General features: G+C 41.9%; 3 protein-coding genes and 1 non-coding gene across 10 annotated transcripts in view; 2 read left to right on the top strand and 2 right to left on the bottom strand.

Moving 5' to 3' along the window:
* CCDC28A (coiled-coil domain containing 28A) overlaps positions 1–1,887 on the bottom strand; it is a 12,334-nt gene extending 10,447 nt beyond the window's left edge. The window contains exon 1 of the mRNA XM_045843248.1: positions 1,751–1,887. The gene's annotated coding sequence lies outside the window, so the exon portion shown is untranslated. The remainder of the gene's footprint in view (positions 1–1,750) is intronic.
* Positions 1,888–52,913: 51,026 nt separating this feature from the next.
* On the top strand, positions 52,914–273,028 carry NHSL1 (NHS like 1). Of its 7 annotated transcripts, none has more exons than XM_045843027.1 (8): positions 52,914–52,956; positions 215,178–215,330; positions 235,657–235,784; positions 251,594–251,786; positions 256,296–256,427; positions 262,329–265,535; positions 266,047–266,173; positions 270,257–273,028. In XM_045843027.1, the coding sequence occupies exons 1-8, from the start codon at positions 52,929–52,931 to the stop codon at positions 270,975–270,977; spliced, it is 4,689 nt and encodes a 1,562-aa protein (XP_045698983.1). In that variant the 5' UTR covers positions 52,914–52,928; the 3' UTR covers positions 270,978–273,028. The 7 variants fall into 7 exon arrangements, with proteins under 7 accessions (XP_045698983.1, XP_045698978.1, XP_045698980.1 ...); XM_045843022.1 differs by lacking the exon at positions 52,914–52,956 and adding an exon at positions 55,435–56,179; XM_045843023.1 differs by lacking the exon at positions 52,914–52,956 and adding an exon at positions 148,630–148,883.
* On the top strand, positions 88,162–88,328 carry LOC123822340. Its single transcript, XR_006786306.1, has one exon. It is a non-coding gene; the product is annotated as a U1 spliceosomal RNA (small nuclear RNA).
* Positions 273,029–282,935: 9,907 nt separating the features above from the next.
* The window catches only part of HEBP2 (heme binding protein 2), a 7,059-nt gene continuing 1,636 nt past the window's right edge, over positions 282,936–288,358 (bottom strand). Inside the window, exons 3-4 of the mRNA XM_045843285.1 lie at positions 287,549–287,729; positions 282,936–283,842 (exon numbers count right to left, since the gene is read on the bottom strand). Coding sequence (XP_045699241.1) covers positions 283,644–283,842; positions 287,549–287,729 — 380 coding nt within the window. The 3' untranslated portion in view covers positions 282,936–283,643. The remainder of the gene's footprint in view (positions 283,843–287,548; positions 287,730–288,358) is intronic.

Here is a 288,358-nt window from a genome sequence, read left to right as displayed (position 1 = left end):
CTACCAAGCAAGAACTCAGTGTCTGTCTAGGGATAATACTTATTATAGTTCCTTGAACAAGTGACGTTATATAAAATTAAACATATTCTGTAAGTACTTTTATATAGATTGTATTTATTTATTTTTTGAGAGAGGGGAAGAGAGGAAGAGAAAAATCAGTATATGAGAGAAACATGGATGGGTTGCCTCTCACATGCACCCCAGCTGGGGACCAGGCCACAACCCAGGCTTGTGCCCTGAACCGGTTTTCGAACTGGTGATCTTCTGTTTTGTGTGGTATGATGCCCAGCCAACTGAGCCACATCAGCTAGGCCCTGTAGCTATTTTTGATACACTTTATGTATTTCCATGGAAACATGGAACTTTATTATATATGTTTAGTTTTGCTAATACCAAAAAGGTTACACTAGGGCCCTGGCAGGTGTGGCTCAGTGGATTGAGCCCCGCCTACAAACCAAAAAACCAAAGTGTCATGGGTTCATTCCCAATCAGAGCACATGCCTGGGTCACGGGCCAGGTCCCCAGTAGGGGATACATGAGAGGCAACCACACACTGATGTTTCTCTCCCCCTCTTACTCCCTCCGCTCCCTTCTCTCTAAAAATAAATAAAATCTTTTTTTTTTTAACAGTTACACTATGAAGTCACAGTCGACCCTTCCATAGAGCATGTGTAAGACCTTCAGTGTATCTAATACTTTCCCCTTACTTTATATATTAACCAGCTTCATTTTCTTAAGTCATCCACCTTAAAATATCCTCCATTTCCTTTTTATGTATGCATATTAAATTCTTCTTATTGTTTCATGTATCATAGGATGAGAAATTTGCCGTATATGGCTATTTACCTCATCAGACTGTGAAGTGCCTTAAGTGCATTAAGGCCTTTTTGGTATGTTGAGTTGCATTTAATCATGCTGTGATTGTTCAAAAAGATTCAAATACACTGATGTCCCTTTTCAATTAATTAATGGAGGATTGTAATGAAAACAGATGTTTTGCCAATACCTGGAATCAGTGGCCCGAGCACTGGAATTTTTATAAACCACTGAGCCCAGGTGGCTCAGGCTGACTCTAGACAGTCGTAACTGGAGCCACGACACCTCCAAAGAAGGAAAGGTTTTCAAGGAAAGGCTCTAACGCCCAGTACCTAATCCCAGATACTAACTGAAAATCCCCTGGCATCTTGGCTAACAATTTTTCCTTTAAAGAAGCATTTTTAGTAACAGAACAGATATTTGGGGGTTGTTTCGGCATGCAACACAAAGGATATGGAACTTCAGAAAAACTGCTCTAAAGAGGCAAGGATTTGTATGAAATGATGATAGATATAAACACGCTTGCCTTTAAACTCAATGCTAATACACGAAAAGGCAAAAATAAACTTACGAAGTAAAGCAATGCAAATAAACCAATAGCGGTCTAAACGAAGATGTTCTAAGAGGCTCGTATCCGTTTGGGGACGGTAACATCTCTGACACAAGAACACTGAAATCCTTCTCATATACCAAGCAGCAAAGAACCAGTTAGAAAAGGCCTGTCGAGCGGCTCGCAGTTTACTCAGACTGGTTTTGAGAGCCAGGAGCCCACAGCCTCCACGCAGGACCACGAGAAGTCCCTCTGGACTTCACCTTCCGGCGCTTCGCCAATCTGCCCACCCCGCACCGCCCAGATTCCAACACCAGCCGGAGAGGCTGGTGGGAGGGGCCTAAAGAGGGCCATGACAAGGCTGCCTCTGCCTACACTTCATACCTGAGGAAGGAGGGGATCGGGTGCTGTCCTCAACCTACAAAGATCCGGATTCTCCGAAGCCACCGCCGTAGCTGCAGCCACCGAAGCTACTGCGGCAGCTTGAGCCAGGGTCACATCCCGGACTTGTCTCCTGAACAGCGCCCTTTGTTGACGGAAGTGACGTAAGGAGGTGGAGCCTTCCTGCCCTTTGCTGGAGCCTCGCCTCTTCCTGCCGCGGGACCAGCGCGGGTCTCCGCCCTTGACACCTCAGTGCTTCACCTGGCCTACCTTCAGCCGTACCTTCGGCGGGCTTGGAAAAGAGGATCCATAGCTGGGTTTTCATTTTGGGTTCTGTGGCCCAAAAGCAGGGAAGGATGAAAGATGGCGGTGGGCGCAGGAATGAGAAATACAGTACTCTTTTCGGAAGCTGCCCCGCCCCCTCGGTTAGTGTCAGCTTTTATGCACTACAATTCCCAGCGTGCTATTCGAGCCAGCCCCGAGGCGGAACCGGAGTGTCGCCCTAGCAACCATTCCTGGATTGTTTCCGTCACATCTCCGGGAGTTGTCAAGGTAAACCAACTTGGACTTGGACGGCAGCGTGAAAAACCGTGCTACTGAGCCTAATTAGAACCTAAATACGATCCTATTACTACCATTATTAGTAGCGATTCTGTTCAGGCACTAGACATGTGTTTTCTCTAAATTTCAGTACAATTTTGTGAGGTAGATGTTTTAGGTGAGGTAGGTAATGGTGTTATCCTCATTTTAGAAAAGAATATTAACATACACTCAGGCTGATAAATCCACGTCTCTGTTGCCAAGACAGTTCTTCCAATACACATCCTGCTTTTGAAGAAAGAATTGAGGATCGAGTGAGATGGAACTCTCTCCTAAATGTGGGGAGACATCATTTTCATTCCCTAGTTTGGATAGCCTTCCCATGTGGGATTGGGAGTGGGGAGGGAGGTTTTCGGTTCACAGGCCGTCAGATTGAAGAGACTAAGGAGAGCACCACAGACTTTCTCGCATTTGCTATTGAGGAAACCGGAAACCGAATCTAGAGATTATGTCAGTATCAGGGAGGCAGAACAAAGACGAACTCAATTACCCACATTTTAAAATTATGAAATGTTTTAAAAAGAAAAGACAGAGTAAACCTTCATGTTCCCACTTGCCAGAATGAATGGGTGTTACGTTTTGTCGTTTTATATTTTTAAGTGAAATAAACGAAACATTACAGATAAAGCGGTAGCCACCTACCTCCCTTCTGAGAGGTAACCACGATCTTCAATTTGATATGCATCTTGATAATCTAGGTTTTTATACTTTTACTCTGTGTTTATAAACAATGTAGAGAATGACTTTGGGCTTTTCAAGTTTTACATAAAGGCTATATTTTTAGCATTGTTCTAAAACTTAACTTTTTTACCCAATTCTGTGTTTTGGAGACCTATGCACATTGGTACATATGGCTAGACTTCATTTGTTTTAATTATATGGTATTCTATTAAATAAATTTGCCACAATTATTTGATAATTCTCATAATGATGGATAGGTAGGTTATTTACCGTTTTCACCATTACAAAAAAAAAGTGCAATAGGGTACAATCTTCCCAGTATCCTTTCTCAAAACTAATCTTGTCTTTTAACTAATCTCTGAATTGTCTTATCTCTATGAGCAGAGCTTGCAAGCTGGTGATTCACATGCTGTTTTAATTATTGCACATTGGTTGCTAATCATTAACATTGGAGGAATAAAAAATGGATGTCGTTCCAATAATAATGGGAAGCTCTGATCACACTAGATCTGCACTACAGCCCGGCAATAACAGTTCAAGCTGAAGAGCAGCCGCCTCCTTTAGATCAGTTCAGGTGATCTCTAGTTTTTCTCTAAGTCCCTCTGCCTGTAGTACCCATCTGAGTGAGCCCTGTGGTATTTGACTTTGCAACCTCAGGTAACCTTCAAAATGTACATGTGTCAGATATTCAGAGTTCTGTATTGAGTCCCTATTTTGGTCAAACATTCTCATAGGACGTCGGGGGCATGCATGAACAAGATGGGTAAGAACCCCATAGTTGGAGATCTTATATCCTTGATAAAGGAAATGAACAATAAATTAGTAAAGAAATAGAACAGTTTCATGTAGTGATAAATGCTAAGTTCAATAACAGTTTCAGGTCCTAAGGAGTTGTTGTAAGGGATGGGGTGCTGGAGAGGCGGTGTCAGGGAAGGCCTTCCTGAAAAGGCAACTTTGGGGGTTGAGATATGAATGAAGGACAGAAAGACAGGAGCTGGCCATGTAATGATCTGGGGGAGGAGCATTCCTGCACAAAACATGTGGCTAAACCATTGGCCGTTAGGCACAAATGACCTTGGCACGTTTGAAGAAGCAAGGGGTTGGTGTGGCTGGATTGTACTGACATAGGACACAGTGACATGAGATAGAGTCACAAAGGCACAGTTTTGAGTGTGATTTCTTAACTTGAAATCTAGAGTCCTTGCTGAAAGAAATTTTGTTCTTTAAAATTTATTTGATTTTCCTTTGACTGCAAAATCCCTCCTTTGGATTGACTGATAAATGCACAACTTATGTAAATTAATCAGCTATTTTCTTCCCAAGGATATTTAGAGGGTATGAGCTTTGATCACCAACACCCCACCCCCAGTACTAATATACTTAATAGCATAGATAGGCAAGGAGGAATAATCGTGTGAATCTCCTGGTAGTGATGGTGATGCAAACGCACAGATTCACAGGCTTTCAACCTGCTAAGGCAAAATCTTGTGGGAACCCAGGAATCTCTATTTTTTAATGCATTTTTATGGATAATTTTGAACATATACCAAAGAAGACAGAATAGTATATTGAACCCCCATGTACCCATCATCCATCTGTTGAATAATGGACAATCTTGTTTCACGTAAACCCCTCCCCCAACATTTCCCCCTCTCCAGTAGTATATTGAAGCAAATCCCAAATGTCATTTAATCTATAATATATTTCAGTATAGAGCTTTGAGAGAGAAAAATTTAGCCACAATATCACTGTTATTCCTAAAACAGTTATAATAGTTTAGTTCAGGATGGGGCAAAAGTAGGTTCGCAGTTGAGAGTACCCAACACACAGAATTTTTCTTGTATTATTATTTATTAATTATTATATTATTTTCCATATGAAAAACTGTAAACCTGCTTTTACCCCACCCTGTATTATAAAATACCCAGTCATTGTTCAAATTTCCAATAGCATCGTAAGTGTCATAATATTTTTTCAAACTTGATTTGAATTAGGAATGGCACCTGTAAGGTCCTCAGGTGATGAGTGGGTTTGGAAGCCACTGTTATACATCCTCATTTGTTGAGCTACAAACACACATTGTTCTTCCCCTTGCAAAGTGGACACGCTAAAGGAGAAGGCAAGTATCTCAACCCAAAGCAAATACCTACTCTACCTCAGGGGATGTGCTTGGAAAACAGCCATCCCCTAATTGACCTTTGTGGTTCTTATAGGGAAGAAGATTTTAGTTTTTGTTTTTTTAACTTGGAAGCCTGTACCTCATTTGTTAAGTGTTCTTTCACCTCAGTTTCCTCCCATACCAGAATGCCTCGCCCAAGGTAGGTCAGGTTCAGTGCTGCTTTGGACGTCTAGCTCAGGAAGAAAATATCTAGTTAAAAATCCCTAGTGTAAATGAGCTTGGCATATTCATGGAACTGAAAGAATGCCAGTGTACTGGTCTAGATTTCTACTCTAAGATGTACATCTTAAGGATTAGTGAAATTACCCAAAATAAATGTAGTGAGCATTATAATTGTATTTTACTGCTAATTGCTTTGGAAAAACAAAGGTTAAACAACAGACCTGAAAATTTACAAAGGTTTAGACATTCACAAAGTTCCTAAATATATGGCCTTTGATAAATTTGTCTTCATTGAGCTCTGCATTTCTTGAGAGCAGATATTATGTTTTATTTATTTATTTACTTCACATATTGGGGGAGTCACTTTGTAAAGTTTATGATTGTCTAACTAGTATGCTGTACACCTGAAACTAAAACAAAATAATATTGAATGTGAACTGTAACTGGATGATTCTTTTTAAACTTAATATTTGGGATAGTTTCCATTTATGATTCTGTAAAATTAATGCTTTAATCTAATTTCACATGCACACTTCCTTTTTAAGGCCAACAGTAGTTAACAGGGTTTGGTGATGATTATCAGCAAGATATGATGACGGTTCATCTTCCCAATATCCTTTCTCTAAACTCTTGTCGTAGGAATACTCTGGTTTTTGCAGAAGGCTTGTGTTGTGGTTTAACCAGAAAACAGTGTATACCATGGATCAGCACATTGGCTGTATTGCATTACAGTGCTTCCATCAGTTCTCCCTCCTTTTCCTGAAGTTTAGCAGTATTACATGGACTATTACAAAACTGTTTAGAAGTATCTGTAGGGATAGCTTATAGCATAGCAGAGAAAGTAGAAGGGGGGAGTGAGTAGAAAAGGCTCCCATGATACTTTGTTTATGTCTTTGTCTAAGGAGGACATTTTAAAATGCTATTAAAAGCTTAAACTGTGAGATTCGGACTTCCGGCAAGATGGAAGAATAGGTGGACGCACCGTGCCTCCTCACACAACCAAGATTAGAACAACAATAATTTACAGACAGAATACCACTCAGAACTGATAGGATTTATCTGAATGGAAGTCGGACAGCCAAGAAGTTGAAGTAGACCCGTACATCCAGACCGGTAGGAGACGATGAGCCGGGCGGGCGCGGGGCTGGTGTGGGTCAGCGGCGCTCGGAGGTCGGGGAAAATTTGGGGCGAAATCGGCGAGACAGCCATCCGGGGAGCAAGAACGCAGCGGTGATCCCTGAGTACGCAAGCTGTGGCTGGCGGACCCTGTGGGGCAGCGATTGTGGACCAGGGCAGAACTCGCGGCCCAGGATCCCAAGGAAGGGCCTGAGCCCAGGAGAACGGAACTATCACCATTGTCCTCTCCCACTCCCGCCCCCGCCCACACATACAACGTCACAATCTAGCAACCAGGGTGCCCAGCCCCAGTGAACACCTAAGCCTCTGCCCCCCACCGTAACTAGAGCGACCAGAGACAGGGAAAGACATAGGACATGTTTCCAACAGAACAGATCAGTACCCCAGGACTCATCCTTTTGAGCGTCCAAGAAATAGCCAATCTATCAGATGCACAGTTCAAAACACTGGTGATCAGAAAGCTCACGGAATTGGTTGATTTTGGGCGCAATTTAGATGAAAGGATGCAGGTTACCATAAAAGAGATGCAGGAAGATACGCGGAGGAGAGCCAATAGTGAAAGGAAGGAATCTGAGTCTCAAAACAATACAGTGGACCAGAAGGAAGATAGAATCAACCAAGCAGGAAAGCATGATGAAATAAGAATTCAAAAAATCGGGGAAAAGCTTAAGAGCATCCAGGACACCTTTAAAAGTTCCAAACATCCAAATTATAGGGGTACCAGAACAGGAAGGAGAAAAGCAACAGATGGAGCATGTATTTGAACAAATAATAAAGGAGAACTTCCCAAATCTGGCAAAGGGAACGGTCTTCCAAGAAATCCAAGAAGCTCAGAGAGCCACAAAGAAGTTGGACCCAAGAAGAAACACACCAAGGCACATCATAATTACATTAGCCAAGGTAAAAACGAAGGAGAGAATCCTAGAAGCAGCAAGAGATAAGGGGACAGTAACCTACAAAGGAGTTCCCATCAGACTGTCAGCTGATTTCTCCAAAGAGACCTTACAGGCAAGAAGGGGCTGGAAAGAAATATTCCAAGTCATGAAAGACAAGGACCTACATCCCAGATTGCTCTATCCAGCAAAGCTCTCATTTAGAATGGAAGGGAAGATAAAGTGCTTTTCAGATAAGGTCAAGTTAAAGGAGTTCATCATCACCAAGCCCTTATTTTATGAAATGCTAAAGGGACTTATCTAAGAAAAGAAGATAAAGAAAAGACATATATAGTAAAAGGACAGCAAACTCACAATTATTAACAACCACACCTAAAGCAAAACCAAAAGAAACTAAGTGAACAACTAGAACAGGAACAGAACCACAGAAATGGAGGGCACATGGAGGGCTAGCAGCAGGGGGGGGGGTGGGAGGAGGAGAGGGGGAAAAGGTATAGAGAATAAGTAGCATAGAATGTAGGTTGAAAATAGATAGGGGGAGGGCAAGAATAGTACGGGAAATGTAGAAGCTAAAGAACTCATAAGAATGACACATGGACATGAACTAAAGGGGGGGAATGTGGGCGGGAGAGGGGGTACAGGGTGGAGGGGAGAGAAGGGGGAAATGGGACAACTGTAATAGCATAATCAATAAAATACATTTAAAAAAAATTAAAAAGCTTAAACTGTTACCACTCTGTCTTTTAAAGCATTGCCATAACTCCTTGTCAATGGAGAAATAAATCTTTATGCAGGGGAAAGAAAAGGGATGAAACTCAGCCCTGGGTCGATTGGCCATTGTGTGTCCTAATGAATCAATGTGAGTTGCATGTGCACATACAGTCAGGAAGCTGGGCTTGGGGATATGAGATTGAGAAAGTTGGATTGTGTTGTACAATAAAGTGGGAAGAATTGTTTAATGGTAGAGGGTGGAGGTTGCGGGGAAAGAGCAAAAAAGGAAGCAGAGGGAGAAAGAGTTAGAATGGTGGGAAGGACTTTGAAAAGAGCAATGAAGTCTATTATTTAATTTGTAGTTGTTAGTGTTGCTGTAAACTGTTTACACACATGCACACACATGTCCCTCCATTCTTCCAAACATCACAATAATTCCCTGCAAGCTTGAAGTTTTGTGGGAGCTAATCATGGCAATGAAGAAAATAATGTGTTCTACATGTGTAGAAGATTTGGTGGCAAACAAGGGCAATATGTGTGTAACAATAAAGTAGTCCATAAAAGGCACGGCTGGATGAAGCAGGAGCTTGAGTCCAAGGTTAAATGGGAAAATTACAAATCGCAGTCTAGCCTACAATCTTTAAAGTGAAATTAAATATAACCCCAATATCCATATGCTAGAAGACATGTGTCTCCCTCTTTTTCTCTTAAAGGGCTAGGGTACCTCGGATGACGTGATAATCTGCTGGTATCTCCTGCTAGTTTATTAGCTAATTGAAGGAACTAGGTTCTATACATCTTTAACTTCCCCAAACCTAGCATAGTGTCTGGCATATAGTAGAAAATAGGAAATGTCCATTAAATTAATGAATAAAGGAGGAAAAATTAGACTCATATGATAGCAGAATGGCATTATTAATTAGATCAAGTGTCACCAATACCCAGATGTTTTTATTCAGGAATTAAAAATTAGATTCTTAGTCATACCTGCCTCTGATCTTTAGGTGGCAGTATTATCTCATGTTAAATTGTTTTGAGACCAGATTCCATTTAACTTTTGAGAACAGATATGAATTAAAATAAAAAAAACCCCTCAGTTCTGTAGCTTATTTCTGTAATTGTACAGAGCCAACTAAGAAATAAAATATAGTTACATGCTATTATGAATTCCCTTCCCAATTTAAACACAAATGAGAACTACTCGTATTTCTTATTCAAGCAGTTTCCAACCCTTGAAGGTAAAAACCAATTGCTATGCAGATTGGTGTACTTTGTTTACAAAATACATGTATTTCCCTAGTGTATGGAAACCTGCCTGAGAGAGAGAAAGTGAGAGAGCAGTAATACGTGTAAAAATAAATCATCTCCCAACAAATAGGGTGACCAGATTAAATACAAGATGGTCAGTTAGAGTTTCAGACACACAAATAATACTTTATTTATATAAGTCTCATAATATTTGGCACATAATTATAGTAAAATATTTCTTATGTATGTGAAAATCAAATTTAACTGATATCCTGTTATCTTGCTTTTTTTCTTGTTTTTACCTAAATCTGCCTATCTTAACAATAAATATGGTAGTGTTGTTTATTCGAAAATAAACAGAACTTTGCCAGGTCTGCAGATTCCAGTGTTGTTTTTTTATTTGGAGAGATATAAAGGAAGTAGCTGGTAGGATCGGCTTCTTCCTCCCGAGTCGGACTTTAATACTCCTGGCACTTTCCCCCTGCAGATGAGAGTTCCTTAGCTAAGTAATTTATCTTCAGGAAATTGACCACTGCAGCAAGTGCTGATGGCACAACCCAAAGTAGTTATTTTATACAAACATGGTGTTTTAGAGCACTTGTGAATCTGATTGCAAGGGCCAGCTCCGTAAATAAGTGAGGAGACCCTGGACCCCTTCCCCTGAGACTTACACTTTTCAGAGGTACCTGACCCACACCAGCTATGTCAACAGAAATAGATGAATTGCTTATGATATGCCTTATTTCAAAAAAAGTGAAGAATTTTCTGGTACGTCATATGTGACAATATTATATGCATTTGCATTTTAATATAAACATTCCCTATCTTCTAAATAAAATGCACTTCAAAATTTAATTTGTAAATATTTCCAAATTCAAAGTAAGCTTTTCATAAAAACAATATTATGAGTGATAGTTAGATCTTCAGGTTACCTAGTGAGAGTGTATTTACTTGATCCTACGACTGAACCACTGTATTTTCAGTTTAAAAAAAAATTTAAGCCTATTGTAATAATGGTATTTTACAGAGTAAAAAATAGAAAAAACATTTTGAATATTGAATATTCAGGTTTGAGGAAATATCAGTAACCAATGTTTATTTTGCTTTTGCTCTGTGGCAGAAGCCTTTTTAAAAAGATTTTATTTAGTTTATAGAGAGAGAGGAAGAGAGGGAGAAAGAGAGGAAGAGAAACGTCAGTGTATAAGAGAAACATCCATCTGTTGCCTCTTGCACATCCCCACGTGGAGACCTGGCTTACAACCCAGGCATGTGCCCTGACTGGGGACTGAACTGGGGACCTTTTGGTTCACAGGCCAGCACTCAACCCACTAAGCCACATTAGCCAGGGCCAGAAGTTTTAAATAAGTGCTTTAAATACATTAACCCATTTAATTCTCATAATAACGCTAGAAGGTGGATTCCATTACGATCCCACTCCACAGATGAGAAAACTGGGGCAAAAGTTAAATAGCTACCCAGTGCCATACAGCGTCTGAGTAGTGGAACTGGGATTGGAGCCAGCCCACAGCTGCATTAGCCACTGCACACCACAGTCGCCCTAATTTAGAATAAAGAGGGAAGTGAATTGTCTGAGAACATTCTGAAGGGACATCTGCTCACTGTCTCAGGTAGTACACTGCATTGTTCAGTGAATCTCAAATAGTTCAAAGTGAGTGGTTGGTCTTTTCCTTATTTAGCTGCATTTTGAGTACTACTTTTGTGCTTCCTGACCAGAACAGACCTATTCTGGAATTTATAAATGGAACAAAGGATGTCAGAAAGAGGGAGAACGATTTATCAATATAACTGGATAAGACTTAATGAAAGATGGCAGTGAATTAAAAAGTACATGTATGTGAGGTATGAGAGATTTTAGGGGTGGAAATAACCGAGCTGATTCCTGAAAAGAAAAAATCAAAGAGGACAATTTGACTTTGCATAATTATCTACATGTATAAGAAAGGAGAAGTCGGGGGGGATATTATTAATCCTATTTAATTTGCTCATATTTGTGATAACCCGAGGTTTTTCACGTATCACCCAGTGGTAGCAATAGTGGACTTCCCAAAGCCCCCTGCATACTAAAGGAAGAGTCAAATTCCAATCCTCGTTTATTTGTCTTTAGGTCCTCTGTCCACCCTTTATCTTCTCTCAAAGAGATAAGAGGTAGTGAGGATGGAGGGGAGAGAATCCTGGACTTACTGTTTAGGGATCAGAGTTCTGACCCTGCTAGCGAATTAGTTCTCTAACCTTTGGCCCCTGTTTCCTAAGTTGTGAAAACAGAGATGATATTACCCACTCTGTGATGTAAGCACCTTGCAAATATTAGCTCTGACTCCGTTTAATCTTCGCAGCTCTATGAGGAGGTATCATTCCCGTTTTACAGATGTGGAAAAGGAGGCTGAGGGAGGCGAAGGGACTTGTTTGGAAGCACATAAGGGCTAATGTAGTGGTGGAGATAAGCACCTGGCCACTCAGACCTAACGCTGTTGATCCTCTGTAATGCTGCCTACAGGAGAAAATGCAGTCGCTGAGATGGTGTACATTTTTTCTCCAGAAGAAAATGGTAAAAAGACTGTTGCTTCTCCAGTCCTGATAAATGGGAGGGGTGGGAACTAAGTAAAACCCAGAAGTATTTTTTCCTAAGAAAACAAAAATAGAAAGTTTTTTAAATTTCAAAAAAGCCTTCAAATTATGAAAAGTAGATAGTTGTAGCATTCACTCATATAGTGACTTTTATTTAAAAATTATTCTTTATTTCATTGTAATATAAGCTTATTCATTCAACATGTATTTATTGAACATCTACTATATGCCATGTATTTTCTAGCTCTGAACAGTGCAGACAAAAATCCTGTTCTCATGGAGCTTGTATTCAAAGGTGAGCATGGCAAATTATAAAAAGTAACTATAATAACCCAATCATTTCTATAGAATAGAAAAGGATAAGTATTACAGGAAAGTAAAATAATGTTGGGAAAGAGGAATGGGATTAAGGTGGACACTTGCAATTTTAGATAGGACAGTAGGAGAAGGCCTAATTGAGCAGGGTGAGTTTTCAACCAAGAGTTCCAGGAAGGGAGCGGATGAATTGTGAAAATATCTGGGGTAGGAGCAGAGGAAGGACTGGCACAATGGCATAAAGTGGGAGCGTGTATGGAGTGTAGAGACCAAAGGAGGCCAGGCTGGTTTGGGAGGGCTGGGGTTAGTGTGGGATGTTATGTTTGAGATGATGTTTAGATGTCCAAGTGGTTGAGCAAGCAGTTGTGTATTTAAGCCTGGAGCTCAGCTCTAGCCTGGAGATACACATTTGTTCAGCATGCAGTTGATATTCAAAGCAAAGAGACATGATGAGGTCATCAAGAGAATGCAGAGAAAGAAAACTATTAAAGACTGAGTGCTGGGAAAATAGGAGGAACCAGCAAAATTAGAAAATTGAGACAGAAGAAACTAGACAAGGGTGAAATAAAAAATACCCGCAAACAATGGTTATACCATTCATGTCCAGGTCTTTTTTCTGTGTGTGTGTGTGTGTGTGTGTGTGTGTGTGTGTGGTTTCCTTTTTTAGAGTTAGCTTTAGAAATGTAATCTAAAATATTACTTTATAGATCTTCTTTAAAATAAATTTTGAGTACATCAATTACATATGTTTTATTAAAGTAAAAGGAACTGAAAGTTTTATAATGAAAAGGAACACACTCTTCCAGAGACAACCTGTATTACTAGTCTCATCTCATGCATGTACAATATATAAAGTTATGTGTGTACACATGTATACACATGTGTATTTTCCATACACGCTTAGCATATGCACATTGTTCTGTAACACTTTTCCATTTAACAATGTATCTCAGATTTCGTTCCATAATGTCATAGGCAGAGCTGCCACTCACTAAATATAATAGTATCTTAAGAGTTGGTTCATCTGCCCAGATGATTCTAGTGAGAACTGTCAAATGAGCTTGCCCTCAGGGCCTTCTACCACCCTACAGCCTCTGTCTCACTTTTCATGCTGCTTCTCCTTTTGATCATCTGTTCTTGGTTTCTTTTTTCTCCTTATTGAAACATGTCTACCATGGATTGTGCCCTCTCACACTTTCCTTTTGGTCCTGCGAAAATGTAACTTCATTCACTAAATATTTATAAAGGATGTTTTTTTTTTTGCCTCTTTGGAATATAGTGTGAGGTAGAGGACAAGGTCTGCAGGGGCTTTGTTTAACTGGAGAGGTAGGCTTGTAAACAGATGATTGTAATGCCACATTGCAAATGCAGTAACAGAGATGTGAATGGAATGCTTTGGAAGCATGGAGAGGGGAGAGGGCCGAGGGGAGTCTGACTTAGCATAAAAGAAAGACAATATAAGAAAGACAACTAGAAATACTATATATAGTATGTATTACAAACAAAATACGAGTTTCAGTCTTTGGGCTGAAGGATAAGGCACAAACTCCCTGGTCTGGGTGAGCAGGTTGTTCATGACCTGGCTCCACGATATTCCACAGCACATTCCCTCTGGCCCTACGCGCCATGCTGCTGTTTGTCCTTGGACGTGTCTCCAATAAGTCTGCTCTCCCACGTGCTGTTCCCTTGGCCTAGAGTGTCCTTCCGCATCTGGACATCTCTCAAGAGCAGCTCAAGAGTGACAGTGATTCATTGTTAGAACGAGAACAGCCAAATAAATAATACAAATGATTTCGCTGGCTAAAATCTGTTATGCACAAATTTACATGCAGTCTCATCTAATCTTTTTAACAACCATATGAGACAGGTACTATTTTAACCCTATTTTAAAAATAAGAATATTTAGCCCTGACAGGTATGACTCAGTGGATCAAGCACTGGCCTGTGAACTGGCCTGTGAACTGAAAGGTCACTGGTTCCATTCCCATTCAGGGCACATGCCTGGGTTGCAGGCCAGGCCCCCAGTTGGGGGCGTGCAAGATGCAGCCAAAGGATGTATGTTTTGTACATCCTTTTGTATATCAAATATTTCTCTCCCTCTCTTTCTCCCTTCCTTCCCTTCTCTCTAAAAATAAATATAAATCCTTAAAAACATGAAAAAATAAGAATATTGAGGGTAAAGATGTTAAATAGACTACCCAAAGTCACACAACTAGTCAGTAGAACAGCTAGGAGTTTTACCGCCCCTTAACTTCTGTTGCCTCTCAAAATTGACTCATTGGTAAAATAATCCTGTAACTTAAATATCTTAAACAAAAATGTCTTCATCTGTACTCCAATAGTTTATTAGTATAATACTCATTACAATTACTTTCTAAATTACAAAAATAATGTTTATTATAGAAAATTCAAAAATAGAAATAATAAGAGTAAGGAAATTATTACCTATAGTCCCATATTCTGGGGAGTAGAACCCCCAATTTTAATCAACAGAGCTCATTCCAGATGTGGATTCCTATAGGAGGATTATATGACATGCTGGAAGAGGCAAAAACTATAGGGAAAGAAAGAAAATCATGTTTGCCAGAGGCTGGGCTGCACAGCTGTATTAGGGCTGATGGAGTGTTCTGTTATCTTGATAGTGGTGATAGCTATACAACTGTATATATTTATCAAACCTAATAGAACTGTACCCTAAAAGAATACATTTTATGGTATATAAATTATACTTCAATCAACCTGAGTAAAGAAAATTAACACCTTGCTGTATATTCTTCCACACTTGTTCCTATGCGTATATAGTAAATATGTATCTTTAAAATCGTTTATGCCATATTTTTATTAATATACATTAGTTTTTAGAACATTTATAAATTTACAGGAAAATTGCAAAGTTATTACAGTGTTCTCATTTCACCCTCTACCACATTAACATTTTATATTAGTATGATACACTTATTATAATTTATGAGCCAATATTGATATATTGTTATTAATTAAAGTCTATACATTGTTCAGATTTCTTTAGTTTTTGCCTAGTATCCTTTTTTCTGTTGCAGAACCCTGTCTAGGACACTGCATTACTTTTATTTGTCAGGTCACCTTAGGCTCCTCATGGTTCCGACAGTTTCTCAGACTTTCCTTGTCTTGATGACCTTGGCAGTTTTGAGGTACTGGTCAGGGATATTGTAGGGTGCTTCACTACTGGGATTGCTCTGGTATTTTTCTCATGATCTGATAGGGTTATAGATCTGGGGAAGGAAGACCACAGAGGTTAAGTGCCATTTTTTATCATATCCATATTATGCCTTATAACCTATTTTTTCATTCAAAAGTATATCATAAGCATATTTTCTACTCACTGAGTATAAAAATCTTCTTAACAGTGATAATAATATTCTGTTGTATGGGTGTAGCAAAATTAGCTTAATCACCTATTATTGGACACTCATGTTTTTACTGTTACAATAAATGTTACAATATATACATTTGCACAAACATCTTTGCAAGTTTGATGATTTGCTTAGGATAAATTTTGAACGGTAGAGCTGCTGGGGCAAACTGTATTCACTTTTTGTTGTTGTTTCTTCTTTTTTTTTTCTTCCTCCATTTCTCCCTCCCTCCCTTCCTTTAAGGCTTTCGTACCAAAGTGCCCTCCAGAAAACTTGTTACGAATTTGAGCTTCTAGCGATAGTGTCTAAGTGCTCTGTTTCCTCACTTTTTAGCTAATGCTGGATATTATTCTTTACAACAATTGTAGTATCTTTACATTTGTCAACATGTATCATATTGCAGTGTATTTCTTTCCCTGTTGGTGTGTTTTGCCAGACTGCGAGCTCCTAAAGGAAAAAGGTTATATCCTATTCATTTTCTGACATCCAGACTCTGAGTTACTGCCTAAAAAAATAGGCACTCCAAAGAGGGAGGGCCCGAACCTGTCAGTGATTGTGAGACCTGACAAGGAAATCCATGCTAAGGAGAGGAAGGCTGTCACCATCACTGGGTGCAATTGTATCCTCTGGGCCACTGCCCTGTGTGCATTATGTAATCTACAGGTATGGCTCTAGTAGTGTGAGCTGCAGACCAGGTAGGAGAGAAAGTTACACTGGACCTGAAGAGGGTAAACAGGATCTTGCTGTTTCTCTCAGATAATAAGCCCAGTGGGTGGGGGTTTATTTTACCAACTTTGAAAAGGGGAATCACCTGATAGTTCTTTTAAAATATAATGCCATTAATATATTCCCATATCACTTTTTGAAACAATTAGATGTATTTTTGATTTTCAAATCTTTTTCTTTCCATCAGTTCCATCTTCTATTTGTAACATTATTTATCAGTTATAGCTGCCAACATTTTTGTTTTTTTCCTGTATACTTCTCCAATATTTTATTTACATCCTTTCTTATAAAACCTCGACTTTCTCCCATTTCCCATACCTTGCTCCTCCTAAAACTTGTGTTATTTATAAATATATAACTATAATGATAAATGTTGTTTCATTTTGTCACTAGGACACTACAGAAAATGAAAGGGAATATGTGTTTTCATATTGAATATTTTTAGTTTTGTTTTCTTGGTTTGCAAGATTGACTCATTTAGTAGGGTCTAAAAAAGAAAAAAGAATGTTCTTAAGGTCTGATGGTAATCCAGCAGACTTCTAAGATTATTAAATTTTTCAGTTTTCAGTGGGAGATTTTCTTGAAGTGATGCTATCTAGAGTATATCTTTCATGTAAGAATTTCTGTATATTCTTCACAGAGGCTTTTACATTCCTTCCAGTTGTCACTTAACCTCTCTCAGGGGTATTTTCTTCCAATCTAGGCTGACAAGGACTGGGCCACAGGTTGTAATACAGGATAAGAGAGAGGGGGGTGGGGGAGGGGGGAGATATCACATATATTAGAAGTTGATGAAGAGAAATTCAAAGATCTAGATAAATTCATGGTGTAAGAAGTACTTCAGTATTGAAATTAACTTTTTAATTTGGATCTTTTTATGATCTACAAAGATCATGAAAAAGTAATCTATTGGCAGAAGAAAATAACTGATGTTATTTTATTACATAAAAGAGAGAGGGGCTTATAAAATGGTAATAAAATATTAAAACAAATATTTTATAGTGAAACAAACCAAATCACTGTTCTTGTTTGTTTATTAGTTAATTTGTTATAAAATTATTTTTTTCTTTACATACTTGTGGAGCCACAGGCATTTAATTTGAATGCTTTAAAATGATGGCTTTAGTTTTATCTAAGGTCTTTAGTAATTTCTGTTATTACTTGTATTGGTTTGATTATTTAGAAGTTATTCGGTAATTTTTTTCATTAAAACATTTTTAATAATTATGATATTTGAAAATATAATAGTTTCTATTTTGTTTAAGTTAAATTAGTTCATTTTAATAGAATATTTTTATTGCTATGAATAAGTTATAGGTATCATTCAGCCAACCATGCCTAGACAGCCTTACTATTAACTCCATTAATTTAGTATTTAAATTGTGTTGATAGAAGTCAAAAGAATAGAAGGTGAAAAGCAATGAGGAAATTAAAGATCATTAAAGTATCAACGTTGTCCACCTGAGACTGTAACTGAGAGAGAAGGAAGGATCAGAATTGAGTTACAGAAGGAGCTTCTTACTATTTCTATCTTTAAAGGATCAAACTTGATAAGGACTCTAGAATGTTTCCTTGACAATCTGAGGAAAGGAAGTTTGGGCTCAGAGTCTCCTCTGCCACACTAGAGTTTAGGCATTTAATGATCATTTGGTAACTATGAGTCATTTAGGTAAACTAAAATGAATATATCTGGCTGAATCCCATCACTCCAACTCCAGAATGTGAAATCTTTTAGACTAACTAGAATATTACAGCTACAGTAGACCTTTCATATATGAAGTTAGGCATATGGAATTCCCAATAGTGTATTTCAGAAAAGAAGTTTCCGAGGTCTGTAATAGCGCCTTGGCAGACAAGCAATGCAGAATGATGTCAGTCTGGTCAAATGTTTTGATAAAACAAGACCTTAAGATGGAATGATAAAGTTAGCCATTATATAGATCAGTCAAGATTTTTTGAACAACTCTGTAAACTTAAGATGGCAAAGGCAAACTTTCCCACATACAACAATAAGGGAATGATATGTAGTATTCTCTGTTCTTACACTGTGTTCCCATCATGTCTGTCTTGCTCAAGCCTCCTGTCCCCCCCCTGTTACTTAGAGGAACATCTCCCAAAACCCATGCCATAGAGCACTTGGTATGTATAGGACAGTAATAGACTTTGCTGAAAAAGAAATGCCAGTGGAATTTTTTTTTCCAAAATGTATTTTTAAATGTACAGATATAAGAAAAATGTTAAGTACCTTTAAGAAGTTATTGATATGGGATAATGTGCCTTTAAGAAATTGAGTGCCATCTTCTGTGTATCAAAAATCACTTTCACAAAGTTAGGAGAAGTTGGATGGTACACGTATAACTGACAAAAGGTTGGTATCCAGAATGCACTAAGGCAGCTTGAACTTGAGTCTCAGCTTCTTGTCTTTCTCCCTGAAATTAAAAATTGGGAAGTGAACTATTGAAAATATCACAGGGACTTTTTTTGGAACAGCCTAATTCAACAGTACTTGGACATTGCAAAATATGTATTACTCCCTTTGCTGTGGTGCACCTTGCGAAATGTAATCTTTATATTATATAACAGTGAAAGCAAAATGACAGGGTAGGCTTGATGCAGCACCCGATATGAGGACCTGACCTACAACATCATTACTTAACATCAGATAGCCACATTATGGGGAGAAGAAGAGCTCCTCATTTACAAATATTTTACATGTTACTTTGTATAATAAAAATATAAAATGAGAGCTGTTTATCACATTTATTTTTAATGAAATGTTTTGAGTTTTCTGTGGGTGGGTCTGTTAAAAATGAGGAAAAATTCAATTTGATCATTTTTTGCTCATTTGAGGGGAATCTTTGGGTGCTTACTTTAATTTAGACAGACAGCATTCCCACAGGGATCTTCTGATGCTATTTCACTGAGATGCTGTATTCAAAAGCATTTAACTCCCGATGGTCATCCATGAGTACATTACAATGTTAAAAAGCACTCTGGGGTCAGTTAGTTTGAGGAAAGGATAAAGACAAAACTCCTTAGCCCTTCTTATTTTGGTTCCCACTCTTCTTCCCTCTTGTGAACCTTTCTTTTAGCCAAGATATTCTAGCTTTGTCCCTTGTTCCACTTCATGTCTTACATTTTTCAAATCTTGTTCATATGCCTTCTCTCATCTGGATCCCCACGCCTCACCCTCCACTTTTAAAACTATGCTTTAGGCCTTGACCAGTGTGGTTCAGTTGGTTGGGTGTCACCCCATAAAGTGAAAGGTCAGCAGTTCTATTCCCTGGTCAGGGCACATGCCTGGGTTGCCACTGATCCCAGATTGTGGTGTGTGGGAGAGGCAGCCGGTCCATGTTTCTCTCATATACAGATGTCCTCTCCCTCTCTTTCTCCATCTTCTCCTCTCTCTCTAAAAATAAATAAATAAAATTTTTTTAAAAACTCTAATTAAAAAAAACTATGTTTTAAAGGCCAGAATAAATCTACCTTTTCCTTTAAGCTTTCCCTGACCATCCTAGCCACAGTGACATTAAACTCCACCAAAGTCCTACCACATGCCATCTCTTTACTTCACGTGGTCATTATCATCTACCAGGTGCAGTGTGCAGAGTAATGGCCCCTCACAAAGATGTCCAAGTCCTAATCCCCAGAAGCTATGATTGTGTGGTAAAGAGGAATTGGGGTCTCAATGAATTTAAGCTGTAAATCAAGCGAACTTAAAGTAGGCAGCTTATCCTGGGTTATCCATACTGACCCATATAATTGTAAAAGCCCTTAAAAGTAGAAGAGGGCGTCAGAACAGAGAGCCAGAAAGCTGTAGCATGAGGACTCAGCTGGACATCGCTGGCTTTGAAGGGTGCCAGGAGCTAAGGAATGGGGGGCAGCCTCTAGAAGCCAGAAAAGGTGAGGAGACAGATTTTCCCATCAGAGCCTCCAGGCGGACTGCAGCCCCGCTGCCGCCTGGGTTTGGACCCCATGCGGTGCACCTCAGATGTCTGACCTCGAGACTGTAAGATAATGAATTTGTGATTTGTCACGGCAACAATAGAAAACAACTATACTGGGATTACTTTGGTATCTTTTAGGTATTTTGACATCGTCCTTGGAAATGATTTGAAGTTCTGAGAAGATGACTGTTTGTACTGTGTGTTTCCCACCCTCAGGCACACTGGGGTGGTATACTGGGGCATGCAGAGTACTTTCTGTCTACCAAGTCTATTTAACCTGATGTTTAGCCAGCTTGGTTTTTCTGGAGAATGTCAAGATGATCGGGAATTTTGTAGACATTTGCTCTGACTGGTTGGGCATTGTTCAAGAAAGCAAAAGGTCACTGTTTCAATTCCCAGTAGGGGCACATGCCTGGGTTGCAGGTTCGGTCCTTGTCAGGGTGGGTATAAGAGGCAACCAATCAGTGTTTCTCTCCCTTGCTTTCTCCCTCCCTTCCTCTCTCTCTAAAAAGAAATAAATAAACAAAAGATAAAAAAAGAATTTTGCAAACGATATAAAGAAAGGAGAATTTATGTAGCCCTGAGTCAAAACAGTAAAATGTACTGCTGTCCTTCTCATGTAAAGGTAAAGTTTTTTGACCCTCTTTATTATTGGGTATTGAAAAGAACATGCTTGTAAGATCAAGAGATATATACCACGTCAGAGCTTGTGTTGATATCTTCTATTAAGAATATTACATTCAGCCTATCAAACTCAGTTGGAACTACCAAGTGGTTAAGTTTAATGTGTAACCATTAACCAACATGATCCATTTGTTTTTTGCTGAGGTCACACAGGTAAATTAAACAGAAATATGAGGGAAACCAGCACGTTCGCATCATTTAAATATTGAGGGTTGTGTGCATTTCTGAAATTCCTCTTGGGATATGTTTAAAATACTATATTGGCACTTTGACTATGGCAGGGTCGGGAGGGGAGTGAACGGGTACATCTTTACAGATTTTTTTTATACCTATTCTTATCATAACTTTTACACAGTAAGCCAGAGATTAGGAAAACTGTGCAAAATGAATTTGTTCAAATGCCATGTTTGGGAACTAGGAAAATAGCCACAGAATCTGTTATTTCCTGTCTTCCAGATTTTATTCTACAGATTTTGGGGACTCTAGACTTGGGCTAGAACTACATTTACCACCTGGCCTCCACAAGCCCTTACTCTACCTAGTGGCCTATGACAGCATCTGGGGTTTGCTTGTTTTAGTATCAGTTCGGACCCTGCCATGTAACATAAAAGTCTAGGAAGACTCCTTTCTTCAGTCGTGTACTTTCTGTCGTAAATGGCTACAAGAGCTTTTGGGGAATGATTAGGGAGAATTTACTGTGCAAGAACACCCATACTTGCCTTTACTCATGGGCTCTGGTCTATGAATTGGTTTAAAACAGGATGAGAGACCATCATATTTTTCTATTTTGGAGTTGAAATTAATCTTTTGGCAGTTTTTGTTTTTTGTTTTATAAAGCAAGTAAGTCAAGCAAGACCTTGATTGGGTACATCCATCTGTCTTGAGCTTAGGAACATCCTGATCGGTTCACCACCACCACAGGTTTTTGTAGGTCAGGACACTGGTCGCCATTCCTGAGGTGCTCTCTGTTATGATAGTTCTGTCCATATTGACTCTGTCAGTTAGGGGCACTCCCTGACCTTGGCCTTTCTAGGTTCCTGTCATCTCTGTGGATACTTGAAGAACAGTTTCAAGGCCACATCTCATCAACATAAAGTAGAAATGTGTCATTGAATTTCTCAAAGCTTCCAGGACAACCTTCTTATACATTCCCCATTCCTTAGTGAGACCAGTGTCCTCTAGGGCTTCCTGAGGCGTGTAGTCAGTGGGGTCATAACGTAATAAGTGTAATCTATCTTAACATCTTCACTTTCCTAAGTCTATGGCTTCCTTAATATTCTCCCCACATAGTTCTGGCATCTCAACCTCGTTTATGACAGGACACTACATGGCCAAGCTCAAGAGTCCGTCTCAGCAGCATGTTACGATGACCCCAGATTCCCTTTCCAGGGGGCTAAGTCACAGGAGAGTGCTCCAAGGTCAGCAAGTTGTCCACCATGCAGATGTACAGGGTGGGGCAAAAGTAGGTTTACGGTTGTTTGTATGGAAAATAGTGCCATAATATAATAAATAATAATATAAGAATAAACTCAGTGTGTCACATACAACAGTAAACCTACTTGTGCCCACCCCTGTAGATTCCTTCCCCTCACCACCAAGCTGGTTATGCACTCTCAAGATGCACTCTCACAGATGTTCTTCCAGTTCTTGCCAGTACTTATTCTGGTGCTGTGATTATTTTGGTTGTATAAGCTATTTCCTCCCAGGGTAGGAAATGTATTTTCCCACTAGACCCTTGTTCTTCCTGAGGCAATGAAGGATATGGTGGCAGATCATGGACAGCAAAAAGCATTGTCTTGTAAGATGCCTGACCCAGGTGAGGTTTTTGCATAGCTTCCAGCTATTGTGAATTTTTCTCTCTGGCAAGGAGGAAGGGCTAGAAGAGGATTCATGGGAATTAAGATATTTCAGTTTACCCACCCAAATGTCACCCTCACAGGTGTCAGCATAGAACTTTTCCTATCAGGGCCTTGACTCTGGCATAGAAGGCTTTTTGAAGGTGTGCATTCCCTCTCCTGTGCAGTTTTGTCCCCTTACAATGAAATCTTGGGTCTCATTTTACAGCATGTATTGCTCTACAACTACAGGAAGTAAAGACCATTTTATTTTCGCCCTCTTTTTATTTACTTTTTATCAAGGCATAACTTACATATATTTAAATGTGCTCTGGCTGGTGTGGCTCAGTGGATTGAGTTCCAGCCTGTGAACCAAGGGGCTGGTGATTTGATTCCCAATCAGGGCACATACCTGGGTTGCAGGCCAGGTCCCCAGTAGGGGGTGCTCAAGAGACAACCACACATTGATGTTTCTCTCCCTCTCTCCCTTCCCTTCACCTCTCTAAAAATAAATAAATAAAATCTTTAAAAAATAAATGTACATATTACAGCAAAGTACTCTACATACATATTAAGTATAGAGCTTGATATATGTTTACTTGTGCATGCACCTTTATAACTCCTACTCAGTCAAGATACAGATCATTTGCAGCATTCCAGAAGGCTTCTCCATGATGCCTGCTTCCCAATCAACTTTATTCCCATAGTGATATCACTATTGGACCATCTTCATCATAAATGTAGTTTTCATTTTCTTTACCCTCATGTAAATGGACCCATGGTTTGTATTCTTGCTCACCATTATATCTGTGAGATGCATTCATGTTGTATGAAGCATTAGTTCTTGTTCATTGCTGCATAGCCTTCCATAGTATACCTTAATTCATTTATCCATTCTCCTATTGATGGGTATTTTTGTTACCTCCAGTTTGTGCTACTATGATAAAACTGCTATGGACACTTTTACTTGACTTTTGTTGGACCTGAACACTCATTTATCTTGGCAATGGAATTTCCAGGAGTAGAATTGTTTAGTTATTGGCCATATGTACACATAACTTAGGTAGACACTGCCAAGCAGTTTTTCAAAGGGGTTGTCCTGATTTAAATGCCCCCACCAGCAACGTACAAGGTTCTAGTTGCTCCTCATCTTCACCAGGTGTTTACTTAGCATTGACAGTCTGCATTTAAGTCATTCCTGTGGGAGCATGGTTATATCAAATTATGGTTTTAATGTGCATTTCCTTGATGAATGACATGAATTCATCTTTTCTTATGCATTTTGCTATTTGTTTATCCTCCTTGTGAAAAGAATTTTGGGGGAAGTTTTTAAAAACCAGGCTGTATGGGTTTCTTTTTTTCCTACTGTTTGTAGGAATTCTTTATGTATTCTGGATTTAGGTACTTTGTTGATACATGACCCAAGTCCTCAGCTTGCTTTTTCACCCTCTTCATGGAGTCTTTTGGTAAATGGAAGCTCTTAATTTTAATGAAATTTTCCATCTTCTCTTGTAGTATTCTTTATGTTCTGTTTAACCCCAAGGTCATGAATATGTTTCTCTGTGTTTTCTCCTAGCTGGTTTGTTTAACTGTTTACATAAATGATCGATCTAAAATTAATTTGAGAGTATGCTATAAGTAAGGTCAAAGTTCACTTTTTCTGTGTGGATGTCCAATGGATCTTGTACCAATTATCTAAAAGACACAGCCATGGAGGAATTTTTTTTTTTTTTATAGTGGGCCTTGAGTTGCTAGTTAGACGACATGAGTCTATCATTTCCTTTTATCACTACCTAGAAGCAATCAACAAAAGCCAGGGCATTCTATAATTTTATAATTACTATTGCCATCTAGTCCAATGCCCAATTACCACATAACCCATGCTTTGCTTTCTACTACCACCACATTCCAATCCAACAGATGATTGCAATTCGTGAAGCCATTGCTCCCGGAGATTGTAACCATGTCATATACAACCAACAATGGAGTTCTTTCTGCTGCACAATCAGGGGTGATTCAGGTTTAGAATACTGTCTTCTGTTTTTTCTTTCTGTGGCCATTTCTGATACCAACTTGCTTATTCTGGGTTTCCCCCAAAGCAGAGCCTGGGTCTAGTGTTGTATGCAGGTAGTTTTATTTGGAATGTTATTCCAGGAAGCAGAAATGAGAGGCCAACGAAAGTCAGCTAGGGATGGAGGGAAGGCTGATACTAGACTGCCTTTTTAGGAGACTGGTGCTTGTTATTGCTGAGCCTTCTGCAAACTTCTGTCAAACAGACAAAATGAGAAGCATTGGGTTGCATTGTCCTTCACCACAGCACCAGAGAAGCCCTGAACAGGAAGCAAGCGTGAGCAGTCCACTCTTGAGGTGAGATGTTGAGAGACAAAGAGTTGACACCTGTGTGGAATCATTCCTATCATAATCAGAGGTGAGAAAAGGAGATATACACAAGAGGTTTCCAATGCATATAGTGATATAGCTCATGAGACTCAAGGGTAACGCTGCAACCTGGTATCAAAAAGTATCTGGGGTGAAGTACCCAGTAGGTCCTCTCTCCTGATCTCCTTATCTCTGTATATTTCCACCTCTTGGTAGTCCAGCTTTCTCTGCTTCACAAGTATGGAGTGGTGGTACATGACCACCCCTGTCTTTTGCATTTACATGTTTCTTGACTATAGCAAGCAGACTAAACCAGAAGCTGTTTATTCCAAGTCTAAATTCCTTGAAAAGTAAATTTGATCGGTTAAGCTTGGGTCAGGTATCTAGTGTTGAGCTGACATTTTTGAGCCAGTGGAGCAGCAGGATCATGTGGTTCCAACGTGGTTGCTGAAAATGCAGTCTAGTGGATTTGATACTAAGCAGGGTGGTTGGCTCATGAGTTAAGTAGACTCTTTTGGAGGGGACTACATTTTGAGGTATGTACTACATCAATCAAATCTATTAAAACCTTATGATTTCTATCTTTGGTGTAATGCTGAGAAAGTCTTTCTCTAACTCCACAATATTTTTATGATTTAATTATTTTTAATCATTTTTTATTGTTGTTTGAATACAGGTGTCTCCATTTTTCTACCACCACATTTCCCCCACCCCACCCACCTCCACCTCCCACCCTCTGTCCTTCCCCCCTTTGGCTTTGTCCATGGGTCCTTCATACATGTTTGTTGATGGCTCTTTCCCTTCTTTCCCCCATTATCTCCCTCCCCTCTCCCCTCTGGTTACTGTCAGTTTGTTCTTTATTTCCATGTCTCTGGTTATATTTTATTCACTTGTTTGTTTTGTTAATTAGGTTCCACTTATAGGTGAGATCATATGGTATTTGTCTTTCACCGCCTATCTTACTTCGCTTAGCATAGTGCTCTCCTGTTCCATCCATGCTATTGTGATTTCTTTTTTTAATTCACCTAGAATCTATTTAGGTAGAAATTATGATATAAGGGCCTAACTTTATATATCCTGGCCCATTACAACTTGCAGTGTCTTCTGTGGAAGGAATACACATCCTTGCTCCTTTGACATTGGTCTTAACTATGTGGCTTGTTTTAGCCAGTGACATGCAAGCAGATATTATGTCTAAAGAGAAGTGCTGATTATCATTGCTGATTTTGATAATCTGATACTGAATAAGACACGTGTGACAGGTGAGGAACTGCTATCACCTCACAGCTGATGAACAACATGAGTGAGAAATAATCCTTTATTTTCTTAAGTCGCCATGATTTCAGGTTGTTACTGCAGCCTCACAGTAAAACCTCACACTCATGCCATGCTGACTGTTGACAATCCGGTTTTGACTGCAATTATCAGTTGGGTAGATCTGGTTCAGATAGATATCTTTCTATAACCTGGGGAATTTTTTTAAATTAGAGTTTTTTTAATATAGAAAAAAGATTAATGAAAATAACTAGGACCTCACTATGGATGTGTGCCATATACATGTTACTCAGCAGTTATTTTAAGCACAGCCAAGATATTAAGCTCTTCGGGTTGTAAATAAAATAGACACCTTTCAGCAAGTCCTAATAATTATGATCATTGTAAAGATCTACTTGGCAAAAAGAGAGATAGAAACTTAAGAGCAATAGATACCTTCAGAATCTGGAACACGTCCAAGGCGCTATGGGAACAGCGAGCATTGTCACTCCAGTGCTCTGGTAGTAACTTGGCTCTATACCCGAATCTCTACTGCCCTTAGTGTCTTCTCGCTTCTCTTTGTGCCGCCAGCTGCCCTCCTTACCGTCTATTCTGTACCTTTCCTGTTCCTCATTTTCTTCTGTACCTTTGATTTCTGATTTCCCATGCCTTCACCATGCTCGTAAATTTGGTTTGCTCCTGGCTCCATCTAGGACACCTTTTAAACTTAAGCTCCCAGTATTACCTCATCTGTACTCTCCTTTTTCACATTCCTGACAGGATGATTGTGTTTGTCTCAGGAAGTAAAATAGTGCCCCCAAACTCCTGCCTACTCAGCTCCTCAGAATGTGGCTGTGTTTGGAATAAAGGATTTTGCAGGTATAATTAAGGTATGGTTAGTGAGATGAGATATCCTAGAGTAAGGTGAGTCCTAAGTCCAATGATGAGTGTCCTTATAAGAGACAAAAAAAGGAGGAGCCATAGAGACACAGAGAGGAAAAGGCCATGTGAGGATGGATGCAGAGATTAGGGGACAGCCACAAGCCAAGGAATGCCAAGGGTTCTCAACCAGCAGAAGCTAGGAGACACGCAGGGAATGGACTCTCCCTCACAGCTTCTAGAAGGAACCAACCCTGCCAACACCTTGACTCCAGACTTCTGATCTCCAGAACTATGAGGGAATAAATTTCTGTTGTTTTAAGTCATTCATTTTCTAGTAATTTGTTATGGCAACTACAGTAGTATCTTCAATTGCCCACTGTCAATCATAGTCCAAAGATATTAAATGGAAAATTTCAGAAATAAACAACTCATAAGTTTTAAGTTGTGCACCATTCTGAGTAGCATGATAAAATATGGTGCAGTCCCACTCCATCCCTCCCGGGACATGAATCATCCCTTCGTCCAGCATATCCACGCTGTAGGTTTTCCCCTCCTGGTAGTCACTTAGTTATCAGATCAACTCTTGTTGTGTCCCATGTTGTGTTCAAGTCACCTTTATTTTACTTCATGGCCCTGAAGCCCAAGAGTAGTGATGCTGGCAATTCCTGTATGCCAAAGAGAAGCCATGAAGGGCTTACTTTTAGTGAAAATGTGTATATGTATAGGAAAACACAGTGTATGTGGAGTTCAAACTGTATCTAGTTTCAGGCATCCACTGGAGGTCTTAGAATTTACCCTTTGTGGAGAAAGAGAACTACTGTATAGGAAACTAATGCCCTAACTTATCTCTAAGAGATTTAATGTTCGTAGGCCATTGGTTGGGCTATAGACTGACCACTCCTGGGTGGGGGCTTGGAGGTAATCATCAAGTAGGGCTGTGGACATGCTGATTTTCTTTGAAAAGACAATGTTCCTGAGAGACATGTAACTGACATGTCTAAAACAAGTTAATGCTTGGCTGCCAGGAATCCATATTCTTCTTCTCTTATGAATAAAACTGTCTCACCTGATATCACTCAGTTGTCCCACATAGCATTGCCTATGGCCAGTGGATGAACATCTGGAGGTGATATCACAGAGACATTTCAAAATGTGCTTGTCATTATCAGAAGCTTCATTTTATGAGCAATGTCCATTTCTCCTCCATGTAACTGAAATCCTGTTTGGTATTCCGCCTGTGCTATTCAGTATCCTATAGATGAAACTGCAGTTCTAGAATTTGAGTGTGATCTACTGAGGACAAATACTGCTGAAGACCCTCGGTCTTGACTTAATCATTTAACAATAATACCATCTTAAATGCATTAAAATAAATCTGTAGATATAAACTTAAAGAGCAGAGGTTGGCAAAGTTTTTCTTAAAGCGTCAGCTAGCAAAGATTTCAGGGTTTCTGGGTCATCTGGTCTCTGCAGTGACCACGGTAGCGCGAACACACTGCAGACAGTATGTAAACAAACACACGTGGCTGTTCCTCAGGTTTTATTTGGGGACACTGAAATTTGAATTTCATATAATTTTGACATCATGAAGTGTTCTTCATTTGATTCCCTCCCCTCAACTGCTTAAAAATGTAAAAAAAACATTCTTTCCTAATGGGCTGTATAAATACAGGCAGTGGAACGTATTTGGCCTATGAGCCATAGTTTGCAGACCCCTGCCATACAAGATGCTTGATGCTCCTTGCCCACCCAAAGTCACCCCTATTTTGCTAATAGGATGCTAATTTCACTTGTGCAAGAATCCCCACCGATCTCTCATTGGAAACCATGAGTCTGTACACTTCAGCTTGTGCCGCAGGAGCACGTGGCCTCGGCTACAGAGATCGGTTCAGTTGGAGTGGGTATGGGGTCCATGTTCTGTCTTCCCACAGGCACTTTTCGCAGTCAGGAGGATGTGAGCCTGGAGATTCCAGAGGCTACCACATGAATCTTAAGAATGAAGCTGACACAGCAGAAGGCTAAGCCAAGAAACTTAAGAAACCGAATTTTGATTACATTTTTGGAGCTACTGGATCAAACCACTCACGGCACTAAATAGCCCCCAGGCCATTCCAAGCTGCATGAACACATACATTTTCTTTCCTATTTCAGTTAGTTTGAATTTGGGTTCTTGGTCCCAACAGGACACTAACTGAAGCAAAACCCATTACCACTAGCATTTATTATAACTATAAAACAAAAATAAATTTAAAATTAGATGCCAGTATAACTACTAAACAAGGAGAGTTCAAATCAGCAATGTTTTTGTTTTTTTGTTTTGTTGTGTTTTCCTGAAACTAAATTCCTTCCCATTGTGACTGTGGCATCGGCGAATGTATTGTGGGTGGTTTTCAGTTCGGCACACTGCTGTGTCCCACACATGCGCTGTGTGCTATGCTTCATCACTTTTCTCTGACCGATTGCAAAACCTTCATCCACAGATCTTGCTATGACAACATTCAGCCTTCTATTGGTACAAACATTTAATTTACATAAGTTTGTCTCTGTGCTTTCCTTAGTTGCTTAAACAAAGAAGAAAATCACTGTGCTTGTCTTTCAAATTATATTAACACCAAATTTAAGTCTCATTTTATGAAATTACTTAAGCTAAAGTCTCTAATCTATGGAAATATCTTTCATTTATTAATTAAAAAGAAGCTTTGTACTTTTAACAGGAAGTGAATTCAGCTGTGGCGATTTGTGTCAGTTTAACATTGGGACATGTCAGTTCTCAGTAATTAGGCAAGCCTATGATGTCTAGACCTGTATTATTCATTTTTTGGCACTGTCTCTACACCTTCTACTGACTCCCACCTGTGTCCCATAATTCCATTCAATGGTGTGGTCTGTTACTTCTGTTACAGAATTTTAAACTAATTGCACAATTTTTTAGTCTCTTTGTCTGTAACTGCATAGAATGTGTTCATACTGTCTTTTAGTTAGAGTATGATAACCTGTACATATACTGCTTATTTTAACCAGGAATGAAGAATTAATCAGCTATTGCTCTAAAAATCTAGCAAAGAATCCTCAAAAACACTGTGGTTTATAACATGAAGCATCTGTATTCTTGCTCACAGGTCTGCAGGTTAGCAGGACAGCTCTGCTTCAGGCTGCAGGCAGCTTGGCTTGGCCCTTTGCTTTCAGTCTAGTGCAGGACTGCCTGTGTATCTTACCCTGGGGCCCAGACTGCAGGAAGAGGAGCTAGCTGGTGTATGTTCTCTTTCTAGCAATGATGGGAGTGCTGAGGACTGAGCCAAAGAATGCAAGGACATTTAATTCTTTTGTACATGTCATGTTCACTGATATTTCAGTGACTAGAATAATTCATGTGGTGCAGCATCAATAGAATGGGGGAATACAGTCATCCACTCTAGTGTCTGCAGGTTTACACGGTTGGGGGATGGAGGAAAGAGTTGTGACTAATCCAGTCTAGTACATATGGCTTTGCTTTGTATGAACTCTGTCTCTGCTCCTCCAACCCTCTGATCTCAATTTCTATTGCTAATGTGCCCTGTGGGAGTGTGAGGGCTTTCTATAGCTAGTTTGAATGTTAAAGGAATAGTTTCCAGATAGCTTAATGGCCATAAATTCAGTAGCTGTTGCAGCTGAGTTTCCATTTTGGTTCAACATTTTGGCTTCTTTGTTGATTTATTTTTATGGCAAAATATTTAAAAATATGCTTAGCTTTAATTTTGTGTTTTAAGGTAGTAAGAAAAAATATAAATGATTCTATCATCCGATTTATATTTAAGTATACAAAGTAACTAGTAAGAGATGCAGGGTTGTCCAATCTTTTGGCGTCTCTGGGCCACACTGGAAGAAGAAGAGTTGACTTGGGCCACACATTAAACACACAAACACAAATGAAAACTGATGAGCAAAAAAAAAAGGTTTTAAATAAATTTGTGATTTTGTATTGGGCCGCCTTCACAGCCACCCTGGGCAATGGGTTGGGCACCCCTCACTGGGGACTCATTCAATGCCAGACTTACAGGGCCTAGCATAGTGCTGGGCTGATAGTATGAGCTTAATGAGTACTTGTTCGTTGAAGTACATTGTTTTCTCATTCACTAATGATTGTTACTGATCCATAGATAGTAACTTATGCCTTCATAGACATTTTCTTTTCTAATATAATTTTGTGTATATAATCAGTGTCCCCCAACTTCATTAGTGTCTGTTACATCAAAAAAGTGTTTATAATTAAAAAATGGGCAAAGGACTTGAACAGACACTTCTCCAAGGAGGACATACAGAGGATCCAGAGACACATGAGAAGATGCTCAATATTGCTAGCTATCAGAGAGATGCAAATTGAAACCACAATGAGATACCACTTCACACCAGTCAGAATGGCCATCATAAACAAAGCAACAAACAACAAGTGTTGGAGAGGTTGTGGAGCAAAGGGGACCCTAGTGCACTGTTGGTGAGACTGCAGACTGGTACAACCACTATGGAAAGCAGTATGGAATTTTCTAAGAAAACTAAAAATGGATCTGCCTTTTGACCCAGCAGTTCCACTGCTAGGATTATATCCTAAGAACCCTGAAGCATCAATCCAAAAGAACCTATGCACCCCAGTGTTCATAGCAGCACAATTTACAATAGCTAAGTGTTGGAAGCAACCTCGGTGCCCATCAGTAAATGAATGGATCAAAAAACTATGGTACATTTACACAATGGAATTCTATGCAGCAGAAAGAAAGAAGGAGCTCCTACCCTTTGCAACAGCATGGATGGAACTGGAAAGCATTATGCTAAATGAAACAAGCCAGGCAGTGAAAGACAAATACCATGTGATCTCACCTTTAACAGGAACCTAAACAATAAAACAAACAAACAAGCAAAATATAACCAAAGACACTGAAATAGAGAACAGGCTGACAATGGCCAGAGGGGAGAGGGGATGGAATTTCAGGGGAAAAGGGGAAGGGTTTACAGGAACAAGTATAAAGGACACATGGACAAAAACAAGGGAGAATGGAAATGGGAGGGAGGTGGGGAGGGCTGGGAGGTGGGCTGGGATGGGAGTAAAAGACAGAAAACTGTACTTGAACAACAATTAAAAATAAAAAAATTAAAAAAAATAAATGTTTACTAAAATGTAAAAAAAAGTTTATAATGTGAAGCATAGACAAGTGATAAGTATGTGTTTGCTCTTTTTAAGGCTAATACAAATTGTTGGTTGCTTTTTTTATCAGGTTTGTTTTAAATTATTTATTTACATGGCCTTTTAATGTGTTAAGAGTCCTTAGAAGAACATCTAAATAGATAGTTAGGAATATTATCAATATAGGAAAGTCTACTGATTTTCAATGTATAAATATCAGCCAGTGAAAATTACTTTTAAAAAGCATTTTAAATTAAAACTATGTATGATGTAGATATAACAGGATAATAATGCATGGGAAAGGTAGTAAAAAGAGTAAGTGCTATCTGAAAGATTATTTCCTCCTTCAAAGGCATTAAATGAATTCCTAGGGTTGATTTTATGGAAACTGATTAGATCATAAAGCAAAAAGAACTTAATTGAAAGACATTACTTTTTATAATAGGTCACCCACTTAGGAGAAAAGGACTAAAGCGACTAAATGCCTTCTTGGGTCTTTTTCAGTGATTCTGAAAATTCAGGCAATTTCTTTTGCTTTCTTACAGGAAACATTTATTATAGTTTAAACATGCACTAATGTCTGAAGTTATAATCATCTTGCCAGATATGCTTCTGGCATAAAGAAGGGAAGGAAACTAATTTTCATAAAGTATCCACTATATGCGTGGTAAGGTGCTAGAAACAAAGACTTGCTGAGATGAGAAACATTCTCATTTCAGAAAATAGGCTCAAAAATTCCATGACAGACTTTTGACTCCAAAATCTTGTTCTTTGGTATGAGCCAAAACCCAAGAAAACTGTTCATTTGATAATATAGTAAACTGGCATGAACTACACTTGCAAGTTCAATAATTGCAGTGTAGTAAAACCAAGTTTTATTTAGAGACAAACAAACAATAACTATGTACATATGTGTTGCAATAGACAAATCACAGTTGTCCAAAGTCCTACAGTGGGTACCTGCCAATGCCACAGAAGAGGCCACTAAGAATGGTTTCAATGTGGATCTATCCACTAGAGGCTGCCCAGTCTTGGCCTTGAGCTGAGACATAGACTCCTCCTGGCTGGAATTTCTCCTTCCTCCTGTGGCTGTCCCTGCAGAGTCTGCAGCACTGACCCTCCTACTAGCCCTAAATTTACACTTCCTCTTCTGGTGGCATCTTGTTTTTCTCATGCTTCTAACTCATGTTCCCAGTCTGGTGAATGCTCCAGACATTATTCTGTGACATTTCTCCTCCTCCTCCTCCTCCTTTTTAGTAAACAACTTTATTTGGAGTTTATTTTTTATCATTGGATTACTGATTTTTCCTTCCATGTGAACATGTGAAAGGAAGCATTTCATACGGATTACAAATTCTGAAAGTAAGGAATTATAATGAACAATTTGTATACTATAAAGTTATAAACTTGTATAGATTGTAGGAAACTTATTTTCCTAGAACAGCGTAATTTAGATTTAGATGACCAAAATGATACCTTATTTAAAAAACTCTTTATTATAATGTGAAATAATCCATAATCCATAAAGTCAGAGAGGTTAGTGTAATGAACCCACATGTACTTATCACTCAACTTGAAAAATTAACAATTCTTAGGCATGAAAAATACTTGATAGTGTCTGGTAACAAAGAGATAAAGGAACTCCAGTCAAGCTGAGTTGATATATTTTTCTGGTTAAAAGATATCCAAATAATGCAAAACTTTGTGAAGTACAAACGTAATACTGACGTTTCCTATCATTCGTTAATAATCCCTTTAGTAAGGCTGCTGTATCAGTCAAGGTTTATAAAGTCACACAGCGTCATAATATAATGAATGATGGATGGCGATTCTGGTCCTATGCTCACTGAGGACAGGTCTGACATCTCAGTTATTACACAGAAAACCTGAGTTTTTCAGAGGAAAGCCCTTTAGCTGCCATTCTGTTTTACATCATTGTAATTTACTTGTTTTTTGAAAGATATGGATTACAAGTTTTGCAAGTTTCTGTAATTATTTTTGTGGCCACAGAAGAAAATAAAAATATACATAAATATAAAAATAGATGGTTGTACCTGTATTGTGAGATGGTTATATTGTAATGATGCTTCAGGTGAGGGATTATAAATGAGTAAAAGAAAGCTCATTATCTCCTGGTGAGGTTCAAGGACATCTTTCTGGATGAAAGGTGATTCTTATCTTCACATTTATTTTATAAGAAGGCATCCGAATTCCTTCCAAATTAGGCAGGAGTTATCTCTTCATCAAATACTTATCCCAAGTAAGAGGCTTTTCCTCCTGATTATCAATTATAAACATTTAGCAAGTACTTGTTGTCTTTATAATCTGCTTTTTATCTGTCCATTCTGTTCTCAAAGAATTTATTATCTACCTAAGGTGAAAAGTTACATAAAAATAAAAGCTGTCAAGTGAGAATTGCAGATAGAATAGTAAGTGTTATAAGACCCCATAGGAGGGAAGGATGAGCAGGGACTCTGCTTCTGAGGGACTTGGGACTACAGTAGGTCTTGAAAGCCAGTGTTGACCACAGGTCCTCCACTGCCTGTGGAGGACATATCTCCTCCATCCCCCACCCCACCCCACTCTGACACCATCCTCTGGCCAGCATAAAAGAACACATCAAAGATGTGAGGAACACAGTGGAGCCACCATCCTGGAAAAACCAAAAGCGTCAACATACTCTTCTTCCTATGCTGAGTCATATGGCCTCTCTCCTGCAAAACTTTCTTCTTGGTCCATGACTTCACCCTCAGATCCCTGAGTTTACGAGAAAAGAGGGCCTGGCTCTGCTCGGTGCCTAATGGGGAGACATACTTGTGGTTTCTGTGTCGTCTAGCCCAGCTCCCAGAGTAGGAGATAAAGATCAAGCAGAACTCTGGCCATAGGAATAACAAATGAGCATTTCCCTTGAAAGAGCTCTGTCCTGTCTCTAGAGAGTTGAGGTAGTGTGTATAGCAATTTAAAAAAATGGCTCAGGGTGCAGATTTGGGAATAAAAAAATATTGTCACTAAAATAGTTGTTTCAAGAGTAGCAGTAAAAGTTCAGAGAGAGATTCAGAAGGCTTCAACAGAGCTAAATTCATAATTTGGAAAAACATCAGATTGCTCAGGTTAACTTGGTGGTGTTCAGTGCTCAGGGTAGCTGGGACCAGAAGTTTCTGTGCTTCTAGGTTAGGTGCTTCACACAAGTTCATGGGATCGAATACCAGCTGAGGGGTAGCTCCATAATGACAGACTAGAGAAATTAACTTGCTGACATTGATGAAACTATTAAGTGACTGATTAATTAAATACTTGTTAGAAATGTGAGTCTAAATTCATGGATTGCACTAATGTTTATTTAATGTGGCTGATGAATTAACAACCTGCGAGTCACATGAATAGTCCCAGCCTATTCCAATGAGTAAATGCTCTGATTTACTCACTCTGCTCACTTTCAATGTGCATGGGGAGACAGGTGAATTAATGTTACCTCTCCCAAGTAATATATTTACATTTATAAATGACATTAGGATATATCTTAATGCAGTTATTGCTTTAAAAAAGTAATATGCATTTGCTACAAATGAAAACTTACTCCAAAGCCCCTTTAGTGGAAGTCCGTAAAGCATGGTGGCTCTGGCTCAATGTGATGGTGAAGGGGGAAATGGTGGACTTACAAGGCCTTACCTTCCTCCAAGGTAGCCCCTGAGCAACCGTAGTGACACACTATGCCCTGAATTACAGGTGCGATGACTGACCACCAGCGGAATCCCAGGAAGGTGGGAACTCTGAGCTAGAAGAGCCGGAGATCTTCAAGTGTGTAGCCCGCAAGCCCTTTCAGGCAGCTTGGCCTGGCCTGTGGCTCAGAAGTCAGTCTCTTTCCTTCCGGGGAGATTGATCTAATCTAGATAGTAGGAATTTTACTTCAGTTTAATGTCCAGTTATGTCATATTGATTATAAAGATTAGAAATAACGAAGACATATCTCCAAGATTCCCATCACCTCATGGGTAGGGGACTGGGGAAGGGAGTGGTTGAGCGTTGATTAACTGTATTTGGTTTTGAGAGCTGCTCATATTTACTTACTTCATCTGCCCCACCCTCCCCACCCAGGATGAAAAACATTACGTTTTTCTTTGTGATATCTCAATTTAGTAATGAAGAATGTTTGTAACTTCTTTAGGAAAAGGGAACTGAGGAGACTGTCTCTATTATATATCTGCAAATCAGAATTTCATTCATATTGTTTAAATTATATATTCATTCTCTATGAAAATAAAACTTTAAAAACATTTACGTTTTTCATTAAGTTGATTCTAGTAATAAACACAGGAAAGCAAATTTCACATTACACATTATGTAAATCAAGCTTCTCAGGCATTTCTAGTGCAATTTGATAAAACACCTTTTCTTAGGTGCTTTCCAGTCTCTGGAAAGATAAATTACTAATTTCAGGGAGCAATCTGTTCTCCTTGGTGTATTAATTTTATAAGTTGTGTGTTTGCCTTCAAGCAACTGAAAAACCAAGAAAGAGAGGCATAAACAAGTAAGGGATTTATTTGCTTTAAGCAACAGTGTATCTGGGGACAAGCTTCCAGAACTGGGATGGTGGTTTAGCACTGTCTTCCTGTGGCTTTCCTTCTCGTGGTTGAGAGAGAGTTTCACTCCAGGCATCATGTTAGAATTACAAGTGGTAAGGAGGAGGAAGGAGGAAGGAGGAAGGGCAAAGTGTAAAAAAGAAGTTGTCAGCCAGGTATTTTAAAAAAAGCTTTCCTGGCAGCCTTAAGCCAAGACTTCTGTTGACACTGTGTTGCCCAGAACTAGATCACACGGCCACCTCACTCCCATCCAACGAGTCTAGGGAGGCAAATGTCTCACTTTCCAAGCTGCCTCCTGCTAGAGGCGGCGGGTGGCAAAGGTGGTGAGATGCATGGTCAGGGAGCCAGTCTGCAGTATCTGCTACCACTGACTGACTCCTTGTCCTGTAGAATTATCTTTGACAGACAAAAAGTTTTCAGTTCAGAAGTTCTAGTTTAAGAATGCAATGCCCTCACCACTTATTTCCTTTTTAAAATGATAGATTTGGGCTGTCTTGTCTCTAAATAGCTGCTTATTGCAGCTTGTGTTCTGAGAGCCGCATATCTAAGATCAAATGATATAATGAAGGGAAACATCTTGTGACCTTTTTGGGTTTAGTCATTGGGAATGTGTTTCTTGCCAGGAAAGACAGTTCAGTGTTTTTAAATATTCTGGTGTTTATTTGTTCAAGACCAAGACAGAACCATCATGAATAATGAATATGTGAAAAAAGGACCAAACAATAAGATACACACTTTTGAAATTCACTTGAGTCTGTTGAACTAACACAGTTCCAATTAAAAGCCATAATGACTTGCTTTGGAGGCAAAAATTTTGCTAATTTACATGGCTAAAATTCTTAAACTCTACTAAAGACAGCTAAACATTATTGATTATTAAAATATCTAATTTGAGTAACAGATTCTACTATAATTATAATCATTGGATTATTGCAACTCAGAGCTTTAAAAATATTTTCTTTTTACAGTTAGAATAAAATGCTCTCAGAGAAACTTTCTAAAAGAAGAGAAGATCCCTTTGTACATTCACTATGACAAATACGTAACATTTTTATATATTTCTATTTATGAATAGGAAATAAATAACAGCCTATGTTGATGGAATACATGCTCTGTGCCAGTAATTTTAGGTGCATTAGGTAACTTATTCCTCTTAAAAACCCTGGGAGCTAGGTACCGTTTTATCCCCGTGTTTACAGATGAAGATAGTTGTGATTAAGCAACTTGCTCAAAGTCATATGGTTAGTAAATAGCATAGCTGGAATGTGAACCTCAAAAGTCTTCAAACCTTCAAAATTCTTAGGACCTAAACAGGCAGTGCCAAGTATCTAGGAGGCGGGGAAGGAAAGACCCCAGGGTTTGCCAATGCTTTTCTGTCCTCGTATCATGTGGTTCAAGGTCGTGACCTCCAGGGAAGACCCACCAATGGCTCAGCTGTCCATCAGTATCCTAGATCCAAGAGCCACCTTGGTTCTTGTTGTTCCTGGGGGCTGAAATTTCATGTCTCCCTGCATCCTGTGAGCATCTTTTTGCCTAATTTCCAGAGTGTTTCTAATGCTTCCTAACAAAGAAAACTGACCCAACAGATTTTTGACATAACTAGAAAGTTTTCAACATTTTTTTCCATGGGAAGATGCACTGAGTTTTCGACAAGAAGCCTGTAGATGAACTTCTTAAAAACAATCCATCAGCAAGTCAGACATTGTATTCATAAATGTAAAAAATTAAGTTCCTTCTATCCTAATCAACCTTTTAACAAAGGTCTCCCTCTTGGTCATTTTATTATTGTAAGTATATGTGTATACTTACATATATTGATCCTTAAATTGTGTACAATTATCCATTTCCATTTGGCAAGGACCTTACTTATTTTATTACATAATAACTAGTACCTGTTTATACTTAGTAAAAATTCCTCGCACCCTTTCATTTCAGTTAAAATTCTAGTGAGTTTATTTATGTGTAAAAACTGCAAGCAAAACAGGCAAAGTGAAAGCCTCCTTTTACCCCCACCCAGTTCCCGTCCCCTCCCTAGAAGCGAACTCAATTACCCATTGGAAGTGGAACCTTGCAGTTCTTTTCTAGTTTCACTTACATGTACACTCACATGTAGAAATATAGAGGTATGTGTTGTGTTTTATTTTTAAAAATTTAAATAAGCTGATGAATGAAAGTGACTTGCTTATTTCACATAACAACATGTCTTAGAGCTCTCTTCCGTGTTGGTACAAAGGCATCATCCATCCTGTCGTTTCAGACTGCTGACAGGCATTTCACAACGTCGGCCCACAGTGGTTTACGCCTGATGGACGTTTCAGGTGTCTGTAATTGTTTGTTAGTACAATGAAGCTGCACTGGATATTTTCACATTTTCCTTGTGCCGATGTGCCAATATTTCTCTAGGATAGATATCTAGTAGTCCATTTCTTGAGTTGAAATATGTGTGCTTTACAATTTGAATAGATAGTAAAAAATGAATTACAGCCAACTATGTGGTCTTACACCACTAGTTTCTTGTGATCACACCAAATGTTTTGCTTCTCAACAGTTACTCTTTCAGGAAATCATTGTATATTTCCTCTTTTGGTTCCTCCCTCTGATACTTTCATTCCTCTAAATGACTCATATTAAAGACATATTTTTGGTTGGAAGTAACAGAAAACTTAATCGAATTAGCTTAGACAGAAAGGCTCACTTATAGGCTCAGGTAACCAAACTGTGGAGAAGGCCCTGGACTAAGACAGCCAACCCTTGAGGGCAGAACCCTGCCGGGACTCACTCACTCACTGTAGGACAACTTTCTTTGAGAGGTCTTTGTATTTGGACACAAGTCTTTTATTAGACAGATGCCTTGCAAATATTTTTTCCCAATCCATGGCTTGTTTTTTTTTTCGTTCTCTTAATAAATCCTCCAGAGAGCAGAAGTTTTAAATTTTGTTTAAGTTCATCTTATTAATATTTTTCTTCTACGAACTGTGTCGTAGCTAAGAAATCTTGGCCTAACTAAAGGTCACAAACATTTTATCTTATGTTATCTTCTAGAAGGTTTGTGGTTTAAATCTTTACATTTAGGCCAATTATCAATTTTGAGTTAATTTTTATATGTGATGCAAAGTATGTATAAAAGCTTATTATTATTATTTTTGTATATACTCATAGATATCTGATTATTCTAATACCATTTGTTGAGAGATGATCCTTTCTCCGCTAAATTGACTTTGCACCTTTGTTGAAAATCAGTTGTGTAGCTCAGTGGATTGAGCGCGGGCTGGGAACCAAAGTGTCCCAGGTTCGATTCCCAGCCAGGGTACATTCCTGGGTTGCAGGCCATAACCCCCAGCAACTGCACATTGATGTTTCTCTCTCTCTCTCTCTCTCTTTCTCTCTCTCTCTCTCCCCCCTCCCTCCCTTCCCTCTCTAAAATAAATAAATAAATAAAATCTTTAAAAAAAAAAGAAAAAAAAGAAAATCAGTTGTACATTTATGTGTTGGTGTATTTCTCCATTCTCTATTCTGTTCCATTGACTCGTTTTTTTACTTCCTGACCACACAGTCGTGAATGATGTACCTTTGTAGTAAGCATTGAAATCAGATACAGTTGGTCCTCCAGTTTTGTTCAGCTTTTTCAAAGTTATTTTAGCTGTGTCAGGTCTTTTGCATCCATATGAATTTTAAAATCAACGTGTCAATTACCACAAAAACACCTGCTGGCATTTTTTTTTCAGGTAAATTTTAAAATATCGAGATAAAATTCATATTGCATAAAATACACCATTTTAGACATTCTAAAGGGTATAATTTAGTGTTTGTTTAGTATATTCACAATGTTGCACAACCATCACCACTCTTTGAATTCCAGATTTTTTTATCGCGTCAAAAAGAAACCTCGTATTCTCTAGCACTCACTTCCCGTCACCCTCCCACCGCCTCCTTTCTATAGATTTGCCTTTCATGGACATTTCATTTAAAGTGTGTCTTCTTTCACTTCGCACAATGTGTTCAGGGTTTATCTCTGTTCTAGCACGTGGCACCACTGGGATGTTGATTGGTACTGCATTAAGTTTATGTATCAGTCTGGAGAGAATTGGCATTTTAGCAATATGAAGTGTGTGGACCCACAACAAGGTATCTCTTCATTCATTCAGGTCTTCTGTAGCTTCTCTCAGCTGTGTTTTGTAGTTTTCAGTGTGGAGGACTTGCATGTATTTTCTCAGATTTATCCCAAAATGTTTTATGTGCTTTTGATGCTATTATAAGTAATTAAAAAAAATCAATACCCAATTGTTCATTGCTAATAATATAGAAATACAATTGAGTTTTGAATTTAATTTCATTGATTTTTCTCGTTTCTATGCTTTCTATTTTTAAATTTTTCTGTATAATCTCAATCATTTGCTTTTCTCTGCTTACTGTAGTAGATTTTGATGTACTTTCCTTTTTCTAATTCCTTAAGGTGGAAGCTGGATCATTGATTTGATACCTTTTTTTTCTACAATAGCTATTTAGTGCTATAAATTTCGCACTTGTGTTTTAATTGTCAGTCAAAAATATTTTCCAATTTCTTCTTTGACCTGGGAGGTATTAAAAGTATGTTATTTTGTTTTTAACTATTTGAGGATTTTCCAGAAATCTCTCTGTTACTGAATGCTAATTAAATTCTGTTGTGGTCAGAAAGTGTACTCTGTGTGACTTGAATCCTTTCAAATTTATTGACACATTTTATGGCCAAGAACATGGTCTATTTCACTAATGTTCCATGTCAAGTGAAAAATTATATTTTCTACTGGTATTGGGTGAAATATTCTATAAAAGTCAGTTAGGTCAAATTGATAGTGCTGCCCCTTTATTCTATACCTTTACTGATTTTTCTGTCTACTTGTATTCTCAGTTGTTGAGACAGGAATATGGAAATCTCTAACTGTCATGGTGGAGTTTTCCTCTTCTCCCTGCAGTTCTGTCGGCATTTGCTCTGTATATTTTGAAGCTCTGTTATTAAGAGCACAGGCACTTACGGTGACCTGGCCTCTTGATGAGCTGACCCATTTATCGTAATAAAATTACTTCCTTCTTCTTCCTAGTAATATTTACAGTATTTTCTTATAGAAAGCACAGGGTTGATTCTGCTTTGTTTTTTTTTTTAAATCCAACCTGACAATTTCTACCTATTTTTTTTGATGTTTAGATTATTTACATTTAAGATTATTGACATGCTTGATTTAAGTCTATCATCTTGCTATTTATTTTCCATTTGCTTCATTTGTTCTTTGTTCTCTCCCTCCCTCTCTCTCTGACATTTTAAAGTATGAGTATTTCTATGATTCCATTTTATTCCCATTATTGACTTATTACCTATAACTCTTTGCTTTGTTACCTTTGTGGTTACAGTATGCATTTTTTAACTCATCACAGTCTATCTCCAAGTGATATTGTATCACTTTACATTTTTTAATTTTAAGTAATAGTATACTTTCACTTCTCCCCTTCTACCCTTTATACTATTGGTGTCATATATTTTATTTAACAAATTTTTAATGTGGTACATTTAATTATATATTTGTTATTTTTTAAAATTTAATTATACATGTTATTAACTCTATAGCATATCATTATTTGTTTAAACATTCAATTATTATTTTAAAGCATTTCAATAGTGAGAGAAAATTGCATAAAAACCCACACAGCAACTCTTTATCTCTTTGTTTAGTTAGATCCACATCTCCATCTGGTATCATTTTTTCTTCTGCCTGAATGACTTCTTCAATATTTCTTAAAGTGTGGGTGTGCTGGTGATGAATTCTTTCAGCTTTTTAATGTCTAAATAACATAATGGAGTTTGTGGTTAAAATGATTTAGTCTTTCTAATTTAGTCTTTTAAAATGAAGTCTAAAGAGATTGTATAGCTCACGAAGTGACAATGATAATTTTGCCAACCAGGATAATTTTATAATTTATTATGGGCCTAAATGTGGAGTATATACTTATCCATGTTTCTTTTTCTTAAAAAAATATTTTATTTATTTATTATTTTTAGAGAGAGGGGAAGGAGGAAGAGAGGGAGAGAAACATCAGTGTGTGGTTGCCTCTTGCACACCCCCGACTGGGGACCTGGCCTGCAACCCAGGCATGGGCCCTGACTGGGAATTGAACTGGCAACCCTCTATTTCACAGGCCCATGCTCAATCCATTGAGCTACACCAGCCAGGGCTCATGTTTCTATTTGTATTTTTTCAGCACAATAATGTCTTACTTTTTTAATTGGAATTATTTTGTTTGTCTTAAGGCCTACAATGGATCAGGCTCTATTTCTGGGTACAAGGCCAGGTCGTGGTGTTCATGGGGTCTCATGTTGTTCAATGCATCCAGCTCCCAAACACCATTGCATAACAATTGTACCTAGATGGCTTCACGTTAACATTTTCCTTTTAAATCCTGGAACCTTTCTGAAAGAGTTTTCAACCCATTCCCTTCTTCAAATTTGGAATTGTTGAATTGCTATTTCAGTATTCATTTAAACTTTTTTTTGCAATTCCTCAGGTGAAAAGTTCTTGTGTGAAGAACGTCAGGAAAACAGAGGAACATAGCTAGTTTTCACAACTTTCTGATATGTGGTAGTAATTGTGTAGTCCGGTGTCTCCCATCTGAGCCATCAGCTGACACCTCGCAGGTCTCCATGGAACTTTGTTTAGCAGGGCAGCTGGTGCTTGTTAACCTGATTTTGTGTCGGAAATTCAGTCTAAAGGGTTCATATAGCTTACTTAGGAAAAATGATTATTTTGCCAATCAGGTTGCCCAGTACTTATTTAATAAATGAAAGTGATTTGAAAATAAATGCTGAGCAACATTGGTATCCAGTTCACCCATGTTATCCAATAGAAGTAAATATATCACTTTGTTTTACATTTGCTCAACTAGCAAATATAATTTTAAAACATTTTATAAAAATAAAAAAGCATCAAAATTAAGTACATTATAAAACTTTCAAAAAGATGTTCCATTAAAAATGGCAACTTTATTTGAAAAGTCTATTTTGTTGCTGGAATAGGGGTGCCAGTGAGTCGGGGGACAGGGTGAGTGAGAGGGAAGCCTGACTGGAAATGCAGGGCAGGTTGGCATTGCTGTGGACAACGGCAAGACGGAGTTACAGGATGCAGAGCTCTGGGATGGAACAGTCAACGTGGGAGAATGGAACGGGCTGTTCCATGAAGCAGCGAGTTTCTGTAGAAGTGTTCAGCAGGAGTTGGGCCACATGGAATGTCATAGGATATAACTGCATTAAGGAAATGTGACTCCTAAGATCCCTTCCCATTCTAAGATTCTTTTATTTTAGTGGTGAGACGTATTATAGCAAAAGGTTGTAAGTAACACAAATGCTCAATATCAGGGAAAAGATTACACAAATGATGACTTATATGTATTTTAGAATATATAAAGTTACATGTCTACAGACTAAATTATTATTGTTTTGCATAAATAATTTTTAAAAGCAACCAAAATCACAAGTTTATATTTGTTATAGTAGTATACAATATGTTTATTAAGTATTATGTAAGGAGAAGATGAAGTGATAAAAATTAATGAGTATGTGGGTTCTTTGATTTTAAAGAATATCTTTTAGAGTCTTAGGTATTTCATTTTACAGGTCAATGTACGTATTTTTTTCAACAAACTCTCATTTAGTGCTCAGAGAGGAACTAAAGATTAATTCATTAATCCTTACAACAACCTAAGAAGTATTATTATTATTATGTTTTGTTTAAAAAAAGTAAAGTAGCCAAAGTACAACACAGATGTAGCCTTGTATGTGATCTAAAAGAATAATTCTCCCTCTTCTCTCTCTCCCCCTTCTCTTTTTTTCTGTCTCTCTCTCTCTCTTTCACACACACACACACACACACACACACACACACACACACACACCTGCCTCTGGAGAAGGGATCCAGAGTTCAAAATGAGTTCAATAATTTTTGTACTATGTAATTTCAAAAAAATTGCATATATTACTTTTAAAACTATATGAAAAAAAATCTTAGGTTTTGAATTTCAAGTCCAGGAAAAGGGCCTTGTAGCTTGACTGGAAATGGATACCTGAGATGGGTTAAAGTACGTACTTGAGCAATGTCAAAAGGTTCAAATAATGATGAAGATGCAGATGAGAATGACACCAGCAACTAGGTAATGAAGCAGAGATTATGATTAAAAAGTTTTAAGTTAAATGAGAAGTCACAAATCAAGGATGAGAACAGTTTCTAGGCAAATGTTATATTAAAGGGTAATAGCCACTGGGTGGTTGGACTTAGAGATGGTAAGAAATTCACAACCACCAAAAGAGCAGAACGTCAGCAAGGCTGGAAGTCGTATCTACAGAGTGTTTCATTTAGAAGCAACAAAACTTCAACCCTAAGACTGCTTCCTACTGGTGACCCAGGCAACCTTTGTGTCTTTCTCATTGAGGCCAGTGGCCATCCTCACTAGGCAGACACAGGCCTTGCCGGAGAGAGCAAATCCCAAAGCATGTTCATAGAAAAACATTTCTTTCCCTCTCACTAGCTCACCCTTTGTCATCCATCTACTCCCTAGATGTGTACAGAGTGCCTGCTGTACACCATCAATATTTTAACAGGTATAAGCTAACATATTCCACAATGTAGGGAGAAGAGTGCTATTTAACTTGTTTAATAAACTGTCTGACCCTTGGGTTTCTAGGCAGGTGTTGTAACTTAGTGCCGTCTGGATTACCCTGTCATTTGTGGCCTACCAAACATCATAGATGAATGTTTTAGTGTTCTGTAGCTACTAAAACAAAGTGCTACAAACTTAGTAACTTAAAACAACATCAGTTTATTTTCATACAGTTCTAGAAGTTAGAAGTCCAAAATCAATTTCAAAGGCTAAAGTCAAAGTGACCACAGGGCTGCCATCTCTTTGGGAGGCTCTAGGAGTAATTCCATTTCCCCGCCCTTTTCTCCTCTTAGAGGCTGCCCACCTTCCTTCGCTTGTGGCTGCATCACTCTGACCTCTGCTTCTGTCCTCACATCTCCTTCTCTGACTCTCTTGCCTTCCTTTTTCCTGGTAAGGACCCTTGTGACTACGTTGGGCCCACGCAGATAATCCAGGATAATCTCTCTATTTTGAAATCAGGTGATTATGGACTTTAATCACATTCACAAAATATCTTCACACAACACCTATATTAGTATTTGCTATAAGGAGGGACTATTTCCTAGCCATAAAGCTGATCACCACCTTTACTTAATGATTTTCTTTAAATATGCTCACTCTTAAGTATTTATACTGGAAAAAGAAATTTTGTTTTACCATGTAGTGAAAAACCCATGTTATGTTCTATTAACACAAGTATGTCAAATTATATGCCATGAAAATGTGGGTGAACTCCAGCTGGATCCCACTGCCTGCAGCAGGCTGAGCCTGAGCTTGGTCTTACTGTAGTTTGCACAAAGAGAGGGGCCAGGGTTAGAGAGGTTTGACAATTCAACACCAAACTGAGCCTTTCTCTTTGATAAGAAAGGAAGGACTGAAAGACCTTAGGAAAAAAAGTGACTTTCTCACTATTTAATGAAGCATCTGTGCACCAAATAAATTCTTATTTACCAGAGATTCTGTTTTAAATTTCGGGAAACATTGGCATAATGTTTCCAAATCTAAGCTCCTAAGTCAGTCAGGCTGAATTTAAATCCAGTCTCTCCCCCACTTATTGGCTCTTTGCTGGTACACTGTCTCCCTGAATCTGTTTTCTTACCTGTCTGGCAGTGATAATAAAACCTCCTTCACAGGCCTGTTTATAGATATTTAAAAGAAATAATTCATGTACAGGCCTTGGCATAATGCCCAGCATGTGGTATGAACCTGGAAAATGTTAGTCACTTTTAAAGCAGGAAGTCACTATTGTAACTCCCATACCAGGACAGTGTGAAGTTTTCAGCTGTCTCCTCTCCCTCAGTACCCTGAAGTTGACACTCAGCCTTGTCCTAGTCTCTTCAATCTCAAGCTGCAAAAACACACCACTGAACCTTTTATACTGACTACGGAATCCGCACCACAATTCACGTATAAGTGAGTTTGTGGGAGAGGCACAGAATTTGAGCCAGGTGGGGATTGTGGGCAAGGTCACCTGAGCAATAGATAGTCAATACTGGCTTGCCACAATCATCATAGAACATTACCAACAGATATTTAGGGCTGAGCACCTACTGTGGGTAAAACTCCATGACAGCTTCGTGTGTATTATGCTAGGTGGTCTTTGTGGGCTTTAGGCTGGTTGTCTCAACACACTCTGAGGGGCCACTGGAAGCGGCAGATCATGCAGTCCAGCCACTTGACAGCTGAGAGGCACAAGCTACAAGAATAAAATTATAACTTGTTCAGAATTGTACTCTCCAGTTCCTTTTGGCAGACTGTTTGTTTCTCAGCATAATTTGAGGTATTGCCTATGCACTACAAAAATCTAGGTGGTTTTGGGTACCAAGCTGTCTTATGAATTACCTTTCTCTCTAACTTCCTGGTAGCCAAGATTAGTAAGCATCATTTAGGATTATAATTGCTGGACTTAAACTACAGGAAGAGTGTTCTTTGATGAAAGGTATTCATATTTTGTAAATGTTCTGATTTGATAAAACTGTAGTGTCCTTACCAACAGGTCATAATGGATAAGTAGTATTTTTATGGCCGTAATAGTTTTTTTTAAAAAAATATACGTTGTCTGGAAGGCAAAATGCTGAAGGAGGCATATTATTTTGATTCTTTATGGGCACAGATTCTTAAAAATCTGGTTGTGTCTGTGATGTCTTAATTAAATGTTGACTTATTGCCAAGTTCTCCTAGTTTATTAGGAAATGAGTTATGGTTATACTACAAATAGAAGTTAAAATAACTGACATCACAGATGTACTTATTTGAATATTAAAATGCCATTTTTCCAAATTGTATTTGCATATTACTTTAAAAATAGCCTATATAAATGATCCACATAAGCACACATTCTTCCCCAGTCTTAGCAATTAAAACGGTATCTTATGGAAGAGCACTGTTTTGCTGTAGTCACAGTGTTATTCTGGAGAAAAATAAACTACCAAGTTGCTTTTTGTTGAGATGAGGCACAGATCCAGGTTCTATGCAACCTGAAGACCCTATTCGAGAGAAAAAAGTCAAACAATTGACTTTCGCAACCTTTACAAAAATATGTAACCCTAAGAATCCATTGGTGAGGTCCCTGAGGTGTTAGCTTCATTATCTTCACAGTGAGTTCACCTCTGACTAAGATATATTATTGTGGAAATTTCCAAGAACACTCCAGTTTCCCAAAGTAATGAAAAAGCTCTTTGGTTTTGACCCTTGGGGGTGGGCAGTATTACAAATAATCAATTACCTGCACAAGATGATGAATTATTCTGTTATTGACAGTATTTTCTTACCAAGTTTATTTATTGAATCATAATACAATGAAAAATTGTAACATGTTGCATTTTGCAAAAGAAATAGCCAGAATTACAAGTAGCCCTTTTAAGAGATATGGGGGAAACAGAAACAAAGGATTATACATATCTGAAAGCATTTTTTCCTGCACTGTAGACTTTTCTCCTAGAGACTTAATAAGTAAGGAAATTATACCTTGCTTGTATTTACATAATTCACTTTCTCAAAGAGTGTTATATACATGCATTAAGTTTAACTAGTGGTTGAAAATGAAGGGAAAAAAGAGGAAATCAAGGAGCCTAAACTTAGTAACTTCTTCATAATGAGGAAAGAAAAAATTTCCCTGACCATACCTTGCTTAGGTCTCCAAGATCAAAAAGAAGTTGACAATTCAGACGTTTACTATAGGGAGTATAAGCAAGCTCTATAGATAATTCTAGAACTGTTTTTTTTTCTCAGAGCTTTCTGACATAAAAGAATGTCCTCTGCTGTGGGACAGCAGAGAGAAATTGGAATGATGCTTTCATCTGTAAGCTAAGGGCCACCAAAGACTTTTACCTTTTGGGTAGTTACCAAGAATACATCAACTATACATCTCCTGGCCAGTTGATGCAGTTTGCTTTCCTTTCTCATTAAGAACAATTCTTGTTTTCAGTTCAAATAACTGTAAGTCATTGTTGTATCTCTGACATTTCAAATTTGGTGCCCCCTTTTCTAACGCTCCACATTCTTGCCTATTTTCTCTTCTAATCCTCTACAGCCACTGGATGTTCTCTTGGGCCTTCCCTGACTGCAGGGTTGCCATCCTCCCACTGAACCCAGGCCATTGACTCACTTTTGTCTACTGCTTCCTTTCCACCTCAGACTTCACGGTCAGCCTTTAAACCATCATCTTAATCATGACCTTGGTCCACCCTCCCCACCCTCGAACGTTTCCTCTGTGTTAATTTGCAGCCATCTGCTATCTGTGTTGTGGGGCTTTTAGAGAACAGGAAAAGTGAGATCCATAATCCTCTGGCCCCCTCCTTACCCAAGCTGCCTGGCTTACCTGAGCCTCATTCAGTCATTCTTTTATTTATCACTTGTTGAGTCACTAAGAAACTCCCCATTTCCTCTTTCTTATATCCACTTCAAACAGATGATTCTTCTGCTTTCTCCTTACCGAGACCTAGGCCTCTCAGTGATTTCACTTGTGTTCTTGGTCTCTTCCTTCCATTTTTATTTATTTCCCTCCAGAATCCTCAATCCCTTGATAATTACTTTTTCTTTTACACACACACACACACACACACACACACACACACACACTCCCTATACACTTAACTAATAGAAAAGCCCAATCAACAGGAACTTAAACTGGTGCTTCTCAAACAAGAATACATGAGTCTGCTGCCGCTGGAGAGATAGTGGGGGCTGAGAGTCTGCATTTCTCACAAGCTCCCCGGTGATGCTAATGTTCCTGGGTCTCCAGACCACAGGATTTACCCCTTAAGTACATGGAGTCATCTTAAGGCATAAGTTCATCACTTGCATGGTGCTTGATTCTCCTGGTCTGCCCTTCTTGGTCTCAAGATCCTGACGCAGCTTCAGACATCCCATCCTCCCTGAGTGCATCCAAAGGCAGGAGGCAGGGGTCCGACCAGAGAGATGGGAGTGAGAGAGCCTCTCTCCTCCTTTTCTCCTCTGATCAAGGGAGGTGAACATTTCTCAGAAGCCTCCCGCTTCCCCTTATAATTTCCTTGGCTTGGAACTGGGTCGCACTTGACTCATCACTGCCATAACAGAATGGGGTAGACGAATTTATCTCAAGAGGCTAGCCACGCTGGTTAGCAAGTTGAGTTCTGTCAGTAGAAGGGAAGGATGGGCCCAATAGGGTCTGCAGCTTCAGCCATACCTGGTTTTCAAGCACTGTCTTGAGCTAAATATTTTTTTTATAATATTGCTTCATTTAGTTACTTTTTGAGCTTCTTTGCATGGCAGTTTTATCTATGAATGTTCCAGTTTCATCATCTGTATTCCCTATTCATCACTGAAATCTGGCTTCTGCCCCCTCTGTCATAGTACAAGTGCACTATGTATTACAATTGCACCTTTGAAGGTTGCCAGTAACCCCTTCCCTGCTTACCTCTCTCTGCCTCTGTTGCCTCTATCTTAAACCTCTCTAACCTTGGGATTGATGAAAGTGACCACTCATTTCCTCCTCTTCTGTTTCCTTCAATGCTCCTTTCTCCTCCTCTTGCCCCCTGGCTGGGGACTTCCTCTAACTAGGTCCTTAGCTCTCTGCTCATCCATCCTTATACTCACCTATTAGCTGTTCTTATGGCATTCAGTGTCACATCAGTGGCTTCCAGTCCTTACCTGAATTCCACTCCAGATCTTCACCAGCCCCGAAGATGCTTCTAATTGCATGTCACACCAAACCTTTTTTTCTCCCAAGCTAGTTTCTTTTCCCACTTCCCTTAACTTAGTAGGTAGCATTAAATTCTTGGTATTAAGTTGATATAATGTTTGATCCTGTTTTGTATATTATTTTGCAGGATGCTAAGTGGGAAGCTGTGACTGATGTACCAAGAAATGACCTATATCAGGTACCAAAATGAGTTGTGATAAAGAGTAACTATGGTGTGGAAATTTCAAATGGTTGAAGGCTAATTATATGCTCACTCATACAGAGGGTACAGAAGACACAGGGGACCAGTAAAGAAGGTTTTGGGAGGATTTTTAGATAGGAGTGGGAGTCCTGCCCTTCCCCCCCCCCTCAAATGGGCTGGGGCACTGGCATCAACATCAAGCCCAGTGAGAAGGGCTTCCTCTCCAGAACCACGCAGAGAGCTTGGTGTATGCTCTTGGCTGACAGTGAAGGGGCAGGGGCCGGACTCCCACATGAGGAAGGTACTGCAACATATGGAATGGTGGCCGCAGAGTAGAGGCCTATGCCTGAGAGGGAACTATTCTGCCTTTCTTTTTTTCCTTCTTTTTTTTTAAATTCCTTACCCACGGACATTTTTTCATTTGTTCTTTTAGGAAGAGAAGAATAGAGAAAAACATCAGTATAAGAGAGAAGCACTGACCGGTTGCCTTCTGTATGCACCCAGACTTGGGATTACATGCTCCGGGATCAGGGAATTTGCAATCTAGGTATGTGCCCTGACTGGGAATCAAACCTGCAACCTTTGGTTACAGGACAAAGCTCTAACTAACTGAGCTGCACCAGCCAAGGCTGTTCTGCCTTTCAACCATGAGCTTTTAAAAGGTATGTGGACTTCAGAGACCATATGTGAAGTCTCTAGTTGGATAGTCAGCCCTGGATCACTTTAAAAGGGATTCTGCTTAAAAGATCTTACCTAGATTGTTGATAGGACCCCAAAAGTGAGAGTCTGTATGGAGAGGGCAAAAGGAAAACCAAGATTGAAGTAGTATAAGCAGAGAGAATTCATTGCTTGTGTCTTGGAAGTATGGTCAAACATTCCCAGTAAGGGACCACAAAAGTGTTTGTGTTTGAATGAGTCAGCTTCAAATATCTCCCGGCCTAGGGAAAGTGATGCCACTTTGTCAGACTACCAGTCCAGTGCACACAATGCTGCTATCTCCACTCCTTCCCCATACCACAGCTAGCAGCCTGGTGGGGGAGGGTGAGATGGAGTAGGACCCAGCCCTTTGCCCTGACTTCTATCCACAGAGGGCCCCTGCTGGGGAAGCAGGCAGGGTCTTAATTATGGACTGTCCCCTACTTGTAATTTTTTGACTTTATAATGATTCAAAAGCGATACATGTTCAGTAGAAACCATACTTCTGATTTTGACTTGGGCAAGCAATGTGCTGTAGGATATTCTCTTATAATGCTGGGCAGTGAGAGTAAGCCATAGCTCCCAGTCATCCACGTAATCAGGAGGGTAAGCAACTGACACTCCACAGTGCAGTGTTAAATGCATTTTTGACTTACGATATTTTCACCTTAGGATGGGCTTATCAGGATGGAACCCCGTGGTAAGGCAAGGAGCATCTGTACTGAATTCAGAGCACGTCTTATCTCTTAGAGCAACAGTAGGGTTTTCTATTACCTGAGATAGAACAAAGTAGTTATGGGAGTGTTTGAGTTGCCATTCAGTAGAAGAGGAAGAATAACCTCATTGCACAGGTTCCGAAAGAGAGAGTGGGTAACAAAAATTAAGTTGCTTTTATGGGTACACACCATGAATCCTGTTTATTCAATGTTCTGGTTACATATAGAATTTGAGTTGTTTCTGGAGCAGTGAAATCATCTTATCAAAAAATTCTATTCATTGTGCCCTAGGATTACAAATTTATAACAAGTCCTTGCTTCCTTTATGCTGTATTAGTTTATGTGGTTAAATCATATTTTTTTTCAGATCAAGAAGACAGTCTCAAGGGAAGAGAAGGATGAATGAAGAACAATACTGTTGAAGCGATTAGTAAGTAAATGTTATACACGCTACGGGCTATGTATGTACAAGATATAAAGACCTATTACAACTTAATAATAAGACAGTAATTGAATTTAAAAAATGGGCAAAAAATCTGAAGAGATATTTCTCCAAATGTATGCAATGCTATTCCAAAGAAGATAAACAGACAGCTAATAAGCCCATGAAAAAATGCTTAAAATCATTTCTATCAGAGAAAGGTAAATCAGAACCACAATGAGATACCACTGTACAACTATTAGGATAGCTGTAGTCAAAAAGACAGGTAACAGGAAGTATTGGTGAGGATATGGAGAAACTGAAGACCCCCATATGTTACTGGTAGGAAAGTAAAATGGTACAGCTGCTTTGGAAAAGTATGGCCGTTCCCCCCAAAAGTTAACCATAGTTATAATGCAGCAATGCTCCTAGGTGTATACTCAAGAAATAAAAACACGTCCACACAAGACTTGAACAAGTGTTCACAGCAGCAGTATTCATAATAGCCAAAAAGTGGAAACTCAGATGTCCCTAAGTGGGCCTGATGGTGTCATCCTGCAGGGCGAAAGGTCACTGGTTCAGTTTCTAGTCAGGGAACGTGCCTGGGTTTCGGGTTCTGTCCTAGGTCAGGGTGCGTGTGAGAGGCAGCCAATTGATGTTTCTCACTTCGATGTTTCTTTCTTCCTCCCTCTCCCTCTCTCTAAAAATAAATAAATAAAATCTTTAAAAATATCCATCAACGAATGGATAAACAAAATGTGGTATATCCATACAATAGAATGTTATTCGGCCATAAAAAGGGATTGAAGTACGGATATATGGTGCAACATGGATGAACCTCATGCTAAGTGAAAGAAGGCAGACACAGAAGGGTACATATTGTATGATTTCCTTTATATGAAATGGCCAGAAGAGGCAGATATGTACAAACAAACAAACAAAAACAAGTGAGTACTAAAGAGAAATGTTTTTTGGGGGGTAGAAGGTGTGATTGAAATGTTCTAAAACTGATTATGGTAATGTTTACCTAACACTGTGAATATACTAACAACCAATGAAATGTACCCTTTAAATAGGTGAATTACATGACATATGAATTAAAGATTGTTTTATATGGTCCACTAGACTGGCAGCCTCATGATGGCAGGGACAGACCCAGCCAGCTGTGCACATACTTCCAGCCAGCAAACAGCACGCTTTTATGCTGCATCTGCTGTTTATACGGTGCTGCATACATTCCGCAGCTATTCTTCCGTTGACAGCAGCACTCCTTTGTGCCTCCTAACGACCCCGAAGGCGCCCAGAGTGACCAGGAGACCAAATTCGCCCACATTGGGAAAAACGCCTGGCTGCACAGTAGAGGGAAGACTAAAAACATTTCTCTTTACCAGATGTTGGGTGGAGATGCTTTCTCTCCCTCAGGCCTGTTTGTCCTGCATTTCTCGTGAGGGGATCCACTTTGCAGTGCAAGTAGCACAGCTCCGGGCACCCGATTTCCAAACTGCAACCCAACGGTGCAGCAGTTCTGTCACTTGGGGGTGGGGGGGGAGGGGCAGAAACCAAACAAGAGCAGATTCCTCTTCTGAGCAAACAGAGAGGGCAAGCGGGACTTCAGCTTCGGGATATCGATCTGTCTCAGATACATCTAACCAGGAGGTGTGAGTTAGTGGCATGTCCCATGACCATGCTCTCAACAGCATTTAGCTGAACTATCTTCCAGGCACCAACTTTAGGGCTCTAGGTCAGGGTTCCACCCCTCATCCCGCTCCCACGATTGTGGAGCAAAAACTCACAGTCGGCACATTTCAGCTGGGGCCTTTCCAGATGGAGGGAGGTGGAGCCAGTTTGTTAAGAAAAAGTCTCTTGAGCCCCCTCGCTCCCCTCCCCAATTCCCGGAGAGGTTTTTCTGATTGGGAGGACTCCTAGTCGGCTACAGAACCTTTAGTTAGCTACCGGAGGACTTAAATGTCCTCTTTTAGGTCTAATGAAGCGACCAGAAGCGTTAGACGCCTTCCAGAGTGGGACTGGGAGAGACCAGGTAGACCCACTGAGGCCTCCGAGCGTTTCCCGTGGGGCTGGGCGCGTCACGCCAGTCTCACGGGCCCCTCGGCGAGGAGCGCAGGTGAGCGGCGCGGCTGGGCTCGCCGCGGCCGTCCCGGAGCCTCCGCCTCCTCGGCGCCCCCCCCCCCACCTCCGGCGGCGTGCCTGGGGGACAGGCGAGGACTCGGCTCATTTGCCCGTAGGGCTTTAGAGGGGAGCCGGGCGGCGACGTGGGAGCCCCGGACAGAGCGGCCGTCCCGGTCCTGGCAGGGCGCGCTCAGGCGCTGGGCCGCTGCCTCCCCCGGGCGCTGGGCGCGGCGGCCGCGGGAGCCGCAGGTGGTTCCTCGGGCCGGCCCTTTTCTCCTCCCCCTTTCCTTTCTTTCGCCTCCCCTCCCGCGCGCCCGGTGTCGGCGGCACTTCCCCCGCTTCCTCCTCCCTCTCCAATCCAGAGGGAGGGAAGGAGCCGCCGGCTCTTTCCTGCCTCCCTGCAAACTTCGGCGGGACTCACGTCTCCCCTCTCCGCTGCGGCCGCCGCGCCCCCTGCCCGGGAGCTGCTCCGGGAACTTCCTCTCGCCGCGCGGCCGAGCGCCCCCGCGGGTGGGAGGACGCCGCCGGGCGGCCGCTGCTCGGACCGTCCGGACCTCTTTCCCGCGGCTCCCCGGGCTGCCGCTGGCTCCTCTGCCTCGCTGCCCGCCTGCCCGCGCGTCCGTCGGTCCGTCCTTCCTGGCCGCCTCGCCTTTCCCGGCGGGCGGCCGCCACCAGGCTTCCCCTCGGCGCCCCGCCGCTGCCCGGGACTTTTCTTTGTGTTGGATGCGGACTCGCGCCCCGCGCCGACGGGGGGCGGCTTGAGGGCTTTGCTGGCCCCGGGCGGCCCGTGGCGCCGCGAGCCCGAGCCGCCCGCCGCTGGCCATGCCCTTCCACCAGAGGACCGTGGAGCCCGCGCGGCTGCGCCGGCCCGAGGCGGCCGGGGCCGCGGGCGCGCCGCTTTTCCGCTCGCTGGAGCAGGTCAGCTCGCACGCCCTGGTCTGCCTGCTGGCGCAGCTCGCCGACCTGTCGCGCTGCGCCGGGGACATCTTCGGCGAGCTCGAGGGCCAGGCGGCCGCGGTGGGCCACCGCCTTGACGCCGTGCACCGCCGCCTCGACGCCCTGCACGCCGCCGCCGCGCGCCTAGACCACCGCCGAGTGAAAATCCGTGAGTGGCCGGCGGGTCGGGGGAGGGGAACGAGGTGGGGAGGCGCCCGAAGAACTGCTCCCTCCCGCCCCCTGGCGGCCCCAGGCTTCCTCTGGGCTGCGCTGCGAAGCCCGGGAGCCCCGCGAGTGTCGGGCTCTCGGGTGGAGACAGCCTGACCCTAGACAAGTTGGCCGTGCAGCTGGCCCGCACCTGCAGCGCTCTCCGACTTTCGGGTTTCGGGAAGTTCTTGGTCGTCTTGATGGAATGGGACGGAGGGGGAGAATTGGGCTCGCCCGGTCCCACTGTCCAGCACTTCTCTCTGTGTGGGAGACTGACAGGAGACCCTGCGGCTCTGTAGACAGAAGAGGAGCCAAGGTCCTGGGAAAAGGCTCAGCGGAAGGTAGCCTGTTCCAGAAGTCAGGGTACAATGTATATATTGACGTATAATGCTTACAGTTCTGGAGACTTCAGGAGGATGTAAAAATCTCCTGAGATCTCACCTAGCATTGGGGCTGCTTTCCACCCCCTCTTTGCCCACCAGGTACCGGTGTTCCTGCTTACCAACAAAAGTATGCAGACTTTTAGTTTAGGCTTTTGTTTTTTGGTGCTAATTTTTTGTCTCTATCTCCTGACCTACAAGCCCTTTGTGACTCAGAGGTCCTTGACCTTGAGCTCAGACTGAGTCCCATTCATCTTTGTCTGACCTCCTCCAACCCCGAAAATCAAGTCTAAGTTCCAACGCAGTGATCTCTCCAAGTACCCATTTCAGCAGCTTAACCAGCTCCAGTGAATGAAGTAACTGGAATTTCCTGCTGGCCCAAAACAGAGAAACTTTCAGTATGATGCTCGTGTGTTTTCCCTCCTTTGTAATACGTGGACTTGATCATGATGCGAAGTGTAAAGAGTAACTTGAAGCTGGTTGATGGATTGCAGGGTGGGAAGGGAGGTGCTGGTGTAAAACACTCGGAGCTTTCAGCAGCTCTAAATGAAATACTGTCTCTCAGCACCACTTCATATGCGATCTCAAATAGCTGGTTTTCCATGTTTTCCTCTGCTAGAAAAACTTATCTCTGCTTTAACTAACTTACAGCTGGGAGATTTCAAGTTTACAGTACTTTGATATCAGTGAGATTGCTTGCTAGAATACATCTTTCTTCCAGTTGTGAAGTTACCGCTTGATGGTTTTACATTTTACAGCTCATCTCTTTGATTGTGCTGTCAACACTTCCTTATAAGTTGTGGACAGTTCCCAACTAGGGAGAGTCTCCCTGTCCGCCCCTCCCCCCCCCCCCCAAAAAAAAGAAAGTCAAAGAGGGGAAAAAAATCAAAGTGCTTTCATAAAGTTGCTGGACATGAACAGAATATATCCACTTAATGTGAATAATGATCTCATGCATCAGGATAAGCTGTCCTAGTGGAATGGCATGGTCATCTTGGTAATCACTAGTTGCTTCTGTGCTTTTTCTGTGTAGAGTGTCTTGTGCGTGTGGGTGAAGGAGAATTTCACCCTTGGGGAATGAGGTGATGAGGCAGATCTACTAGGTAAACTGATCTGTTGTGGGAATTAAGAAACAAGAAGAAACTCCCTGAAGGTCATGAACTCTTTCTTTTGCCAGGGTTGTTTTACATTTAAACATATCGCTTTTCTCTCTTTGTGTACATATGCACCAACAGGCAAAAATCCCCCAAATTCCCTAAATTAGTTAAGGTTGTCCTAAGGGACTGCAATAACTCTTTTGAAAACTTTTCACAAGTTTTTAAAATCTTTTGAATCTTAAATTGCTTTGATTTCTTACCACAAAACCTGGCTGGCTCATCATTTTTTCTTTTTTATGATTAGGAAGAAGGCTTTTATTGAATGTAATTATGTCTGAGAGTAGAAGTACATGTACAGAGAAGAAAGTTGAACTATAAAGACCTAGTTTTTGTGGCTTTTCACTTTCACACACTTTTTTATATGCTAAAAAGCAGTGAAATGCATATGTGTTCATTTCATTTAGCTCCTGTTAGGATTCTTTTTAGAAGATGCATCAAACCCTGTTCCTGTAAAAGCTACATTTTGAAGTCATTTTGGTACCTTTTTAGGCAGGACTTCAGAATAACATACTTTTTCATTAGAATGGACGTGGAGAATTTTAGATTTGGAATTGTCTTTAAAGACCATCTATTTCATGAACTCCTTCTTAAAGTTTTTAGTTTTCAATTACAGCTTACATTCACTGTTATTTGGCATTAGTCTCAGGTGTACATTTCATGTGCTCTTAACGAGAGAGGAAATCAAGTCTGAGGGAGTTGAGATTTGCCCCAGGTCAGGTGGTGAGACTGGCTCACCTGCTGTCCCACTGCTTGGGGGGGGGGGCGCCCCCCCATCCCTTTAGGGTGGTGTGGAAATGGGAAACAAAGTTCAAATGCATTTAGTAAACGCTCCCAAGGATAACTGTGACTGTTAACTTCACCGCTTCTTGTCAGGTGAACTTTTTAATAAGCCTCCTAAGGAGCAAGTAACAAAACTGAGCAGCTCCCAGAAGCCCGAGTGCAGCAGGAGACTGCATATTTCATTGCTTGATGGGTTTCTATGACTAATAAAGTGTGTGAGTGGAGCTATTTTGAAAGCCTATGGACTTTATCTTTGCAAGATAGAAACAGCATTTAGTCCTGTGGGCCTCATGATTCTAAGAAGTATTTCATCAAGTGTGCCATTCCTCAAAATCTCATGGGTAGAAAGTCATTCAAAATAATTTTTTTTTGTCCTTTGTTGGGGAGAATGCACATTACTGTTTTTCTCCTACTTATCCTTAAAGCTTTCCTTAATGTTTTCCCTGAACCCCTGTTCGAGGGAGGGCTCCCTGCCATGGCCCCCAGCATGGGCATCACGTATGCACCTCTATCACTGCATTTACCAGTGTGGACTGAAATTGTGTATTCACTTCGGAGGTCCACCATGGCTGTGTCTTTGTTTTTCCAAAGCTCACAACAGTGCCTGGAACGGGCTAGTTCAATAGACAGTTGAACTGAACTAACATATAATTTCTTAGTGCTCAGTGTCAGGAAGAATGACTACAAAAGTGTTTGGGAGAGGCCTGGCTGGTATGGCTCAGTGGATTGCGTGCCAACCTGGGAACCAAAGTGCCAGTGGTTAGCTTCCCAGCCAGGGTACATACCTGGGTTGCTGGCCAGGTCTTCAGTAGGAGGCACTGGAAAGGCAACCACACATTGATGTCTCTCTCCTTCTCTTCCCCTCTCTCTAAAAATAAATAAATAAAATCTTTAAAAAAACTTTGGGGGGAGGGATTACTGTACTGACTGCTGAAAATCTAAGTGAGCAAGACAATCACTTTAAATACAAATAAAAAATTAAACTTTCTACCTTTTTAAGTTTTTGTGTTTAACCACTACTCTGCTCCTTTCTATAAAAGTCAAACTTCATTTATTTTGTTGACACAGTAAGTTCTCATTGAAAGGAGTGACAGTAGCCAGAAATGTAGGTAGTTACATCTTGGCTCTGTAAACAATCAAAAGAGACTTTGCTATGTTGAAATCAATAGACACCCAACCTGATAGCACTGTTTGACTTTTCAGGCCTGTGTGATTTGTCTCTTTTTATAATTAATAATAACACTATTTTATGTAGTGCTTTTATGATTGAAAAAGTATTTTTCATATTCATTATTTGACTCAACAACCTTGTACGGTAGTGAGGCCAGACTGTGTTGTATCCATGTTACAGACAAAGAAATGGCAGTTCTGGAACCAGGAAGAGGCATACATAAGACAAATACTGAGTTTTCTGATTTCCAGGCCAGAACTCTTTCTACTTCATCTTAAAAGTACTTCCTGGGTGAATGTGAAATGCAATTATTGAAAGAGAATAGGAGAAAAAATGACTTGCTGGCTTTTTTTTTTTTAACAGTGCTGAAAAAGTGGAAGATTTTCCCCCCTAGATTCTAGAAGTGTTCCAAGTTTAGGGAGGTGTGTTTTGGTTTCACTAAAAGGGAGCACCATTCACATGTTAGTGAGTGTGAATGGTGCTCTTATAGAGTTGACAGACAGGGTTCTCCGCCCGTGTACCTGTACATGATGGCCTTGGCAGAATGGGAACAGTTTTTATAGGCGAGATCGGTAGTGTTCAAGACAGCTGGTTGGCAGTCCGATTGCATGGCCACTCTCTGCATGAACAAGGCAGACACCGTAGCCTTAACACCTTCTGGGCAGTGCTCAGGCTGCATTGTTGGACCTCACAAGGGGCTGTCCCTTGGCGGGTCCTGATGTCAGAATATATTTGCCTCTTCCTCAGAATGAACCTATTATGCGAAGTGCTTGTCAGCATTTCAGAGACAGAGTGGAGACTTCACTGCACTTCCAGAACAGGTTGTGCCGCCCGGCTGATAAATGTTTGTATTTCTGCTGAAATTAGCACAAGACTTGCTTTCATTGAAACATACCACATAGGAGGGAGGATGTTGGTGTTTGAATATGGTCTCCACCCTCCTCTAATCCCTGGAAGGCCCCTAAATGTAATAACAGAAACTGACAGCTGAGCACCACAGCTCAGGTTAAGGAGGCCCGTGAGATGCAGCAGTGTTTCCCAAACTTGCTTGACCTTAGGAATCGCCTGGGACTCACGTGAAAGTTAAGGATTCCCAGATCCTAGTAAAGCCCTGCCAAGCCACAGCGTCCTGTCTGTGTGGCAAGTGCAGCCACCACAGCCAGTGTGTTCTTGCTGTTCATCCCCTTGAGAATCGGGAGCCTGGAGTCTGGCTTCACGCCTGCCACTTTCTCATGCAGATTCCCAGCAATTTATTCACCCCCTCCAGGCCTTAGTTTCCTTGTCTGTAAAATACAGGCTTTGACTGAATTCTCCTTTATTGGCCTTTTTAATTTTGGCATTTTATAATGCTAATGAGGCATTACTATTTGATAACAGCAGTAGCTCAGGCGACCTTGTATATATGACTTTGATCAATAATCTCTCTCTGATTCCTATAATTAGGGATTAAAAAAATCTTTGTGTCTGAAATAGACTCTTCATGACTTTGTGGCCTCTTTCAACTCACATTTTACCAACGTGGAATGCATGGATCATCGTGTTTAGAGGGGTTAGTCACTTTCTAAATCGATCAGGCAGGTACCTGTTTTGGATTTGTGTATATCCTGCCCACAGTCCACTCAACAGCCTCCTCATCATCTTAAACAGTGCTAACATCATTATGAAAAAAGAGTTGTTTAAATTCAGTGCCATATGTCAGATGTCCAAATATTGAGTTAACTTTTTTTATTATTATGAGAGTGTATTGTTTAAGCCAAAACATCAACCTGCTCATTGGCTCTTGGGTGTAGAAACTATTATTACCTGGTGTATAATGCTACCTACATTTAGGTTGAAATAACTTATCTAGCAGTAGTCTCATTTTCCCTTACATTAGAAGAAAAGTCAATATTAAAATTTCACCTGTGTGTATTGTTTTAGGATTGAGACCAGCAAATGAAAAAAAAATTGATGAGATATTTGGTATTCTTAATATTTTGGAAGAAAATTCAGAATCAGAAAAACAGCACAGTGTTTTCTTGCCTATCATTTTAATATCTTTTTAAAATCAAGTTTTAGACATAAAGTAAAATGATTTGCACCAGAGTAGACACCCAGTAGTTGATTTAATTATTTAATTTTATTTCTCCTCAAATTGGTTCATGTTCTGGAATGAATTAATTCTGCAGGCTTTGAAGTTCAAAATCAACAGCATGGTGCTGATGGCTATCTTGCTTTCTCACATGTTACATTTGTTAGCAGCGCTTGAGACAAATGTAGCAAAAGAGATGGAGCTTCTGTTTTTGAGTGAAGACTTTTCTAAGAAAAGGCCTTGGAGGTCCCAGCCTTAGTAACTTTCTTTGTGGATGAAATGACGTGTCTGTGAAAGCATTTAGTATCACTCAAAAAGACAGGTGACATTACCGATATCAGTATCTGGGCAGTAGCACATTCCAATTTCTGACATTGGGCTGTATTTTGGGTGACTTTGTAGGACCTAATAATACAGACAGCTAATGAGCATTTGCTATAAGCCAGGTACTTTATAATATAATGTGCAACAGCTCTCTGAAGTGGATACTGTTATTATTTTTGTTTGACAGATGATGCAACTAAGAATTTGTTTTCTCACATCACAGCTTGTAAGCGATAGAGGTAGGATGCGAACCCAGGCAGGCTTACCTGCTGACCACTCTCTGCTACTGTCTCTTCAAATAACGACATTCCGTATTCACATGAAGCAAACCAGTGCCGAGAGGATATGGCACAAGCCTGTCAAATATATATGAGGGAAAAAAAACCTTAAGTCTTTTTGTCTTTTTCCCTTTTTCTTCTCTTTTTGTTTTGAAACCTTTCAAACTAGCAGATGGCTAAGAAATTTGAGACATACATCTAAAGTACTTAGCATAGTGCCTGGCTCATAACTATCATGCACTTAGCATTTACTGTTTAGGTGACAGAGAAGGCTGAGTTAACATCTGTGTGTACATCGATGTCCATATATTGCCACAGATGGCCCAGTCTGTGTAACGCTGCTCAGCTGAAGCCTGGAAGATAAAAGCTGATCAAGCACGGAGGAGAGCTTGTACCAGACCTACACATAAAAATACTACCGATTTGAAAGCTGCACAGTTCTGCCAGGGGTCCTAAAGTTTATCCACAAAGTATGTGTCATTCCTGACAGGAATGTGTAAAGGGTGGTTCTTTCTGCCTCACAGGGGTTTGGCTTGGGGATGGGGGAGCCGGCCCTTCTCCTGGGGTCTTTATGTAGATGCCCTCTTTCTCAGAGCCGTTTGGGCCTCCATTTCCTCCTGTTGTGGAACCGGCAGGCCCAGGCCAGCTCCCACTTAGCTTCCTGGGTTTCCCCTTTGCCTCAGTTTTCCAGGGGGCTTTCAGAGCCTTAACCCTCCTCCTGTCTGATTTCCTGTCCACCCTCAGAACTGAGCTCAGCTTCGCCTCAGCTTTCCTTGGGCATCTTGGGCATCTTGGAACTCGATGCTTGTTCACACTATTCATTCATCTGTGCTTCCCACAGTTTCTGAATCATCAGGTGCACTGGGGGCTTGTTTAAAAACAGATTCCCAGAGACTCTGGAGATTCTGAGTCAGCAGGTCTGGGGTGAGGCCACAACAGGCCTAGCTAACAGGTACCCTCCGGGGATTCTGATTAACCGAGGTTTGGAAGCACCGGTCTGCGTTGTGTGAGGAATCTTGCACATTGAGGGTGACGGGATCATCATCCATGAAGTACATTTTGGGTCATTCTGCTAGTGCTGAGTTGTGAGGATTATTGGGTGAATAAAACAGGGTCCTTTCTTTGGGTCCTTTACAGTTTTGTGTGAATGATTAGACATAAATAAACATTCAATAGAAGGAATCATCATTTATAACAATTTTAGGAGAAAAATCTTCTGATTTCCAAATTGCCACTTTAATTGGATTTTTAGAAGCTATCTAATTTTTGAGACCTTCCTGTAAGTTTGTGGGACAGTGACAGTTCCACACACGTAAAATACTGATTTTAAATGTTTAGAGCATATTTCATCTAAAAATTAGATTCTAAAAAACAAATATAATCATTTCTGGAATAAGATTTTTCACCCCTGTGGGATGGTGGAAATTTCCTTCTGTTAATATTGCTTTATTTTCACTTATTGTTCTGATTTTTTTCACAAGAAATTTCCCTCATGTAGAAAGGCAGTGTCTTGCTTTGGAAGGACAGACAGCTGTTTCAGCCTTTCCTGTAGGGAAATCCTCTATTATGCTTCTACCTGCCCACCCCAACCCCCCGCACCCCCCCCCCCCCCCCAGCTTCTGATGCAAGGCTGGTAAAGGTGTAATCTGTAATATAGAGAAGACTGTGTAATACTTGGTTGATTCAGATTTCAATAACTTGCGGTAATAACATAATGGGGACTTTCTATCTGACAGTGTTAGATATCTGATGAGCAGCAGAGGAAATTGAATTAAGCAGGGGCTGTGCTATCTGTGCATAATCCAATTATGCCTGATTATGTTGGCATCTGAGAACTACTGTTGAGGTGCCCTGCAGTTTCCCTGCTGATGGCCTGGCTGCCCTGACTACATCTAGGCCAGGACACTGCCCTGCAGCTCTCAGGGTGTAACAGTTGTACTCATCAGCTGGCCGGGGGCATCTCAGAGAGCTCCAGGCAGCCTGACTGCACAGCCTGGGTTCGTTACCTCCTAGCTGCAATGGAGCCCAAACCATCTTAGCATACATCTTCATGTACTCTGTTGGACAGGCAATACATTCACATTGTTGAAAAAAATAAGAAGCTGTGCAGAGAAGTCTCATTTCTGCTTCTGTTCCCTATGAGCTTTGTCCTCCACTTCCCCCAGAGCAACCACTTTTATCAGTTTCTCCTTATCCTTCCAGAATTTCTGCATGCAAACATAAAAATGTTAATTTATGTTATTTACCCTCCATTTGTTGTACACCCAACTTCTAATTATTCTTTTCTTTATTTGTATATATTATCCAAAGTGATATTTTTATTTTTCTTATTTTTCTGTTTTTAGCCAGTTTCTTTCCTATTTACCAAATCCCAGTTAACTTTTTTATTTTGCCTGAGAACATAATGGATTTGGAAAAAATATTAATTAAGACTGAAGTAGATTGTTAACATATTTTCTTAAATTTTTTTTATTGCTAATGCTTTGATTTAGTAATATTTAATTTACTTTAGGTTTTATTCATTTATTTTTAGAGAGAGGGGAAGGGAGGGTGGAAGAAAGGGAAAGAAATATCCATGTGTGAGAGAAACATTGATTGGTTGCCTCTCAGATGTGCCCCGACTGGGGACCAAACTCGCAACCCATGCATGTGCCCTGACTGGGAATCGAACTGGCAACCTCTCAGTTTGCAGGATGCCACCCAACCAACTGAGCCACCCCTGTCAGGGTGATTTGGCTATATTTGAAATCTGAGCTACCTAAGGTATCATTAAGCCTTTTCTGCATTAAAAAATGAAAATGGAGGGGTATTTCTATTAAATATCTGTAGTAACACAGTGTAAGTTGTTTATATAAAAGCTGGCATTTTCTGTGTTTTATCTGGACATCCTGCAAGCTGAATGTGAATTACTTTTTGACTTGGGCGGGGGTGTGACTGATGTAGGGGTGATTTTGAATTTTAGTGAGGAGTGTGTTACTCTGAGATAGTGACTTCTTTGGATAAATACATGGATTGGATCATGAGGTCAGCGTGGCATTGTAATTTCACTGGATTGGTTATAACCACCTTGACTGCAGTACCAGTTGGGCTCTGCTAGTGCTGTACCACCAACAGATATCTGAATGAAGCAGCTGTAGTCATTTGAGTTATTTTTTTTCCCTAGTTGTTACCTTGCCTAAGACAAAAGGTTGGTACTAAATTAGTGTAGAAATGACTAATGAAAGCATTATTCATGAATGTAGACTCACAAATGTACTCATTGAATTACACACCCTGCAGTGTAAGTTTTGTGTAAATAATAGTACTTTAAAAAGCTTTCAGCCTTGTCCTGGCTGGGTGGCTGTCTTGGTTGGAGCATTGTTCTTGTACACCAAAAGGTCGCCGGTTCAGTTCCTGGTCAGGGCACGTACCTAGGTTGTGGGTTCGATAGCTGGTCATACACGGAAGGCAAGTCATCACTGTTTCTCACATAGATGTTTCTCTCTCTCTCTCCACACATACACTTCCTCTTTCTGTAAAATCACTGGAGGGATAGATCCTCAGGTAAGGATTAAAAAACAAAAAAGAAAAAGGTTTTCTGCCTTACAAAGTAGTCATAACATCATTCTGATTATAAAATTAATGTATATTTACCATAATTTTTGAACTTGTGAAGAAAAGTATCATGACCTAGGGAGTGTCCATTTCCTCTTATCCCCCTCCCTCCCTGGTTAACCTGTTGATGGGTGTGGCAGCATGTATGTATTGTAAGTATAATAATAGTGTTTTTAACAGAATGGGGTACATCCTTCTCTGTATTTAGTTTTGTGTCTTGATTTTTTTAAAACTTAGTTCATATTGTGAGATTTTCCCCTAGGTCGTAGACATTCAGAGGCATTGGGTATACCTCACTGACAAGCTCTCATTTTGCTTTGGCTCCCAAACAAAGTTCTTTCGATGTTTTCAGGAGACTGTGAGTTCACAAGGGTTATCATGTGGACAGCAGTTTGTTGTTCTGGCGCTTCCTAGAGTTTCTTCTCTGCGCATAGTTATTTGTGAATCTCTCAGTTGCACTCGTGAGGTGGTGTAGGAGAAGATGTGGGAGTTCTCTCAATTAGTCTAGTCTTCAATTAGACTAGATTGCTTCAATTAGACTTAGTCTAGATTGCTAAGTCTTCAATACTATTCTCGTCTTCTGAAAAAAGTGAATCGTATTTTATATTTAAGACTGTTTTCCCACAATGGCAGTTCTCTGTGACTTGACAGCAAACAGATCATTGAGTCAAAAGGTAGTTGATCTCCTTCCTTCCTTATTTAGTCTTCAGTTGAGCAGTGTGCCTGTTATACTAATAAATTATGTTACTTTTTCTCTGAGTTTATATTCCTGTTTTTTGCTTTAAAAACAAACAAACCTTTCCCTCCCCTATTCACTAAAATGGCAATCAGACATCTATCTCAAGATTTCTCACATTGGCAGGTGCCTGCTCTTGGCCACATATGGGATCTGTTTAGATTGAGCTCAGCAAGATGTCACAAACAAAGGTCTGCCAGCTCTTGCTGTAACTGTAGTTCTTGTGGAAGGATGAAGATAAGGTTTATTCCTATTATTCTAAATGTCGGCTGGTTTAATTGAAAACTATATGGTCTATAGAGAAATTGGGAGACTGGGCAAATTTGTCCATCATACTAGTGCAGGAGACGAAGGTGGGAAGTGGGGTAGGAGAAGTGTCTTTGAGTGCCATTAGTACTTTTTACACAATCTAAATATATTGTTTGCAGATTGCAAGGTCGGTTCAATAATAATCTTAATAATAATTTATGTTAACATTTATGGGATACTTATAGCTAACATTTATTGGATAGTTACTATATGCCAGTTTCATTTAATCCTCATAAAAACTGTATGAGAGACATACTACCACCCCATTTTTACTGATTTTACTGAGTGGCACAGAAAGGTAAAGTAAAAGTAAGGTCATACAACACTAAAGGGAAAGTGGGAGAGCAAAATATAGTATAGGTGAGTTCTGTGTTTAAGCGCTTTATTTGTAATTGTAATTATTTTTGTAATATATGTGAACTTTTAAGTTCACTTTAAGATTGAAAATTTTCTGAATTTGGCTAGGTGTTGAGAGGCATTTCCCATTTTATTCTGGCTATTTTAAATCATGTGCCACCTAGCCCTGGCTGGTGTAGCTCAGTGGATTGAGCGCGGGCTTGTGAACCAAAGTGTTGCAGGTTCGATTCCCAGCCAGGGTACATTCCTGGGTTGCAAGCCATAACCCCCAGCAACCGCACATTGATGTTTCTCTCTCTCTCTATCTCCCTCCCTTCCCTCTCCAAACATAAATAAATAAAATTAAAAAAAAAGAAATAATGATCTCATACAATTAAAAAACATATAGTAAAAAAAAAAAAAAAATCATGTGCCACCCACCCAATGGCGTGGCCTGTGGCAGTGAATTAGCAACCCATGTGACCATGCTATTGTGAATCTGTAGAGAATTAATGTTTGTCTGGTTCTTTGAGCTGCACTGATGAAAGGTACTCTAGTCGCTGAGTACAAAGTCTTTTTGTTTGTGGTTCCCATCATTCTGGCCTCTTTTCCTTTGCCAGACACTCAGATCAGTGTCAGAAGATAGGTGATAGAGGACCACATTGAATTTCTGGCTTATTTGTATTTGATGTGTTAGGGGACTTTTTCTTCTGTTTTCCTTTCCCTTCTCTCTCCAAGCTTGTGGTATTTAAATACTGCAGCAGTGTAAAATGCTATCCCGAGTGTATAGCCCCAGTACATTGCTTAGTTTATGAATACTTTAATAAGGGGTGGAGGATGAGAAGTAGTGAGGAGCCTAGTTGGCTGGTCGTCTTCTCTCTAGTACATTTTTACCTTTATTGATGGGCATTACCTTTGACTACTGATGCTGGCCGCAGCACCAGCCAAGGCAGTTGTGACCCATAACATTAAGTTAAATCAGCAGTTCTCAAAGTGGAATACCTGGGCCAGCAGCATCAGCAGCTCTTGGGAACTTGCTAGCCCTGAAAAATCTTGGTACCACCTCCGCCCTACTAAATCAGAATCAGTGGAGGTAGATTCAGTGGTCTGCTGTTAAGAACCTTTCAGAAGGTGATTCTGACGCTGAAGTTGAGAACCACTGTCTGCAGTTATCAGCAGGCCTGGGGCCAGAGGAGTGCATCTGTTTAGAGACCTGTAGCCTGTGTTGTGCTTGTTGGCGGCTGGGGCTGCCAAAAGGAAATTCCCAGAGGGTTTTTTAAAAAGCTTCTGCCTCTGGTCCAGGACAATACAGGTTTATGAACCAATGCTTCATTACCGTACAACAATGAGAGTCTGGCTGTAAGAGTCTCTGAGTCTCTGCCAATTTGTGCTTTAGAGACACACTTGCTTGTGGGCCTTCACTAGTTGGAGATTAGTAACCTGGCCCCTGGATTGTTCCTCGTCCTCAGGGCTAAGAGCAGCCTCTCTGATTTCCCTTTTCCCAGGGACTTTAAACAGCATCCAGAGGGCAGGGTGGAGACTCACCACAATCACAGGGTAGGGGCATACATTCTAAACAGAATATGAGCAGAGAGAGTTATTTCTTCTAAACACCGATTACATAAAACCCCTGTTTTGATATTTTAGTGTGTGCCTCCTACAAAATGTAACTAGGAAAACTTGAGGCAGACAGGAAATTTTACTTGTGTATGGGACATAAATGTTTAAATAAACATGAGAAAAATGTACAAGCGTGAATGTACTGAGTAGTTGGTGTTCTGTTGTTGGTATCAGAATCCTATTTTTCTTTACCCAGTATAATTCAGCTTTTCAATTGATTACTTTCTCATTTATGTAATCTACCCATAAAGTAGCTATTAGTACACTATAATTCACTATAATTTGGAGAAGTCAAAGATTATTGAAGTAGGTGATAAAAAGCAGCAAAGCATAGTGGTTAAAAGGCAGGATTTATTAGTTGTGTGACCTTGAATAAATTACTTAACTTTTTTGTGCTTAAGTTTTCTCTTCTGTGAAATATGCACTGAACTTACAGTTGTTGTATAGATAAAATGAGATATAGAAACCAGTGGCTGGCCCATAATGAACAATAAGTATTAGCTGGTAGATACTTTGGAATGGCCCTTCCTATAAAAACAAAACAAAACGATTTCTACTTTTTTCCTGAGTACATTTTAAAATCAAAATGTAAATGATGTTAAGACCTTGGAATAAAGGATTGGATTTAATCATTTGATTGGACTCTAATAGTGTAAAGTTTCCTAATGAGTATACTTGTGTTCTGGTTAACTTAATTTTCAGATAGCTCATGCTAGGTTTGATAATTGGGTTTATTATGGACTTCAGATCATTGTTTTGAACATCATGCTAATTCAGTTATGAAGGTCTAGAATATTGGATTAACTATTCAGCACGTTCTCTAAAAACAGTGTTTTGATCACATCTCTGATATGAGTTTGTTTTGATGTCATTTTCTTCTTTTTAAATTGAGATCGGATAAAATCAAGTTAGGGGTTTTGGCATGAGTTCCAGTGAGTTGGTTTGATCACACATGTAATCTAATTTAGAAACCTGTCAAGTTATAATAATTTGTAAGTTGTTTTGAATTTGTAATACATTTTCTCTTATAAACCATGTTTCTAAAGCCTGGCCAGGTACAGGGTAGCCCCTCGAAGCCTGTCCTGAGATAGAGATCCCCAGACCTACAGGGCCACAGGGCCTAGTCATCATATAAGAATTTTCTGTAGGAAAATGGCTGGTACATGATGGCCGGGGTACAAGATCACATTTTTCTGTCCTCTCAACCCCTTCCCTAAGCTGTGTGACTGATCTGGCTTCATTATAGCTGGATGTGTGAGTCAAAGCTTTGGACTTCCGGTCAAGATGGAGGCATTGGTAGACATGCTTGTCCTTCTCCCACAACCATAGAAAGAATTACAGCTAGATCTCAAAACAAGTAATACCCAGAACCATCAGAAAAGTGAGCTGCATGGAAGACCGACAACTAAGGACTTAAAGAAACCACATTCATCCAGATGGGTAGGAGGGGTGTAGTCATGGGAATGGGCGGAGAGCCAGTGATGGCAGCCAAATGGAAGATCCCAGACATTCATGTGTGGTGGATAAAAACTGTGAGGGATACCTTGGGAGTGAGCAATCCCAGCCCCAGGCCAGACCATATAGCCCAGGTCTCCAGCGCTGGGGATGGTAAATCCCCATAACTTCTGGTTGAAAACACCAGAGGGGCTGGGACGGTGGAATAAACTGCCAGATCTTTGGGAAACTCCATTTAAAGGGCCTGCACAAACTTAGAACTTAGGCAAGCCCACTCACTCTGGGATTCACCACTAGGGCAACAGCTGGAAGGGCACCAGTCATATATGGGAAGTGGGCAAAGTGCCTGGAAAGGGGGCAAGTGCCAGGCAAACCTCCAGAAGCCAGGCAACAACATTGCCTCCACTCTGAGCCCTCCCCCAACACAGAGCTACAAAGCAGTGAAATGGGTTGCCCTGCCGTGGTGATTACGTAAGGGTTCGTCCCACACAATTTATAGGTACGTTTTCTACAATAGGTCTTGCTTCTAAGGGAGTCAAAGTAGCTCTACCTAACACACAGAAACAAACACTGAGAGATGCCAAATTGAGGAGAAAAAGAAATATGGTCCAAATGAAAGAACAGAACAAAACCCCAGAAAAAGAACTAAACAAAATGGAGCTGACCAACCTATTGGATGCAGAGTTCAAAACACTGGTTATAAGGATGCTCAAAGAACTCATTGAGTATGGCAACAACATAAAGAAAGGAAGGTTACACTAAGTTAAATAAAGAAAAATCTATAGGGAACCATCAGTGGATGGGAGGAAGCCGGGATTCAAATTACTGATTTGCAAGATAAGGAAGAAATAAACATTCAACTATAAAAGCAAGAGGAAAAAAATTTAAAAAAATGAAGATAGTATAAAGGGCCCTTCTGGGACATTTCCAAACATACCAACATCCAAATCATAAGGATACCAGAAGGAGAAAAGGAAGAGCAAGAAATTGAAAATTTATTTGAAAATATAAAAGTTTCAATTTGGTGAAGGAAATAGATATACAAGTCCAGGGAGCACAAAGAGTCCCAAATATGTTGGACCCAAAGAGGACCACACCAAGATATATCATAGTTAAAACCCCAAAGGATATGGATAAAGAAAGAATCATAAAAGCATCCAGAAAAAGCAGAGAGTTACCTACAAAGGCATTGCCATATGGGCTATTTGCCTATTTCTCAAAAGAAATTCATAGGCAAGAAGGGGCTGGCAAGAAGTATTCAAAGTGATGAAAAGCAAGGACCTACAGCCTAGATTACTCTATCCAGCAAAGCTTTCATCTATAGTGGAAGGGCAGATAAAGTGCTTCTCAGACAAAGTAAAGCTAAAGGAGTTCATTATCACCAAGCCATTATTACATTAAATGTTAAAGGGACTTATTTAAGAAAAAGGTGATCAAAACTATGAACAGTAAAAGGGCAATAAATTCACAACTATCAACAGCTGAATCTAAAAAAACAAACTAAGCAAATAACTAGAACAGGAACAGAATCATAGATATGGAGATCATATGGAGGGTTATCAGCTGGGAGGGGGAGGGGGAGAATGGGGGAAATGGGATTAAGAAGCATAATTGGTAGGTACAAAATAGACAGAGGGATGTTAAGAGTAGTTTAGGAAATGGAGAAGCCAAAGAACTTACATGCACTGCCCATGGACATGAGCTAAGTGGGAGTGGGGTAGTTGGAGGGAAGGTTAGTACCAGGCAGAGGGGTGCAAAGGGGTAAAAATTGGGACAACTGTAATTGCATAATCAATAAAAATATTTAAAAAAATAGCTTTGGAAGCAGGGGATAGGAGAGTGTCCAAGGTGAATGAGATGAAGTTCTTTAGGCCCCACACTCATCAGAATCTTGGCTGTGCATATTCATTCCAGGTGTGAGCTCACAGGAAGGTGAGCCACCAGTGCCTGCAGGTTCATGTCAGGCAATTTACAACTATGTGCAGAGCACTTTTATCTGTTGTAAGTAGTGGGCTGCTTACAGTAGTGCCTCTTTTAATTTGTTTTTTCTAGGAGAGTTTACATGGATGAAAGTCAGCAGTTTTATCGGTTTTAAAAGGCCATATATATATTTAGCTTTTAGTTACCTCTGTTTTATATGGGCATGCATTTACATTTGATCTTTTTGTTCAAAGATTGTGTTTTTTTTTTAAACAATATGCAAAACATTAAAGATCCTTTCACTTCCCCTGTGTATTCTCTGTAAAAAGGATCTGAATTGTTTATAGAATTCAACAAGCTTTTGGTCAAGTACATGTTTTTAAATTGTGTTGAACATGCAAAGAAAAGACAGACTTGAGCTTGTTAAAAGTTATTCCTGTCAAGTCCCATGTAGCTTCGCATGTCAAACATGACTTGAAAATGTTTTCCCCAAGTGGCCATGTCTTAACAATTTATGTTCTTGAGGGAGTTCCTTGGAAGGAATTAAATTCTGAGAGGTCACATTTTTCTTTCAAGTTTGATTTCCAAAGTGAAAATGAACTTCTGTTTTTTAACTTGAACTTTGAAAAAAAATCAGTGAAGAGGTTTTAGAATTGTGCAATAATTGTGTTATATGGAACTGGGCTTCCCCATCTCTGTAACCAGAAATGGATCTTGACAGCTTTCTTTGTAGCTATAAGAAGGAAAAAAGATTGAGAAGAAGAAGTAAAAAGTGCTGAGTCTGGGAAACTGTTCTAGTCACTTAAATCTTAGTAACATAAATGTCTATTTATATTAATGGAGCAGGACCAAATAACAATAGCTTTATTTTTTTAGTTAAATATTTCCTCCTCTGGGAAATCACTTGCAAATTCCTCAGGCTTTCTCACTGAAGACGTATGAATGGCCAAAATTTAACATTTAGCATAATTAGGAAATACATAGTTTTTACAGTGAAATTCCAAACAAAATGGTGTGTTTGGTTATTCTTTTTTTTTCTTGATTATTTGGGCTAATGGAGAAGAGGTAATAAGAATACTCTAGAAATATTTTTACTATACTAAGCCTTTGAAAGGAATATATTTCATGTTTGAGTCATAATGTAGTACTTGAAGTTGAACTATGGTGAGTATCTGTTTCAGAAAGCATTGGAAAATGTGTTTTGAATTACCTGTTATGTCCTTTTTGTTCAGATCTATCTTGTGCCCCATTTCATATTAGAAACAGATAGTTTCATATTAAAAACTATCACCTCTCAGGTGGCACTGTGGATCTAGACCAAGTTGAAATATTCTTTTAATATACCATGGTCTTTATTTTTCTTGGTTAGAGATAGTAACTATGTTAACTGTTATTGTTGAGTGATGGGTGGTCAAAGGAAAAACTGTAAAGGGGAAGGAAAATCAAGGAGGAGGCAGTGATAGAGTTCTTTATCTTATGACTATTAGTCATAATAGTCATTGCAACACATTGAAAGGTAATGTATTGTCCTTAGCATTCCAAGATGTAATTGCTAGGGGACTGTCAAACTACCTACTCTGACTTTTCTTTAATGTCTCTAGAGGATTTATGCTGATTCATTTCATCTGTGTGCATTTTCCTGCGTGATGAGCTGGCTTCATGGCCTTGGAAATGAGCAGTGGGGATTGGCTTATGTCAAAAACCTGTGGACATGGATAGTCATTTAAAAATTTTAGCTGTTTTTTTAAGAAATTTGCTTTTATCCCTCTAAACATCATGCTGGTTTTGTTATTCATGTTTTTTTTAAGTTTTAAGGTATTATCTATTACCTAAATTCTCAAGTTGAGGCCTTTGCTCTTTCTCCTTCCCTCCATCCACCCCTACCACACACACATACTTCCCACCGCACATTCCCCGTTGACATCATGACAGGGTACCAGTTCAGAGCAGAGCCAGCCGTGACTACTTTCTCTTTACTGTACACCTTTTGTTTTCCCTGACATTATGTATATTTTTATGGGTCATTATCTCATCTTCCAACTCTGTCCAATTAGTACCTTCTTTTTATCTTAAGGATTCTATCAATTTCATCTTTTTAGAAGAGGTTTCTCCCAGAGCTTTCTGCTTGAATCTAATCTAGATTCCCCCCGTGGCTAGTGTGTGACCTCCTTTATTGTCATCCTAGAGATTTCCTTTCTGCTGGCGTTTGCCTCCTCTAACACCTTCTTGTTGGCACTGTTTGGGTGGAGCTCAGCCTTTGGGCTGATTCTGGGGTTGCTGTTTGATCCCAGTGTTCTGAAATTTGAAATTTTAAATGATATCATTTGGTGTATATGTGTCTTTTAATTAATATTGTTGGGTACTTGATAAGCTTTTTGAATGTAGAAACTTTTTGCTTTAGTTCTGAAAAAAAGTTTTTGAATTCTTAATTTTCCCTCCTTAGTTTTCTCTTCTTTATAATTTCAGATGTTAGATCTTCTTGACTGATCCTTAAACTTCATGTTTAAACTTCATGTTAAACTTCTCTGCTTTTTCATGTCATTGTCTCATATCACTTTCTGAGATATTTCTCATACTTTTTCTTCCCATCCTTCTATGGAACTTTTCATTTCTGCCATCAGGGTTTTAGTTTCCAAGAGCTCTCTTGTTGTTACTCTGACTGCTTTTTATGTAACGGCCTGCTCTTACCTCATTGATGTCCTGTCTCCCCTCATCTCTTTGAAAATATTAGTGAGTTTTCTAAGTTGTCTTCACCTTGAATAGTGTTTCTTCCAAGTTGTTTTTCCTGTTCTGGTTTCTGTTTTAGTGATTTTTTTTCCTGAGGTGTCTGGTAGTCTTTGGTTGTCTGCTGTTTCCCACGTGGAGGGACAAAAAGGCTGAGGGGGAAGATCTGAGTGGTTTGGACTGAGCTTGTCAGGTGAGTGGGCCATCGTCCGAGGCTGGTCAGATCTTCTGGAGAAAACTGTTGCAGTCACTTAGTTGGAGGGCAAATCCTGGCTGTCAGCTTTCTGGAGACTGGAAAGAAGTCTGCGGTCTGGGCATCGAGAACGCGTTTATTTACTTAATGCCCGTGCTTTTGGTAGGTTTTCAACGGTGCCTTGTATTCCCAAACCAGAAGCCCCGTTCAAATTTCTTGTGAGAATTAACCTCCAGTCCTCTGCTGGGCAGGCGAGGGATGGTCACGGTGCTTAGGAGAGTGGGGTCGGGGGATGTAGGGCTCAGATTGCCTAGGCAGTTTTCAACCCACAGTTATTGTAGCTGTTCCCTCTTTCCAGGAAAATCAGTTCACCTCCACTCCAGAAGTGCTTCTGGGCACCAGTGCCTGCACGTTGAGAACTCTGCAGTGTAAATTATCTAGGTTCTTAGTTTTCCTTCAGACTGGATTAGAATTGGTTTCTCAAGTCTCCAGTCAGATACTGCTAATTATTTTCCTATTCCAGCTTCTAAAATTTTTCTTATTTTTTCTTCTCCCATTCTCTCCATCCTCTTAAAAACAATTCCTTTGTTCCAGTGGGACTTTTCGAGGGTTCTAGATTTGATGCTTGTGTTCAATTCATCCCCTTTGCCTAGAGCCCCTGGACACTTATTTTCCTGTCTTCTCCAACAGAACACCTTTCCCGCCTGCTTCCTCCACCTTCCCATTCTGTTGGGGAGAACACCATCCTTCTAGCTATCAGACCAGAACGTAGGGTCAGCTTTGACTTTTCCATGTCCCTTGCTTCCCCCATTATATTTCCAACCAGTGAAGAATTCCTTCCTGAACAAAGCATCTCTTATTCTGTAGTCATGTAGGGCCACTATGTTCCTGGAAAGATCGTAAAAGTAGCAGAGTGGACAGCAGCTGGATTAACAGCCTGTCCTAGTGAGCCTCAGTCCATTTTTAATATTGCAGGGGTGTCAAACTCATTTTCACCGGGGGTCATATCAGCCTCACAGTTGCCTTCAAAGGGCCCAATGTAATTTCAACTCCTTAGCTGTTAAGGAGTAGTTACATTTATACAGTCCTAAAATTACATTCCACCCTTTGAAGGCAACCAGAGGCTGATGTGGCCCCTGGTGAAAATGAGTTTGACGCTTCTGCCTTATTTGGAGCATCCTGTCTGATTCCTGGAGGAGAGATAGAACCTGGGTCTTCAGGTTCTCTCATTTTTTTCTTTCAGGGTTGAATGATGTCTTTAGGGTGAAGTAGAGACTTCACTGAGGGCTGATAGAAGGGGGGGGACCCTGTTTCTTTATTTGTTTATTTTTTCCTGCAGTTTTGCCATGGCACCACCAAGACTTGGATACCAGCCATTTCTGACATCAAATGCAGGAGTTTCCCCCTCACATTAGGCAATTCAGACACTAACTCTTACAAGGCTGCCCCTCTACTTTAGGTGCCGGTGGCAAGTCCCAGGTAATTGCCTGTATTTCTGATCACCGGTTATAAATTAGGGGTTCTTACAGCTCCCTCCTGCTGTTTGATAATTTGCTATAAGCTCACAGAATTCAGGGAAATGCTTACTTGATTTATATTGGTCTATTAGAAAGGACATAATAAAGGATACAGGGGAACAGCCAGGTGAAGAGGTACACGTGGCCAGGTCCAGAATAGCCCCTAGCACAGGAGCTTCCGTCTCTGTGGAGCTGGGGTGCGCCACCCTGCCATGGATGCAGCCATTAACCAGAATCTCTCTGAACCCCCTCATTTACTGTTTTTAATGGAGGTCTCAGACCTTGGCACAGTTGATTAAATCATTGGCAGTTGTTGATTGAACTCAATTGCTACTCCCTCTGTCTTCCCCAGAGGGTGGGGTGGTGGGGTGGGGCTGAAAGTTCCAGACCTCAGCTAAAGTGGTTGGTTCCTCTAGTAACTGGCCATCTCATCAAGTCACCTCATTAACGTAAACTCAGATATGGTTGAAAGGGGCTTGCTGTGAATAACAAAGGATACTCCTCCCCCCTTTATCAGAGGAAATTCCAAGGGTCCTGGAAGCTCTGTGCTAGAAACCCAAATCCAGTATGTGTGTCCTGGTTTCTTCCTCTGCCACATGGGATGGTTTTGGTGTCCAGATTCCAGCACTGGGTGAGGATCAAATGAGGTAAATCTTGAATGTAACAGTTTTATGAGCTGAACGTCTTACAAAGATCTCACTTTTTAAAAATTTATGTTAATAAACATCCAAGTTTATCTCCTACTTTTCTTTGGCATTAACCTTTTTTTCCCCTAGCTAGGTTATTTTGTAACAGTTCTTTGCATATAACTTTCTCATTTTTGCCCCTACACTTTTTCTTTATGTCAATATTTAGAATTGATAAACAACTGGATGAGTAATTTATGCTGTGTCAGTAATTTACAGTGTCAGTTTAACACTGACAGCTGCTCTCTTTGGTCAGAGTCCCAAGCATGGTGTCTGTGCTGAACGTGTTGTTGAAGGTTTCAGTGACCCTTGAGGTTACGTTCTCTCCTGGAAGGATCTGCCCTTTGTACTCTCTGAATCTGCAATGGTACCTGCATTTCTGGGCTGAGTTAAAAATCCCTTCGTTTCCAGATGTCTTTCTTTACTACTGAAATCATGACACTTAGAAAACGGTTTGCGCCCTGGCTGGCGTAGCTCAGTGGATTGAGCATGGGCTGCGAACCAAAGCATTGCAGGCTCGATTCCCAGTCAGCGCACATGCCTGGGTTGCAGGCCGTGGCCCCCAGCAACCACACATTGATGTTTCTCTCTCTCTCTCTATCTCCTTCCCTTCCCTCTCTAAAAATAAATAAATAAAATCTTAAAAAAAAAGGAAAAAAAAAAAAGAAAGAAAATGGTTTGCGGGTCCAGTTAAAATTCCAGCTTCTCCAGAATGGGGGCTGCCTGTGTTTCTCACAATTCTTCATGTGCACGCAGTCGGCAGTATGCAGACAGAGATCCAAGTGCACTGACAATGGGCGGTGTGGAGAAGAGTTGGAATTTTGAAGATTTTACCTTCTAGTGTTTGACACTGTGACACTTGGGCAAGTTATGTCCCCTCTCTAGGCCTCTGTTTTCTCATTTGAAGCATAGGTGAATGAGAGGACAGGATCTTTAGAACTGCCCCCCACCAAAAAAAAAAGGTGTTGTGTCTTTTTTTAAATTCCCGAGCCGCCGCTCGGTACGAATTGTGATAGTGTGAACTGATATTGTGTAGAATGGATGGGTAGGGTAGGAACTGGATTTCTGGTGATTTCATTCTGTAGCATGGCTTTGGTTACTGAATGCAGCTGACATTTCTCCATTTAGGGTAAGAAAAGGGAGTTATTTTTTCCTTAGTGTCCTGCTTAGAGACTACCTGTGCTTAGTTTAATATCTGGCATATATATGTCCATTTAAGGAGTTCTTTCAGAGTAACCCTAAGTTTTTCACACAGTCTGTAACAAAGATAATAGAATTTTTGTTTTCCGACTTCAGAGGAACGGTCCAATATTAAGTGTTAAAACTGTAGAACTACAATAGTATTTCTCCAGAGTCCTGTTTCACAGCTGTAACTACTCTTGGCAGATGGTGTATGACAGACGGATTTGAAAATTACAGATGCTTGCCAGTTATCAGTTCCTTGTTTGATATTTTCCTTTCTAAATTAATGTTAATGAGTAGTGGTAAGGATATGAAAGTAGAGAAGATAATGAACAGAATGAAGGCACACATTCCTTGAGCAGGCAACGAGAGGGTCTGAAATTTGTTCTGTTAGCTGTTCTGCATTTTGACTTACTTGGGATTTGGTGAGTGAATGAAATTCTAGACAAGAACTGAAAACATTGTGGTTGACCAAACATTGGCATTTTATCTGCCTTTTCTTCTTGTTCTTCAGAATAATGTCTCAAGTATATGCATTCATTCAGTCCTTCCTAAGAGAAATCATGTAGTGTTGAGTGATGATCTTGCTAGCCTCTTTAATTTTTATATGCATTCACTTGAATGTTTTTTGCATTTCTCAGATTGACGTAACATGAAAATCCAAAATTTTGGTGTAGACTAGAAGATAGAAGTATTGAAGTTTTCTGCCATTTCAAGCTATTTTTAACAATGCCAAATGTTGCTTCCTTGCTTTTTTGTTTTTTGGTTTTTTTTGGTTTATATTGTTCCTTTTACTTCCTATTAACCTATTGTAGGAAGAAATATTCTTTAAGTTCAGTAAAGACATTGTTATATAGCTGAGTATACCCTTTTTACTGCCTTAGAAAAAGCCTTCAACGAAAACATTGATGCTGTAAAGTGGTATTGGATTTGAAACACTGAAACAACCCAGGAATAGGCATTTTAAAAATTCTACCTTGTTTTCTCTTGTTATGCTTGTGCTATTAATTAAGTTCAGAGACGGGACTCTGCTTGCCTGTTCCTGCATATTGAGCTCTGATTAGGGCTGTGCTTTGTCGAGGAATTGCCATATTAAAGGGATGTTGACAGCAGTAGTAATGAGGGCCCCAAATTTTCCCATGGGACACAGTCTGGAACACTAATGGTTGCAAATAGACATGATTTGACATTAAAAAAAAACTGATAAAAATATTCTATACATTTTCAGTGAAAGCATTCTTTTCATAATAGTCATGTTGAGAGAGTGTGTGTTTAATCCAGTGTGGCTGATGGTGCTAGAAACATTGTTGGACTAAAAAGAAATTGAACCTGGAACGTGTTAGTGCGTTTAGATTTCTGGCGAGCAATCAATCATGCATTAGCTCTATGATGAAATGCTTCTTCAAAGGAATCCAGCGCCACAGCGTTTTGTTCCGTGCACTCGCCACCCCACTCCCCTCTTCAGAGTTAAATAGTCAACATCTTTGTGTCTGTCCTCACAGCCCCCAACACACTGTTTCATCCTCCTCCACTGATAGGCATTTGGGTTGTTTTTCAGTTTTTAGTCGTACCCACCTCACTGTGTAGCAGTACTGGCAATATCTGGCATTGCTGTGAAGCTGTCCTTTGAAGAGCATGGGTTGGTTTTTGCCAAAGTTGTATGGCAAAAATCTAGTGATAAAGTGTGTGCTCAAACTCTTTAGGTATTCTAATTTTAACATAGAGTGAGAGTGTCCAGACTTATTCCTGGAATAAGTGATTCAAGGTCATTAATTTGAGATCTGATATTGGTCTAGATCAGCGATTTTCAACCTGTGTGCTGCAAGAATTTTAAACATGCAATACCTGACTAATTTAGTCAGGAGCACTGACCTCTTTTCCCTTAGATGGTCAAATTAAAAAACGAGAGAACAGCTAACACAACAATAGCTATCTGATGTGATAGATCAAAAATATACCTATTTTTTGTCAGATTGGTAAAAAATATATTTTTTGGTGTGCCACAGAATTTCAGTAATTAGTTTGTGTGTGCAATGAGATGGAAAAGATTGAAAATCTCTCATCTAGATATATCAACTTCTTATTTTCTAATCAGACAATTATAGTATATATGGCTTGAATTGTGTTTAGTTCTAATAGATGATTTTTCTGAACCTTAAGTGAAAGAGATATATTTTGATTCCTCATTTTCCTCAATGACTCCTCCCCACCTAAACTCTTTCCTACAGTCTGTCATACTGGCTGAATCTACTGAGTCTTTTTAGGAAGTGGCACTTGAGCTATGCTGTGAACTATTCCCTGATGCCTCAGTGCCTCCTGTGTTCTCAAGGTCATCTCATACCTACCCGTGTTTTAGCATCTATACATTACATTGTGTTCATTCTTTACTGTTGTGTCCTTGCAGACCAAATGTGTCTGAGAGCTGGTGTTGATCATTTCATCCCCAGGTAGACATAGTGTATGTTAAATACATGTCTGAATACAGTAGTGGGAATACCTGCAGAGAGAGCCTGAGGCTTAATTGGAAGCGACCTGGTCAGTGAGTAGAAAAGCCTGGTGCTGAATTCAGTGGGCAATGAGATATTAAAGGTGTTTGAATAGAGGGGCGATAGGGTTATAGTTCTAATTAAGAAGGTTGGTGGTAGTAAAGTAGAGGATGAAATAGAAAATTGAGACAGGAATTCAAAAACAAGGATATGGTTAAAATGAGCTGGCTTGTATTTGTGTAATAATAGAAAAAGAAAGGGTAATGTTTGAAATAGAATTTACTACAATTGACAGTTCACTGGGGACAACATTTATTCATTCATTCATCATCTTTTTACATAGCATGATGTGCCAGGAGCTGTGTTAGGCACTGGCGGTAAGGTGCAGAGGACACGCACCAGCCTAGGGTGCTGAACGTGTTTGGAGAGTAGATGACCTGGAGAATGAAGGTGGTGGGTACAGACCATTGGAAAGCCAGGGAAGAGGAAATGGTTTTGTTAGCTTTTGGCCTTGCAGAGTTTAAGCTGCCAGAGGATATTCAGCAGAATTTTGCAGAGTGGAGGTGATAGTTGAAGCCATAGAAACAAAAATTACAAAAAGCATTAGATTGTGGCCCTGGCTGGCGTAGCTCAGTGGATTGAGTGCGGGCTGCGAACCGAAGTGCCCAGGTTCGATTCCCAGTCAGGCCACATACTTGGGTTGCAGGCCACGGCCCCCAGCAACCGCACATTGATGTTTCTTTCTCTCTCCCTCCCTTCCCTCTCTAAAAATAAATAAATAAAATCTTTAAAAAAAAGCATTAGATTGTGAGTCCTAGAAAGTTAAGTTGATCTATGGTATGGTGTGGCTCAGAGGCCAAGATTTCTGAAAGTTCTCCTCCTCTAACAGTAAGGTCAGTAGACACCAGGACTTACAGAGATAAACACGGAATTTGTGTGAGAAAAAGGGAAGATGGAAAATAGACAAAAATGAATTGAAGATGAAAAACTGAAGAGAGCTCCTAATCTTACTGCATCTGTCTCTTACGCTAGTTTTCTGACTTGGCTTTTGTGATGGTTGATTTTATGTGACAACTTGGCTGGGCTGCGATGCCAGATGTTTGGTCAAATTCCAGTCTGGATATTGCTATGAATTTTTTCTTTTTGTTTTTTAGATATGATTAACATTTAGGTAAGTAGACTTTGAGTAAAGATGGTTATCATTTGTAATGTGGTTGGAAGGTTTCACTCTACCAGGTGAAGTTTTGAAGATAGGAGAAACTGAATTGAGGAAGCAGAAATTCTGCCTTCCTACTGCCTTTGGATTTGAGCTGCACCATTGCCTCTTTCCTAGGTCCCTGGCCTGCCAGCTTGCTCGTATTGGACTTGCCAGACCGCCCATTGCATGAGCCAGTTCCTTAAAACAAATGTCTGTCTTGATGGATAGACAACCCCCTCACCGCGTCCCCTACTACACACACACATCCTTTTGGTTCTGTTTCTCTGCAGAACCCTGAGTAATACAGATTTCAACTTAACTGGAATCAAATTGTATTTTCTGTTTACTGAGCTTGTTCTTTAGGACTTAGCTCCATCCAGATTCTTTGGGTCTTTTGACAGACAATTGTCTTCCCAGGCAGTTATCTGATTCTACTCTTGCTTCATAAGTACTGTGTATGTAACTCGCCTGTGCCATTATATTACCATAATTGTTGGCGTGTGTGCCTGTTTCTCCAGAGGGCTCTGTGAGCTTCTTGCAACCTAAGACTTGCTCCTACTAGCTCGTGTAGCTTGGGTAACCCACCTGGTTAGCATGGAAGAGTTTATTACCATGAGTTTGTTGAGCGAAAGTTCTTCTCCGAAAGAAGTACTGAAATGGGAAGTGTGACCCCAAATTACCAGGAGAGGTGGGTAGCCTCTTCTGGATAGTAGTCTTTTCTTGGTTGGCAGGTGTGAAATGTATTTTGGTGATTGGGTCACCACAGTGGACCATTATCTAATCAATGTTTGTTTACTTTTAAATTTTTGCAATATTTATCCAGATGTGATTTCACCAGTCATGGCCAGATAAAGTTATACTTTAAAATATTTCATGGAGAAGTTTTCAAGGAAACCTGGAAGCATCAAGAAAGAAAAAGAAATTAGTGTAACCTTATTACCCACAGTTATCTGAACATTTTTTGTGTAGATCTACCTAGAATTTTTAATATGCTCAGACATAAAAAATGACAACATCATTTGTTTTTTTATTTTTTAGAAAAGATTTCATTTATTTATTTTTAGGGAGGGAGACAGAGAGGGAGAGAAACATCAATGTGTGGTTGTCCATACTGGGCAACCCCTTACTGGGGACCTGGCCCACACCCCATACTGGGAACCTGACCTGCAACCCAGGCATGTGCCTTGACTGGGAATTGAACCAGTGACCCTTTGGTTCGCAGGCCGGCCCACAATCCACTGAGCCACACCAGCCTGGGCACATCATATATGTTTTGTTACTTTCTTTTTTCAAGTAAACATGTCATGACATCTTTTGCTATTACTCATTTACCTGCAGAGTAGGTAATATTTTTAATACCTGCAGACTATTCCATTATAGGGAAATATATATTACTTAATCCCCTTATTATTGGACATTTGATATCTTTTTTCCTTTTTGCTATTTTATATATGGGCTCAGTGAACATATTCACACAATGACTCCTGTCTTAGTTACTTGGCTATTGTTTCCTGAGAATAATTGTTAGAAGTAGAATCTCTGGGTCACAGGTAGGCAGCTTTATTTATAAAGGAGTTTTTTGCTATGTGTTATCTAAGTACCCTCCAAAAATGTTTTACCAATATACATTAATGCCAACGGTGTCGAGTGCTGTGAAATGCATTCTTAAAATACGTACAAGTATGTGACTGACTGATTTTTCTTTTTTCTTCTAGGCCAACTTGCTTTTTCTTAAATCTTGAATATTCTACATAAGACCTTGCTCAACCTGTTAAGCCTATTAGTGATTCTACCAGAATACATTCATAGTCATCATATATCCATGCTTGTTTGAACAAAACGTTCAAGCATCCAAAATATGAGTAGCCAGTCTTGCAGCATTCATGTGTGACTCACTTGTTTGTTTGAAATGAGAAGATGGGAGGAGGCAGGTCAGATGACTGTGAATCTTCTTTAAAGGACCCATGGTATATATATTATGTAAGAGAAGACTTGCTCCAACCCCAGTCCTTGGGGAAGAGAGTATAGCACATGTAGTCAGGTATATTGTCATAAATTTCCAAATATGACAGATGATGTAACTACCAGTTACAAAGAATGCTTTCTTAAGGACCAGAATTATTGCATTTTAATTTATACTTTAATTGTCTTTTGCAAGAAATGTTAAAAGAGTAATATTGTAGCCTCAAACTGAGTCTTTCTCATATAGATTCCAATTAAACTATACTTGTAATGTTACTTAAGGATAATCCATAAATCTTTTAGAACAGAAAGGAATCAATGAAAGCTATGGTACTTATTCCTGTTTTTTTGTTTGTTTGTTTGCTCATAAAACTTAATTTATTTAACATATAGGATTATCATTTGTTCTCAGATTATTTAATTGGAAAACAGGTTTATTCTAGGAGTAAATTTGTTTCCTTGTTTAAATTATTTAAGTCTCTTTTTTAACCTAGATTTCATTCTCTATTTAGTTCAGGGACATTCTAGACACTTCAGATTTCTAGCCTGGAAATGAAGACATGGTTTCATGGGATCAGTCCTGGTTTATTTCTACTTAGTGCTGTTAACTAATGGAATAAAAGGTAAATGTGTACTATGAGAAATGAAATGTAAATTTTCACATGTTTAACCATTTTAATTTTTGACTAAATTCCACTAAACAATTAGTGGAAGTTTGAAAATGTGTGGTTGAGTTTAAAGTAGTTCCCAAAGCACTTAAAAATTGATGGGGCACGTGGGAATGACTAAGTCTTCTGGCTTTCTGTGTCTTTGGTCACAGTTGTGTATTTTTCTCAGGGTTCAAGGGAGGAGTAGTTTTATAGAAACATTTTAGTGTAATCCAGTTTATGAGTTTGATTCCTTAAATATTCAAATGGAAGTACTAAGGCACACGTTAACCTGAATTTTCTGTGCTCCGACTTTCACAGTGTAGATCACTGACACCTTAGCTGTTCCAGTGCAGCCTCCTAAGAGGTAGAGGACGTGTAGAAAATGAACAAGTGACTTAAAAACACAGAACTTACGGATCCTAGCTTTGCTGCGGTGGAAAGGGAGCTTTGTGGGTGCGACTTCTACTGCTGGTCAGATTAACTGCTCGGTTCAGTTCCCCAGGGCCCCTGGGTCTTCAGTTGTGCCGATTTTTTACAAAAGATGTAGCACTTTGAATCAGCAAAGGCATAAGAGGAATGGGAGGTGTTCTGTGAAGGAAGGACATCATACAAGTTATGTATTTTAGAAAGGGTGTGGTGGGGGAAAGTAATTCCCGCTCTCATAATTATTACTTTATGTTAGTTGCCTGACTTTAGATTATACTTAATTAATGTAATAAGTCAAAATGTCATGAAATGTTTTTACTACCGGGTTTATTTTATAATTCCTGTGCTCTGAAGCCCTCAATGAATCAATTATTAGATGTTAGAACATCATTCTCTTAACTCCAGATCCATAATTTGGTAGGAGATGCCCAGGAGTATTTTGGCTTTTTCTTTGGTGGGTAGAGAAATATAAATTCTTTTTCACAGCTGCCATGCAGTCAGGAGACGTATGAGAGTGATTTTATAAGATAAAATTTAAGAATTACATAGTGAGTATCTCAAGCATCTTAGGCATATGCTACTTCTCGCTCCTTTTCCCTTTGTCAGTACGTGTGAGTGTTGAGTATGGGTTCCAGTCCTGTCTCAGTGCAAGTGCAGCTCAGTTGACCAGGCTGTAGATACCATGTGTGTGTAAATTACAAACCCAATAAACACAATTGTATAAACTCTGGTTTCCAACAGAACAAAACCTGCACTGAGTTTTCCTTGATTTAGGTACCTTCCTGTTGTTTCCATAGTACTGGAAATGAATCATGCACCTGTCTCAGAGCAGCTCGTTAGTGGGCGAGATTGGCTAATTACTCATGAGCATGGTCAGCATGGAAATGCAGTCCAAATAGTAGAAGGACATCAACTGTGAGTTGCAATGTGTGTGTGACAGGGAGCGAGGGAGTGGGAGAGGGAGAGGGAAACAGTCCATAGGGTAAAGGGTAAGGCATGCAGGTTAAATATCTAGAAATGCAGGCTGAAATCTGCTATAAAATGAGAATTGATTATTGCAGCTGATAAAATGTGGAAATGGGTAATGAAAACACAGTATGTGTGGAAATCTAAAGTTTTCTTCATAGATATCTTTTTAGGATAATTTATGATGTTGAGAACATGCCTCAGGTTTCTGAAAAATGTTTTCTTAGGTGGCTAATTAGGATGTGGTACTACTGATGTGATCTAAAAAGTGTTCTTTTCCAAAAGGGGTTGTCATAAAGTGGGAAGCCTTGGTGTATACAAGTCTGGGAACAGAGTTTTGATTTTACTTTGGGGTGAATGACAGAAGGTGATCACCGGTGTGCTTTACATGTATCATCACAGTGTTCGTTTGCTGCTTTGTCTTCCCTGCTTGTTTATATATGGCTTTATTCTAGGTCTTCTGTGTCCCCATATTATCCTAGGTTCTCTTGCAGTCTCATCAGCAGGATTCAGTGCTGAGTGTGGTGGTAATTTTCCCCCCATAGATAATATACCACTAGCAATGCTTTCATCTGTGATGGAAAACCCCTGCACTGGGGTAAACAGACATTTATTTTTCTCAAGTAGCTGGTCATGCAGGTAGGAAGTCCAGGGTCATGCAGCTACTCAGCAATGTTGTTAAGCACCAGCCTCCTCCTACTTTTTGGAGGGGTGCTCTTTGTTACAGAGGTTCCTTTTCAAATAGTCGCCAGTTGGCTGTTGCATCTCCAGGACTTATTCACAGTAGAAAGAAGAGGAATGAGGGGAGGGTTTTCTCCTAGTGAGGTTTGGTGAACACTGTGTGTACCCAGCACTGGCTGCAAGGGTGCCTGTGTATTTGCTTGGGTGCATGGCTGCCCTCGGAAGTAACTGGAGTTGTGTTAGAAAGAGGGGGACTGGGCACCAGGTTGCCAATGCACCGAGTGCCACAGACGCTGTTGTTATTCTGCTGATTTTATTGAGATACAATCCTTTTGAAATAACTGCTCACACAAAATGGTAGTACTTCATGTGGCTTTGCATAATTCTTGTAATAGTTTCAAAGTTATATTAAAAATGTAAAAACCCTTAGTATTCAGTGTGCTTAGAAGGACCAATTGTAATTTCATAATTGTTTTCAACTAGTGCTATTGAATATGATCCATTTTTTTCTCTGACTCTTCTCATCACTATAAACTAGTTAAAATGTGTGCCAAGTTAGGTATTTGTTTCACAGATTGTTAAAAACAACATCATGTAATAGCCACTTACTGAACAGCAGCTTTACAGGAAGGGTGGAGAGTGATCAGTGGATGGGCCCCAGCCTCCAGCCTCCAACCCGCCGTCCACTCCGGTGGGGCAGGCAGGTAGACCAGCTGACTAGAATGCAGGCAAGCATGAAATACAAACTGGACATGGAGGGTAGAGGTAATAATTTTACGTGTACTGTGGAAAGAGGGAACCAATGGGGACTCAAACCATAAGTAGTGTTGCTATTGAGTTCCACATTTTAAATTCTTCTTATGCATGTTAGTGTATTAAAGAAAGAGTTTATCACTTTTATAGGAAAGGAAAAGAACTTTTATGACTTAAGCAAGTCATTAGAAACATGTCTATTCCTCTTATTCTCTTTCTTTCTGTGTTTTATAGCTCTTTGAATAGGCACTACTTGATGACAGTTCTCAAAATAACCACTTAAGGTTTGTGAATATATTACAGATTTTAGTTTCCCCAAATAAAATATTGTGAACCTAATAAAATTTAACCACTAGTACAGAAAGAATTTTTTTTTTCAATCAAACAACATACTTCACCGGGCAGGGGAGGTACCATGATCCCGAAGGTGGTTTTCCCAGGGCGAGGCTCACCCACGGCACTCCGGATGTGCTGACCTCTGTGATTTCCCCACATGTGGGAAACTCGACTGCGTGATTTGTGGTAGTGGGGGGCGCTTTGCTCGTGCTCTCCCCTGGGGAGAAAAACAATCAAACAGTATCAGAGCTCACAGAGCAAAACTTGTAAATCTCTCTTCACATGTCTCCAAGTTCACTGCATTTGTGAGCACGCACACCAGACTGTGGTTGATTTATTTCCTCACAATTACAGGCATATTGCATGTATTGTTCTGCAGCTCGCCTCTTGCCCCGTAACATCTTTTCTTGATTGTTTTCTTCATAGCACAGATGGAGTAGTGGTTTTCTCAATCAAGGATGCTACCACGCTACCCCAGGGAGTATTTTTATTTTATTTTTTTCTGGTAGTGCTTAGTAAATGCTCTTTAATTACTGTTCCAGATCAAAATAGTGCAATAACCTGGCATTTGTTATGGGCTTGCCTACTGATGCTCATTTCATCAGGTTAAATAGATAGCTTGTTGTATTGATAAGTTTTGTCAAGGGTCCTGTAAAAAAAATGGAATAATTATAAATGCTCTTGTAATGGACCATGGATGAAACTCTTCAGCAGAAAATGGAGAACTCCGAAAGATGTATTTATTTGTCTGTTGGTTGGTTGGTTGTTTTATTTTTGCCAGATTCTTCATATATTGAGGTATATTGACATTAAATTTATACAACAATCAGAAATTACCATGACTGAAAATCCTTTCTTATTTTATAGTTTGGTAAACAGCAACCATGGATGCTTAAATACTGTTTTTCCAAAGGACCTTCTTTCATGGTGCTTTGGTCAGAAAACAAGAAAATATTTGAGAAAAGCAATTTTGATCACTTATAGTTTCAGCATTAAGCATATCTTACTAGTTCTTTTTTTTTGTCCTGGGCAGTATTTTTAAATATGCAGGGGATTTTATGAAGAAGTCTCCTGCTCAAAATGCCAGCAGCGTCCCACTGAGAAATAGTGCTGTGGAAATACCTGGTCTTTTCAACATTTCTTTATATAACTTTTTAAAAAATGTGATTGTACTGTAAATACATATTTACTCATGGATGGTCAGTCTTTAGCCATATCTCTCTGTGTATCTGTAAAAGCCTAGTATAAATTATTAGAAGAATTGCTGGGTTAAAGGGCATGTACATTTAATATTTAGTTACATGCTCCCAAATCCCTCTCCAAACAGGCTGTACAAATTACAGTCCTAATAACATTGCACACATTTTCCCACATCCGCTTCAACACCAGATATTATCAGCTAAAAAAATTCTGCCTACATAATAAGAAAAAATAAAGTCTTGTTTAAATTTCCATTTTCCTGTCCAAAAAGGCCTGTTATAAAGCACTTTCAGTGTAGCAATAAGGGACTCATTTGCTTCTGGAGCTGCGTTGTCACTGCTCCTCTGCTCTGGGTGTTCTGCTGCCTGTTTCACGCGTGCTCCAGAAACAGGCCTATTTCCACATCAGTCCCTCTTCAGAGTGTCTGTTTAGTCTCATCTGCAGGGAGTGTCTTACCAACACTGACTGGCAGGAGGGACTTTCTTATAAAGAACTAGGAATTGGTATTTATTTAGAAAGAGCTGTGTTTTCCAAACTTTGGTTGCTGCTTAGTTAGTGGGTCGGTGAAACCAAGTTAGGGATCGTCAGAGCATAAAGTAAGAAATAGAATAGAAAATAATGGAGTGTCTCATATTGTTAAAGGTAAGACATAGTTTGTGACTTATTTCATACTCATTTTTGTGTGTTTGAGATATGTGTTTATGGATTTGTAGTATGGACATATGCATACAATGTCTTGAGTGGTGCATTGTGGTATAAAATATACCTCTTTGCGTTGAGAGGATCACTGGTATGGATCATCTTAGCTTTAAAATTTTATTCGAAGCATAGTTTATTTCTGTCCTAACTGAGGCAGCAGTTTCATACTTGGTTGTGGGATTAAAGTAAGATAAATTTCACAGCATACCAATATTTTGCAAAAGGTTAAAGGCTAAGGCTTTTAGATGGCTGAAATGCTTAAAGACAGATGTCACCTACTTGGACTTGGAGATGTAATGGGTGTGGAAAGGCCATTTGGCTTGGGTGCAGGATGAAGAAATGATGTTACACCCCACTAAACATAATTTCACCGAGCAATGTAATTTATCTGGGCTCCAGTGCAGTCCCCGCACTTGACTCTGCAGTAGCCGAGTTGCTGCCCAGGCAGGAGAATGTGGAGGAAATCCTGATTCGCCCTTCGGGCAGGCACAGGTACAACCGATCCTCCCAGAGCCGTGGCTTGAACGCATTGCAGCGACTTAGCTGCCCTCAGTTCCAGTGCTGATCTCACATTGCTTAGAGAATTACCTGTTGGTGATTATAATAAATGATGGTAATTAAAAAGAAAAGCCATGGAACACTCTGCATGTGGGTGTGTTTAATCACCTGGCAGGTGTTCATATTTTTAGAGTGTGGAACCTATGCGTAAACAATGGCCTTTCTGTTAGAAATTCTGCCCACTCTTTTGTGCTTCTCCCCTTTTATAGTCGGGTATTTTCCATCACGTAGGGAGCAATAGTGATGATCACACAGCTAACTTGTGTTGTATTGTATGCTTCCCACATTTGTCTTACCTCAACCAATTCTAATTTTCTTACTTCAGGTATTTTTATTTAATAATTGCATCTTTGTAACATATGAATGGAAACTTATAATCTTCTGGATTTGTAAATGATAATGTTGGAAAATTTGTGGTTTTAAAGTTCTGTGGTGTAACCATAAGTTAATATCTTTAACATTTTATAAGGTATTACTGATATATTTTTTGGTAGACATAAATACTAAATAATATATATTATTTCATACACCACAGGTGGCAAACACAAGGCCTGTGGGCCCAATCTGGCCCTCCACCTTGTTTTATCTGGCTTGGAACCTTGTTTCTCCCCTGCAGCAGTGCTGAGCTCTTGCTTAACTGTTAAGGAGTAGTTACATTTATACAGTCCTAAAATTACATTCGGCCCTTTGAAGGCAACCATGAGGCTGATGTGGCTGACCGCCAGTGAAAATGAGTTTGACACCCATGTCATAGACCAAAGATAGAAGTGCAAGGTTTTTAAAGACTGTCAAGTACCACAGAACATTATTGGGTACAAATATTCCATATTGTTAATATGAAGTATAGAGAGGCAGTGTTGACATTGAGTATACTTACTGTATTACTTTAAACTCAGGTAAAACTGTACCCCCCCATCCTTCTTCCCCCCTACAAAGTTTAATTTTATATATTCTCTATTCAGTCTAATTCTATGAGATGGCATTCTGGAGACAGGGCATGAGTTTCTCTCTTCATCTCAGTGTCTGCTCAGTGGTACCAGGTTATCTGATACTGTGTTGTGATTTTGGATCAACATCTCCTATCCACATAAAAAGTGTGCTTATGCAGGTACTTTGAGCTCTTTGCCCGTGGTGAATATAATGACTGATAATTTTGTGCAGTGTCTTATGGAACTTAGTTATGTAAGCAGTGATCGTTCAGATTTATTTATAATTATCCTCTACATACATGTTATTGCTCTTCTTCCTCCTTGAAAGACACTCTTTTCCATTCACATTTGGTCTGAAGAAGCTGCAGCCTCAGGAGAACGAAGGCACAGTTTTGATGGTTTCTGAGTGAGTGCTGGAGCTTCATTGTTTCTCCTGCAGCCTTTCTGTTTTGTAACCCTGAGCCATAAGTTAACATGATGTCATTGCTAATGCAACCAATTGGCCTGATGAAAGACTCTTGCATATTGCAGAAAGAAAGTGTTATTAGTACATGCTTAGAAATAGAGAGGAAAGCTAATGGTGTGACACTCAGTGCCCCATATGTTAAATTGAGGAAGACATATTTTGTGAATTTCTTTGAATGGAATTCTTTGCGTTCTTCAACAACCTTTTTACTTTTCCTCTTCTTTTTCTAAGATATGCCCTCTCCACATTTAAATACTTGATTAAAATAAAAGGACTAGTCACCGTTTAGAAAAGAACAAGAGCAAACAAAAGCAATGTCAATAAAAGTCAATTTTAATATATATGGTTTAAAAAATATTAGATATTCCAGTAAGTTGGTTGGCCTGTGTTGTTCAGGATTAACAAATGAGTTTTATGGAATGTTATTAAAATATGAGGCAATTAAAACAACTATGTTACAAATCTAACTTGTTCTAATTAAGCAAGACCCAGATGAAGCCTTTCAGAAACAGAATTACATGGTTGTTTCCATGGCCTTATAGAAGAAAATAATGATCTATGTAGGTCTAATTCATGGACCATTCCCTAGAGTATCAAGTTTCAGAATGGCTTCATTGACTTGAAGAAGTAAAGCTACTAAATAGAAATGGTGTATGGAGTGAGGGCATTCTGTACTTTCCTAGTGAGGGTGTAGAAGAAGTTTGCAGAACCCACACCTCCCAGAGAAGTGGTCAGCGAGTTCTGGATACAAGGTTAAGCTACTGCTTGCTATTTTCTCCCCACTAATTCTGCTTGGTATCCTGATAGTCATTCTAATGACCAAGGAGGGTGTATGTACACACCTTCCTGCAGTAACCTGGTATATCCTGGTAACCTTGTTCAGCTTCTTGAGGGTTACCTACACAGTGTATGATAAATAATGGCTAAGCTTCTGTGTAAATCCTCCTTAATTTTACCAATAAACAACTTAACAATTTTAAAACCCAATATATTTAGGTACAGATATTTTACATCACATCTGTTTAGTTATGTTATTTTGTAGTTTGTTATAGTCATCTTACCAGTAAGGATTTTCTCCTTCCCTTCTACCCCACTATTACCCGTCTATTATCTGTTTGAAATTTGTTACCTGAAAACTCTTTTTATTCTTGCCAGTTCCTTGGCACTACCCAAAGAAATACAGTGTAAGTTTGGAAGGTAGAATATAAACCTCCCTTCTGGTCTGTTACACTGAGGAGCTCCAGTAAACTTCCACCCAACATTTGCACCATTGATTGTGTAGGCCCCTCCCTCTGAATATGGGTTGGGTCTGAGAGTTTAACTGACAGAATCAGCAGAAGTGACACTCTGCAAGTTCTAGGCCTAAGCCTTAAGAAATCCAGAGAGAGAGAGAGAGAGAGAGAGAGAGAGAGAGAGAGAGAGAGAGAGAGCTAGCCCGCGAGCTCGCCAGCTGAGCCTTGCCTAGATTGCAGAATTGTGAGCAAATAAAACACTTGTTTTTGAAGCCATTAAGTTTTAGGGTGGTTTGTTATACACGATAAAGGAAACCACTACCAGATTAATAATGTACATTGACAAATACATTTTAATAGCTACTTAGCAATAATTTGTATTTACAAGGGGAACGCAAAAAACCCCAGAATTTATTTATTAAGAATTGTGTGTTTATTCTTTATGTTCAAACTTCAGTCACCTTCAAAGTACTCTCCATGGGATGCAATACACCTGTTGAGACATTTTTTCCCCTGCTCAAAACAGTTTTTGAATTCATTGATTCTGATGGTTTTTAGTGCTTCTGCCGTCTGTGTCCCCCGCCCCCCCACATCTGCAAAATGTTTCCCTTTGAGGACTTTTTTCATCAGGGAAAACAAAAAGAAGTTGGTGGGGGGACAATCAGGTAGATAGGAAGGGTGGGGCATGGGGGTCGAGCTGTTTTTGGTCAAAAACTGCTGAATACTCAGTGAGGTGTCAGGAGATGTGCTGATAAAGCACCCATCATGAAATGGGCAAAGCATTGAGTCTTCAAAAAAAAATCACTGAAACCAAGAGCAGCCTCTCAGAGCAGTACTGACTGGTGCACTGATCCAGATGGGCTCCTAGAACACTCACCTAGTGGGGGAAGCCTGTATTACAAGGGGCCCTCCCTCCAGAAGAGAATTCCTACTTTTGAGGGTGTCCTGCCTCGTATGTGCTGGAAAAATAAAATATAAATTATTGCTAATTAGATATTAAAATTGATTTATCAATATATTATGTGCTATCTCCCAATGTAGTTATATTGAAAAGGAAAGAAATAAAGTGTAGCCATTGAAGAGATTTTTCTATCACAATTTCCTAAAGCAGTGATGACTTAATATTCTGGCAACATTTTAGACCCCAACATTGGTAGAGAAATGTATGTAAGAACATAAAAATATTAATTTTTGATGAGATGAGTTTTTAAGTTCCTTTTCCTCCCAGAATGTTTTTTTTTTCCTTTTTCAGTGACATTTCAAGCTAAATGCCTCTACAGGTTGACTGATTACAAATGTTTTCACTCAAGCACACTTGTTTCTAAATCCGTCTGTAAGCTGTTTTCTTAAAAAAGTGAATAAGCTTAGGAAATAATTATTCCTTAAAGTACACAAAACTCCCGAGCAAACTTTTGTTCTGCAGACGGATCTGATTCATCAAGAAACATCAAGATAATTGTCACGATTTAAATTTTTAAAAGAAACCAAGAAGCCTTTGGCTCAAGAATAAAACTTTCTGCTGCTTTCTTGGCATGCTGCCTTGAGTTGAATATTTTGTGCTGTACGTTGCTCCATTTTTTGTTTTGTATTTTTGCCCCTGGGACAGGAAACTACTGAACAAAATAATTCATTTTGGTTACCAATGCTGGTCCTTTGGTGACTCACTATTCTTGAGTGATTAGTACAGAAAGGAGAGGCTGACATTTGAATGCTGCTCCCTAGTGGATGCAGATGATGAGCCAAGATTTTATTCTCTCATCACTGGCATTTTGTAAAACTGAGGGTCACTGTTTTGACACAAGGAGACCCACATTCACATTAACGTATCCTTCTGTCTTGTAAACTGTTTCTTTCAGGCAGTAGAATGCTCTGTTTAGATGAAAGTTCTTAATGGACTCAGACAGTTTGCACGAAAATACACCAGTGTTCCCTCCCTTTTGGCATTAATCTGTGTAATTGTGTAAAAGTAATTTTATAGAGACACATGAACATTTTCTTACACGACTGTGAGCATCACAAGGGCAGAATCATGTCTTACTTGCTCAAGACTACAAAGCCCAGAATCTATAACACATCCTTATATTATGAGTCCACATTCATATTAATTTTTTAATTAGTGATTTTAGCTTTTAATCAACATTATTATTTTCCAAGGCATTTCTGGTTAGCTAGAATGTCAACAGTTCCCAGATTGGCAGATTATGTTGAAGGAGTCATGTTTTCTAACATCTTCCTCAATGGATGATAGTTACCGATTATTTTCCTATCCCAATTACATGAAATATTGATACTAATTTTTTAATTCAGTGACCTATAGTATGCTGGATCTTTTCAATATCTTATTTCTGATTCTTACAACAGTTTGTTTGGAGTTAGTTTAAAATAATGGTATAGTTGATGTTCTTTAATTCCCTATTGAAAACTTGTGTGACAAGGGATTTATGTGGCATGCTAAGAATGTGTAGATGTTCCTGGGATTACTGAGTTGGAAGATGCTTGAGTGAGAGATGCAGTGGAAGGGCTTTTGTGTTCCTGCGAATGTGTGAAAAGAAGAGGTTCTTGGGAACTTTACTAAGATTCTGTGGTGACTGCTCGTATTCAAATTTTTTCCCTCACCTGAAAGGACACAAAGTAATCTTGGATCTAGGTTTATCTTTTTGCTCAAATTATAACACACTCTATTTTATGCATTCCTATGAAACTTGTGTTACAAGCCAAAGTGGCATAAAGAAGCTATTACCATTAATTTGTATGAAAAATCTGAGCATTTCCAGGCATCCCCCAAGTAACCTGTGAAATCATACCTAATAACACATAAGCCTAAAAAAGACACTAACACAGTAAAAGCAGTGCCACTCTTGCTGCTCGAGGTGCCCCTGCCGTTCTAATGGGTCCCTGCAAAACAGACCCTGAAAGCTATTTTTGCAAACGTGAAAATCCTCTTTGGATTTCTTTCAGTTAGCAGAAACAGGTACCTATGTAGGTCTTTTGTAAAAGTGAAGTGGCATAACTCAAACTTTGGAAGAGTTGCGGGGGGCACCTCTTATTTATAGTGAACAGTTGTTTTATGTGAGGTACCTCTGAACTGCTTGAGGTACCTCAGGGAACGCAAAGAGGCCAAAATTCTAGCTTTGGGAAAGTTCGCCTTGCAGCATAGGGAACAGACAAACAATAAAAGTAATACCAAAAAGTAGGTATTATACATAGTAGGTTATAGGGTGGAAATAATAAAAGAGAGTAATGGAAACCAGAGGTGAGAAAGTGGGTTATCATTTTAAGTAGACCGCACAGGCTTCATTAAGAAGGTGACTTTTGGGCAAAGCCTGAGGAGGTGAGGAAGTATCAGGAAGATGCTTGGAAGAAGAACCATCCTGGTGGAAGGAGGCAGAGGGGCAGGGAAGGGCCAGAGCTGCATCCGTCCGGGTCCTAGGCCGCCTGCTGCCTCTGAGGAATGCTTTGGTGGTTAAACTTGGTCCAGGTTGCTGCTAAATCATTGTGATGTTTGTGAACTTTATTGGATGATCATTACCTTATTACCAAATCATAAAATAACACCAAAAAGAGAAATTACTAGAATAGAACCACATAATAAGATGTGACCTTGAAACATTTCTTTTGTCCTTTATGGTTTCAGGGGCCTACGTAAATCATACAGGGCCTCAGTGACAGGTCACTGCTGCTCCAGGAGACCTGATCAGGCCTCAGAGGCCTTTTAGATGTCGAAGGTTCAAATCTATTGACTTTGTGGTCAATATTAGAGACCATATAAATCAGATAATTAGAACAAAAGGAGGTGGAGTGTGTAAAATTCCTTAAATCTGTAGGTACTCTACAAATATTAATTTTAATTTTCAATTTAAAAAGTAATCTGTTTTATCTCTTATCACCTGTTTCATTATCTTAGTCTCTGCTTCTCCAAATTAAAATCAAAGTTTGAAATAACACAACAATACTTGTGTCTCCTTATTGAAAATACTGTTTTATTTGTGGTACATATTTTTCAGCTTTTCAATACAGATGGATTTTTAAACTGATTACCTGGCACTTTGGGAGGAATTGGTTTTTACTGAATATTATAAAAGGGAAATAAGTGTTTTTAGAGAATTTTTTGTTGTCTTCTGTGATTTCTTCTTTTAAATGACTAATACATACAGACTTGAAAAGTAGGTTTTATCACTAGTTGAAAGGGTAAATTCTCTGAATCTGTTAAAATGGTATGTAATTATACTATAATTTTGATGACTGAGATAGAATTATTTAGGGCAGACTGTGTGCCAGGTGTTTCCTAGGTGCCAGTACAGGTGTACCTCCCTCTTATGCAACACATGCAGTTTTTAAAGATATGTAGATGAGGGAGGGTTTGAATATTGACGCTGCTGGTTTTCAAGAAGTGCCCTTACTCAGGTTAATTACTTAAGTCAGTGACACTCAGTTTCCCCATTGAAGAAATAGAGCTAATATCTGCATCTTCAGAACTGTGAGGAGTAAAGATGATGTCTGCAGAATGCCAGTGTAGAACTTCTTACCCAGTGAGCCCTCAATAAAAGGTAGCTGCCATTCATTTTTAAGCAGGTCATCTTGTTCGCTTATGTTTTGGATTGATTTGTTTTTGTCCTGGAGATGTTTTCTACCTAAAGTGTTAAGCTTACCTATTCTTACTCAGTTCTTCAGCATTTTGAAAAGAACCACTTCAGTGTTTGATGTGCGTGTTTATGAAGCAGATCCAATACTTAAAAGAATCTGAGAGTAAAATACTTTGAGAACGACTGCCCTTTAATTATAGTGTCTTCTTTGAACTCTTGGGTTCCCTCTTTGTCATCATTTTTCCTGTGACCCACAACCCTTATCTCCTTGTGCTTGGTCTGCTTTTCCCTTTCCCTCCAGTTACTGCCTCCCTCCCTCCTTTTATTCTACCCTCTCCATCGCTGCCAGACTAAATTTTCTAAAATGCTGCTGTACCCCTTCTTTTATTTTCTTAAACATTTTTGCATTGGCCATTTGTATTTCTCCTTTAAGGGAGGATCTGTTCAAGTTTTATGCCCATTTGAATTGGGCCTATGACTTTTTATTACAAGTGGCAGGAGTTCTTTATATTTTGGGTATAAGTCTTTTGTCAATGGTGTGATTAGGGATATTGGCTTATATTAGCTTTTTGTTCTGAGCAGCTCAGGAGGCAACAATTATAGAGGGCCCCCGCAGCTTCAGGCATTGCATCTTCACAGGACTGTGTAAGGGCAGGAATTTGGGGGGAGGGGCAGAGGCCAGGCAGCCAGAGAGAGCTCCTGTCATTTATTTTCTCCTTTTCTCTTCTAAGAAATATTTTTCTTTTGCCCAAAGACCCATGCCCATGGCACTCCCAGAAGACTTCTGTGTCTTGTTAACAAGAACTGAGTTATTTGGCTGTTTCTACCTTCAAGAAAGGCTGGAAAAGTGTCTCTAAAAAAATTCTCTGTGGTGGTAGGTGGATGCATGAGAAGGGGTTATACTGCTTGTAGTGTGAAATACTTACATGTCAAGGTCATGGGGTCTCAGGAAAGGACAGCTCACAGAGGCATGAGAGTGTAGCTTATTCAGGAAACCAGTGTTATTTTGAGAGAAACACGAATTCATTTGTTGAGGAAACTTCGTGAGTATCTATTTGAACGTGTTGGTAGTCAGTAGCCAGAACATCCGAGCTAGGATTTTGATTTGGAATCACTAAGGGAGTAAATGGTATTTGAATCTATGGTGGTGTTGACATTCCTTGGTGACAGCTGATAAAACACCAGAAAAAGGCAGAATGTGGGTCCTGGGAAAGTTACTTTCAGGGATAGTCAGAGGAAATGGATCTCCAAAAGCAGACTGAGAACATCTACCAGAAGAGTAGACCAGTGTTCATCTAGCCATGGGAGGCGTTTCAGGAAAGAGAGAGGGGTCAGCGGAGTGGAAAGTCCCAGAGAAGGATTGCCAAGGTGTAACAGATAGCCATCTGGATCTGGCAGCTCGGAAGATATTACGAGTCTTTTCAAAAGCAGTTATTTGGAAGGAAAGGAGTAGAGGCCAAATTGTAATCAGCTGAGGGAAGTTTGGAGGTGAGAAGGTGATGAGTTACAACTTAGTCAAGGACCTCAGTTGTAGTTTCATTAAAAAATATTTTGTATGGAAGCAGCATGAAATGTTTATAGAGGTTTATGATGTGGGAGAAAAGTAGGAGGTGATGGGTGGCCCACCTTCCCTGTGGAGGTGGGAGCAGGGAGAGCGGGATTATCTGTTTTTGGATAGAGGAATTTGGCCACTAGTAAGGGACACTTTTTTAAGGGCGGAGGGAAGGATGGGTGCACTTATTTGGGGGAAGGCGGTGATGGGTGATGCATGGTGTAGCTGGGTCCTGTAGAAGCAGAAGGTGCCCGTCTCCGGTGACTGCCACTGTTTTCTTTCAAATAAGAGGGACAGGAATGGCAGTCAGCTGAGATTGGGGTTGGGACAGATGGGAGAACTGTTTAATTTCCCTTTTGCTTTTCATTTCTGTGTTTGACCAGGTCTACAGTATTTTGGAAACATCACTCATCAGTTAGAAACATTGCCCATCGATGTCAGCATAGCTGATGCTGGGTATTCAGAGAGTTTACTCTGATGATACTTATGTCATCCCATGAGCTCCAATGTACTTAAGCCTGAAGGTGGCTTTGCTATTATCAACCAATAAACATTTTAACATGCCTACCATATACCAGGTATTTTGATAGGTGCTATGAAAATATTAAGGAGTACTAAGAAGTTACAGACTAATTCTGTAATTCAATAATTCTGTATGCTATTCTCTAGCCTACAAGTTCTGAAAATTTCAGTTGTTAGCTATGCCACTTTGAAATGTAAGGGAACTTCTGGGCCTCAGAATTTTCTTACCTATGTAATGGCAAGTGTGGACTAGATGAGCACTTAAGATGCCGTAAGTAGTAAAAAAAACGAACAACTAATAGCTAGTTAATATAGATAGATAACAAGACCTGTTAAGACAATGATAGATACTGGATGTGGACAGTAGGAGCTGCAGACTGTAAGAAGGGAGAATGGTTACAAATGTGTATACGCTACCAGTCTGCATGATAACGGAAAATGTCAAAGTTAGGGCTGCTTCCAGTTCTCCGTGAGTTTATGGTCTGTGTAGGACACACAGTGAGTCTTACTGCTGAGAACTTTGGAATTCTGATAGAACTCTGTCAGATATTTATGGTCAAACAGAGCATTCTGGACAAAAAGCTGAGTTTCTTAAAAATGTATAAAACTCAAAAATTGTGTGTAAGAATAAGAAAATTGTTTACATTAGTGTTTTAAACAGCTGATGAGTAAAAGGTGTTATATGGCAATTACCTATTTTATGGTGAATAAAATATACTTATGCCAGATTCTCAAGTTTTTATATAATGTGTTTTATCCTGAAGATATTTTCAGGAAGTATCCTTAACTGCTCCCAGGAGTCAGTGGAGAGAAGGAGTAATTTGACAGTTTCCAGATGTCCATTAAGAAAATAATAAATTTTCTTCAAGTTCCTGATAACTAACCCTATGAATTTTGTTGTATCTCCTCTCCAGACAAATCTGATTGAGTAGGAATCGGCTGTAACCCAGATTTAACTTTATTAAAACAGATGGTCCGAAAGAAGAAGAAAAGTCTTTTACCATCCCTATGGGCAAGACTCAAACTTATTTATCCTCATTCAAGGGCAGTTTCTCTCTGTTTTGGCTTGACTTCTGGGAGCCCAGAACTCTTAAAGGATGTTTTCTTAAAAATAGTGAGCTCTTTGATTGTCTGTCCTAGTATTCTTGGCTGAGCTTCCTATATTCCGGCTGCTTTTACTCATTAATATTCAGCTTGATCCCTAGTGACTAAGAAGGCAGCAAAGGGCTGTAAGTTAGTGCAATGAAAGGCCTTAGGAGTGCTTTCTGAGGAAAGATGCAAATGTCCCTAGGAATAGTGTAACCAAGTTTCATTTTCTCAAGTAAGTTGAATGGCTTAAGGCTTTCAAATGATTTAAATAGAAAGTTTTTTTTTCTCTTTTCCTTTTGATGCAGATTCAATTGGGACTTAACTTTTTTTCAGCCTCCTTTACAGTAAGTATGCTTTTTGTGTTGAAAATAAAATAATGAACCAGATTAAGATAAGCATAACACATTTCTTAGCTGAAGCGTACTTATACAGATTGACAGATGTTAAATTGTTTAACAATTGCTGAATTGCTGTCAGCAGTGTGGCTGCGATGAAATTGATTGTAAAAATGGAAAGTGTATAACCTCAGAATGACTTGTTTCCCTTTCAGCGTATTGAAAAAACACATTTAACTATTCATCCAAAAGTATAATTATTTCTTTCAAAGACAGCTTTGAAAAGAATAATCAACATACATCATTTATAAAGTTTTACAGTGTAGAATCTTTTAATCGAGATTTTGGTTTATTTGTTTTCAGAAGAAAGTGTGTTCTGTTGAAGGAAACCTGAAAAATGCATAATTAAAGAGTATGGTCATTATTTCTCCAGACTACACTACTTTTTGTGAAGTCTGCTTTCATGAAAATCCAATTCTACCTGTTTGCTTATTAAAGTTTGATACTTTGTATCAGGTTAGAAGCAAATACTGTTACCACAAATGCTATTGTAACAATTCCCTCTACAACTAAATGTGTGCCCTTAAAAAATTTTTTTGGCAATTGCTTCTGTTAAATTCAATGCAATAAGGATGTAAAAATTTGGGGACAACAAATAAGTGTGGTACTTCTGAGTCATAGTGGGATTGACCTTTTTTGAAATAATTAGGGGTGAAGACCTGCTCCCTCATTTATAGTTCAGTTGTCCAGCATGGCGGTAGCTTCCAGGCAGGGAGGATGAGGGGAGGTGGGAACCATCCTCTGCCCCCACGGAGCCTGGCTTTGTTCAGTCATTATGAGGAGGGCATTCGTACAGGTACAGGCCACAGTGCTCCTTAAGATGATTTCAGTAGCGAACACTCATGTTTGCAGCTGCTGCCGTGGAAGATAACCATGCTTGTCATTACAGTTCTGCCAGTGCCTCTCACAGGCTGATGTGGGACTGATGGAAGTGGTTGAGCTCCATAATGATGTGTCTAATGTTTTCTTCTCAAACCTGTCCATCTTTGACAAAATGTTGAGTTAGTTTAAAGGATTAATTTGAGCCCTGGCCAAGTGGTTCAGTTGGTTGGAGTGTTATCCTGTACACCAAAAGGTTGTGGGTTCAATTCCTGGTCAGGACACATACCTAGGTTGTGGGTTTGGGCCCTATCAGGGTGCTTACAGGAGGTAACCAATCAGTGTTCCTCTCATATTGATATTTTTCCCTTTCTCTCTCCCCCTTCCTCTCTCCCTTCTCTCTCCCTAAAATTAATAAGCATGTCCTCTGGCAAGGATTAAGAAAAATAAAAGATTAATTGGACATGATTGCTGAGTGGTAATTTTTAAAGCTATTCCCCACCCCTCCCCCCAGCTATATCGTTACTGTATAAGAATACAGTTGGTCTTTGTGGATTTTTTTTTCTCTCTCAGGAAACATTATAGCTTACTTGTCATTTTAGGGGCAAGCAAAGCACACATCTAGAGAGGAAATTTGGGAAAACGTACTAAAAGGGCTAGGAAAAGCCCAAATAGCTCCACAGGGACAGAGAAGGGATATTTATTACATAGATTTAAATTGCCAAGACTGGAGAGTAGAAGACAGAGCCAGGAATAGGGACACTCCACTGATTTCTGGTTCTCTCCCTCTCTCCCTCTCTCCCCCTCCCTCCCTCCCTCTCTCTCTCCCTCCCTCTCTCTCTCTCTCTCTCTCTCTCTCTCTCTCTGTCGCGCGCACACACACACACACACACACACACACACACACACACACAGGCCCTAGGATGGAGAGAGACATTTGGAGATTGGAAGCAGTGCACTCAACATCTGGCTGCTCCTTGTCCTACCAGGTTGTCAAGTGCAGGAGGGAAAGAGGACTGTTTTACTCAGGAGGCCCCTTTCCTGCCGGGGTCACAGAGGAGGGAAGCTGATGCTGAAACCCTAGAGGACAGCTTGTTACAGAATAGGACCTGGTTTCCCATTTTAATGTGCCTTCAATTCCAAGGGGCCTGGAAAGGTGTTTTTATTTTTAACACCTAGTTAAAGCCTTGCCTTCACAGGTGTGTCTAGTATGTCAGAATCAACCCTTTTACCAAGTGACTATAGCTGTTTGTGAGTTTTGCCTTAAGAGGGAAGAGATTCCTGCACTAACATCCTACCTAAACGAGTTGGTTCTGTAAACGTTGAGTCAGGTGTTTACATTAAATTCAGTGGACCCATAAGCAGGACTGGATGGTTGCTTCAGATGTCTCTTTCTCCAATCAACACTGATGTGTTGGCTAAGAAGTCAAATGGGATAAGCTGGGCACCTCAGTGCCAGGGATCACTTGATCAATGGAAAGCAGACTGGAAACGGCCTCCGGCCCAACCCCGATTCTAACAGCGGGTTGTGGCGGCGCCAGTGCCTCTGCCGGGACAGGAAGTGGCGCGCGTGCCGAAGGAAGGCGAGGGTGCCACCCTGGACAGCAATTCTCCGTGGAGGTGAGATGAGGAAGCAGCACTCATTCATCAGATACTTCTGAGCTCCCACAGTGCCCATGGCACTGCCTTCTCCCAAAAATGCGGGGACAGAGAGAAAAACCCTTCTCTCAGGAATGTTGTAAGCGCTCCCAACCTGAGGGTATACAGAGCAGTTACACGTAAGGCGTGAGAAGTTCTGGATGGAGGTTTGGAAAAGACATGAGCTCTGAAAAGACATTCACACTCATCTGGCAGACCTTTAGGAGAACCCGGAATTCAAAGTAGGACAGGCAGGTACAGAGATTTTAGAAATTTGGTCCTGATGAGAAACCTGTCCAAGGGCTCTCCAGAGTTTGTGTCAACATCCCTTCTGCTGCCAGGCATGGTGATAAGCTAATTCTGCATGAATTCACTCTGTCCTCCGAACAACCCCATAAAGTAAGCAATACCATGGACTTCTCCCTTTTCTCTGTTCACGCAGTTTGAGGGCAGCAGTTACTATTAACCATGAGTGGTGACACTTGGCATCCTCACCTTGCTGTGTGTGTGTGTTTTATGGTGTATAGTATTTCCCTAGCAGGCTTGAGGTTGACTCTGGGTTTTAAACATGTGATAGTAGCACCTTTAGATAGACACTTGTGTCACTGCATCACTGTTTTCCTCCACCGGGTTTATATTCTGAATGGCTGATGTTTAGTTTCCTTGTCATCTACTAAGATAGATGCTATATGATATGGAATCTCTTCTGTATGAGAATTCCTGATTATTATTATCTTTAGATTTTATCTATTTTTAGAGAGAGGGGAAAAGGGAGGGAGAAAGATAAGGAGAGAAATATCAACGTGTGGCTACCTCTCACACGCCCCAAGTGGGGACCTGGCCCACAACCCAGGCACATGTCCTGACAGGGAATTGAACCGGTGACCCTTTGGTTCGCAGGCCAGCACTCAATCCACTGAGCTGCATCAGCCAGGGCATGATTATTATTTGTTTGTAAAAGTCATGTTGAGTTTCTAATTCTAAGAGAAAAATCAAATATGGATCATAATTTTTCTTCTAATATTTGGGATCAAAGTATTATTTTCTCTTAAATTAACATTTCAGCTTTATATTTCATAATAATTTATTTGAAAGGTGAAGTGATTATATTAAATTAATTAAGTGTAGAATAGGATTTGAAAAAGTGTACTGGTATAATACTAGAGCAGACTATTTGAAATTAAAACTATAAACATCATAGGGGTGATTTGTTTTTTAAAGATTGTCAGGTTTTTTGAGTTGAAATTTTCTTGGGGAATGGGATTTTCTTAAATTTTAACATTTCTTATTTTTTAATATAGATTTTCTTTCCATTTATCAAATTTAGTAATGTATTTTCAGTTCATGCTATCTTTAGTTATAGTTTTCTTCCATTTCTTTTAAATTTTATTTTGTTTATTCTTGGTTTGAAAAAATCTGTACATTGATTGTTAATTTTCTGAAGAATCATCTACTGTTTTGAGTTGTCAATGGCATTGCATTTTCTTTCTTGCTGTTTGTTTCTTCACTGAATTTGCTTTTTCTCATTTTATTTGAAAGGCTTGTTACTTTGTTCCTTTTCTAAGTTCTTCATCAAGAGGCTTGCTTTATTATGCCTTTCTTTTTTTCTTTTAACTTTGTTACCAGTGTAATCACTTAGCCTTAGAGCAGTGGACTCACCTTGGCACTGCTTAGCAGTTTTTCGTGCATTTTGTTGTTATCTCATCTACTAAAAAGTATTCTGTTATATTCTGACTTTTTTCCCAGGTTCAGTCTTTAAGATACTTTGTTTTTAGTTTGCATATATTTGAACATTATTCAAAACTCATTTTAAAAAAGCTTTGTTATAATAATTGCCAATGTAGGCCACATTTTTCCTTAGTGCATGCTCAGTTTTTATAAATGGTTTGGTTAGAATGACATAAAGTGTGTTCTTTTGCTTTGTGCATTTATTCCTGTGCAGCAGTTTGGTCATTCGGGGCTAATTTCATTGTCCGCATGAACTATCCTGTGCTGTCCGGGGCCTTCCAGGTCTTGTTCTGTAGTTCTCTGTGGCCCCATCATCCCAGCCCTTCCTCTTTTGTTTACAGCGCTGCTAGCTTTTCATTTGTACATGATTTATTTATTTTCTGATAGACCAGAACATGTAAAAATAAGTGTACTTTAAAACACTTTGAGGTTCTTTGCTTGATTCTCTAATAGATAACTGTGTTTTGAGCACACACTTCCCACTGTGGTGTCACTTTTACACGCCTTATCTCATTCAGTCTCCACAGGATCTCCGGCCAGTTGGGTGGTGTGATTGTCAGTTTGCAAAGGAAGAAGCTGAGGCATTCAGAGGCTGGACGTGTTTCCTGAGTCACATGCCTCGTGGGAGAAGGACCCAGCAGACACGGGCTGTCTCTGCTGGAGTGAGTCCAAAGCCTGGCCTTGCTGTGAGAAGCGATGGTGTTCCTGTGCTCTGGTTTTTGTGTGCCCAGGGTGTGTCTTGGAGTAAATATCACCTCACTCTCAGTCGGCATGCATTTGGGGGGGGAGTAATCAATCACATTAAAAAATTTACTAGTACTTTCTAAAAACAGGGAGTTCTTTCTCTCTGTTTTCTTTTACATTTGAGACAGTCCATAAGAGAAGGTACCAGGTGTGATGGAGACATTTGTGCTACCCTGCACCACTCTTGTACTGCTGAATCCTTCTGGAATGGACTTGAAAAGTCTGTTTTTTCCATGGAACTAAATTGGAAGATGGGGATACATGCTTATTAAATATATATGCAGCTCTGAATTTTTTCATATATTTGACTTGCATACCATTTGTAGTGTTGTTAACCCTTCTCAACAAGCTCTTGATTCAAGCAAGATTCAGTCCTCTTCAGATGTCTTGACTCTGACGTTAATATATCAGCAGTGACTTTAGGGGAAAGCGGGGTGAGGGTGGGGTGGGGGTGGGCACTCCTGCTGGTGTTGCTGTGGCCTGGTCTGTCTGTCACTCCCCTCCTTCTCCCTGCTCCCTTCTCACCCCAAAGCTAGCTCCTGGGGCCAGTCCAGAAGGGCTGCTCCTGTAGTGACAGCCCCCTCTCAGCCTGTCTGTCCCCCCCAGCCATGGCTTGTGTGTGGAGCCAGTTCGAATTGTCCTTCGTTCTCTGGTCTCTGCTCCCGACTTCTGCCCTAGGTCCCCAGCACAGGAGATGGTCTTTGAGAATTGGAGGCTGGCTCCCAGGGCCTTAAAGGGGAGGGCCCTTGTGAGTTCCCCCGTGTCTCTGCAGCTGTCTCTCACCCTGAGGCAGTCATCAGTGTTGTTGCGAATGCCCAGCTGAAGGAGGCTGTGATCACTGGAATGGTGTTCAGGAAGACTAATATCTGTTTTCTGGTTCTAGAATCTACCCCCCTCACAATTCAAAAGTGTATTTGTTCTAATCTTAGGTTTGTGTTTCGGCATGCTTTTAGAATAGCATTATATAAACAGAACAAAACAAAGCAAAAACAGAAAAGAAATGCTTATATTTCCACTTGTCGCATTGGCATTTGTAGTAAAATTGTTTAAATTAATTCTTATTTTATTAGTAACCAGCATCTTGATCTCTTTTCTGGAATTGATGTAGAGCTTAGCTTTTTGAGCAAGTCATATTCTATTATTACTGTAATGACTCTTTTGTGAAGTTGGGTTGTAGCCCTTCTGAAAAGTCTATTGATATTATTAGTAAATACAACATTTTGCTAACATTAAATGCTTTGGCGGGGAGGGGGGCATGAGTGTCTTTCATTAACTCTACTCTATTGCTTTCAATGCGACCTCAGATGTTGGGCTTGTTGATGAATTGTTTCAAATCATTTAGGTCATGAAACAGTCTTCTATTTTCAAAGGAACCCAGGGTTTTGCCTCAGTTCTGGGCCTGTGGTGATTATGTCTTTTGTTCAGATTTTCTTTCAAGCTCTTCTTTCTTTTTACTTAGATCTGAAGGATTCTTTTCTTTGCATCTTAAATGTTATCTCATCTTCTTCCTTGGCAGGTACTAAGGCATATCTTATGTTGTGGTTTTTTTTTTTGTCTTTTTAAATACAGTTTAAAAACGCAACCATTAGGTTATAGTGGGTTTTGTTTGTTTAGGTGGCTTTAACTTGAAGATTGCATCTTAATAACTTATCTACTAGTCCCCTTCAATTCTTAGAAATTAAAAATAAATATTTCTGCAATTTTGGTTCACATTGTTCAGTATCTCAAACCTTTACAATCTCTGGTTTTCTTGGTCCTTGAATTTGTCTTGCATTGTTATCATTCATTTGTGCACATCGTACTAGTATACTTTCAAATCAGTTCATTCCTTGAAGAGGGATATTGTTTTGACTTTGTCAGATCATTTATACCTTTAGTCTCTTTCTGGAGGAGTAGTTCTTAAACACTTTGGAGTAGTGGACTCCTTTCTGGACTCAAATACAATTACTGAAGAGTGTCTTACTGAAAAACTGTGGATTCCTTCCCCAGAAAAAGGGGAATATCTAAATTCAGAGCTTCATGGATTCCAAGTTTCTACATGACTCTCTCTCCTTTTAAAAAACTTCATGGAGAACATAGTATATATCCACTGCTTGAGCTTGCTTTTTCACTTACATATTGTGAATGTATTGGGAAAGTCCTTCAATTAGGTGGGAATGGTGGACATGAAAAGTAACAGCCAATTGGTCCCTTCCAAGACTGCTGGAGTCAGTGATTTTTGTTGTACTTCTAATTCAATTAACTTTTAATAATCAATCTCTATTAATTTATTATTATTATTATTTTAGATTTTATTTATTTTAGAGAGATGGGGAAGGGAGGGAGAAAGAGAGGAAGTGAAACATCAATGTGTGGTTGCCTTTAGCACACCCCATACTGGGGATATGGCCTGCAACCCAGGCATGTGCCCTGACTGGGAATCAAACCGGTGATGCTTTGGTTCATAGGCCTGTGCTCAGTCCACTGAGCTATACCATCCAGGGCCTCTTTTTAAAAAAATAATCTGTATCCTCCTGTCTCACTCATAGACCTGGACAATGCAGAGGAAGTGGGAGGGGCTCCTGAGGCAGGTTCAGGGTGACCCAGGCCCAGGGTCTAAGGCAGGCCACTCCAGAAACTGAGAGGGTCAGAGCCCATGGACACTGGCTTCTTAGGTGATGATTTATATGTATTTTTGTAATTTATTTAAAGAATGCCCTCCAGCTTTGAGATATAATTGGCATGTGAAATTGTGTAAATGTATTGTTAATATCAAGCGTTAAAAGTTAGACTTAACACACAGCCAGGTGTCAAATAGGCCTCCTGGATCGTTTACATGTGATTGGAGTGGTACCTCGTATTGGCAGATCACCCCGAGCAGGTCATCATTTCTTTCCTAAGAAAGTGTCTTAGAAGAGCATTAACTCTGTAGAAGCAGAAGAAAGAAGGAAAATATCTCTATCATAATAGTGTTTCTTCAGTTCTCTTTATATCTTCTTCTTCTGAGTATTATAGTTAAATGTGTTATTTTTATTTAATCTTTATTGTATTTTTTCCATTACCATTTAGTGTCCTTATACTTCCCCCGCCCCAGCAATCACCACACTGTTGTCCAAGTGTCCTTTTTCCTTTTTGCTCAGTATAGTTATATAGTTAAGTATGCTATTAAAATAATTTCACATCTTACTGTTGAATACCCTGTATTTTCTAAGGCATAGTAAGCCAGTGAGTGGTTTTTCTGCAATGATCTAAATGGCTAGTCAGAAAAGAGGTTCAAGAAATGCTTTATTTACTCTTAGTAAAGCATTGGTATGTTTATTATTTGAAAAATGTTCCCTCTTTTATTTATTTTTTTATTTTATTTATTTACTCTTTAGAGAGTGGGGAAGGGAGGGAGAAAGAGAGGGAGAGAGACATCAATGTGTGTTTGCCTCTCTCATACCTCCAACTGGGGAACTTGGGCTGCATGCAACCCAGGAATGTGCCCTGACTGGGAATTGAACCTGTGATCTTTTGGTTCTCAGGCTGGCACTCAATCCACTGAGCTATACCAGCCAGGACGTGTTTCCTCTTTTAAGTTGGACAGGATTTGAAGACAACTACTGATGAAGGTCCTACAGATTATCCAAAGTATTATAAGTTATTCAAGAGCGTCATTTGAAATAAAGATTTTACCTATGTGTTGGAACCAGTGCAAGGAACTTTTTCAAAATGTACATGTCTGAACATCACTCTCATCCCAGTGAATCAGAACCTGGGGGTGGGGCCCAGACATGTCACTCTTAGCAAAATCTCTCTGGGTGGCTACTGTATGCCCTTGACTAGGAAATACTGATCTAACAGGTGTTCCTCTGCTGGCACTACCAAGAATGCTTGCGTAGGTTTTCCCTATGGGAAGAAGCTTCCATTTTAAGTTTCTATAAATTAATGCTTATTCAGTAATGGCATACAAAACCACATCCATCTGAAATTATACATATGCCCCTAATTAATGAACCTGCTAATGGGTGTTTTCTATTGTTGGAACTTCTTTGCTCTGCCTCTGTGTACTTACAGAGTTTTAGCCAAAACCTGAGAGTGGGCACAAAGCTTTACTAGGAGTGTTTGGTGGTCAGAGTCCAAACTGGGGCAGCAATGACAGCTCAGATGTGAGCGTGAGGCTGTCACCGCCTGCAGGTCACTGCGCTCCACCGGGCACCGGGCACCGAGTGGTTGCACAGCCTCGGCCTGGGCTGAGACCTGACGGGGAGGTGGGTGCATACCTCTGCATAGCACTTGGCCTGTCTGCCCTCTGGGAGGAACGTGGAAGTGACGCCTGTGGTTCTGCAGAGTTTCTGACAAACTCGGGAGCTCTGTCAAGCTTAGCTACTAGCTGCCTTGTATCTTAAAAAAAAAATAGTTTCATTCTGTTTTTCATTCTCTCTTTGTTTCACCAGCATTACTTTCTCTTCTTAACTGTTCTCAACAGGCAAATCCCTGTGCTAGAAAACAGTGTTTTCTCTATTAACAAATAGTGAAGGGAGGGAGGGATGAATAGATTAATGGTTCTCTAATCTAATCTAATAGATTAATAGATGGATGGGCAGTGAAAAGTGAACTTGAAGTCTTTCCGTGGAGAAGGGTGGCTCGTTGGGGGAGGGGGAGAAAGAGAAAAAAAGAAGGGGAGGCAGTTGACCGACTGACCTCTCCAGTGAGCCTGGGAGGTAGATGGATTCATCAGGGTGGGGTTTGCACTTTGTCCTGTTTCCCGGGAAGTTCTTGTAGGAAGCCGGGACGTGAACTTTACTTCGTGTCCGCGTTGCCTGTGCTTCTTTCCACTGCCTGAAAAGATCTCTTTTCCTGCTCTGATTAGGCAACATTTTCCATTGTAGTTAAGTCTCACCATCACCAGGTGACCATCCCTTCCTTTAGACCCCCTAGCCTTGCTCCTCTCCCCCGAGTTACTATAGTATTTGACTTGCCCTTCCCACTTTTGCATTTAATTACAGTCTCCCTTGATTTGCTTCTTGTTTTATGGGAGTGAGGTAATTTATCTTCCCAAACAGATGGTAACCTCATGAAGAGCAGCGCTGCATTTAGGCCACTTCTGCCTCCCGGTTGCACCTCGGAGAGCAGGGTAACAGACCCTCCTGGGGGGTCCTGCTAGGTCCTGCACAGACCCTCCCCGAGAGCTTGAAGGATCACTCCCTTTCCGCTTGTGGCGTGATGGATGGTGGAGGGATGCACCTCTGCCCCCCAGACTGCGTTAACCCTAAGAACAGTGACTTATGTGACTTAAATTCATTGTGCTTCTTTGACCGGGTTCTAGCTGACTAGACTGTTTTCCTAGAGTCTACTCCCCTATTAGTAATAGTATTGGTGGGAGGAGGGGGAAATAGAGACTGGTTCCAAATTCTAGCAAGACCTGTTCTAGGCCCCTCCCCTCGGGTTCAGGTTCTTGTCAAGTGGGCCCTATGGTCTGGTTTGTCCAGACTTGCACTGGCACCTGTGCACTTGCTCAACAGTGACCCAAATACTTGGGGTGGGAAGGGACACGGAGTGAACTTTCTCCTCTCTTCTGCTTTCTCTTTCTCTCTGTCTCTCCTTCCCTTATTCCTTCCCTCCGTCCCCCTCTTTTACCCCAATCTCTCTCACTAGAGAAGTTATAATATCAAGAATTGTCCTGGAATGCCCCTACCATAAGTTTTGTTACTCTATAGAGCATCCTCATTGACTAGTATGTCGGTGTTCAAGAAAGGTGGTATTGGAGCGAAGTGTCCACTATTTATGAAGTTACACTTGCAATTTTTTTTAAGATTTTATTTATTTATTTTTAGAGAGGGAAGGGAGGGAGAAAGAGAGAGAGAAACATCAATGTGCGGTTGCTGGGGGCCGGGGACCGTGGCCTGCAACCCAGGTATGTGGCCTGACTGGGAATCGAACCTGCGACACTTTGCTTCGCAGCCCACGCTCAATCCACTGAGCTATGCCAGCCAGGGCTCACTTGCAATTTTTAACCTGAGGCAGCAGCTGTACAGTAGTAATAACAGTGGTGCTGTGATGTGGGGTCTGCCCATGTTTCTTCAGCTTGTGTTTCAGAAACAATAGTGATAAATAAAACTCGTGTATGAATCTGATTATTTGTTCTGCTTCAAAAAAATAGCAAGTCAGACTTTAGATTTATTATTTCTGGGACTTTGCTAAATTTGATTAGAGCAGATATTTTGAAAGAAAGTCCTAAGTCTGCCTCCACGTCAGTACAGACAGAACCAGGAGTCTTAGGTATCAGCGTAAGCACAGGCATTGCACTTCAAGTCGGTGGACTTCAATTTGAATTTACATATTCTATCTCCTAGTCCTCTTATTTAAAATTTTATTATTATTTTAAGAACCTGGCTTGGTTGCTTCAATTATTGCTATATCAAAGAGTTCTCTTACATTGGCCACCTCCATTCATGTATAACTTGAATGTCTTTTCATAGCTAAAGGTGATTAGGAATATGTTTATGAACAGAAACATCATTTTCACCAACAAAATAGCTCCATTGACAAGAAGGGACTAGAGGGCGACATTCAACACACGGTGAGAGGACCTCGAACCATGCAGCAACACGGTTTTCTCCAGGTTGCCGCCAGGAGGGCATGGGCTGGAGGTCTGTCCTCCTGAGTGGCCAGAGGGTGTGGGCGGATGTCCCTGGCCTGCCACACCCTGTCGGTGGGCCTCTGCAACTCAGCAGGCTGACATCTGGGGAGGGCTGTGCTTTCTCTGTTTTTCCAGAGCTATTCCTTCCTAACTTGACCCCAGCTTGGCCATTTTCTACGTTTGTGATTAGTGGATACTATTTAAATTCACTGTGTCTCAGTTTCCTCAGCTAGAAATGGGGATGTGGATAGATAGTAGCCACTTCGTCTGGTAATTGAGAGGATTCAGTGAGCAACTCGTCAGAACCAGCCCTGCTAAATATTAGCAAGCACTCATTTCATTTAGTCACAGTGCAGCTGCAAGTAACAGATCCCAAACAATGGTGATTAACACATGTGAATGTTTATTTTTCTCCTGCGATGAGAGGTCCAGGGCTGGTGTGGTGGTTTTATGAGGCCATCATCAGACTCCAGGATTTCCACTCTGCTGTCAGTAGTGTGTGACATTGTCACCTCACAGTCATAAAATGGCTGCTTTGTCGCCAGCACCTTTCTTAGGTTCCAACCAAGCAGGAAGAAGAGGAAGGGCAAAGGGCAAAAGGTGAGCACCAGTTCAGCTGCTTCATCTCATTAAAAGATTTCCCAGAAGCCTCACCCACAAGTTCCACTTCTATCCTCTTGGCCAAAATTATATCATGTGGCCTTATCCAGATGGGAGGAAAGGAAATGAAGCTTTTTAAATTGGGCACATTATTATCCCCAACAACATCCAGGTTACTACGGGTAGGAAGGAAGAAGTGGGACGCGGATATTGGGCAGGGAAACTGGCAGTGCCTGCCGCAGCCCTCAAGAAAATGTCCGTGAGTGTGGCTGTCCCCAGGGAAAGGGACTTTGGAGGAAGAGGTGTCAGGACCCTGCCCAGGAGTTGGGGAAATGCGCAGACCTTGTGGACTGAGGCAGCAGCACTCGTTTCCAGCCTGTCTTGTGTGTGAGTTTTGCACCGCCCCACCCCACATCTTTCTCCTGCTGCCCTACCTGTGCCCTCCCCCCCCCCCACCTTTCCCACCTCCCTTCCCTGTTACTTCTCCAGGGACTTCATGTCCTTTTCAGACAACATTCCCTTTCTTCCGTTGCCCACAAGCTCCAGGCTGCCCCAGGGGATCGCCTGGAGAGAGTGGCAGTCTGGTGCCCCACCAGCACTGAAGCCAGGATGCAGGGCAGCTGGTCGTCCACAAGGGGTGGGGAGAGGGCCGCAGTGTGCCCTTGGGGGATTTTTCAGTGTCCACCTCTCTGCTTGCTCTGCTCTTTCCTCCTCCCATCGAGTCCGTAGGCCCGCGTACTTCCTCGGTTTTACTGGCATTCCATTCCCATGCTAAGTGTTGTTGAAATGGAAAGAGAGCCCTTGCCTGAATTTGTCAGCAGGGGAAACCTGGCTCATGCTCTTTGGCCCCGGGGCGCGGTGTGGCCCACCTCTGGGGGCTGTCCCCGGAGGGCGGTGCTTACCGCACACAGCAGTCATGGGTCTGACAACTGGGCAGGGCGAGCCGCCAGGTGTCGCCATCTAAAACGCCACCCCAGTCAGAAATAATACAAGATGTCTCGGCCCTGGGAACAGTGATGTCAAACTTAGGCTTGGGCTTTGTTAATGAAACAGGCTGTTTTATTATTCATAGCCAATATTTCGGCCTGCATTTTGTTAAAAGCACAATACCAGCCAACATTTCAACAGCTTTCCTCACCTGTTGGCAGCACTCTCACTTGCCCTCCAGAGCCAGTCAACTTCTCATTAAAAAACAGGGTGGTGGGGGAGGGGCATTTCTGTTGTGGGGTTTTCTAAGGGTTCGCTTTGAATCTACTTCTAATTCCATTAGCTCTCAATAGAGAGCCAATGCAAACACAATTAAGGGCGGCTCATTATGAGGGCATCAACATGCCTTGTAGTCTGGCCAGAACTAAAAGTGGCGTCTCCAGTGACTTCTCCTTTAAATAAGAGATTTTATTTTCTCAGTCAAGTGGCTTGTACATGCAGGGGATCAGCAAGGGAAGTCAGTTTTTTAAAAAGTGTGTGTTTAATTTGTTTAGTGCTATTTAAATTCTGCAAACCAGCTCATGTCATACAGGGAAGATATATTTAAAATCCATAAGTGGAAGGTAAATGCTTCTGTGTCAGATAGTTAAAAAGGAAGATGATTAAAAGACTAGTATGTCAATGCAATTAAAAAATACATATTTTTTGGTATATGGGAACACATAATAAATCATTCAAACATTCATTATAATACATTACAATTCTCCTTGACTCCCCTACTCCCTCATAGTCACCTACTCAGAGGTAAACAGTGTCTTCACTGTTTTTTACTATGCTTTTATATTTACCCATGGAAGTTACCCTTAAAACTACATGTAGTAGTACAGTATACATTATACAACTTTTATCAGAACAACACATCTTTTTAAATGGAAATATATTTGACATATAACATGTAAATTTGAGGTATAAAATGTGTGAATTTGATATGTTTATGTATATTGTAATATCATAGACACTGTAGTAATCATTAGCACCTCTATCACATCACATAATTATCGCTTCTTTTTTTAAAGATTTTATTTATTTTTACAGGGGAAGGGAGGGAGAAAGAGAGAGAGAAACTTCAGTGTATGGTTGCTTCTCACACGCCCCCTACTGGGGACCTGGCCCGAAACCCAGGCATGTGCCCTGACTGTGAATTGAACTGGTGACCCTTTAGTTCACAGGCTGGCATTTAATCCACTGAGCCATACCAACCAGGGCTAATTATCACTTCTTTTTAGTGGTTTAAATATTTAATTTCTAATCTCATAAGTTTGATTAGAACAATATATCTTGAAGATCATTTACAAAGCAGCACCTTTATACTTGTATCTCTTTTTTATTGCTACATAGATTCTGTATTTTAGATGTAGCATAGTTTCACTCATTCCCTTGTGGTTGGGCATTTAGATGGTAGCCAGTGCTTTGTTTTTGGCTTTGTTTTGGGGGTATGACAGACTATGATGCAATCGTTTGATGTGTCTTGCTATATACATGGGTAAGTGTTTCAGCATGATAGATGGTGAGAAGTAATATTTGAGACATAGAGTGTGCACACTTAAAATTTTAATAGCTCCTTCCAAATCGCCTTCTAAAGTGGCTGTACTAATGTCCCTCCCAGCAGTTTGTGGCAGTTTCAGCATATTTTATTACATGACATTCTTTCTATGTTTTTAGGCAGCCTTTAAAGTTGAGCTTTTATATACGTTTTTATTTTATGACATATGTTCTGCGGCTACATTTAGTACATATGTGTATTTAATAATGGTTTGAATTTGAAATGATGGTAAATATGAAATCACTCTTATTCCATTGAAGCAGCAGAAGTACCCTGAGAAATTGTGTCACTCCTAACTCTATTTTAGTGATCTGTTTTACGTAGTAAGATGCTACCTGTTGATTTTTATGTACAGTTGACATTGTTTGTGGCCACCAAGCATTTGTCCTCCCTCTACTTTTCTTATTAGCAGAACCTCTTTTTTCTTTTTGTTCTTCAGAAGAGTGACCCTAATTCAGGAGTAACTCATTGAAATTCTCCTCCTTGCCACTTGAGCTAAGTGCAAGCATATGATGTAGTTCTAGCCTACAGGCTGAGACAAGACCCTTGTTGAAAGACTTCTGAGAAGGATTCCCTCTTTTAAAAAAGACACAGGGAGAGGAGAGCTCTCCCTTCTCATGCATCATTTCTCCTCCAGTATGGTGGGTGTCATGCTCTGCTAAGAGCTGCTGTCTGCTGGTAGAACAACACGATGAGGCAACAGGGAAAGAAAGATGTTTTGTCCTTGGTCTGCCAGAGCAGTTAGGCATGCTCTCAGCGGCACGGAGCAGAACTTCAGCTGACGTGGCTTCGGCTGGAGTTTTCTTTTCTCATTGATCTTGGCTCAGCTTCTAGGTGATGTCATTGAGGCTGAGGCTATGTTCATATGCTGACTTCTCCTTATGCCTTTACTTCTGGCCTCAGTTCTGGAGAGTAGCCCCATGCAGAAGGAAGCAGAGGAGCCTCGCGGAGGCTGGCCTCCCTTCTCTCATTGCCAGCACTGGGTCAGCGGCGTCTCTGCCCCCAGACTAACTGGGAAGTCAGATATCAAGTACAGGGGAAAACGGTTTTCAGGACTGGCTTATTACACCAGTCATGATTTATCTCCTTGTGCAGTCTTGGCACTAGTCACATAACAAATTATTTTTCAGCTTGAGCCATTTTGAGTTGGGATTGATTGATTGATTGATTTGCCATTTGTAGCCAATAGAGCTCTGACAGATATATTTAAACAAATGGGAACATAATGACAAAATTACTGGGTTTCTTTAAGGCATGAACTTAGTTATGTGTTCCTTTGGTGGCGATGTGCTTTTGCACCTTCCCCAACATTTTTTGTTAATGTATTTTTTGGGGGAGACTTCCTATCCTAGCTCAGTGTATGTTGCTTTGCAGCAGTGCTATAAATGAGGGCACTTACCCCAGGCCTAGGGCAGAATTAGCATCTGAGGTTCACTGAACCAGCCAGAACCCACTGTGGGTCTTGGACTGGAACTGTGAGGAGAGGATGAAACAGAGGAAGGTGGAAAGAGAAAAAGTTTTGTGATCTCATCTTTTGAGCTGTTTCTCTCTGGACACTTTCCTTTTTGCTTATGTCATTTAAGTTTAAGTTGTATTTCTAGTATTTGCTACTGAATGCCTAACTCATGCAGCATCCAGGCTGAACTCTTCGTTATTCTCAAGTCCTGGTTTGGCTCAAAGCCTTGTTTTGGGCTCTTTGGGAGGAGATAGTAGTAGAATCCTGTGGGGACAGACAGCCCACTTGTCTCTTTTGTCCAAGCTGTGAGTCCTCAGGTCAGACGTAAGGGAGGATGATGGCGTGATGCCAGGAGCCTCAGGTGCATTGTGCAGCTGGGCATGTCTCTCCCTTTCAGCGGACACTCCTGCTGGTGGTGCGGTGCTGGATAGCAATCACGATGCTGGTGAAAACAGTGAGAAGTACTGAGCATCTCTGTGTGCCAGGTGCTGTACATAGCACTTGGTACTCATCACCTTCGTAACAATGTGTGAGGTGGGTGATATCAGTATCACCTTTTTACAGAGGAAAATGAAATTAAGAAACTTGGTCAAGGTCATGCGGTTAATGGCAGTAGTGGGACTTGAGCTCGGGCGGTCTGACTCTTGGATTGTGTGTAACCCTTGTGTATTTCCAGTGGGCCTGAGTGGCCTCTACTGTGTCCTAGGTCCTTCTTGGCATTGATGCGCTGCCAGTTTTTGCCCCCAGCTCACCCACCCACCATCCAGAAGTGTACCATTTCTATTAGCATTGGCCTGTGAAACTCTGTCCCCTTTGAGGACGATAGAAAATCCACTTGCTCGTCCGCTTTTCTCAGTCACTTTATTTGGAAGTAACATTTGTTGGGAATTCATCAGCATGTATTGTCTGTATCAGCAATTTTTCATCTTTTTGGGATTGTACACTCTCTGGATAAGCTTTATTTTCCCTATAGAAAAATGCATATAGGCATGTAAAATTGCAGTTTCATGGGCTCATAAGTGTTCTGAAAACACTGTTTCTACATGCCTGGCATTTAATGGTCATGGACAGAGCAGATGACAATATTGTGGGGATGAGCAAAATGTTTCTGTCATGTAAATGTCTTCCATGTGTTTAAGGTTTTTTCCTAATCTCCTGGAAGGCACTGATAGTCTATGTATTTGTATATTACGATGTAACTAACACAGTTATTTGTCTTATAAGTTATAGAGCTTTGTTGATGGTGGCAGTTGAAGAAGACCCTGCTGCTTTATTTTTTGCCAAATCATCCTGTTTCAAGTAGTAACTGCAGTCTCTAGTTCATAGTAATGGACCAGGAATTTTCTTTCTTTTTTTTTTTCAAGATTTTATTTATTTTTAGAGAGAGGGGAAAGAAGGGAGAAAGAGAGGGAGAGAAACATCAGTGGGTGGTTGCCTGTCATGTGGCTCCCACTGGGGACCTGGCCTGCAACCCAGGCATGTGCCCTGACTGGGAATTGAACTGGCGACCCTTTGGTTCTCAGCCTGCACTCAGTCCATTGAACTACACCAGCCAGGGTCTGGACCAGGAATTTTCTTTAAGGAAAGTTAACTGAAATTAGAAAAGTTATTAGAAATAAAGCTTTCAGTATAGGTAACAAGTTTTATCAAAGCTAATATACTCAAGAAATGAATTTATCTTGTAGACCTATCACATTATTAACAATGCCTCTTATAGAGAAAGTAGGAGTCTTGGATACATGTTCCCTTGAAACTTATATAGAACTTCTCATTCTACTCTTTTATCAGTGTAAGTTGATTTGCACATATGAAATCTGAAAATGAGCTTTTTTTTTTGAAAGACCCACTGCTGACATTTTGTTGCATATGTGAATATAGTTTTTGTGTTTGGATTATTAGTGCTAAGACTTAAAAATCTTGAGACTGTTTGCTGTTGAAAACTGACTTCCTTTATCTCCGAAGTTATTTGGTGTGAAAAACATGCTATTCAAAGTAGTTTCCATGATTTTCTGAGACATGTTAGCGCCTTTCAAACAAACTTAAAGCCTTCATTTAATATGATTTTCGCTCCTGTGAACTAAAATATGTGCTTGGACAAAGCAGTACCTTGGTCCAGAATTCTTTTGTTGGGGCTCACTGTTGCAGAACAGACTTCCCTGCTGAGTGGCTGCTTTGCCCTGCGGCTGGATAGTGCGTGAGGCTGGCAGGGTCGAAGGTCAGTGTCGGGAGCTGGGGAGGAGGCAGTTGTTTTGTTAGGATGCTTAGGTAGCACCACAGCATCGCCGGGAGGACCTTGAAGGGAATTGCACCTCTGAGGCCCAAAGATGCATACAGTAGTCCCCCGTTATCCACAGTCTCCCTTTCTGTGGTTGCAGTTACCTGGGCTCAGCCACAGTCCAAAAATATTAAATGGGGACTTCCAGAACACAGTCCATGAGTGTGCTGTTGCATGCTGCTCTGAACCTCTGTGATGAACTCGCTGTCCTACTCTGTCCTCCCCGGGAGGTGACTCATCCTGTCGTCCAGGGCACATTGTAGACGTCCCGCCTGTTAGTTACTTAGCAGCCCTCTTAGATTGTAGATCGACTGTATCACAGTGCTTGTGTTCAAGGCTCCCTTGTTTTAACCCATAATGGCCCCAAGCACAAGAGTAGAGATGCTGGCGATTCAGATACACCGAAGAGAAGCTGCAAAGTGCTTCCTTTAAGGGAAATGTATGTATATATAGGAAGGCTCATAGTAAATGGAGGGTTTGGTACTATCCTCTGTGGGCCTTGAAACTGAACCCTGCTGCCTTCTCTTGTAGTCGCTTACTGCTAGAGTCTAGACTATGGAACTTTTTATTTATTTTATAGCACATATGGGTTTAAAGATATCACAAAGCTTCCATTTGGGTCTCCCAAGTATGTCCCTTGAAGTAGCTGTCCTTCGGAAACAGACCTCAGCATTTAACTAGAGAGCCATGCGGGATGGAGGGAGGCACAAGGGAACTCCACTGTGGTTGGGACTACTGACCGTCCTCACGTTTATGAGGCATCGCCACTGCTTTTGTTGTGTGCAAAGCAACTTGTTTTTCTTGAGTTCCCCAAGCTTTCCTACACTGAGGGAAAACCCAGAGCATCAACATTTTGACCCTGACTAGATTCTATCTCACTTCCAGCTCATTGTCAAAGGCACTTGCATAATTTTAAGGTGTAATAATATGTAGATTGAAAATCATTGCTCTAAGATTTTTTTTTCTTTTTCTGCTCATGGACCAGATGAGATGTTTTTGCCTTCTGATCTGTTTCAGGGCTGATCTGTGTGAACACTTTCTTTTACTTTTGGTTTGTTGTATCAGGTGGTGGTGTATTTAGAGGTGATGTTCACTGCTATAATGTCAAAAACTTAAAAGAGAGACTATGGCAGATTCATCTCTGTTCATAACTTTACTTAACGCTGTGGCTTGCATTCAGTGAACAGATGCATGTATTGCTTGAGTGCTTACCAACTGTCAGGCGTGATGCCAGTTTCTGGAGGTACAAAGTTAAATAAGATACTCTTGTTCTTTACGAGACAACAGTCTCATAGAGAGACTGTTAAACTCTCAAAGAGAGAGCTAAAGAAGAGGAACAAATTCCTGAACAGTGTGGCCCATTACAGGCCCATGTGCAGGGTGCAGGGAAGCACTGCAGCATATTTTATCCGACCTCAGGGCACCAGGTCTGTGAGGAGGTCCTGTCTCAGATGTTACGGAAGTGGCACAGGTCAGCAGATGATGGTGCAGTCACTGAACACAGAGAGGCAATAAACAGCATGACTCGTGACAGGGAATACAGGCCCTGGGGACAGGATGCTAGGCCCCTGGTGGCAAGAGACTGTGAAGAAGACGGGCACTGATCGTGGAGGATTTGGTCCAGGCCTATAGAATTGACCTGAAGTGGATGAGGTCAATATGCAGAATAAGTAGGTGACTCTGTGGGCATTTGAGTAGACATTTAAAACACCCATTGTGATGGATAGACATTTAAATCACTAGACATTTAAAAACATCCATTGCGATGGACATTGTGGTGGCAAGTATCATTTTGTTGTTTTGAAATTCTGTGATGATGATTGATAATGCAGTTAATCGAGGTCTTAGCAAATGGGAAGGAGACAGTGGTGACAGCTCCTTCTCTGTGGGAAATGAAGTGTTTTGGTTGCAGGAGGGGAAAGGGGGAGGGAAAGGAGGAGACAAGGTACAGACTGTTTTCTTCTCCAGACCAAAGGGAGGAGGACACGGAGGAACGTGCGTGTGTAGGTTGTGATTTGTAGGCGGGGTTGGGTGGGTGGGAACGGAAGGCTGTGAGAAAGTCACAGGGACTTGCATTCCTGAAGCTCTTTGCTGCTTTGTGCAGCCCCTTCAGCTATGTTACTAATTTTGAGCTTGCTAGATCTCTGTTTAAGAAGCAAAACAGTAATACTTCTCTTTGAGTGCAGAGAAGTTAAGGGAATTGCTTAAAAATATGCAATTAGGAATTCAAAGGTATGGCATAAACCCCAGTTTCTGGCTCCAGAGCTCATGTACTTTCTACATGAATGCACTTCTGTCCTGCTGGGTGGCCGTCCGGAGTCCGGCCCTTTTCATCCCAGCTTCACGAGCAGCTTCCTTCAGCGGAGGGAGTACTGTGTGGACAGACCCCCCACAGAGCACAAACCTGCCTCCATCCGAGGGGGTGGTGTGGGGCTCATTCTCTGTAAGTAGTCATTTTGGTTACATGATGGCAATTTGGTTTGTGGTTGTGCCTAAGGTCTTAGAAATAGCCTTCCAATCAAGTGATAAAGTCGATGCGGGGTGAGTGTTGCAGGAACGGTGCCTAGAGAACTAACATCTTTGTCTTTTTTTTCCTGCTCAGTATTTCCTTGCCATATTTAGGGCTGATAAAAATCTGTTCTGTTTTTGGTCACTGTAGTATTTTAATTCTGGAAAACTCTTTTAAGGTGAGAATACGAGTGTTCATATTTTTGTTTATACAAAGGTCATTAGATGAGCATGTGCAAAAAAATGGTAACATCTAAATTAGGTCTGTGGTCTCGTTAATTGTGCTGTGCCCATCAGCTTCCTGCTTCTGATGATGTGCTGTAGATTTGCAAGACCTCATCATGGGGAAGCTGGGCGATGGGTACTCTGATCTCTGTACTATTTTTGCAAGTTCTTGTGTCTCTGTAATTATTTTAAAATAAAAAGTGAAAAAAAAAAGGTAGAGCAGATGTGTCAGTGAAGTTAATATGAGGAAAATCAGATACTTTTACTACTTTGGAACAGTTTGCCGTGACTAAATCATAGCGCAAACAACTTGCTCCTAGCTTGGTCATTCACCAGTTCTTTACTGAGTTCTCAGCATCAGGCATTGTCCTCGGTGTGGAATAACGGAGGTGAGCCTTTCTGCACGGACTTCCCCCGGAAGAGCACCCGGCCCCCACCCCATCCCATTAGCTCCCACGCTGTAGAGCTGGGGCTCTTCACCTGAGGTCCACGGGTTTCGTGGGTGACATTTCTGTGTACGTGCTTTCTGTGAAACGTGTCCTTAGCGTTTATCAGGTTTTCAGAGGTTAAGGACTGGTGCCTTGGATTATTGCTTCTCTCGTATGGATTTGGAAAAGAAATTTCAGTGTATAGGGACATCCTGGAGGCAGTTAGCGTCCTGCTCAGTCGTCTTTGGGGAACTGTGTAAGATGTCTAGCAAACCTCTCTGTATTTCTCTTTAGTTGACAGAACGGGGGAGGCGTCAGAGTCTTGGACAGAGTTTGACTTGCTACACTGAACTATTTGGTGCTGTTGAGTTGATCAGTACAACTGTGATTTTTGGGCTGGTCAATCATTCAGCAAAGCATACACTGATAGAGAAAGTTGGACAGTTCTTCTGAGGGAGCTTGTGTTCGATGCCCAATCCTGAACACTGTCGGCCCGGGACAGCTTTTTATTGCCCCCTTTGCAGGCGGCTGACTTGCCTACATGTCTCTGCTCTTCAGAGTCTGTGTGGTCTTCCAGATGAGTCCCGGGTACAGCTTAGAATTCATGACACGTTTTACACGTTCTCTCTTCTACATGTGGTTGGTACAGTTGTGCAGTTTTCTCTCAAAGAAAAATTAAAATCGATCTGGGATTCGTATTGAACTGCTTTGCCCCTCAGCCAGCTTTTGCTATGTCCCTTGGTAGCGTTTAGTATGTATGCCATGTTTCCATTTTAAAGGGGTGAGATGTTCATAGACTCAGATTTTAAGTGAGAAAATGGGATTTTGGGCTAAAACAGATGTGATTATACCTGTAAGAATTTATAACGATGACTGTTAAGTCGCCCTCCCATCTTCAGGCTGTGGGCCACCCGAGGGCAGGGGCGCCACGCCCGTTCCAGCCTCTTCCTCAGCTGCTCGTGTGGGGTCTGGCACACGGGTGTCCAGTGCCTCTCTGGGAAGAGACCCTCTCGCATAAGCACTGTGTCTGCTGTGCAGGTCCCGCCACACTTCATCTGAACGCTGGTCACCGCATCCTGGGGATCAGAGCACTGAGTGGTGTTTTGTTTTTAAAATGCTCAAAGTCCTCAAATGGTTTCCCCTATACATTATTGTTCTTCTTCCAGCAAAGCATTTCATTTCAAAAGCTTAAAACTAATCATTACATTTTGGCCAGTTGCTTAAGTAGCTGATTTTGAGAGTGGAAGGCATCTTTCCTCTTTTCATCAAAGGAAACAAAGGCCAGCAAATAACACTGTGAGCTGAGTTAATTTTTGTTCATGTTGGCAATTTCTTTGTTCTTTTGGAGGGATTTCTCTGTGCTTCACGTGCTTTACCATGATGATGTGCACTGTCTAGGAAGGAATTCTGCTTTAATTTCTCACAGCACAACAGTGTCTTGAATGCATGGATTCTTAACGCATCTGATGATGAGGGTGCATTCTGAACATTTATGCACACTGGTGATGAAAGGAACAAAGAGCATGCCCTACTCAGTTCAAGTGCATTCTCTCTGCTACATTATTCACAGGAAATGATCAGTGCCCCAAATGTTGGAAAAAATCTAAGCGTAGATTAAATAAATATTTTAAAATAATTCAATCAACATGCAGAAATCATTTGCATTTCTATGGAAGCTGAAATTTTAAATGCAATGCCCTTAATTGCTCTGAAGAAAATGAAATAATAAATATAAACATGTATAGGATCTGCATGATGAAAATTATAAAACACTCGTGAAAGAAATCAAAGAAGATCCAAATGCCTTCCATGAAACATACTGTGACTGGAGAGACATACCATGTCTGTGGATTGGAAGATTCACTGCAGTAAAGATGTCAGTTCTCCAAATTGATCTTAGATTTAACATAATTTATATCAAAGTCTCAGCAAATTTTTTATAGAAAAGACACATTCTAAAATTCATATGAAAAGGGAAAGGCCATAGAATAGCCAAAACAACTGTGAAAAATAAAAATAAAATGTGGGAATAATCACTCTTCCTGACATTGGGGCCAATATAACTCCAGTATTCAAGATGTTGCGGTACTGGAAATGGGTAGACAGTCGATCAGTGGAACAGGATAGAGCAGTCAGGGGTAGACCCACCAAATATGCTTAATTTCTGACAAAGGAGAAGAGCAGTTGAAATCAGAAGAGAGTCTTTTCAATAAATGATGCTAGAGTAACTGGACATGTATAGGAAAAAAAGAACCAGGCTCTAAACCTTACACCTTATACAAAAATTAGCTCAAAATGCATCATGGACTAAACGTAGAACACCAAACTATAGAAGTCCTAGGATAAAGACAGAGGAGAAAATCTTCAGGACCTAGGACTAGGTGATGATATGCACAGACACTTCACTAAAGAGGATATACAGAAGCCAAATAGACATACAAAAAGATGTCCAACAGTGTTAGCCATTAGAGAGATGCAAATGAAAACCATGAGATCCCACTACATACCACTCAGAGTGGCTAAAATAAAAAGTCTCACCAAATGCTAGTGTGGGTGTGGGGAAACTGGATCACTCCTATATTGCCAGTATTGCCTCTCTGGAAAATAGTTTGGCACTTCCATTTAAAACTAAGTATGGACTTGCCATATGACCCAACAGTTGCACTCTTACACATATATTCCAGAGAGATGAAAAGTTGCATACAATTGTTAACAGCAGCTTTATTTGTACTAGCCAAAAACTGTAAAGTATCCATATATCCTTCAGTGGTTGAACAAGCGATGGCATATCCATACCGTGGAATAACACTCAGTAATAAAACAAAATGAATTATTGTTACATAAGACAGAAACGAACTTCAAATGAACCTTTGGATGAACCTCAAAGAAATGCTGAGTGAAAAAAATAATATTCATGAAATAACATAATTACAGAGTTGGGGAACAGATTAGTGGTTGCTGGGTTAGGGATGGGGTAGTTGTGGCTGTAAAGGTCTTGTGGTGACGAAATATTGATTGTGGGGGCGGCTGTACAGAGTGATGTGTGGTGAAATTGCACAGAACTGCACACGCAAAACAGCTCCATGTATAACTGGTGGAGTCTGAATAAGATGCGTGGACTGTTACGCCGTCAGTTTCCTGGTTTTGCTGCTGTGCTGTGGTGATGTACGATGTTGATATGGGGAGAAGCTGGGTGAAGGGTGCATGGGACTTCCCCGTACATTTCTTCTCACCTTCTTGTCAATTGATAATGACTTTCAATAGCAAGTTTTTTAAAAATAAATCTGATGCTTTATCTTTACATTTTGGAGAAAATCAGTTCAACTCTCAGTTATGTTTCAGTATATGCACATTGCTATCTCATGGTCGAAGGAATAATGACACATTTATTGTGCTTTAAGGGTTTGTGATCTAATAGATCTTATGAAAAAGTTAAAGAATACACATTTTCTTCTTTTTAACCTCAGTTTTGTTTCTGTTGTTAAAATAAATGAATTCCAGAGTTTTTATTGTGCTATTGCCTGATTTAAGAAAAGCTCTGTGGTCGGTATTAGTCATCAGTTCCTATTTATCAAAGGGTAACATCTTGAAGAACAGTGTTCCTCACGTGCGTTTTCCCGCATGGCAGGTGCACTTGAGCAACAGCAACACGTGTCCAGGGAGGAAGCTGAATGCGTGACGAAAGGTTACAGTGTTTTCCAACAGACTACAAAGAATGTTTTGCATTTCCTTAACGACCCAGGTGTTGGTTTAGCTGGCGACTGGGCATACATAAAGCGAGAGGATGTAACATATTTTTGAAATGACAGTGGATATGGTTGCTGTGTTAGACGGGAGGAGTTAAAATCAGGTGAAAGAATATAATGAAAAGATGCCTAACAATCCTGGTGCATCTCACTTTAGACCCAAGTTCCAGGATAGGTGGTTTAGATGTATAAAGAAACCAGATTTTATAGTCGCCCCTTTCCAGGTCATTGAAATTCTGTCCTGTACGTGTAATCTCTTGAAAGGTAAATAAAGACACGATCTTGGAATAGAATTCTTTGTCTTCTATTGAATTTAATGTTTTCCTAATTATCGTGCCAAAATAGTCTCAGGTGTTTAACAAATGACTTAAAAATGGAGGCAGCTTTTTCCAAAAATAATTGTATTGTGATATACAGCAGTACATGCAGCCATACCATGTTACAGAATTATTGTCATTTTTTTTTTGTGGGATGAATTTTCTAAAAACACTTTAAAATATTGGAGTTTAGGATTATCATAAAGTATAATTTTCCCTCTCACAAATTAAAGTTTTTGATCCTCATAATTACCAAATATATGAATTGTAGTGAGGGTATTAAGATCTAAGTGTCTGAATTCTGTGTTTACTAAAACCATTAAGATAAGAAAATTATAATTAAAATTCTGGATTTTTAGAGGCACCAAAAATTATTTTTCCATTTAAATTTACTGTAATTAATAAGAAACAAATGGCCTGAACCCAAGAAAGCATGAATTGCAGTTGATTTTGCTTAGCAATATTCCCTTTTGATTACAAAGTAAGAGTTTAAAACCATTGGGAAAAAAGTTCTCAGGATTTTATCACTGAGCCACCTAGAGTTTAATGACCCTTTATAGTGCTGGTAAGCACTGTTATATTTTTGCACTAGGCTTTGCTAATTCAAGTTGGAAGAAGGCAGCAAGAGAACATCAAAAAAACCCTTGTATTACTTCATTTAAAATTTACTGTAGTTTTGTCTGAGTATCCAGAGCATTTTATCTTGAATTCTTTCAGAACCAATCAGTAGGAATGACATGTAGCTGACATTGGAAAGTTACTTTCTGGTTTCTTCTACAGGTACTACTAACCTGACCCAACCTGAGACCTGCCTTGAGATCAGATTGGACCAAACCGAACCTCTGTCATTTGATAATCTCAAGGTATCTCAAGCACTCGACGAGAAACTGGAGGTTTCTAGGGTATCCGGGTTACACACTTGGTTAGATAAGCCAATTTTAATTTCATTAGCACCATTATTTCTGCATTTATTATAAAAGAAAAAAAACTTTAAAGAGTTCCAAAATCTCTTTCATGTAGTACAGGTTACCATAAAACACCATACTATGTAGAATTTGTTTTGAAAACGGTAAGACAGAATTCAAAACAATTAGGTAGCTCAGAATGTTTTGTTAGGTTATAGCGTGTCCCTGTGTTGAGAGGTAAACAAATCTGATCCTAGTTGTACAGCTGGATAAACTTGAACACACAGAGAGTGGGCGAGCTGCTGCTGATCCAACAGGATGTGATGGGAAAGCTGGACTCTGAGCTCTGAACTTTGACTCCTGCACCTTTTGCAATCGAGCGATTGAAAACACAAGTGTGACCTGAATTAAAAAGGAATGTGCAGAAGGCCATTTACTGTAATTTCATCTTCATTATAGTGCTTAGTGTGTGAGGATGCTGCCCTCCTAGATGGAGAGAGGCAGGCTTTAGCACTGGTGGAGTCCTGTAGTTTCCCCCGCCCTACCCCAAGAAAAAGCTGCCATCCTTTCAGTCTGTTGAGACAAATCTGCATCTGTGAGCATTGTGGAGAAAGGGTCCACGTGCAGGGATTTTTTTTTAGTAGAACTTAGAAAGACAGGTGATCTTTAGCTGGTTTCTCCCTGTGCTGGCCATTAGCAATCACCAACAGGTTCGGAAGAGTAGGGCAGGCAGGCAGCTACGCTGAAGGGTTAGAAAAATGAAGAGATGGTCCACCTTAGAGGATTTGAGGTATGTGATCAATGATTCACTAGCTCAATAAAAGAAACACTATTTTGTTTCTGTATCTGGAGTTGGAAAACAAAGAAATAGGGACTCTTAAGTTTATATTAGATTTTCACATTATTAGAAATGTTGTCTGTTATCCCTTGGCTTTTGGTTACAAATCTGCATTTCTCTTCATTGTCTTATGTGTGACCCAAGATGACCTATTGGGAAACCTAGTAGATACTTTTATATTTAAGTGTAACTTTGTCAAATCGATACAATGATGTACTGTGTGTTACATAGAGGGCAATTTTATATATCCTTGATTTCTTTTAGACTTTTAATTAAAAAATAACATGCATACAGGGAAGTACACATACTTAATTGCTTTCTAACTTATGGATGCCTTTGGTCTTTTGAACAGTTTCATAGTAGACTTGGTTTGTCCAGCTTCTTGCACTGACTTTAATGGATCATCCTGTTCATTTCTGGATTTCCCTAATGCTCATTTGCTAATGGAAGCAAGGAGGGTAACGTTGACATTAAAATCCCAACACAGAAAGGAAATGTCATTGACATAGGGCCTTCTAGAAGTGCATATTTATGGTGGGGGGTGGGGGGATCCTGTGCACTGGAAACTTTTTTTGAAGGGTTTTTATTTTTTATTTTTTAGCTTAATTCATGCAAAGTAGGAATGATTTGCTGCTGCTTCCCCTAGATGCTGTTTTAAAGGGTCATCTCATTGACACTTTGAGAACCTCCTCTTCCCCCTGCCACCTTGAATCTGGGACCCTTAGGAGCCGCTCTGCTAACATACATTAATTGCAGCAAACTCGTCAGGATATCCTTTTGTGGCGCAGATTCTTTCAAGAACGTTAGATATTTCGCCAATTGTATGTCACTCCTTTATGATCACGAGCATTTTAACACATAAAATACTGTGTGGTTTCTTCACTTGCTTTTAAATATGTCATGATAATTCAGCAATCCACTTAGTCCATCAAAATCCTGTTTTTACTTGTCCACATAATCCTTTTAGTCTATTTTTAGACTTATTACTGCTTTTCATTAGTTGATGAAAAAGCTTTCATTTAAAAACTGATTTCCACATGACCCTGGAGGCTTCCCATTGTATAGTTTAACAAAAGTGGAGATGCTGCATTGTTTGTTGAGAGCAAAGCAGAGTCAGTGCTGGCCTGTCAGGGAAGCCTGGACTTGGGGCTGGGGGAGCCTCAGGGCTGGTGATTTAACCTCTTCTCTTTACAGCCAGTGCCCCGAGCTTCCGCAGCTTATCCCTGCTTTCTCCACTGGTCAGATGGTGTCAGTTCTGACTCCTCGGTCCTGTACTTTGGCCTTCATCAGATTAACCCTTGAATACCTGAAGACTTCCAGGCCTTTGCCAGAGAAATGGCTTTCTACTTGCTTTGATTAGAGCTGCAAAGGAAGAGGTACTTTTGTCTGAATATTTTTGATTTAAGCTTTCAAAGAGAAGTATATGACCTTCCGCCCCTCCCTTTGTGGGGAAGAAGGCACTGTTAAAAAGGAAGGAGACCCGGAAACGTCACCACGCTGTCAATAAGGAGCAGAAAGATGGACCGTGTGGAGACCCTGCGTGTCGTCGCACAGATCCTGGAGCGCGAGCGTGTGCCGAGGGCGGGCGGCAGGCAGTCAGGGACCTCGGCGGCCTCTGCGCTTCGTTTCCCTTGCCTGCCCGTTTCTCAGCTGTCTCTTCACGCCGGACTCTTCTTACCCACCCTCTTAATGTGCATGGGCACCTTTTCTGCCGATTAAAGACATTCGGAAAAGGAAGACGGAGAGATTCTTTTTATAATCTATTCCAGGGTTTCCTATTATAGTGCAGTTGGCTCTTGAACACATTAAAAAAAATATGTCTTCAATTTTAACTCTCTTTTTCCTTCTCCCCTGTTCTGACATGCTCTGCTTAAGGCCTGTGTGTATGAGATAGGTTGAATAAATATAATTTAGGAAGAGAATGGTTTTCAAAAATCACTTTTTATCTCACATATGTGATGGACCTACTTATGGGACATCCCTGCTCCCCACTGCAGAGGCCTCTGCCCTGTGCTGGGTATTATACAGCAGTCTTGGCTTTAACTCAGTGGGCATTTCTGGTTTTGACTTTCTCAGGGGACTTCCACAGGGTCAAGACATGTACTGAAATGTCGAGTCCCGAATGAGGGTCACGTGCTGGGTGGGCTCTGTGGGGGCACTAAGACTTAGCTCCTGTGTGAACCAGCGGGCAGGCACCCAGTCCCGGCCATCTGACCTTGAATGAGGTTTGCGGAATATTCTTTGTTCTAAGCACTGTATTTCTCTCAAAATAATGCATTTTTATTTCTTTGTAAAAATGGCCTACGAGAAGAAAAAAAAATAAAGGCCACCTGCAAATGCTACTGATCTGCCTGTAAACTTGGGGACTCAGGGAAATCTTGCCCTGTAGCCCTTATCTTATTAATGTCAACGTGTCCGATGTACAGGACATGCACAATCAATTACTTATCTATTGACCTCATCTTCCTCGGAAGCATAGCAATGGTTTTGGGCTCTGGCGGCCGCTCCTTGGGAATCGTGTTGGATTCTGTCGGTCTGGCACGGGGCCCAACATCTGTAGAGTTAAGTGCTCCCTAGGTGATTCTGATGTACAGCCATGGTTAAAAGCCATTGAAACAGACTAGAGCATGTAGATCAAAGAGTTCAGGGGGAAAAACAGAGCTACTCTGATTCATTCTGGAGGAACAGGTACGGGGACTGTTTTTGCTTAGAGCCAGGCAGCGGTCTCAGAAGCCCAGGGGGATTGGCAGTGCTGCTGGCTACAAGAAATTAAATTTTCAGGGCTTTAGCTCTGTTTAGACTTCTTCTCCCAATTCCCATTTGACTTAATAGAGACTTCCTCCTTATCCTGAAACCATTGTGAATGGGGGGCTGACTGTTCATTCACTGCCGCTGAAGAACAAAAACGCAGGGTGCCTTCAGAAAAGCGTCAGCCCTCCACTCTGTTGCTCGGAAGCTACTGGACCAGCATAGTGTGTTGCTCATATTTATTCCCAACCCCCTTCCAGAAAATAAATGTGATCAAATACACTGAAATTTCCATCCTTGGAAATTTACAGCCTCATTAGCATATCAAAGGCTGGGAAAGTCCTGTGGTTAACAAAACAAAAAACCTTTTAAAAACTTTGTTTGAGTTAAACACCTTATTTGCATAGGAAGAGGCTTTATACTCCCATACCTACAACTGAGCCGTTTCCCCCTCCCCCCCCCCCCTTAAGACCATTTTGGGAAAGACTGGCCTAGTCAGTTTTTGATTCAGTAATTTTCTTAGGGTTAATTTCTGACAGCTGAGCCTCCTTTTAAATTCCTCTTTGAAGTTGGACTGAATTAACAAATGGAAGGCTTGGCAAAGCAGTTTACTAATTCATAACTACATCCCTCTGCCTTCTTTGTGTTGCTAAGTACTATAATCTTTGACCTGAGAGGAAGAATACTGCTAACAAGTAAATATTTAAAAGGCCCCATGAAGTATAATGTGCGTGAGTTTGTGCCTGGGGAGCCTGTCTGCTGGATGAAAGAAATGACTCACTTTTCATCTCCTAAATAGGCCGTTGTTTTACAGTAGGTTGAAAGGAAGTATTTTAAGTGCTAAGGGTGAGATTTCTTTTTATTTTTAGGTTTAGTTAGCCATTGGCTTCGCTGATTTGAAGGTGGCGTGTTAAGTCGTAGTTTCCAAGTGTGTCAGTGCTGTGTGTGAGTGAGTTAGCAGTGCTGTGAATGAATGAACTCTGTGCTAGCAAAGATGACTTGGAACAGTGCGAGGAAACGGAAACATGACTCACTGATGAACTTGAAGAGTGTCAGGGGGGCCTCACTAACTTCAGAGCCAGCCCTGAAGTGTGGTGGAGGAGGCGGAGTCCGGATGGGGGCCCGGTGCCCAGGGTTCTAGTCCCCAGGGTACCACTGACCACCTCAGGGACGGTGGTCTCATCACCAAATGTCTGTGCATAATGGGAGGTGTGAGTTATCTGTTGCTAGGATAACTTCCAGCTTGAAGATTAAACGAGTCTTTGAATTCTAATTTTCTGGTTTGTGTGGAAGTGGGTGTGTATGACTTAATGGCCTTCAGATGGGATTTCTCAAGGATCCATGAAAGGAACCTTTATTTTTAAAATTTGAAGTGAACTGCTGTGACAGTTTGGCTGGGGGAATCCATAACAGAAAATGAGGAGACAAACAAACTTGGATATTTAAAGCTGTGGGGAACTGATTTTGTGTGGCTGAGCCATTTGCTATATAGAATGATGCATGCATACTTACTCTTGGGGAAAGGTTTGTTATTGTCTGTAGACAAAAGTTTTGCTCTGTGTCTGGATTTCTTTTCAACAGCTATAAAATAACTCCTAGGTACCCTCCCTGTTTGATATGCTCTGCTATCTCTAAAGAAAATACTGAGATCGCCCTACTGAAATACCTTCACAGACATTTTTTCTTGAGAACAGCAACCTGCATACCTGGTATCTTCCAATTTTTAGTTTTTACACAAAACAATTTTAGTTTTGGCACTAAAATGATTTTTAGCTTTTTATTGTATAAGAATAACCTTGTGTTCTAGTATTTTCATTCGGTGACCTTCTTTCACATAGGCTGGATTGACAGGTACCTTGAAGTATCAGTGATCTGCCCATCAGAAACTTCCTGTGTATTTTTCAAAAGTGATAATCTGGCTTATTTAGTTTAATGTTTTGGGGAGCAGGGGGCGTTGCACAATTTTCTTATGGGCCATGATTAATTTGCTTAGTTTTATTATGGCTATAGAAACACATTAATTGTCATGAAATAATTGTAGAAAAAGACCAAAATATTTTCAAATGGTAACTTTCAAAGTTAAATCATATATGAAAGTGTCTATGATTTTATCCATTTTTCCTGCATCTTAAGCTAGTGTAAGATTTACTACTAGTGTTTTGTTTCTCCTTGAAAAACTGGCAGCAATAGCCTCTTATCTAGTCCTTTTTCTAAGTATGAGGTGTTACAAATTCTCAAGTAAAAAAAAAAGTTTGACAAGAATGATTTCCATGGAGAGCCTCCTACAGTGGTACATGCTTGACTCATAAGCCCACAAGGTGGCAGTATTGCTATTCTTGTTTTGTGTGTGTATGTGTTCTCTCTGTGATTCAGAGAGGCTTGTGCAAGATCAAATTCTCAGTAAATGTGTTGAAATCAAGATTGGAACCCAGCTCTGCCTGATTCAAATATTTGTGCTTCTCTCTCTCTCTCTCTCTCAGCATGTTATTTTTTGGTGGTGGTCATAGGGAATAATAAAACCTTACTTCTTACATTACCTATTAAGTAAATATTTAGTGAATACCCAGTCAAAATTTTTCTTCTCAGTGAATTCCTCATCACAGGTGTGCAGGAGAAGGGGTAATCTGGGTGGCTAGACTTCCTAAGTTACCCAAGGCAAACTAGGGAATTCTGTATGACCAGCTTCATGGCACCATGCAAGTTTTCAGGACAGAGGGAGTAAATATATAAACAAATATATTCGGTTGGCCTCCGCTGCGGGGGCCGGAACTGAAGGCCGGGAGGCCTGAGTTTGATCTGCAGTGGTGGCTGGTGAGCAGGGTGACAGGTCAGGCTGGGGTGGGCGAGGCTGAGGCAGGGCATGTAGCCAGGATGAGGCACAGAGGGGGATCGCGCGGAGGCCGGCTGCTGCTGGAGCTCTCCTGGGGGAAGGGAGACGTCATGACTTTTCCAGGTTTGTTCCAAGGGAGGTTATTGTTGAGTTTGAGTGTCAAGGTGGGGAGTAAGGCTCAAAGGATAATCTAAAGGTGTGGAACAGCCAGGACGATGTGAAAGGTGAGAACAGAAGTATGTGGGGAAAACGAGGACCCAGTAGGGGTGCACACTCATACTGTTTGGCAGGCCATTTTCTCCCATTAGCAGGTGGTTAGGGTGGAATAGAAGAATCAGAGTGAACGCCAAGTTGCAAGGGGCCAAGGAAGTTAGTGCTGAGCTGGGACTGTCCAAACTCCAGACAGAATTTGTGCTGAAGAGCAGAGACTGGCGGGAGGCATTTTGTTTGAAGTCGAGGGGATCAGAGGAAAAGGAACACCATGTCCAGGAAAAGAGATTGAAAATGCAAAGGGAGCCAGTTCTTTCATGCCACAGACAGCAGTGGGGGGTAGGGATGAACCAGGAAGGGGAAGATGGGAGAAATGGGGTTTTGAGGAGAAATGGAGGGTCTGGTGTTGGTTGGGGAACCTTGAGGGCCCCCCCAGGTGATGGAAATCTTTCTGGGCAGTGTGGGGGGCCTACCTTATGCTGATCAGCAAGAGGTTAATTAGTGACGTTCAGCTCCTGTTTGCTTACCTGACCAAGACTTGGGAAGTGGTTCCTCACCTGTGGGCAGGTAACGCCAGTACACATCTCACACCACACATTAGGTGGTAGAACCCATGACCTCCAGGTAGCTAATGCACAGCCACTGGCCCCTAATGTTGTCTGACATTTCCTGTCTGACAAACAGGTGACTGATTCCCTGTTCCTTTGTCTGAGACAGTCTGTGTATCTGGGGTGAGGCACTGGTCTCTGTATCTTAATAAGTACCCCCAGATCATGTCATTGATCAGACAAGTTTGGGAACAGGCAGGACAGTGCCCTCTGCAATACTTCTCCTTTAGCTCGTCACCCTAGCTGGCCTTCTGGATTTTACCCTGTAGGCTATTTTAGGGAGTGGATACTTGACTGTATTTTGTAAGGTACCCTTCAAGATCCTCACCCAGTCTTGGCCAGTGTTTGAATGAATATAAGTACTCCTGGTGATTCCCCCAGAGGATGGATTGTTCTGTTCTGCCACCTGCTGGTCAACTACAGGCAAAACTGTGTGTTTGATAATGGCCCCATGTCTGAGGCAGGATTGCACACACAAGCTTCAGTGGAGCATAGGTGAGGCAAAACTCTTACTTCTGATAGAGGCATCTGCTCTGAGTTAAACCTTTTACACTTCATGTTGCAAATCTGACAAAGTTAATTTCCTCCTGTCTGGGGCTTTTTTCCAGTCCAAGTGTGAAAATGTTGATGACATGTTTTGAGAGATCTGTTTGCCATGTTAATCTCTCAAAGGCTCTTTTTTATGTGCCTCCTGCCCATCCTGTGGACAAACGATGCTGGCGAGTCCAGGCAGCAGTGAGGGCGGGCAGGATTCTGGCTCCAGAGAAGATGTGTGATCTTGGGAAATGGCTTTACCTCTCTTCGGGTCCTTTGATTTTCAGTGCAGTTGCCGCACATCACCACCATTATTTCATACTGTGCGTGACTCTGGGTCCTAACTTTGCCAGTGGCCTAGACCTGACATTTCTAAAAATTGTAACAGTACCTGTCAGGCCACACAGGGGCAGAGTACTGACGTGTGGCTCCTGTAGCCATGGGGCCGGACGCAGGAGGAGTGCACGGCCAGCCTCTCGGGCTGTTTCCCCATCTGCAGAATGAAAGTGCAGGACGGATAATCTCCAAGATCTCCTTTGGGCCCAGGTTTCTGCAACTTAAACAAGCAATCAGCATGAAGTAGGACCTGGTTTTCCCAAGTCCGTACTGTGTGAGTGGAAGGCAGAGTCTGTTTCTGGTCCCTGGGCGGAGTTCCGGGCTTCCAGATCCCGCCCGGTCCCCACTGACGCCCATGCATGGAAAGCTCCTGAGGAGGCTAATTCCATGCTTTGTATCTGATGATGCTCTTCGAAGCATTTTTAAAAAGTCAGAATTGGAAAAATGACAGGCTTCTTTGTTTTCCTTTTTTTTCCTTAAATATAATTAATTGAAATATGGAACTAGCACTTAGCTTTCGCTATAAACAACATGTAAGCACTCTCAAAGATTCGTGGTTCTTAATTGGGGGGATGAGGCGTACCTTACATAGACCAGTGCCTGAGAGAAAACCAAAACCCGGTCTTCGCATGACTTACTGACTAAGAATCTATTGTGGAAGATTGGTCAGTGGTCCTCCCATGGGTGAGAATCAGGGTACTGGAGCGTTTTCCACTGGGCCTGACCCATCGTCCTGTTGGGCAGCGCCAGGCCATCGAACCTTTGGGAACGTATGTAAACACACAGCACGGCGCTATGCCTTGTTGGTAAGCACGCTGGGCTGTGAGAGAAGTGTGACGGGTGTGTTTGGGAATGATGCGCAGCAAATTCCCAATAAAGGTTACCCCCGGGAGATTGGGGCAGAAGGGCAGTTTATCTGTAACATTCTATTTTTTAAAAATGGAAGCAAATATAGCCAAAAGCTAACTATCAGATGTGATGATTTCTCTTCTGTATGTTTAAAGTAATTCTGAATGAAAATTAGACATTAAATGATCAAAAACTTTGGTTTAGGCTTAGGATACATATTATGGAAAAACAAAGGCCAAAATAAAAAATAAAGTAATTGTTATATTATACCCTTCTTGCAATGTCCACTGATGATATTTCCAGTATATTATCCCAGTCTATCCCTGTTCATTTGGTGTTACACAGATACTTGGAGTATGTTTGCATTTTTAGTGAAATTATGAGTAGAGATATGAACTCTGTATATTTACTTGAAACGGTAGTATAATGGTGTTGAAACTAGTGATCTTTGAACCTTAATGTACCCAAGGTTCATCTGAAAGCTTGTTTAAATGTGGATTTCTAGGTTTCTCACTAGAGGTGTGTACTAAATAGGATTCTGGAATGAGCATTGTTCACAAGCCCTCCCCCACCCATTCCAAGGAGTTCTGTACAGGTGACCTGCGGGACACGTCTTGGGAGGGACTGGTTTGAACTGCCTGTGCTGTACCGTCCACCAGCCCTGCAGGTGTGTTCACTCTTGCTGATCCAGGCCAGCGAACTGTGGTCTACAGTCAGCCTACCACCTGGTTTTGTAAATAAAGTTTTATTGAAACCCAGACACCCTGATTTGTTTGTGTATTGTCCAGCTGCTTCTATGCCACAGTGGCAGACTGGATTACAGACCATAGAGTGGGCAAAGCCTCAAGTGTTTACTGTCTGGCTCTTTCCAAAATGGTTGCTGACCCGTGCATGTAATCCAGCATTTTGTGTGGGAGAAGATCAAAGAAAGCTCAGTGAAGAAACTGGAGTACATTTAACAGGGGGATTGATTGTGATGGTGAAGGGCATATCATTGACTGGTTCAGTTTGCCAAGCATTGCTTTAGTCCTTACTGTGTGCCGGGTACCGTGCACACTGTGACAGAAGCCTCAGTGTCTCCCCTTGGGCAGTTTACAGTCTTCAATGGCACACGCATGGCTTCAGATGCAATATGATCAGGGCAGCATCTCTCTGTTCGGGGCACTATGGGAACACGTGGCAGGAGCAGCCAACACAGTCTAATTCCTGAGGTCTAACGGAGCCCTGGAGGTCTTTAGTGAAGGTACGGCCTTGCCCCATTCATGTTGGGCGTGACCACATGACTTGCTCTGGCCAATGGAACATTAGTAGCTGTACTGCAGAAGCAGCGGTCCAGGTGAGCTTTGCTCCTTTACGCCATGGCCATGAGAAAGATAAGCTTGAACTGGCCTGCTGGTGCTGGGGAGTGTGGGGAACGAGGAGCACCTAGAAATCTCCCTGGTGTGCCCAGGACTGTCCCCAGTTTAAGCAAGTTCCCTGTCCTGGGAAGTTCCTCAGCCTGGGGCAGGGTGGGACAGCTGCCTTGGAACAGAGCAACCCTGAGCCAGGTCCAGCCTCGATTGGCTGACCTCCAGACCACCCACAGACTTGTTTTAAGCCACTGAATTTTGGGCAGGCTTGTTATACAGCAATAGTTAAATGATAGAGTTTCCAGTAAACATTTGCTTATTTGAACTAGACAGCTTGTGGTAGTTTTGAAGGGCGATGAAAAGTTAAGAAGATGAGAAGTGTTTAGGCAGGTGGAGTCTAGGGCCAAGGGACTTGGAGTGTGGTGTGTGAGCTGGCATGTGGAGGGCAGCTTTGACGGGGGCTCAGCTGAAAGCAAGGGGGCCCATTTCCCAGGGAATTGCAGTTGCCCAGGCAACAAACCCAAAGTCTGTGACTGTCACCATGGACAAGTTTGGGGAGTTGGACAGACCTTCATTCAAATCTCAGCTGTGTAACTTTAGAACTTGGGGTGCTTAGAAAAGTGCTTTGATCACCTTATCCTCAGCATTTGCATCTGCCAAGTATACAGGATAATATATATGTCACTAGATTTTTTGGTGGAGGTGAGAAACGAACAGGGAAATTTGTGCTTTCTTCATTCTGACTTGACACCAGCCAGCTGACGTGGTGGCGATGGTCTGGTTGGACAGCGTATCTAGAAGCAGGTTGGGCATTATGACTGTTCACTCACTGGTTTCCGAAATTTTCAGTTTTCTTCCCCTCACTTTTTTTTAATGCTTAAATTTCTCATTAATTTTCACTCAGTGGTGCCCCATGGAAAAAGGGATACTTCAAGCTTGAGGAGATAGAATACTTTGAAATAACTAAAGATTACTTATTGTATATATCTACATATGCTCCTCAATAATTAAAAAATTTCTTTTCAAATTAATGCCACTTTGGCAAAAAGAAAAAATGAAGTAGCGTATCATGTCATGACCCACCTCACACAAAACTAAAAATGTTTTTGTGTCTGGGGACAGAGGTATACGGGAAATCTGTAACTTCCTATTGATTTTGTTTAAATCTAAAACTGTTAATAAAGAAATTCTACAGAAGAGTCGGGGAGAGAGAGAGCGCTGAAAGTAATTTCCAAATTTTAAAAAATTGTTTTTTCCCCCAACAACCAAAGCAAACATGGGCTTAGAATTGGATTTTTATAAAGCAGAACCATGAACCTTCTAATCTTTTTTCTTTTAAAAAATATTTTATTGCTGTTCAATTACATTTGTCTGCTTTTTCCCCCTACCACTCCCCTCCACCCCATGAACCCTCTAATCTTTTGAAGCTTTTTTTCTTATTATGAAAGCAAGGCATGCTGATGACAGAGACTAAATGGTTCAAAAAGTAAGAGCATAAGGTCACACTGTGAGTCACCAATTCAATGTCAACAGTCATGTACTTCCAGATCCTTATTAGGTTTTTTTTTTCTTTTTTGGTCAAATGTTTCAATGTCATCAATTGTAGGCAATTTGGGGAGCTCCAACTAATCACTGATTAGGCCAAGTTTTTCCAGCTTTTGTTTTCATGAACAACCCAGAATAAATGCCTGAAAAGAAGTTAGAAATTTGGAAAAATGTTAAAATTACAAAAAAAAATCTCAGAAGAATTCTTACAAAATGAACAGAAATGCTTAAAGGTATAACAGATTGCACACTCCCCTGGGTGTCCCCCTGAATTAATTTCCTATGATACTGGAAAGAACAACCACAAACTTGGGGGCCTAAAGCATTGAAAATTTATCCTCTCACAGATCTGGGCTCTGTGGTCAGAGCTCTGAAGTCAAGGTGCTGGCGGGACTGCAGTCCCCCCAAGACTCCAGGGGAGATCCTGTTCTTTGCCTCTGTCAGCCTCTGATGGCTGCCGGCATTCCTTGGCTTGTGGGCGCATCGCTCTGGACTCCTTCTCTCTGATCACACTGACTTTTCCCCTTCTGTTTGAAACCTCCCTCTGCCTCTCTCTTAACAAAGGGCATTTGTGACATGCATTTAGGGTCCACCCAGAATAATCGTCCATCTAGAGATCCTTAGTCACATCTCCATGCCCTTTACCCAGAACATTTACAGGTGTCTCCCCACCCCCATTACTAATACTAAGCAAAGTTAGTGATTACACAGCTATTAATTTCTACCAGGTAATTGTTTTTACCAAATTGTCATGTTGGCCCAATTCAGTGGTATGCCGGAGCCAGTGTATACAGGCTCTGAGAGCGAATTCTTAAAATTTTAGGATTTTAGCAGGCTGCTTGTGAAATTGTTGCTAGCTTGGCCTCAGTGGGGAGTCTTTACACCATGGAAATACTACAAAATCATGCCCTCCCTCACCTTGACCCCCACCCCAGGGAGCTGGTTTACCAGGACACCACTGATTGGCCTGATCCCCCAGAACCTGAGGAAACTCACTTCAAGAGTTTTCTCTCCCTGAGGAATCCTCCAGAACCTCAGAGGCTTGGCTGAAGGTCCCTACCTGATGCTTTTCTTTCCTTTTTTGCACTTCCTTAAAAATAAGTATGTGCATATCTGTGTCCTACAATAAAATTTAAACTCCTCATGGACAGGGTCCTATCTTTTGTGCTTTAGTATCAGCCTGCCTGGCTGATTGCCTGGATCCATAAATGTATACTGATTCCTTTGTCCCGGCACTTTCCCACCTCTGGGGATGCTTGGGGGGAATTGCAGTGATTCTATCTATCTATCTATCTATCTATCTATCTATCTATCTATCTATCTATCATCTATCATCTGTCTTTCCTTGTTTGAGGACATACTTGAATTTGGCTACTAGGTACCACCAATGAATGCATTTTAACTACTTTATGCCCAATTCTGTTTACTCATTTCTTTTAAAAAAATATTTTTTCTTGATTCTAGAAAGAGTGGGAGGGAAAGGGAGATAAACATCAGTGTGAGAGAGAAACATCAATCAGTTGCCTCTTGCGTGCACCCCAACTGGGGACCAAACCCACAACCCAGGCATGTGCCCTGACTAGGAATTGAACCCACAGTCTTTCGGTTTGTGGGATGCCACCTGAGCCACACCAGCCAGGACTGTTTATTCATATCTTTACTTGTATGATTTGTCTGGTTCAGTGGAATCACTGTAAGTATCCGCAGTTTTAAAAAATTATGTATTGGTTTCAGGTGTACCGCTTAGTAGTTAGACAATTATATACTTTACATGGTGTTCCCCTAGGTATTTCCAGCGCCCCAACTGGTACCACAGTTATCACAATATTATTGACTATATTTTTCTATGCTTTACTTACTAGTAACTAGTTATCACAATATTATTGACTATATTTTTCTATGCTTTACTTCCACTTGACTACTTGTAACTACCAATTTGTGCTTCTTTAAGGTATCAGTAATATTTAACACATGTTTAGCATGGAATGGTGGTGCAATAAAGGTTGGCTGAATTGATACAGTGTCTGTTGAAAAACGTGTATTCGGTGTGCTCTACAGAGCCATAGTGAGTATAGTTTTAAAGAGAGCTATATAGAATAAACCCTGAGGAAGGTCACTTAAGGCTGACTAAAAGAATTTTTGTCTTAAACATGTACCAGGAACAACTGATGTAAGAAATATTTCCCATTGCCACAGAACAACTAAATTCACATGGTGGAACCCAGGAGGTCCCAGCCTGTCTGTGTGGGTGACCAGGTAGAATGTGGGCCACTTCTGAGTTTGGCTTACTGTTGATTGCCCTAGGATCTGAGCTGGATCGTTGGATTCCAAAGTTTTGGGGATGGAAGCAGTATAGGATGGCCTAACAAATCTTTTTTAAAAAATATACAGCTTAGCAATTAATAAGCCTCTTCTCTTTCTAAAGTAAAGCAGTACAACTTTATGAATAATGGAATTTTATGATTAGGTTTTTAATTCAGACTTCATACACATTTTTTTTTTAGTTTACAAATTTTACTTTTCCCTTTTGGAATTTAGCAATAAAGAAATGATTGCTATAAAAGTCCAAGTGTCTCCTTTTCCACAAAAATACTAAGATCAAAAGAAGGAGGTAGCTCTTTCAGCCAACATTTGCTCACAGCTGATTGTGTGGTAGGTACTGTAAGGGGCTTGAAGGTGACATGACCCCTGTCCTTGGGGAGCATCACAGTCCGGTACTGTGCTAAACCAAAGGTGGCCAGTGGACTGGTGTCGTCCGGGTCCTTGGAGGACTTCAGAATTCCAGGACCTACCGCAGACCTGACTCGGACTCTGCATTTTAATAAGATCTCCTATGATTTATATGCATAACAAAGTTTGCAAAGGACTGGTTGAGTAAGTAGAAAAAAATAATTTTTAAGGATCACTGGAGAGGCCATATGAGAGGCACCAATAGATTTGTTTTTCTTTATTTTAAATATATTTTATGGATTATGCTATGACATCTGTCCCAACTTTTTTCTCTTTGTCCCCCTCCATCCAGCACCCCCATTCCCTCCAGCAGTACCCACCTTTAGTTCATGTCCATGGGTCATGCATGTAAGTTCTTTGGCTTCTCTTTTTCCTATACTGTTCTTAACATCCCCCTGTCTATTCTGTGCCTACCACTTTGGGCTTCTTAGTCCCTGTACCTCTCCCCCCATTTTCCTCCTTCCGCCTCCCAGCCGATAACCCTTCATGTGATCTCCATATCTGTGATTCTGTTCCTGTTCTGCCTGTTTGCTTAGTTTGTTATTTGGATTCAGTTATCGGTAGTTGTGAATTTATTGCCATTTTAATGTTCATAGTTTGATCTTTTTCTTATATAATTCCTAGCATTTCATATAATAAGGGCTTGGTGACGATGAACTCCTTTAGTTTTACCTTGTCTGCAAATACTTCATCTGCCCTTCAATTCTAAGTGATGGCTTTTATTTTTTTAATTAGGAATTTTAATTTGAGAGTAAGTTCACTTTGGTTTTCTTATATCAGAAGAATCTCAAGAGTCATTGCTCAGTTTTAGGGGACCTTCTCAACTAAACCCCTTGGACGGGGACATTTTTATTAAAGGTTGGGACAGAGTTTGGATGCTTGACTGTTAACTACTGATTAAGTCTCTGACAGTCCGAGGTCCCTGTCTGTGACGGCCTCTGTACCGGGCAGCCTTTCTCCCTCCCAGTGTGCCCGCCCCGGGGGACCGAGAGCAGCAGTGCGCTGCCATATTGCTCCCGTATCAGGTGATCCCGCGGGAACCATGTGGCTGGGGCTTCGAGTGTCAGCTCTGTTCCGGAGTCCTTCTCAGATGCAAAGACACTGCATGGTGGAGGTGACGCTTGAATCCTCCATAAATACAAATGTTTGTGCTTCATCTTTCCATTTAGGGAAACACCACTATGAATTCCTTCGAAAGGGACCTCCTCTGGCTCTTAGCATGGAAGCTTAGTGAAAAGGCATGTTTCCTTTCTTTTGAATGTTGAAGCAGTGGTAGGTGAGGGAGGGGAACCCTGCAAATAGGCCCTGCTCTGAGCAGGTGATAGGTTGTGTCTGTCTCCAGTCAGTCGGTTGTTTAACCCCCTGGGGGCGGGGCAGCGGTGGATGAGGAAGTAGGATTTAGTGTACTGTGCGAGTCGGCTTGCTGTGGCCCTGAGGGTAAAGATATATTTTTCTCTTTTTCTTTTTTCTCGTTTTTAGTTTTAAATGCCTGGCTCAAGCTGTTTACTTCTGGATGTTGAGATAAGCTTTCATTATTAGTATGTACAAATTATCTCTGAGAAGGATTTCCATTTAAATCTACTCTTAAATTATTTATAAGAGATGACAGTTGGAAAACCTACTGCTCCCCGTCCTAGAAGCTGAAGGTCCCTGTGGGTCGTCTGGGTGATTCATAGGGTAACCTGATAGGGTGCACACTTCACTGCTCCGGCCCAGGCAGGGCGGCCTTAGAACAGGACACAATTTAGAGGGACTCTCCTCTAACCATATACAGTAGTTACATGTTTTGTTTTGTTTTTTCCCCCCACTTTTGGCTCTGTTCATAAGCGTTCTGTCTGTGGTCCCCACTCCGAGGCATGCCAGCCAACCCCACCAACTCGGAAGTGTATGTATAGCACTGTTCTTCGTTGGTTGCTAACTTCAGGGTTTTGCTTCTCCTATTCTCCCAGATCTGAAGGGGAGGGTCTGGGCAGAAAAGGCACACATGGAAATTAAAAGCCACAGTGTTTGTCTGTGGCCTTTGAGGCCAAAAAACTGATGGCACTTGAAATTGGTTCCCACTCTTGGCTGGCATTTTACACAGATGGCAGGTGGGCCAATTACATGCCTGAGTGGGCTGAAGGGTTTGTCTGATCCTCTGTCCTGCCATGTTTAACAGTTTTTATCGAATCGAAAACTTCCATTTCAGCTAAACTCCTTTTTTAAGGATGGGTATATATCAAAACATGAAATATTGTGTCTTTTGGCAAAGACCCTCCAAATGAATTCAATCTACCCTTTTGACTCTTGGTAGAAACATAAACAAATCTTTTCATTAATGGGTATTTGACTCAGTAATTCCCAAAGAAGGTGATTCTAGAACTTCCCTTAGTAATATGTTCTGGTGCCTCCCAGTTCTTGTAGTTAACTTTTCTTTAATGTATGACTTAAATCGTTCCTGAAATACGGGTCCATTTCTTATGCCATAGAGAAGCGTAAGCTTCTCACCACCCTCAAGTGCTAATAACTTAATCATAAGCCTGGTATATAGATCCTGCAGCCATTTCCACCCTTGGGCTTCATGCTGCAAGGGAAAGGACAAGGGTGCCAGCATGGAGGCGGCTGCAACAAGCCCGGCTGCTGAAGTCGTGCCTTTCGTTCGGTGAGCCCTCCCAGCTCCCACTAAACACGTCACCTACGTTGGGGTTATTTGTCTGATTTTCCAGTGCCTGGAGCTCCCCTGTGGCAGACGGTAGGGAGGGAGCCGTTTCTGGCCTGTAAGGTGACAGTAGAAGTTCCGGTTTGACAGCCTGACAGTGAGGGGGAGGGGAAGGCACTGCGCAGTGAGGGACAAGGGTAGAATCTGTTCCGCGGGCCTGTTCAGAAGGTCTGGGGAAAGTGTGCTGTAGTGTAGATTTCCACTGGAAACGTGGTTAAACTCAGATGTTGCATTACATTGAAGATTATAGCTGAAGCTATTTGAAAAAAATAGATTTTATTGTAAAAATCAGGATTTTTCACCGAAGGCCTGTTGTGAACATGAGCTGTAACAATATACACAAAATGCACAGCACAGGTTAGCTGTGACCCGGCTGCTGGGAGGGCCTCTCGGGTTGGTAGTCCAGATAATTAAAATGTGTGGTTCATTTTAGTTGCCAAATAAATATAGTTTGAATGAATGTAATAGCTTTTCAAGGAGCCCACTTAAGAATTTTCTAAACGAATTGGACTATGCTCTAACATGGGTAGTTAAAGTCTCCATTTCCTCCAAAGCTGATTTAAACCGCTGTAGTCTGTCTGGTCACATAGGAACTCGGATCCAGTTGGAACAGTGGTTAATTTAGCTGACCTTCTTTTACATTAGCAAAGGTATTAATAATCATGGCCTCGTATAACAGAAACGTAGAGGAGTTAGTGGATGGAGAAGTGGTTATTGTGCAGATGCATTCATGGGTCTTGTGAATGAATGATGGGAAATCCAGGAAGATTTCAGAAGCCCAGCGTCAGTGTGTACCTACTTTGAGGGAGAGTCAGGAGCCTAGTCCCTGAATTGACAGCATCTTCCTCTAGCCCGCCCCTCAGCTCTTTCCCAGGTGTGTGTAGGAACGGGAGGTACCTGAGGAAAGCACATTGGTCACTAATGACACCAGTTCATCTCTGCCATTGTATGTGATCGTGAGTACACTTCGATGTGCCTGAGCTGGGAAGAGCATTCCACAGCACTTACTGTGTACAAAGAACACAAAGTTTATTTCAGAGCGTGGATGTTTCTAAATTAATAATGGAGCTGCGGTGTGGAGACTCAAGGAGACAACGGTGTTTCTGGTTTGGGGTCCGTGGATCCTTACTGAGTGTAAACATGGATGCCAGGGTGCCAGAAACCTCTGAGATGGTGAGCAGCGTTGAGAGGAGTATTTTCTGGCATGGCGGTCCTCTTTTGCTTTTTATGATTTGATTCTCAAATATGTCTTTGACTCAGAAAGAACATTGGATGCTTGAACTTTGATGTTAGCCACTGGTGCTGTATATAATGTATACTGTTTTTGCCCTTATAATAGTGATCAAAGTAGAGAGATCATTCCAGTTTAATAGCTGAAGCAGATCCAGAGTGTTTGGTGATATAGGCAGCATTGCCTGTAAGTGCTGAAACTTTTAACCCAGTGGTGTCTGACATGACGTGGTTCCATTACTGACTCCTCTGTGTGACATTGGGTATGTCACATACCTTCTCTGGGCCCGAATTGCCTCATCTGTAAATTGAGGGGTTTAAACAACATCATCTCTTGAGGGCCCTTTTAGCTTTTAAACTGAGTCCCTATCTGCCCTACCTGGACTGTTTTGCGGCCTCTCACTGGAGTCCTGGCACCTGTCCTCTGTCATGGTTCCCGTGATAGTGTGAGCTGTCCATCTCGGGAACACTTTGCAGCAGCTCTGTGTTTTTCTACAAGCGTTCCAACCCTGGTCAGCTTGTAGAGCCCTTTTCTTATAAAATCTCAATGAATTCTAGATGTATGACACAAAATCCTGCTTTCATAATTTTATATCAAAGCTTATTTTTTATTGCAATTTGTTATAATATGTTTGCTTGATTCTGAATTAAGGAAGGTGAGATGGACCCAGTCCTCTACTTGTTGCTTATTGGCCTTACTCTGAATAACATTTTTAAAAAATGTAGTTATTGATTTGGGGGAGAGAGATATGGATTTGTTGTTCCCCTTATTTATGCTTTCATTGGTTGAGTCTTGTATGTGCCCTCACCGGGAATTGAACCCACAACTTGGCATTGTGGGACAATGCTCTAACCAACTTGGCTACCCAGGCAGGGCCTGAAGAACATTTTGTGGGGAGGATGCTAATTCAAGTGTCTATGATGGAAAGTTGCAGGAACTTTTAGCACTGCTCAGACCATGAAATTATGTTGGCCATGGATGAAATGCTGCACCCAGATGTGGCCCAGCCTGTGGCTGTAGGTATTTCGAATGTCATGATTAAGGGTTTACACGGGAGTCTGGGGACAGAGCCTGCAGCTAATTGCTACTAGCATCGCTCTCAGATGATGGTTATCCCTGATAAGATGGTCATTCAGAGGTGGAGAGGACTGACCTGGGGGTGAGGGCTGCCAGGGGGCAAGCCTAAGGGACTGTCAGCCCCACACTGGCTGCTGGTGGAAGACAGGAGAGGCCATAACAGGTGCAAGAATGTCTGCATTCCGCCTTTGCAGAAAGCTGGGAGTGAAGGAAGACTGCGTCCGATTTGAAAGCATGTTTCCTTAGATCGTGACTTTCCTAAATCCACCGAGGAAGGCTGGATGCGCCTATCACTATATATCCTTTGAAAACCCCTTCTCAAAATCCCGCTTTCAGAAGTGTGGTCTGATAACAGTCAAGTTGTTTTTATCCTGAAGTCTGTAGTCTGTGCAGACTTGCATTTCTGTAGGTTTGCTGGAGTTCAGAAGTTTGAGCTGCCACTGAAGTACTGGCTGGGCAGAGGCGGGGTTTTCCGTCTCCAATGAGGCGCCTTCAGTCCCCGGAAAGCCTATCGTCTTTCACAGGGAGTGCTGGCTCTGTAATCCAAGCAATAGCCACGCAGCCCGTTTTATTGTTTGTGGAGTCCTGTGGATCCCAAGCGGCTCCCAGCTGGGAAAGAGGGAAAGAGGGCAAGTGGGCGGTTTAGGATTCTGCGCTGGGCTGCGGCGTCAAGTGAGCTGAACTCTGATTTCTCCCAAGTCACCTGTTCGGGTGAACTCGAAACTGGGCACCTGCGTCGACGCTGCATCTCTTTATCCAGGCTGAGGAGTTCCTTCTGTCTGCCACAGGCGGCTGGCTCTCTGCCCTCGCGGGGAAAGATGCCTGGGAGAGGAGTAGGATTACAGGTTGGGATGCTAGGTGCACACCAGAGAGTCGGAGTGCCTTGGTTCTGTTCTTCGCAAAGTCCTGACAAGTATTCCTGAAAGGAGCACCCTGCTTGATTTTTAAAATTGCACTTTTATTTATTTTTATTTTATTTGTGGGAGGGCTGTGGCTACCCTTGATCTAGAAACCAAGTACCACAATGTGGCTGGAGTAAAAAAAAAATTCTTTTTTGTTTTTTTAACCCCTCATTTTCCTTTTCTTTGTAATTGGGGGTGCATAAAGCTGTGCCTGACTCTCAACATTGTCTGAATAAGTGGGAAGGAGCAGGCTCGTTAGAAGGACCTGGACCAATTTAAAAACACGAGCTTTTTTGTTTGCTGGGCTGTCCTTTGTCTCTAGTGGATTTTGATGTGAAAGAAGATGAAAAAGGAAGGCTCTTCAGGTTCCTTCAGACTCAAGTCAAATTCAGGTTCTCTCTCACGTGCCGTAAGTTGGATAAATTTCTCCTCCTTGTCCAGGCAGACAAAGAGGCTGTTTCGCAGTGACGGAGAGCTCTCGGTCTGCGGGCGGCAGGTGGAAGTGGATGATGAAAACTGGACTTACAGAACCCAGCCCAGAAAAGGTGACTTGACGCTTTTTTAATTTAAACATTTTTAGAAGTTTGCCATGTAGAATTCTTTGTTTCTAGCACTGATTTCCCTCCACGATCTTTGGCCTCATTAGGAGTTTTTGGTTGTTTTTGTATTGGGATTCGCTGTCGTCCATATGTTTACATATCTAAAATAAAAGGGCTCTTCCAAATAGATTCAGCTTGAGGTTGTCCCCTTCGGAGAAGGATAAAGTAGCTCTTATTCGTCCTCAGCACACTCTGTCCCCCCATCAGATCTGCATACTCCTGTGACTGGTGAAAAGTTCAGTGGTAAACCACCATCGTAGAAGGAATCTTCAGCTCTTACAACAATTTGAGGTTAGGACATGGAGCTGTTTTTTGAAACAGTGCACTGAGAAAACTTTGGCAATCATGGACAGTCTCCTTGCATCTTTTCATAGAAGACTGATGAATTAGATAAATGCTTAAATTAAACAGGTGTTGGGCTGGCAGCAAGGAAAATTAACACACGAAGGAAAGGTTTGGCCAAAAGGAGTTTTTGGATATCTTTCAAGTTCCTTTTCAAACCAATGTGGGTCTCTGTTTTCAGATTTAACATGTTTTGTCTTCCTCCAAGTGAAGAAAAATATCAGTCCTGGTGGGAGAGAGGGAAATATTTCAGTGCTTCTTAACACACCCCTATTTTATATTTAGAATTGGAGTTCTTCCTCTTAGAATGTTTGCCGTAGGCTGGATTGTTAAGCTCTAAAATGGTTTCATCATTCAGTGCTGTGGCAAAGCCCAGCAGGGGGGCGCTATTTAAGTATTACAAAGGAACCTAGTCCAGACATTCCGCATGATTGTGTTTTCTCTGTTCATCACGTTTTTCCCGAGCCTAAAGAAACCGCGCTGGAATCTTCCAGGGACCTGCTCTTTCCCTTCTTTGGGGAAATAAAACTGCTGGAAATATGAGAGAATAAGCTAAGTTAAATATGTACAGTAATTATACTCCATGGACTGAGACTCAAACCCATCCCTTCTTCCTGGACCATGTGTGCTTAGTCATTTGTTCTTGTCTGTTCAACTGTGGTACAAGGGCAACTAGTTAATGTTCTTTGAAGATGACAGTTGTGTATTGTGTCAAGGAGATGGTCAACAGTGGGCCGCTGATCCTGAGCCTAAAAGTGCAGGTTCTCAGCTCAGATGCTATGTAATTGCCAGGCGTAGACAAGACATTTGTGCCTTCCATCTGGAGTTATGTAGTTTAGTAAGTCCATGAACTTTACTTTTCTAAATCAGGCATAAGCTGTGGTTTTGGTAAATGGGTGGGTTACACTGTTTGAAGCAAACATGTTTGAAGGGCGGGTACAGTAGTGCTGTGGTTGCAAGAGGGTATAGTTTTGATTCCTTTGGACATTGCCAAAGGTGATTTTTTTTAATTACTTGTTTTGTTTTAAATCAGCCGCTGTCAAGGTTTTGCTAAAGATTGGATACAGGAGTATGTGGCTTTGGGATTTCTATCATAGATGCTTTATCTCAGTTAACATTAATGGGGGCAGAGACTGAATTTGCATGTGTTCATTTTAGTTGGGAAATGAGACAAATATTGTACGGTTGACTTGTGAAAAATAAAGAAGTCATTGTAAAGAACAGGGGTGACTTGTAAAGGGAAGGGAAGACTTGTTTATGCAATAATACAAAAGATTGTTCCTTTTCTCCCTTAGTGTAACAGGGGACACAGCAGCCTCATGAGGAGAAATGGGAGCATAATACAGTATGGAAATTTATGAGGTTCTTAGAATTATTGGACAGATAATATTATCATTTTTGATGTATGGAGTTGGGGGAAATTGTTAAAAAACTGCCTGTAGATCAACATTGATGATTCTATATTCTATTTTCATGTTTGTCTTACAAAAGAAAATTGACTCCCAACTTTGACACATTGTCTCAGAGGAATGTTATAACAGTTGATCTTTATTTCACATAATTCTTTCCTTTGGAGAAATACAGAAATGACATTTGTTTATACTTGCAGATCAAAAGAGGAAAAGTTTTTCAGAAAAATTATGCAGGATTAGAATTTTGTCTTCGCATCAAATGAGCTAAAACTCTAGCAAGGATTAGCAGCCAGGGCTCAGAATGCCCAATGGCCATATTAGCGTTTGGTTGCAAATAAATATGCATTGAAAACACATTGATCTGATGAGAATTGTGTAGTATCTTTTCTTTCTTCTGCATCTGCACAGACCACATGCATCTGAATCCACTTTCCTTTCAGCCTACTCACCACCCCTGTACCTCATAGGAACATTGTTCCATTCATATAGGTTTCTGAAAACATGCTTTCCCTCCTCCCTTCCCCCACATACACTGCCATCAAGCAGTGACAGCTAGAGGAAGGACAGTGTACCTTAACAAGTCAACCTCATGGCAGCAGTTGGTCTCTCCATGTGTTGTGTCCCCCACCTCCCTTCTCCCACCCCCAGAGCAATGGGTTCTTCCTCCCTCCCTCCCTCCCTCTCTCCCTCCCTCCCACCTTCTCATACAGCAGCTGCTGCAAGGCCAGAGTGCTTGCTTGCTCTCTCCCACTGGGTCCAGGTCACATTGCTTTACACAATTAGCCCACGGAATCTCTGCTGTCAGTGTGGGTGGTATGGTGTGTAAGATTTACAATCATTTTAAGAAACAGTTCTGTCAAGTTTTGTTAAAACCAAAGAATTTCTTTTTATAGTGACTCTCCATGCTGGATTGCTCATCAAAAACCTCAGCATAAAATGTTTAGGGAATTACCCTTATGGATAGTTATTAGTATACACACCTATAGCTTTACAATTTAATGTTGTCACTTGTACTCAAGAAGCTAAGGATAACACTACAGTTCTCAAGACTTTTTTGGAGAAACTTTTTATAAGAGTAACATGCTACTCATATGCATCTTTCCAATTATACTACTTTTCCTGAGCCTCAAAAGTACCATATTTTGCCATGAATAATGCATGCTTTTTGCCCAAGTTTGTGAGGGAAAAGTAAGGATGCATATTGTACATGGGTAGTACTAAGGGTGTGCATTATACATGGGCAGCACTGAAAATGTGGGTGTGCATTATACATGGCAAAATACTGGAAGATACATACTGATGCGTCCAAGCAATTATAAGTAAACACCTGTCTGTTTTCTTTCATTCCAGCACATGGCAAGTTTCACAACTCTTCCATTGTCATTTGTGCTCAAGAAGGTAAAAACGAATTGGGGTAAACAGCAATGATCAGTTCTTACATTGTTAGTGTGACATGACCCACTATAATAGCAAATGATGTTTAATTAGCCATAAAAAACAAGGGTGTAAATATGTATCCTCTTGGGTATTAAATTTAGTGAATCATGAGCTATTTTGTTAGGTGCCTGTGTAGTAAAAAAGCAGAGGTCAGTTGTAGATGAGACAACAGCAGCTTTCCATGTGGAGTTGTGAGAGCAGAGTCCTGAGAGTTATGTGTGGGACACAAAGAAATAGAGCATAGAGACTCTGAAATAAATGAGTCCATACTCTAATGGAGAAGACATTTAAGGGGGAATTAAGGAAAAAAATTCAGGATAATTGTGGAGAACGGCAAAATGAATGGCTTAAGATGAGAAGGTTGAGATAAAGCTATACCAGCTGGAGCATTTTTATGTTTTGCATGGTCTTTGGGCTGTTAGCATTGGTTTAAACAATATTTAAGGAGCTCCTGCTTTGTTTTAACATTGAGGGAGGTTTTCAAGGGAAACTGGTGACTAGTAGTATTTATTCTGTGCTCCCCCTATCTTTCTCACTTGCCCTCTCTTGTTAACTAAAACCAGAAGAGGTGGAATAATAATGGAGCATCCTCCCATTGGGCAGAGCATGTTTTGTTGTGTTCTTAGCCCCGTGTTCAGCTGGGCAGAGGCGTGATTGATGGTGGCAATATTGACAGGTCAGCAGATAGAGAGGGTAATTGGCATGCAAAGCTTCAGTTTAAACAATGCTTTCACTCTCTCCTTCTGGACTTTATCATATATATTTATCACATTACCGAATTTGAGTCATTTGAATTTCAGTTCCTTCCCTTCCCACAGACTACAGAAATGGCCAGCATGGCCTTACTGGGGACCAAGGGTAATGGATAATCCATACATGAGATAATCAATTATTGAAGGTGGGATTTGGTTATGTTTAAAGTAACTTCATTCCAATGTCCTCCTTAATAAAATTGTGGCAGAAAACAGGATCCATGTGCATAATTAGATTGGCAATGACTTCAGATATTACAATGGAGAAAAATGGCGTGGAAGACCCCACACAGCAAGGTCGGCATCCGGCTGCTTTGTAAATAGCTGGGATTTATTTTTACCACAAAAATCTCTAAAATTATGGGAATTACGAACGCTTTCTTCACAGCATTAAAGAAACCTAACAAATATTGGTAAATAATGTCAAGGCAGCACACCAAATTTGAGAGTAAAACTAGATAAATAAGTAATATTTATTTTGAGGGTTACTACATATGTTGGAAAAATAGCTAAATGGAGTTTATCTCAGTGTCCTCATAGAAGATGTGAAGAAGAGTATTCTTGTGCAGTGAAGGTAATGTTTTCCTGCATTCTTTTTGCTGAAGCTGACACTCTGTGAGAGAGACCAGCAGTGAGCAAGTGAGTGAGTGCCGCTTAATAGTTCACCTGGCTCGTGGAGACTGCTCTTTTGACCTTTGAGTATTTTCTCCGTTGAAGGTGGGGATCTTATCTCACAGCCTCATTTTGTTGCAAAAAATGATTTCATTTGTTATTAAATTGGTGAAGTTCTGTTGAAATGATGTTTCATGTAATACTCGTTTACTTATTTTAAAAAGCTTGTGGATTTGTTTTGAGAATTAGACATGGATTACTGAAGTGTCATAGAGTGATAAAAGAAGTAACTTACTGTCAGAGCTTAGTTTTAGAAGTGAGTCACCTCTGCTCTTTTCTATGGCAATGCCTGTGCTGGGTTTTGGAAACATTTCTGAAATTGTTCTTTTCTAAAAGATTTTATTTATTTATTTTTAGGGAGGGAAGGGGTGGGGGAGAGAGAGAGAGAGAGAGAGAGAGAGAGAGAGAGAGAGAGAGAGAGAGAGAGACATCAATGTGCGGTTGCTGGGGGTTATGGCCTGCAACCCAGGAATGTACCCTGGCTGGGAATTGAACCTGGGACACTTTGGTTCCCAGCCCGCGCTCAATCCACTGAGCTACGCCAGCCAGGGCTTGAAATTGTTCTTTTTAAAAATAATTTTAAAATCCCTGTATATTAATTAGGATTGATTTTCAGAAGTCTCTTGCAAGCTGTTTTATGTGTTACACTTCCGTGTAATTTCAAGGGTTTTTGGTTTAACTATAATATTTTCTATCAAATTAAAGATTTTTAAAGTGCAATATTTTCTTTTTTAAAAAAAGATTTTATTTATTTTTAGAGAGAGGGGAAGGTTGGGAGAAAGAATGAAATAAACATCCATTGGTCGCCTCTTGCATGCCCCCAACCGCAGCCTGGCCTGCAACCCAGGCACGTGCCCTGATTGGGAATCAAACCGGCCACCTTTCAGTTTGCTGGATGATACCCAACCCACTGAGCCACACCAGCAGGGCATAAACTACAGTATTTTCTATGAAATACTTAACTTTAGTCTTGTCACTTTTATCTGGGCAAAGTCTGTTGTGTCTGCACAGGCTTATCCAAGAAACTGTATTTCAGGCCATCCTCAGATTTACCTTCTGAATACTCTTCTCTCTTTCTTGTTATCTTCCCTCTTGTCCTCCTGTGGAGCTGTCTTTTGAGTCCTCACTGCAGTCAGAGACATCTTCCTAAAATACAAATCCCATGATTGGGTCACTCTTCTGTGGGGCTCCCGTTGCCTACAGAATGAAGCCCTTATCTCTTAACATAGCATGAAACCCTGCCCCATCAGCCTCCTGTCCCCTCTCCTTTTTAACTCTGGAAATAACAAACAGACCCATTGCCCTTTCACAACTCCAGAACTTTCCATTTCCCATCCCCTGCTGTTCACATTCCCTGTGACAGGATGTTCCAGTCCCCTCCTCCGCCTGTTGACTTCCTGTTTAACCTTCTATACTCCCTGCAAAGCTCTGAAGTCTTCCCTATCCCCTAAGGGCAGAGCTGGTTACTCCCTGCTCTGTGTTATTTCTCTACCTTCTACATACCTCAGTAATTGCTTTTATCATACACTGGATTATACTTGCTTATTTACTTGTCTGTGTCTCTAGCTAGACTGTGACCTCTTCTAGGATAGAGACTAAGTCTTATTTATCTTTTTTATCCCCCAGGCTAAGTGCTCAATAAATGGTTGCTGACTGGGTGAACCTAACTCATCCAGGACACGGTTAATAGTGCTGTTTGCACAGGCCAATGGGCCAAACAAATACTCTCTGAATTTGCTTAAAGCCTGTAGGTTCTAGGTAGCGCCCTGTGCTTACTTTGTCGATTACACTGATGAATGTAATCTTACGAGTGCTCCCCACTCTGAACTTTTTTAAGTGTAGCAAAAGAGAGTTTGTGGGCACATAATTTTTTTTTATATCCTCACCCAAGGACATTTTTTTCATTGCTTTTAGAGAGAGAGGAAGGAAGCGGGGGAGAGAGAAACATCAATTGATTGCCTTCTCATACTTGCCCCGATGGGGGACAAACCCACAGTCTAGGTATGCGCCCTGACTGGGAGTTGATGCTCCAACCAACTGAGCCACACCAGCCAGGGCAGGCACATGATTTTGGTGGCAGTCTGTTGTTTCCTGTTGCTCCACTTAAACTGTGCATGTAGCAAGGACTTTGTAGAAATATTTGACTGTGACTGTTCTGACCATTAGTAAAGCTGACTAAGTGAACAGAAATAAGGATGGGGTGGGTGATGCTATGCCTGATATGGGAGGCAGCTCAGTGCTACTGCAGTCTTGTCTTAACCAGTTTCCCTGCTTTGTCCTTTGCCGCCCCTCCCTTCCCCACCCCCCAGCCCAGTCCCACTGCAAATCAGGCTAAACTTGACACAGGAGCCTCAGTAATCCTGTAAAACAGTAAACATAAAACATCAGTAAAACATCAAACATAAGTTATGTTGTATAACTTCATTGCCTAAAACCCTTCACTGGCTTTTCTTTTCAGACAGCCTAAACACTGAAGTCTTTATTATGATGTGTAAGGCCCTACCTGAGCTTCTCTGTCACCCACTGCTTCCCTCACCTTATCACTTTTGCTTTCTTCTCACTGTCCTCTCAGTCTCTTTGCTGCTTGTAGAATATGCCTGGCAACTCGACCTTCCTTCCACCTAGAATCCAGCTGTGCCCATGTTCCTTCCTTGTCTCACTTCTTTCAGATCTTTGCTCAAGAGCCATCTCAGTGACTCTATTTAAAATGGCCACATCTCGCCCTCATCCTGACCTTCCTACCCCTCTCTCTGTTTTTCTCCAAAGTACTGTGCCATCTAAATATGTATATTGTGGTGTATACTTCATATACTTGTGTATATTATGTGTGTGTTTTTGGTACTGCCTATCTCCTCAAACTAGAATTTCCCATCCAAGACAGGAGAGGTACTTTGTACACATCAGTAACTGATGTTGTCCCAGGCCTGGCCCATAGCAGTTGTCCAGCAAATTGTAGTTGAAAGAGAGAACGAATGCCGCACAGAGCACTGGGCCAGGAAATCTGGAAGTTGTGCTTCTGTCACTTGCTAATTGTGTGACTCGGAACAGGTCACATAATCTGCTGACGCTATGGTTTTAATTTTTGTAAAATGGGGTAATACCTGTTTATCATATATATATGGGTAGCGGGTACAGCTTATTTATTGAATAAGTGCATATGTGTTTTATAGATACTCTGTTAGCCTACCATTGTGTCTGATTGTATTTGATGGAACTGTCTGTGGGGATGGCAGTCTCTTCACGACTAATAATCGATGGAGTGAGGGATATCTTTATTGTAATATAGAACATACTGTTCTGTAGAATTTTCAGTATAGAAGTAAGTGCTTTTGGGCAACCCAAGTGGAAGCTATCACTTCCTTTACATAGTTTCCACTTTACTTTTTTATGTGAAATCTTGAAATGATTAGAATAAACTGAAAATCATGTCTAAGCCAGTCAACCCACCCATGAGCATTAACAGTAGCTAACACTTAACGAGCACTTGCCATGGTTAAACACTCTTAATGACACATGACATGGATGAACTTGTTTAACAAATACTGTCTGGGTACCACAATTATTCAGTAAGAACAGTGGTTGGTTTGATGAGTAAGGAAGGGTTAACTCAGCAGGGAGAACTACAAACTGGGCAGGGAAACTGAGGTGGGGTGAGACAGGGAAGCCAGTGTCATGCTTCAGGAAGAGTTGGTGACATTGAAAGCACTTTGGGCAATTTAGGGTCTTGGACTCAGCAACTCCTGGCTCTAGGGCAGATGTTCGGCTGTGCAACTGTGTGGGGATGTGCTTCATATCACACCTCACTTCAGTTTTTCTTTGTTTGTTTTTTGACATGTAGCTTGTGTCGTACCCAGTGTCTCACACTTTGCAGAGAGGAGGTAAATATTTGTTGTGTGAACGCACGCCGAGGCAACGCTGAAGGAAAGCTGCTCTGGTTACAGCTCACAGAATGGGCTGGAGCATCAGGGACCAGGACCTTGCTGGGCCGCGGTCGTGGAGAAGACACCAAGGGCTGGGTGAAGCGATTACATAGGCACCTGGAGAAGCAGTTATGAAATTTTCATAACAAATTTTCACTTCAGGCTGCCTTTATTAAGGGAAGTCAGGGGTTTTAATAATTACCTATTCCTGTAGCAACGGCATCTGTAACTTTCAGAGATATAGTTATATTTTTTCTAGCTTTATGAAATGTGAGTAGCCTTCACCTGGAATTTCTAATTTTCCTAATTAAAAATGATATTTATGGTGATCGCTGTCTTAATAAATGAGATTGGAGACTTATGTACGATCAACATACATATTGTTTATTCACGAGATGTGTGGTGTGAGGCTGGGGGAGCCACAAGCTGGCCACATTGATGTCTCTGCCACCTGCCCCTCTTCAGCCCTTTCAGAACCTCTTCTCTGTGCCTTTAAACTCAGCATCACAGTGTTCTCTGAGTGTTCTCTGTCATTTATGGCTGACTAGTCATCAGAGACATTAAACCAACAGCCATTCACTTAGTTCTTGCTAGAGCCCATCACTCTGCCGGAAGCATCATAATTGTGACTATTTAAACACGTAGGATACATGGTGAGCGCTTGTCTAGCTGAGCAGTGGTCTGCAGCTCTCTCCCCAGGGGCTCTGAGCTGTCTCTCCCCTTGCTGGTACCACCTTTTACTACTTTTATGCCCAGGATCTGGGTGCATGTTGTGGGTTCTTGTGTTCTGTGAGCCCCTGATGTTCAGTAGACTTTATATAAAGCCACACCTCGAGCAAGCCAACAGAAGGAGCAAGCCTGTCTCTGATGTGAGGTGAAAATGGCTTGAACTGGGAGTGCCCCAGCACAGAGAGCCTTCCCTAGAGCAGGCGCTCATTAAAGGCGGTGGATTGGAGGGTGACCACCCTGCCATTTTCACGGCCTCCTGTTTTAGAAAAAAGCTATGTTACAGGCAGCAATGAATGAAGATAGTGGATGAAGGTGGCAATCAACTGGAGGAAGAGGAGGGGGTAAGTCCTAAGGGGAGAAGAGATCATGAGTCTCCATGCTTCTCCAGTCTGCCTCCCCTTGGCTAACAGTTTTCCAATACTGTCTCCCAACTCAGTAAAGCTATGGTAGTCTCCTGGGAGGCAAATTTCTGAACATGCTGCTTGTACAACTAATTGTGCACTCGTAATAATTTAGGTCTGTTTGTTTTTAAGACATAGCTAAATAAAGTTTCTGTACATGGTTGGAAAAAGCATGGGATAATGGTTAAAATAATTTTAGTGGTACAAGTAAATTGTCAGATCTGGGTTCCATATATATTTATCTTTCTCTAAGAAAAGCCCATTTATAAGTGAAATCCACAGGCAGTTGAGATTTTAATGAACTGTGTATCAATCACTTTGTCTCTTGAGTAAAATTTAAAAAGAGAGAGTGAGAATAAATATATTTATTGTTGGTACAGTTCCCTTGCCTCTGTATTCCCGAAGGTTCTGTTTCACTTTGTAATTCTAAACGCCTCAGCTAAAGTAGAAACTGGGTATCTGGTGTTTCAGGATTACATTTGGAGATAAACCAGAATTCTTACCTGAACAGGTGTGTATTGCTTAAGTCTGGTTTGAGATTCTTTTACAAAGCACACAAAAGACAATTTGTGAATTTCTCTTCATGGGTGGTTGTGGCTGGTACTTGGCATGGTTGCTGTGGTTATCTTGACTGGTAGTTATTTATTTACATAATTTTTTGCCCATAGAAAGTACATAGAGTGCTTTGACTTCCTGGAAAAAGAACTTTGATTGTTACTTTAAGTTAATTTTACTGCAGAGTTAATCAACATACTCTCTCCCTACTATAAAAGATCTTTTAACCGCTTTTTTCCCTTTGCTAATATTCCAAGCCTGATTTTTCTCCTTAAGTATGAACGCCTGAATGTCACTCTGTTGAGACACCTGGTTGCATTCGTGCTGTTCTTGTGTGCTATAGATACTTTATGAAGCTGGAGAGGTTGGGGTTTCTCTTCTACAACATCCCTTGGGATCCTCAGACCTTGAGTACGTCCTCCGCACTGGGGTATGTGTGAGCTGATGCAGTAGTCATCTGGGTCCTTATGTCACCTCAGCCAGGGGAAGATTATATTTCAACTCTAATAAAGATTTGAACAAAAATCCAATTAGTAAATTTTCCTTTAGTTTATGAGAAAGTTGACATAGGTTTCTCTACAACAAATGCTTGTTTGGAATGGGAGAAAGAATCTCTTGGAGCAAATCGATGGTATGAATGTTTTGGGTTTTACAGTGCCCAAGAAGTTTAATTATATTTGGTTTGTTTAAGTCAGTGACTTTTAAGAGTTTGCTTGGGTCCAGATTAATAAATATACTACATTTGTTCCTACACACAATGCACACACACATGCTTATACACACACACATGCAATAAGTCCTCATTTAACCTCATTGATTCTTGGAAACTGAGACTTTAAGCAAAACGACATATAAGAGAACCAATTTTACCATAGGGTAATTGATATAAACAAGAGTTCAGTACTGATGGCATATTTCTGTTCATAAAAATACATCACCGAACTTTTAATAAAGACCCCAAACTCTCCTAATATTAAACGTTGACATGTGAGTGCTAAATATATCCATATTTAAGAAATATGGATAAAAACAAGGAAGAGAATGATTTTCTAACCTGCTGATCCAGGACAGGGTCATGGTGGTTGGAGCCAGTCCCAGCAGCTCAGGGAGCAAGGCAGGCAGGACGCCCCCTGTGTCCTCAGATTTGGGTTCCCTATATATTTATCTTTCTCTAAGAAAAGCCCATTTATAAACCCATTTATAAGTTGTTCTCTCTCTCTCTCTCTCTCTCTCTCTCTCTCTCACACACACACACACACACACACACACACACTCCCTCACTCAGACTGGGATAAGGCTGGCACTCTGTCCAGTTCGCTGCAGGAGCTGCACAGCGGTGGGATGTGGGAGGAAACTGGAGTACGAGAGAAAACCCACACACAGACATGGGGAGGACCAGGGAGAACGTGCAAATTTCTCACAGACAGTGGTTCTGGCCAGGAATTGATTTTTTTTATCAACATTGTAATGAAATGACATTGAGGTTATTTGAGGAGCTGCTGTGTATAACACAAAACAAAAGCTTTGTGAAAATACTTCCCTTTACTGAATGTGTACATGTGATACTCTTAATTTTTTCTCCTTTTTAATTTTATTAGACAGAAAAGGTCAGTTCTGACCCAAAGTGGTTTTATAGGTAAAACCTGGTAGGTCACAGCCTCAGTTGGCAAAATGGTGCTTTCCATAGACTCCACTCCTTTTGGTAGAGTTTCGCTATGCTCAGTGCCAGATGGCTCCTTCACAGTGCTCAGAAGTTACAGAGCTGAGGACCTCTCTGTAGGTAGTCCACTGTCACAGCAGTGCTGTGGAAAGGTCCCACACACCAGGAATATCTTGAGAGGCAGTGCAGATTAGTGGTGCATCTCAGAAAATCATCTGGTCTGAGAACTAAGGACACTAAGTGCCTAAGCACTCATTCACCATGTCAGTCCTCGTCCGGGTTTCTCCCTGCGCTCCCAGCCCAGGACCATGTCCATGGACAAAAGGGGAGATGCCAGGAAATCAGCAGCGGGACTGAGCGACTTCCAGCAATTGCCTTGCTCCCCTCTGGAGCACAGTGGTGCAGAGCCTCGCTAATGTACTCGGAGGACGGCTTGCACCTGCTGACTGACCCAAGGGAAAGATTGTGAATAGCACTGTCTGTTGAATTTCTGCCTAATTTTGGAGATTTCTCTGTCATTTTGCTTACTAATCTACTGTTTATTCCCCAAAGGAGAAAAATTAGTTGAGAAGTTCAGTCAATTTAACTTTGCTTGCACATTGTTGAACTCTATCTATCCTGTGTGTATCAGGGATCCTGTCTGAACTGGAAGAAAAACTGTGTGTGTGTGTGTGTGTGTGTGTGTGTGTGTGTGTGTGTGTGTGTTTAAACAAAAAGTTATTTGAAAATATGATGATTGGTTAGGGATACTTTTCTAAATTGTGATCTTATTAGTTTATAGAAAATGTTAGAGGAATATGCCTTTTTTAAAAAAATTTTAATTGTTGTTCAAGTATAGTTTTCTGCCTTTTACTCCTATCCCAGTCCCACCCCCAAGCCCTTCCCACCTCCCTCCCGTTTCCACCCCCCCTAGCTTTTGTCCATGTGTCCTTTATACTTGTTCCTGCAAACCCTTCCCCTTTTCTCCTGAAATTCCCTCCCCTCTCCCCTCTGGTCACTGTCAACCTGTTTTCTATTTCAGTGTCTTTGGTTATATTTTGCTTGTTTGTTTGTTTTGTTGTTTAGGTTCCTGTTAAAGGTGAGATCAATGGTATTTGTCTTTCACTGCCTGCCTTATTTTGCTTAGCACAATGCTCTTAGCATAGTTCCATCCATGCTGTTGCAAAGGGTAGGAGCTCCTTCTTTCTTTCTGCTGCATAGAATTCCACTGTGTAAATGTGCCATAGTTTTTTGATCCATTCATTTACTGATGGGCACCTAGGTTGCTTCCAACACTTGAGGAATATGCCTTTTATTTATTTGCATTTCCATATAATAGAAGCTTGCCTTGTTCATCTTTCAAAATTTTTAAAAATTTCAAAATTTTTTTCTATTTACAAAAATTCTTTCCAAAGCATACTCTACAGATAGAGTCTTGCTTGCAGATCTTGCTTTCCCCTCTTGCTTTAGCCAGTAGTCACACATGCATGGTCTCATGTCACTGTTATGACAGTCCTATGAGATGGGCAGGACAGGTACCCTTACCGTATTTTATGGTGTGAAGGCAGCCTCTGAAAGATTAAGTGACTTGCCTAAAGCCATATGGATAGTAATGGTACAGATTGGATTTGAATGTACTTTTTGTAACTTAGTCCTACACTCTGTATGACACTGTGCAGCATCTCTGCTCAGTCCTCAGAGCACAGTTAAATCTTGTCTTGATACCGTGGTGTCACCACAAATAGTTGTTGAACCTTGTGTTAACCTAGCGATGGCCTGGTGGCTGCTGAGGTCCATAAAGATCTCCGCTTTGGTGTGGAGTGGGTCCCCACGGCCTGCCTGTTATTCTGCTTGTGCTATAGGTTGGGAGCTGCTTCTTTTCACCTGTGTAACTCTGCCTGCCTCCTGTAGTGCCCACCACTCTCTGATTTGGTGTTTCTAATTTGTTAGCTTGTGTGGAAGCCCTGGGCAATCCAATTTATGACCACAGTATTGACGGGAGGATTAGAAGGAGATCCTGAGCCCTAACCCTGGGAGTGATGCTGTCTGGTCAGAGACTGTTGTGACTTACTGGCCGTATGTTCAGTGGTTGGTTTGTCAGAAAAGTAGTCTTTCAGTAAGTGGGATGATACTATACTGTACAAGTATGTTTTTTTTAATGTTATCCACTGTTGGCTTTTCTTTGTAGTACAGTTAAACAAAGGACATGTTAGCACTAATGTTATAGAATTGTGACAATATTTGGGCATCCCGGTTCTTTTTGTAAATGTTAACTTTTAACACTTGTAACACTCCGAGTTTTCAAGCAGGATTACTGCATTGTTTCACTTATCAAGCATGTATAGCTTTCAAGGTTTGGTCTCACTGAGCACTTTCTCTAATAACTTGTTGAGTTCTCACTCTCTTCTCCCTCCCTTCTCTCCATCTGATATTTGGATACCAAATATATTTTCTTGTTTTTCATATGGGTGAAATTGCCTCCTTGTATCTTCATATTTTTCTTTACATTATCTGCTTATAGAAAAGTCAAAAAATTGTGAAGACAAGGCATGTTTCTCTGAATAATTTATCTTATCTGAAACCAGTTCTACTCACTAAATATTTTTGGCCAAACACTTTAAATGACTTTTCATCCTCATTGACACAAATTAGAATGATATAAAATGTGACTGAAAAAGCCGATTGAACTCTTTGCCTTTTTTTTGTTATTTTTTAAAATAAGCCACTGTATCTCAAAAGTCAGAATTAGCACGATCTTTTAATAGCCTGTGTTGAAATGCTGCAGTCCCCATCTGTACCCTCAGCTTATAGTAGTTGCTCAGTGAATACTTTGATTTACATATAGGAGAGCTGCAAAAATGTTTGCATGCAATTTGAGTAAGTTGAAAGTAAACATTAAAAATATTAAAAAAATTTTCTTATTGCATTTTTCCATTTCCATTTAGCCCTTTTATACTCCCTCCCCACATCACCACGTTGTTGTCCTTGTCCATGAGCCCTTTTTCCTTTTTACTAGATCCCTCCACTCCCAGCCTCCCCCGCCCCCATAGTGCCATCTTGCTCTGTTTCAAACATATTTTTTTATGTGACTCAAGAAATGAGGCTCAGAGAAAAGCAATTTCAGAAAGCACTGTTACCCTTTCTCTCCTTCTCCAAACATCAGAGAATTGATAAGAGACGCTCAGTCCCGATATCAAAAGCTTTTGATACCAAATGTTTACTCTCTGTTTTGGATGTAAAATCGCAGGGATGATGACAGTTGTAAAGATGCCTTTCTTTTCAGATGAAGCACATTTCAAAGAATTCTGTTTTGTGTATTCCTAATCAGAGATACCAACTTTAGTAGTTATGTGGGGAGAGAGCTTGTTGAAGCAGTGACCGCATATTTTTCTCTCTTGGTGCCATTTGAGAGCACTTGAGTAAATACTTGGATATTTTCCCTAAATTGGAGCTATAAAGGGACCCAAGTCGAGTTTCCTTAAGCAAGGCCAACTCGTTAGGGCTGGAGGGAACCTCAGAGAGAGCCCTGTCCGATGTCTTGTGTGACAGGTGAGAAGCCGAGGTCCAGGGAGGTGAGTTAGCAGGCGTGAGGCCTCCCAGCCGACAGTGGCCCAGTTAGGCTGTGCCCTTACATTCCTTTCTCCCCCCTTATCTGGTATTGAGATTGTGTTCATCTTTATTCGTTTCTTTAATTTGGACATTCCTGACTGCCCTGTGATGATCAAGTGACAGATTCCTTTGCTGACCTTTCAGAGCAGGTTTGGGAAGCTTTTCGTTCACTCTATGTCACACAGACGTTTTCTCAATAGATGCACCCAAGACAAGCAACTTACTAATGAGAGCGTAGGCGAACAGGGACATCAGCCCTGCAAACGGGCTCTCTGGCGTCACTTTGATTCCACTCACAAAGCAAAATTCATTCTGCTTTCAAAGAATTGAAGGGAAAAAAACAAAACCCCAAAAAACAAACAGAAAACCCCAAGGGCCCCAAGGTACAGCCTTTCTTTTGTAGGAACCGAAGTCCTTAGAGACGGTGGAATAACTTAACAGAGCTCTCAAAAGCACACCTGCCTCAAAAGCAGTAAGTGCATTTTCAAACTTTAAACTTAGTGTTCTGTTTTTGACATGAAGCGTTTTTTTTTTTTTTGGAGGGGCTGTAGATTTATGATCATTAATAGCTGAATTTGCAGAGATGCATTAAATAATAAATTGAACAAAAATGCCAGTCATTACCATCGACAACAGAATTGTAAACTTTTATTAGAACTTAACTGATGTAAAGCAAGGGTGTGTGTGTGTGTGTGTGTGAGAGAGAGAGAAAGAGAGAGAGAGAGAGAGAGAGAGAGAGAGAGAGGAGAGAGGGCGAGGGGGAAAGGGAAGGAAGATGGAAGACAGGAAGAGGTAAAACAAAAAGGAAAAAGGAAAAGGCTCAGATCTGTTTGGCATCAAAGCAGAGGATCAGAAAAGAGCTGTTGGGGTGGAGAGCTCTGTTCTCCTTGGCCCTCAAACTCTGTGATTAGCATGCACCGTGGCAAGACGCCTCCCTGAAATTGGTCTGCCAAATTGAAGAATCATTTTCTTGCTTATTTTTAAACTGCTAAGAACAGGGAAAAAGACCGAATGAGCCTAAGTGCTGTGGTTTCCTCAAACCATTATTGTTGTAAATCCTATGGGTCCTGAAATAACTCGCTGTGCCTGGGAAGCTTCAAACTGCCTGGCTGCTCAGAAAGAAGACTTGGCAGTTGAAAGGGAAATGATCAGCTCCTTCCTTTAAACATTGTCACCAAGGTTGAAGTGGGTCAAAAGTTGGAGAATGTGGTGATGTCAGAAATAAACTACCTTTTTATGGAAATTCTCTAGTTCTTTACAGAGCTTTGTGTTTTTCAAATATAGAGTTGGGTTAAGCATAAAATATTTTAAATGTATAAATGTAATGTAAGTTAAATATTAGAATAATAAACAATCATCAACTTGGGCACTTGTATGTCTTCCTTTTAACCTATCTTTTTGCTTGATGATTCAAAGTAATTATAGTTCAGTTACCCTGTCTGGTTATGAGCTTATGTTGTATTACCAAGTAAATTGTGGGACAATTTGTATTGCTCCTGGTTGGCCGGTTCATGATCTTGAATAATTCTGACCTGTAGACTGACTTCTCTTTAGAATGGTTTAGGATAGGGATGTGGTGGGTGGAACAGTTGTACTTGTTTCTATAGTTGAAGGTTGGTTATTATTGAAGTTCCTTAGATTATTCAGATGCTTAGGAGAATATGATACAAATGACCTCTTTATTTTAGGTTAGTTGCTTTTTTTGTTGGAGTAGATTGCCGTTGATCTGATATATTAGGAGTCAGCTCCTCAAGGAACTCATTGATGAAAGATACAGCATGAAAGGATAGGAGGTGTTTTTTTTAAGATGTAAAACTTTCTTTACTCATAGACAATGTGATGGTATATATTGAAGATAATTCCCCCTAAAAAGTAGGGGTGCAGGATATGAGATCAGCATATAAAAATCAAATGTATTTCTCTATATTAACAACAAGTAATTAGAAAATGAAACTTGGATAACTCCATTCACACGCAAAAAATATACTTAGCAATAAACATTCTTCATTTTGTTCAATAATGAACAATGTGACAACTACAAAATACTAGAAAAGTAAATTATACAAGACCCAAATAAATGTGTGTGTGTGTGTGTGTGTGTGTGTGTGTGTATCTCATTCCAAGAGTAGGGAAACTCAGTGTTAAAATAGTAATGGAAATGAGGTTATTTTGATGTGTTTTAACCTGGACTTTCCAAAAGATATTATATAAATATATATACACACATATATACACACATACAGGGTCTGGGAGAATTAACACCTGCTCAGATGTGGTTGGTAGGGTAATATGGGTGTAATAATTTATAGTTTCAATTCGAACATTTCACCTATAATGTCATATGGTGTGCTCTAGTGTGGTATTGTTATGTTACAGAATTACATGCTTATGATTTTGTAATAAAAAGGGGGGTGTTATTTGTGCCGGGCCCTGTATATTAGGCCTACAGACAATGGCAGAACTTTAGGAGAATTAAATACAGGCTCTGGCAGTTTTATAAGGGAAAAACAAAACCACCAGAGGGGATTTAGGGTCATTATTATGACATCTTTGGTATCCTCCCTCCAGCTGGACATACTGATGTCAACATTGTTGTATAGATACTTCCAGAAAAATGCTTTCTTCCTCCTTAGGAAAACTACTTTCTGTGTTTGCTCTGGCTGACTTGCCTTGAGAGAGAATGGTACCAGTGTTTGTGGGTTTGAAAATGATGCCTCTTTAGACTATGAATTGTTGTTTTAAAGGTTTTATTTATTTATTTTTTGAGAGTGGGGAAGGGAGGGAGAAAGAGAGGGAGAGAAGCATCAGTGTGTTGTTGCCTTTCAAATGCCCTCCACCGGAGACCTTGCCCACAACCCAGGCATGTGCCCTGTCTGGGAATCGAACCAGTAGCCCTTTGGTTCTCAAGCCGGCACTCAATCCACTAAGCCACACCAGCCAGGGCTAGACTATTAATTGTTTTAATAATGCATTTATTGAGAAATAATTGACATGTAACATTATATTAGTTTCAGAAAAACAGCATAATTCAATATTTGTGTATATTGGGATAGACTATTAATCTTTACAGAAATTGTGATTTATAAACATTCCATCAAAAGGACAGAAAACTACTTGAATGATGATTAAAATAAAATTTAAAACATTCTATCATAAGTTTAACTATTAATTGTCAGTAACTATAATTTAATAGAGTTTCAGTGCAGTTTTATGTAGGAAAAAATAGTATCTATTTAATTGTAAGTAATATGTTAAATATTTTTATGACTTTTCATAGGAGTCATTATACTGTTGGATAGATAGCTCACCCAGGTTTTATACATATTCTTTTAACTATTTGCTTTTGGATGGAATATTAAAGTGATAATAATTCTGGTTTATGCTGAGAATGTTGGCATCTGTTATGTTCCAGGCACCCTGCAGGGCACTGAACGAGCAAGTTCCTACTTTGCAGAGCTCCCACTTTAGGCAGGCAGACGGAATTGTGACACGATGATAGTTGCATCTGTAAAGTACCATGGTGACATAGTGCAAAAAAAGGTTGATTTTTGCCGGGGGAGAGGAGCAAGGTCAAAGAAGGCTTAAGAGAAGTAAGAAAAACAAAAACAACAAAAAACCAGCCTATGGGGTGGAGGCTGCATTCCTGACAAGGAAATCATAGCCCAATCAAGGACAGTGGAGGTATGAGACCATATGGAAGGAATATGGCCCAAAGCCTCCTGATGGGGCCACTTAACAGGGGATGTGGCCAGAAAATGTTGGGAAGAGAACTGAGTCCAAGTCCAGAAGGGCCTTTATTGCTCGATGGGGACTTTGGGATTTATTCTGACCTTGTGTTTTTTACATAAGTTGGAAACATGATTTTTTTCTTAAGGGAGAGAATGGAGCAATTGGGAGTTTTGTTTTTTTTTTTTTTGAAAAGCTGTAGAATGTATGAAGATAGATTAAGAGGTCAGTCAGCCTTGGAAAGAAAAAAATTAACAACTACAAATGTATGAAGGAGCATTGTAGCAGAAAGGAGCATCTCAGCCACAGGCACTACCATTTGAAGCTACATCAGGGCAGGGTGAATGGAGCAAGACTGCAGAGCAGACTCCTGCCTGCTGCTGTTGCTTATGCGGGCCTGGGCTCCTAAGCTAGTGGGAACAGCCCTGGAGCCCAGAGGGCAGCAATGGAGTCAAGGCCCATCTACAAGAGCTCGAAGAGTCTGGGAGGTGATCTAAGCTGAGGGAGCCTTGGAAAGGCATCATTGTATTCCCTGAGAAATGGAGCCAGGGTGGCTCAAAGGCTCTTTTAAAAAATCGGCTCATTTAGGCATGGGGAGAACGGGGGGTCCTGTGGGTGAGATTAGGGGTGATCTCATGATAAGGGGCCACACGAGGTTTGCTTCCTTGGATGTGATGCCAAGAACACCAGACTTGGCTGTGAAGAGAAAAAATAAAATGGAAGCAGCCTTAAGAACAGGCTCAGGCGAGCATATACTAAAGTGGCCAGTTAGAGTAGAACTCCCCTGATTCTGGGAGGAAATACAGTGATATGAATGAAGCTACCTGGAGCCAGGAGCCCGTGAAGGATCACAGTGAAATATTTGCCAGTTGCCTAGGAGCTCCACACTTGGCCTGTGTTCAGCACAAAATAAACCGCCCCTTTAACAAGCCAGGACTCAGACATCTCCTACAACTGAAGTGAGTGTGACGAGGATGAAGGCTGCCCTTGGGTTCAGAGTGCAGAAAAATCGATCAGGATACAAGGGCAGATGATGACAGGAGGGGGAGGTGTCTAGAGCAAAGGCCTATATTCCCGATTTTCCTGTGATGAACTAATGTTGCTTACAGCGGTGGCCAGAGGGGGCACTAGAACCAGGACCGGTTTTAAAGTAGCTAGGGAGAATGTGTAATTAGCCAATGTGAAGTTATAGTGCTGAACTTGATTTCTCCTTTCTCTGTAGTAATAAAAGTATATATGGGAAAACCCAGACAGTCAGTCACTCTCTTTCCTGAGAAATTCAAAATATCACTGAAAACTGAGTTTTCCTAGAACAGCTTAGAAAACTGAAGTATTCTAAAACTTGAGTAAGGTGTTCAGATGGTGTCAGGCATGAAAGTCACAGGTGTGATTCAGCCTTAGTCACCACCAAGATGGCTTCTTTTCCAGGGAACTGGCTTAATTTGACTTGGTCCTTCTAGTCTTTAAAGTATCGGGGGGTTTCGGCACCTTCAGTCTCCTGCAGTACAGGGAAAATGGAAAGTGGTGATTGGGAATATGTCTTCAGTCCCCTCTGACTTTGAAAGCAGGCCTTGCCTGGTGGAATTCTTTGCTAGTTAATGTGAAACATATTCTTGCCTGATATGGAGAAGGGTCTTTCCATCTTTACCTGACTTTGTTGGTAAGAATCAGGATGCATAGGGAGAAACTATAGTTTCCCTGTTTTCCTTGTGTAATTTTCTTTTGTGGTTTGCCAGGAATAAAGTAGACCCTTGAGCTCTCTAGACTCACTAATTCTATGCGTTATGCAAATTAATTCCTAATTTACCCACATTCCCACAATTTTATTGAAACCAAAAAAAATTTCTTAGTACATAAATTTCACAGCACTGGAGTGATTTGGAGGACATAGTATCTAAAAACTTCTGGCTAGCTGTGTGGCTACCACTCCCTCTGGCTGAGATAATCAAGTTCAGTTTTCACATGGTGCTGGGTGTTGTAATCCTACAAGGGAGAAAGTGGTTGCTGCTCTAAGGTCATGCATGGTTGGCGGAGACCAGACCTTGGTCCTGTCCATAGGGGCTTAAGTTCTGGGAGCGTCCATCATCCTGGGCGCACTCCCAGGCTTCCTAGGTTTTTTTTTTTTTTTTTTTTTAAACTCAGTAGCAATGATCTATGGTGGCAGATAATAATAATTTTGATAATTCTTTTTTTCTAGTTTGAAAAAATTTATTACAGTGTGCCTTTTCACAGTTTATTTCTTCAGACTTGTTTGATAGTGCAAATGAGGGGTTTAAAAAAATGATAATGTTATATTTGATATTAGTAAAAGCCTATTCTATTTCCAATTGTCCAAGTTTAGTGCTGTGAACCTTTTAGATGGTGATACCTATAGTTTCACTAATTTACTAGAAGATGGTATTATGTTTGTTTGTTTGTTTTTTTTTATGAGTATTCTAGGAAGATTTTTTTCCCCATTGAAAATTTAGCCACATAGCAGTAGGGAAAAAACAGGTTTTAAGCCTGATTTGAAGTTGGTTTAAAAAGAAAAAAAATCACGCCCCGTTTCCTTTAATTGTTACCTTGTGAAATGTATTAGTTTCCTTGGGCTGCTGTAACAAATTCCCACAAGTGGGGCAGCTTGAACAGCAAAACCTTGCTCTCTCACAGTTCAGGAGGCCAGAAGTCTGAATCAAGGAGTCGGCAGGGCCACACTTGCCCCCAAGACCTTGGGGGAGAACCCTTCCTGGCCTCTGGCTGCTTCTCATGGATCCAAGGGTTCCTTGCCTTGTGGCCACAGAACTGCAGTCTCTGCTTCCATCTTCACGTGGCCTTCTCTCTCTGTGTCCAGATGTGTCAAAGCAACACATTAATGGAGTCAGCTGGAAGGAAAGAGTCTGAGAGTTCATTTAGCCCCCACACCCAGTCCCCACGTTTGCAGGTCGTGAGGCCAGCTAAGTGATGCTTACGGATGCAGCTGCAATCACCTTCTCTTCACTTCCCAGCTCGGTGTTCTCTCCAGTGACTAAAGTTGTCTCTACATGAGAAGGTTCAACTGTGAGTAAGCATAGAGAAGCATACAACCCCCCAAACCTTGTGTACTAACCTGTGTTCAGAAATCTTAACTCTCCAAGTTGTAGAGTTTCTCTGTGTGTGTGCAATTCCAAAGGTTATACCTAACGCATAAAAATACTTTCAGGAATACCTTTGCAATTCATAACATTGCATGGAAGACCACTCAAGACAGGAATGCACAGGTATGACTCCAGTCGTCCGTGGAAGGGTCACGTGGTGAGATGGAAAAGGCTGAGGGCATCTTTGATCTTGGTGTAGCCACTCGCTAGTCAGGCAAATTGTCTCATCTCTGAATCGGTCTACCAAGTGAGATGAGCGATAAGCTTCCTTCCAGTTCTTTTCTAAGAGTTAATATCACTGTTGTTCATTCCACACGTAAGGTTTTTGTTTTGTTTTTTCATCTCAGTGACCTGATGGCTAGGAGTCTCTGATATTTCTCTGTGATCACAGCAACTAGGACAATGACTTTCTCATGGTAAGAAATGTACTGAGCCAGCGCTGCTGGGGGAACTGGGAGATGAGGAGCAGACACCCAGCAATGGTCTGCTGCACTGTATGCTGAAATCCAAACACAGAGGGAGAGCGTCCATAGTATGTAGCAAGGGCTGCAGCCAGCCCCCCAGGACACAGACAGACAGATAGATGGGTTCTGTGAGTCAGCTTCCTGCATCCTGTGGAGTCAAAAGGAAGATCTGCTCCTAGGACGGGCCCTGTGAACAATGGCCACTTCCTGTGACCAGGAGACTCCAGAGGCTGAGAGCCGGGGGCCGTTCACTGTCTGACTGCACTTCCGAGCAGGGTGCTCCCGTGGCCGCATTTGTAGACCGATTTCCTTCAGATCTGCAAAAATTTTTTCTTCTTTTGCCTTTTAACCTTGTTAAAGAGTTTATAAGTAAAGTAGCCCTTAACTTGCCAGAGTGAATTTAGCTTTCCAGGGGAGGGGGAGAATGTCATGATCTGCTTATGGCTGCAGTAGAGTGAGAAATTCACGTGCTCTAGTGCCAACTGAAGGATGTGTATTTTTGTTCCCTCGTCTGAAAACTGGCAGGGCCATAGAAGTAAGTGTAACATGCTTCACATTTTTATCCTAACGCTCAAGTTCAGTAACAGTAGTAATAATAGTAATGATTGTCAACGCTTACATAGTACTTACTATGTGTCCACATTGCTATGAGCACTTCGCACACATTCACCCACTTATGGAGACCCAGACAGCTGTGCGCAGAGTTTAGCCTCATAATGTTTAGTGCTAATTATGTACCAGCATGAGGGTTGTCCCATAACCAGGAAAAAAGTTAAAATATGAGTAGCAAAGGAATAATGAAGTCAAAGAATAGTCATAATTAATAGCAAACAGTTAAACCGAATCCAGTGATTTTGTGTGTGTGGGTGTGGGTGTTGTTGATCACATGAGCTGTTGTTCCATCTGCTGCAGTGGAAAATGCTGATAGCTAGACAGACAAATGGACTTGCCCTGCACTGTTCTCCACGGGACTCTCTGAACAGTGACTGCTCACCCCTGCACCCCTCACTTTCCAAGCTGATCCTGGCTGATCCTGTGGTGTGAAACAACCCCTGAGAGATAGGGAGGTGTCAGCAGCTCAGCCCAGAAAGCTGGGGATTGGGCAGTGGCTTCCTGTAATCGCAGGCGCTGGCCGGCTGCCCCGCTCTCTCTGGCAGTGTGCGCTGGGGAGGTGGGCTGGGAGACAGCTGTGCCTAGCACTACGGCTGCATCGGCGGCAGGCAGAGCACCAGCCCCTCCATGGGACTGCTTCAGCATGTTCTGTCTGAAAGGTGAGGGGGCTTTGGGTCCGCTTGGGTGGTGAAGTTCTAGTGACAAAAATGGCCATTTTGCATCAGAGTCTAAATCATATGGCTAGTTCTATTAAAATCAAAGTTTGAGGGAGTTTTGTCAAGTATGAAAGTGAAAAAGTCATTGTTCTTTTTTTGTTGCAAACAGGAAGAAAGACCTCCTGCTGGGGAGATGGAATTTTCTTTTAGATGGAAAGGATAGTTCTCTCTTTGGATGTGTTCCCTCTGTGTGTTTTGTTATAGACAAAAGTAGTTAAAAGTTTAAAATTAAAGGGAGTGTAATAAAAGTAGGAATAGTTTGCAGCAGTAGTGTGAGTCCTGTTAGAGAAGTTTGTGTGGTGAGTTGCTCATGGGAAGGATCAGAAGGCACTGTTCTATTGCTGTGAGCTTTAATGTGTGAATTGAGGGATGAAATCAGTTTTACTGTGGACACAGTTCCTGTTCTAGGTGTGTATGGATTGCAGTGCTTCTCAAGCACTGGAAGGTGGCAAATACACGAGTACATGTAGTGATTTCCTGACGAACTGTGGAGTCTTTTCTCTTTTTAGGCAATTATTTTTTCTTCAACTCTGTTTCTTCCAACTCTTGTCATAATGTAATTAATTTAGGCATTTGAGAGTGTGTTTGTCTATGAGATTGCTGGAATGAGGGAGTTAAAATGAATTTCCTTGGAACTGAAATAGATTATTTTGTTCATTTCTTTCAGTGTATGTCATTCTGCTGATGTGGAATTCTTGACAGCTTTTCAGTTTTGGGGAAAAAAGTGGTCCCAGCTTGCTTTGTTGATTGCTTCTTGGTCCTCAGTCTGTTAATGAGGAATAGACACAGAGTCTCTGGTCCTAACCTTTACAGTGTGAACCCTAATTTGACACCGTAGACACCGCCCAAGACTTTAATAGTGCGCTGCGTTCCAGATATTTGTTAATACAGTTGGTACAACGTTGATAAAATGAGAGAGTAAGGACAAAAAAGAACATCCCATCTTTTTCTCCCTAAGAATTCAATTAACTTATACCACAGAGATCATCTAGATGCAGTGGATTCCAAGGAGCGCATAAAGCTGAAATGACTTGAATATTTCTGAAAATTAATTTTAGATGAAATGAGTTATGAGCTCTCATGTTGCTGGTTCTTTAAAAAGTTGTTGTCTCACAAAAGAATGTAACTGTGACGAGCCAGCGTCCAGTGTTGTTGGACAGGGTGCGTGCTAACCCAGTGCAGTCTCCACAGTGCAGTGGAAATCACTGTCGTCTAAGGATAGCGTAAGGCTTAGGGTTTTTAATTGAGTGCAGGTGTGGAGTTGTTGCAGGGTATGACTTGCAGCTTCAACATATTTGTCTCCACCCATTCCCATAACAGCAATTTCACTTTATTAAAGAATCTATCAATTTCATGGACTCTTAGTTTCCGTGGTAACTTAGGACATTTCAGAAAGTCAAGTGAATGGCATGTGATGACATCTGAGTGCTTTTATGCTGAAGTGTGTGTTTTAATCAGGAATCCACAATCCCTTTTAAAGCCCACTTCTGATCTCCCAGTGGCCAGGACAAACGGTTGACATTTTGCTCTTTTCCTGTGATTTATAGCCTCTTGATTTACAGTAATGATTTTTAGGTTGCCCTTTTTGCTACCTATGAGGCAACCCCAAGATAAGTAACGGTGAATGAGGTTCAACACAGGACTGTTGCGGGCTCCTTGTCATGCTTTGTGTCCTTACTGTGTGCTCCCCTCTGTTGGAGGCGTTTTCAGAGGCTTTATTAACCGGCCTGTTTCTATGGCTGGCTGGGGTTCTGGGAGCTCTGGGGTCTGTGCTTGTGATTTGCATTGACTTTAAAGGAAGCATGGTTGCCCTACCTTTGGTTTAAATCATGTTCCTGTTATTTAACTGTTAAAAGAAAACACTCACCCCAGGAAGCCTCCCGCATTGATGCAGGGTTTTCTTTTCTCCATGTAGGCAGTTTTTTTCTGAGGTAATGTCTACTCAGCTTTTGGTTGAGTTGGTGCTAGAAAAAGAAATGACTTCTTGTAAGAGAGATGTCATCTTTGTCGTTCTTGTCAGTAATAGCTCATATAGTTACAATCACTCTCTACTATGGCCATTGAAGTAGCTCAGAGACGCCCACTCCACCCAAGTTCGTTTTGTATGAGCAACGCCTGTGCTCCGGTCCTGGGAAGATGTTCTCTCAAGTCCTGCCAAGGTCCCTGTGGTTAACAGAGCCGTGGTGTGTTGTTCCTTCCCTGTGTGCTCGGTATTCCAACGTGGTCTGGGAAGTGAGTTTCTGGCTCATCAGACAATACGTTTAACGGCAGACTGCCATGCCCTTATCGCATACCATTCATGGATTGCATTGTTCAAAAAATTAGAGTAAAATATTTTTGCCACTAAAGCTGCATGGAACCTATTTAAGTTTCTTTAAGACAATTCAGAATGCGAATTTCTTAATTGCAGTATACCAGTTCGTCTCTATAAATACTAATTATCTTTGTAGTGCATGTCCAACCGAACACTTTCCTTCTTTTAATTTCTAATCCATCACAGACAGATATATTGTAAGACATAAAATTATGTGCTCTGGGATATCACCACAGTGTCAAACAGCTATAAAAATTCTGAAACATTTAACCTCATTTGCTTTAGTAATCTTCTTGTAGACTGGAAAGCAAAGCATTGGCCAGCTGGCACTGGTTAGTAGATAAACCTGTATTAGCTTCCCAGAGCTGCTGTAACAAATTACCACAAAGTGAGTAGCTTAACACAGCAATTTCTTCTCTCGTAGTTCTAGAGGCTGAAGTCCAAAATCAAGGTGTTGGCCAGACCGTGCTCCCTCTGAGGTCTTTAGGGGAGAAGCTGTCCGTGCTCTTCCAGTTTTTGTGGCCTCAGGTGTTCCTTGGCTTGTGGCAACATCTCTGGCTCTGTCTTCACATGGCTGTCTTCCCTGTGTCTCCCTGTATCTGTGGCACGTGGTTTGCTGATAAGGACAGCATTGGATTTAGGGCCCACCCTAATCTAGTGTATGATCTCATTTTAAGTGATTATATCTGCAAAGACTCTATTTCCAAATAAAGTCACATTTTGGGGTAACTGGTGGGCTTGGATTTGCGGAGGGAATGCTTCACCTCATTAGAATGGGTCATATGTAAAATCACTGACTGAAGGAAGTAGCAGGATAGCAGGTATATTTAATGGACAGCTGTAAGAGTGACTGTTCACAGCCGCTTTGATGATGCATTTGAAACTTACGGCAATGCAAGTGTAAGACATATTTATATGTGTAGGTATAGGGTTGAAAATACACTCACTTTGATCAGTCATGCAAAAGTAGAAAATGTTGGTGTTCCCCCAGGTCCCCTGCCAATTTTTTATATTGATTTGAGAGAGAGAGAGTCAACAATTTGTTCTACCCATTTATGCGTTCATTGGTTGATTCTTCCATGTGCCCCAACTGGGGACAAACGTGCAGTTGTAGCATATCAGAATGGTGCTCTAACCAGCTGAGCTATCCAGGCAGGGGGAAATTGTTGCCTTTTTATTTCCTATAAACAATCCAGTTTCCTTCATGAACTCTTATCCTGCTGAGAAGGGGAAAACAAAAAACAAAATTGAATTCAGTTCACTGCAGTCAACTCAGTGTGAGCCAAAAATTTAAAGTTACATTAGATAGCTTGGTCTACTGGATGACTCAGTCTTTCAGAATTCTCCTATGACCCTTCTCTCCAAAGTAGATTCTATTGCTCGGTTTCCCCCTTATTAATAAAACAGAAGTGATGCATGCTAAATTACATCCTTTTGAATCATTGCTTGATCATTACATAGTTTAAAAGAATTGTAAAACAGGATACCTCTGTATAGTTGAGTTTAAAATCATTGCTCTTATGAAAGGATTAATGAATAAATTCTTTTGTGCTCTAAGAATAATTTTAGCATGTTTTATGATTATCATGAACCTTAAGTTTCTGAATTTAATATTGGATTTTACCTGGCCAGCATTCTCCCCAGACATTTAAACCTGGCCTTGGTGTTGGACCAGTCTTTCCCTTTCCTTATTTATGTGTTGTCCAAGATCTAGAAATGTAGTTTCATGGATTGGGAAAGTGGTGAATTGTGCGGAGCTCTTGTACCCCAGCTGCTTCCATCCTCAGTGTGGTAGGGTCCTGTCTCCATCCTTTTCTGCCTCACAAGCAACAGAGTTAAAGGAAAGCCTTTAGGTTGTCTAATAATAGCAGAGTTATGTTTGAGATTACAACTCAGAACTATCTCAGGCATGTGCTTCTGCTCCCGAGAGGGGAGTTCATACTAAAAAACTCAACTCTCCTTCCTTGTTGTGAACCCTGGAGCCCATCACAGGCCTCTTGCCAGTTGTCTCGTGTATGTTGTGTATGTAAAAGAATTCCTTAGATTCTTTTCTTGGCAGCATTTGGAAAATAATGTCTGGAATCAGAAACAGATTTGTTATTTCTGTGCTGAAACAAGTGCATTTTTCAAGTTAGCTAGCAAGCAACCATTTGCTCTGGCAGGTTCCCCACCCCTTCTTAAATCCAGTAATAAACTGTCAAGTAAGCATTGAGCAAAGTTTATGCTATTTTCGTCTTTGATCTGCACATCATTTGAAAAGACTTGAACAACTGAAATGCAAGTGACCCTGAAAATGTTGCATCTGTGTAAATCTGGACATTTTACTACCATACATTTAGATTTTGAGTTTTACTTGAACTAGCAGCAGCTTTAGAACTGTAGTCCTGCAAGTCTTCCCTAGTTCTTTCCCCCTCCTTTCATTTAAAAATTGCATACAATTGTTAGTCAATAACTTACCGCTACCAAGGGGAATTCACACTTGCTCAATCTGCAATTTAAAGTAGCACTTTTAATAAACACACTGGTGATATCATGCATTTTTCAAACTGGCAGGCAAAGCCCTTGAAATTTAATAAACCAAACAAAGCTAGCCCTTTGTTTCCTTTGTCTTTCCCTTGAAAACTTTGTCATGCCTTCTAGTTCCCTTTCTTCCTTCCACCACTAATCAAAATCTTGCTTTTAAATATGTTGCAGTAAAAGCCAGATCACCTTGTTGAATAGATGATTTAATGTACACGAGGAGATGCTATCCTTAAGGAGCGAGAGAGCAGTCAGCAGAGCCCTGCTGCCTGAAGCGCATGGAGCTGGAGGTCTGCTTGTTTCTGGAGCATGCTCCATGCAAGGATAGTGCCCTGGGTTATTTGGCGGGTCTGAATGAAATGAATTATCAAAGCATTGGCAAAGGGTTCAGTTAAATTCGTTTTAATATATCCTGCCCCATATTTTACCCATTTTTGTTTCCTTTGATTTGCTGATTTTCGTGTCTCCCTTTTTTAGTTTTTTTTTTTTCTTTCCTTCTCCTACCCGCTGGTTGCCCGTTGGGGGAGCTGTGTTATACCTAAACCGGATTGAACTCCCTCTAGTTACAAAGGTGTGATCAGTAGTCTGCACACGCGTCAGTAAACGTGGTGGTTAACAGGCGAAGGCAGATGGATCAGGGGGATCGAGGCAGCTCACCACTCAGGACGGCCTGTCCCCACCGTCAGCCAGGCACAGAGGTGTGCCCGGGTACGTATCTTTCTCTTTTAAATATCAGAAGAAAATACTGCTGAAAACAACCCCAGGGGCTTGAAGCAATTAACTGCTTTTGCATGACTAAACAGCTTGGCAAGATTTTGTATCGGGACTCTGGGTAGGGAGATGGATAGTCTTAAATTTAAAAAAAAAGTCAATTATTTTATAAAAGCATACATAGCGCTTGAATTTGAAATCAGAAGATTTAATTTGACAGGCAATATAATGACAAACTATTTGGTCCGATGTTGACAGGATTCATCCTTCATCTGCTAATTACATGGCATTTATTGCATTTTGTTAACTTAGATTGGGTTTAGAATTTTTATTGTTATTGTCAAAATGTGGCTAATACTGAGAACCATTGAGACAGATAACCATGCTAACTTGAACTTGGGGTTTAATTTGTTGGGGGGGCCGGGTGCATTGTAAGAGAAATGTGAGCACTCATAGCCACTCTCTCTTCCGAATGTCATGTAACCAAAAGGTACAAATAGCATCAAGGGAACTTGAGGAACCATGGGTTGAAATGTGATTTAAGTGAATTTCTATTTAAGTGGAGAATGTTTTTCAAAGGTCGGATTTTATATTATGTTTGTTCTTGAGAAATTTTGCAAGACAGCATTTGAAAACTAAGGAGAAAAGTCTCTCTTTTGAGGACCAGAAGAGGACACGTGTGTTCTTTGTTGTTTTATTTTACTGGGTGAAACTGTGCAAGGTTCGTTGTCACTGAAACTTTTGGAAGGAAAGTTGGGACAGTTGCTTATGCTCTCCGAAGGGAGCTGCTGTTCAGAGCAGGGATGAGGGGAGGGTGGACCCTGCCCTCTGAGGGGTGTTCTTAGAACAGGGAGGCAGGCAGAGGGCTTTCAGGTTTCAGTTTAGGGCAGCTTCCTGGGAGAGGCAGGAGCCCAGGGGAGTCCAGAGTTGCTGGAAGATCCCCTGGGGAAACTGATTCACACCAGAAGTTAAGAGGAGTTTTCTGTTTTCAGACAGAAAAGGTTCCTTGGTGAATAAAAAAGGGACCTCAGAAAATGCTTTGAGATGAGAGGAGATGAGAGGAGATGGCAGAAGAAAGTGAAGCAGGTTGACGCACCTAGCGCCCGTGGTGTTCTGTCTCTCCTCCCTTGGCTGTCTCCTACAGATTTGGGGTTTTGCTTTATCCGTATCATTTTAAGAGGGCAAAGGGAGCTCTAGTCCTTTTTTCCTGGAAAAGTGTTGCTGTAAGAGAATACCCAGGTTTATGCAAAGAGAAGGCCAATATTATCCTTTATATATCTAGACTTGTGCAAAATTTATTGATATTACAAAATACTTCTGAAGTTCATGAAATCTGACCAGAATGTTTTGGGCAAATTTTGTGTGCAAGTGTTAATTCACCAGGTATTGGTGGATACCTACCATGTTTCAGGCCTGGCCCTGACACCAGGGACGCATCCCCGGGCCGCTGTCCCTGCCCTCCCCTGGGGCCTGGGGCCCTTATGCTCCCAGAACCTCTGCTGCTTTCCTGGCCGCTGGGGCCCACTTCTGTGGGGCTCTCCTTCCCCAAGACCCAATTTGAGAATAAAGCAAAGCCAAAGACTTTTTAAAGGTTTTCCTACTAATCATGACCCCAACAACGAAAATAGTTGACAGGTTAGTGAAGTGAAGAAGATTGAGTAAAACCCAACTCTGTCTATTCATATAAACTTCCTTATAGGAAGTAAGGAGTAAGGACTTCCTTAGCTGTGAGAAGAGGATCTACCTGATAAAGTAACTGAGCGTTTCATCAACTTTTGTAAGCTTCCGGGCATTTTCTCACAAATGTGTGGTCATGCTATGTACTTACTTATTAAATTGTATTTTTCAATTACAGTTTACATTCATTATTATTTTGTATTAGTTTCAGGAGCACAACATAGCAGTTAGACAAGCATCTGCTTTACAAAAGCGGTCCCTCTGATGTTTCCAGTGCCCACCTGCCCCACACAGAGCTACTACAATATCATTGACCATACTCCCTGTGCTGTACTTTTCATCTCGGTGACTGTTTTGTTGCCACCAACCTGTACTTCTCAATCCCTTCACCTTTGTCACCCGTTCCCCCAAACCTCTCCCCTCTGGCAACCCTCAGTCTGTTCTCTGTGTCTGTGTAATACTAATTCAGTTTGACCTAGGTGCTTCATAAAGTTACTAATTTAACTTACTAATTTGAGTTACTAATTTGACTTGTGAAAGTGAAGACTAATATGCACCATAATTTGTTAATATGGTGTAACTATACAGTGAGAAAGGTAGGTAGACTTCTTGGTTTTTTCATCACAGTATATTTATCCCAACTCCTGTAAAGGTTTCTGGAATCACAGCTGTACAGCCACACCCAGATGAATGAAAGGTATGGTAAGTCACGTAGACTGGCAAATGAGCATTGTAGCAACACAAATATTTTGAAAGCTACGAAAGCCAGAGAGAGTATCCTGATGTGTTCTAACTGCTCCCGTGGAAGTGTGTGCTGTCACAGCAATTGCGACAAAACCTTTCCTTCTTGGAAATGTTCCTGGCGGAACAAATGCTGGATAAAAATTCAAAACAAGATTTGGACTTCACACATGGTGACTTTTACAAAATTGTTTTATTTTCACTAAATCTATCCCTATCTAGGAATGGCAAAATGGATAGTTTTATCCATACATAGGTGGAAAAGTCCTTATTTTAAGTTGATTGCTGAGGAATTGGTACCAAGCTTTCCTTGAGTCACTGGGGTATTTTTTTCTCTATCCTGTCTCAGCTACATTCCTCCTTCTGTCAGTACCTGGCAGCCCATTTGTCACTTCAGAGAGAACTGGTTAGTGAGTTTAAGAGCTGTCCAACTGAATTGTAAGTAAATTGCAATGGAAGCTTTTAAAAAAGTAGCACACTCAGAAGATGATGTTATATGTTCATCTCTCCAAAACTACAAATCAGAGTCCATAAATGCTGAAAGGACTTGTATACAGATAAGTGATTTTTTTCATAGCTGTAAGCATGACTTAAATATAAAACATTAGTCTCATATTTACCTTCACTTTTAGGCTTGGGTTTACAAGGCTCCTTCTGTAGAGACTGCTTCTTTTTAGTCACCCACTGAGAACATCTAAAAAGCTTAAGCATCTGGTGCCTTTTTTGCTTCCCACAGAAAATTAGTGTTGGTAAGGCAGATATTCTGAATCTTTATTTATGTGCTTTTTGGCTTATGGTCAATTTGGCTGAAAATGAGTTTGTCTTAGTTGCCCCTCACCGCTCTCTTACCTTCATGAAGTTGATGAATAGATCCATTGTTGGCGTTATCTGCAATGGATAACGTATCTGCAAAATGGAGGGGAAAACAGGAGCCCCCCCAAATAGATGAGATTCCTTGGGCACACGACATACCAAAGGGCTCTCCCAGACAGCTACTTTGGACTGTGTTTGACCCGGTTTTCTTTAAATTAAATTCCCTTTCCCTCATTTCACCATTGGAAAGTGACCTTCACGCTCTGCGGGTGAAGAGCAGCTGCCTGTCTCTGTCTCCCGCTCTGTGTGAAGTCTACAATTAGGTCAGACTGTATGGATAACCCTGGAGGGAAGTGAGAGGACGGGCTTCCCTCTGCCGGAGTAGTGCTTCCCTCACCAACGAGGAGAATTGTCACTCGAATGCTAAGAGAATTCTCCTGTGTCAAGAGCCCTTAGCTGAATCTGATCTTTGTGATGTACTGATAATTCTTGAGTATCTCTCTCCAGCAGAGACCTCTCCCCTAAAGTTCAAATATGAATATCCAGCTGCCTACTCCACCTTTCCAACTGGATGTCTGACAGACGTTATGAGCATATCAAAACTCCTTCCCTCCCCGCCCCCCTTTGCCCCCATGTCCTGTCCCACTGTGGTTGTCCTCATTTCAGTAGGTGGCAAATCCACCGCCCCTTTCCAGTTGCTTGGGCCAAAAATCTTGAAGTCATATGACTCATTTTTCTCTCACAACCCCTTTTCGATGTGTTAAAAAATTCTGTCAGTTCATTTTTTAAATCTTTTCCAGGATATGACTTCCTCTCACCACCGCCCCTGCCACCTTCTTGCCTGGGTCTTACCTGGACTGCTGTCATAGCTTACCTGTACAGATCTCATAGCTTACCTGTACAGCCTGCTTTCAACCCAGCAGCCAGGGTGAACCTGTAAAAACACAAGTGAGATCATGCCACTGCTTTGCTCAAAACTCTATTTTACTCAGAGTAAAATCTCAAGTCTTGGCAATTTATCTTTTATTTGGGGGTGTCTGTCACAGGCCAAAGCTAAACCACGGAGGAGAAGGGGTTGTTGTCTATGCCACAGAACTCAGAGCTTTGTCAAATCCTTGAGTCTGGCAGAGAGCTAAAGGCTTCCCGGTGAAACCCCAGTCCCACGTGAGTCGTGTTCTCATTCAGTGCGCGTAGAAGGTATGGTCTGTAATGAGACTCCTCCATCTTTTGTGCCGTGGGAATGAAGACCGTCCTATCCTATGTCATTTTGCTATTAAAGGTAGCAATCTGCATACTTAACTAGCTACTGTGCTACCTTTAGTCTTTATTAAATAATTTTGATAAGAGAGTTTCTGTCGGAATTTTAGGAAATTGATTCCCATGGCTTTTATGATAGGACAAAAACAGTAGGGAGCCTATTCAAATTAGAAAGCTAACTTACATGTTTAATAAGCAGCTCAGTTTTTATTCTTGTGCATACATAGATTTTGCTGAGCTTTGCTGTGTTATAAGGAATAGCAAACAGTTCTCTCCTGAAAAGTGTAGGATATTTTACTTGTTCATAGTACCCTGATGTTTTCTTTCATGGCATTAATGAAATGGATGGCAGGATCTGACCCCACCCACACCCCTCACTGAGTGGGACTTGAATGTTCTCCATGTACCTCCTATTGTGTGTGGTAGTGATGAGTTCTAGATTCTAAGGTCCTTGATGGCACAGCTCATTGATGCCACCAAGAAGGAATTTTTTAATATTTGTGGATTGAAGGACTAGAATGTAATATTTAACCTAGTTCATGTGAAAATGACTTTAGCTATCAGTCTCTGTGAAAATAAATAGACTTTTTTGAGGATAGCTTAAAATATAAAAGTAAAGTTTTCTACTTTCAATGGGACTGAAAATATGCAGGCAGTAAGCAGAGCAGGAGAGATTTTTAACTTTTGGAGTTTTATTTTCTATAGCAACCAGATAGAAAAATCTAATGCAACAACTTCAATACTTAATGGCTTATAAGAGGGGGAAGCTGATCGAAAAGGAGAGGAAGGTGGATGTGCTTTCAGAACTCCAGACATTCAGAACAAGCGAGTCTAGGCTTAGTGGTGACGGGAGGGGCGGGGGAGATGCACTTCTCAGGTACCTTCTTAGTCTTTGAAGTGGCAGGTCACCACCAGGGAAAGGCCAGGTACCCACTGGCTCCTCTCAGCACCTGGCTGGAGTGGTTTTATTTCTCTTGACTAAAGGATTGAGGATTTACTCACCAAGGAGAAACACACTCTTTATGCACTTATTTCCCTCTTGGGTTTTCAATTGAACACACACATGTACACACACACCTTCCAATGATGAATAGGCAATTGAGCATAGACAAAAAATAATAATAAAAGTGATAAAATTATCTGTAGAAATATGGGATTGTTTTCTCTTAGCAAACCATTATTTAAACATGTGAGTTTTTTGATTTCTATAGACATTTTACTTCATTTGATCCTCCCATTCCTGGTTCTAAAATTTCAGATCCACTGGATTATTTTCCAAGGTTCTCCTGTATTCATTTCATTCTGTTTCCATTGCAACTCTTGTTCCCCATTTTCTCTTTAAATATGCTTTCAATCTGGTCACTGTGTTTTTCTGTGTATTAGGCACTATGAGAACAAACTGGTTATTATTCAGGACCTTATGTCAGAGTATGCCTAGAGGGGCTCTATTAATACCTGTTGAGTGATTGCATGCTTAGCAGCATTAGGGACTTTATTGTCTCCTTTATCTCTCTGAACTAGTATAGTTATTAAAAGTTACAGGCACTTTGACCTATAGGTTGTCTTTTTCAACTCAAAAATGCAAACGATGGGCCCATCATTTAATGACCAGTTGAGTCCTTCCTAAAATGCACATTCAGGATGATGAGCCTGAAACCTTCATGATGTGGTTAACTGTGAGTGAAATTTCTGCATGAGAAGCAGAAAGGCCCTTCACCTAGGAATCAGAGTTTCTGCTCCATTTACTAAGTCGGAGGAAGCCCCTGGACCACTCTGAGCCATTTCCCCATCTCATAAATACAAGTGACTGCCCTGCCTACTAGATGCAGGGGTTTTGTGGGAATCAACGAGGTAAGGTGCCCCAATGTGTCAGGAAGCTGGTGATCCTCTCTGCCTCCTCCTCTCCCATTCTCTTACACTTCCTGCCACTTCCACCTCTTTAACAAGTTCAGGACCCATCTTTCCTCTCCATCCCCTGGGCCAGCACTGCCTTAAGGTGGGGACTAGAAGCATTTTATACTTTTATTGGCTCATCAGACTCCTAACTCTGTGAATCCAGGCTAATTGCTCTCTAACCCCTTCTCCAAACTCTATCCAGAATGTGAATAACAGACCCTCATCGTATTTCTTCCCAGGTTAACACTCTTCGTTCCCCACCCTCAACCCCCACCATCCCATTACCTTTAGGATCAAGTTAACTTCTTTAACATAACACAGAGGAGCTCTTCTTGAAAGTGTGCCTCCCTGTCCTCCTCTTCAGCCCCAGTTTTCACTAACCTCTTCCCCATCTGCATTCACTTTTGTTCGACCTTCTTTGAGTGTGCCAGAACCCTCAGCTTAGATTGAATATCTGTTTCGCCCCTCTTCTACCGAACATTTAGATTTGACCAACACGACTCGGTTCAGATGTTCCCTCCTTTTGGAAGCCCTCCATACCACACATTTCAAAGCCAGTGTCATACCCCACCTCTATGCCCCCTCACGGGGCCACACAGCTGTCTGTTTTCTCTTGTGCTAGGCGGTGAGAACCTAGAAGGCAGGGAGTGTGTCCTGCCAAGAATCACATAAATGTTGGTTGAATTTTTCATTAATATTTGGAAAAATATGAGGACAAATTCTGGTGTATCATTCAGCTTAGTTTTGGAGGCAAAAGAAAAAGTCTTCAGTGTTACCCTGCCCTTGCATGAAGTTTTAAAAACTGTTCACACCTGGGAATTCTTTGACTCATGCCAGGTATTCTCACTAAGACATTTCTGAATAGTTGAAATGTACATTGAATTTCAAGTAAGATTATTTGTCCTGGAAAAAGTAACTATGCTAAGAAATTCTGTGATAATTCAGTTTTATGTGGGAAACTGTCTGGGATGCAGTGCCACAACATTCTGTAGGAGTAAATGACACGGACATTGTCAGCCAAAGCCAGGGATTCAGGACGAGGGCTGGAGTATGTATTGTCTGGAATGGTGGTGCACAATAAAAAATATTAATCCATTCAAGAAAATCACAGGTAAACAATTTAGTGATTAATTCATGATCATCAAGGCAAAATGGTCTTTTTGAGGAATTTTGGTCACTTTGTAGAATAATGGTCTTTTCTGAATTGAGGAATCCAAAGAATAGAAAACAGCTTCTCCGCTCTACCAACTGTGATAGTCAAAATTTTGGCTTCCGTGACTTTCAGCCCATCATCTCGCCCGTCAATGTGTTGTTACCCTGTGCACACAAGGACTTTGCAGATGTACTTAAGGTTACTACGCAGTGACTTTAATGATGGGATTAGCCTGGTTTACCCAGGTGGGTTTAATGTGATTACGCAGGTCTTTAAGAGCTAAGCTTTCTCCTAGCAGATGGCAAAGGGGAAGCTGGAAAGATTCTAAGTGTGAGAAGGATTCATTGCTGCCTTAAAGATGGTGGGAGCCACTAGGAAACTAAGGAGGAACTGAGTTTTGCCAAAAATCTGAGTAATTGTGGAAGCACATTTCCCTCCACAGCCTCCAGCAGAGCCCAGGCCAGCCAGCACCTTGACTGAGGCTTGTGAGACCCTAAGCAGAGAACCCAGCCAAAGCTTCTGGCCTTGGGTCCCAATGAACTGTGAGATGATAAATGGGCACTGTTTTAACCTGCTCACTTCATGGTGATTTGTTACGGGAGCAGTAGGAAACTACTGCACAACACAGCAAAATGGGATTGGGAAACAGGAATCTTTGGGTTTGGGAACCTTTCTCTTAGGAAGACCTGGTTTCCAGTGTACCTTAATGTTGAATGCACTGTGTCTGACAAACACTCAGATTGAATGCCCTTTCTGGCAGTTGTAAGAGGTCTTTATTTCTGGCAGGTCCGTGATCTTTCCCTGACCTCTGGAACGTCACAGTTGACCCAAGGCATGCCTCTGAGTGTGTCTCAGACTTCTTGGGGCTCCAGTGGAAAAATCAACCAAGGGATCTTTCATTATTATGTGCTGACTTTGTGCAGGAAAGATTAACAATAATAAATTGGAGGAATGAAGATTGTTTTTGGTAGTAGAATATCAAAGGCTCATTCTTGGTTTTTCCAAGTGTTGTGTAAAAGCAGGACATTTGAGATGCTGACTTCTTTTTAGCACTGTTTTTCTAATGTTACCTTTATGAGAGCCATTCTCTTTGTCAAAGGCCTCCTCAAACCCCAAATGCTTGAAATAAACTAATCTTTTGTTAATGAAAAGAGGATTTGCTTTTGACTTCATTTAAGAAGTACTGTACTCTCATTGTAGTTCTAAAGCCATTTATTTTAGTTGTGATGTACAGGACAAAGACTTAAGTCGGAGCTGTGCTTTGCCAATGTGGTGAATTTGGCCATATTAAATATTAAAACAGTTGACTTAGTATCAAACTAGAGAACGGTTTTATCTGCATAAGGTGATTGATAATAGCAGAGTCAGAAATTAATGGAGTTGGTAACATACTTAATCACTTACCTTTGTGGAAATTGACTATTGCTGACATCTTTCTAGAGGACAAATCATGAATTACAACATTATTTTTTCTCAAAATGCAAAATAAGAAGCTTATAGGTAACTTTTTGAATGACTAGTCAAAGAATGAAAATGAGGCTACTTGGTGATGCACCATCACCGCTGCCATGAAAATTTAAAAGCCTGATGCTTTTTTTTTTTTTTTTTTTGCTTGCTTTGGTTATTTTATATGTGTAATGCATTTGAGATGTAATCCTTATTTTGGAAATGAGAGTTTTATTTGATCCACTGAACACTCATTTCATCATCTAGGTATTGTCTACATTTTCTTGCTTTTCATAGCCAATCTCTTTTCTTTGTCTCAGCATATTTATTTTCTCAAAAGAAGCATTTACTTAGGATGAGCAAACATACCATGGTGTTTGATGGCCAGGGTGGCTGCTGAATTGTCACTGTCCCTTTCCTTTCTTCCTTGATCCTCACACCTGGCACAACTGTTCGTTCAGCTCTGCTTTGTTGTTTTTGTCCTGCTAAATGTGTTCTCATCCCTTCCTTCTGAATGGAAATGGGCTCTTTACGCTTTACCATTCATCTTTACTTCTCTATTATTCCAGTTTTCTGAGTATTAAGACTATATTTTTGAAGTAATACAAGAAACAAAATCTTGATATTTTAAGCTTATCATGTAATTATCTGAAGTTATTTTTACTTAAAAGCCTTATAATTATGCCAAATAACTTGCTTTTTTCTTCATAATCTTATCATCTGCTTAATATGCTCTTTACTAGTTGGTTCATAGTGAATTACACAATATGAATTGGAAAATGGTCCACGTACCTCAGAGGAGGAATAGAAGAGGAGTAAAGAAGAAGGAAGGTTTGGCTTCCAGTTCACAGGCTCTTGTGTGGGGCTTGCGAATCACTGATGACTTGGCCTGCCAGGCGGTGCAACTCTGTGACAATGGGGCGAGTCACTTACCTTCCCTGGGTCTCAGCTCTGTCATCTCTAAAATGCCTAACTTCCAGGGTTTTCATGAATTTCCAGTGGGATAATGCGCGTAAATCTGGACTGGAACCCAGCTAGACCTGATAACAGTTAACTGCTGGGTTTCTCCGTCATTTGTGTGTGTTAAATGCTCCATAGGCTCTGTACCTCTGAAGGGCATTTGGCATACTGCAGCACCCAAGAGGGTCTTTTCACTCTGGGTTTCGGTTCCCTAAGTGGGCGGGGAAGGGCCGCAGTGGGTGCCCACTCCTTCTTCCTGCTCACACAGAAGTGCTGCCAGCCTGTGCCTGCCCACCGCTGGCCCTGCACCGCTCTGACCTGCCAGTTCTCCCAGGCTGGAAGCTCAGCTGCTGTTCATGGATGTAAACGAGGGGATTTGTGTCCATGGTGTCACAAGCCTGATAAACCTTATTACTCTTTTGTCACTTCAGATTAAGATTTAAAGAAAGGAAAGAAACTTTTATTTTCCACTTTTGCCTTTTCGGTGGCAGTATCCCAGATTGCTCTTTGTGTGCAAAATCAGAGTAATCCTCTAAAGGTCTATATGGTCTTTGGGGTTCCATACTTTTTTTTCTGTGCACTTAAGTTCAATTTCCAAAATACGTGTTTACAAAGGAAATTGTTATCTGTACAAAATTCACGGCAGCCTCATGGCGCTGGCTTGGCCTCAGATGTCAGTGAGGATGAAGAGGAGGAGATGACATGGTTCGTGGGCTGCTTATACAGCTGGCTTGGTTTGCTTTCTTGTCTCAACACGGCAAAGGCAAGCTAATGTTACCCACGTGACAGGATGTGTTCCCTTTTTAAAGCATATCCAGGCGGAAAGAACAAGGATAGATTCTGGGAAAAATTCAAAAACATAACAAGCATGACAGACTTCTTATGGATACTATCAAGATGGGTTTTATTCAACTTAAGACCATGTGTCAGTTGATTTTAAACTTTATTAATTGGTATTGCAGCTAAAAAGACATAGAAGGAAACCATACAAAAGCAGACTCTTTGGAAAACAGTGACACAGAGAAAGTTAAATTTCAAAACTGATGGGATGTAGCCAAAACTGCATGAAGAGGAAAATTAGTAAACTTACATATTTTTATTAAAAAGAAAGAATGAAAACCAAGCTCTGACTTAAGAAAACTATGAGGAACATAGTTATTGAGAAGCATAATACAAATAGGAAAAAGACACAGTCACTGGAATGTGTTTCATACATTACAGGTGTTCTGGGTAAAACGTAGGGCGGGGAAAGGCACACAGAAGAAGAAAGACAGCTGGGGGCTGTATATGGCAAAGTGTGGCATTTTAACACTGTGACTTGGGAACCCAGGAGAACGTTTTAAGTTTTCTTTTTAACCTTGGAATCATTTTGGCCAAATATTTTTGGATCATACCCCACAATATTCTCCCACACCAGTTGCCCTTACAGGTCTTCTGCATTCCCTCATGCAGCAGCCCAGCTAACCTCAATTTTTATTTTATTTTTTATGTTGTAGCAAAAGTACGGCTATGGTCTTCTATCTTCTTGGTTTGGGTGCATTAAATAGTAAGTGACTAGGACTGAATTCTTGCTCTTTCTGACAGGCCAGCAGCATTCTGTCTTTCATCTATATCACATAATTCTGTACTCAAAACAGAACTTAGAGCTCAGTGGGTGCAAGTCTGCCATTACAAATGGGGAAAGTGGAACTCCAGGGACATTACGGTTCCAGGTCTCACACAGCAAGGTGAGGACTAGCAATCACAGTATACAACTGGCAGCTCCTCTGTGTCCGCCTTGCTTTGTAGCCTGCCCAGCTACTTACTGTGTGCACTGATCCTTTCAAGATCCTTTCAGTCCGTTTTCTCTTTAGCTCCCATTCCACGAAGTTTGACACACTTGACTCCCATTATTTAGACAATTTTCCAAGACAAGGACTAACTTTTTAGTGTATTTCTTATATTGAAGAATGACTGTGTGATAATTTTTATGATATATCCTTCAGTATTTTAAAATTCTGTTTTTACCTGAATGCCCATTTGCTGTAGGAGAAAACCTTTCAATCATTCTGCTAGTCTTTGCTCTTTGGAAAACTTCTGGATGTATCTACTAAAGGTAAATCTACACATGTCCTGTGAACCAGCAAGTTCCCCAGCTAGGAAGATACCCAACATGAAGGCATAAATCTGTTCACCAAATGACATGGATGAGACTGTTCTTTCCTGTACTCTTCAGAAAGGCCTCAGATTAGGAAAAAAACAAATGTCCATTAAGAATGCAATGGATAAGTAACTGTATTACCATACAGCAATAGTAAACAAATACTGCTGCCACAGACAGCCACATGGAGACCCTCACAAACATAATGTGGGGTGAAATAAGCCAAATGCAGCAGAGTGGGATTCCAGTCATAGAACTAAAAACCAGACAAAACTAATCTCTGGTGATTGTGTCAGGGGTACTGGTTACCTTTGGGGATGGGGGCACGTGGGGGTTTCTGGGAGCCAGTAACCATCTATATCTTGATCTGCATACTGGTTACATGGGTGTTCGCATTTCACTGAGCTGCACACTTACAATTTGTGCACTTTTCTGTACCCAATAAAAAGTGTACTTAAAATCCAGACTTAATTTTAGCTTTTAGTTCTCTTGCTCTGTGTGAGTGTATATGAGGCTCAGCTCTCTGTCTGCTTTGCCAAGTGCTCAGTCCCACTATAGCTGTTCCCAGAGGTCCTATGGAATGCTGGGTAGTTAGGAAGGAGCCTCCCACATCCTAGACTGGGTCTGAATTTACACTTGACCACTTGGAAGCTCATATAGCCTTTGAAAATTACTTAGATTCATCCTGATCTCCATTTCCTCAATGTGAAAAATGGGCGTAAGAACAGCTCGAACACCTCAGGGCTGTGATGTGAGTTAAATGAGATAGTGGACATGAAATGCTCAGGTCACAGTAAACACTATGGACACTAGCTATTATTTTTATTTTATTTCCATAAAGATGATTATGTGCTTATAAAATGCAAAGCAGTCTTGCCATTTGGCACCAGGCTGGACTTACAGCATAGACATGGTTTGGGCTTCCTGTTTGAAATCCTCAGTGAAGTCTCCATAGTCTCAGTTACTCATCTCTTCCGGGACTCCCTAGTCATGTGACTCCATGTCAGCAGACCAAGGGACAACTCCGCTGTCTCAGTCCACTGTCTCCTATTCCTGGAGCTACTTGCTCCAGCCTTTTTATCTTGAACCGTTCACATTAATCCATTGCCTCTCCCATCCCCCTCCCCTTGGTTATTGTTTTCTTTTCTTTTTTTTTTTAAGATTTTATTTATTTCTTTCTTAGAGAGGGAAGGGAGGGAGGGAGAGAGAGAGAGAGAGAGAGAGAGAGAGAGAGAGAGAGAGAGAGAGAGAGAGAGAGAGAGAGAGAGAGAAACATCAATGTGTGGTTGCTGGGGTCATGGCCTGCAACCCAGGCATGTACCCTGACTGGGAATCGAACCTGCGACACTTTGGTTCGCAGCCCGCGCTCAGTCCACTGAGCTATGCCAGCCAGGGCTTGTTTTCTTCATAAATATTAAAAAAAAAAAATTCTGGGTAGGCTGTAAGACTCTGTGGGCCTAACTTTCTGTAATGTCTTTGGTGAGCCCAAATGAGTGCTTCTTCTCAGGAATGTTCTGGAACCTGAATCTAGTCATTGTTCATTGGTGGGAAGATGATGATTGTGACAGTTGTACAGAGAGATTATGAAAGGGTGAAGATAGGGCAGGGTTGTTTTGGGGTGTTTTTGTTGTTGTTTTTTTTTTGATTAATGAAACTCATTAATTTAGGAAACAATTCCCAGCCTTTCTGCCTGAAGATTATTGTTATTCATTAACCCAGATTGTTGAATCTTGTTTTGTAATGTGAATCTAAAAAAGGCTTTTCAGTAACCTGTGCACTCAGAAACAAATTAAGAGGGCTGGAAGAGGAACAAACCAACATTTTTTGAAAAAGGAAGTTATAATGACTTATTTCAGTTTTTGAAATTATTTTCTTGACCTCGCCTATCCTTCAGTGCCCACCCATTTTTCTGTTTATCTATAGGGCAAACTGTTCATCAAGCGGGTGGTCTGCATCCCATCCCCCCACCTGCCCTCCTCCTTTTCATTTTTTCATCTCTCTCAGTCGGTTTCCCGTCCTCCACTGTGCTGTGCATTCTCCTCAGGGACAATAACAGCTCCTGTCTTTGCCTCGTTTAATTTACAAGCTATTCTGTGGAGTTGACCACTACTCCCCACCCCCAGATATTAAGTTGGCCATAAAGTCCACATAGTAAGAGATACATTTTTCATTTTCACCTACCACTTCACTGATTTGGATATTTTGAGTATGCCAGCTATCTCCTGTGTGGTATAATGTTGATGGCTCTCAATTAATGTCTCAATTTGATCATTATCAATTTCAACAGGTCCACCCAACTGTTGTGCATTGTCCAGCAAGAAATCTCTAGCATGAAACTTCACAACCACTTTTGACATGTTCAATCAGTCACAGCACCTTCTTTGTACACCACACAGATCTTTTTTTTTTTTTTGCGTCCAGTTGTGGTTTTACCTTTCATGAAATAATAAAGCATATATGCTGAAAATGTTACATATTTTCTTACATCTTCAATATTAAAATGACTACACAAAAATTCACCAATTTTGATGTTTTTTTAAATGCACGCTGATGTGACAGCTGTCACAATACAGTCTAATAAGATTGTTTTGAAATAACTAAGCACTACTAGAGCCTTAGTTGTCTTTTCATAAAAACTAAATGAACTTTTTGGCTGACCCAATGTTCCCTCAGTTGCTCTGTCTTTCTAACCCAGAGACTTACGCTTTAGTCCTCTGTTCTCTTCTCTGCCTGCCTTCTTTCTCTAAATGCTCTCATGCAGTGGTTTTGAACTTTCAATATGCTCATTTCCAAGTTGTGTTTAATCTCCAGCTCTGGCCTCTCCTCTGAGCTGTAGACTCACCTGCAACTACCCCTGTGAAATTTTTACTTGCACACCCAACAGATGCCCCCATGTAACATGTCCTGATTTTTTCCCCTCCAAGCATTCCTCCTCCAGGGTTTCCCACCTCAATAAATGGCATTACCAGCTTCCATGCAGGCACCTGACGGAAAAAAACTAGAGTTACCTCTTTTTTTTTAAAGATTTTATTTATTTATTTTTAGAGAGGGGAAGGGAGGGAGGAAGAGAGAGACATCAATGTGTGGTTGCCTCTCGGTGTGGCCCCCACTGTGGACCTGGCCTGCAACCTAGGCATGTGCCCTGACTGGGAATCGAACCTGCGACACTTTGGTTCGCAGCCCACGCCCAAATCCACTGAACTACGCCAGCCGGGGCTTAGAGTTATCTCTTGATTCCTCCCTTTCTTTCCATCTCACATTTAATCTTTCTGTTCAGTCTTCAAAATATATCTGGAATCTTCCTACTTCTCTTTTTCCACACTAGTTCAAGCCACCCATTGCTTCGTGCAAGTTCATGATAACAGCTCCCTACTTCTGTCTGCTCACACAGTCTGTTCTTTACACAGTGGTCAGAGAGATCTGGTTGAAGCTCATGTATTTGTTTCAAGAAGTTGAACTCAAGGTGGAAATGGCCAAGTCTTCACTCAGGCTCTGTCACAGACAGAGGTAGCTCTGACATGTATCTTTTTTAAAGATAGACCATTTCAATAGTATCAGTTTGAAGTACAGAATTGCTAACCAGCACTCTGAATCCTGAAACGGAGGGCATAGGAAGTAGCCCAGTGTAAGTATTCTGGATCTTCTCTCCAACTGTGCTGCCGGAGACCCCCAGCTGTATGTGGAGGAGTCTCCTTTCTGATGCACGAGGAGAAACTAGCACCAGATTACAACCTAGAGACACTGTGCTTGTTTTCAAAGATTGCTTAAGAAGTTTTCTCCTGCACCCCTGCTGATCTTCTGATAGGGTCTATTTATCGTGGAGAGCAGAAAAAACATCTTGTATAAATGTCATATTTACCTTGCAAAATTAAATTATTTATGTATAGAGATGGTAGCAAATTACTTTTTTCACCCAAAAGGATAGCTCCCTGGTCTCTTTTTTAAACTGGCTAGGAACATTAATATTCATGCTTTTATTAGATATCTGTATGTTTATGAAGAAATATTTCTTCATAATGAGTAATTTCTTCATTTTAAGTAATGAGATACATAGAAATTCCATTTGATTGCATTTGTTTCTTGATAAAACTTTTAAAGGCCTTCACTTTATCAAAGAAAAATTGGATAGCAGAATAGAATTTTTGAAGATTCAGTTTCTATTGAACTGTTACCACAAATTATACTTTGAAAAGATACTCTGAACGTATTATATACATAGCAAAGCATTCTCTTCCTGCCTTATTCAGAGAAGGTTTGTTTGTGTGGTTGTGCTGAGAAAAATTATATTTTCTCAATAGATGCTTACCTGTGGGATGTTTCATTCTTCAGTGGCATTTTCGAATGTTTAAGTATTGGATTTACTATGTCATTGCCTAGATTATGCACTATCTTCTCCATGAGAACATATTATATAATAGAGAATTAAGGCCAAACATAAACTCTTCTAGTTTTTTTCCCCAATTCTAATTACATAAAATAATTAGAAAAGTAAATTTATTGAATTTGTTCTTTTAATTTTTAAGTCAGGTTGGAATATTCTGGTTTCCTGAAAATCATTCCTGTGAACCTTACCTCTACTGCCATTATTTTTCTTATGTGAATTTGAGTGTGTCTTTTTAAAAAACCTGCTATAAATTTTTTAGTTCTCAGGAAGGGGAACCCCATCTATGGAAGGAAGCCACTCCTGGACTGTGTTGAGTTGAAACACTTAGTAGGCGACAGTGTTAAATATTACTTGGTGAGTTCCTGTGACCCAGTGATGCAATTTAAATAAAATAATTCTCTTTCTCAGCTTCTAATTCAAGAAGTTCAGATGTATTTCTGGACTTGAATCAAAACAGATAAGATGCCAATTGATTTTGGACCATATTAATGATTGTTCTTCCTGAAGAACTTGGCTGCAAATCCTGCAGCAAGTTCTGTCATTGGCTTACTAAACTCCCATCTACTCCCTGTCTAGCCTGACTTCCTCTTAGCTAAGCTAATGCCTTCACTTCTCAGACTCCCTTGCAGCTAGAGTTCAAGCATGTAACCTAGGCTCTGTCGCCCAAACCTACTTGTTGAATTTGGATGCCAAACCTGAGGAATGTTAGGCAGTAGCTCATAGGCTGTTTGGATCTACTGCTAAGCCCAGCAGCACTGGCCTCTTGCTTATCTGTCATTGGCTCCTTTAGACACTTGGCATCCAGACTTGCACAAGATCAGTGGTGACCAGCAGGTGGCAGCAACAGCAATGTTTCACTGTGACAGCTTGGCTCTGTGGATTGTAAACATACTCTGGCCCTCCTGAAGATTCTGAAAGCTCCTTAATACATCCTCTTTGCTCAATAATATAATGAGTAGATCCTGTTGTTTGCATCTAAGTGTTCAGGTGTTGTTTTCACAACTGCTTTAATAAGGTGTTGGTGATCTTGTTTCAGTTACCTGAGGTTCACTGACTAATGCACAGTTGTTAGATGTTCTTGTGTGTTCTTTATCGGAATTTATGCACTATTTCAGAATCGTATGTAATGAAGGTTGGGAGCGAGATTTTTTTACTTTAAAAAAATAAATACAGAGAACATGTTATTTTTCACATGTGGGCTTCGATCATGGCCATACAATGCGTGCAAACCCTGCTCTTAGAAGAAAAATCAGTCTGTCAAAGTGGGAGATAATTGGGAGCTAAACTATTCACTCAGAAGTCTGACAACATGAAGTCGAATGACTGGCAAGACTAGAGGCCAACCTGAGTCAGCAGGTGACTGACCACATCCTACCCCCTGGACAGCTGCTGTCTTACCTGAAACAGACGAAGCATGGAAGAGAGGAGGAAAGGTTAGGCGGGGGAGTGATCATTAACGTAAGGAGCACAGACTGTCTTCATTCCCTCTTTCAACATTAGTTTGCCTTGGATTTGTAGAAGTTGCCTACTTTTTCCACTCAGTATCCCTTTGCCTCTACAATTTCTTTTAAACCAACCACAGATCGCTGTCTCATATGAAAACTTTTGGTGTTCAACTATTGCTGAGTGAGGTCTCACCCCTTGGACTTGATAGGCAAGATTCCTCACAACTGGTCCTGACTGATTCTTCCAGCCCCGTCTCCCAGCACCAGCCCTGCACACCCCACGTTGTCACCCTGTCACGACAGCTGATCGTCTCAGGCAGGTTCAGCTGCAGGTAGTGATATAAGCAGAATGGGATTTAACACAGGGTGTGTGGGCCTTACAAGATCATTGGAAAAACTTGGGAGATGGGTCAAACTGAACTCCCAGGAATGATTCATAGAACAGCCCCTCAGAATTAGCCCTTCAAGGAGCTGTTATCAATGCTTCAGTCAGCAAGCTGGCTCCCAGTTTTTGACTCCAAGAGCACATTGCTTCAGACATGTACTGGGCCAGCAAAATGACGTCCACCTACCCTGCCTGTCACCCCCACGAGTGTAGGGACTGGACACAGACTTCCGTTGCCACTTCTACTGAAATACCTCATCACTTAGACTCAGCAGCAGGAGTGTGAACTCAAGTCCTCAGCCAAGTTCACCAGGTGCGCCAACTTGCAAATCAGAAAGCCCAGGGGTAAGGGAGTCTGGGAAATGTGGTTTCCAGCTAACAGCCACCTGCACGCAGTGCACTCTGCAAGGCTGTTTGACTGGGGCTGTGAGAGGCAATGTGAACCATCCGTTACACACGTGACTCAGTATTCCCAGCACACAGAGGACTCGTTCTCTTTTTTATGCCGTTGCTCTTGCTCTTTTATCTAATTGGAATGTGTTTCATATCCTTCTTCATCCAGCAAATGCTTTTTCACCCGTCAGGGTCCCCCTCACATGTCACCTCCTTCTTCATGTTTTCTCTGATATTTCCTTCCAGCCCCATTAGAGAGCACCCTCTATTTTGAAATGTGTTTTGTCATCAGTTGATTGTATCTCTCTTCTTCCATCCAACAGCATTCCTTACAAGCAAGGGGTAGATTATTTATTCATTCATTTTGTCATTCAACCAACAAGCTTACTGGCACTTCCAAAGCCAATGAAGGCTGGGTTCCTGTCCTCAAGGAGTGAAGGTCCTAGTAGGGGAGACAGATAAACACAGTTATGGCGTGGATAAGCCACAATGGAGTGGACAGCACACTCAGCTGGAGAGGGCATGGGAGACGAAAAGGTCAGGGAAGGCTTTCTAAGAGAAGGTGGTCTTCGTCTCAGCATCTTCAGTGCCTAGAGTAGTGCTTGGTGAGTAGTGTCTTTCACAAACAAGCCAAGGCTGGAAGTAAGTGATTTTTTTGAGTGAACTTTTTTCTCTAGTTAAAAGCTCTCTGCCAGTACTTGTAATGCTTTAACATTACTTAGTTTTTAATACCATTGAACAAAGCTAATTTCTCTAGAGCTCATTTTGTTTAAACTGTTTCTTTTCTTCCTGTAACTCATCCTTGCAATAATATTAATTGTGTGCTTACTGAGTATCAGATCTGGTGCTTAGCCCCTAGACCCTGTGTATCCAGCGAGCCCAGGCCTCAGTTCTGTGGTCCAGATTGCATTTCTAGTGGGAGATAGACACTAAGCAAAGAGCTACACAAACACAAGTGATAGTCTGCAGAGGAAAATGAAGGCCTCAATGAGAGAAGCAGGAGAGGTGTAAAAGGGGTCAGAGGGCCGGGAGAGGTTGGAATGCTGAAGACGGGACAGCGCTGGGAAGGGAGCAGGTCAGGAGTGGTCTACAGGTTCTCCTGCGTCCCCCTCCCTGCCTTTTAACGTAACAGCTAAAAGTTTTTTCCTTCAACTGTTACTTCCCCCTTCCTCCACCAGCTCCTGTAATCATTTGATTGGCAATACACTTACATTCAAGAAAATAAACTCAGTTTCAACATACAGGGAAGCTTTTCAAAAAAAAAAATGACTTGCATTCATGAGTTTGAAATAGCCATTATCTGTGTGGAAATTTTTGCTTAGTATTTGCAAGTTACATCTTAAGGAAAATTTTCATAGAGATTAGACAATTATGTCATCATAAGACAGATGCTTTTAAATGCTCTGGTCTTTCCTGCCCTCATCCATTTCATAAAGGTAGGTGCTAATCCCTTTTCTTTGAAAGTGTCTGTCACTGTCATACAACATCCCACTGTATCAAGTTACAGAGCACCTGACTCTGTGGCCCCGGAGGATGGCACTGTGCAAAGTCAATGCCGGGATTTGGCTCTGGCCCTCCAGGTGCTTACAAAAATATCGAGGGGGGCTAGCCATGTGTAAAAGACACAAAGCATTAAGCCAAACAATCAAAAAGAACATTTAAATTAACCTAAGAATGGATAATCGATGCTAGAACATAAATAGATTGGGGATATGTGCATTTTAGTAGGAAAACAGGAAGAAAATAAGTTTCTTGTGGTGAGCAGAGGCGACTTTAGGGAAAGGCCGTTTAGACAGGGCAGGCTGAGGGGAATGAACTGATCCTGCTTTGATCACTGTGGGAATCTTCTGAGACCGGCCTGTCGCCATTTGCATGGACCTGAGAAGAATTTACAGGCCACTGAGGAAAGCACTTCTCTGCCCCAGGACTTCCAAATGATGCTCTCTGCCACTGTGATGGTTTTAGGACATGCTACACAGTTTACTTCTCTCTGAATGAAGCATTCACATTGCCATTCAACATGTCTAGTTGGGGGTGCATTTTAAGTCAAATTATACAAGAAGCTGTTTGTGGCATTCAGCAGCTGCAAAGAGAAGGGGCCGTTTGGGGGAAGGGGGGTGTTGGCGTTAAACACAATTGAAGTGAAGCTAGAAAGTTCAGAATATAGAGTTAGTCTTCACTGTTGATGGGCAGTTGTGAGGATTGACAAGAGGAAGAAGGAGGTTACTGAGTGAGGAAGTGAGTTTTCTCCTCCTTCAGCATGGACTGAAATGAGCTCTCCATTGATGCTCTTGGATTTATTCTGATAATGAATGTAATATATTGTCTGGAGTCTGTGGCTGATTCCTCTCTCTGGTGGGGTGCAGTTGGTGAGTATTTCTCTTTAGAAAACAGTTGTAATAATTAAGTTCTGGTCAGATTAAAGCTGATTGTGCATGAACATAAGACAGTATGGAAAAGTATAGATCTTTTAGGACTGCCCTTGGTAGCCTCAGTGTACACTTCAGTTTACTAATGAAAATTGATTGTGGCAGCTTCGTTTGAACTTGTTTTATCTATGGAGTGCTGCTCTTGAAGAGATCAGTGTTTCCGATAAGGCGCTAAAAATGGATCTAGCTGACTATCCTAAGTCTTGTTAGAAAATTCGAGAGCGTTTTAAGAACATTTTTTGATTTTGTAGGAACCTGTTGGTTTTCTTTTTCTCCTCAGATATCTTACTTTTTATTTTGTGTCAGGAAAACATTGATTGCCTGTCTTCATTGTCAGTAAAATTCCTTTAGTGAATTCTTCCCCCTCCACCTTTTTTTCTTTCGTGAAAAAAGCAAAAACTTAACACAGAATGAAATATCCACTCCTGTTTTTACAATTCCAAGCTTCGTATTCTTTGGCTGAATGTATTGTCAGGTACATGAAGAATACAGCTGATCTCAATTCTTTCTAATTTATTTTTTGCTAAGATGTGAAGAATGCCATTATTATTTTTTTGTTCTCTGTTTCAAACCCCCATGATGCAGATGGGGAGGAGCTAAGCATATCAGTTTTAACTCAGTGGCCAGCCATTACCTAGGATTGCCATTGTTGTTTTGATTACCATTTGATTTTTCTTGGATTCTGTGAGCCTAATTACATGGGCTCTGCAATTACCATGCCTCCCTTCCCTTCCAGCTGTGCCCTGGCTGTGTTGCCCTCTGGTACCAAGAAATGCCACGAAGCGTGGTTGCCCCTCTGTCCCGTCAGTTCAGAAATCCACACTGTGAAATCCTCGCTCTAGAAATACTGGGTTTCTGGAATTGAGCAATAGTGTACAGTATGTCCCCATACAGTAATCAATGTTTTTATTCTTGTTGCTCGTTCTCATTGCTTGTTTACTTATTAAAAATCCCCTTATCTTTCTGAATTGAAAAAGAAAAATCAGTGAAAGAATATGAGAGACTGAGTTTACGGGAAGGTTTTATTAATTTCAGAAGTCTCCGATGACCTGACTTCAATGGAAGTTCTGTCCTCTCTGGACTAATTCTGAATATCGTTTTAGGCCAGGCTGACCCTCCCAGGCCCCTGCTGTGGCACCTCCAGCAGGATGACAAAGCCTGCGCAGCGCTCCTCCTCGATAAGGAGCTAGGGTTCTCTGCTTGAGGGACGTGGCTGCTGTTTATTCAGCCATTTAAGGCAATGTACAATTAAAAAAAAAACAGCGCTAATCAGATAAATATGATCCTCGCCTACGTCAACCTTTACCATTCCTAGAAAACCAAATACAGTTGTAGACATTTAACTACGGGTGTTGCTGCCAGTGCATCAGCAAACCAAAGCAGTCTGTCTTAATTTCTCTCATTATCATTTTGCATGAGAACCAGCTGGCCTCTTAACAAAAGCAAGGGCTCACACCAGCTTATTAACTAGCATTCGTGTTAGCCATATGTGAAACAATATAAGACATCACAGGAAAGAAAGAAGCAGCGAAACAGTTCATGAGCTTGTTCTATAGCTTACAAAATAATTAGCTCAAATGATCCTTTTCTCCAAATCCTTATACTTGTGGATCATTATTTTGAAAAAATTCAGGTGATAATACATCTGATTTCTCTTCTGTCACTTAAAGTATTTTTCATGTTTATAAACAGAGTAGTTTCAGAATCTTCTGTCCAAATGAAAAACACTTTCCTTTGGATTCCTTTATTGAAAGATTTTACCTTTTGGTTTGTAAGTTGATGGGAACCTCTTTTTTCTTAGTGTAGTTACTCAGATACATGTAGCTACTCCCTTATTGGTTTGAAAATATTTTATATTAACTTAGAGGGTGCTTCCTTAATCTGAGCTTGGTTGCAGATACTAGGTAGTTTATGAATATTTATACATTTTTCTGAAGGTATGAGATCAACTTTATGTAAATTGTGGCTCAAAGGGGGCACAGAGGTTACAGAGCCTTTCTTTGGTGGAACAAGATGAGGATGTTCTTTTGAGGCAAGACCATGAATGGCAGTGTGTTAAACCAGAGCCCTTTCTTCCAAGCCCTTCTGCCTGGAGACCTCAGCAGGAATCATTCTCCTGAGCCAGTGTTTCATTGAGTGTCCAGCGGCAGCTTCCTGTAGGTGGCGCCCTTCTACTTTATTTTCTCAGTTTTCCCCTGGTCCTCTAGATTGGGAAGTCTCCTTTGCTCTCCTTTTTTTTTCCTAAGTAAAAAACTCTCCTCAAGTATGGATTCCATGTAGGTTTTGTAACACAATCAATCAAGCAGGTTTTTAATATTGTCCAATTTAAAAAGTACAAGAGAGCCCAGAATATAAAGCACTTTAGCTAATCACAGGACTCTCTTAAATTAGATTTCTAAGATCATCACATTATACTTTGGCTTTTCATTCTACAGTGAGATTTTTTTCCTCTTCCCTGAAGATTTTAGAAGACAGGTTGCATTAATTTTTTTTCTTTTCAAATTTTAAGTTTCATTTCCCTTTAAATTATTTTTATTATAAAAGGATATGATTATGTTAAATTTAAATGGCACAGAAAATATATTTTTCAAGTGATTGAACGTTATTCTCTTCTGCATGATGTGCTAGATTCTTAATATGCATTCAGAAGATGTGTTTTGAATACCAATTGAATTGGGAAAGGTAAAGTGGGTTAACTTTACAATTGAACTAATTGATATGTAGCTCTACTCATATACATTATTTCTCTCCTGAAACGAGCCTTTTATACCTAATAAAGGCTAAGTGGAATGAAGTAGATGAATCAGTACTACTTAGGTAGATGGAGTAGGGCTCTACAACATACTATGAAGAATAAAAAGTTCAAGTGTAAGAGGCCTACAGTTGATGAAATTCATTCTCTTTCTGCAAAGCAGCTATAGTTCACTTTTGAGGAAGTTGTCCTTGCAGTAAAAATGACATGTACTTTTGGGGGGGAAAAGTTACTGCAGCTCTGTCAAGGAATGCTGCTAAAGGAAGTTTAACATTTGACTTGCCACTTGAAAAATGAGTAGAGGCATGCCAAGTGGCTGTCAGGGATCAAGTGCAAAGGCTCGGGGGCAAGAATGAATGTGGACAGTTGGAACCCTCACCCCACCAACCCTTTCCCAGTGAAGGCAGAGGTAGCATTGTGTATTAAAAACTTGAGCACAAGATAAATTAGCTTAGATGTTGGGTAACTCTGTAATCTATTGCAAGTCACTTATTTTGTAAAGTAAAAGGAGTGGATTTGGCACTCCTTACTACTATTTCAGCTCTAACTTTTAGGAACCTATGAAATCTCCCCTTTCCAACTTGTCCTTACTGTATCCTTACTCACCATTATGTCCAACCTCAGGGTGCATTGTTACAGAGCTCTCCCCTGTCTGGCCCACCTTGTGTCCATCATCTCCAGGGAGTCTCTGGGCTGTCACATTCCCTGCATCCGGGACAGTGCACCCCTCCAAACCTGGAGGCAGGGTGGGACTTGGAATGCTGTGCCCCAGGCCTCCACTGTGGTTTGCACTTTCGGTTGGGGTTTCTCTTTTTCATAGCGTGTTTTCTGTCTGCCTCACCTTTCATTTGTTCAACACTCGTCACATGAGTATTGTGACTTGACTCACTACAGTGATAGCAGACGTTTTGAAATTGACCGGAGCAGATGGTAGCAATGGTTTTGGATTAAATTATTAACTAGGATCCACAGCAGAAGCCTTTAGCATCAACACATGCAGGGTAATGGGTTTCCTAGCATCAGAATTAACTGGCAGAGTGGGTGTCAGATCGAGTTTCTTCTGAAGAATTGATGTGCATGATCATCTCTTAAGGTTTCCCTTTCTACCCCCACTCCCCCCTCCCCAGATATTGAAGAGAGCAATTTCCATATCACTTGTTTTCAATGTTCCTAATGATTCATCATTAAAGATTAACTCAGAAGCAAAAGAAAGATCATTATACCGATGAAATTCTAGAATATTGGTGATTTTCAATGAACTTTTGTGAAATAACATGATTCATGGGACAGTGAAAGTAATTCTCCTTGAATGTGTGTTGCCAGACATGTTTTCATTCATTAAAACCCCATGTGTGTGTAATTTTAAACTTCATGATGCAGTTGTAAAAAGGGTAAGGTGACACCTATGCATTCAGATTTCCCCACTCGTCTAAAAAAGGCTTTTCTTTATACCTGGTTTATTCACAGCTAGGATCCTATCCACAATCATGCATCTGTAAATCTCTTTTAATTTGGCACATTTCTATTATTATTATTATTATTATTATTATTATTATTATTATTATTAGACTTATTACAGAGACCAGACCAGCAAAATGTTTCACTTTTAGTTAGACTGGTTGTTTTTTGTTTTTTTCCCCCTACCTCTTGTATTCTCTGTAAACTAGAAAATTTTAACGTCTCAAGAATGTTTAACTTGAATTTACCATAGGCAATGTTTATACTTGGTATTCCATCATATCAGGGGCTCATAATACTGATTGTCCCAGTTTTATCTGCTGGGTTATGGAGAGGGCAGGCTGGTCCTTCCACTGAGCTATGGCTCTAATGTTCATTCCTTTTATATCCATTCCTTTCCAGCTAACTAGGAAGTAAATCAAAGAGAAGTAGAAGTTTTAAATGCTTAGGATCTTAGCTGAGAGATGAATTGTAGTAATTCATTAGAAAAATGCCTAATGTGAAAAATGAGATTGATTCTTCAGTCATAAGTGACCAACTCATCTTTTGGTTTGTTTCTAATCAATTAAATGCCAAACAGCAATAACCTATAGTCAATTCCATTTGTCTTGAATAATTTGAAGTATATTTTTTCATATGTTATATCAAATTGTTAAGGTTATTTTTTAATACTGTAAATTACAATTGTATTAACATGAATTTTACTATAGATTTTTTTTTAGAGAAATTTTTAAAGATTTTATTTATTTATTTCTAGAGACAGGAAGGGAGGGGAACATCAATGTGTGGTTCCTGCTCACACGCCCCCTACTGGGGACCTGGTCCTCAGCCCAGGCAGGTGCCCTAGACCAGGAATCCAACTGGTGACCCTTTGATTTGCAGGCACTCAACTACTGAGCCACACCAGCCAGGGTGACTATAGATTTTTTAAAAAATTCTTTTTTTTTTTAATGGTTTGCATCTTTTTTTTTTAAGATTTTATTTTTATTTATTTTTAGAGAGGGAAGGGAGGGAGAAAGAGAGAGAGAGAGAGAGAGAGAAAAACATCAATGTGTGGTTGCTGGGGGCCATGGCCTGCAACCCAGGCATGTGCCCTGATTGGGAATCGAACCTGAGACACTAAAAATTTCTTAATCATGAAATTCTATCTGAAGTTCATCTTTATCTAAGCAGCCTGTGTTTTATCTGGCAGCCCTATTTTAAAAATTTACTCTCTTATTTACACATTTATGGATTATATTAATTCATCTGCTTGTATTATTGATTTGCTTTGTAGCTTCAATAATGGTTGTTATTTTGATAGATATTATAGACTATATATAATTGCTCTCAATGCGAAAGTGTTTATAAAAACATGCAATGTAAACTTTTCCTCTGGAAGTTAGTTATAAGAAGACTTTGTTCCTTAATAAACAGAGGATAAACCTAAATTATCTGTAAGTTTATCTATTACTGAAGCATTATTACAAGTTTTTATTAAGTAGATTATGTTGCTAGTTAATTTTTAGAGATTTCTACTTACTACTAAGTGTGTATGTTTAATAAGGGTAGGGGCTTATGTTGGATACTTTCTGCTGTGATGTTTTCCAAAGTTCCAGTGAGCCTGAAAAGCACAAGAAACAATGGGTGATTGTGGATTTAAAAATTATATTTCAAGTATTTTAACCATGCATAAAAATAATGAGTATACCTAAATTAACTCAGTCATGTACAATCTTCTATTTCAGATGTTAAGCACTATTTATAGATAAGGTTGGACTGAGAAATTTTCTACTTTTGAAGTTAAAAGTCTGTTGAGAAGTGCTTAAAATTATCATTTAGAGACCAGAAAAGAGTTCCATTATGTCTGATTGCTATTTTCTTTTCCACCTCTTCCAACTTAGAAGACCCCAGTGACCTTTATGGATTATATATTCCACTTTCAATTGAGCATGGGCTTGATTTTGTGTAGGTCAAATGTCTATATATATTATATGCTTTCTTTCTGCCTATAACTCTGTGTACAGTATTTGAAAATGTTCCTTTTTAGTAAACACTGTTTAGCAAAGTTTGTGAAGATTTTTGGACTCAAAATAAAGACTTTTAATATCCTAGATGCATTTAATGTACCTAGGAGGGCCGGAAAAGAGGGGAGGGTCACAGGGGGATGGAACTCTCACCTAAGAGTCCTAGGAGCCCTAGACAGCTCTGCTCTTACAAAGGTTTTAGGTCTAAACATGTAATCTTTTGTTTATAATAATAACACTGAATATATTTTAAGTTTGTATAATAGATGAACCCTGAATGGTAATAGTCATTTATAAGTTGGTGGGGTTTTACTTTTTAGACTGTTATACCTTAAGTATATAATGGCTCCTGAACTGTGAACTATTAAATGCAGCCTGATAAGACAAAGGGAGTTGTAGAAAATAACCCTAAATTAGAATTGGTTTTGACCTCCTCACTGGTAGTGTAGATTGCTGGGCCCAGTCCAGCCATTCAAATGCACATGCAGATCATGCAACACTGTGTTTTGGTTTTTGCTTTTAAATACAACACTGGCCCTACAGCTTTCCTTCTTAAACTCCTTTGGTAACTCTGTAGCCCACTAACTAAAATCCACCCCCTCATCAAGCAGGGCCTCCAGGGTCTGGCCCCTGCTTCTCTCTCTACCTCTCTTGCCACCCTTTCCCCACACCACCCTCCTGTAAACTTCCACAGAAGCTTCTGCAGGCTTCCACCCCTGTGTGACCTCTGACTATGCCTTACCTGAGCCCCCCCTTTGCTTCCGCTCTCTAGCAGCTGTTTGCTTTCTGAATGAGGTGCGTGCCCTTTGTCATCCTCCCGTTTCAGGGCCTGGTCTTATCTCTCTCCCTATGCTTGTTCATTACTTTATTGTATTTGTCCGTTTGGGTGTGTCATCCCTACTGGACTATGGAACCTTCCCAAGGTCAGAGATCAGGTCGGATTTACTTTTAACCAGATGCCTACCACAAGCAAGCTAATAAGTGCTCAATGTAAAATTGCTGAATGGCTGAACATAAATGCACAGTTCAGTCCAACTTTTTTTTAATATGTATTACTTTGCAAAATATTCCTATGCCTCTTTCCCTGTATATTATATACTTACTCCTGGGAAGTAATCGGATAACTGTAGAAATAACCAGGTGATTCCTAGAAGAAAAAAATTGGAATTTGGTTAGAAATAAGATTTAGGGAAAGATTAAGTCAAAATGTTGGAACTTTATGAATAAAGATGCCAATATTTATACAATAATAGTGGTAATAGAATTTCAAAATCCTGGACCAGAGCATATTTTTCTTTGAAATATTTAGAGAAATATGATTTACTTTAAATATTTTTATTATGGTACCTATGTTTTTAAAAGGACTTTGTGTAAGATATACTACCTTGAATGTACTACCTAAAGATATCTTTTCAAAACCCAGCGCTCGTGAAAGGGAGGGCAGGACACCCAGTTCTCATCTTCGCTGTAGATCCCTGTTTTCTTATTTTGACCTGGAGAGGAAATTTACCTGTCTGGTTCCCTGAGAAATTGACCATCACCCTAATAGAAATGTGAATGTTCTTGATAAGCAGGAAGGGTCGGAGGGGGAGGCAGATGGGTATGAACTAGACATCCAGTTTGAGATAATGTGAACATGAGTAGAGTCTGGCAGTGTGGAACTGAGTGGCAGACAAATAAAGGACAGCAGGTGGAGGTGAAGGTTGAGCAGGGCAGTTAAAATCAGAAGCGTCATCCATGGATCAACAGTCTTTTCCTGCAAAGGCCCTGGTCAGCACTTTTCAGCCTCGCTCATCTCATGGCACACGTGAACTAATTGCTGAAATTCTGCAGCACACCAGAAATACAGCTTTTGTCTGCCTGACAAAAAATGGGTATAATTTTGATTCCTTAATAGTTGTGGTAGCTGTTGTCATTTTTCAGCTGATAGTCTAAGGGAAAAAAGAGGTCAGTGTCCCGACTAAATAGTCAGGTATTGCATGTTTTAAAAATTCTTGTGGCACACTGGTCGAAGAATCGCTTGTCCAGATAGTCACTGTTTCTCGCTTTAGAGGGCAGACCGTCTCGGTTCTCCTTGCATTCTGTCCAAGAGCTGCCCTAGGTGTTGCACAAACAAGCGGGCACGTGGCCCTGCATTACAACTGCACTGCTGGGCGCTGAAGCCTGGGTTTCACACAACGTTCGCATCGTGAAATGTTCTTCTCTTTTAGTTTGTTACCCCACCATTTACGGATAGGCCCCCTAGGTTGGGCCCAAGGGCTGCGATTTGCAGACTCCTGACTTGCATCAGCAAAGTCATTGAGGCTTCCAGGGGTAGTAAGTAAATAGCATAGGACACAGTTTTAAGGACTGACTCTCTTAAGTTGTTAAGCGTTCATCAGAATCCAGAGAAGAAGCAATCAAATGTAGGAAAGGAGCTACAGTTGACCTGGGTATAGGGGTGCTGAGCCCTGCACAGTCAAAAATCCACTTTTTTTTTAAAGATTTTATTTATTTATTTTTAGAGAGGGAAGGGAGGGGGAGAGGGAGAGAGAGAGAGAGAGAGAGAGAGAGAGAGAGAGACATCAATGTGCGGTTGCTGGGGGTTATGGCCTGCAACCCAGCAATGTACCCTGGCTGGGAATCGAACCTGGGACACTTTGGTTCCCAGCCCGCGCTCAATCCACTGAGCTATGCCAGCCAGGGCTAAAAATCCACTTTTGATTCCCCCAAAAGTTAACTACCTACCAATGGCCCATTGACCAGAAGCCTTACCAATAACACGAGTAGTCAATAAACACAGATTTTTGTGTTCTATGTAGTATATACTGTATTCTTCCAATAAAGTAAACTAGAAAAAAGAGAACATTATTAAGAAAACAAAAGGGAAGGGAAAATACGTTTTAAGTACTTATCGTAAAAAACCTGCGTAAATACACGGGCCTGTGGGGCTTAAACCATTGCTGTTCCGGGGCCGCTGGAGTGTGCTGCAGGGGGGGAGAAGGAAGAGCCCCAGCCCTGGGTCATCCGCAGTGTGCGATTGAAAAGGTAAATAGAAGGATGAGAGGGGAAAAGACCATCAGTACTAGTTAGTTTACTGGTGACCACTGAGGTTTTTTGTGTTTTTTTTTTTTTTTTTATAATAATTAGGGATAGAATTTTAGGCTGTTGAAAAAAGGTGCTGTGAGCATGAATGCCGAAGTGGCAGGTTTGGCGCTGCCCTTGGCGGAGCTGGCAGTGTGACTGGGAGATGAGTCGAAGGACAGCTGAGGTCTGGGTGGTGGCCTTCTGTCTGGTAAAGCACGGCTGACCCTTCCTGAAGCTGAGGGCCGCTTAGCTGTCTCTTAAGACTTTATTCATCTAATAAATACTCATTTGTGCCTACCACATACCAGGTACAGTTCTAATGACCTTAGCGATAATAACTTTCAGTTCTCCTAATAACCTTCTAGTGTAAACACTGTTACTTACCTCCATTTCACAGATGAGAAAGCCAAGGAGCGGAAAGGGCATGCTGGGCGGGTGGCTCTACCACCGGCCGTCCACTCCCGTACTGAGCTGTCCTGTTTCCACGTGTGCAACATTAGGACTTTTGTTTAAGTGTGTCTGCTTCTCCAGGGCTAGCATTGGAATAGGAAGCACCGCGGATGCAAATGTTTTCTGCTGAAAGTATAAATTGAGCAATTAAAAATTACTAGACATTTCCATAAAAATGTGGCTCTTCAATAAACCAGGACATCAAGGCAATGCACGTTATTAGATAAAAGCACTTCCCTGTTCTCATGGTTATATATAAGACAGGAAGAGATGATCAAGTTATTGGGGAAATTTTTATGATTAATAATGAGCTCTTTGAAAACACAGCATGGTATGTAACACAACCAAAATCCTAATGTGTTTGGTTGCTGCCTGAAGATCTGGACTGAGGGAGCTGGAGTGATGCCCGGAGGGCGAAGAGCCTGGGATGCTGGGATGGAAGCCTGCTTGCGACCCCTAGGCTCACCACTGACCAGTGTTGAACCGCAGAGTGGTGTTATCTTTGCAGAACTGTGGCCCCTGAATGTCAAGCTTAATGTTGAGTGGGAAGGGAGAGTGCTCCACGCATGACTCTGACTGCTATTCACTGCTATTCATCTTCTGAGAGCACTTCTCCCCCTAGTCCTGGTGGACAGGAAAAGCCTCACTACCCAATGAACAGATTTGTGTTCTATTTCCATCGCTTTCTTAAACTTTTTACCCAAACCTCACCTTTTCAGGGAGGTCTACCCTGACGCCTATTTAATACTGCATCCTGGCCACCTGCTTGTCCCCAGATCTCCTTTCATCCTGTTCAACTTTTTCTTTTGCCCATTGCACTTACCAGTGTACCGTGTAAATGTAGTTTTCTGTCAAATAATGTAAGCCCCATGAGGGCAGGGTCCTCTCTGATGTGTCCCAGATGAGTGGCCCTTAGTACGTGCTCAACATTTACCTTTTTAATGACTGAATCAGTGTTCAGATGCCATTGTTGTACACATGAAAAGCTACTGCTAAGTGTGGGGAGGACAGTTATGGGGGTAAGGGATTGAGCAAAAAGGGAAAAGGACTCATGGACATGGAAAAGTGTGGTGATTGCTGGAGGGGGAGAAGGTATAAGAGGACTAAATAGTAATGGAAAAAATATACAATAAAAAACCAAGCTACATGCCGTTTTCAGTTGCAAGTGTATGCCTGGCGGGTGACATGCAGCCTGTGGATGTGAATAGGAGTGCTTCTGTCCAGAACACACTACTGCCTGCCTCTAGTGCGTTGAGGGTTGGAGGCAGCTCTTGAAGCAGAGAGTGAGGTCACTGTTGCTTATAAATTTGTTTTCCTAAGGGGAACTTTGCTCACTAATTCAAGGCAGCTATATAATTTAACTCGTAGTCTCAGTTTCTTATTTGCCATCTGGCCATCTGATTACTTTTAAGTAAAGCTGAAAGAATACAAATTAGAAATCTGTAATAATATGTATGGTAATATGATGTGTGTTTTTTTTGTTTGCTTTGCTTTTGTTATTCAAAATTTAAGATTAAGGGGAGAGGAGGAATCATTCCAAAACTTTCCCTAGAGGGAGCCCCTTATATAAATTTTATTCTTTGACTAAGAGCTTTTGTTATAAACTAAACGTTTTGAGTTAGTGGATTATTACATTTTTCCATTCAGTTGTAAGTCTGGCCCAAAGCTATGAAATAAGAGGTTGTCTAACGTGTTTCAGAAACTGTTTTGCCATAAAGTGGAATTGGGGGAAGAAGTGAGGAGCATTATTTTCTTTTGTTTTTATAACATTTCCTGATCTGTGTTCTTTTTCCTTCTTGTCCCTGTTCCTTTACCCAAGAATATGTTTTTTCCAGTGCCTGGCTATACCCCATTTCTGATTCTTCTCTCTGTTTGTGTTTCCTCAGCTCTCTGAGGGTAGTTACTAATGGACAAAAGAACCAGAACAGTATTCTACTCACAATAAAGGGGAACCCAAATAATGTTTGAAATTACTCCTCTTCTTCCTCATCGGGGAGGGGGTGTGTGTGTGCAATTTATTTAGCCAGGTGCTTAGATGATAATTAAATTTAAAATACCAATTTAAATGATTAGGATGCTTTATCTAATATCTCCTTCAGAGTGGGTAAGTTGGGGTTTCACTTGGGGGAGAGAGTTGCAAAAGCTAGGTGCAAATAAGATCAAACTTGGGAACGATTACAATGCTGATTATCAATCACTGGCTAAAGAAAAAAACTGGGTGAGAAGACCTGGTGTACTAATTTGCACAAAAATGCAACCAAGTCATCACTTACAGCTCTGTGGAGATTCTATTGTAAAGTTTTACTGCTTGTAAATGCTTCTTTGGTGCGGGAGGCAGAGCCTGGGGGCGTGGTCAGGGAAACAAAAGTTGGGCTCTTTTTCCCCCTAAATCAGTTCCAATGCCTGAATTAACTGGAGAGTCAAAGAATCAACACAGACTTGCTCTAAGACTTGTCGGCTCCAGTAAAAAGATCTGGACATTCATCGTGACCTACTGAAAATGGGGAGCACATTTGCTTCACCTTGACCTTCATAGAGGAAACCTGCACTGGTTTGTGGACTACAGAGCGGAGACACTTCTGATCTGTTAGAGAGAAAACTGAACAAATGAGCCCTGAGGCAGAAAGACTGAGGTGGCTATCATGCAAATAAGGATGGTGATTGGCTTTCTCTTTCTGCACACGTTGCCACTGGCGGCTCTGAGCCTTAAAGATTAGGTTTCAGTGGGAGATTTTCAGGTTCAAGGACTGTTAATGGTTTGTAACTGCCTGACAATAAGCTCAACCTCCAAGTTACATCAGCCTGGGCAGACGTCTAATGATTGGAGAACAGAGCGAGAAGTTAGAATCTGGATCAGGAGGATGCAGCTTGCCACCTGCCCGCTGGACTGAGCTTTGAATGTGATTTAAATTTCTAAGCCCTGTGTAGGCATCCTGGAAATGGTGGTCTTCATTAATGCAAAGCTCAAGTCTTTAATTAAACTTTTTAAGAAGAAAAGTAAGTAGTTTCTTTTCTCCCCACTATTTGTGTGTGTGTTTATGTGCTAGTTCATCCTTTTGAGTGGCAGAATGAGAGTGGAAACAGCATAATTAACACAAGTTAAACTCCATTCTCCACCAGGTTGTTCAAATACGTTCGACTTTTGTAACTTTAGGTCAGAATTATGTGATCTCAGCATGTCTTGTTTATTTATGGTTCAGATTTCAGGTGAATTTACCCCTTTCGTGCTTCTCAAAAGAAGCCCTTTGAAGAAAGGGAAGGGGGGAACCTTGTATTTACTTTATGTCCACCCTGATGTATGGTGTTTTGATGCTTTGGCTTACTGTGCCGGGAACCTCTGTGCACTGTGTCACATATTTTCGGTGGAGATGATCCTCTAAACCCCCTGGCACTCTCTGTTTTGTATTTTAGGGCTGGAGGACATATTCTGTCTAGACTGATCCATCATTGTAAAGTACACAGCTTTTGTGCTGGTGGCTTCATTGTGTACTTACCATTGGTTTACATTTCTTTTATCTAGGTGTTTCTTCATTCGCTGGAAAAGTATAATTTTTAGAAATACGTGGTTTGTTTTTACATAGTTATTGGTTTGTTAGTTTTAGTTTAGTTTGGGGACCAGTGATTTAAACTGGATGAATGTGCATGGGTAGGAGCCATTGGTAAGAGACACTTAGGAGAAAGCAACAAAGAACTGCACCCTGGGATTGCTCTCTGCGGCTCTTTCACTCAGAAGGCTGTCTTTGGATGAAGTGATTAGAATCTGCCCTCGGGAGAGTGAGCTACGCAGGGGAAGAGACAACTGCTCTTTCATAGGAGTCAGTTGGTAGCTTAGAGTAGGGCTAATGGTGTGATTACACAGATTCAAATACCATTACTTGCATTTGATTTGTAATTGCAAATAGGAAGAGTTTCAGTTTTCAATATTTTTCAACCAGGAAGGATGGTAATTCAATCTTTCAAATAAGTGGCTATCAGCACAAAACATTGTAATGAGCTAGGGCTCCTCTTTGGGGGACATATGGTGAGTTCCGCACTGTGCAAGATTTTCAGCTATGTGAGTAAGACTAAGTCCGGTCTTCGAGGATGATATATATTAAGACTGACAGCTGTAGGCACCATGCAAAACATTTGTTCAACAAGAGGATACATGAAATACTAGGTGCCTAATTTACATACTTTTTTGTCAAACATTATAAGCAGAAAGTACACAGGACATTTTTATTTTTAACTTGACATCTAGTTCTCAGTGTTTATTTTTCCATTTAGCAATTGGTGGAGAAGGCAGGGTCATTTATGAAATGAGTTGTTATTTGGGGGCAAGGCTTGTAGAATTTACTAGCTGTAGGAAAGGTGGCTCGTGGGGTGAGAGCTAACCTGCGACCCAGGTTCCCTGGGTGCTGCGAAAGGCCCACTTCCTCCTTCGTGACGATTCTAAGGTCAGGGGCTCCTTTGGAGTCATTTCACTGCTCCTGCCACAGCCGAGTTTATGTGAGTCATTTTGTGAGCTAAGACTTTGCACATGTTACTTCACTTGATCTTTGTAATAGTTCTGGTAGCTGTGCTATGGGGTCCACTGTGTTAATTTTAAATATGTTCAGATAGTTCACTAGTTCACGTGTGCTTGTTCATTTTATTTTGAGAATCTGTTTCATGGTCTCGTTACCTACCAGAGACTCATTATTTGTAGAAGTGGGTATGCCCAGTGTGCACTCTGTAGCGTAGGTCAGAGTCTGGGAAGCCTCACTCCTGACTCCCAATTCTAGTACCTACTGATTTTGCAGGTGTTACACTTGTCACCTCCTGTGAAAGACTCAGCACAGGGTCTTTTCCTTATACTTCTCCAGTCTATCCTACGCTTTGCTTACTGTGGTAGATGCATAGTTGTTGATGAATTTGTTTGGTGCTCCAGTGGTATGCCAGTTTAGGTTGTGTTGTCAGGGAACATGAAATAGAAAAGAAGTGTCAAGCCCTAGAGGGAATAAGGGGAAATGATTGGAGAGATTTAGCATTCTCTCACGATTACCTCTCATCCCTTCCCTCTAATGGTTTCATCGTTTTTTTGTGCTGGGAAAACGCAGTTGAATTGGATTTTGTTGGGAAAGTAAAGGACACTGGAATTAAAAAAAAACACATTTCAATATAAAAGTATTTCATGAAAGTAAGAAATACAGAGAAAATTTTATAGCACAAATTGATTTGTACTTCTACTAGATATGCTGTTTAAATGTATTACCTTGAATGTTTATGCTTAATTTTTTAACTTTGAGTTTATAACAGTGATGCTTTAAAATAATGCTTTAGGGAAGAAATATTTGGTCTCAAACTCTCAGTAGGAAATTTGTTTCTGTTTGGACAATCTGACATTTATTGATGCAATGGCATTTTATAATAGAATAACAGGTACCGTTCCTGGTGGACTTAAGTAGGAGTTTGAGATCTCTATTGCCTTTGTCAATCGTTTTCTAACACTGAATTAGAAAGAGGGCCTCAAAGGCTAGGAAGCAGTTGACTGAGTAAACAGTTCTACCAAAACATGGTGGACAATCTCACCAGTTCCTTTAGAGCTGTCTAAAGGAAGGACCCCTGGAGCCTAAGATTAAAGCTCACTCAGAATTTGCACTATTTCCCTCTTGCCGGCTCTCACCCAGGAAGGTGTTAAGGCACCAAGAGTCCATCTTGATGTAATCCATTTGGGCCCAGTGAAACTTCATTTGACAGCTGAAGTGATTCTGTCTCTTTCTACAGCGGTTTCCAACCTAGACGAGGAGAGCAGATGGACCGTCCACTACACCGCTCCGTGGCACCAGCAGGAGAATGTGTTCCTTCCCAGCACAAGGCCCCCCTGCGTAGAGGACCTGCACCGCCAAGCCAAGCTCAACCTCAAAACAGTGCTGAGGGGTAAGGTGGCGACCTGCACACTTGTTGTTCTGCGTGACTGGCCATTCGAATGGAAAGCATAAATCTGATTGTTACTTATAAAAGAAGACTTGTTTATAATGAACATAGAGTATGTGGTGTCTTTTTGACCAGAAGCTTTACCAATACTGTAAAGGCTTGGTAAGGCCTTTTTGAGATACCGTAATACTCTAATATGCTTGGTTCTGTAGAAACCTGCCTGTTGACAGACATGTCCTCAGAGAACCCAGATCAGTCTAGGAACCATTTAGTGAGTTTAAACCACCAGCACTAACTTAGTCCAATTCAGCCCCTGCTGACATGGGAAATTTTGCCACTGCCTTTTTGAAACCACTGTAGGTATTCAAAGCACATTTGTTAAAGCTAAACTTTCTACAAGTTTGTTCTGTGTAGTTCAAGTTGGGAGGCAAGGGAACCTTCAGGACTTTGAAGGACTGCAGATTGTTTGATTTATCAGAACTTGGGCGGCACCCACTGGGCCCCAGTAAGCGTAGGTTCTGTCAGCTGGTGAACAGCGAACGCTGTGGTCAGCGGCAGATACAGAAGGGTGTCCTCTGTTTTAAGATTCTCACTTTTACTTTGACTGATCGTTGGTGGTAAAGAGCATAAATGTGTGACAGGGAGGACTTCCTAGAAGTAAAGAAGGGAGGAGTTTCTTTAAAAGAGGAAGGAATGACTTTTAAGAATAAGAGACTTTTTCTCGAAACAGCAAACCAATGTTCTTATTCTCCTAGATGCTGCTTTACCAGTTCCCTCCTACAATACAATATTGGGACATGTTTATACTAAAAGAGTACTTTTTGTTTATCTAAAATTTACTTTAACCGAGTGTCCTGTATTTTTGCAAGATTTAAATCTGAAAGAAATACTGTCAAAACCCAGCATGAGGCCCCCTTAATTTTCATGATAGTTTTTACTTGTGTATCAGTCATTTATTCAGTAATTCATTCACTAATGTGCTGTTACTAAGACTACTGATTACTAGTGAACATTCATTAAACACTTAACTATATGTATGCCAAGAGCCATTCTAAGCCCATGGCAGGAATCGTCTCATTTAATCCTCACAGGAATCCTACTGCTTACTATTACTGTGGTGGTTTTACACATGAAAAAAATGGAGACAGAAAGTAGAAACTCTCCTTCCATCTCAAGTTAGTGGTAGGACCAGGACCTAAACTTGGACAGTCTTAGTCTCAGGCTGCAGAGCTCAAAATCTTAAGCACTGCACTATATTGCTTTTCACAACCATTTGTTGGAAATCTGTTATCCTGACAGAAGTGCAGAATACAAAGGCAGGACCTTGGCTCTCAGGAATTTATACTTTTATTTATAGTGTAAATCACAATGTGAAAAATTCTCAAGATGGGCCAAAAGTGCTGTATGGGAGTTAGAGAAAGCAGATAATTTCTGCTTAGAGAGAGAAGAAATAGTTATCAAAGGACTCACAATAGACGTGGTATTCTGAACAGAACTGAACAGACCATAGGTCATAAAGCTCTTTTTTTGTTCCTCGAGTCTTTTATGACACTTGGAGTATCTCACGTGTGTCTTATTACTCTATCTTGTATCTTACAGTCTTGACATTTAACTGTCCAGAAATGAGGACATTATTTGGTTCTCTTTCTCATTAACCAGAGGAACCTACATACTTAGTGACTGCAAGCTTAAATGAGAAGAATGTCATTAGTTGGGCTCTCTCGTATGGCTTTGGAGTTGCATTTTGACCTTTGCCTTCCTGATGTTGGTCATGTAATGCACCTAAATCCACCCAAAATGTCTTCTAGATCTCTTCAGTTCCTAGTGATTATCTTTAGTAAATTTTGACAAGGAGTTTCTCTACTTGTAGCTCACCTTCCTCCCCCAAATAATTAACAAGAGTTTTAAATGGCACTGTTCCCAGGACAAAGCCCCGAGGCAGGGCCGCTGTTTAGCGTTCCTCAGAGCTCTGCATCAGAGCTCTGTGCCACCTGGTCTGGCTGGTAGAGGGTGCTTTCAGGAAGGTGTGTGTGAGTTTGAATATTCAGGCCCAGCTTGTTCTGATCACTCTCCAGGAACCCGTGCTTCCCTGTGCCCTTCCTGTGCATCCGAGGGCCAGATCAGAGCTTCTCTTTGCATCCCTCAGACATTTAAACATTTGCATGAAGATTTGTCTGGTTTTATTTTCTTTTTGACTACTCAGTAGGTCCATATGAAATATCATTACCATTGATTTTGCCTTTACTTGGATTTAATTTTGAAAAATAAATGCTTTAGTAATATCCTTAATGCCCTAAAATGATTCACTGAAGGGATTTGTCATGAACAAAATTAGTAACTTTGGAAAATTTTTGGACCTCAACTTTTAAAGTCTGGATTTAAATGAAATACTCCTTAAGAGATTGTAGATAGTAACTTTGAGAACAGTGGTTGGCAAAGATAAAGTAAGAAAGACCATCTGAACTCTTTTCTTCTTCATCTGTTTGTTTTTCCTCACATGTATAGGACTTCACCTTCCCTTTTCCCTACACCAGGTTAGCCACTGAGGCAAACAGAAGGTGAGTGCAGGGTTCTTGTTACCTCATTTCCAGTGAAGATTAAAAAGAAAAATCCAGCTCCAGAATAGATGGCACTATTAAGGTATGATGGTATATAAGGTTACTAGTCTAAGTTAATTTGACCTCCACGTTCTTTGCTTAAAAATCTATTGTAGAAGTGGAGCTAATTATTCACAATGGGAAATCTGTTTTTTTCCTTCTGTTCTTACTAAGACCTTGACCCTAATTTTAAGGAAGGAATACTCTGTTATGTTAAACAGGTTGGCACGTTTTCATAGTCATTAAGTGCTCATTGTATGAACTGCTGTGTCCGTTCTTATGGGCAGGTCAGCTCTCCTCTTGAGGATCATAAAATATGGAGGGAAGTGATAAAGTGGGTAATATCAGTTAATAACTAAGCATTGTAAACATGGCTTATTAAAGTAATGCAGAAATGCTTAGTGGTCAGTAGAGTGAGTGAGGAAGGCACCGGGTTTACTGAAAATGTTATTAAAAAGCTAAGTTTGAGTTACGACAAGCATAAGTGCAATTTAATACATATTTGAGCTTCAACTCTCTACCATGACAGGAGTTTTTAAATGAATGATTAAAGCCTGTGGGTCTTTAAGGGGCTGCTCTCGCTGCCTTGTGTCAGGACTGAAGGAAGCAGATAGTGGTGTTCTGGGCTGTGTGTGGGGTGCTCCGGGCACACAGGGAGGGAGAGATCCGTCCACTGGCAGAGAACCGGGGACCCCCCACCCCCGTGGGAGAGCAACCGGGCTTCCGTGGCATTGAAAATGGCGTGTGGAGTACCCAGAGTAGGTGTTCTCCAGGCGCACTTTTCCCTCTTCTGGTTCAAATACAGCAGAAAACTTTAGTCTTTATTATTATTGGCTAGTCTCTGGAGAATTTGATAGACTTTGGTGGCCGTGTTCTTAGATCAAATGATTTGGTTTTGTTGATTTGTTACTAGAGATAAACAGGTACAGAAAGTTCTCACTTGCAAGTACAGCATAATGGCGTATAATGACACCAGTGTAGGCTAACTGATGGAAACGAGAGTTACTTACTTGTCTACAGTATTTTATGCACACTATAGTGAAACATTGTTGAATGAAACACTACTGGACGACCTGCTATACCTGGATATAAAAATAGTATTTTGGTGTCAGCTCAGCAGAACATCTGGCTAGCAATGGGGAGCGAATTTCTGAAAATGGATTCCACTATCCATAAAGCATCCACTCAGCTTTTTACTGAATTTCCAGAAGAATTCTATCTTTTTCATCTCCATCATCATTTAAGCCCTTCATGAACTTCATCCAAGTTGTGATGATGCGTAACCTTTACCTAACTGATTTTTATCTGGATGACCTTCAGCTTTATTAAGTTGGAAACAGAGAGTTGAGGGGCAGGGTGGTCATGCCCAGGCCCAGTGAGAGGTTTGGATTTTACTTCTTACGACCTAGAGACCTCATCTGAAAATTGAGAGCATATTAAAGGCTGAAATAAAGCCACGCTCTTTTCTCAGGCTCCGCCCCCCAAAAGCCCAGCTTGGGAGAGAGATAAACATACTTTCTCAGTATGTTTAACAGGCAATTTAGTTACAGTGTCTGTGTACACTGCTGCTGCCTGAATTAGTTCCCAGAACATCTGTTGCTGGTATCAGAAATGTTCTTTAGTCACAGCTCCCTTTCCCGAAGAAATCTGTTTTAGCAGGTCAGTCTGCTCTGCGGCTCTGGAACCGCAAGTGTGAGATGGGGGAGGAGTGCTGAACCTGGCCTGCACTAATGCACAGTCAGAGCCTTGCATATATTATATCTGCAGATACAGGAGTTGAGGATTTACAGTGTGAAAAAATGACTATTTGTTCCAACTGATTAAAAACAGTAGTGTGTGTGTGTGAGTGTGTGTGTGTGTGTGAGAGACGTGTGCACACCAACCTGCTCCACATTAGAGAACGATACACCTTTCTTAAAACTGTGGGCAAAATTTCCAGGCAGTGGCCGCCAGGCTGCCCGGACAGTTTCTGACCCACGGACTGTGTCGAAGGCTCGCTGCTCCTGCCCTGCATTGTGGGGAGGCCTCCTAGTTCCCCATTTTTTTATTTCTGTCATTTTTTTGGGGAAAGTCGATTTCAGTCCTCTGGCATAGATAGATAACATGCTATTAACTAAAATAATCACCATGACACACTTGATACAAAATAAATGTTATTAATAAATATGAGTCAATCCATTTAAAAAAAAGAAGCAGCAGCCTCCTAACTCCCTTCTGTTCTGGATTTGGTGAGGAACCTTGGCTGTCTTATCTCTCTTCCTTGGGTCCCTGGGTCTCTGGGGGATCCCGGATGTCCCATGGTTTTGGCCATTCCCCTCTTGGGGGCCCTGTGGCACTTCTCAGAGGACCATCTGGGAGACGCCTTCCTGTGTGTGGCCTGTGGCTGTTGACTGAGAGCTTTCTGTCCTGGATGGATGCGTCTGCTCACCCCTTCACACAGACTCCAGATGAGTAACTGCTTGACTGACCTTGTGCTAACAACATTGAATTCTTCATTTTTTCCCCCTGTCATTTTATAAAAATATGACACATAACACAGACAAATACATAAAGCAGGTACAGTTTAACAGATAATTATAAAGCAAACATCTATGTAACCATTACCCTTACTGGTCAGAAAGTAGAAAGTGACCGTGGTGATCGCTTCACAAGGCATAGCAATATCTGATCACTGGCTGTCCACCTGAAACTAATGCGATATTATGTATCAACTGCAGTTGGAAAATACATTTGAAAAAATAGGCTGTGACCTAAACTCCAGCAGCCTCCTGCTGTCCTCACTGTGTAACAGGAAAAGGCACATGTAGGTTCAAGTCCTGACTCAGTTCTGTGCTCGGGATGTGTGGTTTGAGTTTACTCTTGAGTTGTTCTTTCCACCATTTGACCTTTTCTCATCTGTAAAATAAAGATCAGAATATCTGTTTACATGGGAATAAAATGAACTTTTATGTACAGTATCTCAAAGTGGAAGCAGTTTGTGGAGGGAAGGAAAGGGTGCATTTTAATTTAAGTGCAATGGAGTACAAATGAAATATTTTATCAGTCTCCGCACTCCTTCCCAAATGGCTGTCGTGGTTTAGCTGGTGCTTCCTCTCGCACCCCTCACACTGCAGAGGTGTGCGTGGGGCAGAGGGGTGGAGGAAGAAAGGCACGTCATCAGTGACAGGGATGGCCACAGACGGTTAGCACCGAGATTCATTTCCACCACATGAGCAAGGTGTCTTTCTCCCCACTCACTGTCCACCTCCGGAAGGTGCCTGGAATGCTGTGCCGGAAGGGACTTTCCAGGTCCTCCGATGAGTAAACCCCCTTTTCATTTGGCGGGTGAGTAAACAAGGCTTATCGGAGTTACCGGATTAGTTTATGGCTACTGTGCAGTTCACAGATGACCGAGCCAGGATGACATCAGGGTTCTAGCTTCAGCCCATGCTGGCCTTTTGTGGTCTCAGGCCCTGAGGACCTGCCCCTTTGATGCCTCTTCAGTGCCCTCAGCTTTCCAAAAGGTCATGGGCACAGGGCTCACTCTCTGAATGTAAAGGCCCAAGGAAGATTTGGTTTCTCCAGGCAATTAATGTAGGGAATGCAGAATAGCTCATGGATGTCTAAAGGTGGTGGCTTCACTCTCTCCTGATTTCAGTAACATTCAGGTAAGTTTAAGAGAAATAAAGAAAGGAAGCTTCACCATGAGACATCATACCTTACTAATACCTATAACCATGTTTCAGTTGAATGACATTTAGTGCTTACTATTAGGATTACAATAGGTCATTAGTACATCAGCGGATTAAAACAAAAGGCCACCAGTTATAGAAGGGATAAGTAAAAGAAAGATGAGGGTTTGGAAATAGTAAACACACCCAATGACTTAATTCTTACAGCTGAGTTTATTCTTTGTCTAGTTCATTGCTTGTGTTCTTCCTGAAGAATCCTTCTGTGAAATTGATTTATAAAAGGAGAAGGTGAGCTTAAATTATTTTCTAGTTTAAGCAAAGATAGGCCTAGAATTGGGTTGGGGTGGGGGGTGGTTCGTTGTTCCAAAAAAGCCACCGAATGAGGTAGGAAATACAGCGCCTGATCCTTCCTAAACCACAGCAGCACTGACACCTCGTCCTGTTGTCACTGCTTGTCCCGGAGGACACGACTCAAGCGCTGCCTGTGGGCTGCTGGAAGACCACGTCCCACTTTCGTGCTCCCTTCCTCTTTTGGAAAACAATTTATGATCTCTGAGTTTCCGTCTAAGCACTAACATTCTGATTGGCCCCGGTGCTTAACTGCTTAAGGGTGCTATGTGTGGACTTTATTGACACAAAGATATAATTTACTGCTGGGCATAAGTCCTGACAAATGTGTTGACATGAAAATTTCCTAAGCGATTCCTGCAAGAGAGGCACGGGGCTGGATGTTGTAGGTGAGTCAAAGATGAGGGATGTTTCCGCTTTCTGCCAGAGGCTTACAGCCAGCTAAGGAGATAAGATACGTGGATGAGTTACTCACTGTGAGCTTCACGACAGTGGTATCATTGAGCCTCACCCTTGTCCCTGGGTGTTGTCCTTAAAACCCAAGTCTGATCATGTCTCTCCTCTGTTAAAAGTTCTCCACCAGCCTCTCTCATAACTTCCTCAGCATCTGATAGCCTTTATGATCTGACCCGTGTTAGATCATAGCACTGCCTCCATCTGCCAACTCCCTCTTCCTCCCCATGCCTCTCAACCCCTTCAGCCAAGTTCTGAACCCTGTGCCTTCGCATGTAAAGATAAGGTCCAATTGGAATGCTGTCTTGTCCGGTCCACGCTTTCTCTCCATGGCACGTCACAGTCCATTCCTCCTCCCTTCCGAACCACAGCCGCTCACACCTGGCCAACTCCTGTTCGTCCTTTAAGAAGCTTCCTGTGGGTGCCCGGGTCCCCACAGAGCTTTCCTGCCCTGGGCAGACTGTGGCGTTGCTTCTACGCTTTCCCACACATTTCCTGTACCCCTCCATTAAACTGCTTATACTGAGTTACATAATTGTATTTTCATGTATGTCTCCCCATCTGGTGATAGCAAGATCCCTGGGAGTAGGACCTTTCTTGTCATTTGTGTGACCCAACACAGAGCTCCGTGTGTGGCACTGTCAATACTGCTGGGTTTGTGCACGTCCTGGAGAGGTCATCCAGGACTTAGGAGAGACATGAGAGCCGAAGCCACAGAACAGCTGGTGAAATGCAGGAGTGAGATAAAGGATGGAGGGAATTGGGGGGGTGGGGGCTGGGAGCTGGGTCAGGAAGGCTTCAGTTGAGGGGGTGGGATGGAGTAGGTAGAAGGAGCCGGGAAGAGAAAGTGAATGAGGATATCATGGTACTCACGGACAGGGAGAGCCTGAAGGGAAGGCTCCTGAGTGGATCGTTCGTTGGAGCAGTGTCAAGGAAGTCTTTGGGTTTAAGAAGTCAGATTTTGTGAGATAACAATTATTTTTTTAATACATTTATTTATTTATTTATTTATTTATTTATTTACTTTTTAGAGAGGGGAAGGGAGGGAGAAAGAGAGAGAGAGAGAATCAATGTGTGGTTGCCTCTCACATGGCCCCCACTGGGGACCTGGCCTGCAACCCAGGCATGTACCCTGACTGGGAACTGAACCTGCGATGCTTTGGTTCGTAGACCACACTCAGTCCACTGAGCTATGCCAGCCAGGGCAGATAACAATGATTTTTATAAGCAGAAATATAATACAAATAACTTTTAAGAAATAAAACAAAAACTGTCAAACAAAGAAAAAAGGGACAGTAGTTTGAGGTGGTGGCAGGGTAGAGGTACTGTTATTGCTTGGTTAAAAACTGTAGCCGATTGAGATTTTGGATACAGAGAGAGAATGGGAGGATGCTCCTTGGGGAGGTGCCAGGCAATGGACCCTGGGGCACAGGCCAGGGTGGGTTTCAACTTCCGTCTCCTAAACTGAGAACTGGAGAAAGCACTTTTTGAGATGGAGCAAAAGAATGTTGACGTTCACTAGGCGGCATTGGAGGCTCGAAGGGCATGGGGCCCCCACCGGATTACTAAACCTTTGGTAAAAAGGATGACTTCATCTGGTGCTCTCTTGTTCAGTGCTTGTGAATTTAATTAGGTTGACTTTTTAAAGACAAATGATAATGCTTTCAGAGACTTTATACAAGAAATATAGGGATTTCTTTTGGAATTTATGTCCTTAGGGAAAGCTGCCCAACCTGATGAAACAATGGATTAAATTCTCTATTGAGAAAAGAGAAGAGCAAAGACAAAAATGAGGACTTGGCAGATTGGGAATGCCACCCACAGCAGGCAGTTTAACTTCGCATGTCGGACTCGATGGCTCACCAGTTTTTTTGTGATACTCGCTACTGAGCATGGTAACCCTGGAAGGGTAGTTAATAACCTATGAGAGGAAGTCAGATGCAGGAGCAAAGAAAAAATGAACACTCATTGCTTTTACAGGAGGTAAAGAGGCATGTTGTCTTTTTCTAATGGTAAGCAACACACAAAAGATAGAATAGCAAGGACAGTCATTTAAATGATCCCAGTCTTAACAAAGCACTCTGGATTGTTTAAACAAAAGGCTTTTTGTTTTGTTTTGTTGTGTGTGTGCCTGTAGCCAGTCTGCTGTTTCAGCAATTCTATTTTAATTCCTGATAAAGGGAGTAACTTGAGTGGCCTCTATATTTCACTTAGTGCAGCATGAAAATGCTACATTGAAGGTACTGTGGATAAGGTTTGTTATCATTCACTGTACAACTGAAGTCTCTAGTGTTGGTTTAGAATCTCTGCAGGCTATTTGATATTGAGTAACCTTGGTGATGCTCCACCACTGCCAGTGATAGGGCTTTTTCATTCAGAAGTGAAATGAGAGCGCCTCCAATTTGGCTTCCCTGGGATGTGCTCAGCCAGCACTTGCACACCCTTAGCGCACTCGCATTAGTCACGGGCATCAGACAGCTCTCAGCTTAATTTCAACCCCACTTACTTCTGTACATCTCCTTAAGTTAATGTGTGTATGTGAAGGGAAGAAATGTTCAACTTTAGTTTAATGCATGGCAAATAACATTTTAAGACTCATTCTTTCCATCGTTTGCAATGAAAAATAAAGCTAACAGTTTTATCCAGCCCCTTAAGTTTTAATATTTAATTCTTAACTTCTGGGAGAGGTTTTTAGTCCACTCTATTAAGGAATTAGCCATAGAGGGAGACTATTAATCAAAATGACTATTTTTTTTCCTCTTCTACATAAAATGAGATTGCCTGACAGTATTTAATACTGATGTCACTGGTCCCAGGCTAATGGTGGGGGGCGGAAGGGAGACTCTTTCCAGTGCATTAATACATTAGTCAGCAAATTCATTTCCTGTTTATTGAGCCAATGACACAAGTAATGTGTATTTTTTCCTCTAATACTCCACCTTCTCCGTCCTGATCACTTCATTTTACCAAACGCACTGTGTAAACTGAATGAGAAGTCATTGGAATTGTGTTAATAACTTTTGGGCATGTGAATTTGGCAGTCCCCTTATCATTCTTTTTTCCTCTTTTGGCAAAGAAACCCATTTATGTCAAAGGTGGCATTCCATCACCATCTCCACTTTTCTGCTTTACTCCTCCCCAAAACTTTTCTGGCAGGTTTCTGTGTAACTGAAGCTTTCCTGTGACATCTGCTCTACCTGAACAGAAATCTTCTGGGAGTCGCCTATCATGTAGTTCGTTTTTCCATGCTGGATTTGGTCGGTTTTCCTAAAATTCTGCTAAGACTAAACTGCCTTGGATACATAGCCCTGGTAGAGCACTAAACATTATCTTCCCTGTTTCACACTCTCCCACCTGCTCTTCCCTCATCCTCTTATTTCTTGATTGGGGCCCCTCTCCCATTAAATTCTGTGTTGATGCTGGTCCCAACCCCTGCTCTCCAGTTTTGCTTAATTAACACTGATGACATGGCTGGTGTGGTTTGGAGAACCACTGCTCCGTAAATTGTCACGTGAACTTCTTTATCCATCACCGGAACTGTAAACACCTTCAAGGTTGGAATGTATCCATTAAGCATGACTAGCTCATTGCAAGCTAGGATTTGAACACGCGGCTATCAACTTTCAGAGTTTGAGCTCTTGACGGCTGCTGTTCATTACCTGGCTGTGAGCAGGTTTCTTGAGCAAACTGAGGCTCCTTCCCTTTGGAGGAACCCCGTTTCCTCGACACTTGGGTGATAGTTGGCCCTGGCTGGCCCTCTTTTTCTTCCCCACAGTTAAGCAAATTATACTCTAGCAGCCGGAACATTTTGTTTTATATGCACCATTAAGAGAGGAGATATTTACTTTTAGAACTTTTAGAGAGACTTGGGCTTAATCATTAAAGCCATACATTTTCTCCTCATCCTTTTATGTTTTATGGTGCTTTGGATGCTACGTGTCATCGAAACGATGATTGATGAAGAAGTGGTTTTATGGACTCAAATATGCATTTATTGGGAGATAAATTTGGATTTAATACTTCATATATAATAATGTTCTTTTATGTCATTGTAAGTATTCCTATATAACTACATATAAACTCTTACCCTAAAGGGGAGAGTCATTAGGGTAAACTCTTACCCTAAAGGGGGGAGTACATTAATGAATCATTAATGTAATACTCAATCAAAAGGGCATATTTGTTTAGAATCTGTCATTTAAAATTGTTATTGAATTATCTACAAAAATATCCCCTGAAAAGATCTATATTAAATCCATGATGTCTTTAAGATTTGACATAGGTTTTCACCTCACTTGATATGCTGCAAATAACTAAGTTACTTAAACATTTGACCATTTGTAGTCTCTTAATTATGTTCAGATTTGTTGATTCTTAAAGACAATTTAAGTACATTGATGTTCAACTGTTATGAAGAATTTAGGGAAAATACAGATGTAATTTTAGAAAATTCAGTGTGTAACTAGAAAGGCAGAATCTTAGCTACAGTATCAGTATGGTTTCTTTTTTCTCTTCTAGTATTGCCAAACTCAATCAAATAATGAACTAAAAGGTAAATCCCTTCTATTTTAAAATGCATTTTGGTTTGATTTTCCTGAAGAAAATAAGTTCTCTAATATTTGCAAAATGTAGTATTTGAGTGCAGTAAGTTTTTCCCATGTGCTTTCTTGAAAGCTTAAACTAGATTCTTTAGCTGTGTGATAGCTGATACAGCTGTTGAACAAGAATTGATTTTCTTCCAAACATATACGACTGTAGTCTTATGTGCTCTTAGCCCTCTGATCCTGGATAAAGATATGTAATAGAACTGGTCTTCCACCGTTCTTGGTAATCTGATGAATAAGTAACCGGGATAGAAGTTTGGAAACCTGGGTCTACCAGAAACTTGACATCTGGGTTCCATAATCCATAGACAAATACAGATCTGCTTTCCTGCCAAAGGTTAGAGCATTGTGGAAAGAAACTGCTACAGGAATTGGGCATCAAGAGATGCCCGTGTAGCTACTGAAAAGCTGTGCAACCCTGGAGAAGACACATCCTTCAGCCTCAGGGACAAATCTCTGAGGTCCCGAGAAGTTACTCTTTGTAGTGGGGAAAGATGAGATGTGGCAACAACTCTCTGCAGACATGACAGGAACTACTGCATATTAATAATATTGAGGGGAGCCCTCAATAACTTGGATTGAGGGCCCCCCCACCCCGAATAAGCCACTGTTCTAAGTACTTTGCGTGCAGAAAATTATTTACTCTTCTCAATGACTCGAAGAGTTGGGGATTATAATTATCCACATTTTACATACGAAAACCCTGAGACACAAAAAGAAACTTGCTCCTAGTGGTGGAGCCAAAATTAGAATCCAGGCATTTTGGCCCCAGAGCTGGTGTTCTTTCCTGAGGGTGAATTGCAGACAATTACAGTGCTTGTGAGGAAAAGCTGCCCTCCACCCTATCTCCCTCTCCTACCACACTTACCGATGTCTCTAATTAAACACCAGCCTTTATCTAGCAAATCAATACATTCAGTTGGGGGTTTTACTGCTCTTGAACTTTTTCCTAGAAAGAAAAGATATTAACCTAGTTCTACTATAGTTTTTTCCTACGTGTACATTTTTATAACCAAAAAAATGCGAATACAAAATGAAATAATTAAGTGAATGTTCACCTTAAGGAATATTGGTATTTAAGGTCTTATTGCACAGGTGGCAAACACAAGGCCTGCAGGCCAAATCCGGCCCCCACCTTGTTTTATCCCACCTGGCACCTTGTTTCTACCCGGCGGCAGCACCGAGCTCTCGCTTAGCTATTGAAATTCAGATGAGAGAAGGACTCATCTCCTCCTCAATATGAAGTAATAAAAGTAGACTCAGCATTTTAACATGGAAAAGAAAATCCTTTGATCCCTTCTGGAAATTATTTCATAAATTCCCAAATTTATACTAATTATACATAATAGTATATAATGCATATTGCCATCACCCGTTCCCAAGCACTCTTACAGGTGATGGCAGTACAGGCTCCACTGGCCCTTGGGCGCCGCGGCCGCCACCGTGTTACGCGGGAACCCACCTCACTGCTGTTTCGAGACAGCTTAATCAAAATGCCACCCTCCTTTAAGGTTTACCTCAAATCCTGTCTTCTACGAAGACTTCCCTAGTCACTCAAACCTTCCATGCTGCCTGAACTCTTCAGCATTAGGAACCACATCACACACTTTTTCCTCGGATCCTCTTTTGTGCCTCTCACAGTGAAGGGGTTCGGTGGATGTGTTCAAGGAAAGACTTGCGAAGTAAGGCAGTAAGGAGGCACAGTAGCGGCTGCTGCCAGAGAGGCAGGAACATAGTCATGAGACATCATTAGCCCCTAAGACACTTCTCTTTCCTCAGCGGCTCACACATTGTGACTCCAGAGCAGAGCTTCCCACCCCACATTCACCCATTCGTTCACAACCACGTGCCACGTGCTGTTAGAGGCACAGGAGATTCCACAGCAGACAGAACAGACAGAAATGCCTGTCTCCGTAGAGCTTACATCTTAAAGAGGGCACAGACCACAAACAGGAAAATGTTAAATGCATCCATGTTAGAAGGACCTGAGTGCCGAGAGGAAAACAGAGCAGGGCAGGGACTAGGGAGTGGTGGTGCCACAGGCCTCGCGGAGTGGTGGCATCTGAGAGAGACAGGGGAGCGTGGTTCGGGCAGAGTGAAGGGGGAGAACAGGAGGAGATGTGGTTAGACAGGCAAAGGGGGGCCAGTCAGTGAGGGTCTGGTAGCTTGCTGAGTGGACTCTGGTTTCCGCCAGGAGGCTGGGCGGCGGGGAGTAGCTGCTGACGACTTTGACCAGAAAGGTGACATAATCTCCCTTCCATTTCTTACCATGTTCCTGTTCACCTGCTTCCCCGAGATGCTAGGACTCAGCTCAAAACTACTCAGATATGGAATTGATGTGTTACCAGTGTTATGTATTCTGATCCTTGAACGTAGGCTACCTCTTGATTTATTCAGATCTTTTAAAACTTTCTGTTTTGAGGTTTTGAGTGGACAAGTCTTATACATCCTTTGTCAGATATATCCCTAGGTATTTCATATTTTTGATACTATTATAAATGATACTACTTTTTAAATTTTAATTTCCAATTCATTGCTGGAATATAAAAATACATTTGATTTTTATATATTGATCTTCTGTCAAGCTTTATATTATATCAAGCTGTATATATTCCATACAATTAAAATATTTCTGTGAGAATCAAAGATCCTTATGAAATTTTTCCACATCTAAGCATCTTCTGATTCCATACTGTGTTAATTTCTATGGCTAATGACAAAGTACCACAAACTGGGTGGCTTAATACAACAGAAATGTATTGTGTCTCACAGTTCTGGAAGCCGGAAGTCCCAAATCAAGGTGTTGGCAGGGCCAGGCCCCTCCAGCCTCTAGGGGAGAACCTCTCCTTGCCTCTTCCAACTTCTGATGGTCCCGGGCACTCTTTGGTTTATGACGACGTGACTCCAGCCCCTCCCTCCGTCTTTTCCTGGCCCACTGCCTTCATGTCTGTGCGTCTCTGTTGCTTTGGAGGTGGCGTAGGGAAATGCGTGGGTAATGGCAAAGCTTAGCACGCTCGAGTGCCAGGCGTGGCTTGGGGTTGAAACCTCTGGGACGGATAGGTGACCCCCGCCAAGCATCCCATGGCAAAGAGGGAGAGGAAAGTGGCCATCAGACAGAAGAGCTCAGAGCGGCAAAGGGAAGACTGCAGCTGGGGACAGGGGTCTTCACGTCGTCCTGGCGTCTGTGTTTTCTCTTCTAAGGACATCAGCCACATGGGAGTGGGGCCCATCCTCATGGCCCCACTGTACCAAGGTTCCATCTGGGAAGACCCTACTTCCAAATAAGGTCACATTTGCAGACCCCAGGGGTCAGGACTTCAACGTATCTTTCAGCTCCTGTCATGTACTTTCAGATCAAAGAACCTGTCCTTTCCTTGCTCTTGCAGTTATGGTAGATTAATATAATAAACACATGTACCAAGCACCTGGCTGGTTCTCTTCCAATGTAAAATATCCCTACGTAGGAGGCTTCGAGTTAGGTAAAACTAATTAAGTAGTGACTTTATAAATTCTGCAGTTACATCAGTGAAAATATTTTAGCTGTATTTTGGATGGAGAGGAGTTAGCAATAAATTTTCAGGCCACCGACAATAAGAGAAGCTCAGTGTGATATATTGCACATACATAGGGAAAAAAATATAGCCTCATGATGTTTTGGTAAAGATGGAACCAGCAGCTTTGTAAAATGGTAGTATCTTAAAGAATTGTGCAGCCAAGCCAACCTTGTGGAATTGCTTATTGGCTTTTCAAAGTGGTGGAGTGTGGAGTGGTTGTGGTTTCTGTGGTCGGTTCTACCAGCGAAGGCCAATTTGTGAGCAGCCGCTGCGTGGAAGGTTCTGCGCACAGTTCCGGCGCGGCCCTAGGCAGTCTCCCCGTGGAGCAGCGAGCGCTGGGGCACATCTGTTGAATGACTGTCACAAAAGCTTCCCGGAAGGAGCTGCAGAGGTGGACCCTGGGTTTCCAGGAGGTTAAAATGCTGTCCCCGAGGTCTCACAGGTAGTAAGTGGTGCCAGGTCGGTCTGGATCCCAGACGGTCAGCTGCTCCTGCGTGCAGCGTCCCTCCCACGTCAGCTCCTCTTCCTGAAAGGCAGAGGGGGAGCTTTGCATTGCTGTTGCAATGTTCACATCAAAAGCCTCTTAGCCTCACTCGGGGGTTGGAGATAAACATTAAGTAAGTGTTGGGAGAATGGTAACAGGAGTCTGGAAAATCTTAGGTTCAGTGTTATCCCTCTGTTTGGCAGAGTCATTAGAGACGTTTTTGGATATTCTCATTTTCTCCCTTGCTTATGAGGTAGGGTTGCCCTTTCTTGTCCCCTTTGAAGCTAGGTAGGGCCATGTGGCTTGTTTTGTCTAACGAAATAGTAGCGGAAGTAACCGCTGGCAGAAGTTCCAGGCACCGGTGTGAAATGCACCACATTCTGATGTACTGCCTTTTGATTATCCAAGCACAAGTCCAGGTGGATGGCCCCGCTGTCTGGGCCCCGGTCCCCGAGTGACCTTGGGGAGCAGAGCCCCTGCTAGTTCAGCAAGGATGAGGAGGATGCTCAGCAAAGGACCTTCTGGTTGTGTTAAGCCACGGGGATTTTGGAACTCCTTGTACCTGCTGCGTACTCTAGCTCACTGTGACCGATTCAACACATAGAAAGAACGAAACATAGAAAGTAGAAATTCACCCTAGATTTCCAGTGGAGAAAATTATTTTGAAAATAACTCTTTAAAGCTTCTTGTAGGAGGCTCTTGTAACATGTCTCAGATATTTATACGGAAAGCCTAAGGAAAAGCTTTGCATGAAGCTTTGGAGGCCAAAGCAGTATTAAATTCACGAGATGATTAGATAACCATCTAGTACTATGGCATTATTTTTTTTCTTCTATATTTAAAACTTCTGCCTGCCAACAAATGTTTGTTCATGGTTCTTGCACTAAAGAAAACAGCTTGACATGTAAGGAAGGAGGAGGAAACTGGTGGTGGGGAAACCAGAGGACACACGAACGGGGTCACCTTTATCCGGGCAGCGCTGTGGGAACAGTAGCGGGGTTGCACTCTTCATTTCTGTTGCTAGAGGACCGTGTGTTAAAGACAGATCTTCAGTTACATCGAGGATCTGGTTTCGAGCCTGTAGCTGCTGGCTTCACCGACTCTAAACTCTGTTGTGCCTTGCACTTAGTCACTCAGTGCGGTGTCTGAAGTCTTTGTTTGTGGGTGACGGCTGGCACCCCTGTCTCACTCTACGGAGGGTCCACTCGTGTGTGACGAACGGAGTCATGGTTTCGGAAGCTGAGAGCTGTTGCAGCCTGACTGGAGGACATTTCCTCCCATTCCCCTCGAGCTGGAATAAGATAAATGGCAGTGGACATTGAGGAGTTTATGAGATCTCAGAAAATTTGTAAGAGTCACAAAGAAATTGGTCATCTGCCAAAAATTTATACTGCCTCGTTTCATCTTAGATGTGGCATCATCTTTCATTTGATATGCTACTCTTTGTTATGTTACTGTTTAAACATTTCTGTGTTATAAACTTCATTGAGGAAAAGAGAGGCATTTTCTTTTAAACGAGGGTCAAATGGTGATACACCATTTATTATTTGAATCACTAATAATTGCAAGACTTTTGTGCTTTTAATATTGAATAGTAATTTTCCAATATTTCAGTCTTTTAAGATTTAACATGTCTCAACTCATGTATCAAGAATATCAAAACTGCCCTCCCTGGCTGGTGTGGCTCAGTGGATTAAGTGCGGGCCTGTGAACAGAAAGGTTGCTGGTTCGATTCCCAGTCAGGGAACATGCCTAGGTTGCAGGCCAGGTCCCCCAGTTGAAGGTGTGCGAGAGGCATATGATCAATATATCTCTCAATGTTTCTCTCCCTCTCTTTCTCCCTCCCTTCTCCTCTCTAAAAGTAAGTAAATATAATCTTTCTTTTTAAAAAAGAATATCAAAATTTCCCTCACTGGTGTGGCTCAGTGGATTGAGCACTGGACTATGAACCAAAGGGTTGCCGGTTCGATTCCCAGTCAGGACACATGCCTGGGTTGTGGGCCAGGTGCCCGGTGGGGGGCATGCGAGAGACAACCACACATTGATGTTTCTCTCTCTTTCTCTCTCTTTCTCCCTCCCTTTCTCTCTCTAAAAATAAATAAATAAAATATTTAAATAAAAAAGAACATCAAAACTAATATCAACTTTAGAGATGATCTAGTTCAGGAATCCTTATGTCCTTAGAGAGGAATCTTTTTCAAGCATTATCTGACATGGTATCCAATACATAATGCAGATTCTTAACATTATAAAATTTTATAATTTCAAACATACTTATTATAGGGTCAATTAGTGAGGGGGGAAATACTATTTTGAACAATATAAAGACTTCATTTAAAAGGGCCTTGGCTTTCACTTTATAAGTACTTTGTTTCATTTGGCAAGTATTTGAAAATACTGAATTACATGGTAAGTAGCTGCAAGTGGTAACAGTTTTTATTAGTTTGTTTTACAAGGTTCACTCTGAATCCTTGGGAGACTTCAGTTTTACAGGACCGCAGAAAAGTTAATGTAGCAGCACAAGTTAATGAAATGTAAAACTGTTGAGCTTGACTGTTATTTTTTTAAAATCTAGCTTTAAGGTAATTAAAGAAAATCAAATAAAAAATGCACTGAATCCCAAAACCGCATAGAACAGCATTTGAAAACTACTAATTATGCTTTATGTAACAATATCTCTGTGGAGTGACAGTATAGATTCTGTTCGTACTATTTTTTTAAGAAATTGTCAAATATGGTAGAAAATGTGAAAACAGCTCTCACCAAAAAGGGTTAGGTTAGTGTGAGTAAATCTTCATTAAAAAATAAGTTGTGTTGTGGAAGTTTCAGAAATTTTTTTAAAATTTCCATTTTACACAATATTGAGTGGTTGCCAGCCCAGCCCACAAATTATTTATCCCATAAGTGACTGAGGTAATAATATTTAGCTATCTTTTTTTTATGTATGCACTTTTAAGTTAGTTGGTATTCTAAAAGATCCTCATGGCAATTTCCATGGGATTTTTAAAAATCTGATTTGTAGCTTTGGCTGGGTACTCCTTTGTATAAAATACACCCACGTTTTGGGCCTGAGCTTTCAGGAAAAAAATCTTTCATTTTAATTTTTGAACCCAATTATTTATTTATTTTTTATATTTAGAAACAAAAGTGGTTATCATATACCCTGGTATTATTTTGCATACAGGTATCGCTGTTGCTTTCTAGAGTTATACCTTTAACACATAAGCATAAATAAAAGAATTAAAAACATTTATATAGATATGGGATTAGTACCAACCTATGTATAATGTGCATCTTTATTTTTTCCTCAAAAGTTTGGGCAAAAAAGTGTAGATTATACACAGCAAAGTACAGTATTTGGTTAGAGTATTCTCCAGATATGCCAAGGTGGTGGGTCTGATCCCTGGTCAGGGCACATACAAGAATCAACCAATGCATGCATGCATGAATAGGTGGAGCAACCAATCAAAGTTTCCATCTCTCTCTTCCCAAACCCCTTCTATAAAAATCAGTTAAAAAATCTGATTTGCAGCCCTGGGTTGGAAACTTTCTCTATCCAGTCCCACTGTGTGGTAGCAGAGAGAGTGAGGGACTTTTATTTTCTGGTTGGGGAATTTTTATCCTTGCACAAAAGGAACTGCTGCCTCCTCTTTGAAGAAGAATCATAGATCCTAATGTTAGAGAGGAAATCTGAAGATGCCCTACTTAGTTCTGTGCCTTCACGGGCATGGTTTTGTAAAGCTGTCAAAGAGGAAACTTTTCCAGAAGCAAACGTATTTTGTGCTACTTTAGCATGCTGGATATTTAAAGGAACCCTGTGGCAAACACTTTGCAAGGCAAATGCTCCTCTAAGATGGCATCTGGGTAAAGGGAAAGCTCTTGGAGCTTCGAAAAGCCTCAAGAAGTCAGCTGCACTCTCCACACTGATGAGAGTGATCAGCGCAATGGGTCCTCCTTGAAGACAATCCCAGTCTCTGCACAGCCAGTGGCCCCAGCCCCCTGTGACCCAGGGCACCACCATGTGCCCTGATTACCTTCCACTCGGTGGTGCCAGGCATTCCTCTGTGGACTGGCAGGCCTCTCAGAGTGCCGCCGGCTTCACATGAAATTCCCTACAGTGATTAGAGGCTGTTGGGCACCAAAGTTAAATTGAGAACTAAAAATGTGAGCACACTGGCCTGTGGTTTTCTCATGCCACTTCCAACTGATGAGTCTAGGAAACAAGTGCAGCATGAGGATTGCTTGTGGGTTTTGATGTGGAATTACATAAGCAATTGTTATGTGAAAAAATACAGTAAATAAGACCCTGGGTTCAGATTGTGAACCCGCTGTATGCTTGCATGCACAATGCTATGGAGAGACTGAATTAATTGATTACCCTAAGCTTGACTCTGAAGGTTGCTGGGAGGTGTGAAGGTAACCCCTTCAAAGTGTGTTACCGTAGCATGCAGTGTGTAGTGGGTGCTTGGTCATTTTTATAATTTTCATTTTCAATATTACTATTGTTTTGAAGTCTTATTATGCCTAGGGAATATGGCCAGATAAGGTTAATAAGGAGGAGTAAAGAAATTCTGGCTTCCAATGCCCTTTCTCCACCCGTGTCCTATCCCCTCTGCAGAATGTGACAAACTGCGGCGGGATGGCTGCCGGAGCTCCCAGTACTACTCCCAGGGCCCCACCTTCGCCGCCCCCTCGAGTGCACTCTGCAATGAAGACCAAGATGAGGATGAAGAAGCAGATCAGAAGGTAAGGCTTCTCAGCTCAACGCAGGATCCTGGGTTGCATCCTAGGACAGAAAAAGGGCGTAAGTGGGGAAACTCATGAAATCAGAACAAAGCCCATTTTGGTTTTTTTTTGTTTGTTTTGTTTTGTTTTGTTTTTTTGATTTCTTAGTTTTGACAAGTGTACCATGATGATGCAACACACTGACACCAGGGGAAACTGGGTGAAGGATACATGAGAAACTCTCACTCTCTGTGACCTTCACCACCATTCACCGTGTCACGATGTGACGCTGAGGCTTCCAGGATGGGCAGCCGTCAGTGGTCATTGTGTGGGACCAGGCATGTCCCTTTATCCTTCCTCCATGTGTTCTTCAACAGAGCTACTTTAAGTCCAGGAGTATAATTCATTTTTAAAACAAGTATTTATTAAGCATTTCCTATATGCCAGGAACTATTCGAAGTGTCTGGTGAGACACCAAGGCATCACTGAGGCAGACACCGAGGTGTTTGGTGAGGCATCATTACTTCTTGGTTAGAAGCATTAGAAAGTGACATGTGCTCTGCAGTAAAACCAAGCAGAGTAAGACAGAGGGGAGGTTGTGACTTTAAGTGAAGAGGGTAGGCCTTCCTGAGCCAAGAAGTGATTGGGGTTGAAAGGGTGAGCCAAGCAGAAGTCTTGGAGGAGACCATTCCAGGATGAAGAAGCAGTCAGTGCAATAAATGTTTCATAAGGATATATGCCACGTATCGGATTCTGCAATGTGCAAACATAATGTCTGTAGTTGCCTCAAGGAACTTAACGGCTCTTGTGTAGGGACAACTTACCAGAATAAAAAGTTTTTATTGTGCCTTGCAGATATGCTTTTTCTTTAAAAAAAAAAACACACAACTTTTAAATTAAAGGTTTCTGGCAACCCTGCCTCAAGCAAATCTGTTGGCATCATTTTTTAAACAGCATTTGCTTACTTTGTATCTCTGTGTCACATTTTGGCAATTGCTGCAATATTGCAAACTTTTTAATTATTACTGTATGACTCGTTATCAGTGATCTTTGATGTTACCAGGGCAAGACCCTCTACCAACAAAAAGATCCCAACTCACTAAAGGTTCAGGTGATGGCTAGAAAGTATTTTTAAATTAAGCTATGTGAATTGTTTTTTATAGAAATAATGCTACTGCACACTCAATAGACTGTAATGTAGTATAAACATGCCCTTTATTTGTACTAGGAAAGCAAAAAAAATAGTGTGACTTTCTTTACTGTGGTATTCACTTTATTTTTGTGGTCTGGAACTGAACCCTCTCCATCCCTCACGTATGACCGTGTGTCGCCTGCAACAACAAGCAGTCGTCAATAGTGACGTGTGGAAGAGAAATTCTTCTGACTCGAGCAGTCAGGAAATTGAGGGAGGTTTGAAGAGGGCAGGGTATTTAAGAAGAGGAGTTATAGGGCTATTGCAACAGGCAAGACATAATGAGAACCTAGGCCAAGAGAGTGGCTGTGTGAATGGTGAGGAGGGGGAAGCTGAGAGATGACGGTGGCGTTTTCGCAGTTAGGAGACAAATTTCGAGTCTCAGCTTGCCACTTGCTTTCTTTGGATGTATCAATTGGCCCCTCAAGGCATTCATCTCCTTATCTAGAAAGAGGGGAGTGGAATAAGATCTCTCTCTGAGATCTTTTCAAACAGGCTGTTGATTCATTCATTTACTCAATAAATATTTATTTAGCATCTCCAATATGCCAAGCATCACTGTAAGTCCTGAGAGCCCGTCAAGTGAAAAAAACAAGGTCCCTGCCACCCAGGGGGAAATGATGGTAAACAGACAAATACACTGTAACACTATGGGGTGATGAGTGTAACGGAGGAAAAACAGAGCAGCAGTAAGGAGAATTAGAGAGTGACAGGGCTGCTCTTCTAGACTGAGCTTTGGGGAAGGACCCTGTGGGGGCGCCATCTGGGCAGACCTCAGAAGGAAGGGGAGGAAACCACACAAGAGTATCTCTGGGAGGAGTTTTCTCGGAAGGAGAGATAGTGAGTGCCAAGGCCTGGAGGCGCAGTAAGGCTGTCCTGTGGGAGGAATAGCCAGGGACCTGAGAGGCAGGCGGTGAACTAGGGGAAGAGAGGCGGTAATGACTTTGGAGAGAGAACCAAGGGCCAGATCCACGAGACCTAATCAGGCACAGTAAAGACTTTAGATACATTGTTCCTGGATGAGATGGGGAGGACCCGGAGGGCTTGAGGTGGAAGCAGCTTGATCCAATTCACCATCGAATGCACTTAGTCTGCCTGAGGACGCACTGGATGGAGACCAGCCTGGAGAGAGTTGAAGATGGAAGCTGAGGCAGGTCAACAGGTTATGGCAGTAGTCCAGGCAAGATGCAGATGGTAGGGGCTGGGGCCCAGGCAGCGTCACGGAGAGTCTGGCTTTCTTTTAACAGCACATTCTACAGAGCTTACCAAAGTTATGAGAAAAAAGCTGAGTCAAGGATGATTTCATTGATCTTTCCAGCTTAATTCCTCTAGAATCCCATTACAGAGATTGTTTGACCCCTAGAGGAATTCAGACCCATTGACCCCACCCTCTTCATGCCCACAGTCGTCCTTCCCCAGCGTGTGTACTGCACGGCCCACCTTTTGTCCCCTTCTTTGTACACACGGTCAGTTCTGCTGGCCCCTCTCTCCTTCTGCCATTTTCCTGGAGAAATCCCAACCCCAGTTTGATCCAGCTCTCCCCCTGCTCTGCCTGAAAGTCTTACTAACTAAACAAGGCCAGAGAAAAACACCAGGTTATGTTAGCTAGTCTCACTGTAAATCTAGAACCTCGAACCTGAACTGCTCCCCGTGAATCCCACGGTATTAACTCGTCAACTTACTCTTCCACTTTCCCAAATTACTTGTGTACCTCCTTCCTAAACCTTCAAACACGACTTCTTTGCTTCCCTCTCAGTGCTGTCTTAGATATTGCACTGGGGCGAGAGTGGGGGAGCAATGAGAAGTCACATTCTTTCACAACCAAACCTATTAAACTGCTTGCGTCTGTCTCTATGTCTACTCACCTTTTCCTGCCATTGCGATGGGTGAACAATCCTCGCTTATTTTCTGCCCTATTGTATCCCAAGCGCCCAGATTAGGGCCTGGCACACAGTAAGCCCTTAATATTTTTTCAGTGGAGTGATTAAGGCCAACCTCTCAACAACTTCATACCTACAATTTACCTCTCTGTCTCTTTTGCCCAGTCATTTTTCTGTCTTTGTTGTATCCTAACCATCATTATATAAACAGGCTGTATTGTCCCTCAGCTTGAAGAGACCCTCCTTTGACCTTTTATCCCCCCCAAATTCTGCCACATTTTTAATGCCTCTTTTTAATAGAACTTCTCCAAAGAACTCTCTAGACTTGCTGTCAACACTGCCTTTCCTCACAATCTCCTTTGAACCCCCATCAAACACACTTTTATCCCCAGCACGCTACTGAAACTACTCTTGTTAAGTTCACCCATCACCTCTCCCTCGCCAAATCTAATAGTTAATTCTCAGGCCGCTTGTTACTCAACCTCTCAGCAGTATTTGACATAGTTTATTATTCTTTTCTGCTTAAAATACTTTCTTTACTTGGCTTTCATGAGACCACACACTCCGGGTTTTCCCCCTTCCTCACTCCTCACTGGCCAGCCATGTGCTTTTCTGTCTCTTGCTGGTGGCTGTCCTTCTATGTCTCAGACACCGGTGTAGCACTGCGCCTCTGCTGCTCTGGAACAGACTCACTCCCTCCGTGATGTCATTGCATCTCATGACTTTAAATTCCATGTATTGAAGTTTCCTAAATTTCTGTCTCTGACCCAGACTCATGCACTTATCTGTTTGCTGTCCATCTCTACTTAAATGTCTTATGGGTATCTTAAAGTCATTCACATCCAAATATGTGGCATCCTTCTTCACAAAAACACTATACAGCCCTGGCTGGTATGGCTCAGTGGACTGAGCACCAGCCTACTAACTGAAGGTTCGATTCCCAGTCAGGGCACATGCCTGGGTTCTGGGCCAGGTCTCCAGTTAGGGACATGTGAGAAGCAACCACATACTGATGTTTTTCTCCCTCTCTTTCTCCTTACCTTCCCCTTTCTTTGAAAATAAATAAGTAAAATCTAAAAAAAACACTATACATATCTGTTCCTTTTATACCATTTCCCACCTCAGTAAACCACAACTTCATTCTACCAGTTGCTTAAGTCAAAAACTTGGGTGCATTCTTGATCCCTTGCTTTTTCTCGTACCTTCAGCAAATTCTGTAGTGTTACTAATGATTGAACCACTTCTAAAACCTCAATCCAGGCATCATGTAATGATTAAGGTCAGCGTCTGTGCCTGAGAGTGGGTGGCAGGGGCTTGCTGGAAGTGAGGGTGAGAAGGGTTGGAGCAAGTGTTGGACGGAACACCTCCGCGGCTGCTGAGTTCACCGAGAGTTTGTTTAACAGCAGTCGAGGTGAAGGGTCACTGCAGTAGGATCACAGTGGGGCTAAGGGAAGGAGTTAGCTTTTATTGCACAGTTAACAGGAAGTCACTTAATGCATTTTTTAAGTAGAGGATTTTACGATTAGGAATAAATATTGTATATATCATCTTTTGTTAAATGAAGATATATAGATAATGTTAAAACTGATTTTCTAAATTGCATAACATGTCAAACTTGACTCTGGAACTTTTAGCAAGGAAACATTTTAACAGACTGTTAGAATTCTATTTAAACAAATGGAGAAATCTTATTAAAAATTACACCAAATAGATTTTTAAAAAAATGGTAACTGTGTGAGGCGACGCATGTGTTAACTAACCTTATTGTGCTAATCATTTCACAGTATGCACATATAACAAATCATCACATTGTGTGCCTTAAACGTACACATGTATGTCAGTTATATCTCAGTAAAGCTGGGGAAAAAGTGGAACATTAAAAAATATACATTGAGCCAAATTAAAAAAAAAAATAGCAACCCCAGATGGTTTCATAGAGAGAGGGAGTTTTACTAAAGCTTTTAAAGAGTAGGTTGATCCAATGCCTAACTCCTGGGGCGGGGTGGGGGGAAGGAAAAGGTGTGATTTCTTTTTTATTAAATTAGTTTAACGCTGATGCCAGAACTTGACAAGACTGTACAAACAGATCAATCTCACTCATGAATATTGGCATTAGAAGTCATAAATGAAACATTAGGAAACATGGTCTAGCAGCTCATTCCAAGATGAATACTCCACATCTACCTGGATTTATTCCAACAGTAATGAAAGGATGTTCAGTTTTAGGTAATTCAGTCACCTTTGATCATGTTAATTTTTTTTTATCATCACCTGAGGACATTTTTCCATTGCTTTTTTCCAGAGAGGGGAAGGGGGAGAGAGAGAGACAGACAGACAGACATCTGTCAGTTGCCTTCTCATACACACCCCGGCCAGGGATTGAACCTGCAACCTGAGCATGTGCCCTGACTGGGAATCAAACCCACAACCCTCTGGTCTATGAGGCAATGCTCCAACTACACTAGCCATGTTAATTCTTTTGAGGTGAAAAATCAGAACAAAAATCATAGATATTGACAAGATATTTGATACAATTTAAGTCATTCTTTTCTTTCTTGGCCCAGAAGGTAAAAAAAAAATTTTTTTTTCAATTACAGTTTACATTCAGTATTTTATATTAGTTTCAGGTTTACAGCATAGTGGTTAGACAAACACATACTTTGAACAGTGATCCCCCTGATATTTCCAATACCCACCTGGCACTATACATAGTTACTACAATATTGTTGACTATATTTCCTGTGTTGTGCTTTCTTTTCTCGTGACTGTTTTGTAACTATCCATCTGTACTTCTCAGTCCCTCCACCTTTCCCTCCCAGTTCCCCACCCCCGCCCCTCTTCCGGCAGCCATCCGTCTGTCCTCTGTGTCTGTGAGTCTTCAACAGTCATTCCTCACACTAACACTCAATTATGTGGGAACAAGTGGATGCTGATAACTTAACAAAATTTATTTCTTGCCATCAAATCTGACATAATTTTTAAGGGGCCATTCTCATTAGAATGAGGCATAAAACAGGGACATTCACTGTTACTGTTACTATATTTATGGGAAGAACTAGCTGGCATAGTTAGAAAAGCTGCAGAATGAGAGGTTCAAAAATAGCAAAGACTGAGATTATATTATCATTCTATGTACGTGGTAAGCTTGTATGCTTGGTGAATGCAGGAAAATAAAAATATAAAACTACCATCAATAGTGGAAGTCAATGATACAGTAAGGTATAAAATTAAGATAGAGAAATCAATAATTTTCATATCTTGCCTTTTACAAAGGCAAGTTAGAAGATATAATAGAAAACTATAGTTAAAATATTTATAGTTGACAAAGTAAATAGGCATAAATTTAATAAGGAAAAAATAAGATGTATGTGAAAAAAATTTAAATACTATAGAAAACTACAAATAAGAGTTGAATAAACAGCAAAAAACAGGTGCTCTGAGGTTAGAGGACTCAGTACCAAAAAGCTCTCAATTCTGCCCAAGTTAATTTATAAAATTAACACAATACAAATATAAACTCATAGTTGTTTTGTTTTGGTCTGCAGTTCATTGGGATGGGAGGAGCAGGGAGAGGTCTGGAGAAGCTGGGTCCGAGGTTCGTACCTGGGCAAGCTGTGAGATAACAGAGCAGTGAGGAAGGAAAAGTGGCCAGGAGCCAAATACTCCAGGGTGGCACCTGAATGTATAGATGAGTCGGCTTAACACTAAAAACAGTAAGTAGCCCTGGCTGGTGTGGCTCAGTGGGTTGAGTGCTGGCCTGTGAACCAAAGGGTCTCCAGTTCGATTCCCAGTCAGGGCACATGCCTGTGTTGTGGGCCTGGTCCCCAACTGGGGGTGTGCAAGATACACCCCCTCATTGATGTTTCTCTCCCTCTCTTTATTCCTCCCTTCTCCTCTCTCTAAAAATCAATAAATAAAGTAAAATAAATTTAAAAATAAATAAAAACAGTAAATAAAGTTCAGAATTAGACCTAAATCTTTGTAGGATTTAGTATGTGAAATCAGGTGGGAATCCAGTTGGCATTTGAAATCAGGTGGGAATCCAGCAACTGTCAAGGGCTCCCAGCCAGCAGTTGACGGTCTCCATGTTCAGGCTCAGCCCCCCAGCTACAATCCATGTTCTTAATAGTCGCCCTCGCACTTGGGGTCATTTTAAACACAGGGCTGTACAAGGCAGATTCGAGGGAAAATTGTATTGGCAAGACCCTTTCCTTTGTACTTCCTAGGTAGGTGGTGGGGGTGGAGGTGAATGGTGGGGAGACCAGTGGACGGTGCAGAATGGACACCTGAGCTGAATGTTCGGGCTATAACTGCTCTGATATCAAAAGTGGTGTTAGATAAAAGCATTATTTGCATTCAACAAATGTTGTGTCTATTATGTGCCCAGGATAGAAGCACTTCCCTAAAACGAGAGTTGCAAATAAGGCAAAGGTTAAGAACAGATAAATAGAACAGAGAACCTAGGGAATATCTGTTCTGGTTATTTATTCTGCGTAATTACTCTACAATAAGTGTTAAACATTTACTAGGTAAAACTCAAGTTTATGGTATGAAGAAAAGTATTTTGCTGATGATATCCACATATATCTTCCAAAGTGGTGATGTACTGTGACAAGAAAAAAATTGTTTGAAGTATTTCCAACTATATGTTTTGTACATCATCTAAATATTAAACATGCTGCAGGAGAAATGCTGTCTGCAAAGGGATTTAGAAATCCACAAAATACCTTTTCATTCATCTGCAAAATCAAAGAGCAAGTCATTGCTTTAGTATTGTTCCCATCTTGACATTTCGTTTTTGTTGTTTCAGTTCTCATTGTGTACCAGTACTACCAAAGCGGTTATTCAGGTATTTGAAGGAAGTTCAGTTATAGATGGCAAAATACATACATCCTGTGAGTTGACAGGGCATTTCTCCAGCTGCCATTGTGGGAGGTGACACTAGATGATATGTTCACTGAATCATAGAAGCATTCATAGAGGCCCCATTGTCTCAGCAGAAAGCATGTCAATCATGAGTTACTCAATCTGTAGGGTAAATTCACCCCCAAAGCAGGCTAATGAGGCTGGGATTATGGCAGTAAAACGGTTGGCTTAATGGTATTGATAGAAACCAAAGTTTTCTTTCCTATTTCCTGTTTTTCTTTGAACTGGGTTCTGTTTTGGTCTTCGTTGCTAAGAGATATTTAAATCAAGGAGGACTTTGAAGAAGACAAAAGGACAGCAGCCTTGCTCAGTAACTGCAAATGTCAGAGGCTTACATATCACGACGCCTGAGAGCACCAGTTTTGGGACAGCTTGCCCACCTGTCGCTGCTGGTGGCCTTGGGTAGATTGCTTCCCTCTGAGAGCTTCAGTTTCCTCAACTGTAAAGAGTTAGAAACCACATGGTCTGGTTTGCTCAGGACAACCTGGTTTACAGCTGCTGTCCTGTGTAATTATTAATAGCACCCCTTCACTCTCAGAGGCATTCTGGTTTTGATAATAAATTGCATGACTTACGTTACCTACCTTAGAGGGATGCCATGAATTGAAGTGAATTAATGTTTGTAAAATCCTTAGCGTGGTGCCCGGCACATAGTATATGCTCAAATAATGATGCGTATCATTAAAACGCTTGGTTTTTCAAACCAGGCTTCAAGGAAAATGACTCGATGGGCAGTTTCTATTTTTTAATGAAAATTTGGCCTCTCTTTCATTCATTTAAGTCTTTTATTCCACCCCCATAGAATTTCCTGCCTAAAGCAATGAATTTGAGAGGCTTTAGCAACTATTCAAAATTTTCCTGATTGTTGTGTTTTCGCAGGTTATATACATGTAGAACTCCAAGCAGTTATACTAGTACTAACTTTGTAATAGTAGAACACTTAAGAGTATTTTCAAAACGCTTTTATAAATTGTATCTCATTTCCCACTAGAATTCCCATGAAATAGGTATGATGATGATATTACTATCATTTTAATGATCTGGAAACTGACCATTGGAATTAAGAAATTGCTTGCCAAAGGTCACATGCCTCGAATGCATCAGGGAGGGTGCAGACACAGGGCTTCTCACTTTGCATTCCGTTTTGTTTCATTATTGCATGTTGGTTAAATGAAAGAGCAAGCTTGCCAAATTATCCAAATTCCTTCCTGTTGTGCCTGCTGTTGTCATTTTCATTGCACCTCTGACTTGTCTGATACTCATTCATTTGTGCTTTTTTTTTCATGGCTTCATTGTACAGACAAAGTCCCCGGCATAGGGTCACCAATGGTCTAGAAGACATTTACGATGACTCTAGATGGGGTCTTCTGTCACTGGGTTCTGAGTAATCTCAGGACCAGCGGAAACAGAGGAGTCAAAACTGCTCTGTACAATTGCAGGCGAGGGTGAGAGAATTGGGGTCTGTCGTTTCCAGGCCTTTATGCATTCGGGCCACTGCGTGCCTCAAGTACTGGTGACTTGTTCCACCTCTTCTTGTCTCAGACATCCCGTTACATGGAGTAAGGCTCCACTCATGTCTGCCTTCTTTTCTAAACGGGCGACAGCTTTCCTGTTGTGTTGATCTCTGTATTCCCACATGGAGACAAGCACCTGGCACTTGGGAAAGTGCAGGAGCCGAAGTCTGGGCTCCGTGCTGCATGTGAATCTATGTGATGCCTCTTGCAACCGTGCAAGGTAGCTTGGGTTGTGCTCATATCATAGATGAGGAAACTGGGTCTTAAAGAGAGTGTGCCACTTAAACAAGTAATATCCCACAGCTTTTAAATACTGAGGTTGAGATCTTTCTCTGTTTTAAAACAGTGTTCTTCAGGTATAATTTACGTAAAATAAACTCCACGTATGTAAATTTTATAATTTAATGGCTTTTGTCGTATGTTTATACACAGCATCCCATAATCAGAATGAAGATAGTGAACCGTCCATCACCCCAAATATGAGCCAGGATTTAAATCCAGAGCTGACTCCAGGGCCCTGTTTTCCCCCCAACAATCAGAGTATAGGGAGCTGTTCCCTTATGGGAAGCTAGATAATATAAAAAACATCTTTTACAACCCAATTTGTCTGTCAGTAAAAGAATGGATGAGTAACTGCGATGCTGGAGTGGAGTGTGCACTGCAATGAAACCAAGGACTTAAAGGATCACTCAACGACGAGTATGTCTTAGAAACATAATAATGAGTAAATAAGTAACACTGTGAAGAGAATGACACCATTTCCACAAATGGTGGCATATTTATACACACTTGTAATAGAAGTAGGGGAATAACTAACAGTCAATTCAGGAGCGTGGGTACCTGGGGGAAGCGGCGAGGGCAGCGTGAGGGTCGATGCAGTTATTGGTGGGATTTTAAACATGGGTTGGGTAGTGAGTACTTACGCAGTCATTATGTTCTAATACATACTTTGTATCTACAGTTTATTCTAATCAAAAGATCACTAAAAATAAGAGATTACTATATCAGTTTAAAAATGTATGCTCTAATTACCTATTTTCATTATTTTGAGGAAAAGATCACTTAATATGGGGTAGTTCAGATCCAAACTATTTTAATTCAACACATGGTAAGGAAGTTTAGGGCCCCTGATAAAGGGTCTAGGTTTTGTGATAAACTAATACACTGAATAAGAGAGAGGGAACAATTAGTTACCTAATAATGTGACTATAAAAAGCACCTCCCAGCCATCCTCACGGAGGTGCTGGAGGGACCGAGAACTGGGGGCTTTTGTGTGGATGCACTCCCACCACGCCTGGTTTTCTTGGTGGCTGTCGTTGGGTTGGGGGTGGTGGGGAGGAGCAGGAGAGAACAAATTAAGTCAGGATCTGTCGGGTCTAAGTGTACCGGAGGTAGAAGCAGCATCTAGCCAAGGAAGACTGCAATAGTTTTGATGCCCAATAAAGCTCTCTAGAATCTTGAAAACCAAGAGTCAACCCAAGAGATTTAATTCTGGGAGAAAAATCACCAAAGACTGGGTAAGTGACCTGCAGAAAGGACTAGAATGTGTGTTGGTATCCTCTTAAATAGTGCCCTGTGTGGTTTCATCTGTTCTGCGCCCATTTTTATGTGATACTTGCTAAATGAATTCTAAGTTTAGCTGTCTGCACTTATATTTTCTAATTTTTGAAAGCTTGTCAGGTTTTTTTGAGCCTGAACTAATCTGTATTTCATAGTTAAGCCCACCTTTTGGTAACTTGGCCCTTTGCCGAAGAGACTGAGTTCCAGGCCCCACTGTCCATCTGGTGGGAGGCTGCGGGTTTTTCAGACTGGACCTAGTAGTCTCCGAAGTGCAGGTCTTACAGCGTCCAAATCGGAAAGTAGTCACTGCTGTAGCAGGTGGTCTCCCTGTCTAAATTAAGTAATTTGACACAAGGAATTGCGGTTCCTTAGGTTTTATTTGTGACTCTGTGTTCCTTCCAGGACCCGAGTATGGGCTACGGATGAACACTATTGACCAAGTAACAGCTTTAAAAACTGCATTTAAGTTCTGAAGACAAGGCAACCTTAAACTCGATGTTTAAAAAAATATCCACCTTATAGTGAGGGTTCCCATTAACATGTAGCATGACTGTGCTATTGGAGTCACTTTGTTGTCAACACAGGGAGCCTGAATTGCTCAGAACCCACAGCCACTAGTAAGTGGCAGGGCGCGGACGCTGGGCCTTCAGGTTTTCCCTCCGGATTACAGTGTCCCGTCCGCTGCGCTGCACTGCTGCTGGCGTTCGTAGGTTTCCCAGAGGTTTTGTTCTTTCTTTTTCTTTATTTTTCAATTACGGTTGACGTATAAGCACAATACTATATTAGTTTCAGGTGTAGGTTTTGTTCTTATTTAGAGATATAAATGAAGGTTTTTTAGATCACAAAACCTCATTTATTGCAAATATTGTCTGGGTATAATTTTACACTGTTCAACAGAGAGACTTTGGTGTCAGGTCTGGATTCTAATTCCAGTTGCCCACTTGTGAACTCTCCAAAAGTGAAGTTACTTTAATCTATTTTCTTATGTACGAAGTAAGGCTAATGCTATGAAAATTAAATAAGGTACCAGTTCCTTTAAAGCCTGTCACCCAGGGAAAGGCATGTAGAAATCACTAGCTAAAATTCTGAAATAGCTCTCTGGAGCTTCCATTCTCATGGGAGAGACAAACAAGATAAACAACTAAAATATGCGTGATAGTAATATGTGTGGCAGTAATACGTACTAAGGAGAAAATAGAAAGCAGAGAAGGGGGATATAAAATCTTGGAAAGAAGTTAAAATTTTAGGTGGGGTGAAGACCTGAGACCTCACCAGGAAGGGGACTGTTGACTAAGCGAAGCACCTGAAGAGTAAGAAGGTCCTACTTGTGTGGATGTGTAAGGGAAGCACATTGCCTTTCAGGGGGTGAGAGCAGCAAGTGCAGAGGCCCTGAGGCAGAAGTGCGCATGATAGGTGCGCCTGATAGGTTCATGGGGGATGGTATGGCCAGAGTAGAATAAACGAGGGACAAACTAGTTGGAGATGAGGGCATTGTTAGCAGTGGGCCAGTTGGCAGGTCATGTAGGGTTTTGTAGGTCACAGTAAGGACGTTGGAGGGTTTGAGAAGAGGAGTAACATGGTCTGACTTACATTTTATTTTAAAAGGACCTCTCTGGCTGCTGTGTTGAGAAATGCACTGTGGCGGGGGGGAGGAGTAAGGGAGGTAGTCAGCAAGGACAGAAGCATGGAGACCAGCAAAGAGGCTGATGTAATAGTCCAGACACTGCAGTGTCCGTCTTCAGAGAGTACCCGTAATGTGTTCTGCCACTGAGATGTTCCTGTGCTCGCGCTGTATTCATAAATACCAGGAAGGATTGGAAATCATGCCATCCTGACTTTTAAATTTCCTTTAGTAGATTGTGACACCGTATAAACTCCACTTTGCATATAACTTTAGCATGCCCTGCTTGCTTGGGAAATTTTCTTGCAAATGAAGGGAGCACTTTGTAAAATACGTGATCTTTGTCAGTTGTCATAGTGGAGCGGTCCCTGGTGATCGGCCCATGGCAACGAGGCTAACTGAAGTACCGTTTCATTGTTGTAGTTATCGATTCTGACATCTGAAAGGAAAGTAGGTTACTAGGGCTGATGAGCACCACGGAGACGCATGCAGACCACAGAACAGCTCCTCCGCCTCCCTGGGCAGGCGCCACACGGAAAACGGGAACCCTCTCTGCAGGATGTCACCATGCTATTTATTCTCCCACCAGCTGAAGCTGTACTTTTCTTCCATTTAAACGTTTTCTGTTAGGATTTGCTTCTTACGGCCTTTGAAATTATTTCTATGTGAATATAACAAAATTGGAGTGACCTTTTAATTTACTGGATTAAGATTCAACTTCAAATATTCGACCTTTACACAGATTGTCATGAAATTCTCAAATGAAATTAGGTTTAATCTATGTGTGTGTGTATCTGCACTGTAAGAGTAGAGAAATTGTACAATATTATAAATCAAACTTAACAAGAGTTTCACAACCACACAAGGGGCAGAAATAATTGATTTATGTCAGCCTGGCTTAGCTGCTGCAGCTGACTCAAAAATCCCTTTGTCTTTCAAGGATCTGTAGGAGTTAGAACCAGCATCAGATCACACATGAATGGATATGGTGTAGTTTACTATCAATTAAGATGTCAGTAACATATGCTCAAATTGAGTATGTTTATCAGTTTAATTACAAACTTTTTATATGTTCCTTAGGTGAAAAAAGAAACTAGAGTATCATTTTACATGTTCTATATATTAAGAAGATAAAATAAAAAAACTGAGCTATCTAGTTACATAATTTATATTTTTACTCCTGCAGTGCCTTTATTATTAACAACCTCTTTGCAGTAAAAGAAAAAATGAGTACTTGTCAATTCATGACTTTGTTTTTGTAAAGGCACCTTTGTGTGACCACCACCTTTTTGTCCATGGCATTTACCAGTGGCAGACATTTCCACAGCTATCGTCTCGTTAGGTTCGAAGAGGGACCCCGGGTGGGATGTGGAAGGTAGGCAGGATACTCCCATTTTACAGCAAGGGACTTCTACACCTAGGAACTGGCTCGGGGTCACTTGATTATAAGGTATAAAATGAATAGACTCTGGTCTTTGGATTCTTGTCCTAGGACCCTGTCCCTCACACCAAACCATTTCATCTTCTTTGTGTAGCTTTTTACAGATCTGTGGAGTACTGGTACTTGTAGAATGAATATAGATATTTTGCAGAAAGACTAATTCAGGAGCAGTGAATAGTGATAACAGTGTTATTCTGTGTTTGAGATTTCTAAATGATGGGTTTCTGTAGATTTCTTACCGGGCTGTCTTCTTAGAAACTTGCATTAAACTCAAAAAGGCATCAATACAAATGTAATGTTCAATGAAAAAAGTAAAACCCTCACAAATGTAATGTTCAATGAAAAAAAGTCACAATAGAGACCTGCAGTATGGTTCCTCTTACAGAGAGTTCCAGTACAGGCCAGCGAAGCTGTGATGTTAGAAGTCAGGGCCGCAGTTCCCTTTTTGGGGGGCGTGGGGGAGTGTTGAATTGACCTGGGTCCTCTTATACAGGGATTCCCTTGGGAAGGTTCATTTGATATTTTATTCTTAAGTAAAACTCTTTTAAATGCCTAGTTTCATAGGTGGTAGGTCATTTAAATGCCTTAGACTTGAGTAACAGTTCTTACACGTTTATTCTAGTTGTACACTGCCATTTCCCAACAAAAGTCAATTAGCTCTTTTCATTGTTGTTCCTGAGCACAGTGCATTTCTTTTGAGTTCTTGGGGCTTCCTTGTCACAAAATCAGTTGCCGTGGAGCCATCATAAGATGATTGCCAAAACATGCCCTGGCCGGTGTAGCTCAGTTGATTGGAGCATCATCCTGTGAACCAAAAGGTCACAGGTTCAATTCCCAGTCAGGGCACATGGCCTAGGTTGCAGGTCCGGTCCCCTCATTGGGGTCATATACAGGAGGCAACTTGTCCTCTCTCTCCCCCTTTCTTTCTCCCGTCTGTCCCTTTAAAATCAATAAGCGTGTCCTCAAATTGAGGGTTTAAAAAAAAAGATGCTTTCCAAAACAACTTTCTTGCTTACATTTTTAAAGATGTTATGGGAGGAAAGGTATTAAAGAAGGTCCCCAGTCAGGATGTTAATCTGTATCAAAACAGACACTGCTAGAAGTGTTTTCATGGAATTCTGATAAGGCTCAAAGCAGAGCTTTAGTCAGCTGCTTATAATTTAATAATTTCACACTGATTTTTTTTCCATATAAATGGCTTCAGAAGAGCGCACATAGTTGAACAACAATAGCTCTGTCATTTTTGAAATGTTCCTTGACGTCAGAGCCTAAAGGAAATGAGATTGAAGCTAGAAATTATTTTGAGCCAAACTAAATTTTAATAAAAATGGAAACTGATGGTCACAGCCGTGATGTTTCTCTGGGCTTCTGATGTTAAACTGAATCCACAAGCTTTCTGACCACAGTTAACAGGAAGAACTTAAGATTCTGTGGGTCAGCAAAACCTTTGCAGCCATGGCTTAGCGACTCAGACCTCTGTGAGTCGTAGATATTATGGGTCATGCTCAGGATGAGGGGCAGTGTTTGTGCAAACCATTGCTTCTGTTCCTAATGTGACTAGTTTTGTGTTTTGTTTTGTTTTGTGGGGGGAGCTTGCTTTAAATTAGTTTAAATTTTTTTTAAAAAGATTATATTTTTAAATGTTTCTGTCAGCTCTTTACACACTATGGTTTCTTCTTCCTTATTTCCCCTGCAGTGTTCTATCTCTTCGTCGGAAGAAGAAAGACTTATTTCCATCAGGAGATCTAAACCGCCAACCTCAAGCGACTTTCCTGATCTTAATACTCAAACGAACTGGGCCAAGTCACTTCCCTTGCCAACGCCCGAGGAGAAGATGCGACAGCATGCCCAAACAGTCCAGGCTGATGTGGTTCCTATTAACATAACCGGTATGCTTTGCAGACAAGGTTCAGAATGTCCTCAGGGAGAATGACGGTGGCTTCTTGTTGTGGTGGTGGTTGTATGCTCTTCGAGTTTCATTTACACAGTGCAGGTAATGGCTGTGGTCTGGCGGCCTGGTCTTTGTTTAATGAAGGGAATGCTCAAACATATGTGCGTGTGTACATGTAAAATAGCTCTTGCTTTTAAATTAAAAGACTATGTCCCCAAAGGTTGATGTCAAAGAACTCAGTGGTCTGGTCAGCCATTCATTTAAATTGTGTCTTTTTACATTTATTTTTAAGATTTATTTATTTATTGTTAGAGAACGGGGAAAGGAGGGAGAAAGAGAGGGAGAAAAACATCACTGTTTGGTTGCTTCTTACACACCCCCACTGGGGACCTGGCCAGCAACCAAACATGTGCCCTGACTGGGAATTGAACCTGTGACCCTTAGCTTCACAGGTCAGCACTCAATTGACTGAACCACACCAGCCAGGGCTAAAGTGTGTCTTTCTGAGTCAATTTGCTTTTTGAAAATATTTTGATTATATGGGGACATCTTTTTAATGTGATCTTGGTAAAGAAAAAAATTATGCTTATGTTCTAAAGGACTGTTTTAAGTAAGAAACAATTTTGTGATATCTCTTAATAGATTTTCTAAAGGGCTATTTTAAGTAATATTTATATAAGTAAAGAAATAACAATTTTGTGGTATTTCTTAATGACAGATTTTATCTTCTTGTTTTCTCAGGTGAAAAAAAGGAAAAATTACTTGAAATAAGAATATCAAATGAATTAACAATAATAACTGTAAAATTTATTTTTAAGAAAACTCAGTAGGATGGTAAAGTTATATTTTGATCTCTATAATTTGAATTCTACAATATTCAAATAAAAGTTCATTTCTTCTTAATATAAAATTTTAAAATATGAACTTTAGAAGCCAGATGTAAAATCCCAGTTCTGTCAGAATGTCATACTCAAGTTATAATCACCTGTGCTAATTAAAGGTGACAAATAACAAGGTACATGAGGCTCAAAGGCAGAATTTCACAAACTTAGATGGGTTGTTAAAAAATATCAGAATGTTCCAGGTTTGTCACTGTGGTAGCCTGCAAACAGGACAGGTCAGTGCTTTGGGACATGTACACAGTGCAAAGTAGACATGTTAGAAGTGACTAGCTTCCGCCACTAGACCATGTGCGTGAAAGAAACAGATTACTGGTTGTCCCCGTTGATAATCAGTCCATACGAAGCTGGCCTGTGGGGTAACCTAAGAGAAACCAGGTGACCAGTAAGGACGAGTGTTCATGGAAGAAACAGATGATAAAGATTAAAGTTAAAAAGATAAATAAAACAGCGAACTCTGCAAAATAAATAAATAAAAACTACCTGTCTTTAAAAAAGAGAGAGAGCCCACAGCCCACTTGCCATGCTTCTGAGGCTGCTGCTGGTGACTGCCGCTAGAAAGCTTTTTGCTGTGGCATTGGTTAACTTTTAAGGGGTTGATGATATTTTGATAGTTTTTGGAGAATTTTTGAAAACTTTATAGGACATTTAAAAACTACACTAAGAACTCTATTTTGAGTTCCAGAGAAGTTTAATAAATAAGTACATGGATTATTTTAAATTCCATGTGCATTTTTCCACATTTATTGTACTCACGCCTTAAGAGAGGACAGTTATGCCATTTTATTCCACTTACTTTGCAGGTAACATCATTGATCTCTCAAATGTGATTCTTGTTCACCTAGATCATGATTTTTTAAAGATAATTTTTATAAGTAGCTGTGTTTCAAAAACAAAGTATAATGTTTATTGCTAAATGAAATACATAGGTGCATATTTTCTATAAGAATGTATTACATTATTTGATGGCTCAAATGCAGCAGAAATGTAATTATATATGATTAAATGCCTCAGGAATAATACTATAAAAAGATTGTGATATGGAACATGATAATCCTTAATGTAATTAGGATAAAATGCATTATCACAAGATTAGTAAATTGAAAACAGAGTAACTAGAATTTTAGGAGTAATGAGTTACTTGCAACAAAGTACATTCTCAAAAACATAGTGTCCTTTTTTTGAGCTTCACTGTTTGATGAGTAAGTGAACATGAATTACACAAAGTTTAAAAGGAGACCTTCAAAATGCCACTCAGGAAAGGTGAATGACGATAAAGAAATGAGCAATATGAGTTGTATTCAAATGCAATTGATGTTTAATTGAGTTAATATTTTTAGAAATGTAGAAATTAAATATACTACCTAATTACATATTTATTGATCTGTTTTCTGGACAGGTGTGTTCACATACACACATATATTTCATAAAAGAAGTAGTTTTTCTAATATTCCGGTATAAAAAAGCATTAAGTGATAATTTTTCACTTTTAGTGGCCGAACTGACGTGGGTTAGACAGCTTCCTGCTATTGAAATGACATTTCCTAAAACCTAGAAGACTTCTGAGATAGAAATGAGGCAGCCTATAGGGAATGGTCATGTGCTCATTTATTGGGTAAACACTGACCCTCTAGTTTGATTTTCAGTAAGTTGCAGCTGAGAGAAAAGTGCCGACAAATACATCATTTCTCATCCAAAGTGCAGCCCACCTGGCATAGAAATAGAACATTAGCACTGTGAGCTGCAAGTTTGAAAATCGATTTAATCCCTTTAGTCATAGTTCTGTGGGGACTCAACATGTTCAAAATGTTGAAGAGAAAAAAATGTTTAAAATAAAACATGTATGTGAGTATGTTCCACAATCTGCAGTGTAGGATAACAAGTCTTCCCCCTGGAAGACGAGCATGGGTAAACACACTTAAACAAGTTTTACAAACCGACTCTGTATTGGTGTTTGAGCCAGCTACACTTACTTCTAAGTAGTAACCGTGACTGACTAACGCCATTTTTCAGTGAAAGAGAATGATTCAATTCCTCTCGATTCCACAGATACTTACTGAATAGCCGCTTGGTGGCAGGCATCGAGCTGGATGTCACAGGGGTGCTAAGTCCAGGGGACACAGACCTTTCAGGTCACAGTGCAAAAAAAGGAAAGTTTGGCCCCTTTAATGGTGATGTCCTTCCTCATGATTTGCTTCTTAATTTCCTTGGAGCTTGAAGGGTTTCTCTTGTTTTTGTTTAGGAAACAAAACTGGAGATTAAAAGCAACTATCTGTTAATGTTTTGTTTACTCTCAGTGCCTTGATACGAGGAAGCTTTTTCCCTCTGCTTCAGGGAACTCATGGACCGCCGGAGTCGGGGCCTGCTACCTACAGACACCGTGCACAGATGCTGTGATTGCACGTGGTGGCCCCTTTGTTACCGGGAGGGTGCCACTGGGGGTTCAGGGTCTCCTCTCTATTATTTCTGTTCTCCTCCATGGGAACAAGGTTTCAAGCATTTTCAAGTTGTGAGCATTTATTTAAGTTTGTGAAGTGTAGTTTGATCATCCAGATTTTTTATCCTCTGTTTTGATTAGGTAAGGTTCTATTTACAACTAATTGTCATTGAAATAGAAAGTACATTGTTCACAAAATACTCACTTTGAAAGTGTGCAATATTGCTAAATGAATTTTTTTTACTTTTCTTACAACATAAGAATTATGGAAGTATATAATTTGTGTGTATATATGTATTTTTAACTTCTCTTTGAAGAGATAACCATTTGACAAGGTCAGTGCTATAAAACTCTCTTTAATGAAACTGGCATGTAATTTAAAGCAGACCAATCAAAAGCGGATATTTTATTTTTCAGTGTTTTCCCATTGTGTGTCAGTCACACAAGCTCACACGCTAGAATGAAAAAATGTCCCCTGGATCTGACCTGCAAAGGTCTGCACCCGGACCGACTTTTACCAGTGGTCATGAAATGAAGAAGCCGTCCAGCTTTAACAGCAGCAGTGCTCCTGGGTCTCGTCGTGATGAAAGTACTTTATCATTATAAGGCTCTTTAGTCTCACACCGTGGCACTTTCCACTGTCCGTACAAATTGTTGGTCTCCTTGATTGGAAGAAAAAAGCTCTTCATCTAAAACTTCTTGGTCACTTGTTCCATCCCATAGAGCAAGACACTGCAGTGGCCTCTGGAGCTGACTAAATGACCGAGAGACATTTATCGCTCCCCTCACACACACACTGACGTCAAGAGTGATTTTAGTGACCAGAGGACCTACGTGAAATGCTTCCAAATGACCCATTTTTAAAATAATACAGAATCACTCTTCTGGTGTGCTATGAACAAATTTGCATTTTCCACTCCAGCTCATTTGAAAATGAGATCCAGGTGCTTCCTTTGGAAGGACACACACATAGAAATTGGAAAAGAGCCTTATGATGATAATGTGCTTTCCTTCCTTTTTTGCCCTTAAACATTCATTCATCATCATATGACTGGCTAACATCATTATTAATACCTTCTTATCATTTTATGACAAGCTTCTGGAAGAAAGTGCATGGTGTCAGCTTGCTTGAAAATAACATTGCTTTGCTTGTTCTACTGCTCTACATTAGGGGAGAATTTCGATCGCCAGGCCAGCCTTCGGCGGTCTCTAATTTACACAGACACTCTGGTAAGACGACCGAAGAAAGTCAAAAGGAGAAAGACTATTACAGGAGTCCCTGACAACATACAGAAGGAGCTAGGTATGGCTCATCAGAACTGTATTCTGTTGCCCCTCGTTGCTGTTCAGCATTCCTATGCTAACCTCATCTGTGGTGCTTATGGAATCGATACATTCTGATAGCCATTTGGTGCCCCAAAGGCCCAGCTTCCTTTCTGAAGGAGGCACTGTGCACAAATCTTAACACTCCAAGCAGATGATGTATTGAATTTTGGTGAGAAGATAAGAGGAGAAGTTTCTGTGAAAACTACTAAGTGGGATGATAGAAATTCACAGTTAGGTCATTATTTCTATGTACTTTGAACAGTGGGGAATTTCCACAATTAAATTGACTTTTCAGTTAGATTTTAAGTTTTTGTAAAACTTATTCTAGAGCTTCAAGTTATGGTTTATGGACTTCATTAGTTATGCTGACAGTATTGATGGCCTTTGCCATCAAAGAGTGTGGTGTAACTAGTAAATACCAGCATGATAGAAAATAGTCTTTATGTTGGATAGTGCATTTATGCACTTCCAGTGAAACAACTTCATAGCTTTTTGAGTCAGTAGTTTTCAACCTGTGATAAAAACAGGAAACAAAAAAAAAATTTTTTGGCTAGGGGAAGAAAGGGTTGTTTGCTTCATTATTCACTTACCCATTTGTTTCTGCTTATCTTCATATAAACTGTGAATAATCTCTTCATTCTCTTCTTAATGCCTTCCCTCCTTTTCTCTGGGTTTTAATGGGTCCATCAGGAGTGTCTGCAGAGGCAGCACAGCAAACTGGGTCAGGAGCCGGGACCCTGGGGCCAGGCTGCTTGGATTCACATCTTAGCTCTGCCACTAACTCTCTGGGGACCTCCAGCTGGTTACTTTACCTGAGTCTACTTCCTCATTTATGGGAGGGTGGTTTAGCATTTAATGAACTAATACAGGTGAAGCACTTGGTGCCTGCGACTACTATGAACATAACGCTGCTATTGTAATTATTGGAGGGAACTTAATACTCCCTTTCTTGGGATTTGTCTTTCTCTTCAGCTAACCTATGGACTTCTTTCACAGTAGTTACTTTCACCTAATGTTTACACTTTTATTTACTATTAAAGGTTGTGCTCTAGAAACTGAGAATCCTTACTTCTGAACTTGCCTATTAGTCTTTTAGTTAAAATGAGTTTATCCTAGCAATAGTGATATACCTGTTATGGTACTTTGTGGTCGCATTTCAGCTTCCAGGTGCTATAGACACTGTTCCTATGTGTGTTTTTCCAACACCTCTGCTCACTCTTCTTTGCCTTGCATTTCCTCTCTAACTGCTATTCAGTTCTACAGTTCGTATGCTCTGCCTTCCCAACTGTATCAACGTGAGACGAGAAGAGCAATGCTCTGCTTCTGCTCTAGGTAGCTCCAGCGACCCAGATGGCATGCAGGTGCTCGTCTTATCCCCTAACAGAAGGCCTTACTACAGACACAGGCCAGATTCCACCCACAGGCTTTGTGAAGCCTGTCCTTCGTTCATGCCCCCACATGTTGCTTTTTGTAGTGGGCCGGTCCTCCTGCATCCCATCCTTTCAGACCTTTTTCATTCCCCCTCCTTTGGGCAACAGCTGACTAAATTGAGAAACTAATGTGTTACATGTACATTCAATGGATGCTTAATGGGCTAGTCTGCTCCGGCACTCAGGTGACATTTGTCTTTGAACTGATCTTTTAAGAGATGGCCTTAATCAAAAAGAGTGACTTTAAAGACCGGCCCTTTGTAAGACAGCAAGGTTGATGTTTCAGGGTAAGCTGCACTTTTTAAGTGGCTTTCTGACCAAAAGAGGTAGGTTTTGGATGGCTTTATGCAAACAGTGTAAGAATTGTTTGGCCCAGATAAAGATACACATAAGTATTCAACACCAATTATCTATATATGTGCATAGCAGGAGCTCTAGAACCTCCGAATTCTGAGTTTTTATCACTTGTCACCGAGCCAAGCAGTATGGAGCCAGTCACTCAGCTGCCTCCTTGACCTTACTGAATGATCTGGCCAGCCTGGTAAATCGTATCTCCTGTAATTTTAACATTTTTAAATGAGTGTTTGGGCCCCTGGAGCTCATGCTTATTTCTCTTTGGCACGTGACATGGAACCACTACTGAAGCTTGAGGAAAGAAAAGAGCTTTTCCCATAGCATCTGCGTTGTGATCCTTGCCAGATGTGAGGCAGTCGACGTCACTGTGCAGTGACAGGGCCTGGATCGAGGCTGGAGGTCAGCTGAGACAGCTGTGTCAGAGCTCCAGCTTGGCTGCGGAAAAAAGGGCCATTAGACAGCACTCTCGTTTTATGGACAGACTCGTTGGAAGGATTGGTGGATAGAATAAGGGAAAATAACATTAAAATACTGAAAAGTTTAGGGGAATAAATTTGATCATCATTTTCTTTCATTCATTTTAGGACTTCAGGTTGACTTTTCTCCTGATATTTTGTGCTCGTAAGTTATCTAGTTTGGAAACTTTGTGCTACCTAACAGTTGAGTGCCAGAAATAGAAATGTGTCATATTACCTGCAAAAAGAAGTCTTCTCTAGATATAAAGCATAGGGTTTTATGGCTGAGTCAAATAAACTAGATTTTAAAAAGGAAATGATTATCTAAAGGAAAAAACATTCTCTGGATGCGCCCTGCCCACTAAACACTGTCCAAGTTGCCAGGGCTTGGGTTTTTAGAAATCTAACCAGATGTGTTTCCAGAATTAGTGTTATATTATGCTTAATTATATGCAGCTTTTACTTCAAAACCCCTAAGTAGTAGACTCTAGAGACTAGCTAACAAACACTTTAAAATCAAGGTTATGCTATTTTCTGTTTACTTCCAAAGTATATTTGATGACTGATAACTTGTTTCCTTCCATTGAAATGAGTCAGATAAAATTTTGATTTTTAATCCTATTATTTTTAACATACAGAGAAACCTCTTTGAACACCCTGTTGCCCTTTTGTGAGGTTTCATTTTTTCAGACTTAGATAGGGTTATTTTGTTGGTATATAATTATATTTGGCTGCATCTGGAACTTATCTCAGTATGTTTCCCAAGCAGAAAAGCCTCATTTAAAGGAATCCCCTTCTGAATAATTTTGATAGTTTGTACAAAGACCTGAAGTACTTTTTAAAATTTATTTTTCAATTATAATTGACATACAATATTAGTTACAGGTGTTGTTAAGACTTTCAGAAAATCCTATATAAACCTTAAATAAATTAACTTGTAGATTTCTCGTTTTTGGGGGGGAGGTATTTAAAAAAAATCCTTACCTAAGGATATATTAAGTTGAGAGACAGAGAGAGAAAACATTGGTTGAGTGCCTCCTATAAGTGCCCTGACTGAGGATCAAACCCACAACCTACCGTATTTTTGGACTATAAGATGCATTTCCCCTGCCAATTTGGGGGGAATAATGGTTGTTCATGCTGCTGTTGAGTTCTGTTTACATTTATATTGGTGAAATATTACGTTATTTATGTTATGAAATATTTACCACATTTTTTGGTTCAAATTTTTTTTTCCTATTTTCCTCCTCTAAAACCTAGGTGTGTCTTATGGTCTGAATAATCCATGGTATGTATGTGCCCTGACCAGGGATTGAACCTGCAACCTTTGGTTATGGGATGATTCTCCAAACAACTGAGCCACTCGGCCAGGGCTCGATTTCTCTCTTTGACTATGTGTTCTTTAAGAACTGAAAATCTCTTGTAAAAGAAATATATGTATAATTATTTCTTTACATTAGATTTTAAAGTCAGATAAATCCCATCAAAAGTTTTAGCAGCATCTGAGTGGTTTATATTTGTTTATACTTCTCTTTTTGTAGTCTGTTTTTGTTCTTCAATTCTAATCAATATAGCATCTGTATCTGTAATATTGTGACACTTTTTGTACTATGAAAATATTGGAAGATCTGTTTGAATTTTGGTGGTCCCTGTGTGAAACATATGTTTTCCCATTTTTAAAGGTCTTTAGCCCTGACTGGTGGGGCTCAGTGGATTGAGCACCAGCTTGTGAACCAAAGGGTCCCTGTTTCAATTCCCAGTCAGGGCACATGCCTGAGTTGTGGGCCAGGTCCCCAGTAGGGGGCGTGCAGGAGGCAACAACACATTAATGTTTCTCCCTCTCTTTCTCCCTCCTTTCCCCCTCTAAAAATAAATAAATAAAAATCTTAAAAATTAGAACATTACCAATTTTTAAAAAAATCTTTAGAAAAATACTGTTATTTTAGTAAGAAATTTGTGCTGGTCCATAGATGGTGGAAAAATGGCTATATTCCCATTTTCAGAAGCCCGGAATGGTTTCACATTCAAAATTGTTACCTGAGAGAATCAGGACATTGTTTTCAGCCCTCAGAGACAGTTAAAAATCTACCATGGACTCCGTGCAAAAACTACCACAGTTCTGAAAGAAAAAGATAAAAACCCAGTGTCGAGTGGAATGATGCATCTTGAATGTTTGGAATCAAACTGGTACAAACTGATACAGCCACAAAGTCAGCCTCCCACCTTCTAAACTACCAAATGGCAAAATGAGTACCTTTTGTCTTTTCTTTCCTCAGAGTGGATTTTTCTTCTACTCTTGTCCTTTTGCCTGCTGCCCCTCTCTCTGAGGGAGAACTTCGTGTGTATGTGTGTGTAGGGGGTGTCTTTAGTGAGTGGCTCCTTGGCTGAGGGGAAGGGGGAGGAAATAGGTTCCATTGGATAGGAATACAAGTACAGTGAAGGAAAGGGCTCACTGGGCCTCTCCCCCACCCCAGGGTGACGTCTCCTTGCGGTTTATATCAAGAACATGTTCGCTATGTGGATGAGCACGAGGCTTTAGATCCAGCCGGGGATTGTGTGGGGTATGGAGGGAGTTCTCCAGAATCCACTCCCCACCAGTGTCACCGGGGGCCTGGGCAGGTGCCCAGTGACGCTGGTGGGTCGCCCGGCCAAGCCCATGCTGTGGCTTCGCTACTAGTTTTCAAGACTTAATTTGTCCTGACGATGGCTATGCATGAACTGATTTTTTTCTCTGTACATTGTGAGTAGGTTCTTGACCTCGTGATTTTGTTTAAAGCTTCTCTTCTTTCTTAGGTGAGCTTGAAATCTGCTGTCAACACCTAAGGTGTTTTCTTACCAACTTTGCTGTTTGGCTTTCCTCGTGCTTTATTCTTTTTTAAACATAGTATTCTCGGTTTAGCTGTAAGGCTCTAAGAAATGAATAGCCCTAATTTGAGAAAACGTTCACTGGATCAGTCCCTGCTGCTTTTCCCTACCAGAACACAACAGATTGCCGTTGAATTTTGAATGTCACTGACAGACAGATGACGATGGCTTGAGATGGATAATGAAATGTTTGAGACACAGATGGGCCTGTAAATCACTTTTCTTAGGATTTCCTTCTGACATAGAAATTAATGTAATGAGCACTATGTCGTACCAATACCCTTCATAAATGCTGCCTTTGCGGCCCTGTTATTGAACTACCACATTCATCTGTCTTCAGGGAAGGCAGTCCCTGCTTGACAGATTCTCTCTGCAGGCACCTGGTTGGTAGGTGACAGGCCGCCTCGAAATCTTCACTGAAAGGAGGTGACCTGAAAGTACACCTTCCACAGAGCACTCAGCCTTGATCTCGGAGGGAGTACTTGAGAATTCCATATGCAGCACTTAGTCTATAGGAGGATTTGAAGACCAATTAAGAGAAGTACATGAAACTCATAGTAAGGGTTTTTACTTTGGGAGCTATTGCTGGCTATTTAAACTCTTACTTATGTGCCTACAGGAGAAAAAAAAACTATTTCAAATAGAGAAGTGTTGTTTGTTTTGTTTTGTTTTGTTTGTTTTGAAGCCCGGCAGAGCCAGGAGGAGGTGAGGGCACAGGTGATCGACTAAGGTACTGATCTTCAGGTAACAAGCCTCTTTCTGCTTCATCTTCAGCCGCGGGCACTGGCCACGATGATGGTGGTGGTCACTCGGTGTACGCTCCAGACCACTACTCGACACTAGGAAGGCTCGACAGCCATCGGTCTGCCGGGCAGCGCTCTGAAACCAGGGACTGCAGCTGTCAGACCGAGGAAGTCAAGGTTGTGCCCCCTTCGATGAGAAGAATCAGGGCGCAGAAGGGTCAAGGCATTGCTGCCCAGATGAGCCACCTCTCGGGCTCCTCAGGGAACATGTCCGTGCTGAGCGATTCTGCGGGCATCGTGTTCCCCTCCCGCCTCAGCAGCGACGCTGGCTTCCACAGCCTCCCGCGTTCCGGCGCCAGGGCCAGCGTGCAGTCTCTGGAGCCCCAGTTCGCGGGAGACCTGGACGGCGTGTTCCCCTACCAGAGGGCTAACCTCCAAGCAGATGAAAACATAGGACGGTTAGCAGGTGCCTGTAGGACCGGAACCCTCTTGAGGCCCAAGTCCCAGGAGCTGAGACACTTGGAGAGTGAAAACAGGACAGGCCCGGCATGTGTGGTGTCCCCTCATGGGACCTGCTCCACCAGCATCATCCCCAATGCCACCCTCTCCTCCTCGTCGGAAGTGATTGTCATCCACACCGCTCAGAGTTCAGGGCAGCTGGACAGTAAAATGACCAGCTCCCCGACATACATGAAGATAAAATCTAGGGACCGACTCCTCCCCAGGCACTCTGGTACAGATGACCGGTGGTCTCCCAGTGGCAACTGGAATGAAGGTCACTCCACCGTTGTTTCACAGGCCCTGGGCCCCCGTTCCCCCAGGAGAGCCACACTGTTGTCCCTCTGTGATGCGGCAGTCTCTCTGAATGCCCCAGCGCATCAGGACAATGGGCCCCAAGCCATGGCCTATAACTGTAGAAAGAGCCTGAGCTTCCCAGCGGCCCCGCAGGATGTGGATGGCAAGAGTGAGTCCAGTTATTCAGGAGGCCGGGGGCATGGCGTGGAGCCCTGGGAATACAGCGCCTCAGGGAGCGGGCGGGCCTCCCCACTGAAGCCTCACCTGGCCACTCCTGGTGACTGCACTCCTGTGAGCAACATGAGCAGCTGCAGTTTGGACCAGACGTCCAACAGAGACGACGCCAGGTCCCTGTACTCAGAGGACCACGATGGCTACTACACGTCTGTGCACAGCGACGCTGCACCCGGGGCTGGGAGTCTGGGCGGCAGCAGCAATGGCTTTGGGAACCCCAGGCACAGCGTGGTCAATGTGTTTGAAGGAAGAACTCAGAAGAACCAAGGGGACCGGTCAAATTGCCATGACAGATCTCTTTCTCGAAACATCTCTTTGAAGAAAGCAAAGAAGCCTCCTCTGCCACCCTCTCGGACGGACTCCCTGCGCAGGATCCCCAAGAAGAGTGCCCAGACCAACGGGCAGGTGCTCAACGAGAGCCTGATTGCCTCACTGCACTACTCGCTGCAGCTGAACCTCCCGGGCAAGGGCGGCCTGTCACCCTCCCAGAGCCCCTGCAGTGACCTGGAGGAGCCCTGGCTGCCCCGCTCCCGCAGCCAGAGCACGGTGAGTGCGGGCAGCAGCATGACTTCCGCCACCACGCCCAACGTCTCCTCCCTGTGCGGGGTCACCCCGTCACCGAGCGACACGAGCAGTGTTAAGTCCGAGTACACGGACCCTTGGGGTTACTACATTGACTGCACAGGCCTGCAAGAAGACCCTGGGAACCCCGGCGGGGGCTGGCCAGCCTGCAGTGGGGCGCCAACTGGCAATGGGCCAGCCCGCCACGTCCCAGAGGGCTCCAGGGCCGCCGTGCCCCCGGGGCCTGGTGGCTCAGTCAAACCAAAGATCACGTCACCGGAGAAGTCGCATCGAGTCACTTCTCCGTCCAGTGGGTATTCCAGCCAGTCGAATACGCCCACGACACTCACCCCTGTGCCTGTGTTTTTGAAATCAATGTCACCAGCCAACGGGAAGGGAAAGACCAAGCCCAAGGTGCCGGAAAGGAAGTCCTCTCTGGTGTCTTCCGTATCCATCTCCTCATCGTCCACGTCCCTTTCTTCTAACACGTCCACAGAAGGGAGTGGAACCGTGAAGAAGCTGGACGCGGTGCCGGCCTCTCTCCCTGCCGTTCCTCCTCTCCCGCCTCTTCCGTCTCCTTGTCCTGCCGACAGGTCTCCTCCTCTCCCTCCTCCCCCGCCTTCAGCAGATTCCCCCGAGGGCTCTCCTCTGCCTCAGTCTCCTCTTTTCCCCCCTCCACCACCAGAAGTTCTTATTCCCTTCTGTCCTTCTGCTGACATGTGCTTTTCTCCTCCCTCCCCAGCCTGTAGCCCCACTCTGGGCCATGCCCCTGTGCTGTCCCCCCCACAGTCTTTACCCTCCTTGGTTCCCCCGCCTGCCCCACCCCTGGACCCTAGCCTGATGAAAGATGCTAGGCCTTCTTTCAAAAAGTCTAGCCAGCCAGACTCCTCCCAGGAGGCCTTTAGACAGCCTGGGACCAAGCAGGAGGGCGGCAGACCCCCCGGGCCCCTCATCACCACGGAAGCATTGCAGATGGTACAGTTGAGGCCGGTGAAGAAGAACTCGGGAACCGAGGGAGCACTGTTTCATGAACAAGCGTCTCAGGAAAAACGAACTCCAGTTGTGCCCCAGTATCATTTAAAGCCATCTGCTCTCCTGAAATCCCGAAATAGCATAAATGAAATGGAGAGTGAAAGCCAGTCTGCCTCCGTAACAAGCTCGCTGCCGACTCCCGCCAAGATCATGAGCCAGGGTCACCAGGACAGAGCGGCCGAGCATGGCTGCAGCCCGGGCGGCCCTGGGGCGGCAGAGGCTGGACCCAGGCCCACCCCACAGCAGACGGCCCCTGGACCTTCGCCCAGCAGGAAGCCGCCCCCCATTTCCAAGAAGCCCAAACTGTTCCTGGTGGTGCCACCTCCGCAGAAAGATTTCACAGCGGAGCCAGCACAGAACGTGAGCGAAGCAGCGCCCAGCCCCACGAAGGGAGAGGCCAGAGAGAGTTGTGCATCCGAGGCCGGTTCTGATGAGACCGGCTCCAGCAGCTCGGTTCTTGAGGGAGGAGCTGCAGAATCCACATCCCCAGGCAGAGTGGACGCCAGTGTCCCCGTGGTGCAGCCCGATGCCTCGCCAGTCCCTGAGCAGGAGGAGCCAGGCACCGAGCCCAGCGGGGACAGCGTGGAGAGCTGTCGGACTCTGCAGGACCCAGGGCGTGAGTCTGGCTTGCTCTCTCGTTCCCCTCCAACCCCATCCACATGGCTGAGGCAAACAGGGCTGGTGCGCATTCACGGGAAAGCCAGCTGTCTGTGGGTTTCCTGCGCTGCCTCACATCTAGGCTACCAACTTGGCATTTCATGAAAAATTGTTTAAAAATCTAGATCTAAGGGTAGAGCTTACAGAAGGGCAGAAAATAGAGGGGTGGGGGCGGGGTCTGCAGCAAGCTGGGTATTAAATAGCAATGAATAATCTCCCTTCTGGAGAGCGGCAGGGAAATGTTAGAACACAATTTAAGAGCTTCCTTAGAGTTCCAGACCTGAACGGAAAGAATGAGCTTTGGCTATCATGCTCCCCCATCTTTGTGAAATATCGAACTGCAGACCCGACTGCCTGTCCCTGTGGGTGTCACGTTGTCAGGAATGACAGCGAAGACCTGGGAGCTTGGCTAAAGGCTGAAATTCAAGTCGCTTGTGAAATCGTGTGTTTGCTTGCTTGCTTCTCCATAGCCGGGGCTCCGGAGACGGACTCAGCCCTCTCTTCCTCAGAGGACTTCCTTAAGGAAGAAGGGAGTGATGAGGCGATGACCCCCAGCAGACCCCGGACCACGGAAGACCTCTTCGCAGCTATTCACAGGTATCTAAAACTCCTCCTGTTTTCACCTGCTGTAGGCGTCCCCCTTTCCAAGTGCTTCCTCAAATTTTCTTTTCTTTCTTGAGGTTTCTTTGGCCACCCAGTTAGGTTTCATGAACTTGATTATCGATCTGTTTTAGAGTATTCCTATATTTTTACTTCCTCTGATTCCCAGTATCTGTTTTGCTTTGTTCCCCTGATTTTTATGATGACGTGGGGAGCAGAGGCTCAGATGCCTCCTGGTCGGCACCGTTCCTGCTGGCGAGAAGTGCCGAGTGTCCATCCTGTCACAGGGTGTTTTAGGAGTAGGGTCAGAGCAGCCCCCGTCCAGGGCGAGGATGCTGTGATCTGTGGCTGCAGACTAGCTCTACAGGAAAGGACCTTTCCTAAAGGTGTATTATTATTTTACAGAAAACCCAGGATTTTATGGTGCAATTTTTTGGGCTACTTCAGTGTTTCAATAAATCTTTTTTAAGCAGGAGCGAAAGGAGTTAAATCCGCTTGTTACTGTATGCTGCTAGTGCCATCTAGTGGCAGCAGAGGTTATTGATGTACAACAACAGAATAAAATTTTCAGAGTAACTGCCAGTGAACTGATGCACTTTTTACTTGTGGTCACCTTAAGGGAATAGGATTTAACACTGAAGCTTCATTTTTGCCTCATTTCTTCTGTGGATAACCCTGCACCCTCACAGCAGTGACATGGTGAGAGCTGATCAGACAGTGTGTGTGCAAGTGCTTTCTCTACAAACCTTCACTTCCTTCTAGACGTCTCTACCACAGTATTTGCAGATAACTCTGACAGATGCCCTAATGCTCCCAAAGTCTTCTGTTGCCCTGAACCAAAGTCCCCCTTCTCCCCTTCTGAAGCAAAAAACCCTGTAAAAATCATTTGATTGTGTAAATAACCTTGTGTCGTGACTGTTTTCCCAGTTCTTGGAATATAACAAAAACTGTTTGTTGCATGACACGAAAAGCATGCGCTCTCCCCTCCTGAAATTCCTCACGCAACCCACCAACATGTCTCGGGGGGAAAAAACCAAGCTGGCAGATTAAGGTGTTTGTGAAGAATGGTATTTCTTACCTCTTAGCTCTAGTATTGGTATACTATCCCAAAAGATGTGCAAAACACTGCCCCTTTAATATTGCCTGTTTTACTTGATCTCATTAGGAATAAAAAGGTAGCTAGTTAATCAAATTATATCTCGAAATAGGGAAACAAAAAATGCTGTATCCTTTGAAACCAACTTCAGTGGCATTTCTACAGGTTTATACAGCTGTTTCTAACTCTAAACATTCTAGACAGGCAGGCACTCAATAAATATTTTCCGAGTTAAATGAAACCAATTGGTATTTAACTGTTCGGAAATTCTTCCCAGTCTCGACGTCTTCCATGCAGCGCGGAGCGCGCTGGATGGCCCAGCATGCAGGCGCGCACGCTTATGCGGCAGTGCCCGGGAGGGCACGCCGCCTGGTCGCTCTGTGCTCAGAACTCTCGGTCTCGGTGAGAAACCCGAGTGTTGTGGCCCGAATTACTATGTGCTTTTCCCAAAACGTGCCCCAGATCGCTTCTGTAGTTTATTTTAGCATTCCTCTTAAGGCACTGAGAAATGTGTGGCTTCTCCTACTAGAGAATTCTATCTAGAGCATAATTATAATCACATCTACAGCAGATGCGGAAAGGGGCCAGCCTGTGTTACCGGGTGAGCGCCTGGTGGCAGCACAGGCTGAGTAGGACCGGGCTGCAGAGCGGGAGCCAGGGCGCGTGCCGGCGTTAATTCTGTCTGGCACTGATAACATTGCAGACGCAATGAAAATCCACCTGGAGTTTGGGATTTCTAGGGCTTTGTTTCATGTCCCCTTCCGTACCTAAGCTAATACTATAAAATAAAGAATATCTAAATTGAAACAGAGCTTTCAAATTTTATAATGCAAATTAATTCACTTCAGATTCAAAGCCAGATGGAAAATGTAGAGCACCAGTTGAGGTGTGAAGTTTTTATATTTATTGAAGTAATTAGTTTTCAAGCCGGAGTTAACTGTTTAAGTCCTTTTTACAGCCATCTCCTTTAAACACACACACAGTGCATGTGCGTGTGTGCGTGCACACACATACAAACATACATGCACACAAAGAATTGGAATGTTCAGATTTAATTCTCGTTTTAGGGGCAGCTGCTCTTGAAAAAACAATAATAGTTTTATGAATTCCCACCTCTCCTCTTAATTCTAAGTCGACAATAAAAGGCTGTGGCTTCGATGGGGCGGAGCTGTGGCCTGCTGAGTGGCAGTCAGCATGCCTTCCCATTGGAAAACCAGACAGAAACTGTGCCACAGACGAGCGCTGCAGAAGTAAGATGAGCAGCTGCGCGAGCCGTGAGGCCCTGTGCTGTGAATGGGGGACGCTCCATCGGGTCCCCGTTCTTGTGTTCAGCTGCGTGGCTTCATGCTCCACTCGGGTCCCTTCTCTGCTCAGACCCACCCATCTGAAGTCTTTTCCGGCTCAGAAGTCGGCACGGTGGTTGTTTCTGTGGTTTCTGGTCGTCACTCCTTAGCTACTCTGCAGCGTGGCATTTACTGACAGCTGGGCAGGACCACTGGACCAAACTGTCCCAGGCCAGGCTCCGTACTCCCAAAGGGGCTGCTGCTGCATCAGGTCTGGCCACCCTTCAGCTTCCGAATTGGGTCCTTACTTTCTGTCTTTGGCTTTGGTGGCTTCTTGTTGGCTAGCAGCAGGGAGAGGTCCCTGGGAGCACCAAGCCCAGGACAGCCATCATAGCCCACCCTTCCCTGTGCCTTGCTGGGTGGGCACAGAAAAACTGCACTGAAGCCTGGCCTGGTGGCAAGAAGGGAAAATTATATTTTCCTAAATGGCACTCAGGGGGTTACTCAGCACCTGCTCTGTGTCTGACAGAGCAAGGACACCGCAGCAGGGGGGTGGAACCCAGGTCCACGTGGATCCCGGGGCTCTTGATCAGACTGAATCCTCACAAACCTGGGAGACTCGTATCACCACCCCCATTTTACAAGCATGGGGCCCGAGGAGAGGTAGAGATGAGATCTGGTCCAAGGCCGCTCAGCTCAAAGTTGGGAGTGCTCAGATTTCACATTTACACTGTGTGCACAGGTAGCATCCTCCCAGTCTTTCCCTGCTGCGTGTTCTAGAATCATACAGCAGAAAAAGAGACACCACAGCTTTATGTCCTCAGATGTGCTGGGTTTGTAGGGCAAGGCCACCTGCACTTCGCCAAGGGGTTCCTCACACACTGCGTGGTTGTTATGAGAAGACCAGTGAGGGGCCGCTCGGCTCATCTGCCTCATTATTTCTGGTTCACACTCAGCAGCAACCACACAGAACAGGCAGGTTCTCGCAGACCCGGACCGTGAAATGCCCCCCGCCCCCCCCCAAGCATTTCACTTCCTCTGAAGGCCCCTCCTCTTTCACCCTCCACCCGTGTCCCTCATGTTTGCGTGATCAGCTGGAGGGTCTCCGAGGTCAGTCAAGGAGGAGGCCTGGTGTGGGAGGCGCACCTTTGTCTCCTGCATGGTGGGACTTCTGGGAGTCCACATACGGCCCAGTAAGAGCCAAGGAAGCCTGGTTTTACGTCACGCTCTTGTGCAGTTGTTCTAGAACCTGGGTGGGGCCTCTCTCGGCAGAGGGGCCGTTGGCTTGTCTGTTAGGCCCGTTCAGCGCCGGCACCAAACAAAAAGGAGAAGTGGGAAGGAAGGCGGGCCAGCACCGTGCAGTGCACTCGGGACCAGTCCGCTGTCGGAGACTTGATAAAAATGGCAGTTATTAAAAGCTTTAGAGATGGCCCTACCCTAAATAAGTTAGTATGACAACTGAGATTTGTTTCAAAATAACCCAGGAAGGGTGGAGCTGAAAGAAGAATGGAAATAATTACCGATGGGCCCTGGGCGCACGGGGCAGTCAGAGGAACTGCCTTTGCACGAACGTTGGGAGGTTCACGTGGTAAGAATAATACACGGGGACCCGAATGGGCGGTGAGATAAGCGGGGTGGCTGGGGCTGAAATCCAGTGGCCCATGGGGAATTAACCTTTCTCTTAATGTTGCTAAATCTCAGATCCAAGAGGAAAGTCCTCGGCCGCAAAGATTCGGACGACGACCACGCCCGAAACCATTCTCCCTCCCCGCCGGTGACGCCCACCAGTGCCGCCCCCAGCCTGGCCTCCCCGAAGCAGGTGGGATCGATCCAGAGGAGCGTGCGCAAGAGCAGCACCAGCAGCGACAACTTCAAAGCTCTGCTGCTGAAGAAGGGCAGTCGGTCAGACGCCAGCGCCCGCATGTCCGCCGCGGAGATGCTCAAGAACACAGACCCCAGATTCCAGAGGTCGAGGTCGGAGCCTTCTCCAGACACTCCCGACAGCCCGTCCAGCTGTTCCCCAAACAAGAACAGAAGGGCCCAGGAGGAATGGGCTAAGAACGAAGGCTTGATGCCTCGGAGTCTGTCCTTTTCCGGCCCCAGGTACGGCCGCAGTCGAACGCCGCCCTCTGCCGCCAGCAGCAGGTACAGCATGCGGAACCGCATCCAGAGCAGCCCGATGACCGTCATCTCTGAAGGCGAAGGGGAGGCCTTGGAGCCCGCGGACGGCAGGGCGCGCCACGCCCTGGGCGCTGCAAGGGGCTGTTCGCTGGGTGGGCTGGAGGGGGATGAAATGGACGAGGGCAGCCTGCTCTGTGGCGGGGAGCCCACCGCCTTGCTGCGGGCACAGGCTTCCGGCCCCGCAGATGGGACGGCCAGTACCGAGGGCAGGGATCCGTCGGAACCGAGGGAGGTGCTCTGAGGGCAGAGAGTTAGGAGCAAGAACGGGGTCTCCCAGATGGTGGGGGGGCGGGTGCACAACACGTCTCTCTAGGAGGCCGGAGGGGGCCCTTCACCGCCTGCCCCGGGCTCCCACTCCGTGTGTGTGCTGTGGGCCCGGGTCCCTCCATGCCCGCGGTGGGTGAGGGCTGCTTAGGACTCACTTGGCACTTGCCCTGTGGCTTAAGAGCAAGTAGAAGCTTAACTTCTGAAAGTGCTTCCTGGGGAAGATTTTTTTTTTCTAAATGCTGGGGGGTGGGGGGGGGCAGTGAACAGGTATGTGTGTGCGCATTTTGAATACTCTTTATGTTAAAAAATACACACACACACACACATAACAGATATGTGAAGAAAAAAGAGTTAAGCTAGGTGGAGTAATGGAGGCTTCTGGACTAGGAGGTGATGGCTTTAAACGTCTGTTGACGGAAATGAGTGTGTTCCAGAAGGAAGGAGAAGACCATTGCTTCTGAGAAAGAGGTGCTAGATTGGCTGGTCTGAGTGCACAGAACACGAGGGCACACGCACCGGTGTGCTTTCTGGTGAGCCCGGAAGGCTGGGGAAGGGCTGAGTGACTAACCGGTTCAGGTACTTTTTTTCCCCGGGAAAAAGGCTTTGCTCCTTTTTTGTAAAAATGACATGCGGCTGTGGCGACGCTGTCACCGGGAGCCTGCGGCTGTGCAGCCACAGGCGCGCAGCTTGTAGCCCGGGTTTTGGAACGGTGGGTCATTTCTCACGTGGATCCTCCTGGAGCGGAGGGGGCCTCTGAGAACCGAGCTGAACGTGGGCACACGCAGAGGGGGCGGGGGAGGGGAGAAGGCGGAGGGGAAGGTGATACACTGCTGGGATTTGTTTCCTGCTTAGTAAATGAAATTATTTTTTAGAGTTAAAATTGAAAACTTGCACTATAGAACTGTGGGCGGAGCGTTTCCTTTTATAACCGTGTTTTTTTTAACCAGAGTTTAAACTTCCATTTGGCAATTTCTTATCACTTGAAATGTCAACATTTGCTAACTTTTGGATATCCTTTTGGTGACACCAAAGAGAAAGTTCTGGCTGTTTCTCCTTGAACCGCCTGCAGGATTGTGTCTTCGCCGAGAAGGGTTATCAGAATCTCGGATATCACCAGACTTTGACGAAAATGCTGAAAAGCTCTTTAGTTTCATGAACTGGTAAACATTGGCAGGGCTTGGCTACGAATTAGCCCTGGGAAATGAGTTTTTAGATTTAAAAGATTTTTTGCATCATTTGGTTTGTGTGTTTTTATATTTTTTTATAAATATAATTGAGTTAGGTAATTACCTTCTAATCTTCTTTGGTTAGAATGTTAACACTTTTAGACATGGGAAAAAGCCTGTAAAGTATTTATTTTTATGTCATATTCTGGTGACCCCTTCCCCCACCCCCTCCCAATGGCCACGTCCTTGATTTACTGGTGAGTAAAACCCGAGTGGTCTTCGTCAGAAGGACCCGAGACGGCAGTCCTGAGGATCTCGGGTCACGTCCCTGCCTGTCGTCGTCTTTTCCAGCGTGAAAATCTCACCTAAAAGTTGGACAGCACAGGCCGAGTCATGATGAGGTTTGTGCAGTAAAACTTGAGATATCCATTTCAGGCACGTCTTTAAGACAAAAAGCAAATCTAAAGAAGTAAGGCTCCTTCCGTTCTCTGAAGAAAACAAAACAGTTCTTTTCACACAACCAGAAATCAAGACCTGACATTTGGCCACGAGCAAAGGACTTTTTTTTTAACTTTTTGGGAGCAAGTGTCTACTACATTGGGAACGAGGATTTTTTTTTCTTCTAAATTTTAGAAAAGTGGTGTTGGCTTTTGAATATGAAATCTCATAGCTACCTAGAAAATACTAGAATGTACATGGCTGTCAGAAAACTTTAACATAATGTACAAATTATATATGTCAAAGGTAAAATAAGCAATGTCAAAACTAATGATAAAACTATTTTTAAAAAAACATTTTTAAAGGAAAAAATATATTAGGTTTTTCAATTTGCTTTGAATAAAAACAATTGTAAAGTAAATGTTTGAGCGTTATTTCTTCCTGTTTGTACGCGCACTTTTGAACAATGAGGTAGGTCTCCTGGCGCAGAGCTGTTGAGTGCGTTGCCGGGTGTAGAGGAACAGCGGTGGGGGCCAGAAGGTCTGTGGGAGGTGGGGCCCCAGGGAGGCGCTGAGGATGGCGCCATCTAAGAGGACGTCCGGAAAACAACTTGACATAACGCCCTTACGGACTTCCGAATAAAATACAGATAATGTATTGACCCACAGTTTAAATGACGTCATTTGGAGAGATGCAGGAATTTCCCCAGGCATGGATGGAGTGCGGGGAGACGAGAGCATAGACGCATTCCTGACCCGCACGGCCTCTTTCGCTCTGTGGCCGTATCCCCCTGTGTGGGGCTCGCCGCTGTTACCATCGCACGATATTTAAAAACGCCGTGAGGGTAGACTTTGCAACCCTTCCTTATACCCGGAGACTAGGAGTGCCAGATAGTCCTAGACAGAAGCCCCGGGCCTAAGGGATTTCCACTTTATTTTTTTTTCTAAAAGTTGGGAGAGAAACGTGCCCGTTTGGCCTGCCCACTGGGAGCAGCCCCAACTTGGGTCTGACTTCTGCCCTCCTGTTTCTGAAGTGTTGGCTGAAACCACTGCGTCTCGTGTGGGGATGAGCATGTGTGTTGGGAGAGTCACAGTGGGAAGGAAGGGAAGGCGGGTGTCTCTGTATCTCCGTCTTACCCCCGCCCCCCACCCACCGGCACCACACGCAGCCCTGGTGGGCACCGGGGAGGGTGGGCGAAGCCCGGCATGGGCTTCCCGGGTTCTGTCCCAGGGTGTTTCCAGTACATTAAAGGAATGTGAGTAATTATTTATGTTGCTGAGATTCTGTCGTGAAATGAGCACAACAGGGTCATATACTGGGGCAGATATTAGGATATTTTGGGGGGGTGGTTTTAAATAAAGCGTGGTTCTGACTCTTGAGGTCTGTTTCTCTGTAGTAAGCGGCTCACACTCACTGTGATGCAGCCTCTTTCAGTGCTGCCTAAACCGCCTCCCGCACAGGCCGGCCTGTGTGCACAGAGCCAGGACTAGAGCAGTCTGTAGTCCTTAGGTCAGCAGTGAAGAAAAAACCTCTTTATTAAACACTTCTTGTGTCCTAGGTTAGGATGCGGGAGTTCTTAGGTCAAAACACGTGGATGAGATACCACTAAGGAACTTCACACCCGGTGGAAAGGCACACGAACAGGGACTTACCCAATAAAACTTACCGGTGTCAGGGAAGAGGAAAAGGAAGAACATTCCAGGCAAACCCTGCTGGGCTGGGACCCCACCCGATGTGTTTTCTTTGCCAGCAGGACCCCCGGAACAGGTTCAGGCCAGCGAAGCCCCCAGACCGAACGCTAGACCTTGCCCGGGAAAGTTGCTTTCCTCCGGTGGGTGCCCCCGCTCCGCTGCGGCTTCCTGTCCCCCTTTCTCCCTAGAACGATGGGAGGTTGGAACGATGAGACAGTGCTCTTGTAACCTTGGAAACACCAAGAAGGATGGGCGCTCCATGGTGTGGAAGGCAGGGGAGAAAGGGGCCCGGTCCCTGGAGAACACCTAGAGGTGCTGCCCAGCGCGGGGCTTGGGGGAGCCATTCTCCACAGGCTTTGCAGGCGAGTGGTGCGGTTCTCAGGGGAAGACGGCACTGCCCCTGACTAGGTCGATGGGGGAGGCCGTGGCCCTGGGGAACCTGAGCTAAGACCTTACAGTGAGGAGGGTTTCACCAAGCACAGGCAGCTGGCTGAGAAAGTCATTCCAGAAGGAGGGAATAGCATGGGCTACGGCACAGAGGCTAAGTGATTAGAGGAAACCAAGTAACTAAAAGAAGTTTCTAGTAAAACACAGTGGGTGTGGGGCTGGAATGGTGGTCTGGAGCAGGGATGCAGAGGGCCTGGGGTGTCATTCTGAAACTGGGATTTGGTTTTGCAGTACCAGGGAGTCCCGAAGGTGTTTAAGAAGGGGGGTGGTGTGACTTGGCTTGGTTCTGGCCTTCTCGACAAGCTACACTCGCCCTTGGTGAGTCCATCGAATCCTGCAGCATTAAACAAACATGATATGTGCTGGTAACTGCGAGTATCCTCTCCTGACTTCTGCCGTGAGCATCAGGTTAGTATATCAACCGCCTCCTCAGAGCCAGCCTTTACAGGTGTTTTAACCTTAATACATTTAAACTTCTCCCCAAGTCTCCACCTTACCAACTAATGGCGTGACCACTCACAAGTGGCTCAGGCGCAGAATCTACGCTCCATCTGCAGCCTCTTTTTCACCCCATATCTAAACCATAAGCAGGTCGTTCCAACGACATCGCCAAAATATTTCACACACCCAGTCACGCCTCACCAGTGTCCCTTCTCATCGGGTCCAAACTGTCATCTGACCAGACTATTATAAAGCCTCCCAACTGGCATTCTTCTTGTTACGGTGCGCCTTCAACCACTCTCAGTTCACCCCCCAAAGTGAGCTTTGAAACACGGCTCCCAGCACGCCCCCACCGAATCCGCTGGAATGGGGTTCTAAACTGGCTCTCAAGGCCTGCAAGGCCTCCCACTGGGCCCCTCCCTCAAAAGATTGGGCCTCATTCCCTTCTCTGTCCTTCCACAGAAGCCACTTGCTGCGTCAGAGCCTATTTTAAACCAGAAAAGGCCCTGTATTTTTACGCCCGTTTCATCTCCTCAGGAAGAGGAGACACAGACAGGATGGTCAAAGGCTTTGTGGGAGTGTGGCACCTCTGAGAGGAGAGGGGAGGAAGGAGGCGGCGGGAGAGCTATTGGACTGCGGTCCTGAGCTTGGTCCTGAGCTCGTCAGGCTGCGGTGGGACGGGGACCCTGGGGGAGGACTCCCTGGAGGAGTCCTGTGTTGGATGGCCGCAGCCGGGTCCTTCGCCGCTGTCTTGCTTGGGCTGTGTCAAGAGGTTACCCGGAGAAAAACGTGCCCTCCAACTTCCACAGCTTAGTGAAACCGTTGGCTGCCAACCCTTGCTGCCTTGAGAACAGCATGAGCTCGGCTTGAACACTAAGGTGGGCCCTGATGAAGCCAACAGTTGGAGCTAAACAGCTGTTCAGCTGACCACCCTTTCTGTAGCTGGACGGCGAGTCTGTGCTTGAAAGGGGACCTAAGGGGCACATCTCAAAGCCTGTCCCTTCTACCAGGTAGATTCTACCAGGTAGATTCACTTCCTCTGTGAACTCTCCCAGGGCCCTGGTGGACCTCTGTCCCTGGGATCACGTTTATAAAGAACAGCTCGGCGGGACCATCTGTGGCACCCTCTGCCCTTCGCCGGTGGTCTCCAGGCCACAGTTGGTACTCATCACCCCCTCCCTCACTCGAACTACCTTTCGCCCTCAGCTGTCCCCTCCGCTGCTCTCGGTGGCTTTCCTGATGGTGTGAACCAAGCTCATTCCCAGGGGTTCAGAAATCCTGGAGGTCAAACCCTTCTCAGACTGGGATTGCTGCTCTTGTCCATTCGTAGTTACAGGTAGGTAAGGGTGCCGGCCCCAAGGGGGCTCCCTGACTCCTCACATCATGTAACAGCAGGCTCACCCCTCTCTCAGTTCAGGGTTGATTACCCCTGACGTTACGGTGACTGTTCTTGCCTGCTGGTCCCTGGACACCAGGAGACCAAAGTGCCTGAGTGACAGTGGTAGGCTGAAGTTCAACAGGACTTTGCTGTGTTGCCTGGGGAGGGTATACACCTTAAAAACAAGGGCCTCTGGCTCTGCAGAGCCCAGAGTAGTGGGGTGGAAAGTCGTACATCCCTTCGTGGTTCATTGGGAGTGATGGTAAGTGGAGTTCCTCCTCCTTCTACTCCTTCTTTCCCAGATCCCTGTGACCTTCCCATTGTGGACACAGCTCAACATGGGGGCTCTGATTTAGTAGGTATGCTGTGTCCACTAGAGGGCGCTGCATCTTGACACAGTATTGTCTCCAACCAGGCACTAAAGCCAGTCATTTCAATGCTGTCGGGCCAGCAGCTTCTAGGTGGTACAGTGAGTGAGCGGGCCAGTGGATCCCAGGGCCATGAGCTAACTCTTCCTGATTGGATGTTATGATGTGTAGATCATACATGCAGTGAACCCACGCCAGCGGGTCAGAGATTTTGTAAGTCTCTAGACTGTGGTGCCGGTCAAAGCCCCTTAAGCAGGAGAGAAAACTGCACACCTAGAATAGGTGTCTGTCCTTGTGCAAAGAAACTACTGGCTCTTACAGGAAAGAGTGGACCTAATATAGTCAATTTGGCATCAAATGGCTGCTTGGTCTTCTTACAGCCTCAGCAGGGTTTTGGCACTAGTCTGTATTGTTGGCAGGTTAGACATTTGGAGTTAGCAGTATTTAGATCAGCCTTGGCAAGTGGGAGTCCGTGTTTTGGGGGGGACCATGCACAACCCCCCTCTCCACCACCACTGCCACTATATCTGTGTGCACACTGTACCAGCCCCGGGTGGGGACCACAAAGGCTAACACCAACAGGCTAAGTCACTTTGTCCACTTAGTCGTTTAGTGTTCCTTCTGGTGGGTTCTTTCCAGGGCACATGGATGCGTGATACAAGGTTTTTCAGGCTCTGTGTCTCCTCCCATGTATCCATCAACACGCCTCTAATCCATGACCTTCTTGTCTCAATCCTCCATTCTTTGTCTTTTCTCAATTCACTCCAAACTCCTGGCCAGTCGGCCAGGCCATTTGGCAGTGCTGAAATTCCAAATGCAGGGGCAGGCACAAATAATGCCCCTTTTACTTACAAATTCACAAGTATGTGATTCTGTAACAAAACAACATCACACTCAAGCACACCATATGACATTTTAGGTGAAATGTTCAAATTAAAACTAAATTTTTACACCCATGTTATTCCCCTGCCAACCACACGCAAGCAGGCCTTACTTCTGCTGGACCCTGTATATTTTACCTTCCCGCCCTCACAAACTGAATCATCATCCCACCACCCCAAATTCTGCCCCCTTTTTGTGGAAAGAAGGAAGTTTTTTGCTTGCAGCTGTCTTTCCGTGTCATCCTGAGTGAGGAGGTAATGACGATGCTGTCCAGTTTCAGCTTGCACCCACAGAGTGAGCCAGCTCATTGGTACATCAAGCTTTCCTGCCTTCCTTCAGCTGACCATATAGGTCCTCTGCACAATCTCAGGGAGTGGGTATGGGGTGTGGGTGCAACCACGATGCCATGGGGCGTGGGCTGCCTGTTCACGCAGCTTGCTTATGTGCTCTGGTCCTGCTTGTGATTGCTCCTGCAGGTGTCATTTCCATCTCAGGATGGACTGCTGCTGGTCCCACCGCCTTTATGACTCGATGGCCCTGGCCAGGATGGACGGTTCTAGATATATCATCACTTGGTGTCTCATGGCTCCATTTCTACTGGGGCCTGGTAGCATACCTGAAGCTATTTTTCAAAAAGCATGTCATTCTCTCCTACAGTTAATATAGCCTCACATCAAGCTCCCAGGGACCTGCACTGTGGTTCTCCCATTGGGTCTTGCCAAAAACTCCACACTACACTCTTTTCCATGACCGACACCTCCAGTACCACCGGGGCTGCCAGATCTCATGGTCCAAGTTGCTAATTCCTTCATAGCTATCACATCTGTCACATCTGGATCTGCGTCTAGTGATTGGTTTTTCCTCCTCTTTATGGGTCATATTTTTATGTTTCTTTACATATTTTTCTGGTAACTTTTTATTGGATGTTGGGAATTGTGAAGGTTAGGCTGTTTGTTGCTGGATTTTGTTGTATTCCTCTAAATAGTATTGGGCCCCACTCTGGTGCACAGCCAGATTTCTCGGAATTCATTTGGTCAAGGCTCACTTTTAAGCTTTATCCGGGGAGGTCCAGAGAAGCCTTTGGTTTAGAGACAGTTCAGCCTCACTACTTTAGAGGCAACACCCATTAGAGGAATCTGCCTGATACCCACACACTATGAGTTATTTCCACTCTTGCCACTGGGAACAAAAACTACTCCCAGTCCCAAACATAATCTGGGAATCACTTGTTCTACTACTTTCCAGTTGTTCATTTCTTGGTTTGGGTGGTTTCTCTTCATACCTTCAGGGATCAGTGCTCAGCCAAGGACCCAAGGGGACCCACTGAAGATCTACAGAATGCTCTCTGTGATGGTTCTTCCTCCTCTCCTTTATTCTGCCCAGCAAATTCTACCCACCTTGACCTCCTGATCACTGACCTCTGTCTCTTCCACTCAGTAAGACCATCGCTCCCTGTTTGGCACCCCACCGCCCTGTCTGTACTTTGCTGCCTGGAAACTGGCTCCAAGCCATTAACTTGAACAATGGTTGAACTCCCTTTTTTTTCTATTCAATGTCTGGTTCCTGTTTTACCATCACAGCTGGCAGTGCACTGCCCTCCACCAGTATGCCATTCTATCTAAAGTTTCAATAACTAGACGGCCTCCTGGTGCTGGGAGCTGTCTAGGCCCCGTCTCCCCACCAGGGATGGGGGCCTCATACCTGGCCAGGCAGCGCGTGCCCAAGGCTCGGAATGAGGTCTCACTGCCTGTGATCTCGGACCACTCTGATCCCAGTTGCTCTGGTCTGATGCTGGGAGGGGCTCAGGAGCACAAAGGATGTGTGGCAAAGGTGTACCTCTGGAAGGGAGAGGGAAAAGCAGGAGTGGGCCTTTCCCACTAGATCTGCAATACAGATCTGATCATGTCTCTGCTCTAGAGAAGACTCTTTGTTAGAAGGGTACTGAGTTGGGCTGAAACAGCTGGGTCTTTGTACCACTGCCTTGCTCAGTCTTTGGCTGGAAGATGTCAGGAGAAAAAAAATCATTGCTGTCAGCTCTTACTATGACTTGCTCCGTCATAGCCAAGCCTCCCCACCCCCCAGAACAGTGTGCTCTCATCTTGAAGTCTGCGGTGGACCCTGAAAAAAGTAACAGTCAGGGTACGTGCCTGGGTTGCAGGCCATGGTCCCCTGCAACCGCACATTGATGTTTCTCTCTCTCTTTCTCTCTTTCTCTCTTCCTCCCTCCCTTCCCTCTCTAAAAATAAATAAATAAAATCTTAAAAAAAAAAAAAACTAACAGCAGGAGCACCAGCAAGCCCTGCCCCTTGCAGCGGGTCTGCGTGTCCTCTTTTGAAAGTGGATGTGAATGGCGCACCTCCGCATGCTTGTCTGTCACAACTGCAGGTCCCAGAAAAGAAATGACCATTCTCTGGCCACAAGACAAATAAATGCCAGCAACAATCAGTGATTAGGCTCCTAAATCACACTAATGCCCAGAAGCCACACTCGGGTAACTGTGCCTCCACAACTATAGCTCGAAATCTATCCCTCCGTGCTTCTGAAAGTCATAATCCTTGAACTTGATGCTTCCTAAGCCCTGTCCAAGGTCAGCAGTTTTCTTTGTCCAGGAAGAGTGTGTTCTGCCAGCACTGTTCTCTCTTGCTCAGCAAGCAGTACATGCAGTTTTTGTTCTGGGTGCTGACCATGGCCTTTTCTTCTGACATGGTCACCTCGGCCCAAGATGCTGGCCCCTGTCCCCCAGGCTCCTGTCTGGCTGGCCCCCTCTCAGCATTCACCTTTCAAAATCTTCCGTGAGGCCTTGCCTGACCCTTGCACGTGACACCCTCCACGCTCTGCCCGGCCACACCCCGCCCCACGGGCCCATCTCACTCGTATCAACATTTGAACTCTCTCTGGAATGGAAACACCATGAAAACAGGGGCCCTGTCTGTCCCGCGCATGGCTGTATTCTCAGTGGAAGGTGGGCCGAACAGAAGAGTGAAAGACGTCGGATTTGATGGCTTCAAAGTCACTGACGAGGGAGCATTTCTGTTCACCACCGTATTCCAGCTCCTGGAACACAGAGAGGACTCCCTAATGACTTATTTAAGAATGAATTTAAAAATAAATGACATTTCAAATGAAATGTTATGGGAGGAAATGAGATTTGGGGGACGTTAAGTAATGTCTAGAAAGAAATATATGAATGCACTGAGTTGAAATGAATTGTCTTCAGACAGACGCATACAGTCTTATGAAAAATTGACACATGGATAGGCAAATGCAGCGGCCCTGTGTGGAAGCACAGAGGTGGGGGGACACCTTGCTCCTCTGTCATGGTCCCTGGGTGCCTGCTCACACGAAGGGCTGCAAGGAAGCCCTTAGACGACTCTTTCCAGAGAAACTGGAAAGTCACACAAGGGAGGGGGGACGGGTCTAGGGGTGACTGGGGTTTCATATTGGGGGGTGGTTTGCGGTCCGGCAGAGTCGACTGAAGCCTGTGGAGAGGGAGAGCCGGGAGGAAGGGCAAGGGGCTGGTGGGTGGAGCGAGAGTTAGGCCAACAGCGAAGGTGGAAGGTGTAGCCTAAGGAAAAGTCTAGGTGTGCATTTCCCATAGACGAGAGAAGGAAAATCTCAAGAGAAATGTTGACGTAAGGGATATTATATAATTGGTGTCAGCCACATAATTGAAACAACTGATTCTCTACCGTGAGAAATACTCTCTGGATTGATCAGTTCAGAGCTGGAAAATGTTCTAGTTCATGATTTATGGACAAGGAGGGGAAAGGGACACCCTGGACTTGAATAGCACACAATTGATTTTTTTATTGCACATGTTTCAGATTCCTGCTAAATCTTGGTAATCAAAAAATATGCTTCTCTTACTTGAAGTGGGATTTACTGCATAAGAGATGCCTGTTTGACATAGGACGGCACAGGAGGTTGGAAATATTTAATTCCTGCCAGGAGAGGCCAGCGCCGTGGACAGTTGTCGGGAGAGCGGGGCCGGCGGGGGGGAGGGGGGTATGCTCCAGCCTGGGTGGCGAAGGAGCTCAAAAAAACAGGCAGCATCTCTGGCAAGTGGTGAAAGGTGATGGATCAGTACATAGTCGGTGCAAGCAGATACTTTTGGAAAATAATTACCTGGGATTTTAAGATTATGTCCATAATAATTTCAGAACCAGAAATCTAGCTTGTTTTCTAATAAAAAATTAGTCTAAAGGTACCTCTGGGGTTATAATCACGTTGATTATGTGCCTGTGCTATGTGAGAACGGCCCCAGACAGCCCTGGCCCACTGGATAGCCATCTGCCAGCGGGGCATCGTGGGGAACAGCGTGGGCCGAGGAGTCCGACTGCCCGGGCTCGAATTAGCCTCTCTCCTTCACTTCACCTGGGGCCGGTGACCTAGCATCTCTGTGCCCAGTGTCCTCATCAGTAGGTGGAGAGGATTCAGCGCGGCACAGGGAGCTCTTCGGAGGGCTGCATGTGGCGATTCAGGTGAAGCCCCTGGGATGGCACACCCAGAAGCCTGTCCGTAATTGTTAGCTTTGGAAACCATTAACCACAGGAATGTTAGTCCATTGGATCCAGGTCAGGGAGGTTAATATCAAGAGCTATTATATGACGTTGGGGTTGAAGGGATCGCAAGCACCCTGTGGCCCCATCCTCTCTCATCCACTGGATTGTCAGATCTCCTATCTGAGACATCACGTGGTCCTGCTTCAACCACACCACTCTGGGAACTGGAAGAAGGGTCACTCGTGGGCAGCTCTAAGCGTTGGACAGTGACTGAGCCCCAGCCTGCTTTTCTCCCTGACTCCTACAACTGCCACCCTCTCGGAGTCCACAGCCAAGCCAATGCCCGTCCCTGAGGCTGACTTCTAGTATCAGAAAGTGTCTGTCTGAGCGCGGGCTGGGAACTAAAGTGTCCCAAGTTCAATTCCCAGCCAGGGTACATTCCTGGGTTGCAGGCCATAACCCCCAGCAACCGCACATTGATGTTTCTCTCTCTCTCTCTCTCTCCCCCTTCCCTTCCCTCCCTAAAAATGGATGAATAAAAATCATTAAAAAAAAAAAAAGAAAGTGTCTGTCTTCTCCGGTCAGTTTCCAACAGAAATGAACATTTCAACCTCCTTGATTTTGTGCCACCTACTTTTTTATTAGTTAGTCATTTTATACAACCTCCAGAAGTACTACATGAAATTACTTAAAAATTCACTTGAATTTTTATATTTTATACATTTTCAGGAAGAGCACACCTTTACTGAATATCAAAATAGGATGGGAATTTCCTACTTATATGAATTCATCAAAAAATGTTCTAGATACTTTTGGGTACCATGAGAACTATTTTTGTGGGGTGGGGGTGGTGGGCGGGTGGGGAACAGGACTCGACAGACTGTAACCGTGGCAGCTAAAGACCCTTGGTTTCCGTGTGCAGTCCTGACCTCACCCCTCCAGGCCCGACAGCCTAGCAGTTCCGCACAGGAAACCTCTAACATTTTACTGATAACATCTAGAGGGGATAACACCCAACTGACACAAACCCAGGTAGAAAAAGGCAACATGATTGTGATACAGGGAAGAAGGGGCAGTAACTTCACATTTCCCTGGAGCCTCATAGAACCAAAGACCACCAGGGTTATGACCAATGTCCATGTGTACAAAAGATTGTCCCCTCTCATCTGTGTATCTCAATACAGCTTCAAGCATTAAAAGGCACATTGGAAATAAGCTCCGTTCATACTCTCAGGGAGAAGATCCTAGGCCTACATTTTACTTAGAGGTGTGCTGCTGTCTGTGTTCAACAGTTTAGCCCCTGGCGATGCTGCTTCGCTTCATTTTCTCATTCGTTTTCTTTGGATGGCTCATTTTTCTGAATCAACCACACTTCATTATTTCTGTCAAGCAGATTGAAAGGGCTGTTGTAGCCTGCAGTGTAGTACACCTTTTCATCGAAAACTTTTCCTTCTTCCCTCAAAATGCTTGCTAATGTCAAAAGTTGTTCTTGATTCTTTTGGGCACTAGAGAATCCACCGAAAGACCTACAAAGAAGAACGTAAATAACCGTGAATGATTGCCTAGTACTGGTGCCAAAGTCAGTCTGAAAGGCAAAGCTGCAGCTGATACAATGAAGCTGGAGGAAGCTCAGTTTCAGAGCTCCACCTGCTCAGCCCCTGAGCCCACTCAACCCCCGAGCCCGCTCAGCCCCTGAGCTGAGCACTGCCTCCCTCTGGTACCCAGTCTCAGTGCAGCCTCAGCACACTGAGGGCCCAGCTGTTGGCAGGTAGATTTGGAATTTACACCATCTCGTCCTCTAACTCCGTGCTTCTCAGACTTTAATGTGCCTACGAATCCTGCTGACGTGCAGCTTCAGGAAGTCTGGGATGGGGCCTGAAAGTCTGTATTTGTAACAAGCTCCCAGTAATGCCGATGCTGCTGGTCAGAGGACCACACTGAAACCCACTTAGAAGCCTCCCTTCCAGAGTTCCAATGTTCTATTGAACATTTCCCCTTTCTTCCTCTCCTTGGGCAAAGGATAGGCACTGATTTATGATGAAAATAATATAGTTTTGACCCTATGAACTTACAGTCTAAAGCAAGAGTCAAACATCTTGGCAGCTCTCTCTAGAACCCGAGACGAGGTTTAACAGAGACAGGATGGAAGTGCTTAGGAATGCTGAGGGTATGATTAAATCAAAACCAGGGGTGTGGCCAGAGTTGGGTGTGGATGGAGGGTGTTTTTGCTGGGCAGAGAAAGGGCGAGGATAAGAAAAAGAACAGGAGTCCAAAAATGCAAAGCATCCTCACAGCGAGGCACAAAGGGAGCGCAGGGAGTGAGTCAGGGTCAGAAGGACGAACATTGCACAGCATCACCCTCAGACCTTTGGGGGCTATTCTCTAAGTATCTCAACAGGATGCTGAGCAGAAATGTAACTTGGTCAGATCTTGGTGAGATACAGGGGAGCTTTGGAGATGGGAAAGGAAAGACAGTCAACAGTTTCATATTAGCCATGTCTGGTGTGCTCCGTGGGTTGGGCGTCATCCTGGAAATTCAAAGGCCACTCCTTCAATTCCTGGTTGGGGCGCACGCCTGGGGTGTGGGCCAGGCGCCCCGTCGGGAACGTGTGAGAGGCAGCCAACTGGTGTTTTCTCCCTCCCTGCCCTTCTCTCTAAAAATAAATAAATAAAACCTATTGTTTAAAAAGATTTAAATTAAAAGTGGGGAAAAAGAATAAAAATTTAAGCACAAATTTTAAAATACCCTGACATTAAATCATCACGAGGCAGACTCAGCTGACTTGCTGACGAGTGAATGTGCTGGATTTGATTCCGAAGGCTAAGAATAGGAAACACCGAGAGCCAAGACCATTCCTGGTGTGCCTTCTCTAGCATGAGTTTTATTATCAAGAAAGGGCCAGTCCCACCCTTCAGATAAAGATGGAAGCTCTCAAGGGTCCAGGCCACACCACGTCTATTCTACTCAACAGTCTGTCGAGCACCTGGAATCATTGTTGGCACGTAGGCTCGCTCAAATCCTTGTCGAGTGAGTGTAGGACTAGTTCTGTAATTTTCAGTGTGTTGACGGATAACAGTCGTGAACTACATGTTAAGCAATACTTTGTCTCTTGAATTTATTATTTATTTCCTTAACAATAGCCAAATCTTGGTGCGTTCTGCCAAAAGGGAATTTGTTTGCAGATCCTACTTCTTCCTTGAAATCACATCCTGAAGCCCCTCATTAGAGATCACCTTCTGTTCTGTGAACACATGCTGTTCTACAAGGATCCATCCGTGCTTCTTCAGTCACAAACACACTGAGCCTCCCCACACATACCTGCTGTGCTTGGAGCTGAAGGGCACGGACAGAGCAATGTGCTGCTGTATTTCTGGGGAAGTCACTGGCTGTCAATGGGTCATTATACTTTAGAATAACAGAAGGACAGAGTGTGAGCTGACTGGAGACACCGAGGAAGTTATCACAGACGAGGTGTCCTTCTAAGCCCTAGAGGACGAAAGTGGGCTCTCTAGAAAGAGAAGAGGAAGCTAGAACTGGGTGAAATGGCGTGTTCAGGTTCTAAGTATTTTATGTACATTAACTCATTCAGTCACGGCAACCCTATGACACAGGCAGCTACTGTGATTATACACATGTTCCAGATGTAGAGATTTTGGCAAGGGGAGTCTAGCGGCTCGCCTGCTGTCAGAGGCAGAGATGTGGAAGGATGCATCCTGCTCAGAGAACTCTGTGAATAGGGGGACGGTCAGTGGCACACAGCCAGTGGGACAGACAGGGCCGGGCCGCGTCATAGCAGGCGTTGTGTACAATGTGAATGAGCCACCTGAACTTCACCCAGAAGCAAGAAGAAGCTGACAAGCTGGGGCTTTCTTGCTGTTGTACAGAAGGCACAGTTCCAGTGCAGAGGAAGGGAAGGGAGGAAGAGACGGGTGGGCAGAGGGGAAGCGGAATAGTCATGGTCGGAGATCAATAGACGTGGGTATCGTGCCCCCCACTGGAGTAGACAAAGATGATTTCGGTGTGGTCCCCATAAGAGGAAGCAACTCTGAGGCTGGAGGGAAGGGAGCAGACTTACGATCATTCAAGGGCATGGGCTGGATCTGGAAACCAGCTGTCAGGGAACAATGCACTGACATGGCCTTAGAGGTCCGTGCCAGGGAGGCCGATAGGCTGATGAGGCCCTTTACTGAGACAGGGGCCACGTAACATCACCAACCATGGAACCTGGGAATGGGTGAATGGCATGTTTTTGGAGCTGTTGTGTTTGATCTCCACCCCTACCCCACGAGGAAATGCCCAGCGAGTAGGGATATCGGGCTGGAGACACTAAATCTGAGAGTCATTAGAAACAGGTATTTGAAGCACTGTGAACAGATCACCCGGAGCAAGTCTGCTGGGACGTGAGGGCGGATAACAGGCATCAACAGAGACTGTTGGGGTGGGGAGCTGGGGAGGAGGAGAGGAATGACGAGGGGGTTACAGGATGGACAGGTGTCAGGGAACAGACTGGTCCACACGCAAAGGCCGCAGGGGCCCCTGGGAAGGGTCTGTTGTTATGTAACAAACCGAGCGTACTGTGGACGGCGACAAGAGCAATTCCACGGAGATGGTGTTGCTGTGCCAGGCCGTGGTGGTTTGCGGAGTGTGTGGGAGGTGAGGAAGCAGAGACAGATTCCTTAACAGGTGGGTGGGGATGGGAGGGAGCGAAAGGGAGTAATAAAGGGAGTCCGGTGTGAGACTATTATTATCATGTACTGTGTGTGTTTTCAATTTCAACAGAGAATTTAATATAAGGAATCAGGGAAACAGGCATTAGAAGTCAAAGAAAGTAAAAAGAAACCAGTGACACCCTCAGGAAGCAGCAGCCATCTCTTGGGCCGGGGAACAAAAGGGATGAGTTTGGGGCTATCAGCACCTAGAAGTGGGAAGTATTCTTGTTCAGGCTTAGCTAGATAGCAGGTAAGGGCGGTCTTATGCTTTTGGAGGCAATAATTTGCATTGTGTCTGATTTGTAGAAGGCATGCAACAGACTTCATTAAATGAATCGATTGTATCGCAACAGACCCTTGGTAACAAACAGAACTAAGCCAGTAAGAAAACGCCGCAAATGTGCGTTAGACCTGTTTGTATGGAACAGGGAAAAAGCCTACTGAAATTGCATAGGAGCGAAACAGCGAGCGCAGGCCAGTGACACGAGCAGTCGGCCGGGCTATCAGTTCTCCACCACTCACCGTACAAACACGGTCATCTCGTCTCTGTCTTCAATGAAGACATCCGACTCTGAGGGCCTGGGCGGATCCGGTTGCTGCTCGGAGGGGACGTACAGGGAAATGGTAACGGTAGACGCGCTGAAAGGGCCTGACCCCGGCTCCACGTAGCTCACCACGGGGGCTGTCATCTTTATTTTCATCTCTGGGCCACAAAGATATTTTTTAAGCACAAAGGAGACCGTGAAAGCAAATGCAGGGTGTTGGTCACCGCTTTTAACTCTGCCTATTGTTTCGGGATCTGTGTTTCATGATTTACTTTATGCTATTGGCATAAACAGAGAGGGCAAAAGTAGTTCACCATTGTGAGTAGGCAAAACAGCTTATTCTTGTATGATCTTGTTTTAAAAGATTTTATTCATTTATTTTTAGACAGAGGGGAAAGGAGGGAGAAGAGAGGGAGAGAAACATCAATGTGTGGTTGCCTCTCCCACACCCCCCACTGGGGACCTGGCCTGCAACCCAGGCATGTGCCCTGACTGGGAAGTGAACCGGTGACCCTTCGGTTCGAAGGCCTGTGCTCAATCCACTGCGCCACACCAGCCAGGGCTCATTTACTAATTATTGTATTATTTTCCATATGAACAACTGTAAACCTATGTTTGCCCCACCCTGTATTTACCTTTTAGATGATTTTCATCTTTAAAAAATAAGGCCAAAATGACTCAGTTATCCACTGTCCATATTAAACACTTACTTTTTTTGGTTACTAAATTCTAAAGGTTTAGTGATAGCAGAGAAGATCAGAAATCACATGGCCCCGTCCTTTACTTT

Source organism: Phyllostomus hastatus, unplaced genomic scaffold, assembly GCF_019186645.2.
Source record: "Phyllostomus hastatus isolate PE091 unplaced genomic scaffold, TTU_PhHast_1.1 phas_contig_40, whole genome shotgun sequence".
NCBI lineage: Eukaryota > Metazoa > Chordata > Mammalia > Chiroptera > Phyllostomidae > Phyllostomus > Phyllostomus hastatus.
This window is presented reverse-complemented; position numbering and strand designations above follow the sequence as displayed.

Coding starts and splice junctions, on each gene's coding strand:
- NHSL1 (XM_045843022.1), top strand. CDS start 55,897: ATGCCCTTCCACCAGAGGACCGTGGAGCCCGCGCGGCTGCGCCGGCCC. Junction 56,180..215,177: donor CCACCGCCGAGTGAAAATCC/GTGAGTGGCCGG, acceptor CTCTTTCTACAG/CGGTTTCCAACCTAGACGAG. Junction 235,785..251,593: donor ATGAAGAAGCAGATCAGAAG/GTAAGGCTTCTC, acceptor TTTCCCCTGCAG/TGTTCTATCTCTTCGTCGGA.